Genomic DNA, 288,358 nt, shown 5'->3' with positions numbered 1-288,358 from the left:
TAACATAACTGAAGTGATAGTAATAATAAAATAGCATATCTATTGAGTGCTTACTATGTGCTAGTCATTATTCTAAGAGCTTTACATTATTATTTTGCTTACATTTTATGTTACCACAGTACAATGCTGCCTCTGGCTTGTGGCACTGCTAGAAGTGACAGAGCTTTCTATGCAGCTATGCTCTTTACCACTGCAAGGCTCCCCACTAGCCAGAGTAAGATAAACTTCTACATGGTTTCATGGTGGGACAATACCTTATTCTTGCAGCACTGTGTGCTTATCTTCTTCAGCCTCAACTCATGATTCTCTCCCTCACTCTGTCCCAGCAACAGACTTCTAGTTTCTTGAATTTACCATGCTCTTTCTACCATTTAGGTCCTTCACAGTTTGCCTGGAATGCTCTTTCTCTAGGCACCTCATGTCTCACAAGTTAGCTTAAAATGACCTCCCATAGCATTCTGAGTTTATCATTCGTAGCTCCCTCGGCTCTCTTCTGCTGATGTTATTCAAATATACCCCCTGGTTTCTTACCTCCATGTCTTTGTGCATAAGGTACTCCCCACTTTAGAGTGCTTACCTCCCACTGCATGTATTTTTAATTTGTATTTATTTTTAGTAATCCTTATGCCCAACATGGGGCTCGAACTCATGATCCCGAGATCAAGAGTCCCTCCCACTGCATTTGTAGAAGGTCCTCCTCATGCCTGCTGAAATTCTGTCAACCCCTCAGTGTTCATATCAAATATTTCCTCTTGACTCTGACCAATAAAATTTTGTTTAAACTTTTTATGTTTTTAAAATTTCTGGGTAAAGTGCTTATAACACTCTGCCTCATTCTATAGCTTTTGGGCATCTTATATTCTTCTCTGAGTAAAAGAATGTGTATTTTAATGATGACCAATTCTAAATTATTTTTATAGTAAATTTACTCATCTCTCTTCGTTACTCTCTAGAGGAATTGTTTGAATATGCACTTTCAATTTGACACTGTCAGAATTACAAATGCCATGTTTTCACCCATATTGTATCCCATAAACATTAAGTCTTTTGTTTTCCTTCCTTTCATTCAAATGTTTTTTTGAGATTTTACATGTCAAGTACTGCTTTAAGCATGTGGATACAGCAGTGAACAAAACAGGCAAGGTTCCTGCACTCATGGCGTGTCAGAGATGTGGATACGCACCAGGAAGAAAACACAAGGAGAGTGATAAGAGTCCTTCAGGTTAGGGAGGGTAGTAGGGTTATTTGACCTAAACTGGGCAGGAAAGGCATCACTAAGAACATAACATCTTAACAAAATCCTCAAAGAAATGAGGAGATGAACCATGAAGGTATTTGGGGGAAGAATACCCCAGCAAGGGCAAAGGCCCTAAGGTGAGGGTGATAGATATATTCAAGGACCAGTGAGGAGACCAGAGCAGCTGGAATGGAGTAAACAAAGGGGAAACTGGTAGCAGCATGGTCAGAGACACAGCGTGGGAGAAGCCAAGGGTAAGTTTTGAGCAGAAGAGTCATTTGATCTGACATAGTTTTTGAAGGAGCAAGTAGTGACAGGGTAAATACAAGGAGACTTGTTAGGAGGCTTTTCCCTCAACCCCAACTGCATGTTAGAGCTGATGGTGTCTTAAAACAGTTTAGTAGAGATACAGGTGGTAAAAAATGGTCAGACTGGACATATTCTGAGTAGAGCCAATAGAATTTGTTGATGGAATGGATATGGGTTATAAAGAAATAAGAGGAGTAAAAAAATGACTTGAAGCATTTTGGCATGTTATTAGGAAAATGGAGGTGCCATTCAGAGAGGTAGAGAAAGCTGTAGGAGATGGTACAGTGGATGGGAAATCCGTTTGTTAGGATAGGAGATGTCTATAGTTCTGGGGAGTTATTAGGGAAAGTAGAAATAGAAATGGCTGTTAAAAAAAAAGTAGAAAAATGGGGCGCTTGGGTGGCTTAGTCGGTTAAGCGTCCGACTTTCGCTTAGGTCATGATCTCGCAGTTCGTGGGTTCGAGCCCCGCGTCGGGCTCTGTGCTGACTGCCAGCTCAGAGCCTGGAGCCTGTTTCAGCCTGTGACTCCCTCTCTCTCTGATCCTCCCCTGCTCACGCTGTCTCTCTCTCTCTCTCTCTCCTAAAAATAAATAAAACATTAAAAAAAATTTAAAAACAAAAAGAAATTTAGGAGAAATAAGTGAAGAAAAGGTATTTAAAGTTGTAAGATATGATGAGATTATTTAGAGAATGGATGCAGACAGCATGAGAAAAGATCATGGGCCTAACCTAATGGAGTCCATTTTTTAGATGCTAGGAAAGATGAAAAACCAGTAAACTTGAAGGGGTGCAGCCAGAAATATCAGAGGAAAACAAAAGCAAGTACATACATTTCTTGTTGGGTTTTAATAGTATCAGATGAGTAGGGCTAACTTAATCAGCTGCCTCTAAAATTTCCAAGAGTATTGGGTAGTCCAAAATAATTAAATTGTTCCTTAAAAGGGAACTGTTGAGTATATTTTCTGCAATAAGATGGTTCATGATCTAGGTTGCTAAATAAAAGTAGACTATTCCACTTAAACATACCTTGAAAGAACATATTTGGTTACCAGAAAGGTTTAATCTTTCCAGTTGTTCATTGGGATCAAGACATCGACCTTTAATTTAAAAAACAAGATGAAAGAAAAATCAAATTTCTTATTTTACCTCTGGCTCATAGCCTATAATATTTTTTAGTTATATATGATCATCATTCCTTGCATGTAAGTAAGACTAACAGTAGCACTGTAGAATTAGTAACAACTGATTAATGGGTAATATTTTCACATCCTGTAATCACAGATTTAGAAATGCTTTGCAAAATATCATACAAAAGAATCTAAAAAAAAGAAATCTAAGAATGTGCTTTTTGTACTGATAAAAAATTATTGTAGCATTATCTCATATTCAAATGAAACAGTACATACCAATGTTGCTTATTAGATTCCCAGCAAGGTTGAGGTCATTTAAATTCTTCAAAGTTTGCAAGCCCTAAAAATTTAGAAGAAGTCAGTAAAATATATACTTGTAAATGACCTGATCAACCTGGTTAGTTCTCCAAGTGTTCTGAGCACTGGGTGCTGTGTATTTCACAAACACGGAAGCTAAGTTGGTGTCTCAGTGAACCCATTTTTGTTTCCCTGTAATGTGGAGAGAATTATTGGAGGAGGGAAGGGGAGGGGAGAGGAGAGGAAAGGAGGAAGATGAGTAGGAAGAAAAACACATCACACAGAGTGTGTTTATAATCCTTGGCAAGTTACGTATAAATTCTCTAAGTCTCTTATTTTTTTTTAACCTTCAAAGAAGAAGTAATACCTTACCTCCCAGGCTTGGTGGGAGGAACAAAGAAAATGATGAAGTTTCTACACATTATAAAATGCTATGTACATGTTAGTCTTTTTTAACAATAATTAAACTAGTCACAAATATTTTGGCCTTTAACCATAATATTATTTTGGACATTGTGGTTAAAACTCCACAGGAGCAATTAACTTTACATATAAATTATTGAAATTATCTTACCTCAATATTTTTAATTGTATTGTGGTTCAGCCAAAGAACCTCCAATCTCAATAATTTCTCTAAATTTTCTATCTTGGAAATTTTATTAAAATATAAATACAATTTTTCTAAATTTCTACATTCTTGAAGACCTCCAATTTTCTGTAAAAAAAAAAAAAAAGGAGACTGAATAGTGTTAACTTATGTTTTGGAATTAATCGTTTTAATAGAGTAGATTCTAAGCACATTTTCTTTTAAAAAATCACATTTTGGGGCACCTGGGTGGCTCAGTCGGTTAAGTGTCCGACTTCAGCTCAGGTCATGATCTCTCGGTTCGTGGGTTCAAGCCCCGCATTGGGCTCTGTGCTGACAGCTAGCTCAGAGCCTGGAGCCTGCTCCAGATTCTAGGTCTCCCTCTCTCTTTCTGACCCTCCCCTGCTCACGCTCTCTCTCTCTCTCTCTCTCTCTCTCTTTCTCTCTCTCATAAATAAATAAAACATTTTAAAAAATCACATTTTATTGAAAAATATGTATCCAACAAAATCAACTAAACTTTTTAAAAGAAAGAAACAGGGGTGCTTTGGTGGCTCAGTTGATTTTGGTCGAGGTCATGATCCCAGGGTCCAAATCGATGAGGCTTCATGCTGAGGATAGAGCCTGCTTAAGTTCCTCTCTCCCTTAGCCTCTCTATCATGCTCGAGTGCGTACTCTCTCTCTCTTAAATAAAAAATATAAATAAATAAAAGAAAGAACATGTAATCCTTCCACCTAAATACAACTATTTTCAATTCTTATATTTAAAATTTTAATAAACTCGATACCTATTTTTACACTATAATCATACTACCCATATAATTTTTGTGGGTTTTTTAAACTTAAGACCATCTGAAATGTTTTCATAATCATTCACATAATAATAGTTAATTACAAAATATTTTATGAATTTTTTTAAATTTTTAAATATTTATTTATTTTGAGAGAGAGAAAGAGACAGTACGAGCAGGGAGGGTCAGAGAGAGAGGGAGACACAGAATCCGAAGCAGGCTCCAGGCTCTCAGGTGTCAGCACAGAGCATGATGTGGGACTTGAACTCACAAGCTGTGAGATCATGACCTGAGCCAAAGTTGGACCTTCAGTTGACAGAGCCACCCAGGTGCCTATCATGAAGCTTATAATTTTCTTAAAAATACCTATATGTGTGGAATATTTTATTCACATTTTTAAATATTATAGATAGTACTACAACAAATAACTTCATGCATACAGTTGTTTTCTGCTGTTGAATTACTCCTCTGGGATAAGACCTTAGAACAAGGGATTTCTGATTCAAAAGATATGCACCTTTCCTTGACTCACAGTACATTTCACAGTATTGCTTTTCAATACAGATGTTACAATTTTCATACAACCAATAGTGACTAAGTGAATGAATTTACTACTTAGCAATACTGGGTATTATTTGATCTGATCTGATCACTAAAAAAGTAGAATATGTCTATTATGTTTTGATTCTTTATTTCTACTTTCTCCTTCGTAGAAATCTATTTCTGCATTTTACCCATTTATCTGTTTAGTTTGTTTTGTTTTACTGGCTAAAGGGTTTTATTGTAATCTATCATGTATGTCCCTCCTCATTCATCTGTTTTGATTCATGACTCATGCATGTATTTCAAGGAATTTTTTTCCAAGCCAAAGAATTCAACATAAAATACTTCACATAAGGTTGTGTTTACACTTACCTCTATGCAGCATTCGGCAATCCAGAGTTCTTTAAGCTGTAAACAAGTTTCTAGCCCTGATATTTCTTTTATATCTTGAGCAACAATTGTGAGACTCATTAGATTAGGAAATAATGATAATCCAACTATACGGGGATACCCTGAGAAAAACATCTCCAGTTCTGAAGTATCTGATCCTTCTTGTCCAACCATCTCATAAGACAAACCATTGCATAAACACTGTGTCAAAAAAGAAATTGGGTTATTACCTATTTTAAAAAGTTAAAAAGTTATTTTTGCCATTAGAACTTATAAATTGCCAATTGCACCAATGCACTCACAAGAAGGAAAGTCAAACCATGTATGTGGTTTTTCTCTGCTTCCAAAGGTCATTGGGTAGAAGAAATCTCTAGGCAAGCGCCAGAAACGAGTACAAAAATGTTCATTATACATTCTTGCAACTGGAGTTGAAAAGAAATTTGGCTTTGACTCACCAGTTCCTTAATTATTTCTTCTTGGTTTAGGTTTTCACATTCAATCATCTTCCATTAAAAATAAAGGTCATAATAATATATCTGTTAAGGAAAGTGAAAAGTTGAAATAAATACATTCTAAAATCATGTCATTCCAAGTTGAAAGGGATCTTAAAGGTACTGGGGTGGAACCACCCGGATGGCCTGAAATTTACACACAGTGTAATTAACGAAGTATCTGTCTGGGCCCCAAAACAGTCCATTCCATCTCTAAAGTTTTCTGTTAGAAAGTTCTTTTTAATTTTGAATTGAATTCTGTCTCTCCATAACTCCACTCCACTGTTATTCTATCTTCTGGGTTCAAATAAAACAAGTATTTTTCTTCCATACTTGAAGAACACTGTCATCTCTCATCTACAACTTTACCTCACTCCCCAGCTCGTGTCTTTCAGTTCTCTCACTAGAGATATTCCTGTTTCTCTCCTTCAAACAGGCTCCAGTTCATTCTTCCTATTACATTGTTGTGTCTCAAACTGAACATAGTTCTCTAAGTGTACTAGCAAAGAAAAGAAACTTCAGGGTTTAGTGACATACCTGGCATGGGAATAAATATTTATTAAAATGAATTAGCTGGTGCTTTCATTTTAGGTGATATGAACTGCTTTAACATCTAATAGCTACAATAAAATTTAACTCATTTTAAAATAATTTTTAATATATTTATTATCCAGACATATTGTTTTTAAAATATAGGAGTCTAGGTTTTAATATGATGACATGACAAAGCAAAAATGTAGATATGATGTATATCATGAACACACTTTTTACACTAATTGCCCCGTAATTATGCATGTGTGTATATGTATGTATATGTATATGCATGTGTGTGTATGATTATGTAAGAATAAAATATGTAAAGATACATACTAAGTGGTTAACATGAGTTGTTAACATGCAGGTGAAAGCTACATGCAAGGTAACTAATACTGACAACCTAGTATGTCTATCTTTGCATATAACATGCATGAGAGGTTGGACGGGGATCTAGGCAAAACTGGAAAAGAAAAAAAACTTTTCAAAAGCATGTTCAGTACTGTATAGTATGACTATATAAACCATTTATTTATTCTTTCTACTGTTAGTAGACTTTCGGACTGTCTCCAGTTTGGAGTTAAATAGTGCTTTCCTGAACATTTTTATGACACAAGACATTAGTGCACATTTAGTCTGAGTTTATACCTAGAGGCGGGATGAGAAAGAAACTCTTGTATACAACACGGATGATTCCCACAAGCACAGTATTGAGCAAAGAAAGACATACACACACAGTGAGGTTCATACTGTGTAGCTCTGTTCATATACAATTTTAAAGCAAACCAATCTGGTTTAAGAAGCAGTCCCAGATAGTAGTTACCTTTCAGGGGTGGGTGACTAGGAGGAGGCAAAGAAGGGCTCTGGAGTGCTGACGAAGATGTATTTTGCAATCTGTGTGCTGATTAAAGGACTACATTCACTTTGAGAAAATAAAAGTAGATATCTAAGATTTTGTGTGATTTCTATATATATGTTATACTTAGAATGAAATTTTACTTACATATATGTTTAAAAAGTATGTGCCCACTTTCATTCAGTCATAATTATATACATGTACAGAGCACATAAATTAAAATTTTAAGAAAAAAGAGTTGGTAACTTGAGTCCATGTATTTATCTACCCTTCCTCCCTAAATCCCACTAAAATGACTAGGGAAATGTGCTCTACCAACTGAGCTAGCCAGGCATGGTAGGGAAGTGTGAAAATGAGAAAGGCATGTGTAACAGTGCTAGGAAAAGGCCATTGATTGTCAGAGATATTCAGAAATATTTTGTATTTTGTTGCTGTCGTTTTAACTTCCAATATTGTTAACATACAGTGATATATTAGTTTCACGTGTACAACGTAGTACTTCAACATTCTATACATTACACAGTGTTCATCATGATAAGTGTACTCTCAATCCTCTTCACTTGTTTCACCCATATTCCCCCACCACCACCTCCCATCTGGTAACCATCCATTTGTCCTCTCTAGTTAAGAATCTGTTTTGGGGGGACACTTGGGTGGTTCAGTTGGTTAAGCGTCCAACTCTTGGTTTTGGCTCCGGTCATGATCTCATGGTTTGTGAATTCAAGTCCCACATCAGGCTCTGTCCTGACAGTGAAGAGCCTGCTTGGGATTCTTTCCCTCCCTCTCTCTTTGCCCCTCTCCTGCATGCTCGCACTCTCTATCTCTCTAAAAATAAAGAAATCAACTTAAAAAAATGGAGTCTGTCTTTTGGTTTCTCTCTCTTTTCCTTTGTTCCTTTGTTTCTTATATTCCACACAAGTGAGATCATATGGTATTTGTCTTTCTCTGACTAGCTTATTTCTCTTAGCATTTTATACTCTCTATATTCATCCATGCTGTTGCAAATGGCAAGATTCTGTTCTTCTTTGTGGCTGAATAATATTCCACTGTGTGCATATGTGTGTGTGTCTATCACCTCTTCTTTATCCATTCATCTATCAGTGAACATTTGGGCTGCTTCCACAGCTTAGCTATTGTAAATAATGTTGCAATAAACACAAGAGTGCATATATCCCTTCAAATTAGTGTTTTCCTATTATTTGGGTAAGTATCCAATAGTGCAGCTACTGTATCAGAGTGTAGTTCTATGTTTAATTTTTTGAAGAACCTCCATACTGTTTTCCACAGTGGCTGCATTGGTTTGCATTCCCACCAGCACTGCATGAGGATTCCTTTTTCTCCACATCCTCGCCAACATTTATTATTTCTTGAGTTTCTGGTTTTAGCCATTCTGATAGGTGTGAAGTGATATCTCATTGTGGTTTTTTTTTATAATTTTTTTAATATTTTATTTATTTCCAGGAGAGAGAGAGAGAGAGACAGCGTGAGCAGGGGAGGGTCAGTGAGAGAGGGAGTCACAGACTCTGAAATAGGCTCCAGGCTCTGAGCTGGCAGTCAGCACAGAGCCCGACATGGGGCTCGAACCCACGAACCGCGAGATCATGACCTAAGCGAAAGTCGGACACTTAACCGACTAAGCCACCCAGGCGCCCCTGTGGTTTTGATTTGCATTTCCCTGCTGATAAGGGATATTGAGCATCTTTTCATGTGCCTTTTGGCCATCTTGAATATCTTCTTTGGAGAAACGTCTGTTCATGTCTTCTGATCATTTTTAAAATTGGGTTGTGTGTGTGTGTGTGTGTGTGTGTGTGTGTGTTAATATTTTGGATACTAACCCCTTATCAGATATGTCACTAGCAAGTGTATTCTCCCATTCAGAAGGTTCTCTTTTAGTTTTGTTGATTGTTTCCTTTGCTGTGCAGAAGCTTCTTATTTTGATGTAGTCCCAATAATTTATTTTTGCTTTTGTTTCCCTTGTTTCAGAAGACATATTTAAAAGATGTTCCTATGACCAGTATAAGAGAAATTACTGCTGGTACTCTCTTCTAGGACTTTTATGGTTTCAGGTCTCACATCTAGGTCTTTAATCCATTTTGAGTTTATTTTTGTGTATGGTGTAAGAAAGTGGTCCAATTTCATTCTTTCGCATGTAGCTATCCTGTTTCCCCAACACTATTTGTTGAAGAGACTTTTTCCCATTGCATATTGTTGCCTCTTTTGTTGAAGATTAATTGACCATATAATTTTGGGGCTTTTCCTGGAGATTTTATTCTGTTCCATTGACCTATGTGTCTATTTTTGTACCAGTACCATACTGTTTTGATTACTACAGCTTTGTAATATAACTTGACACCTGAATTGTGATACTTCCAGTTTTGTTTTTCTTTTTCAAGACTGCTTTGGCTATTTGGGGTCTTTTGTGGTTTCATATAAATTTTAGAATTTTTTTGTTCTGGTTCTGTGGAAAATGCTGTTGGTATTTTGATAAGGATTGCATTCAGTGTATAGATTGTTTTGGATAGTATAGGCAACTTAACAATATTTGTTCTTTCAATCCATAACCATGGAATATCTTTCCATTTCTTTGTGTCAAATTCAATTTCTTTCATCAGTGTTTCATAGTTTTCAGGGTACAGGTCTTTCACCTCTTTGGTTAAGTTTATTCCTGAGTATTTTATTAGCGAAAGGTCTTTTGAATGACAATGAAGTAGATGGCATAAGACTGAGAGAAAAGCCCATCAGTATAAACCAGCCCAAAATTCAGTGTACCAAAGAAAGAAGTTTTATAAAACTATACTTAAAAATTCCCCAAACTCGGAGCGGCAGTGATTGGGAGGATGGTGGCTGTAAGCCATCCAAAGGAACCAAATCAAAGGACTTTGAGATCTATATTAGAGTCTGTATTTGCACTCAGGCTTTGTAAACTGGAGACACAGTCTGACCATGTTGAGTTTGGAAGGGGAGGGGCCCCAGCTAGCACCACAAAGAAAAATAAGAGCCAGAAAATTATTCTAAGACCCTGGAATCTCTACTAATTCATCACTTACTCATTAATATATGTGTTGAGGAACTAATGTCTACTGGTCAGAAAATGATAGGGGTTGGAAGAAAGAAAAGACTTCTCTAATAAGGTAGCATATGGACAAAAGGTGAAGGAAATGAGGGAGTGTGAACTCTGAGGAAATCTGGAGAAAACGCATCCAGGCAGAGGAAAGAACACGTGTAGAAAAAATACCATGAAAGGATACTTCACATGTTTGCAGAACAGCAAGGAAAATGATACGGCTGGAGTACAGCCAGGGAAATAGAGACTACTGGATGTGATATCAGAAAGGTTTTGCAGGGACAGATCATGTGCTGTCTTATGATTTGTAGGCTTTTGTGAAGATTTTAGATTTTAGTATCATGAGTAAGATGGAAAGCTCTATGAAGATTTGGGGGTGGGGAGGTAACATGAGCTGTCTTAAGTTTTGAAAAGGATCACCCTATCCACTCTGTTGAAAATAGACTGTAGGTGTCTATGGTAGAAGCAAGGAGACCAGTTAAGAAACACTTGTAATAATATGAGTGAGAGAGGATGGTGGTTGGGGTAGGGCGGCGGTAGTGGGGATAGTGAGAAGTAGTTAGATGATGGATCTCTATTGAAGGTGATACTGATCTTTCCTTCTCTGCTTGCCATCAGCAACTGTCTCCTTAACCCATTCTTGGGCACCCCCAATATATTACAGCACAGGCAGCAGGAGCAGCCAGGCAAGAGAGAACTTAACAAGGAACAACTTTGAAAGGATTAGACAGTCTACCAGAGGCCCAGCCATAGATGTGGGCCACAGTCTTCCCTCCCTAGGCTTATTCAGATGCCATATTAAGTAAAGGAGGGCCTTTACCACCCCTTCTCATCAGAAAAGAAACCCCTACATTCTGGTTTAATGTCTGAACACTAAAGGAAAGCCCGCCTTCCCACCATCACACAAGGAAAAAGCCTGTTCTCAGTACATCCAAAGTCACCAAATGGCAATTCCAGTTATATAGTCTATGTCCAAGATATCTATTCCAAAAGAAATGTTCCCTTTGCTATTTACTAAATTATCACATATATTTGAGCCTAATTTTGGATTCTCCAGTCTGTGTTCTCCCTTAGCACTGTCTATTCCTATAGTATTATCCTGTTTTAATTACTGTGATTTATATTAATTTTCACCGTATTATTTTTTAAAATTTCTTGGCTATTATTTCATATGTATTTTTCCAAATAAAATTTTTGTTTATTTTGTATTTAGTGTTTAAAAATCCACTTGGGTTTTTGAGATTCCAGTGTAAAGCTTAATTCAGAGAGAACTTCCATCTTTACAGTATTAGTCTTCTATTTATTCATGGAGACTACTTTTTAGTAGTAGTAGTATTTAGTAGTAGATAGAGAAAGTATGCATACTTTGGATATCAGCCTTACCTTCTGCTTCATCTTATTTTCCTTCATCAATGCCCTCATTTAGAAAAAAAAAATCTGTTCTAATCCTATAGTTAATTAGCAAAACAAAATTTAATTACAAAGCTTCCAATTCTATAATTTGAATAACTGCATCCAAATTATGAGGAGCCTGAACCTCTCTGGTACTTATAAGCCTCCTATGCTTCCTCCAGTCATAAGTAGACCCCAGGCTTCCAGCTGAAGCTTCTGATTTCAAGAGGTGTGTCCTGTCGGCCAGCTTGTACCCACTCTCCTCCACTCTAGGGAAGTTCTTTTCAGGGCCTATCTAAGAGATCACAGGTCTTCTCTAGTTCCTTCAGGGAACCGGGAGCCACCAGTAGCTTCTATAGCTTTCACCATTCAGATCTTGGATTGATCCAATCACCTCTCCTCTCCACCGTAAAGTGCTGCTGCAAGATTTCATATAATGAGCATGGAGCTGAAGTCACTACAAATGCATGGCCTCTACTTCAGCTGGATCTTCAACAGCAGATATTTTATATTTTCCTCTTCGACTTGTTCTCCTAGTGAGAATAGGGCTAGAGATACAGATGGGGGATTCATGACATAAAGACTATTCTAAACTTCTGCCACTCTTCTCAGGTTCTCCCTCCCTCCCCTCCTCTGTGGATAATCTTGTCTCCATCTTCACAGAGAACGGTGATGACATCAGATTTACATTCCTTATATTTCCTTTCCTCTTAACACAGTATTTCTTTCCCTTCCTGACTCCTCTATTAGTAAAAGTATTCTTTCTCTTGTCCAAAATGTGTGTACTGATCCCATTCTCTTCTTTTTCAGAACACTATTCTGTCAAATTTTCCTCCTCCTTGTTTATTCCCATCTTTTATTCTCTAGGATTTCTTTTCTCTCCATACATGAATGTTAGATCATTCCTGTCTTTAAAAAAATAAGTCCTCCTATTCTGTATTCTGTGAATAGCTGGGTTTAAATACTTTGGCTGAAAAAGTTCTAAGAGTAGTCATTAGCAACGCTTCACTGCCACCATTCAGTTCTTAGCTCACTACAGTCTGACTGATGATACTCAGGCCACAACCATTTCTTTTGCCAAGGTCAACAATAATCTTCTAATTCCCAAAGACACTTGTCATGTTTCAGCTCTTAACTTGACCTTGACATAGCATTTGACAATGTTGATGACTCCTTTCTTTAAGATTTCTTCTTTGGTTTGACATTTTCTCCTTGGCTTCTCTCTACTAGTTGTTTTTTTTTTTTTTTTTTTTTTTTAATTTTGAGAGAGAGTGTGTGTGTAAGTAGGGAAAGGGCAGGGAGAGACAGGGAGAGAGAGAGAAGCCCAAGCAGAGCTTCAACTCATGAACCACGAGATCATGACCTGAGTGGAAGTTGAATGCTTAACCAACTGAGCCACCCACTTGCTCCTCTACTTGTTATTTCAAATCTACTTTTCTGATCAATTGCTTCCTTCTTAGTGAAAACTACTAGTTTTTATCTTACTTTTTCCTGTGCAACTTCCTTCCTGTGCAAATCCAACTTCCAATATGGAAAGCTACATCTGAGTGTGTCACAAGCATCTTAAATTCAGTGCGTTCAAAACTGAAGTCATTATTTTCCAGCCAGCCTTCTTATCCTAGTGTATGCCTTCTCTTGGTAAATTGCACCATCTTTCTAATCATCTGTATTAGAGCCCTGGGATTTATCCTTAACCACTCTTTTACTCTTTCTTCCATGTTCACTCGCTCATTAAATCCTTCTGTATGTACCTCTTAAATGTCTATCATTTTCCCCTTTTTTCCATTGTATTTGCCTCTGTGTTGGTTCAGGCTTTCATCACTTCACCTTAATTGGATGCTTTCCTTACAGTCCTACATCCATCCCTTCGATCCACCTACTACACTACTGTGACAGCCGGCCTCCTGAAAGGTAAATACGTTTAGGCTACTCTCCTTGGAAGGTATTCATGGTATCACGCTCTGACTCCTGTTTACCTGTCAAGGTCATCAACCACTAACCCCCAACACTCCAGGGTCTAGCCACAACTATAGTTCTCTGAATGGGCGGGGGCATTCCTGCATTTTGGCATATGCAGTCTTCCCTTCCTAAAATGTGTTTTTTCCCTTGACCTTATGGCATGCTCCATACATGCTGAAAATGTTAAATCAGGGGTCTTCTATACGCAGACTTTAATTCTCTCTGCTAGTATTATAGCCATTCTCTTCCCTGTTGAGGCCTGCACATGTTCTATATATAGCACCGGTCCTACTCTGTTGTGATGCCTGCAGGTCTTTCCTCCCTACATGTTCACCGAAGGCAGGGCCAATGAACCTGCCACTGTGCCTGGCACTTGCATGGGGTTCCATAAAAGTTTGTTAAATGGGTTGAATTGTCATGCTACAGGGTCCTGTATGGCATAACCCGGAATGTAATATAATAATGTGTAAAGACTTGCTGTACGTGACCAGATATAATAATGATTAGAGTATAAAGCACCATATTTCTGTCTGGGTGTCATTCGGAAAAATCAAATTTCTTTTCTACAAACTAGAAGCCCTGTATGGTCAAACTGTCTCCTCCCTTGGGTATAAAGAGATCAGAATCCACCTGTCAGCACTGATGGGCCAAACAAACAGCTTTCTGGCTCTAGGTGAGCAGTATCAAATTTGGGCAAGAAGCACTTGATTCTTTCAGTTCTGTACCTTAACATTGCAGGAAAGGCTGCACAGGTCACTGTGCGCCATCTTCCCTTTCCTCCTCTTCTTCACTTTGCTCTGGTCACCCTGATGGCCTTCAGTAAAGACAAGTCACTGTCTCATTATTACCATCTCATTGCCCCATTATAGGGTCCTTTAACCACAATGTTGCTTCTCTCCCATCTTCCTCTCAGGGGCGTTAAGAGTGGGAGGAAAGAGAACAAAGACACCCGAAGGCCACAAGGTGAGACACACTCACCTTATTCCAGAACGAGGATGGATCCCAGGGCAATCCGAGACAGAGCAGAGTCCACTCCGGTTTCCTAGTCCCTATCTTTCAACAGCAGGCACGACACTCCATCTAATCCAGGGCCCGGTGGTGGTAGCTTCGGCAGCACTTGTACTAATCCAGGGCCTGGTGTGTATACAAGACCTGCTGCGGTTGCCTAGGAAACCTGCCCTCCGCCTCCGGCAACCTTGGAAGTGGGGAGGGGTACAACCGGGGTGGGGAAAGCAGCTGCGGAATCCTTTTCTGGATCACGTGGCGGCAACCTCCAGCCAATCAGCAGAGGTAGGGGTCCACCCGGAAGACCCCGCTGGTGCTGCTGGGAAATGGTGGGGAGCTAATTGCCCGCGGGTGTCTTTGTGCCCGCGCGCGTCTTCCCGCCTGCCGTCGCGGGGTCGGAGGACCGGCCCAGAGGCAGCGACTTGTGGGCATGATGGCAGGGACCTAGTCGTGTGGCTTCCTCCAGTCTCGGCTCTCTCCCATTGAAAGCCTTTAACCTTCGGGGCCTGGAAGCCCGGAGCCTTGCTGAACTGGAACCTTGAAAGTCATGGCGCTGTGATGTCATAAGGAGACCAGACAGCCAGGACAGGCTCCGATTCTCCCCCCTCCCCCCCACCCTCCGCGCGCCCCCGGCCCTGGCGTGGCCTCGGATACCCAGGAAGGTAGCTGAGCTTCGCCTCAGGGGCTGAGCGCGGAACGAGCAGAATCGAAGGACGGCGCAGGCAAACGAACCCCCTGGTGCCTCTGGGGAAGAGATGGACCCTCCAAGGGTCTTCTTACCATTCTCGGACCGGCCCTTGAGGGTCCTTTCAAAAGCATTCCAAAGCGTTCAGGAGGCAAAACATCTTTACAAAACAAAATAGAATTTAGAGAGGGACAGGGAGGAACTTTTTTTAAAAAGCGTGGGCAGAAGGGCTGAGAAATGAACTCAGGAAAAGGAAGATCAAAGGAACTGTAGCTCTCATTTCATTTTTCTAGGGCTCCCTGTCCCAGTATGGGAGCTACTAGCCACAGCCACGCGTGGCTCTTTAACACCTGAACTGTGACTAGTCCGAATTAAGTTGTACTATAAAATACACACTGTATTTTTGAAGGCTTAGTATTATTTTTGATATATCGGATTAAATAAAAATGCGTTATTAAAATTTTACTTTTTAAAAGAGGCGATTAGAAATTTTTAAATTACACATACGACTTCTATTATGTTTCTGTTGGACAGCGCTGCTGAATTTTAGTGGTTGGTTCCGTTGGTTTGTGTAGAATATCTATGACGTTCAGTTCATGCACAATAATGCCTGTAGTGCTCTTTTCCGTCACCAGATGGCCGCCTCATTCAATAGACTAGTTTTAAACTTACTCAAAAAAAACAGAAGTGCAGATTTAAAAAATGTCTCCTTCCATTTATAACTATCAACAATTCAACATACTTGTGATTCAGTTATTTTTTCTATATTGTTAACTGTAAACACAAACATAGAACAAATAATTTCCCTTCTACATTTCTTATTTCACAGGATTGTTTCCATTTGTCATTAATTGCTGAATTAAAAATAAAGTAATTAAAATATTTGTGGCTTAAAGATTTGAAACAAATACCAGGGCAATCTGATTCAGATCTGTATGTTTAGATTTATTTGAAAACCTAGTTGAGAAATATTAGCTGCCTGAGCAAGTCATCTTAGGGTGTAAAGACTACATAAAGATAGTTTAGGAATCTAAACTTTTAGATTAGAAATTGGGATCGGAAATCAATGAGGTGAATTTTATACATCAAGCTTCTCATTTTGGGAAATGCAGCTCTTTTGGTTGAAGTACAGAGATTATCAAAATACATTGTTAGAAATCTGTTGTTAATCTTCTGACCAGTGAAAGATGAGAGAGCTAACACACAGTTTTCTTTATATTATATAAACAGGTAATTTTAAGACTCAAGGATTTGGCCAGTCAGAAATTGAGTCAGAGTTCCTGTGTAGCTATAGGCTAGTAATCATTAGTGATTTGTCCTGAGTAATTCTTAAAGGAAGAATTGCCTGTTGTTAACATATTCTAGACAATATTTGGAGCAAAAGGTGAGTACAGTTAAAAGCCATAGGAAGAATATGAAACCAGTGATGATCTTGTTAATCTCCTTTTCTCAACTTTAAAGTTTACAATGTGGTTTATGTGCCTGTATAAGAAACAGTAGAAAATGAAACTGCTAAAACTCCACCATGTTAAATAAACATTCTAGTGAATTAAGACTTCATTCATCTCTCTATTTATATTCCTAGATAAAGACCGATACATATACATTTAAATGTTTACTTATGGGTAAAAGTATCTTGAATCTGAAAAAATGTTATGAAGATATATTACCACTGATAGCAACCTTACTGTGTCACTGCCTGATTTAAAGAAGAATCTTTTCATCAAAATACAGGTGACTTCTCAAACCTAAATAAGAAAATCTTGAGTTGCACACTAATTGTTAATTAAAACTTTTGAATTGGTTGTTAAATTTATTTCCCCAAAAGCCCTATTCTTATTGCTGGAGAACCATCTAATTACAATTTGACTTCTTACTGTCTTTAATTCCAGAGAACCAAAACCTAAAGATTTCAAATCCTAGTTTAATATAATTTTTATATTCTTGTTGACATTTGATCCTTCTGCAAAATTATACTTTTCTGTTAATGATGTTATTAGGTTGTCTGTGAAAATTCCCTGTCCCATGTTTGAATTTGATATATCATAAAAAAGTGAATGCAGCATAATTTAGGTCTTACTTTGGCAGTGGAGTGCTAATTATGTAGTCCTTATAAAGTCACCATCAGAGGGCCTCATCATTAATATCTGGTAGTGAATAAATAGTATTCAATTAAAAGAAGTTTTCTAAAGTGAAATTTTTAATTAGATGAACAGAATGGCATTTTGAAAGGGTCTAACTAAAAAAGTTAAATAATCTTTGTCCATGATTTGCTAGCATATAATTAATGGACGAAGTTTTCTTAAATGACAGCCAGAATGGAATTGTAATGGAGTTACTCTGTCACGGACAACATAACCTCTTCATTTTACTATCCCAGTTATGTTTAGCTGTAAGGCAGCAAATTGAATGACAGTGAATTTAACCAGGGATGGGAGTCTTACTTAATTCACTAGAGAGCTGGGCAGTTCTTTGTGTGTGAGAATTCTTTCCTCTTTACCTCCTTTCTTTTGCATTTTTATTTATACCCTGGGCTCAGAAAGTTGATTACATCCCTCAGGTTATAGCACATTATCATCATTTGTCCATATGAGGTCCTTGCTTTATTTTATCTCCAATTTCTTCTCCAAACCCACCCCCATCTCAACCACATCACCCACAATCTAATGTTTCTTATAAACCTTGAGTTGTGTATTTCTCGTTGAAAAACAGGCAGTATTGTTTTGTGGGTCTGTATTTTTTATTTATATATAGGGCACTGTGCTATAAATTTTTGTATTCTTTTCCATTCAGCACTACTTTATGATTTTTGTTTCTGTATGTTCATGTAGATCATTGTTTATATATTCTGTACAATATTCCATAATACACATCTACCAAGTTTTATCTTTTTCTTGTTCCCCTATCTTGGGCACCTAGGTTGACTCCAGTAAACAATATGGTATTGAACAACCTCATAATTACTTTCTTACAGACAGTTTCTCTAAGACATATGTCAAGAATAGAATTACCAGGCAAAAGGCTAACACAGTTTACTAAATACCATCTGATAACTTTCCGGAACGACTGTCTCAGATTTTCCTCCCTCCAACAGTGCTTGACAATTCTTATTCACCTTGTTGGGAAATAGAATTAAAACCCAGGTCTCCTGACAACCCAAAAAACTTCTCCACAAAAGTGGAAGGAAAAGAAAATGTTTTATTACTGAACAAAATTAAACATTAAACCAGAATATGATGGACATCACAGGCAATCCCTTAAAGAGATTGCAGACAGAAAAACTCTTTATACTCTTTATATAGCAAACAGATACAACCTATCCCATACATGTTCCCAAGTAATAACTAGTCCTCAAATAAGAGGATTTGATGCACCATTTGTCATACCTTTATGTCATCCTTATTAGGATGAACTGAATGTTCATCCTAAATTCACCTGGTAATTGGGGTGACCCTGTGTTAGCTAATTGACTTTATCCAAAGGAAAAATAAACTCGTGTCTTTATGACAGAATATAGTTTGGGAGCAAGACAAAGTTAGTTCCTACCCTCCCACAGAAACTGGGACACACGGGTGCTATTGACACTTTTTTTATTGAAATATAGTTGACATACAATATTGTATTGGTTTCAGGTGTACAAGAGTAGTTTGACAATTGTATACAAGAGTAGTTACCAGCTGACTCCAAAGTTATTATGATATTATTCACTATATTCCCTATGCTGCACTTTTCATCCCTATGACTATTTTATTACTGGAAATTTATACCTCTTAATCCTCTTTACCGATTGCATTCAACCCCCCACTTCCCTCCCCTCCAGAAACCATGATTTTGTTCTTTGTATTTATGAATCTGTTTCCGTTTTGTTTATTCATTTGTTTTGTTTTGTTTTTAGATCCCACATTTAAGTGAAATTGTGTGGTGTTTATCTTTCTGTCTGACTTATTTCACCTAGCACAATACTCTCTAGGTTCATCCATATTGTTGCAAATGACAAGATTTCATTCTTTTGTACGGCTGAATAATATGTATATACTTGGAAGCAACTCAAGTGTCTATTGATAGATGAATGGGTAAAGATGTCTTCACAATCTATATATCACAGCATGTTGTTAAGTATTACCTTATATACCCCAAACCAGTGCTACTTTGATTCTGTAGGGATTTATCCACATTTTTTTCCATCTGTAATGTTTTACAATAAAATAATAGAGAAGTTAACAGAACAGCTGTGAGACACACCACCCCCCACTCCTGATCATTGTCTTACATTTCCTGATTTGGTGAAGCTAACCTACTACAGGATTAAAAGCACTAGGGATTTGCTCCTGTTTTCATCTGTCTATACCCCAGACTAGTGGAATTCACTAAGTGAATCTTCTCCATTGAACCAAACTTTCCTTCAGGTAGATCGTTGCAAGATCTAGTGGGCAGACAGAATGTTCGTGAGTCCTTTTTTTCTACAGATATGCAGTCATTTTCCCAATGGAATTTCCGGTATTAAAGTTGATGTTTTGAGCTCCATGCATATGTCTCATGTCTATTTCTCACTTGGTTTGAAGCTTGAGAGGGGAAGATAGGGCTTTTGCCTTCTAAAGCCTGACTCTATAGTCTGGTTTAAATGTGTTTTTGTATAATCCAAATGTTTGAACTTTAAAATGCATATTGACCCTGAAAAAGAATATTCTATAAGTCAGAATAAAGAACTCTTTTCTTTCATTTTAGAAGTGAAAGTGTGCTATACTGTTACCATAGATCTATCTCCTAGCTACATGCACATGAGATGATAGTATCTGTAGAATCTAAAGCCAGCCTACACAGAAACACTTGATTTGCTTTATAAACCATGGCTAATGTGCACTTCTGTGCACTTGACAAGAGGTCTTGGGAAAGAGATTTAGCACTGTTATTAAACACAGGGAACTCTAACACAGTTACTAGTTGTGGCCAGCACCATTCTGGTAGCTCTGCCAGAATGATTATTGTATGAGCCAACCCGCAAATCCAACACCTGAGTAGAGGCAGGCTTTTAATTGTGCAAAAACAAGATAAGCTCCACCAAGCAGAACATTAGACTGTAATTAGTAACTTTAAATGACCCTCTTCAATCATATCCAGGACATCAAAAATAAGAAAGGCATTTATGTCCTTGAAAGCATTAGTAACGTATAATAAAAGCTAACACATGTATAATGTGAATGTCTCATATGTATTTTCACTTGTATATATGTCTCATATGTATTTTCACTTGTATTCATAAATAAACAGAAGAATTTTACCTAAGATACCAGGCTTTGTGTCAGAGTTACCGAGTTTTAAAATTATTGTGCTTAGGAGACTTTAAGCATTTAATTCACCGTTTGTTTTAATACATAATCACATTTAAAATTGTCCCAGGTATTTTTTCTTTGAAAGATATATTAGCAGTCTTTCATTCTTATTTTAAAAATCTCTGAGGCACCTGGGTGGCTCCGTTGGTTAAGCAACTGACTCTTGGTTTTAGCTCAGGTCATGGTCTCACCATTTATGAGTTAGAGCCCCGCACTGGGCTCTGTGCTGACAGCACGGACCCTGCTTGGGATTCTCTCTCCCCTCTATCTTTGCCCTACCCCTACTTGCACACACACACACTCTTTCTCAAATAAACCTTAAGAATTAAAGAAGAAATCTCTATTGGTAGGACATGTACCCCATGCATGATCTAAATCTGAAATGCTATAGACCCTGTTATCTTTGTCTTTTTTGATCTTCATTAAAAATACCTACTTATTCCAATATTTTTTAAAACATTTTTTAATCTTTTATTTATTTCTGAGAGAGAGAGAGAGACAGAGACAGAGAGAGAGACAGCGTGAGCAAGGGAGCGTCAGAGAGAGAGAAAGAGACACAGAATCTGAAGCAGGCTACAGGCTCTGAGCTACCTGTCAGCACACAGCCCGATTTGGGGCTCAAACCCACGAACCATGAGATCATGACCTGAGCCGAAGTTGGACGCATAACTGACTGAGCCACCCAGGTGCCCCTGCTTATTCCAATATTAAAAAGCTCATATTCTAGGGATGCCTGGGTGGGTCAGTTGGTTCAGTGTCTGACTCTTAGTTTCTACTTAGGTCATGATCTCACAATTCAGTTCATGAGATCAAGCCCCAAGTGGGGCTCTGTGCTGTCAGGAGTCTGCATGGGATTCTCTCTCCCTCACTCCCTACCCTTCCCTCACACACGAACTCTCTCATTCTCTTTCTCAAAATAAACATTGAAAAAAGTCCATATTTTAGATCAGTTCTGTTTAATAGAAATAAAATGAGGACTATATGTAATTTTAAATGTCCTATTAGGCATATTAAAAAGTAAAAGAGAAACAGGTGAAATTAATTTTTTACAGTATTTTTTAAAGCACATTAACATCAGAAAAAGCCTTTTTCTTTAAAAATTTTGAGGTATACATAGAGGCACATGTACTCCAATGTTCATAGCAGCACTTTCAACAATAGCCAAATCACAGAAAGAGCCTAAATGTCCATCAACTGATGAATGGACCAAGAAGATCTCATGTGGTTTCACTGAGATACCACCTCATGCCAGTCAGAGTGGCTAAAATGAACAAATCAGGAGACTCTAGATGCTGGCGAGGAGGTTGAGACACGGGCACCCTCCTACACTGTTGATGAGAATGAAAACTGGTGCAGCTGCTCTGGAAAACAGTGTGGAGGTTCCTCAAAAAATTAAAAATAGAACACCCCTATGACCCAGCAATAGCACTCCTAGGAATTTACCCAAGGGATACAGGAGTGCTGATGCATAGGAGCACATGTACCCCAATGTTCATAGCGGCACTCTCAACAACAGCCAAATCATGGAAAGAGCCTAAATGTCCAACAACTGACAAATAGGTCAAGAAGACGTGGTTTATCTATACAATGGAATACTACATGGCAATGAGAAAGAATGAAATCTGACCATTTGTAGCAATGTGGATGGAACTTGAGGATATTATGCTAAGTGAAATAAGTCAGGCACAGAAAGACAGATACCATGTGTTTTCACTCATATGTAGAACAGGTGAAACTTAACAGAGGACCATAGGGGAGGGCAATGGGGAAAAAAATAGTTAAGGAGAGGGAAGGAGGCAAACCACAAGAGACTCTTGAATACTAAGAACAAACTGAAGGTTGATGGGGAGGGGAGAAGGGAAAATGGGTGATGGGCATGGAGGAGGACACTTGTTGGGATGAGCACTGGGTGTTGTATGGAAACCAATTGGACAATAAACTATATTTTGAAAAAGGAATCTTTTAAATAAATAAACAAAAAAACAAATAGAGGTATAATAGGGAAGTGAATGGGGTATGTGCAAGATGGGTGATGGGCAGTAAGGAGGACACTTGTGATGAGTGCTAGGTATTGTATGCAAGTGATGAATCACTGAAATCTACTCCTGAAACCAATATTGTACTGTACGCTAACTAGAATTTAAATAAAAATTTGAGAAGAAAAAAATACAATAATAATAAATAAACTTTCTGGGGCACCTGGGAGGCTCAGTTGTTTGAACAATCAACACTTGATTTTGGCCCAGGTCTGGATTTCACAGTCTGTGAGTTCAAGCCCCATGTTGGGCTCTGCACTGACAGTTGGGAGCTTGTTTGGGATTCTCTCTCCTCCTCTCTTTCTGCTCCTCCCCAGCTCATGTACTCTCTCTTTCTCAAAATAAATAAATACACATTAAGTAAAAAATAAACTATTTCTTTCATTACAAAAAAATTTAAATATGAATGGCATACAACATTATATTAGTCTCAGGTATACAAATTTGATATTTGTATATGTTGCAAAATTATCACCATACTAAATCTGGTTAATATCCATCATCATATAAGTTACAGAATTGTTTTTTTCTTCTGAGAACTTTTAAGATTCACTGTCTTAGCCATTTTCAAGTATGCATTACAGTGTTACTATAGTCATGATACTGTATATTGCATCCTCATGACTTTTTTATTTTATAACTGGAAGTTTGTACCTTTGACTCTCTTTACCTATTTTGCCCAAACTCCAACCCCCACCTCTGGCAACCTCCAGTCTGTCTTCTTTTTTTTTAATGTTTTATTTATTTCTGAGACACAGAGAGAGAGAGAGACCGTGAGCAGGGAAGGGTCAGAGAAAGAGGGAGATACAGAATCTGAAGCAGTCTCCAGGCTCTGAGCTACCTGTCAGCACAGAGCCTCACGCAGGGCTCAAACCCATGAACCCAGGGATCATGACCTGAGCCGAAGTCTGACGCTTAACCGACTAAGCCACCCAGGCGCCCTGTCTAGTCTGTCTTCTGTATTTATGACCTTGCTTGTTTGTTTGCTTGCTTGTTTTGTTTTTGTATTCTGTATATAAATGAGATCATACAGCATCTGTCTTCCTCTCTCTGACTTATTCCACTTAGCATGATGCCTTCAGACTCCATCCATGTTGTCGCAAATGGCAATATTTCTTTCTTTTGTATGCCTGAATATATATTTTGGTCATTCTTTATCCAATATATTCTTTATCCATTCATCTGTCAATAGGCATTTAGATTGTTTACATATTTTGGCTACTGTAAATAATGCTTCAAGTTAGTATTTTCATTTTCTTTGAATTAATATCCAGAAGTGGAATTGGGGGATCACATGGTAGTTCTATTTTTAATTTTTCTGATGAACCTCTATATTGTTTTCTGCAGTGGCTGCACCAATTTACATTTCTACCAACAGCGCATGAGGATTCATTTTTCTCCACATCCTCACCAACTCTTGTTATTTGTCATCTTTTTGATAATAGTCTTTCTGATAGGTGTGAGGTGATATATCTTGTGGTTTGTATTTGCATTTTTGTGATGATTAGTGATGTTGAGCAACTTTTCATGTGATTGTTAGCCATATGTATGTCTCTTTTGGGAAAACATCTATTCAAATCCTCTGCCAGTTTTTTTTTTAATTGGATTGTTTGGAGATTTTTTTCTATTCAGTTGAATGAGTACTTTATATATTTTGTATATTAACCCCTCATCAGGTATATGTTTTACGAATATTTTCTTCCATTCAATAAGTTAACTTATTTTGTTGACGGCTTCCTTTCCTGTGTAGGTGAAATCAAATTTAATGATATTTTTTACACAACATATAAAAATATTTTCATTTCAACGTGTAATATAAAAAGTCATTAATAAGCTATGTTATTCTTTATTTTCATATGAAAAATTTCAAAATTCAGAGTATATTTTATCCTTACAGCATGTCTGAATTCAGACCAGCCACATTTTAAGTGCCTGTGAATTGTGGCTACCTTTTCAATTGTATAGTTCTAAATGATTGTTTTTAATGTTTTCATTTAGAATTTGGATGCATAGCAAACTTAGGCCTGGCTGATAGAAAGCACAAAATAATCATAGCTTTATGATTTTTTATAAAGAAAGAAATTTATTTCTCTCTTATATAAAGTTTGGAGATAGTGGTCTGGGGTTAGCAAGGTCTCAGGGCCCAGCATTTTTACCTTGTTTCTCTGGTGTGTATGGCTTAAGAGGGTTACCTCATGGTCTAAGAAGCTTGTCTCTTCTCCAGTCATCACATCTGCTTGCCAGCTAGCAGATAGGAGGAAAGGGAAGGAGTTTTTTGTTTGTTTGTTTTTGTTTTTGTGGGGTTTTTTTGAGAAGTTTTATATAATAATTGTATACCATCAGCCAAAACTTAGTGATAAGCCCACAGGTAGCTGCAAGAGAGACAGGAAAACTTAATATTAATTTAAGGTAGCCCCATGTCTAGCTTAAAATTGAACATTATGTTACTACAGAAGAAAACGAAATGGGTAAGGAGGTGAAACTAGTAATCTTTATTTCAAGAGGATCTTTGAAAACTCAATGGGTTTCTGAAGAGGTTGTATTTTTTAATATTTATTTTGTTTTTGAGAGAGAAAGAGAATGTGAGCAAAGGAGAGGCAGAGAGAAAGGGAGACAAAGAATCCAAAGCAGGCTCCAGGCTCTGAGAGGTCAGCACAGAGCCAACACAAACCCACAAACTGTGAGATCATGACGAGAGCCAAACTCAGACACTTAACCAACTGAGCCACACTGGTGCCCAGATACAGTAAAATTCTTAAAATGAATTACAAAATGAATTTGTTTTTAATTTTGTAAGCGAATACATTAGTAGACAGTTTGAGTTTGTTTGAGAAGGGGAAGAACAGAGGAACCAATGAAGGGGAGTAAAATGTCATACAATCAAATAAATGGGAGATATTCACTATGTTGGTTGGAACCTCATTGTTATTTTCTTTACTAGACTGGGCCACTCTCAGGGAGCAAGGTCCCTCTCTCAGTCTCTGTCTTCAAGTCTTAAAAGTGCACTTGCCAGGGGTGCCTGGGTGGCTCAGTTGGTTAAGCATCTGACTTTGCCTCAGGTCATGATCTCATGGTTCGTGGGTTCGAGCCCTGCATTGGGCTCTGTGCTGACAGCTCAGAGCCTGGAGACTGCTTCAGATTCTGTGTCTCCCTCTCTCTCTGACCCTCCCCTGCTCACACTCTCTCTCAGAAATAAATTTTTTAAAAAATTGTTAAAAAAGTGCACTTGCCATATTGTGGTTACTTGACAAGTGTGTGTTGTGAAGTAATGGAGCACTCTTCCTCATTATGGAGACCCCAGGAAATAACTCCTGAAATATTGCCAATATCATTTTACTACCCAAAGTTGGTTGAATTTAAAAGATGCTTGAGTAAAAATGGTGACTTCAAAGAAATTACATCAAATTCTTTTCAGTTTAATCATGATTGAGATTCTCATTTCAGCAGCCTCTCCACTGGGTTCAAAGATTGGGAATAAACTGGAAAAGATTTAAGCCCCTTCTAAAGTTGTAGATCAGAGAATGGACACAAGAGAATAATGGAGATGCTTGCAGGTAAGATCTTTGTTTCACAGTTCTAGACATTTCTTCTTTCCTCAGATGCACTTTATACTTTTAATTCTTCACTTATGAGTTTTACTTCTTCTTGTTCAGTTGATGTGATTACTTAATTCATCTGCAGTCATTGTTTTGAATGCCTCGATTCTTTAGATTGCCGTTAAGAATTTTCCAACTGAATATTCCATTTGAAGAAAAAAATTCATTTCCTCAAGGTCTTTCAAAATAGTCTTAGATTTTGTCACTAATCTTCTTCCTTTTGGTTTTATTTCTAAGTTCAATTTAAATGAGTTGCTAAGTATTAGGAGTGCTATTTGAGCCGTAAATACAGGGACCCAAATGAGACTCATGCTAGACATTGATGAACAACTGTAATGAGTGACTGACAGATACTTCAAATTATAAGCTTATTGTGTTTCCTTTTTTAAAATAATGATAACACACTGTCCTAATTTGTGGAATATCTCAATCTTCCCCAGTTTTCTAGACTATCAGAGCATATTTACTAGGGAGGATTTTAAATTGAGTATTTCATTACAAAAATCTCTTGATTAGAACAACTATTCTCAAGCTTTTTGGTCTCCTTTATACTCTTAAAAATTATTGAGGACGCCAAAAAACTTTTGTTTGTGCCAATTATACTAGCTGACACTTACCGTATTAGAAATTAAAACTCAGAAATTCAAAACATGTTTATTTTTAAAAGAAAAAATAATTAGACATTAACATAGATAACATGTTTATACAGATAATTGCACTTTCTGAAAGAAAAACTTCAGTGAGAAACAGCATTGTTTTACATGTTTTAAAAGTCCTTTAGTATCTGACTTAAGAGCATATGTCTTGATTTTTACAACTGCTTTTGCAGCAAGCTGTTGCAAAACCTCAGCTCACGTAGCTTCATACACTCATGAGAGAATGGGAGTATTACAACCTAATATTGTTTTGAAATCGGTTTTGACCTTACAATCCTTTGAAAGTCATAGGCCACACATTGTGAACCACTGGTGTTGAACATTTGGTATATGAAGAAAAAAGGCTTAATATTCGTAATTGAGAGTAAAGAAGTTTAGAATTCTAGGCCTAGAAGCTACTCCATTAGTAATTGGGAGACAAGTTTTAAATACATTTCAAAATAATTTCCTCACTCTTTAGCTTGTAGAGGTTGAGATAAGTTTTAAAATTCGAACAAATTCCACACATGTGTTTGACATTATTGAATCGCTGACATTATTGACATAATATGAGGATATATATACATATGGAGCAGAACTTTAAAAAAAATCTTCAGAAAGGGTGCTTGGATGGCTCAGTTGGTTAGGCCTCCAACTCATGATTTCAGCTCAGGTCTTGATCTTGGGGTCATGAGTTCAAGCCCTGTGTTGGGCTCCAAGCTGGGTGTGAAGACTACCTAAAACACAGGTCTTCAGAAGTTGTCATTTGTGATCTTACCATTTTAACTAGCTAGCACTGTCAGATTGCCTGACAGAGTCAGCATGGTGCAGTAGAAATAGCTCAAATTCTGAATTATGACTTCAGAATTGACTGGCTTTGTGAATGTGGATGAGTTGCTCCACTTCTCTAAGCCTCAGTATCCCCATTTGTGAAATGGGAATACAAGTACCTGCATTGCAGAACTGAAGCGATGAGCACAGATGAGCACGGGATGCAGTTAAAGAGCTAATAGCTATGGGTTTAAAGATTATGCCTCTACCTCACAATGTAGCACAGATTTTGATGGACAGCCTTGCTGAATTCCACCTGGAAACAGGTGGTGGCAGTGGTGAACTGCATGAGTAGGAAGGCTTTAGCAAACCTCAGCTACAGATAGGCTGCTAGGACACTACTGAAAGAACATCAGGCCCACCGAGCAAGATGTAGCTGGGGCATCAGAGGAGCGCACAGATCAGTTACCAGGAGGTGCAGAGAGGTAGAAGCCAGAAGCCGGAAACCAGGGTGAACCCAAGAATGAAAGCCAAAGAGCAAGCCACCAGGTCACTAGAGGGGAGAATCAGATCAAGGTCAGGAATTAGGAACAATTGTAGAAACTAATTTGACAATAAACTATTTGTAAAAAAAAAAAAAAAAAAAAAAAAGGAATTAGGAACAATTAAGGACCCAGAGAGGGTGCAAAGAATATTGAGCGAGAAATTTCAGGGCCTGGTGAGTTTAGTGAGGGATGAAATCCTTTGAGGTGGTAGTCTGGGCCGGCCACACAGGTCCAGCCTGATCCAAAAGACAACCTGCCTCAACCTGGCCATGGAGAGGGAGTAGGGGCTTTTACCGTGCTTCTACCCAGGTACCAGATGGATCTAGCCTAAGTGAAGTGACTATTGCCCCTACTTAGCCCCTCTTTCTTCTTCATCTTGTAACATAAGTGCTCTTTTCTGTGGGGAAATCACTCCATATAGAAAAAGTAAGGTGACCAGTTTTCCTGGTTTGCCTGGAACCAAGAGGATTCTCCAGGACATAGATTTTTTTTTTTTTAGCTTTAAAGCTGGAAGAATTCGAGGCAAACTGGGATGTGCTGGTCACTGTGTCCCACAGTACAACCATCTCCCTACTCTAAAGCAGTGCACATATCACAAGTGAGACTGATGGAAGTCCTCATGAGGGACATTCTTCTCAAAGCTATCAGTAAAGGCAATTCTATTGTTCCTAGTTGGACTAAGTTAGTGGGTTGGATGTCATGATCTGCTAAAGGTCACTTCAGCCACTACAAGGAGAATTTCTGTTTGAGAGATAAAGATAAATCTTCATTCCTGATGATCATCTTGATCTAGCTGAGCCTAAAGCAAAACTACTTAGGGACTTTTCAGTGACATGAACTTACAAATTCTTTCCTCTGTATAAGTTTGGATTTGGCTTCTAGCCTGGCTTAATATAGTGGGTACCTTGAATAGAAGGCAGCTTATAAATCATGGCATATACTTAGCCACTAGAAACCTTTCTCATTTTGTGAGAAATTAGAGCTGACTGGGTTAAAAGCTGTAATACAGGACTCCTAAAATATAAATTGCTGTGCTTTGACCAATGTCATATGACAACCTGTCTTACATTGACTTGATATGTCTGGTAACATGGCCTCTATTAGAATAGCCTGTTTCCTTTTTTCTTTTCTCTTTCTTTGCCTTTCTTTCTTTCTTTCTTTCTTTCTTTCTTTCTTTCTTTCTTTCTCTCTCTCTCTCTTTAGAATAGCTTGCTTTTTGAATTCTTCTGGGTATTGTCAGGGATATCTTCCTGCCATAACTGTCTTCAGTATCTCCTTGCCCCCTTTGTCTTAGCTCTTCTAGCACTATACGTTACTTTAAATATCCAACCACATTTCTTACAGCTCCTTGCCAGCTCTCAGCTCCACCAGTCTTTCTGAGTTCCTAGCTACAATACTTCTCCTTGACCTACTTGACTACACCTTGGCCATGGTTTGCTCCAGTCCCTGCTTAACCTGGCCTGCCCTGCCTTGGCACCAGGAGGGACTGAGAACCAATGAATGGAACTTTGACTTAATCTTTAGACACCTGAATCTTGATCTTGGTTGCAACAGCCTGTTTTTGTCATTATTAGAAACATGGTCTATTTCCAAATAATTCTTTTGGGCTTCATGCTGCTTTAGTGGCCAAGAACTTCCTCTCCTGTATTATAGAACTTTGACTGGGTGGTTGGGTGGGACAGGGGATGGAGTGGTAAAGTTGCAGAATAGATTTTTGAAAATGATGAGTCAGGGCTGAGTTAAGAAGGATGCAACTACAGTTTTCAGATTTTAGTGTATATAAGAATAACTTGAGGGCCTTATTTAAATTGCATATTTCTGAGCCTGTTTCCAGTGAATCTGACTCAGTAGGTCTGCGGTAGGGCCTAGGATTAAGCATGTTAAGTAAAAATATCAAGTGATTCTGATGTAGTTCATTTCTAGAGCATACTTTGGGAAGTATTTTCTATGATGTGTTCAGAACATGTGCTTGGGGGAGGAAAGACCCTGATAGTCCAGGTGTACTAGAATAGATACAGGGTGGATCATCTTTGTGATCTTTAAATCCTTTTGGGTCTTTTATGATGCTTGGCGTGTTTTCCTTAAGCAGTTTGGTAAGCTTGGAAGTCAAGATGGAGAAATTAAATATATATATATAGACATATATATATCAAATATGTGCATTAGGCATATATATATGCCTAATTAAATATATATGCATATATATATATGCACGTATATCACTGATGTCTCAAGGGGAGATGATTCTAGAGAACTGACATTTAAAGTCTCATATTCTGATTAATTCAGCTCAGCAAAGAGCCAATATTGCTAGCAGCAATTCAAGGTCATAGGAGAGAGTGGGCCAGGTTCCTGGAGTTATGAGACAATCATCCAGAATATAATTGCACCTCAATCCAGCATATATCAAAAGATGATGTTCTCTAGTTAGGGCACTTTCACCGACTGGTTGGAAGGAAGTCTCAGAGTCCCTACATCTGCATTCTGGGAGGGATGAACATAGCTCATTAGAACCAGGGCTCCCAGCATCAAGATGGCAGCTTCTATTGTACTACAAGTGCACTGGAAGTATTGATACTTCCAGCATATCTCAGGAAGGCATTGCTTGGCTGCTGGTTCCTGGACAAAGTCCACGAAAACCATAGACCTCTCTAGGGGAGCAGAGTGCAAGGTCCAAGGTGGATCACAAATTCTGAGACCTATAGGGAAAAGAGGGATATATATTACACAAAGGGTTAGAGTTTTTAGTAAAAATGAACAGTTATCATGAGTATCTGGTTTCTCAAGTTGGCTGCCAATGGTTTCAATTTTACTGGGGCAACAAAGGCTGTAGCACTATTTGGTTTCTGGGGGTGTCATTCACATAGAATGCCATGGGCATGGAGCTCCATGGACTATTTTTAATATAGATGTGGTCTCTAGTTATCAGGCAAAGTTTATGGTTCTTGAAACTACTTAGGTTGGGAGAACTTTTGGAGGATGTAGATTGATAGATGCAGGTGCTAGTATTGTTCCATGATGAGATTCATCCTTTGATAAGGGCCTCATTACTCTCATGACTCCAGAGCTGATTGTTGGCTCTACTCTCTTTCTTCACTGGGGGCTTGTAAATGGCATAGAGCCTGACCTGCCTAAGTGCAAAGAGGAAGAGAAAGGTTGGAGTCAGGTTAGAAGAAGTACCTCAGTTTACAGTGATCCTTAAGGAGGTCACCAAGTTTGAGAATAGTGGAGATCCCTGAGCTGGTATTTAAGGGGACATTGAATCAGCTTCCATCAGTAGGCACAGTAATTTGCACAGAATCACAACTATTTCCACTTAGGCGGCCTAAATGGACTGACTATTGAGAACTTCCTGAAACTAATTTGGAATGGTTTTATTCCAGTCCAAACTGAGTAAACTAAATGAAAGTAGTGATCTAGGCCAAGACTAAGCTATAGCTCTGGTATTACCATTGAAACTTCCAGACCCAGTCACCAACTTTAGGCATCCTTCCAAATCCACCACAATTAAACTGTGGATTACCCAAAATAGCCAAACAGGAAACTATGCTTATTAGCTCTAGAGGCTGTTATCTCTAACCCTTCTGATTTGGTGGTTTATGAGGAAGTCAAAATTTTAAGGCAACTGTGCTTAAGTCTATAGGTCAAAGATTTTAGCTAAAACTAAAGCCATGCCAAGAGGCTGGACAGAGTCTTATGTTTCTTTCAAATGTATTTGGAAGGCTAAGGAGAAAGATTATAAGAGACACAAGAGAATTAAGTGATGGATTTCAGTTTTCAAAATATTTAGGAATGCTATGAACTTCTGCATGGCCTTGAGCTGGGGGTGGTATTCTTCTATGCATATTTGGGGTTAATGGGCAGAGTAGGCACCACTATTGACAGAATCCCTGAGGTTAAATTTAGAGCTTTCAGGTACCAGAGTTGCATAAAAGCCTCTATCCCTTGGGTGACAGATGTAGAGAATAGAAAGCCAAGAAGTGGGAACCAATGACTTAGATTTAACTGGGAAGTGGGTGGAGATTTGCAAAGTAAAAGAAAGCTGAAATGAAACTAGGAAAGGAAAAGTCACCAGAATTGAAGCCATATCTGAGGGAGAAACCAGGACAAGCAGGGATTGAAAGCTGAAATCTAAACCAGTCCATCACCAGAAGGAAAATCTTGGTTAAAGCCAGGACCCAGTGTATCACAAGATCTTGAGGTGCCTAGAAGAGATATCTCAGGGTTGGGATGGAGGATCAATGTCCCTTGAAGGAGGTGACTCTGCTTAGTCCAAAGGATCCCCAGTGTGTCTTCTACTGGTACTCCACATTTCTTCATTCATTTATAAAAGCCATCATATATTAAGTACCTATATGTGTTAGTCACTGCTATAAAATGTCCATATAAATCAATGAGAGAAAAGACATCCAAGAACTCAATGCTACCCTGTTCAACACAACATGTAGGAAGAAGTTCATTTTTTCAGGACCAAAATAACTCTTAGTCAACACATATCCATCTTCACAATGCTCTTTCACAATGGCTCCTCTGGCAGCGGGCCCAGCTGGTCAGCCAGCACTGCTGTTTCCTAGCATTTCCTAACCAAACAAGGGCATTGCCTGTGGCTCTGCATTCATTGATTTTTATGTAGTTTCTTCAACTTGAAATTATTTCACCTTTTTGTTCATGTTAGAGCAGCTGCTTAAGTCTTGAGAGCATTCATGCTTTGTATATGTATGCTCAGGTACAGTGTTGAATGCATCCTTATTTCTAACATAATTTTCAAGGTCCAACTTCCTACAACTGTGTAAAAACATATTCCACTAGTGGTAGTTGGAATGCTGCCATTTTCATTTGAGCTTTAGGCAAACCAATATTTATGATTGAATCAGAATCATCTTGAAGAGACACTAAAAACATTCCCTTTAGAGTAACTTGAAACCATTTATTGAGTGCTGACTATATGTCAGGCACTGTGCTGACTGTATCATAGTAGTAACAGTACTTATAAAGAGCTCACTATATGTTAGATACTATGTTAAGTGCCTTATGTTATCATGTCACTCAATCTTTACAACAGTCCTGTGAAGAACATACTATTATTCCCATTTTTGAGTTGAGAAAACTGAGATGCAGAGAGTAGCTCACTTAAGGTCTCAGAGCTAGACTGTGGCAGAGGGGTATCCAAACTCAAGCAGCCTGATTGTAGAGCTCATGCTCTTAACCCTAAATATATAACCCACTTCATGTCATGTTCACAATAATCCTATAAGGTCTACATTATGACTACTCTTTTACAGGTTATAACATCAATATTACAGATATTAGAAACTGAGGCTTAGGGCACCTGGATGGCTCAGTAGCTTAAGCGTCTCAGTAGATTAAGTGGCTCAGGTCATGATCTCACCCTTGTGGGCTCAAACCCTGCATCAGGCCTATGCTGACAGCTCAGAGCCTGGAGCCTGCTTCAGATTCTGTGTTTCCCTCTCTGCTCCTCCCCTGCTTGCACTCTGTCTCTCTCAAAAATAAACATAAAAATTTTTTTTAATAAAAAAGAAAAACAGGCTTTAGGGAATTATTTCCCTTCATTGAGTAGATAGTTTTGGACCCAGGAAGTCTGATACCACTATGCCCTTCTGCTCTTTCTTGCTGTACTATTCTGCCAGTATGTAACACAATTGGAATTCAAATCCTGCCTGATTTCAAAATCCCTAACCAATCCAATCCCAGTCAATCTCACACAGTTCTCTTTGTTTGTTTGTCTGCTTTGCTTAATGATTTATACTAGGATTTAGAAGCAGTGGCATAACTATTGCACCATTTAACTCCACTGGAATTATTGAGGAACTTTTAGAAACAGAATGCCTTAAAATACTTTTTTTAATGAAATCTTATGTTGATTATTCATTTGTCTTACAGAGAGAGATATTTAAATGCCTTTGGTAAAAAGCAGTCAGAAAGCTCTTTGATAATATTGGAATTCTCCATTTGAAGAATTAGAGCCTAGCAGATCTGAGTAATAATGTGCTGTAAAATTATAATAGAAGTCAATTGGAAAAAGCAAGAAAAATTACAAATATTAGGCTTACATGCAACCTTTCCTATCCTTCAGAAACTCTGCTATTGCCACTTTCATGCCTTAAAGATGACTCTGCCTTCTACTTCACTGAAAAGTACAAGCCATCTGACATGAAGCCTCCCTCATCTCCAGCTCAAACTTTTTCTCAGTATTCATCTCCCTTGTGTTTTCTTTTCTCTTTCTGAAAAAGAATTCAATTTCTTATATTCTAAATTTAATCCTTGCTTTCAAGGGCCTGTACCAGGTTGGGGTCTTATGGGGAGACTAGATTAGATAGGGGTTTTTCCTACACCAGATGAGAGCTGGCTAAATTCTAGGGGTGTGCATGAGGTGCAGACCAAGAAGAAAGCCAACATCAGTAATGGAGATAAGTATCAAGCACCCACAGCAAGGAGAGCCTTCAAAGCTACAAGCAAGCAGTCAGGATCCAAGAGAGGTAGGAACAGACCATAAAGTGGAATTATGGTGGGTCCAGATAAAATGGTTTAAAACATAGGCAAGAACAATGGGAGCTTCTTTAGGGTGATAAGTATAGCAGGCAAGGAGAACCAGGTGTTGATTCTGTCCTTATCCACTGGCCTCTTCAATATCTTCTCCTTTTCTTGAATCTACAATTTTTCTTTCTACATTTTATCTTTCTTCTTAGCCTATACACTTTTTCTCTCCCCTTTCAAAAGGCCACACCTTCCCTTAATCCCTTTTTTCTTTAAGCAAGTGTCATCTTTCCCCTCCTTCCTTTCCAGGGGCCAAATTCAATGGTGAAATTCAGTTGCCAATTGAGTTATCATCACTATCGGGCATTAAATATTGTTGAATATTCCAAATATTGTTTAAACTCTCCCCCTACCTCCCTGGATGTTGTTTCTTCTTCTTAGGACTCTTAAATATGTATTTCTTTTTTTAAATGTTTATTTCTTTATTTTGAGAGAGAGAGAGAGAGATAAAGAGCAAATGACCAGGGAGGGGGGTGCAGAGAGAGGGGAAAAAGAGAGAATCCTAAGCAGACTTTATGCTGTCAGTGCAGAGCTCAATACAGGGCTTGAACTCACAAACTGTGAGATGAGAACCTGAGCAGAACCAAGAGTTGGATGCTTAACGGACTGAGCTACCCAGATACCCCTAAATATGTATTTCTTAAGGATATGTTCTTATCCTGCTTCTTAGCTCTCTGCTGTCTCCCCTGGTATACCTATCTAACTGTATAACTTGGATTATCCTCTCTATCCAGGTGACACCTCAATCTGAGGCACCAGCTTTGACCTTGAACTTTCACATTTCAGTATCTAGATAAACACCTTCACCTGTGTCTCATCTGCACATTAAATTCTGTATGGCCAACCATTAAATTCCATGACCAGCTACTCTTCCTCTGTTTTTTAAAATTCCTTTTAATGATATTTATGGACTCTCCACCTCCCAAATTCTAGGCCTTTGGGTCAGTCTTTACTCTTTCCATGTTTAATCAGCTATCAATTCTGTTGATTGAAATATTTTTAATATATGTCCCCTAATTATTATTATTTCCTCTTTCTCAGTGCCCTTCATCAAAACAACTTTAATAACCTAATAGTTGACCTTTCTACCATTAATTTTTTTCCCTTCCAAACTATTTGAGTTGCTACTTTCTTTTCCTGAATAACAGTCATACCTCTCATTACCTATTAAAAAAAATCTAAGCATCTTAGTATAGCATTCTAGTTTCTTCACAATCTGAGTCCAACCAATTTTTCTATTTTTATTTCTGATTTTTCCAAACCTTTGCCCTAGAAAAACAGGCTTATTCTTTTCTGTAAGTGCCCTATAATTTCTCTCTCCCATGCCCTTAATGTTTCTTAGACCAGAAGATCTTTAGTCATCAGCTCCTCCTCCACAAATCCTACAACATTCAAAGCCTAGCTCAAATACTTATCCCATGTAACTTTGCTTGACCTCTCCACATAATCTTTATATCTTCTGATTTACCATATCACTTTATCTGTAACTTTTTCTTAGTGCTTATTACCCTCTGCTTTAGATTTTGATTATTCACATGCTCATTTTATTATCTCCATGATTTGATTATACACATATTGAAAAACTGATTCATCTTTGTATTCCCAAAGTTCCTGGTATAAACATTTGAACACATTTAATTGGACTCACCAGATATTCCATGTACTTCTTTATATTTTCCAATATCCTTTGCCATTAGACTTGGGGCAGATAACTAGTTCTGGCAAATACTCTGTAAGGAGTTATGTGTAACACTTGGAGTTTGACATATTTGGGAACAGATGAGAATTCTTCACTCTTTCTTCTCCTTCTGTGACAGTCTACAAGGCCATGTGTTCCAGCTACAACTTGGTGGAGTTTCTATGTTTGAGTCTCTGATCGTGTAGATCAGGGCTCCCTCTGAACTGTACTAGTTGTGTGTCTAAGCCTCTGAAATTTCAAAATTAATACTTTACTGCAGCATATACTGTCTTAGCCTGAAAAATAAAAGTATTCAATACATTTATGAATGAACACATGAATAAAGTGTCTATTGAATAAATTGTGTCCATGGAATTGTTCAAGAAGCATGATCCACAGCCTGTAGGAAGCTCCAGTTTCATGGGTGTCTGTGCAAAAAGGGCAATATCATCAGATTGTAAGTGGTCAACCATTTGATGATATTCTTCCTACAAATATCTTATAAACCTTTTGCTTTAAAAAATTCATTTGGTAGTTCATCGTGTATGTAGTTTCATGGTTTGTTTTCTTTTGGGGAGTTTAGCAAAATTTGAAGTTAGGTATTAGAGATGCTTGCTCATTGAAAAGTAAAATTAGATTTCTTGATGCAGTCAAATGCATAATCCTTGTCTTCCTCTGGCTTACCTACCACCTGTAGCACTCCTTCATGAATTGATTCTTGATGCTTAAAATGACCTTACGTGAAAAATGTATAAGCAAAACTTACTCGTATCCAAAGGATGCTGGCTGTTTACCTTTGAGACATTTGATACAACTTTTTTCCTTAGAGTATTCAGAAAAGATGAAAAAAGTTTAAAGAAAAAAATAAATGTTTTCACAACCTAAGAGATAACTTCGGTTACAATATTACAATCTACAAGGCTTGGTGAGCATGGTTATAGTCTGTTGAAATGAATTCAGCCCTGAAGAAGTTAATTATGTTCCTCTGATTCTCAAGGGTATGCCTCTGCAATTCTGTGGGCTGTCTTCCCAGGGCAGGGCAGAATGCTTTGGCTCTTGACTTCTCTCCTTATCAAAATCTAAGCTAAGCTTAGTAAAGCTGTCTGGTAATTCACTATGAGATGTCAGTACTATGAATGTCGAGTTTCCATTTCTGGGGATACTGCCATTTACAACAGTACTGATCTGACAAATTTATAAAGTCAAAATGTTGAATTTCCAATACCAATTACAGGCTAGAGTAGGAGAAACTTTTGGCAGAAAGATCTTTCTAAAGTCTCCACAGTTCAGCTGTGCAAGAAGTCATAGTTCTGTTAAAGAATAACATTATTTCAAAGCATCACCAATTAGTTAACCTACAATGCGATATTTGTTTCAGGAATAGAATTTAGTGCTTCTGAGCCACAGACTTTTGTGTGGTCCCATCTGCTCTATGACACCAGAAGTTAAGTTTGTGTTATAGTATATATGGCCTGGCTCTGAGCACTTTTACATTAGTATTCCCCCCAACTCTTCTTGGAACTCTCATGTAAACTTAAGCTTTTGCCAAGTAATGTTTCAGTACCCCACTTACAGTGGAGTTCCTGCCAGTCTCTAACTTTGATGGAAAATCAGCTTTATGGATAAAGAGCTTCAAACAAAGAGAGAAAGAGAAAAATTCCTCTTCAGACTGACTGACCCCTAGGAAGTCCAGTGATCTGGGATTTCTGAACGTATTTGTCAGGCTCAAAGATGAGGCCATGCCAGTTCATAAAGACTACAGACTCTTGGGAAGATGGTATGACACTTTTCTCCAAGACAGATTGGGGTCATATGAATAAGACCAGTGCCCTTTAAATGGGAACTAACCCCATAATTATGGTCCAACCATGAATCTGGAGTTTCAGTAATTAAAGTTAGAAGAAAACTCGTTTTGCTTAAGGTTCCTACTGAGCTGTCCAGGGTTCTGACTTCCACACGGGCCACCAGTACCTTTCTCATCTTGGTCTTCACGCTGATGATTTTGCTTCAGATTCAGAATACTTTGGATGTAATCTGTAATTACTAATCTTGAATACCCCTGTGGACTATATTGAGCTCTATATTGGTATAAGAGCTCTGCATAGCTCTTGTCAATGGCATACTATGTGCAAACTGAAAAACTGATTATACTATGTGAGGACTTTAAATTTGGTCATAGAGTCATAGAGTCAGAAGACTTAGACTTTAGTAACAGCTGCTTTAGCCATGTGACTTTGATGAAATCTCTGAAGGTTTTTCAGAATCTTGGTTTGCACATCATCCCTGAACAATAAAATGTGATGACTATCTGCAACATAAATGACAAAAATACAATGCAAAGAGCATTTAAAAATATTTAAGGAAAAAACCTGATTGGAAAAGTAAACACTGGACACAAAAGGCAATTCACAGAATAAAAAAAGACAAATTACCCACATGATATATAAAAATTAACTCAAGATGGACCAATGACCTAAACATAAGATGTAGAACTATGAAAATCTTAGAAGAAAATTTAGCTGTAAATCTTTTGACCTGGGATTAGATATGACACCAAAACCATAAGCAACAAAAGGGAAAATAGATGAATTGGACTCCGTAAAAAGTAAACACATTTGTGCTGCAAAGGATACCATGAAGAAAGTAAAAAGACAATTGCAAATCATATATCTGATAAAATATTTGTATCCAAATTATACATAAACTTTACAATGAAGTAATAAAAGACAAATAACCCAATTCCAAAAATAAGTATAGGAATGAACAGACATTTCTCCAGAGTCTGAAGATAAACTGATGGCCAATAAGCACATGAAAAGATGCTGAACATCATTAGCTATCAGAGAAAAGCAAATCAAAACTGCAATGTGATATTACTTCACACTCATTAGGATGGGTGTAGTGAAAAAAAAAAGTGCTGAGAAGGAGGTGGATGATTTGAAACCCTTATACATTGCCAACAGGATTTTAAAATGGTCTAGTTAATTTGGAAAACAAAATTTAAAAAAAATTGACAATTCCTCAAACAATGAAGCATAGAGACCCTATATGACCCAGAAATTCTAATCCTAGGCACCTATGCAAGATGAAAGAAAACATGCTCACACACACACAAACTTGTACAGAAACATCTATAGCAGCTTTACTTATAATAGCCCCAGAGTAGAAACAACCTAAATGTCTATCAAATGTTCAACCAAATGAGTGGTTAAACAAATTATAGTATATCCATAGAGTGGAGGAGAATCCAAATAAGAGAAAGGAATAAAGTGCTGATCTGTCCTATAACATAAGTAAACCTTAAAAACATTATGCTAGGTGTACCTGGGTGTCTCAGTTGGTTGAGTATCCGACTTTGGCTCAGGTCATGATCTCACAGTTTGTGGGTTCAAGCCCTGTGTCAGGATCTATGCTGACAGCTCGGAGCCTGGAGCCTGCTAAGGATTCTGTGTCTCCCTCTCCCCCTCCCCCTCCCCAACTTGTGCGCTCTCTCTCTCTCTCAAAAATAAATAAACATTAAAAAAACCCCTTATGCTAAGGAAAAGAAGTCAGTCACAAAAGGGCCCATATTGTATGATTTAATTCATATGGAGTATCCAGAATAGGCAAAGTTACGGAGTCAGAAAGTAGATTAGTGATTGCCCAGGACTGGATTTAGATTGTGGGGATGGAAAATGACTGATAATGTGCATGAAGTTTCTTTCTGTAGAGATGAAAATGTTTTCTAGTTGATTGTAATAATGGCTGCAGAACTATGTGAATATACTTGAAATCATTGAATTAGACACTTTATATTGTATGCAAATTATATCTCAATAAGGCTATTATTAAAACAAAGAAATACAAATTACCAAGAAGCACATTTGAAATTTTCTAATTCATTGGTCATCACATAAGTAAAAAACTTACTGTGAGATACCATATCTCTCATCAGATTTTGGAAATTAAAAGTGTGCATGTGTGTATACTCAATGAGATCTGTTTACAAACTGCAAAGAACTATTCATTTTACCTCCATCGTGTGTATTTTGGTTTGCTCTCAAGCTCAGAGTATCTTAAACAGTGTTTGGTGAGTCCACAGATCTCCTAATTCATGGTTTCATCCAAAGAAAAAAAAAATCTTTGCAGTTTTGTTCAAATCCACAAATTCTATAAGGAAACCAAAGCTGGGTTTAGTGAAAAGTAATCAATTATCTTCTTTCCATCCCTGCTGGAGGACATTAGAAGCATCTATGGGTTATCCCTGCGAATGCCAGAGTAAGTAATAGTAGCTACTTCCTATGGACAGAAGGAGCCTAGTGTGTTCTGAATGTGTTGTGAGACATTTGTGAGTGTTGTAGTGGTTTCCTGGAGAAAACACAGCTGTTTTGTGCACCAGCCTATGGTCTCTATAAATTAGTTTCAGTCTAAATATTCTTTGACTGTAGTAGGAAATGGAGAACTCTTTTCCATATAAAATTCAAGAGCTTCCACCCATTGGGGTAGAGTAAAAATATGTTGCAAAATGACCTAGATGCTATAGACAAAATAAGCTTTGAACCAACCCCACACAATGATTTCAGAAAAATCTGAGTCTGCAGAATGAGTCTCATCTTGAGTCAAATGCTTTATCTTACTAAGTCAATGGGAGTGATTCCACAGTTGCATTCTTTTCTAAAAAGTTTCAAGAGTAGAGCCTTGGCTTGGGTGCTAATAAACATATATGATCCAGAGAAGGCAAAATCTAGGTATGTGTTGCCACATCTCCTTCACTTGCCTGCATGTAGCTATTGCTTATCTTTCTAAGCACTTTTTCCTACTGAATCTGAACATGGCCTAAGACTCTTTAACACAATGCCCCAAGCATTCATTACTAATCAGTAAATGATTATTTGCCATTCCTCATATAGGCTATTCCAAGTTGAGATGTATTTATGTATGTATTACCCAACCACTTGAAAGAACTTTGAAAGGGGCACCTAGGTGGCTCAGTTGGTTGAGCATCTCTCGCTCTTGATTCTGGCTCAGGTCATGATCCCAGGATTGTGGGATCAAGCCCTACATCAGGCTCTATGCTGGGTGTGGAGCCTTCTTAAGATTCACTCTCTCTCTCTCTCTCTGCCCCTCTCCCTCATCTCTATCTAAAATAATAATAATAATAATAAAAGAACCATTGAAGTATATTTATTTGTATGTAAGATTTGCTTTTCAGAATTATAGAACTTGCAGGTAGAAACATACCAATAGTCACTCAATATAGGGGAACAGTTCTCATCTAATTTGATTTAAATGCCTTTAAATTTGTTTGAAACGAATTCTTCGATTCTTTGGCTTTGACTCTTTGATCTTTGCAAATATAAATACCCAGGCAGAACTTTTGTTATTGTAAGTCATTTTCTGGAAATAATTTGGCATGTGCTAATATAGCTTAATAATATACCTACTTATGTCAACCCATTTGATGTGCCCCCCCACCCCAAACCCTGTGCAGAAGATACTATTAAAATATCCAGGTTACAGTTAAGGAAACTGAGGCACAGAACTCTTACATAACTTTAATATTGAAGCTGGAAAGGGTTTCATCTTGGTTAAAGTTTGTTACTTGTAGTGCTCTTTTTGCACACCTTGTGCTCTCTGTCTCCATGCTATAAGGGTTGGTCTAAGTTAAGAAGTTAGTGTTAAATAAATGTTCCTCAGTAGATTCCTTCTTTTGAAATAATGAACAAAACTTCTTTTCCAAAAAACAATAGTAGAAGATAAAACCTGACAGTTCTTTTGTCTCAACTCTTCTTGCTTAGAATTCTTTAAAAGAGCCAAGCTTATTTTTTTTTTTTTTGTCTCAAAAGCATGTTAGAGCAATTCATAACTTAGAGCAACTATGCAAGCCCTGCAATTCCATAGTTGGCCATATTATGCCCATAAATCTTCAAATTAGTCAAGCTCTGTCAGTCTGTAGGGGGGCAAATATAAATTAATGTTGATAAACATTGGTGATTTCATTCCAAAGCACAAACTTGAGGGGCTCCTGGGTGGCTCAGTCTTGGTTTTGCTCAGGTCATGATCTCATGGTTTGTGAGTCTGAGCCCCACATCGGGCTCTGTGCTGACAGTGCAGAGCCTGCTTGGGATTCTCTCTCTCCCTCTCTCTCTGCCCATCTCCTGCTCATTCTCTCTCTGTCTCTCAAAAATAAATAAATAAATAAACTTTTAAAAAGCTCACAAAGCACAAATCTGAAGATTTCTTCACCTAAATAGATGATGATTTGTGTATATCCAGAGGTGGAACCTAAAACATACAGTTGTGAAAATTGCTAAAACCAAAACAGCGAATGCACCTCTTTTCAGGAGGGCAAAATAGAATCATTTATCAAAATGAAATTTCCATTAAATTGGGCATGAAAATGGAAATTTTCAATCACAATGGAAAATTTCCACTTCCTCTAACAAGTAAAATCTAAATATACTTCACTGGCTATATCCTCCTCACATTCTCAATTAGAGTACTGATCAGCATCTGATGAAATATGGAAAATAATTAGAATCATATTTGCAAATTCTTTATCTATTTAGGCACAAGGAAGCTAAGAGGCTTGCATTACTATTCCAGTTTTTTAATGATGACTTTCATGAGTATTTCTCAGGGAAACAACATACTCTGTGTAATTCTGTATGTAACTCCCCTAACAGAACAATTCTCAAATACCCAGTAGCCATCGATAACCACTTAATGTTATAGCGTTAGAGTTTTCTATGTTCTTGGCATGTTGTCAATAATGAAACTGAGAAATTCCCATCTGGTATCTCTGATGGCTTCAAGGAGTTCTAAACCATAGATTTGAAAAAAAACTCACAAGTGCCCCCCTGATTACACAACAGGATTAAGCTCCATGGAAAGACAATAGTGGAATAGCTTTTCATCTTAAAGAGTTGGTAAACAGGCTTGTTTTTCCCATGGAAAGATTTCAGAAACCATGATGATTCATGATAATCAAGTAATTTTTGGTGGTGGCTGTTGGAGAGGGTAATTTTTATAGCTTTATTGAGGTAAAATAGATATCCATTAAATTGCACATATTTATAGCAAACAATTTGATGAGTTCTGACCTATGTATACAACTGTGAAGCTATCACCATATCAAGCTAATGAACATGTCCATCATAATTCTTGAAGGTACTAGTAATGTAAAACTTTGGTGATCATCGTATCCCCAGGGACATCTGGCACTTACTGAGTGAATACATTTTCTCTAATTTATTGTCACTGAACATCTTTAGAACAATAATATACCAGAAGAACAAAGAGTTGGACAGAATTTAGGCTTTTAAGTTTCAGCATTTTTGAGGAGCATCTGAATAGCCTTTCAATATAAAAATCAACAGGTACAAGACCCTTGATGCGCTTATGGTGGCCTAGCAGACCCACAAAGCCTCAAGAAGTTCTAGCCCTACCTTTTAAAGAGAAAATGCAGTGGATAAGCCTCTTCTTTTACCCTGTGTGTTGGCTTGAACCTTATTTTTTTTCCCAGCTTCATCATTTTATAGACCATTTATGAACCAACGGCGCACACATTTGGTTTGAAAAAGATGGGTCAAAATATGGGAATGATACATTATAAGCCAACTCCTCTGAGTTTTGGTTTATCTCATGTGTCGTTCCACCTTGTCAGAGTAGCCGTAAAGGAAGAAAAAAATAAGCTAGGTTTCTGAGAGGTCCACGTTCTCAAATAAAATAGACTGCGCAGACAGCTTATCACCTGTATGGCTTTGGCTCAGCGTTTCTGAAAGGAAGCGTAGCTGCTTTTTGTGCTGCCTAGTGACATCCTATTTGCTTTCGGTGCTGCCACGGCTGAGGTCTGGTACGCTTTTTCCTGGGACTCTCCTCATAGTTCTTTCCTGTACTCCACTATGTTCAGCCCCGCTCTGCAAACAACAGTTTTTAAGAACGCAGCATGTAACTTCGGGGTTGCAACGGTCTCCCTCCGCTAACACCCATCTTCACCCCTCCCCGCGCAGACCCACATGCCCTCCAGAGCTGAGACCGGTCACCCTCAGAACCGCGGCCTTTCTTTGCCCCGTGTCCCCAGACGCCAGTCCGGGCTTAACTTTAGGAGTTGGGAGGGCAGCTTGCCTAATCCGTCACGCGTCTGCTGGGGACTGCTTCTACCTGCCCATCTTCTCCTTGGATTCAAGGAAGACCCAAGTGGGTCTGGCACATCCCCTGATCTGGGCCTGCCACAGGCAGGCCGGGGGCTGATGTGGGCCGACGGAGACCAGGCCATTTTCACCTGCGTAATAACAGGCTCGGGAGTAGCGAGGCGGCGGCGGCGGCGGCGGCGGCGCCTGGAGTAGGAGGAGGAGCGCCAGCAGCGGCCGCGGCGCGGCCGGGAGGAAGAGGAGGGGGAGGAGGAGGAGCTCCAGCCGGGAGAGCGGCAGCCAGCGGCTCGGCCGGAGTTGCAGCGGCGGCGGCGGCGGCGCTGACACCGCAGCCTCCCGGAGCCCCGAGTGCAGGCGGGGGCAGCAGCAGGGAGCGCCCGGCCGCCCGAGGCACCGCACCCCGGCCCCGCCACATCGCCGTCGCCGCGTCGGGGGCACCGCCAGCTATGGCCGCTCCGCCGGATCCCCAAGACGAGCTGCTGCCGCCGGCAGGCTCCGGGTCCCAGTGGTTCGGGGACCGGGGGGAGGGGGAGAACGAAGCCGTGACGCCGAAAGGGGCCAAGCCGCCACCGCAGGCTGGGGAGCCCGGCCGGGGGTTGGGCGCTGGGGCCGGGGACGCGGCGCCGCGGGAACCGGACTCGGGCCCCGCCCGGCCGCCGCCCGTTGCCATGGAAACTGCATCCACAGGTAAGGCGGGCGACGGGCGCCGCTGCCCCGCAAATGGCGTCGGGGACCCGGGGACCCTAGCCGGTCCCGTGCTCCGCAGCTCGGCTCTGCACCTCGCTCGCGCTCTCTACCTGGAGCACCCACCTCAGCCCCTCTTCGTCGCCACGGGCGACTGTAAATATTGGCGGACTGTAGAAAACGAATTTTTTTTCCCCGCAAATGCTCCGAAGAAGTCAAAATACTATCACTTCTTTTTATGTCGTTATCATGGTTATCTGGGCTTTAAAAATTGTACTCAGAGGCAGACCGCAGCGTCCTGGCTGCTGGCGCGCCCGTGTACAAGTTTCTTCCTTCCGCCAAGGGGTTGGGGGCCGTAGCCCCCCCCCCCCGGCCAGTTGCGATGATTTTCTGGGGCGTATTTGCGCTCCGCGTGCGCGCGGGCTCCCGGGGACGCCGACAACAAAGCAACGGGCAGGCCGGCTGCCGCCACACCGGGCTGGGTCCCGGACGGGGATGTGGCTTTAAGCCTTCCCCTTACCCCTTCCCTCCACACTTCGCCACACCCTACTCCCTCCCAGTCCCCCCTCCCGTTCGCCACCTCCCTCTCCGTGACACGGAAAACAAACCCCGAGGTGTGTGTGTTTCATTCTGGAGGGGCAGCGTTGCTCGAGGGTTGGGAGCTGTGACTGCCCCCGCCCAGAACCTTTCCTTCCCAACTGCCCAGATGCTCCCATCTTGCAGCGAGCGTTATTGAAACTTGGAACCCCTACGAGCCGCCGGCCTGGCTGCGGTAGGAGAGGGCTTGAGGGGTGGTGCTGAGTGAACGAGGTGCAGTTTACCGGCAATATGGACCCCTCCGGGCATTTGGAAAGTGCCTTGGGCTCGGCCCCCCTCAGCCTGACTCCCCCTTTCCAGAGCCGGAGCGCGCGGGTGCCCAGCCCGGACCAGGGCCTTGGAGCATCCTTGCCAAAGGATGCGGGAGGCCAGTTTGGGCAAGGGCTGTCGGCCTTGATAGCCCTGTGTTTCCAGGCAGGGAGTTCGAGAGAGGCCGTGTTGTGATGTTTTCTGAAAAAGCTTTGCTGTAGTGGAATGGTAATTGTGTAGATTTGGACACGTAGCCCTCGAGCATCTGGGGTGATGGGTGCTTCCGGATGTAGGAAAGAGGGTGGGATTGGCCTGCGTGCTTTTGGCAGCTGATTTAGGGGAATCCCTTTCTTAATCCTCCGTCTCTCTTAAGGGTCATGTGGAGTGTCTTAGGTAGTCTTAACTCTGGTCTAGTACAAAAATTTGAGCTGAGGAAAGAAGGTTTAGGGAATGCGTTAACTAAAACATCAACATTCTGATGGAAAGAGAAAAAATGGGGACCATAATCAGAAAAAAAGAAAAGAAAACTCTATTTGTCCTGTGTTAATTATTATATGAGACTGTGGGGGTGGGAAAGATTTAAAGCTAAGAAAGACTGCCTCGCCTCTCAACTTCTTCATCTAAATGAAAACAAAACTCTTTACAATCGCAAAGAAAGATGGAAAAAGATAATAGACAAAGGAAGATACCTTTTTTGTTGGTTTACCATTATCATTCTTTGTAACTCATAGTTCAGAACCTTTATCCACTGTCATCAAAGTAAATTATTTCTTTATAAATGTTGCCCACCTCCCATTAGTGTCACCAAGGTTAGGGGAACCTGGGAAAGGAAGCTAAGTGGCCTGTGTTCAGTAACATACTATACAGTAAAATTAGTTGTTGTATATATGCTTAGGATAACTCCTGTCCTAAGTGGGCATTTGTAATTTTTAACATTACTATAGAAACTTAGAGAAATATTTCTCTTTGTTGAATGTGTTGGGGGTTTCCTATCCTAGACCATAAATACACTAATAAAATGGAACATGATGATACTAAGTTTAGATGGGAGGAGAATGAAGGGAGGGGAAAGGAGCTCATACTTCGCGTATTTACATGGAACATTTTTACTTTGTTATTACTGCTTGAAGGAATGTCTCATATAGTTGTTGATTAATGTTTTAAATCTTTATGTTTCATATGTCTTACACTGGAGAGACTACTATAAGAGACCTAGATGCTAGAAATTATGTCTAAATAAACAACTAGGTCTTGAAAAATCCACACAAAATCTGGGCCAGCTTCCTTGTCTGTTATTGTGACAGTTTTAAGCTATAAGCAAAGTCAGTAAGTACATCTGTAACTGTATCAGAGACAGAATCTAGAGGAAGCCTATTAAACACACTGATTTACTTTTTTAAAAGAATGGTGCTCTTTGGTACTCAAACTAAGAAGTAACTTAGACTTTGAGTATGATGCATTGTAAACAGATTTTGTTTCTTTTTCAGATCGAATTATAGAGTGTAAGACAGATACTGATATTTTAAAAGCTTTTTTTTTTTTTCCTGAAAAACACCACTAATCATGCCATCTGGACAGAAATTCTGTTATTTATTTTTATACATTGATGGTAATTAAAGCTCCTAAAGAAACATTTCCAAAAACATTTCTTAGCAATGTCCTGCAAATAATATATATTTAAATATTACTAAAACTGCTCTGTAGTTTCTGGTATTCTCATTGCTTCCGTCCCTTTTGTGGATTGGACGTATTCTTAATAAAAAGTAACACTTTCTTTTTTTTTTCTTAATGATAATCTTTAATATGTTTCTCATCCTTTTTTAAAATAGTTTATTGTCAAGTTGGTTTCCATATAACACCCAGTGCTCATCCCCACAAGTGCCCTCCTCCATGCCCATCTCCCCCTCCCCCCATCCCCTCCCCCATCAGTCCTCAGTTTGTTCTTGGCATTCAAGAGTCTCTCATGGTTTGCTCCCCCCCCCAATGTTTTTCCCCTTCTTCTCCCCCCTTAGGATTAGTTCCTCCTAATCCTCCTATACGTAACACTTTCTTTTAAAGCTATAATTTTTTATGTCTAAAATTGATAATGGGCATGCAAAATGATGTCTATTGCCAAGGGAACATTTAATACACCATGTGTAGGCTACAACATGTTAGAGTTGTTAAATCATGAATCAGTGCCATCGTCTAATAACTTTATACCAAGGGTGGTAAAGGAACTGTTTTGTTTTTTCACGATCAGTTATTTTATTCCTGGAAACCATTCAAAAGGAGCATACAATAACACAAGAATAGAAGAATGGCCCTTTGTTTAAAGGAAGAATTTAAAATAGAACATTTGAGCAAAATGCAGTGGTGAGAAGTTAACTCATGGTTGCTTTGGAAATTAACATCATTGACCGCTTCATGCATGCAAGGCAGAATGAAAAACAGAATGGAGAATGGTCCAGATAAGTAAATATGATTTCCTTCTGTAATATTGACTTACAGATAATTTGACTTAAATTTCTAGATGATTGAAGAGGGAGAGAAGAGGGAGAGAGATTTTTGCTTTATTTGGATCATAGTGCGCCTTAATTTACATTTTTCAAATGCTGAATGTGATACTCTATGGGAAAAACTATAGATTGTCTATCATGATTTAAATAACTTCAGAGTATTTATATATCCTGTGTTTATTCTGTTTAACATAGTAAATTATACCATATACATTACTGATCATCTTCTAAATTCACATGGAGGCTGGAATGACTGTCTTAACCTGTGGGTGTGTTTGATAGATGTGTGTACATTTTTCATTTGGAGTCATTCCCAGTAATCCCCTTCAGAAGGTGTAAATTTCAGTTTTCTGTTTTCTTTCATCTTTTGAGAAAGCTACAGTTCTGTTGAAATGGGAAGGAATACTACACTTGCTTTTACAGTATTTTACAAAACATATAAGAAGAATAAAAGAATTTCTTTTTTAATTTTTGTTAGCACTGTGGTTCAAGTAAAAGAGTTTATAATATAACTTATTTCTCTGGACATAGTTTCTGGTTATAATTAATAACATTTCTGCCAGAAAGTATGGTATATGTCCTTTCATACAGGGAATTCAAATCAGGTTAAATTAAAACTTAGAAACACTTACATCCCCTAAAAATACATTGATTATAAATTTTATCAAGGTGGGGGTGCCTGGGTGGCTCAGTCGGTTAATCATTGGACTTTGGCTCAGGTCAGGATCTCACGGTTCCTGGGTTCAGCCCTGTGGCAGGCTCTATGCTGACAGCTCAGAGCCTGAAGCGTGTTTTGGATTCTGTGTCTTCTTCTCTGTGCCCTCCCCTACTTGCATTCTGTCTCTCTCTGACTCTCAAAAATAAATAAACATTAAAAAAAGAATATTATGATACATTTTATCAAGGCTTCCAGCATAACTTCCTCTTCGTGAGCTCACTGTTCCTGGAAACCCATCCTGGTCATTGCCCCTCAAATCTTCCTTAGGCCTTTTTGCCTCCCATTTTTTTTCTAGTGTGTATCTACTTCTGATTCTGATTCTACTTCTGATTCTAGTGTTTATCAACTTCTGATTCTGATTCTACTTCTGATTCTGATTCTACTTCTGATTCTAGTGTTTATCTACTTCTGATTCTGATTCTACTTCTGATTCTAGTGTTCATCTACTTCTGATTCTGCAGACAAGTTGTGGATTATCTTGCTCATTATACTGTATCATGACTAGGATACAGGTCACAAAAAGTTTTATTATCTGCAAAGTGAGAAACCGTTGTGGTTCAATTCAATTCAGTAAACATTCATTGAATGTCTACATTTTTAAGTCTCGTTTCCTAGAATATGTGCATCTTTCTGTTTCACATTAATATTTAGTTTAATGAAACAGCTCCTTTGGTGTCATTTTTCATTTTCTTTATTCCCAATCATTGCTGGAACTTGTCTAGAAGGACATTATAATCTAGCCACATGGGCACAAGGGCATGAGTTAGTTTTCTGACGTCAACACAGGATAAATAAACATGAACATGACTTGCTCAGACCACACAGCTGGGGAAAACAAAACCTATGTATCTATGTATTAATCTATGGGATTGAGATCAAGAGAAGGGAACGTTTTATTTATTTTCTTACTGTGGGGGACTTTAAAGCATATTGAGGCACCGGGTGGCCCCATTGGTTGAGCCTTGATTTCGGCTCAGGTTATGATCCCACAGTTCATGAGTTTGAGCCCCGTTTTGGGCTCTGTGCTGGCAGCATGGAGCCTACTTGGGATTCTCTATCTCCCTCTTTTCCTGCCCCTCACTCACTCTTGCTCTCACTCTCTCGCTTTCAAAAATAAATATGTAAACAAACACTAAAAAATAAAGTGATACAAATAATTCAGTAGGGATGGATAGATGGATAAAGTAGGAGAGAGAGAGAACATTTCTTGCAACTGAGTATGTGAGGGGAAATGGATCTAAAGCACAGTGGACGGTTGATGTTAGATGGACTTAAGGACAGTTTGTGGGTATAACCGGAGGAAAGACAGAGGAGGGGGCCTCTGAACTGGAGTGGAAGACGAGGTGCTTGGAGGAGTGGGGTCCAGAAGAATGGCAAGGGCAGGAGTGAAATAATCATCTATGATTACTGAAATCACAAAGAACTATGGCACAGATTGGAGAGGGGCGGTGAACTCGGTGCTGATATCTTTAGGAAAGGTCATAGTGGCCTCGGCTTCAGTGCTAGGGGTTTTCAGAGGACAGGGAAGAGCAGTGTCCTGTAAAATTGTAAATGTTAAGTCCTGAGTGTAGGTTCTGCAACCTCTATTTAATATGTATAGAACGTAGGAGATGCAACTTAAAATAGTTCATTATGGGGGATGGGAACTTTGAGGGTTGTAATTAACTAAGTATGAGCTAGTGGTATGGTGAAATTACTAAAATCTCTTATGTAATTTTAGATAGTGTTAATAGAAAGTCTCGGGTACACATTATATGAGGTAATAATTCCTCTTGATTCTGTTCTAGGCAGATTTGGAGTCCTGTACTAAACAATGGATACCATGTTTTGAGAGACATTAATGAACTATAGAATAGTGAGAGAAGGGTGACCAGACTGGTGAGTCTTCTAGAAAAAATGCCATTTGAGAAACAGTTGAAGAAATTACTAATTTTTAGCCATAAGAAAGGAGGAACTAAAGGAGATCTGAATGTTAAATTCAAATATTAGAAACACTCTTACAAAGCAGAGATGTGACCCAGGTGGTTTCACAGGGCAGAATTGGAATGGTGGGAAAATTAGAGAAGCAGATTCCTACTTAGTGAAGGAGGAAGTTCTAATAATTAGAATTACCGTCTCTTGGAAAAGAGATGGATCGCCCATCAGTTACTGATATACAAGCAAAAGTGAGGTTGTTGTTTATTGGAGGAAACTTTGAAAGGAAGGTATTAGCTATACCAAGAACTTTATACCTTCCTGAAAGAAAACAATGTGCCTAACTTTACATTGTGGTTGTTAAAATGAACATATTTCTCAAAAGCAAACAGTACATTAATGAAACCAGAAACAGCCCATCTCAAAAACCATAGTTAACTCCAAATTGACTCCCAAAAATGTACTTTCCACGAAACTGTGCAATTCTTCTTGCAATTCTGTTGTTCTCCATTGTCAAGAAAAACTCCAGGGATGCCTGGATGGCTCAGTCGGTTAAGCGCTGGACTTCAGCTCAGGTCATGACCTCACGGTTCATGGGTTTAAGCCCCATGTCGGGTTCTGTGCTGACAGCTCAGAGCCTGGAGCCTGCTTCAGATTCTGTGTCTCCCTCTCTCTCTGCTCCCCACCTCCACATGGGCTCTCTCTCTCTCTCTCAAAAATAAATAAATGTTAAAAAATTAAGGAAAAGGAAAAACTCCATATAACATATTTACTTAAGAACTACACACACACACGCACAAAAGAACTACACAATTTTATCCATTTGGGGTTATTAACCTAAATGTGAAACATGATATTTGTAACCATGTCTTATTTATTCTTTTTCCTGGCTTATCTTTTTCATTTTTTGTTACCACATCTAATTCCATGAATATTTAGCATCTTCTAAAATATTTTGGGAATTCATTAAATAATTCTGTGGTGCTAAAAGCATCATATGAATCTCTCCTTAGTCCTGTGCCTCATTACTACATATTTTTGTGAGATTATTCATTGTAAAACCATATTGGCTAGGTTTCTTAATGAATTATATTTTTAGTTGGAACAGTTCTGCATGCTGACTTCCATGTCCAGTCCCCAAATGGATTTTCTTTTCTTCTTTTTTTTTTTAATGTTTTATTTATTTCTAGGAGAGAGAGAGAGACAGCGTGAGCAGGGGAGGGTCAGAGAGAGAGGGAGTCAAAGACTGAAACAGGCTCCAGGCTCTGAGCTGGCAGTCAGCACAGAGCCCGACGCGGGGCTCGAACCCACGAACCGCGAGATCATGACCCGAGCGAAAGTCGGACGCTTAACCGACTACGCCACCCGGGCGCCCCTCCAAATGGATTTTCTAATTAATCTACGGCACTAAATTATTATAAAGCCAGTAATAGACCAAATTCTTGCTTCTTGAATGTGGGGAATTTGTTTTATGTCATTATCTTTCAAAATCCTTAGAAGTTTGTTTTAGGCATAGCAAATCTTTATGCATTTTCAAGAAACAATTCTTGGATACCCCAAAATTGGGTGTGTTCAAGTTATTGTTGATCTAGTTGATGAGCCTAAGAATAAAAACCAACGTCACGTCTATCTTTGGCATAAATTTTGCAAATGATCCTGAAAAATCAGGACTTCTTAAAATGTGATCTGGAGATTATCTGCCTCAAGATCACAGGCGGTGATCTATAGGCCTCAAACCAGGGAAACAAGCCTGCCAGCAGCATATTAAAACTTCAAGAAGCACAGATTTATCCGGTCCCCTCCTTATGTTCAGCATTTTACTAGTAGCTGTGAGCTCCCCATTCCTGTGGAGGAATGCCTCCACAGAACAAAGGTGAACAAGTCAGAGTACAACCTGGTGCTTGGATGGATGGTGCGAGCTCTAAGTGTTATGCAAACTTCATGATTCTATGGGTCCCAGCGTACCTGGTCTTTGGAAAGAGGTGGGGTGTGACTTCCACCTAAATTGTAGATAGAATAGAAATAAGCAGAAGTGAACTGAAAGGCAGTTGAGGTGAGGGGAGAAATATGGGTGATGACCTGGGGATGACCAATGACTTGGCTGGTTTAACCTGACCAGCTGGGTGAGGGGAGACAGATTCTGGGGCGCTTGAAAACTACTCATGGGACTCTGGACTCCTTGTATATGGATTCTGGGACCTTTGAAGTTGTGGGTAGGGCATGTCATATTATAAAGCTGTGTTAAAGAGGATTAGTTGGACAGTGGCATAGAGGATGAACTTAGTGAGAAAGGCTGGTCCACTGTCATTGTCAGGGCCTTGAATAAAGCGCCATGGAAAGGAAGAGGAAGAAAGATGAGTGACTCTCCAGGAACATTCCATAGGACTTTGCGACTGACAGGATACAGGAGATGAGGAAAGGAACAAGTCGACTGTAAAGTTCCATGTCCTATGGCTGGGAGGATGTTGATATTACAGAGATGTAGGAGGAGAACTGGTTAGAGAGGTGAGGGTAATGGATTCGTTTTTAACGACGTGGGGTTTGATATGATGATAAGTGCCTTGAGTGGAAGTCTCCACTTGGTGCTGAAGATAAAAGAATGGATTTTAGAGATGGAAACAGGATTGTTGATACAAAAATAGAGAGTTAGAAGAGAAGCCATAGAATACATTCAGTTTGTGAAGGAGAGTATGTTGTATGGGAAGAACAAAGGGCCAAGAACAGAGCAAGAGCTCTCTGCCTCTTACTAGCTGAGTGGCATTAGGTAAATTTTTGAACCTCCCTGATCCTCAGATTCCATAGTAGTGTATATGGTACTAGGTGTTGTAGAGAGTCAGGCGATCAGATGGTAATTACTCTTATCATTAGAGTATCACGAAAGCCAAGATGGCACAGTATAGAATGAGCTCTGACTGGGGTGCCTGGGTGGCTTAGTCGGTTAAGCGTCTGACTTCAGCTCAGGTCATGATCTCATGGTTTGTGGGTTCAAGCCCTGTGTCGGGCTCTGTGCTGACAGCCAGCTCAGAGCCTGGAGCCTGTTTCGGATTCTGTATCTCCCTCTCTCTCTGACCTTCCCCTGCTCATGCTGTCTCTCTTCCTCTCTCAGAAAAAAATAAAACATTAAAAAAATAGTAAAAAAAGAATGAGCTCTGACTGAGAAAGCAGATTCATCTTGTCTTGGCTCTGGCACCTAATGTCATGTCCATGTGGGCAACTCTGCTTTGCGTCTCAGTTTCCTCATGTATGAAATGGGCATGCTACTGCTTCCTGGCTATCTTAACAGAGCTGTCGTGAAGGTAAAATGAAGTAACACAGGGAGGCAAATGCAAATTGCAAAGAACTAATTATCTCTAAGGTGCTATTAATAGGAAGCCTGGTCAGCACTGTCAGATGCAGAAGAGAGGTCTAGGAGAACAAAGACAGAGAAAAAGTCATGTTACCTTAGCTTTTTAATAGAAAATGCTTGCTGTGCTTACCTGGACCTCAGCCAAGTATCAGCAGGGAATGGCAGGAGAGCAAGGCAGAATGGGGGTGGGGAGAAGTCAGTTCTGGTGAAGCACATTGGAAGACATTCTGGCTAGGGAGTGCAGTTGGAGTGGTGACCTGCTCCATTCCTCATGTCCTATTAAGTGATCTGTGACTGACCAGGGCTAAGATGTGCCCATGGGGGTCAGCTGGAGTGAGTGCAGGCAGCAGACAGAAGGGCAATAAATGTAGGAGGCTGTCTTAGGTATGTGTGGGAGTTGGTCTGGAAGAGGCCGCTTCCCTCACGGAAGAGGGTATTAGAGTGAAAGCCAGCTCCTGCCACTACCTCTCCTCCCCCACCTTTTGCCCCCAAGGGCAAGACTAAATCAACTGGTTCTAGGGGCTTGTGGGTATCTGCAGTCTAGTCTCATAGCTCTGTAGGTTAAAGTCTTTTATAATGCTTCTGGAAAGATGGAGCAAATACGGTTTTCTCTGTCCCTCCTGCTAACTAGAACTAAAAATCCGGAACATTGTGTATATATAATAAACAAAAAGACTCTGAAAGGTGGAGAGAAGAAGGCAGACTTACTGGGGACCCTGGAACCTGAGGAATGATGCAGCAGTGAGTTCTCTGGGTTTTCTTTTTTCGTCACGTAGCTCAGACTGGGTATGGGAGAGGCCAGCAAATGGGCAGCGCTGATGGGCGCAGACAAAAAAGCACCTCCGGCCAGATGACCGGGAAAGGGACAGCGTAACAAGACAGAAAATGTTTTGATATTACCTTCTCTGCATCAGTCAAACACCACAAAATAAACCGCTGCCCCCACCCCATCTCACCAGTAAGCGCTGAGTGGGGAGCCTAGACTTTTACCCGTGAGAGGCTGTGAGAGGTACCCCAGCAGCCCTGCTCAACAATCCCAGTGCCCTAGGAGACTTGTGGGAGTCCTGGGCTTCCGCCTCCACCCGGCACAGCAAGGCTCTGGACCTAATAGGCCTGCCAGCCAGTGTGGTGACAGAGGAAGCCTAGAGGGGGGGCAGGGGTTTTAATGCTGCTCCCCGGCAAGGAGTTGGAGTGGAGAGCCTAAGCTCTCACCTTCCCCTGGCAGTGACACGGCAGCACTCCTCTTCCCTCTTAGTGCAGCATTTAAATAAGATCTATAGTCTCATAACAAAAACACCTCAAGTGTCCAGATTTTAATTGAAAATCACTTGTCATACCAGAACCCAGGAAGATCTGAATTTACATGACAAGGATGGTCAACACCAAGATGACACAGATGTCTGAATTATCTGATGAGGATTTAATTTTTTTTTTTTTAAATTTCTAGGAGAAAGAGAGAGAGAGAGACAGCGTGAGCAGGGGAGGGTCAGAGAGAGAGGGAGCCACAGACTCCGAAACAGGCTCCAGGCTCTGAGCTGGCAGTCAGCACAGAGCCCGACCCGGGGCTCAAACCCATGAACCGCGAGATCATGACCTAAGCGAAAGTCGGACGTTTAACCGACTAAGCAACCCAGGTGCCCCGAGGATTTTAATTTTTTTAATGTTTATTTATTACTGAGAGATGGAGAGAGAGAGAGTGCGAGTGGGGGATGGGGACAGAGAGAGAGGGAGACACAGAATCCAAAGCGGGCTCTGGGCTCTGAGCTGTCAGCATAGAACCTGACGCGGGGCTCGAACTCATAAGCTGTGAGATCATGACCTGAGCCAAAGTCAGACGCTTAACTGACTGAGCCACCCAGACACCCTATCTGATGAGAATTTTAAAGCAGCCCTCACAAAAATGCTTCCATAAGTGATGATGGACACACCTGAAGCAAGTAGTAAAATGGAAAGTCCCAGTAAGAAAATAATAGGTTTTCAGTGAAAAAATAGAATATATAATGAAGAACTAAAGGGAGATTTTAGAACTGACAAACACAGTAACTGAAAGAACTGAAGAAAAAAACCCACAGAAATTCAATGGATGAGCTAACAGTAGAATGGAGAGGATAGAGGAAAATGGGCGAACTTGCAGATGAACAACAGAAATGACCAATAACAAGAGAGAGAATCGACTGACAATAATAAGTAAATAATAAATAATAATAAATACTAAAATGCTTCCAACTCTACAGCATGGGCATGCTTACTGGGACTTGCTCCCTTTCCCAGATGTTCCCCGAGTGTTCATGTGAACAGACCACAGTGCAAACAGACTGAGCGTGTACCTTGCATTTGCTAAGTGAGTACAGTCTAAGCTGTGTTGTTCTAGATGTGGGTTTTAGGAAGAATAACTGAATAGTACTGTTTTAAGTCCTTGAGCTATTTTTTTTACATTTACGGTACTCACCGATTTGTGACCCTCCGGTACTTAGGTTACTAAATATATGCACATATTAGCTAAAGTATTTATTTAACTAGCACTTACAATGTGTTTCTGAGCTCTTTACATTTATTTGTTGTAACAACCCAGTGAAGCAGGTGTAGTTTTTTAATCCCAGTTTACAGATGAGTAAATTGAGATAGGGAGAGGTTAAGTGACTTGCCCAAGGTCATGCAGTAAGTGCAGCACCAAGATTTGGCTCAGGAGCCTGTGCTCTTAATTACCCCACCCTTGCCTATTTTAGGGTTTTCTTGTGCAGCATCTATTGTATAATCTGGGTAGTAAAAGTTGGGTGCTCTTAAGGCATTACCCCCTGTGAAAACCTATCTGAACCAGAGTGAGAGAGAGGTTAGGCAAGGGGGACAGTAGCTAAAATGTGGAATGCTGTCACTCGAGAGTTCATAGGAAACTCAGCTCAAAGAAACAGTTTCATTTAAAAATGGAAATTTGACAGGGACAACTGTAAAATGTTGCAATAGGATCCTCAAACTAACTACAGAAACAATAACAAAAAACCAGAGTGAGAGGGACATGGCAAAACTGTGACACATTTAAAGAAAAAAATACAGGGGATTTTAGTTAACTATAAGTTAACTCCAAGTCAGTGGGGTGAACCAGCAGCTATAAAGGTGATGGTTGGTCTTTGTTTAGTAAAAGTATGTGGCTCTGGGTGGGGGGTGGAGGGGGCTGGAGGGTGATGACCACCTGTGTAGCTGGGTGGGGTCCTGAGTGCACTGAGCATGCCAGGTTGGAGGTGGTGGAGGTAAAAGCAGAAACCTTGACTCTGGCTGAAAGAACTGAGGATTTGCAGCCTGCACAAGAGAAGATAGAATGGGTTATGACAGCTATGTACAAATACTTGAACAGCTGTCAAGTGGCATAGGGACTAAATACATTCTATGTGACTCTGGAGGATGGAACTGTGGTCAATCAGAAGTTAAGCTGTGAAATATGAAAATAGTCGGGACTGCCTCATATGGTGATGAGTTTCTTGTCACTGGTTGTATGTAAGCATAGTTGAATGGTCATTTATGTAACTGAGGGATATAATAGAGAGGATACATTGGATTAGTAATTTTTTATCTATTCAAGTTCATAGAACCCTATTGGAGTGTCTAATGAGAGCTTTGGAATCTCTGCCCAGGAAATTGCACTTATGAACACCATTTTACACCCAAATTCTGGGATTTTTCAGAGCCGTTTTATTGGTGGATGAGTTAAATAACTTTTTAACTCTTAGAAATTAATAATACCAGGTAACCTCATATAGGTCACTGTTTATATGAGGGCACAAATCTTACAATTCAGTAAAATCTCACTGAATTGTAAGCAAACAAATAAAAATAATATCTGATGTGGACAAGTAATGTGTTCTTAATTTTATGTACAAAGTGCATATAATGTTTAAAAAATTCTGTGCTACCTTTATTTGTGTGAATCCATCATTAAAGTTAAAAACGGGGTAATTCCTGCACAGAGGCAGCTTCAGAATACATCTTACCAGCCTGTGGTGCTTAAGCAGTAGAATATAGAATATTCTAAGAACTTGAATATAGAATATAGGAAGTTTGAAGTGGCCCCTACTATGAGTTTTGTTGAACAAACCTTTTACTGTAGATAATACAAGGGTAAATTGCAACCCAGCATGTTTGCATTACCGGAATTGAACTTGTATTAGTTTATTTATTTACTCAAATCCATGGTGTTAGAGAAGTCTTTCTGTTTTATTTTTTACCAGAAATGTGAAAAAGAACAAACATCTAGTACCTTTTCCTAGAAACTGCGTAATCTTTTAAAGGCCAAGCAGTTTATAAGATATTTGCATATCAGAAGTCTCAGAAGTATCAGCTTTACTTTTATAAGTAATGTGGAACAATCAAAAAGTTTTTAAAGAGAGGTAATATACTTTCTAGAGAAATGAGCCCCAGAAATACCGTCTTGAAGGTAAATGTGTATTAGGCATACGTTTGCAGTGGGCTGTTAGGCCTTTTGCAGTTTTTTTTTTTTTTTTTCCCTTTCTAAGTATCGTACTCTGCTTTGTGCCCAGTACTTATTTAACCATTATTATAACATCCAGGAACATTGGTTCCTAAATGAAATCTCTATCAATTTGTTAACAAAAAACTTCTGCCATTCTGTCAGACAGGGACATCAAGGTCAACCTTTAACTTTATCACTTAACATGCAGTGATTAAGTTTCCCCTGTGATAGTTTGTGTGAAAATGTCTTTTGGGTATTGAATTGATATTGATATGCTCCATTGTATAATGAATCTTGTGAAGCATAATTTTCAGTTCATAAAGGGGAAAATTGGTACATAGTTTGAACATAAGAGTCCAGAACTTCTTTTCTTCTATGAAGGTCCCTGTTCTGCAGGGAAAAAGGATACCAGCAGATGACTGTGTATGAGTTAAATGGAATATAACTTAGTTGATTGTTTTAATGTTTATGTATTTATTTTGAGAGAGAGCGTGGGGAGGGGCAGAGAGAGAGAGAGGGAGAGAGTGAGTCCCAAGCAGGCTCTGCACTGCAGCACAGAGCCCGACTTGGAGCTCGATCTCACCAACCATAAGATCATGGACCTGAGCCAAAATCAAGAGTAAGACACTTAACTGACTGAGCCACCCAGGTGCCCCAATTTAGTTGATTTTCTTTGTCATGGAAGTATTTAATTCCACAGTCTTGCTTTAAAATTTTAAAAATAGTAAATGTTTGCAAAAGAAAAAACTTAGCATCTCACCCTCTTTGCACAATCCTTAGTGCCAACCTTGTATAGTGGTTTGAGGGTTAAATGAAATATTTGTAATGCTTGAAACTTAGTAAGGACCTTATAAATTTTTGCCATTCTTATTATGGTTTTTAATTCCCTATTAATTTTTTCATTTGCATAGTAATCATTAATCTTCCTTAAGTGCTTTAGAATGGATGGAACATTGATGTCATTTATCTGGTGATCCTCATTTACAAATGTGGAAGATGAGAAAGGCCAAAGCCATATCTTGACTGTGGTGATGGTGATGGAGGGAGAAAGCTGGATGTTTGGAATGGACACAAATAGACTAAAGGGATGGGAAGGTGGGGGAATATATTGTATGGATTTGTAAAAAAAAAAAAAAAGAAAAAAGTGGAGGGGGGGAAGAGAGATAGGTAATAAAGCTTTCCTAAACTCTATAATTGGGGTCTTGGCCTTACTTTCCTCTGCGGTTATAATTTGCATCTTTTTAACTGTTTAGAGTAAACCATGGCAGAGGTTTTCTAAGTGGGGTGGCCTCAGCAGGCCCCTGGGGCTCAGGGGGAGAAGCTTGGGGTGTTCTGTGCAGGGCCGCCCAGAGCATTCTCACCTTCAGGCTGAATGAAATCAAATAGTGGGCTGAGTCGGGCCTGTGGGCCGAAATGCTCCTTCTTCCATCTGGGGATTTTCCAAAGGATTCTCATTAGCTTTATCTAAATGGAGAAAAAATTAGCTCAGAGTTTTCTCTCAGAAATGAAGGATTATTTGTAAACTTTTCTCCTCTGCACAGCTAGCCCTGAGATTCATAAATGCAGTGATTTGGCAAGCAATATCAGAGAGCTACCTGGGTTTTCTTTACCATGCTCAAGTATAAAGATGTACTCTATACGTTGACTGAGAAATGGGAGTAGTTAAGGAAAAGAGAGGAAAGAGAACAAAGTAAAGAAAGTTAACATTTATTTAGCACATAGTGTGACACAGGCAGCATGTGATACACATTTTATGTATCTTCTTAGGTTAGTTTTAGTATCCAGTGGCCTATTGATTGGATAGCAGACAAAGGCAGTGTCATTTGGTTCATCTGAATAGTGGTGACCACTAATTTTCACAATTCCCTTTATTTACTTCCAACCAAGGCCAGAAATTAGACACAAACAGGAGTCTTCCAGTGAAATCCTGCTAGGCTTATTAGGAAGGGGTATCAGATGTTGAGGTTCAAGTTCTAGCTGGTAACAGTTGTGTATTATCAGGGATGTTTATTTAAACTACATTCTTGGGGCGCCTGGGTGGCTCAGTTGGTTAAGCATCTGACTTCAGCTCAGGTCATTATCTTGCGGTCTGTGGGTTCGAGCCCCGCATTGGGCTCTGTGCTGACAGCTCAGAGCCTGGAGCCTACTTTGGATTCTGTGTCTCCCTCTCTCTCTGCCCCTCCCCTGCTCATGCTCTGTCTTTCTCTCTCTCTCTCAAAAATAAACATTAAAAAGATTTTAAAAAATAAACCACATTCTTGGGGTGTCTGGGGTTGCTTAGTTGGTTAAGCAGTTGACTTTGGCTCAGGTAATGATCTTACGGTTTGTGAGTTTGAGAACTGTATCTGGCTCTGTGCTAACAGCTCAGAGCCTGGAGCCTGCCTTGGATTCTGTGTCTCCCTCTCTCTCTGCTCCTGACCTGCTCACACTGTCTCTCTCTCTCTCTCTCTCTCAAAAATAAACAAACATTAAACCACATTCTTTTAGAGGGCCTACTGAAATAGCCAACTAAGGATTTGGGATTGTCCCTTTCAGCAGTGATGATTTACGTACAGGTACTTGTTCGTATTTCATCAAGTATATGAATGTTGTTTTTGCTTTGGATGAAAGTCTCTCAAGGTAAGTGTCAAGTCTCCAATAGTCTATAGTCTCTAGCAGAAGGTCAAATATATCTGTATCAGAATTTCATCATTTGATGATTTATTTTATTCTTTGATTACATAAAAAGATCTTAATATCATATTGGAATCATAGCATGTTTTCTTTTTTTTATGTTTTTTTTTTTTATTTATTTCTAGGAGAGAGAGAGAGAGAGAGAGAGAGAGAGAGAGAGAGACAGCGTGAGCAGGGGAAGGTCAGAGAGAGAGGGAGTCACAGACTGAAACAGTCTCCAGGCTCTGAGCTGCCAGTCAGCATAGAGCCCGACACGGGGCTCGAACCCATGAACCATGAGATCATGACCTAAATGAAAGTTGGACGCTTAACCGACTAAGCCACCCAGGCGCCCCAATCATAGCATGTTTTCATAGGCTTTCAGAGTTCACAGAATCAATAACTTTTCAAAGAATTTAGAAGTAGGATTTGGACCTTTAAATTTTTTTTTAAGTTTATTTATTTATTTTGAGAGAGAGAGAGAGGAACAGAGAGAGAGGGAGAGAGTCCCAAGCAGACTCCATGGTGTCAGCTGGATGTGGGGCTTGAACTCATGAACTGGGAGATCATGACCTGAGCCAAAATTGTGTCAGGTGCTTAACCACCGGAGCCACCTAGACACTCCAGTATTTGGGTCTTTTATGTATAACTCATGTGACCACTATTAAATAAATTACAATATAAATTCTTGCTCCTATTTGTGAGTTATAAGACTAATCAGCAAAAAAAAAAATTCATATGTCATAACACGTTGAATTTCTTTAAAACTCTAGAGTGCTAACTTAAAAAATAAAAAGAATTGTCAGTTATGATTAAAAATGATGATCAATGAATTCTTTTAACATTTTTTTGAATTAACACCCTTGATAAGGTGTTCAATTATCCTGAGAATTTACATAATAAAATGCAGTAGTTTGCACTGAGATTCATTTGACACAGTTGTCATTAACAGCTCCTCCTTGGTACCTGGCAGGCTTACCTGACAGCTCTGCCCTCAAAAAGGAGGTGTGGCTTTGAGATACCCACTGTTACAGGTTAGAGCCTCATTTTCTATTAATAGGAATAATAATGGTGAATTAATTTTTCATTAGTTTGTAGGTAGCAGGGCATTACAGTCTTTTTTTTTTTTTCAATTCAATTCTTGACCCTTGGTATCTTGGTATTTACTTGAGATGAAAGAGACTCCCCTGAAAGGCAGCTTGAAAACAGGTTTGGGTCTGGTAAAAAATTATTCCAGGGACCCCAGCAAAGATGGCCTGGCTAGAAGTCTTCACGTGGATTTGTAAATCAGTTCGGGCCCTGGGCCCACTTCCTGACTGCTAGGTGGGGCGGCCTGTGCCAGCTGCCTCCATCTCTACGCAGCCTGTCTGCTGCTTTCTCTTCACGTGGCAGGAGCAGTCTGTGGGTCCAGGAGTTAGACTTGCTCAAAAGCAAATGTAGCATGAAGTAGGGCACTCTCCGTCCCTTGAAGGTTCCAGCAGAGACTGCATGATCTCTTTTCAGGGATGTTTAAAAGAAGGCTTATTTCCAAGAGGGAAGTTGAACTAGATTACTTGCAATATTCTTTATGTGCCTTTTGTCTCAGGATTCCATGATTTTACAACAAAAACTGAGGTTTGTTATGTATTAAGTCCTGTGAATGATTTAATTGACACATACATTTTTAATATTGGGGCTTTATATCATTAGCTAAAACTTGCATGAGCCTATATAAGCAAGCCAAAACACCAACAATCTAAGTTATAACAAGTAATATTAATACTGAGAAGCATTTTCCACTCATTTTAATGGCATGGTCAGATAAAATGTCTTTGATTAATAAAACAGAAACATTGATTAATTGCTATGTTCTTTAAAATGCTATCAGTAGACAAAAATATTTTATAAGGTAGTGCTCATGAGGGACGATGATGAAAAAGATGAGCACTGACTATTCATTATTATACACTTACATGCTAGGTATTATGCCAAGTGTTGTTGATAGAATATTTTTATTTTCTTAATGTATATTTATTTTGAGAGAGAGACAGAGCGTGAGTGGAGGAGGGGCAGAGAGAGAGGCAGACACAGAATTCGAAGCAGGCTCCAGGCTCTGAGCTGTCAGCACAGAGCCCGATGTGGAGCTCAAACTCACAATCCGTGAGATCATGACCTGAGCTGTAAGTTGTCTCTTTAACCGACTGAACCACCCAGGTGCCCTGATTGAATGTTTTTAAAAATCTTTTTTCTCAAGAAACTTAGAGTCTAATGAAGGGGATATATAAATTTTAGCAACAACTATATTTTATTGTGGAGAAATGTGATAGACATTGTACATAATGCTATGTCAAGTATCTTAGCAGAAGGGAAGGTTGGAAAATGCTTTTTCTTTCACTTCTACTGAAAATGATCCTGGAACTGAGTTTTAGAGAATGAGAAATTAGCAAGAGAAAGCATGGGGAAGACTATTAAAAAGGAACAGCCCTGCTTAAAACCCATATTTCTCCCTTGTTGCTTTTTCAAAAAGGAATCCTTTTTTTTTTTTTCTTTTTGAGCCTCTCAGAGTCTAGGTTTTTAGAATGGTGATGAAGGGGTACAGAGCTCTTTATTTCCCTTTGTCTTTAAGCCTCTAGTTCATAGCTGATTCATAAGCAAATTCAGCCTCCTCGAAGTGGCCGCTTCTATGTGACTGCGTATGTTTTTCAGAATTGGACAGACTATGCATCACAAACAGATGTGCAGATACCTGGCGAAGGACCAAGGGAACTCAAAGCCAGACTAGACCAAGTCAATTTTCTCTAGTAGTAAGCCTTTTAAATCATTAGTTTTTATTACAAAATAAATGGATGCATTAGGGAGGAAATTCACATGCAGTTTTCAAATGTGCAACTTTAAGCTTCCTGCCTCATGCAGCTAGGTTACATTCATAGGCCCTTGGGATACACACTTACTCTTCTTTATGATGCTTACTTAGTTGGAAATAATTGAGAAACACTTGGCAGAAAGACGTCTGGGTAGGTGCTCTGGGTGAATACCGAGGACCTTGAGAACAAGGTGGCAGGAGCTGTGTGTGTGTGTGTGTGTGTGTGTGTGTGTGTGTGTACCAACTCCTAGGTATGGGTGCTGAGATGAGAAGAATGATGTAGAAAAGAATGCTGGGCTTGATGAGTGACTTCTGCCTTATGTGAAAAATGAGAAGGGAGAGAAGCAAAGTTGGGTCAGGATTTGTCCCTGAAATCACTCTATTTCTCCTTCTTCGTAAAAGCACCTGTGAACCTGTAGTTCGGAAGAGGAAGGAGAGATGTCACAGTTCTGGTGCTGATTCTTTCCTTCTGTCATCCTTGGACCACAGTGTCACTGCCCTTCTCTTATATCCCAGCCTGGTTCATGGCCTTTAATGGCCCACCCATTAAAGACTGATAACTTACAGACATCAAAAGCTTCTCAGATTTTTGCAGTTGTTCTGAATTCAGATTTTTATATAGGGAGCCTTGATCAACTCTACATTTATCATTTTAACTACTACTGTTCCTAATCTATGGTAGTTCTGACATATATGATGCTCGAGTTCAGGGGATTTTTTTTCCCTCCTCTAGCATTTGCTGTATGGAATTGTCCATGGCACCTGCCTAAACTAGCTTCTTTCTCTGGATCTAGAAGAATGTCACATGTTGGAAAATTGTGCAGGAGGATCTTCTAGAGAGAGGGTTCAGTGAGTGCAAATGAATACACTTGCAAAGCTAACGTGAGGCAATACTGACAAGTGGTTCTGTGTGCGCTGAGAAGCCTCCTGGGAAATGGGAAGAACGAGGGAAAGGTGGATCGGGGCTGTGCTGTGAAACACTCAAAGCTGTTGGGTACCATACTAAGAGCTTCAATTTTTATTCTCTGTTGATAATAGAGAATCATTTGAGGTTTTTTTCATCAAGATAGGTGCTCTTTCAGATTGGCGTTAAGAAAGCATTCTGGCAAATGTGGAAGGTCAGAGTAGGGAGCAGGGTGAGGGGTGGGAAGTGAGTTAGGGGGCTTCCACAGCAGTCCCTTGAGACGTGGTGAGGCCAGACCTATGGCCAGTGGATGGCAAGAGGGGTAGGAATGGGGAGATTTTATGAAGTACAGTGGGTAGAACTTGGAGATGAAAAAGACTTAAAAATTATTTCTGTTTCTGGCTTGAATACGTGGGTGCATGGTGATGCTGCTAAGTGAGCGGGTACAGAAAGAGAGAATCAATGTAAAACACTTTCAGAGATAATAGCACTCCATTGCAAATGTAATGTATTAATATTAAAATCATATTTCACTGAACTTTTCTTTAAGGGAATGGTCATATACAGTATTGATTATACAGATGTAGAGAAACCATTAGGAATCACAAAGCTAATGCTTTTGTAAACACTATACCAAAAAAATGCAAACTATAAGCCCTTTCAATTTTTAATTGATGCAAGGAATCTGCAATATCAAGTTCATATATAATGTGATTAAGTTTTATAGATTTTACTTTATTAGCAATTTATGATACAGAGAAACCCTAACCAGTTCTGGCTGAGTATAGGTTGATTGCATAACTGCATCCTTATTTATCATTATTTAGCATACATAAATATTAACTGAAATTTTAAGCCTTGGAGAACAAAATAAAAACTTGAGAAGTTCTGATAAGATGTATCAAAAAGATCCTTGATAATATATTAACCCATTTGGTAACTTATTAAAGCAACAGAAGCGTTTGTTATTTAACTTTTCCTCATGATTATCTTTTTTAAATATTATTTTAAATTGTGGTAAGATGTACATAATGTAATATTTGCCATCTTAACCATTTTTAAATGTAGTTTAGTGACGTTAAGTACATTCACATTATTGTGCAGCATCGTTGCCATCCATCTTAAGAACTCACTCTACCCATTAAACATAGCTCCCCATTCTCCCCACCCCCAGTCCCTGGCCACTACCAATCTCCTCCTCAGATAGATCTCAATAGTCTAGGAGGACTCATTATTTCTTCAGCAAGAGAAAATAATATAGTTTTTCTATAGCCTCTGATTGATTCTCTGTGTTGGCTAACATGTGACTGACTCATTGTCAGAATAACTTTTGAAAGCTTTTAAAGCAGTACAGTACATTGGGTTTGGTAGAAAAGTAGCATATTTGTGATCCTTGGAAAAGTCCTTGAGGTGCTGTCCTGTTCAGATCAGGAGCTGACCAGCAGTAGCTGATAGGCAGTAGTCTGAGAGTATAGAATCTGGAGTTGCTTTGTGTTTGAACCGTGGGCTACCATTTTCTAATTGTGTAATGCTGGGCAAGTTGACTGAACTTGGAGAGTCTCAGTTTCTTCATTTGTAAATAAGTAGACCCTTCCTTACTGTGTTATTGTGAGGCTTCAATGAGTTATATTATAGGAAGGCACTTAGAACAGTGGTTGGCTTATGCTGTAAGCATTTAATCAGTGTCAAATACTATTATTTGTCAAGTAAGTTGTTATCCCCAATAATTTGTGCTGTCAGTCTGAGCTGACCGGGGAGCACAATTGAACCATGAAAATTTTAAGACATCACTGTAGTGTATTTGAGATCAGCTAGAACTGGTATATAAAATATAGTCATGGTTAGCAAAGTTTATGGAGTTCTGCTTTGGATCTATATGTTTCTACAGTTTTAATAATGGAAATATGAAGTCTGAAAATTAATAAGTAAGTAAGTTAATAATTAACTTACTTATTAATAAGTAATTAATAAGTAAGTAAGGCCTTACTATGGTGACTCAGAACCCTGGCTATGCTGTACACGATTCAAAAAATTGTGAATCAAAGCATCACATACTAGGAGGATTGCCCAGGTTCCTCTGTGTCCCGACAGAATCTGGGCATGAGGTGGACTGTGGCTCCAGGTAGGGATTTTCTTCCTTTCCATTAGCCAGAATCCTTTTCCGCTTCCCCTAGGACATAGTGGAAGACATTGATTGCTCCACTTGAGAACTCAAGAGGTTCCCCCCTTTCAACCCTGTTCTTTTAAAGTTTCCTTCCTGTTCCACATTCACAGGCTAAAACAGGGTTGTTCTTTCTCTAAGGATAGAGGTTTTGTCACTTATACACAGTATTTACTAATTGCTATGGTAAGATAAGAAGGATTATATCAGCAACTCTATATTGGAAACCTGGTGATAGCAACTCACTTGTGAACACACCTGGTTCATTTTTCTTGCTTGAAAACTTTGTGTTCTCTGAAGTCTGATTCTCACTATTGTATCTTCATGGCCCATCACAATGCTTGGCGTAAAATAGTGTTCAAGGGGTGCCTGGATGGCCCAATCAGTTAAGCATCCAATTCTTGATTTCAGCTCAGGTCATGATCCCAAGGTTCTTGAAATAGAGCCCAGTGTCTGCTGACCGCATGGTGCCTGCTTGGGATTCTCTTTCTCTCCCTCTCTCTCTGCCCTTTCCCTGCTCATGTGCTTGTGCTCACACACACTCTTTCTCAAAATAAAATAAGCACTTTTTTATTCTAATTTTATTCAGAATTCAAAACATATTTTTGAATGAAGGAATACATAAATGAATCAATGAATAGCTAGTTTTCTCTGGTGGAAAAGTGAGGAGATCATAGGGAGACATCTAGAAGCAAAAAAGTCTAAGCCCTAAAATTTCCAGGCACTCCATTTTGCCTTCCCTATTGGAAAGGTGTCCTGTGCTTCTTCACTGCACGTTGCCTAGTTTACTTTTGTATTTTTCCATTTTAAAATACTTTTTTTATTTTTTATTATTTGTTTATTTTTAAAGGAGTTTTTAATGCATATTTATTTCTGAGAGAGAGAGACAGAGAGACACAGCACAAACAGGGAAGGGACAGAGAGAGAGGGAGACACAGAATCCAAAGCAGGCTCCAGGCTCTGAGCTGTCAGCACAGAGCCCAACATAGGGCTTGAACTTACGAACCATAGATCATGACCTGAGCTGAAGTCAGACACTTAACCGACTGAGCCACCCAAGCTCCCCTTAAAACACTTTTTTAACATAAAAATCACAAACTCTTCTTTTTCTTGTATGAAGAATAAATAAGAATACACCCTTTTTTATCCCTCTTCCATCGTTGAAGTTGTGTTTGTAAGACCTGCGTTCTTGTGCCTGTGAGAACACCCACAAGTTTTCCTTGTTCTTTTGCCCAGATAGGACTCACTCCCCCAGTGCTAAACCAGCCTGCGTTCTTGCAGAGGCTGGGAGTAAGGACATCCCAAGAGGATGCTGAGATTCTCAAAGCAGCTTTTTTCATGGAGCAAATTAAGGACAAATACAAATCATTGTGGGATTTTGACCTAAATCTTAACCCATTTATTTTCTTAAAATAAATCCCTTTTTTTTCTAGTGCCTTTAAAATGTTTGTAAAAAAGCACTATGCTATCATTGTTGCTTTCTAAATGGAAGACTTTGAAAACAAATGATAGGGGTGACAAAACTCCAATGGCTTGTAATTTATGAACATATTATGAAGTTTATCTAACCATTTGTAAGACATAGGCTCTACAAGTTTTACATTGTTTCCCAGTGTCTCACTTTTGTCAAATTGCAACTTACAAGTTTATTCATTTTAATTTTTTAATGTTTATTTATTTTTGAGAGAGAGAGAGACAGAGTGCAAGTGACAGAGGGGTAGAGAGAGAGGGAGACACAGAATCCAAAGCAAGCCCCAGGCTCTGAGCTGTCAGCACAGAGCCCAATGCGGGGCTTGAACTTATGAACCATAGATCATGACCTGAGCTGAAGTGGGACGCTTAACTGACTGAGTCACACAGGCACCCCTTCACAATTTCTTTTTTTTTTTTTTTTCACAATTTCATTTCTTAAATCACATGTGCCTTTCTTCTTCAGTTTGTTTTAGCTTATCTTTCTTTACAAGTGTGTACAGTTACACTTGCTTAGCAGATGTTAGTAGCAGGTATTTAAGTTAGAATAATAGTAATATGTATAATCTATTAGACATCATCCACATGTCAGGCTGATTTTGTGATTTAACTTAGTTATACTATTTAATATTTTAAAAATACTGAGATGTAATTTACATATAGAAAAGCAAACAAATCTTATATGTATTGGCAGGTCGATGCACATCATATAACCATCAGCTAAATCAAGAAAGAATAATTCATCCAGGAAGGCTCATTCATATGACTGCTCCCAGTCAGTCCCCCATTGCTAGACACAACATAATAGTTATACCTGTCTTTGAACATATATGAAGGAAATTGTTTTGTATCTGGCTTTTTTCCTTTCTCTTCTTTTAAATTTTACTTTTAAAAATTCCAGTTAACATACAGTGTTATATCAGTTGCAGGTGTAAAATATGGAGATGCAACGGTTCCATGAATCACCTGGTGCTTATCACAAGTGCACTCCTCAATCCCCATCACTTATTTCACCCATCCCCGCACCGACCTCCCCTCTGGTAGCCATCAGTTTGTTCCTTATAGTTAAGCATCTGTTTCTTGGTTTGTCTGTCTCACTCTTTTTCTATCACTCATTTGTTTTGTTTCTTAAATTCCACATATGAGTGAGATCATACGGTATTTGTCTTTCTCTAACCGACTCATTTCGCTTAGCATTAGACTCTTTAGCTCTATCCATGTAGTAACAAATGGCAAGCTTTCATTCTTTTTTTATGGCTGAGTAATATTCCAGTGTGTGTGTGTGTGTGTGTGTGTCTGTGTGTGTGTGTGTGTGTATCTGTGTGTCTGTATAAACACACACCCCTCCACATCCTCTTTATCCATTAATCAATTGATGGACATTTGGGCTGCTTCCATATCTTGGCTATCATAAATAATGCTGCTATAAACATAGGGGTGCATGTATCCTTTTGAATTAGTATTTTTGTATTTTTTTGGGTAAATACCCAGTGGTGCGATTACTGGATTATAGGGTAGCTCTGTTTTTAATTTCTGAGGAACTTCCATAGTGTTTTCCATAGTGGCTGCACCAGTTTGCATTCCCACCAGAAATGTGGGAGGGTTTATTTTTCTCCATATCCTGGCCAACAGTTGTTGTTTTTTTGGTGTTCTTGATTTTAGCCATTCTGACAGGTGTGACATGATATATCACTGTAGTATTGATTCACATTTCCGCGGTGATGGGTGATGTTCAACATCTTTTCATGTGTCTGGCTTTTTTTTTCTTAATAACATGCTTTTGAGATTCATTCACGTTACATATATTGAAAGTTTGTTATTTTTGTATTATCGTGAAATATTCCATAATGTGAATATACCACAATTAACATTTACTTGTTGATGAACATTTGGATTCTACCCTTATTTTTTGGCTATGATGAATAAAGCTGCTATGCACATTATTGAACATTTTGTGGAACTGTACAAACATGTCTCTTAATCATGTACCAGGAAGTATAATGGAAAGGCGTAGGGTAGGCCTTTTTAGTTTTATTAGAAACTCCTCAACAGTTTTCTAAAGTAGTTCTATCTTTTTGTCCTCCTGTCAACAATACATGAAAGTTGAGGCTGTTCCATATCCTCACCGTTCTCCTTATTGTCAGACTCATTAATTTCAGACGTTCTAGTGAACTAATGGAATCTCCTAGTGTTTCTCACCCCTCCCCCCACTGAAATGTATCAAGATGTAATTTACATGCAATAAAATGCACTCATTTTAAGTGTGTGGGTTGATGAGTCTCCAAAATTGTATAAAACCATGTAACCACCACCATCCCAATCCATTTTTAGGTATGTTCTGTAATTGCCAATTAGGTCACATTAATAGTTTTTCATATCTTCTGTATCAATTCTTTGCAACTGGGGTTCTACAGATAACTCGTAATGCCTAATGCATGCATTTATGGATATGTTGTGATGCTATTTATATATAATATTTGGAAAAATTGAAAAAATAGTTATTCAAATCATTTTTTAAGTACTTAAAGTTTTTTGTGCAACTCTAGTTCAGGAAAGCTGTTCTGTATCCTTACTGTTTTTCTGTTTTTTTGTCTACTTATTTTAACTATTTCTTTTTTTTTTAGTTTATTTATTTGAGAGAGGCAGAGACAGCATGAATGGGGGAGGGGCAGGAGAGAGAAAGAGAATCCCAAGCAAGTTCTGTGCTGCCAGCATAGAGCCAGATGTGGGGCTCATATTCACAAATTGTGAGATCATGACCTGAGCCAAAACCAAGAGTCAGATGCGTAACGGACTGAGACACCCAGGCTCCCCTTAACCATTTCTGAAAGAGGGATTTTTAAGTCTCCAGTTATGATAGTGGATTTTTTCTATTTATCCCTTTAGTTTTTCAGGCTTTGCTTGATATAATTGAAACTCTGTTATTAGTTGCATACACATTTATGAGTGTTCTATCTTTCTAATAAATTGTCTCTCAGAGAATTATAAAACTGTGCTACTGCTCCTTATTTTAAAGTGTACCTCATCTTCCTTTCTTATGTTTATTGCTTGCATGTATCTTTGTCTACTCCCCAGCTTTTAGTCTCTCTAAACCTTTATAAAGCATGTCTTGTATAGACTGCATACCTTTGAGTCTTGTTGTTTTAGTCAGTCTAACAATCTCTTCTTTTTTCCTTCCATTTTATTTTTATTTTTTAAATTAATCAATTATTATTTTGTTGTTGTTAGAGAGAGAGAGAGAGCATGCAAATTAGGGAGGGGTAGAGAGAAAGGGAGAGAGAATCTTTAGCAGGTTCTATGCCCAGTAGAAAGCCTGATGAGGGGCTTGATCTCAATACCATAATATTGTTATGGTCTGTTATTTTTAATGGTTGCTATACAGCCAATATCCTTAATTTATCAATTTCTACTTGGAATTGAAATTTAACATCTTTAACCACTTAATCTTTACATCTGCTTTATGAAGTGTGTATTATTATCCAGACTTAGTAGACAGAGAGAAAGAAAGACAGAGTATGAGTGGGCAGGGGGGAGGGGAAGAGAGAAAGGGAGACACAGAATCTGAAGCAGGCTCCAGGCTCTGAGCTGTCAGCACAGAGCCTGACGTGGGACTTGAACATGTGAACCACAAGATCATGACCGGAGTCGAAGTCAGATGTTTAACTGACTGAGCCACCTAGGCGCCCCAAAAAATTCTTTAATTACATGGAAATATTATTGATAAATTTCCCCAAGTGAATGTTTTAAAGTTTGGGGATGGAAGAATATTTTAGTTTTGGATTTATTAGGAGAATGAAAGGTTGAAGTGATATAAAAGTGAAAGTTGCCCACATTTAGTGATCATATACTGTGTATTAAGTGCTTTTCAAATATTATCGTATTTTTTTCTCTTTATTTCTTGGCATATGTTGACCAACTTCTCCCCAAACCCACTACCTCCTAGCCCCTGGTAACCACTCTTCTACTCTTTGTTTCTGTGAGGTCAACTTTTTTAGATTCCACATGGAAGTGAGATCATGAAATATTTATCTTTCAGTATCTGGCTTATTTCACTTAGCATCGTGTCCTCCAGGTTCATTCATATTGTCATGAATGGCAGGATTTTCTTCCTTTTTTAAGGCTGAGTAATATTCCATTACATGCATATATATGTGTGTGTGTGTGTGTGTGTGTGTGTGTGTGTGTATGCATATATACATATAAACCACATTTTCTGTATTCATTTGTCTCTTGATGGGCACATAGCTCATTTACATGTCTTGGTTTCTGTGACTAATCCTGCAATGAGCATGGAAATGCAGATATGTCTTTGAGATATTTTCTTTGGCTATATACCCAGAACTGGGACTACTGGATCCAAATATTAGCACATTTAATTCTTACAATAATCATACATGGTGGATATGTTTTCATCTCTCATTTGCAGATGAGGAAGTTAAGGCACAGAAAGGATATGATATGCCAAAGATCACACACTTGGAAAAAGAGAACTAGTCAGGTGAACTTGAAAGTCTTTGAAAGTCTTTGTTCTTAACCACTATACAACCTGAAGGTAGAGAAGAGAGGGTGGTTTTTGTTTACTGCTCTTCTGGACTCTATTTTATGTAAGCCCCACAACTTTCTAAAGTCGATAAATGCAGTTTTGATTTTAATGATGGAAAGATGGAGGCAGTGTCTAGACAGTACATCCAGTATTGCCATCAATAAAGGTTTGCTGCGTCCAAGACTCCTCCCAGTCACCAGGATGGGACTGTTCTGGAGTGGAATAGAATCAGAAGAGGCAGAACCAGATCAAATGAAGTACAGAGCACGTAGTGGGTTCCAAAAGCTGAAAGTGGAGGAGTTTGAAAATGATCCTGGATATCTATTTTGAAAAGTTTGGGATAACAACAACAACAACAACAAGCAAAAGATGAAAAGAAAGTTTCATTCTAGAATACCAAGAAATCAGGTAATTTTAGAAGCCAGGAAAGGCTAGGTTTATAATGCAGAAAAGAACCGATTAAAATCTTTTTCTCCTGCAAGTTTAACACCAAAAACAGATTTTCAGGTATTCTCTATATGAATGAGAATTCTACAAAGGAAGTTCACTGTCTAAAATTAATTATATGTATTAGAGAAAAAGCTGAGTTTTCCCTGTTAGTGAAACTGAATTTGTTGAATTTTTAGCCTTAATTTATGGAAAAAATTTCCTACTGCAGAATTGAACTTAGTAAAGGTTTTGAATCACTTTTGATATATTTTCATTGGTTTTTTATAAGTATATGGATTCATAATTCATAAAACCACAGCACATTTTGCTAATGGCCTGAACTTTTTCTTTTTAAACCATAAAACCGAAGTAAAATAAGTGCGTTAGAGAGTGCCAAAGGACAACAGCTAAACAGTTAACCTTGGTTCCTCACTAGAATAGATTTATTGGAAGAAGATTACCAACTCTTTCTATTTCTCCAGTTTGTTTGACAGGTTACATTAAGTAGGCATCACTTTGAAATAGCAATAATTATAGTAATAATGAAAGGAAATCATAATATATTTTATGAGCTAATACTAAAGACAAGCTAACGTGTGTTTTGAGCTTCTAAGAGGAAGAACAGGGTTCCTGTAATCAGAAAGTGTTTTTGTAGCAATAGGTATATTGAACTTTGATTTCTAGTATAAATTGAGTTACATCTGCATGTGCTTGCTAGGGACTTGAACAAAATAGTAGAAAGCAAAAAAAAAATCTAAATATTTTCCATTCAAATGAATTTGCTTGATAATCCAAATTTATTGATCATTTTCAGTCTTTCTCTTTGATTCATAATGAGGAATCTCAATGAGAAATCTGAAAGATTTTGTTAAGTAGTCTGGAGAAAGCTTCTCTCTTTTTGTCTAGTGTTGTTTCTTTTTTAAGCTTTAGTGATATATATGTCACTAGAGTCCTTGAAAAGAGCTAAATAAATGAGACTGGACCATTCTAGAGCAAAATGGCAATATTTGAAAGAAGCAGAGACAGATTTGGAGATTTTCTAGGTGAGAAGCACATCTATGTATCAATGATCTTAATGTCCTGAATCATATATATCTTTAATGGCCAAAATATAGCATCTGATTTTTTTTTTAAATTTTTTTAATGTTTTATTTATTTCTAGGAGAGAGAGAGAGAGAGACAGCGTGAGCAGGGGAGGGTCAGAGAGAGAGGGAGTCACAGACTGAAACAGGCTCCAGGCTCTGAGCTGGCAGTCAGCACAGAGCCCGATGCGGGGCTTGAACCCACAAACTGCGAGATCATGACCTAAGCGAAAGTCGGACGCTTAACCGACTAAGCCACCCAGGCGCCCCCTAGCATCTGATTTTTTTGAACCCTCTCAAGTTTCACATGGAATTAAATCTTATGGTTGCAGTGCCCACAGTTATGTGCCCTGGAGAACTTCAGTAGATGAAATAAATTATAATTTGTTGTAAACACACAAACGTACATATGTGCCAAAAGCATTTGTGATCATCTTCTACATACTGTATATTGAATTTTTTTTAATTTACTGGATATTTTCATCATCTTCTGATATCACTAGCTATTTTTTATCAACATAAAGTCTGCCGAGTATCCCATTCTGTTGATGTCCTATAAACATCAAGTCTTCTATCACTGAACCTTTGGGTTTTTTCCATTTTTTCATTACTGAAATACTCGTTGATTTTGAACATCTTTGTATTGGAATCTTTGGTCATTTTTTTCATTATTTCCTTTGGATGAATTCTTGGAAGTGGAAGTGGAAGATCTGGGTCAAAAGATATGAATGTTCTTATGACTTTTGATACAAACTGTCAAATTTCCTTTCAGAAAGATTGACCTAATATGTATTTCCACTATTTGAGATTGCCTGTTTATCCAAAAAAACTAGATATTATCCCTAAAATAATTTTTTTCAATTTTATAAGCAAAAATATATTTATTTAATTTTTAAATTACTAATGAAGTGAGTGTTTTTTGTTATATTTGTTGCCATTTGCATTTACTTATGAATTCTTAGTTCAGATCTATTGTAGTGTTCCTCTTGATAAAAAATCTTTATGTAATAAATATGGTAGCTTTTCCTGTTACGTATGTTTTATTACTATTTTTCAGCTTTTTATTTGATATGTTTACTGGTATTTTTAACATATGTTCTTCTATGTGTGTGATCAAATCTCTTGCTAATTTCCTTTCTGTATCTTTCTTTACATTTATGCTTAAAAAAGATTCCTTCACCTTGAGATTAAAAAATACTCGATTTTTTCCTATTCCTTTGAATGTCTTATTTTTTTATATTTCAACATTTAATCAGTTTTGAATTGGATATAGAAACCCATCTTTATTTCCAACTTAACCAATCACTTTATATCATTTACTGATTATTTATTATCATCCTCTGATTTGAATTACTGTCTTTACAATCCACTAAATATGTATTTTTACTTAAATCATTTCTGAGCTTTCTGTTCTGTTATACTGATCTGCTTATTAGCATACTAGTTCTACTCTGTTTTAATTATTGTGGCTTAGTAATATATTTTATTGTCAGATAGTATGGTTTCCCCCTTACTTTTGTTCTTTTTAAACATGTCCTTGGCCAGGGGCACCTGGCTGGCTCAGTTGTTAGAACGTGTGCTCTTGATCTCGGGGTCATGAGTTCAAGCCTCATGTTGGGGGTAGAGCCTACTTAAAAAAAAAAAAAGTAGCATTAAAAAACAAAACAAAACATGCACTTGGCCATTCTTTTGTCCTTAAACATGAACCTTAGCATTTTTTTCTTGGACTATAAAATTAATAAATAAACAAGAGACAACAAATATTTGGTTGAAATGGATATGCTCTCCATTTATTCAAGTACTCTTTTATGTTTTTTCAGAGGTGTTTGACAGTTTTTCTCATATACCTTCTGTACATTTTTTCCTTCTTTGCTTCCTTTTTTTCCCCATTTAGTACCTTTTGGACTAATTTGCCTGAAGCATTCCTAAGGTTGTGTCATTTCTGCCTCTGTATTGGTGACTTTCCTCCTTGACAAATAGAAGTGTTACCTATCTAAGTCCACCTTTACCTATCTAAGTCCAAATCCTGTTCCCTTTTAAACCCAGCTTCCACCCCCTCCCCTTTCCAATTTTATCTCCTGTTACTCCCCAACATATGCCTCATGGCCAGAACTATCTGGCCTTCTTGCCTTACCTCAATGAAGCATTTTAGTTTTCTTGCCTCCACTCCTTTGTTCACATAATTTTCTTTGTCTGGTTCATCATTCCTTCTGTTTTTCCTAATGGGTACAATTTGTAGCATGTCTGCTGATAAGAACAAGAGACTAAAACATCTGGAAACTAATGCATTAGGAAGAGGAGTTGTGAGAACTGACGAAATTAGGTACATGGCCTGGGAAGGCCCTTAATGCCTCTGAACCTTAATTAATCTCTCCATAGAATGAGGACAAGAATAAGACCCGCCTTGTAGGATTGTTGGTGCGATGACATGGGATGATGCAGATAAAGCACTCGGCAGCATACTTGAGGAATAGTGAATGCAGTGAATGCTAAAAAAATGTTAACTGATTTGGGAGGTGAAATAAAGTGTTCTTCACCCCAAAATGTCCATGTACCAATCCTAGCAACCTGTGAATGTTACAGGGCAAAAAGGACTTTGCAGATGAGATTAATAAAGACCTTGAGATGGGGGAGATTATCCTGGATTATCCAGGTGGGCCCAGTATAATCACAGGGGCCTCATAAGAGAGGGACAGAAAGGTCAGTCAGAGAAGAAGATGTGATTACAGAAGCAGAGGTCAGAGCGATGGGAGGAAAGAATCAAAGTAAAGAAATGATTCTCCCCCAGAACCTCCAGAAGGAATGCAACCCTGACCACAACTTGATTTTAGCCCAGACTTCTCATCTGTGTAAATGTAGGCTGATAAATATGTGCAGTTTGAAGCCCTTAAGCTTGTGGTAATTTGTTACTGCACTAATAGGAAATGAATACAATGTTATAATTAATTTTGCCATCATCATTATTATAATAATTATTAAACCCAGAAAAAAGAAGCCTTAGGATATGATCACAGTCTTAATACAATTAAAGAATTTTCACGTGGAAGAGTGATTCTAGGTGGTCCGGGGGGCAGAACCAAGGTCAATGGTTGGAAGATATAAGGAAAGACATTTTGAGGTAATTAAGAAAATCATGTCCCTAAAGTACAATAAAAGTAAATGACTGCTGTATTGGAGTAGTTGAAGCAGCCATTGGATGACCTCTTATTGAATAAGTTGTTCATGCACTCTGTAGAGATTGAGACAAAATTTCCATGTTTGAACGTAGCTTGCATGCCATTCCTTTTGGTGTGTCTTCATGGTCATGCCACCAAAAGTGATTGCTTATGCACATTCTCTCTCTGCTTTATTCCCATTACTCTTGGATGTCCCACCCCCATGATATTTATCACCTATGACCTTATGTTAAATATGTAGATTCCAGGACCCTTGAGAACCTGGTCACAACTTAGTAACTTACACATGGCTTGACATGGTTTCATGAACTCTCCAAAAATACGTTGAAGGGAAGGTTAAATTCATCACAGTTCAAGTGTGTAAAATATTCAAGTTTTCATCCATCTTCCTTTGGGTTGGTTCATGGAATTAGAGACTGTTTCTGCAATTATTCTAATGTTGAATCAGATTTTTATTTTGATGAAACTATGAGGCCTCGGACATGTGGGTAATACCTATTGAAAGGAATGTCTATTTCTCTGCCTTAAAATCCCTAAGATGATTAGTGTTGTTTTAAGGCCCTAAGTTTGTGGGCTTCCTATTACCAAATGCTTTCCGTTGATCTTTTATACGATTTGCCTACAGGATTTTTGAAATCCATGCAGTCTCCTGGAAACTTGAATTCTATTCCTGATCTGTACCAACCATAAACACAGGCCAGAGGGAACTCTCTGACCTGTATCTTTTTCTTAAGAGGGCTCTGTATATCACAAACACTGAGACACAAAGATTTAAAGACCTAAGACCTCTTTTATCGTGTAAAATTTATTTTTTTTTCCAAGTTCAGACACCAATTGAGCAAATGAAATCAGGCAGGGACTCAGAGGTGAGATTGTGGGCATCCACAAGGATGAAGGAGAATATTACAGCATCTGTCTTGGGCTCCAAGGGGTGCTGAGGCCGCCTGGGCTCCCTAGGTAGCTGCACTGATGCTCTCTGCACTGCTCAGGAAGGCTTGTTTTGGGATGCATCTGGAAACCCTGAGTCTCGGAATTGGGGGTTGCAGGGGAAGCTTGGTTCTGTGGGTCCTCAGGGTTCTGGGAGGCCCAGCTTCTGTCCTCCTTCAGGCTTGCCAGGAGCAGGGAGGGCCCTCTAAGAGCAGCCCCTTAGCCTCTAGCTCTTGGGGCCCAGGAAAGAATGTGAGCTGGGAAGAGGCACAGTGTGATTTATTGCTTTTATATATTAAATTTGTGCTGTGAGCCTCTATTTGCACTCTTGCCTCAGGCCTAGCAAATGTAAGTGTAGGAACTGCTCCTGACTCTACCAGCTTCTAACTTTTTTCCTGGACTGAAACAAACAATTTTTTAAAATAAAAAATGAAGATAATATTTTTGTTTAGAGGTGACCACAGAATGGCTTTTTGTCTAATTTGTTCACTGTAGGGGCGTCTGGTACAGAGTGGGTGCTCAACAGATTTTTGGTGAGTAAATGTATAAAATTATGATTTTCTTCTTTAAGAAACAATTTTATTGAGGTATAATTGACATACAATAAACTGAGTATATTGAGTTTGACATGTATAAGTCTGTGTAACTATCATGGCAATCAAAATAACGAACATTTCCACACTCAAAGAAGTTTTTTGGTGCCCCTTTATAATCCATCCCTCCCACCTTTAACCCCTAGTCTGATTTCTGTTACTATACTAGTTTGCATTTTTTAAGATTTTATGTAAGTGCAATTGTACAATATATACTTCTTTTTGGTTTAGCTTCTTTTATTCAGTGTCATTATTATAAAATTCATACATATTGTGGTGTGTATCAGTATTTCACTCCTTTTTATTGCTAAGTCCATTGCAGGGAAACTTTTTTTCAGAAACTTTTATAATTTCAAGTTTTGTATATAGGTCTAAGATAATTTGTTATCCATTTTATCTATTGAGAATCATATGAGTTGTTTCCAGTTTCTGGCTGCTACAGATGAAGCTGCCGTGAACATTATGTACAAGTCTTCATATGGACATGTTTTCATTTCTCTTGGGTAAATACCTGGAAGAGAATGATTGGATCATAAGGTAGATATAGTTTTAAGTTTGTAAGAAACCACCAAACTTCTTTTCAACGTGCTTGTACCATATTATATTCCCACCACCATGTGAGAGTTTCAGTACCTTTATACCCTCAGTGACATATGGTATTGTCAGTCTTTTTAATTGTGGCCATTCTAATAGGTGTGTAGTGATTTTTCACTGCACTGTTAACTTGAATTTCCCTGATGACTCATGATGTTGAACATCTTTTCTGTTCATATTTGCCATCCACATATCTTCTTTGGTGAGGTATCTGTTCAAATCTTTTGCCCATGTTATTATTACATTTTTTTTCTTACTGACTTTTGAGTGTACTTTATATATTCTGCACACAAATCCTTTATCAGATATGATTTACAAATGTTTTCTCTCATTCCATGGCTTGCCTTTTCATTCTCCTAACAGAAGAGGGGAAGACTTATTTTTTTTAAGACTTACTTTTTTTAAGTCTAATTAATTGATTTGCTCTGTTATGGATTGCTATCTTTTATGGATTTTAGTCTTGTGTGCCTAACACAAGGTGATAAAGGTTTTCTCCTTTTTTTTTTCTGGAACTTCTATAATTTCAAGTTTTGCATGTAGGTCTAAGATCCATTTTGAGTTATATTTGTATACAGTCTAAAATATGACAAGAGCTAACTTCCTTCCTTCCTTCCTTCCTTCCTTCCTTCCTTCCTTCCTTCCTTCCTTCAGTGGATATCTGTTTTTTTCTGGCACCATTTGTGGAAAAACTCTCCTTTCTCCCCTGAATTGCCTTTATTGAAAACAAGTTGTCCATAAACTCTCTTGCACTGTTGGTGGGAATGCACCGTTGGTGCAGCCACTGTGGAAAACAGTATGGAGGTTCCTTGGAAAGTTAAAATAGAACTACTGTATGATCCGGCAATTGCACTACTGGCTATTTACCCAAAGAATTTAAATACACAAATTGAAAGGGATACATCCACATGTATGTTTATAGCAGCATTATATATAACAGCCAAATTATGGAAATGGCTCAAGTGTCCATTAATTGATGAATGGGTAAAGAAGATGTGGTGTATGTGTATATATATATACATACATATATATATATATATATACACACAAAATATATATATATATACACACACAAAATATATAAGCAAAATAAGCCAGAGAAAGATAAATACCATATGATTTCACTCATATGTGGAATTTAAGAAACAAGAAGAGCAAAGGGAAAAAGGGAGAGAGACAAACCAAGAAACAGACTCATAACTATAGAGAACAAACTGATGGTTACCGGAGGGGAGGGGATAGCGGGATCGGTGAAATAGGGGTGTGGATTAAGGAGTGCACTTGTTGTGATGAGCACTGAGTGTTGTATGGAATTGCTGAATTGCTATATTGTACACCTAAAGCTAATATAACACTTTAACTAACTGGAATTAAAATAACAACTTAAAAAAAAGAAGTTGCCCATGTAAGTGTGGGGTCTGTTTGAATCTTTATTCTGTTCTGTTGATCTGTCTTTAAGCCAATGCTATACGCTCTTGATTGTTATAGTTTTATAATAAATCTTGAAATTAGGCAGTGTTTGTCCTCCAACTTGGGTCTACTTGAAGAAATGATTTTTGAATCAAAGAGAAATTCTGAAGTATTGTTTAGAAGAATCTTGCAATGTTTCAGAACTAACATTTGTTTTAAGGAGCAAAGACATTCATATGATCTTTGTTATTGTTTGTGCTCTGAAAAAAATGGAAGTTTCCATATTATTTACTAGTGCATGCACAGTCTCTAACACTAATGTATAAATCATGTCACTAGCTTTTTAACTCTTATTTAATGTTTAACTGCAGTTTAAAATTTTACATTACTCTTTTGAATATTTGCCAACCGCCATGAGACAGTCAATATTTACTCTATTCTTTTTCATTCTTTTTGTACCCCTTAAATGTATATCACCCATGTGAATCCATGTGGATATAAATGTCTCATTTTCAGATAAATCTTTGAGTTACGAGCTCTTTTTCTAGGTTTGTAAGCTCTGCATCTTGGAAAATATTTGTTCAAGCTTTAGTTTGGCAGTTACCCAGATGCGTCTTGTCATTTATTTTTCTCCTGAGGCCTTTGTCATACTCTCTTCTCGGTGTACCTCATTTATAAAGATGCTTCCTGATGTGTAATCTTTTTAGAGTGCAGTCTTGACTTGCTTTGCATAGTTTTTTTCCTTGACTACCTGTTCTTTAAGGGGAATGAGGGGGAAAGTAACAAAGTGGATTGATTGACTATTAAAGATGAATGAGAAGAGAAAAAGATAAATACATTGTCTATAATTTATTATAGGTAATTACAAAAATTACTGTAAAGTGGAGAATAAATATAATTATAAAAGATATCTTTATAAAATATATCAATCTTTTTATCTTTAAAAATCTAAATATAATTAATTATATTTATAGGTAAATATGACCCTGTTCTGATCCTTACAGCCCTGATTTCAGGTTATGGTCTTTCCTGTCTCTGCTCTTTAGGTGCTTGGCATAAACTGTGACTCTTGGAAACCCGGTGTTGAATCTAATTCAGGTTTGCCAGAGTTCAGGGAGATCTTCTATATGATGCCAGGGAAATGCTGTCTCAAAAGGCCTCAACAAGAGGGACCATCTTCTGTTCTCGAGAGGGTGAGGGGCGAACGGTGCAGGGTGTCGGCTGCAGTAAGGCTGACACTCTTTCTTTCGAGTATGGTGTGGCTCTTCTTTTGAGTATGGTGGAAGGCAGTTGGTTTTTTCTAATGTCAAGAAGCTAGCACAGTCATAATTTAACATTTTTTTCTTTTGCTCTACAACATGTTAACTTTAACTTTTATCTTTAAACCCATACATACTCACTGGGAAACTGATCTAAAACTCTCTTTGTATCTTCTTGTGAACTTGTCCAGGACACAGAGCTGAGACTTCTTAAGTGTTGCTTCTGTGTCTTCCAACTTGATTAATAATAGTAATAACAATAATAATGGTAGGTAATAATTATTTAGCTCTTGCTACATGCCAGGCACTATTCTAAGGGACTTACATATGTTAACTCATTCATTCATGACAACCACCCTGTGGATGAGGTCTATTTCTATCCTTATTTTACAGGAAATTCAGGCACAGAGAGGTTAAGCACTTGCTGAGGTCACACAGGAACAGAGCTATTTTAATAACAGCTGTTATTAAAACACACACGGTTCCTGTGTGACCATGGTCTGCTTCTTAATTAGGAGGGGGCTCAATCTTCTGGTTTTAAAGGAAGAGAAGACTGGAAGAGGGTAAATGATGTGCTCAGAGGCACCTGCTGTCTAGGAGCCAGAGCAGGGATTTGTCCTCAGGTACCTATCACCTGCTTCTGGGTGATTTTCCACAGTGCTTATTCCCTGCTACCTTCTGTTGGCTGACTACAGTCCCCTTTCCCCTGGGCTCCCCTTTCCTCATTTCTCCGTGAGCACTTTCTGTTATCCCTGCCTGGCCTGGAGAACTCCCTAAGCTTCCTGACTTAATGAGCAGTGCTGGTGTTGCAGGCTCCGTGGGTGAGAGGGTTGAGTCGTCCCTTGTGGCTTGCTATTTGATCATTTCTTACAGCATGCACTTGAAGAGTCAGCACAAAGCATCTCTAATGCTGCCACTGAAGACGTTTGGCTACTTTAGTATTCAGATTCATATCCGATGGAGCTGGGATTGCTTTCCAGCAGGCATTACCCACATCGATCCAGATTCTCTATAATGCCTTCAAGAAGGAGTCCTAACAACTGTGTGCTGCTGGTGGGCAGATGGCTGACCATGCAGAGAGGGCTTCACACTTGCCCATTCTGTGAATACCTGTCTGGGTGACTGTAACAGTTAAAATCCTTTCAGAGTTTATGCTGCTGTCACGAGAAAATCATATGTAAGAGTAAACACATGCCAAAAATACTTACTATTTTTCATAGAAAACTCTTCAAAAACCAATGCCCGATTATACAGTTTGTGTTCTTGGGTACAGTAGTCATTCGTGCTATTTGCCAAGTATTTTTGGTTTTTCTCTGGTCACATCCCTGTTCCCTGGAAGTGAGGAATGGCCATGTGATTTGCTTTGCCCGATGGAACATGACTGGAGGTGTCATGTGCCTTTTCAAGGTGAAAGTTTTAAGAGCAGTGTGTTTCGCTACATTCGCTTCGCCCTGCTTCCTGTAGTCGCAGAGGTGGGGCCTCCCTCAGCCTGTTCGGTGCGTCAGGACTGTGGAGCACCGTGCCCCAGCCAGCCTGCCTGTACCCCCTCACTTGCCTGGCAAGAAGTGAAACGTTCTGTACCCCCTCGCTTGCCTGGCAAGAAATGAAGTGTTCTGTACCCCCTCGCTTGTCTGTTTATTTGCCCTTTTCATATTGCAGTAATTACAGATTTGTAAGAAGTTGCAAAAATAGTACAGAGAGGTCCCTTGTACCCTTCACCCAGTTTTCTCCAATGGTTCTATCTTACATAACCATAAAATGCTGCGTTAAAGTCGCCGAGATTTGGAAGTTACCTCGGCATTATCTATTCTATTTTGACTAATAGTTTTCCTTTTAAAAAGTATGTACCATGTACCTTAATTGCAGAGACATGAAACGCTTTCAGACTCACATCATATTTTGATTTCCCTCACATATATATGTAATTCTCTTTCTGCCAGATTACAGACTCCCCAAGAGAGCACATCTGATTTACCTTTGAATCCCTCCCAACACAGTAGTGTGTGTTGTGTACTCTAAAATGCTTATTAGTGAATGAATGATCGATTGCTGTGTAGTTGCTAGCCTCTTAGGTAGAAAGGATGGGAAATAAGAAGCTCATCTGGGGACCTAAAAGGTGCTAAATACCCTGAAGTTCATCATCATCCAGCTGCTTCAGTATTGAACTATGAGATCAAGCAGAGATGTGGTGAAAGCCTAGGAGGTTGCATAATACAGTATTTGGCAGAAGTGGGGCTGGCAGAGAAGGCATTTTACCTTACAGCTTTACTTCATTAGGCATAGAATTCTGTCTTGCACCATTTTTAGGCCACCTTTGTTCCCCATTGCCTACAACGTTTTAGTGCTTTAGAAACTTTATCTGTGTATGTCTTTAAATTTTTATAATGTTTATTTTTGAGGGGGGAGAGAGAGAGAGAGAGCACCAGTGAGAGAGGGAGACACGGAATCTGACCTGTCAGCATAGAGCCTGATGTAGGGCTCAAATCACGAACCGTGAGATAATGACCTGAGCCGAAGTCAGAGACTTAACCAACCCAGCCACCTAGGTATGCTGAATGTATGTCTTTTTAGAGTCAAGATTTTCATTTGGAAATCATGGTACCTCCCTCTCTCCTACTATTGGATTTTTTTTTGCCATCTACCTTTGGGCTATGGGGACCAAAAATCACACTTGTAGTTAGCAGTGCATTTTCCCCTGTGGCACAGCAGGGAGGAGCTAACCCGGTGTTATATGACAGAGGACCCTTCTGTAGGTGCATCTATAGCAAGCCATTGTCTGAGACAAAAGCTGGGACGTATTTGGACCACTGGTGCCTGGTTTTAAGGCAGTTTGCAGTTCCTGTGCTGCTGGTATGCAAATAGATGCTCTGCAGCCTTCCCTCCAGGCCACAAAACACCCGCTCACCCTCACCAATCTCTTCTTTCAGGCCTCTGTCATCTTCCCCCTGTGTTCTTATCCAGTGTCTTCCACAATCCTCTTAAGGTGGGCTTTGTCCAGCCCAGAAATGAGCACAGCTCTCCAGGGAGAGTCAGGCTAGTCGGAACATAATCCCTGGCTTCTGTTTAGGTATTACAGCCAGCCTCTCTCTCCCTTTCTCCATCTTGCCCTCCCTCTTCCCCTGCACCCCCTCCATTGTAATGATTCTACTTAACCCAATACTTCACTACCGAGAAAATGATTCCAGCATGGTGTAGACCCGATCACATTTGTTTAATTCTTTAGCCCTCCTTTTAGAATAAAAACGAAGGACAAATGTTTGAAGTTCTTCAGGAAATAATTGCGTAGATACACACACACACACACGCACACACACACAATGTCCACGTCAAGAGAGATGATTCTGAATTATCGTTAAAGATGTAAGATTGCATTTGCCAAGCTACATTCCAACATGAGGTGACCATAAGTAAACAAGACTCCTGAACTCCTTCCCTGGGAGGTAAATGGGGTGATAACTTACTGTGGTCCTACATGGCAAAGCATGCAAGTACCCTGTCCATTTGCTTGTGTGGGAGAACTTAAAGCAGATACCCCAGATGAGTAGAAACAAGTCAACATCTAGGCTGCAGCTTCTGGGAGTATGACTTAAAGAAATATTTGAGATAAAAAATACTTGTCTCAAGTGAAAATATATCCAGAGGAAATCATAAGGAAGTTTGGCTCTAGGGTGGAGGAGAGAAGAACATTGTGTGGCATCAGACAGGGCTGTTATGAGTCACTTGGGGTGGCTGACCCGAACCTTTTGTTGAAAGCAAGGTAGAAACTGGCTTGAGAAGGCTGAGCTTCTCATTTGTGAAGGATAGATAATGACTGAGGCTTTCTCCTGGGATAAGGCTGCCTGACTTATTTTCAGTTCCAGCCAAATAGTCCTTGGAGCTAATGTAAAGAGTTATGGAGTCTATTGTTTTCTCAATAATGTTTCCATGACTAGTTGCTAGGATTGGGTATGCAGTGAATGTGGGCTGGTGAGTGACTGGGTGGGCAAAATAAAATGGTCTGCCCAGGTTGCTATGGCAGCGGACAGGAGGGCAAGCCCAGTGAGAAAATGAACCGAGCTGATGCGGCGGAGAAAAGTGCATTAAGAATCACACATGTGCATGTCCTTTATTGGCTGTGCCCCCAGCCCTTCAGCTGGTTGCATGTTTCTTGCCATCCAGATACCAGCTGGAATGCTACTTCCTCAGAGGGGCCCTCCTTGACCACCCACTCTAAGTACCATGCCCCATATCCCAGCACTCCCTGCCTGTCAAGTCTGTTTATTTTCTTCTTTGTACTCATCATTGGCTGATGTTGTGTTTTTGGTTATTTGTGTACTGTTACTGGCAGGTAACAACCATGAAATCAGGTGCCTGCCCCCTCCCCGCCAACTCCCCGTGGTATCCTCAGAACCTTGCATGGATCCCAGCACAGAGTAGGAGCTCAGTAAACATTTGCTAGATGAAAAACTGTGTACTGCTTGTGGGAAAACCCTGTATTATTCATCTTTAGTTTTAAATCTCTGGCTCCAAAGTATTTATCGAGCAAATGTAGTCTACTGTAAAGCAGGGAGATTATTCCTGTGAACTTTGTCTTCCTTGTCATTTGTTCCCAGGAGCTATTAGCCAAAACAAAGTGTAGAAGGAACTCAGGGGCTTCCAAGTGAGCTGCTCAGAATTGTGGTTATATGGCCAGTCTAGGATTGGAAACGTGGCAGTCTGAATATGCAGATGAAACAGACGCAGCTTGCTAGAGTACAGAACAATAATCACTAATAGTTATGAAGTGCTTACTATGTAGCAGCTATTGCACTGAGCACTTTATATACACTGTGTCACTTAATCCTCACAACCGTATAAAGAAGTAAGTTCTATTATTGTACCCATTGTACCGATGAGGAGGCTGAGTCACAGAGAGTTTAAGTGATCACCTAGGTTTTAAGCAGTGGAGCCAGTAGTCAAGTGTATGCCATTGGCTCATGCTGAGAACTGATATGGTTACTTAAATGTGTACTTTGTGCTCATAAATGTATGTTTTCTTCACCCCTCCTCTTTCTTTCTCTTTCTCTCTTGTTGGTGCTTTTCTGATCCCTTGATATTGTAGTTTAATGCTTTTCTATCAGCTAGCGTTTTTTTTTTTCTGCTAGGTGGGGAAATATAAGTATACTATGATATGTTTAATTGTTCAAAATGTGCAGGTGCAAATAGAAGAGCCAGTGCTGAAGAATGAACTGTGTGAACTAGGACACTGAGATCGGCTACCACAAACTGGAGGGAGCTTAATTCCACCAGGCCTGGAAGGGATGGCACATGATGAGGTTACAGGCTTCTGGTCTGAATTCCGTGGCTAAGTAGCTTTGTGACATTGTGTGTGCCATTTAGCCTATACAGCTTCTGTTTTGTTTTCTCTAAAACTGAGGGTAAGATGGGGCATCAGGACAGGTTAACTTAAACTTCTTTGTAAGTCTGAGAGCACATGATAACTTTTGTCCATGGCCTTTTATGTTTGTGTGGACTCAGTAGTTTGATGAACGCTGTGGGGCTGGCCATCTATAGCAGTGGTGCTGCTGGGAGCCAGAGGGCCCAGATGTAGGTGTGAACAGCTTCCCCTCAGGCTGATAAAACTGAAAAATCAGAAAACACATTCTAATGACTTAATTATTATTTGACAGCAACTTACTCTGAGGTAAGGCATTTTCCTGGACACCCTACAGGCTTTTTAGGGGAAAGCTAGAAGGAGAACAAGAACAGTATGTGCCTAAAACATTTTAGAGCTGGCAGGCAAGGGTCAGAGGTCAGATAGCCCAGAGGTCAAGTTCAGGAGAGTCACCTCACTTTCTCAATAGGGGTAGCAATTTTTCCCTCAGGGAACATTTGGCAATGTCTGCAGGTAATTTAAAAAAAATTTTTTAATGTGTTTATTTTATTTTTGAGAGAGAGAGACAGTGTGAGCAGATGAGGGTCAGAGAGAGGAGACAGAATCTGAAGACAGGCTCCAGGCTCTGAGCTAGCTGTCAGCACAGAGCCCAATATGGGGCTCAGACCCACAAGCTGTGAGATTATGACCTGAGCCTAAGTCGACGCTTAGCCCAAGTCGATTGAGCCACCCAGGCGCCCCATCTGCGGGTAATTTTGATGGACATGATTCAGGAGTGCCATTGGCATCTAGTGGGTAGAGGCCAGGGATGTTGTTAAATATCCTACAGTATGTACGACAGCATCCACAACAAAATTATCTGGCCCCAAATGTCAACAGTGCCAAGGTTAAGAAACCCTAAACTAAGGAGGGAGGTCACACGAAAGTCATATCCAGAAAAATCTGAGATCAGATATCAGGACCTAGGTAATAAGTAAACCGAATAACGGCAGGGCAGGCAGTGCAAAGTTGGAGGTTTGGGCTACAGAATGTTAGAAACCTAGCTAAGGATTAGGATTTAGGCCAGATATCTGGAAATAGGCACAGGCCACCAGCAGCATAAAACTTCTAATGTGCCATCTGCTTTCTGAAACAGGAGGCTCTTTATGTTTTTAAGGACCCTCCTGATGTGAGCCTCTAGCTTTGGGTCACATCTGGCATCAAGAAATAGGTAGGCAGCAGCGCCTGGGTGGCTCAAATAGTTAAGCATCCGACTTTGACTCAGATCATGATAGCGTAGGTTCGTGAGTTCAAGCCCCTCGTCAGGCTTTGTGCTGACAGCTCAGAGCCTGGAACCTACTTCAGATTCTGTGTCTCCCTCTCTCTCGGCCCCTCCCCTGCTCAAGCTCCATCTCTGTCTCTCTCTCTCTCTCTAACAGTAAAAATTAAAAAAAAAAAAAAAAGGAAATAGGTGGGCCTACTTGTAGCATCTGATTCTCACTACAGCTATTTTAGATACGCATGGCCATTATTATTATTATTATTTCCATTTTACTGCTGGGCCTTCTGAGGTTGTGAGGGGCTAAGTGATTGCCACTTATTACACGGTAAGTAAGTAACAGAGTCTTCAGCCCCCAAGTCTTACACTTGATTGACTGAGAAGGGTGGAGGTCAAAGTCAGGTCATGAACAGGCGAGGCCTGGGTTTAGGATAAGGATAGTTCTCCAGAGCCTCCTTCACCAAAGCTGAGAAGTTGGGAAGGAAGTGGTCAGTGAAGGACTGTGTGGTTTATGCTCAGATTTTAGCACATAGGAATTTGGGAGAATTTTGTCATCTTTCATTGAACAGATGTCATTAATGAAATCAAGAATTTCACATATTCTGACAAAGTTAATTTTAATGATGCTTAAAGTTGAGGATCTAGACTTCTCAGTAGGTGGATAAAAAAATTATAAAGTACAATGAAAGCATAGTGATTGTTTCAGCTAGTTGTTGGCCAAAACTTTTTGTTGCTACAGTTCCTCGAACTATATTTTGAAAAAATTAGCTACCTCTTAAAGGAAGGACTTCAGTATGGAAGCTGTCACCAATTTTCCTTCAGAACAGCATGGGAGGAAGTATTTCCTAAACAACAGATTTAGAGTCACCACAAATACAAACATTTGCATTGTAAATACTATACAGCATCTTAGTTTTCTAGAGATCACATTTTGGGCAACTTTAGGAAATGATTATGAACCAAAGAGTCAACTGTCTACCCCACCCTCACCCACCCCGCATACATTTAAACCATCAAAATAAGTGTCAGAGCATCCAAAATAAAGCTGCCATATTAGCAGAGGTCCACGGGCTCTCCTTCAAAATATATTTATTTTATGAAGCCTTTGCACAATAAAAACAAGCAACATTAAAATAATAAAGACAGTGGTAGAATGGGAGAAAATATTCTCAATTGTTTTGCCAGGTTAATGTTTATTGCACAGGATATAATGAGTATGCCCAAGTGTAGAAGAACATCGTTAAATTGATGATGGATAAATAGACATGACAGTGATCTGTTGAGTGTTGGCTATATCCTAGATACTGGGTTTAGCATTTTAAGAACATAATTTCATTTGATTCTAAACGGCACTGCAGGAACAGGTACTATTATTATCCCTGTTAGACATATAAAGAAGGTTAAGCTTCGAGAAGGTAATTTGTTCAAATGACATACAAGAAAGAAACTGGTTAATCAGCTTTCTGAAAACTGTTGGACCTCACAGCAAAGAAGCAAGAATTAGGCGCTGGTTTGTAGCCATGCAGCTAGCAAAAATAGAGAGGACACTGAATCGGGCTGCGGACAAAGCTGTGGGTGGACAGACGCGCTCCACCATTGTGCACGGCAGCATCCTGGGCAGCATCCTGGGCTGGCCGGGTCTCCCAGGAGGATGGAAGCACATAGGCGATTCCCCAGTACTCCCGCTCCACAGCATTTTTCTCAAAGAAAAAAGGTGAAAGGAAGAATAAATATGTAGAGGGGTGTCTGGGTGGCTCAGTTGGTTAAGCGTCCGACTTTGGCTCAGGTCATGATCTCACTGCTCGTGGATTAGAGCTCCGCGTCGGGCTCTGTGCTGACTGCCAGCTCAGAGCCTGGAGCCTATTTCGGAGTCTGTGTCTCCCTCTCTCTCTGCCCCTCCCCTGCTCATGCTCTCTCTCTCTCTCAGAAATAAATAAAAAACATTAAAAATTTTTTTAAAAAAAGAATAAATATGTAGATAGATAGACGTTTTAGTATGTCAGCAATCGCCTATTAATAAGGAAGTGGTGAAGAGCGTTGTGGCGGGTTGACCAAGAGCGCCGCATGCCAGTCTCTACAAACAGGAAGCACAAGAGGTTCTTCTTCAGGAGACCCTCTTTTCCAGGATTTTGGAAAGTGGGGTTGTTTTTACAGACAGGAGGCGGAGATTATAAGGCAGCTTGATGGTTTTTTAAGAAACTGATGCAGATAGACTTTTTTTTTTCCTGGTCTTTGTTTAAAAATGCAATTTCCTGCCTATGAAGTGTCATCTTGGTTATGTATATAGCTCATAGCATTCTTTTTTTTTTCTTCATAGCACTTGCCACCATTTGCAATTACAGTTTTATTTTCTTTACTACTAGTTTATAAATATCTGTTTTCCCCACTGGCCTATAAGATGTCCCTTAAGGAAAAGGACCATCACTCTTGATGGTTTGGCTTGATGCCTGTCACACATAGGCCCTTAGGAACAATTTCCTGCATAAGTGAGTGCACATATATTAAAACTTGAGCTCTGTGTTTGACAATTGCCTTCGAAACAGAAATATTTCTTAAGATGCTCTCTCCTGTTTTCTTGTAAGTTCGCCATATACTGTTCATTGCACCTAGATTTGCCTTTATTTTAACATTTTTAAATGTGTATTTATTTTTGAGAGCCAGAGAGAGATAGAACATGAGTGGGGGAGGAGCAGAGTGAGAGGGAGACACAGAATCCGAAGCAGGCTTCAGACTCTGAGCTGTCAGCACAGAGCTCTACGTAGGGCTCAAACTCACGAACTATGAGATCATGACCTGAGCCGAAGTCAGACGATTAATTGACTGAGCCACCCAAGGGCCCCTTGCCTTTAAAACATACATAAAACAACCCTTAGTAGTGCTGGGTATTTTATAATTTGATCCTTCACAATATTATTACTTTACAGCTCCTCACCCCCAACCCCTACCAGGTCTTAATTTTATCCTAGATGCTGGTCGCAACCGGTTTGTGTCCTCCATCTCAAAATTCATTTCTACATGCAATAAATACCCATTAAGCCCCTTTTCTGTCTCAGGCGCTATGTGAGGACTGGAGATACAGGGCTAAATCTGATTCTGTTCTGGTTTCCTACGAGGTAGTCGGGCATCAAAGAAGGCAGACAGTGTACCACATTACCATGTGGTCAGTTCTGTAGTGGTGGAGAAATGGACAAGGTGCTAGCGGAGATGGGTGAGGGTGTACAGTGGCTTCCCAGTGAACGCCTGTTTTGTTCTTTCCAAAAAATCTGACTCACTTGTTACGTTTATATTTATATTTATATTTATATTTATATTTATATTTATATTTATATATGTGTGTGTATGTGTGTATATTTACATACTTTAGTTTCTAAAGCCATGCGTGTAGTATTAAAGATAATCATAAAAGAAACAGGAGACAAGAATCCTACACTCAAGCATCAGGGACAAATTGTGCTTCTCTGTGTTAGGGGATGTTGAGTAAAATAAGTGGTGTGAGGATTAATCAGGGAAGGCCACATGGAGGCACTTAATGTCTCTAAGAGCAGGTGGCACAAATGACTTCTCAGTGGCAGGGAGAAGCACTGCTAATGGAAGTGGCACCCTGAGTAAAGGCATGAGGAGTTGGTAAACAACACAGGAAATAGCAGATTAACTGGGTTACTGGAAAAGGAAGCAGATACAGAAAGGGCCCAAGTGGGGGTGGTGGGGGTGGTGCTTTAAGTCTGGGAATCAGAATTATGGAAATGAGGTAGAAAGGAGGACTCTAAGAGAGGTTAGGTATTGAACAGGCTGACCCCAGGATTGGGGTTGAGAAGGATGGGCGAAGGGCTGAGGGATGGAGAACTGGAATTGAGAAGGAGAGACCACCAGGAAGTACCTTTCTGTCTCTGTGAGGCCACGGAGAAGTAAGGGTCCATAGATACCTTCCACAGAAGTGCCTTCATGGCTCCCTAGACACTAGTTGATGGATGTGGAGCTTTTGATGAGTTGAGAAAGCAGGAGTTAAGAGGTGAAGACAGTATAGATGACCTACCATCTGAAACTGACGTGAAAAGATGAAAATAAGGAGACCACGGCAACTTCAGGGGTTTGTAGGATTCAGGAGGGGATTCTCAAAGTCAGGAGGGAGATTTCAGTGTGAGAGACAGGATGAACAATGGAGGGACATCTCCACAGAAGCAGCAGGAAGGACTCCTGCGGGCCAGCGGGAGACTTGGACTCTGTCCTCAGGGCCCCAAATTCAAGTTCTTCCATAGCTTTCAATGCGGTTTTGGTGTGGCAGTGGGGCTCCAGAGCTGATGGCCAAGAAAGAATTCTTGGGACATCTTTGGTGCAAAAAGGTGATTTTATTAAAGCAGGACCGGTGGGCAGAAAGAGTTGCATTGGGGTTGTAAGGAGTGATGGGTTATATACTATGGAGTTGGGGAGGGGGGGTAAAGGCAAAATGGAGGCCTCCAAAAGCACTTTCATATGCTAAAGAGTCCTCCTAAGATACCGAGGCCTAGCTATTGTCAAGCTAAGGTTGTTGTTTTTTTGCCTAGTACAGCATTAACATTAAGACAGTAGGGGGTTCTTGGAGAAAGGTTATACTCTGCTTGTCTCAAGTATTTGTCAATGAGCTGCAGGTTATAAGGGAATTTAATTTTACCTACCATTTCCTTCTTGCCCACATCACTATGGAGAGGAGGGTGATGTTGGGGCTTCAGGAAACTGAGTCTATAGGTGTCTGGAGATTAGGCTACTGATATGATTGCCTTTTTCTAATTTTAGTATATGTGCTGCCGAAGCGAGCACAACGATTCCCTTTTTCTTGTAATTTACTAAGATATTTGCAAACTGTTGGGGACTGAAGTCCTGCATGACTGTGATCTCTATCAGTTTACCATTGGCTTTCCCTTCCCTTTGTTCTTGGGCAGCCAGGAGTCCCTGAGTGCCTGGGGGTGGGGGAGCGGTGAGGGGGTTTGTGGGGTGTGAGGTCCTTCATCACTATCACCTTCAGTGTGTAAAATCCAAAATTCTATTTCTGTTTCAAGTTATAGAACAGAGCTTTACACACTACAGTGTGCAGGAGGGCAAAGAACAAACATTACTGGAGGGTATCAGTGCCCATGACAGTGACCTTAAAGAAAAAAGCTCTTTGAGAAGAAACCACTTTTCAGAATAAATATGAGCTGTCTTGCTGTAAGTGGTAGCATCTCAGCAGTAATACATTACATGCCTTGTTGGAAGTAAATGAATAATGCACAAGACTTTTGGTTCTTGAACAACATAAAATAGCCAGGACACACTGAGCAAGAGATGTATAACCTTGACCTTAAATATTACTATTTCTGCTCTTTTACCAGAAGCTGATGCTATTATTACAGAACAAAAGTCTGAAAAATACTATATATGAGCAAGCACACAAATCAGGATAACTTCTCCTTATCAGGATGAAATTACCCCAGAGAGAACTTGGCTGCCATTGTAAAATGTGGACATTTTGTCTTTATTCCTTTGTTTCAGCTGCCAGTCATAGCCTAAAATCATTGAGGTTGCTTTATAGCGGTGAATGAATGAGACCGTTCATAGGTTAATTTTCAGCCACTTCCAATCAGGAAGAATATTTTGAGGTAGGCACCAGTCTTGCTTGTTAAAGCCATAGATGCTCCGATGCACTATTGTTTGCGAAAATTAGTTAATGGAGAGGGAGTAAGACTGAGAGAGGTTTATTTGGCTTTTCCTTCTCATGGTCTTCCTCTACTTTGAGCTGATGACTCTTTGTGTCTTCAAAGACTGCATCTTCAGATGTAGAGCAGGCTCCAGACTGCTGCGAGGGGAGGACCCCCTAGCCCCACTCTAGGACAGGGCTTTCCTTGGCCGCTCCCTGCCCTTGTACAGCCAGCTAGCAAACATGCTTTCTGCTCACTTCTCTGCAGTAACTCTTGTGGAGCCCAATTTCAGCCTCTGGCTCTGTTGTCTGCCTTGCTTTAGATAATAATACTGTAAGAGGCTTAGTTGACCTCCTGGGATTTTTTTCCCCTCTGGTTGCCCAGCCCTGGGTTATCTGTCCAAGACTTCAGCTAATGTGTGTGTTCTGTCTTTTTTTCCTTCACTCTTGCCTCTTCTTCTTGCCTGTAATGTGGACTTGATGTCTAAGAGTCCAGCAGACATCTTGTGTGCTCAAGGGCAAATCCCTATGTTAAATAAGGCTCTGTGGAAAGATAGGAGTCTGGGTCTTTCACAAAACCTAGGACTGCCTATACCTGGGCTTCTTTTTATGAGAAAATAAACCTCTAAAGTAGGATTTCTTTTTGTTAATTTTTAAAAATTTTAAAATTTATTTCTGAAAGAGAGAGAGAGAGAGAGGCAAGTGAGCAGGAGACGGTCAGAGAGAGGAAGACACAGAATCTGAAACAGGCTCCCGGCTCAGAGCTGGCTGTCAGCACAGAGCCCAACGCGGGGCTTGAACCCACGAACCGTGAGATCATGACCTGGGCCGAAGTTGGACGCCTAACCGACTGAGCCACCCAGGCGCCCCTAAAGTAGGATTTCTGATTGAGTGCAGTCTAACTGCTTTATCTCCCGTGGTCTTGCTGTGGTCCCCAAAACTTTTTTGATTATGATGTCTAGCAGTAAAAAAAAAAAAAAATTGAAAATGTATTTCTACATATTGATGTGTATTCTTAACTTATAAACTACCCACATTGCTAGTATATTAGACATAGAGACAGGTAAGTTCAAGGCAAAAAAATATTTAAAAATAATTTCATATTCTGTTTATTAATGATACAAAATCTTTTTTACTCTCAATACTGAGCAAAATAGAGAGCAGTGTGATTATGCTTAATATGCTTTCAATTTGTTTTTTCAAATTTTTTGAAAATCTTAGCCTAGCATTTTGTGATGGAATAATCTGAAAGTCTATCTTCAAGGTTAGCTTAGCTCACTGCCTGCTTTTATTGGCTGTCAAATCTGAGAAAGATGTCTCACAAAGATACATATTTTCAAAAGGCATACGTAGAGCATTGCTTGAACTTATTAAATATAGATACTCATTGTTCAACCCCATCTGTCAATATTGCAAAGTTGTTTTTTTTTAAATTATTAAATTTGGCCAGCAAACCTCACTCTTCCCTGAAGACTTTCCACGCAGGCTAATTGGGAGCAATGCATTTTATACTTTCAACAATTGGTTTTCAAAACCCACAAACAGATTTCCTCATGGGGAAGATTTTTAGATAGATTGGGAAGTGCAGTTTCCAATTTAATGTGTGCAGATATGAGAGTTTATATATATATGACACACATCATTTTCAGCAAGAAAGTATGTGAGCCATACTTGTTCTCATCTGGTTAACTGTCCATCGAATTTCATTACCACTGCTTTACCACTTTACCTTCATTATCACTTCTCATTAACCCACAAACAACAACCCTCCCATCCCGTTTCCACAAATCTTCAGGCCTCTTTCAAACTACAGTGCCAAATATATTTTATGTATTTGGGTATTTCCTAGCCATTTAGCACATGTACAGCTTCTGTGCTTCTGTTTTTATTAAATTTCTATCCTTTAAAAAAAATCTGTCACCGATGAATTTTTGAGTGTGTGGGGCATTTTCTGAATAAGGCCTGTGGTTTTTATTGGAACCTTGCATGCTCTAGCGCTGTGATTTTTAGGAATGTATACGTCATGTTATCACAGAAGTGACAATACACTGATGACCTCCAGTAATAGTTTGTACAATCCTGACTTTAACAGCTTTGCATCATGGTTTGCTTATGAATAATTCAAGTGAGATACCATTACTGCAGCTTCCTTCCTTTTCTCCGTCCTAATGCAAGAAGTATTTACAGTGATTCTGATTTAATTGGTCTGGGAAGGAACCTGACTAGAGGCATTTTTAAAACTGCTCAGTTAATTCTAATGTGTAGTTACGGTTGAGCATCACTGCTTCAGAACTTCATCAAAAGTAACTCTTTGTGTATTTTATCCTTGAAACAGAGTCGAATTACCAGAAGCTGAGACATGTTGAAATCCCAGTACTTTCATCCAACTGTGTAGCCAACCTCCCACATTGTATAATTTGTACTAATACAAGTTTCTTCACATATGCAGCAATATTTTTAATGCACCTTCCAACAATATTTTCTGGGTTGAAGCAGATATATTATTAAGCAACACTGAAAAAAATTGTAATTGTGGACTTCCTGCTTGGAGTGCTCGATTTTTAAATGTCTTGTTAATTGTGATGACTTGACACTCACATTAGCTAATATATCAAGAATCAACAGACACAGTGCAGTTAATCTTTATCCATAGTGGACATAGATCCATATTTCTCTTAACAAGAAAACAAATTCCTGTGTTCAGATCTGATTCAATTGTCATTGATTATAGCTTGTAATGTGGCTGATGAAGAAATCAGACTAGAAATGGCAGCCCATTTAAGAGTCATTTGTTTGTGTTTGCAGTATTACTGCTATTGCTAGACTATGGTTACCTTGCTGGAATCTTTTTAAGCCACTTGTCCATGTCTTGAGGGTTAGCTTAAAACTATGTAGTGTCATCTTCATATATTCTTCACTAGTATTCACAGACTGCATGGTCACAATGTGTGAAAAGGTGCTTTACACTCTTGGGAATCCCCTAGCTATACTGTGTCACCCACAAGTTCAAAAATACAGGTCATCAAGTGAGAGAGTCAATGTCAACCAGTATATTAAATATAAATAAAGTTAAATTAGTTTTCTTTAAAAATTTTTTTTGTTTATTATTTTTTTAATAGTTAAAAAATTATTTTTATTTATTTCTGAGAGAGAGAGAGTGAGAGACAGCATGAGCAGGGAAGGGTCAGAGAGAGAGGGAGACACAGAATCTGAAACAGGCTCCAGACTCCGAGCTAGCTGTCAGCACAGAGCCCGACGTGGGGCTCGAACCCATGAACTGTGAGATCGTGACCTGAGCTGAAATCAGATGCTTAACCGACTGAGCCTCCCAGGCGCCCCTATGTTTATTATTCTTGAGAGAGAGAGAGAGAGAGCGCACACGACTAGGGGAGGGACAGAGAGAGAAAGGGAGACACAGAATCTGAAGCAGGCTCCAGGCTCTGAGCTAGTTGTCAGCACAGAGCCCAACGTGGGGCTCAAACCCATGAACTGTGAGATCATCAGCTGAGCTGAAGTCAGACGCTTAAGTGACTGAGCCACCCAGGCACCCCTAATATTTTTTCAAATTATTTTTTATGTACATGTATTTCTATAGGTGCTATAGTAGATTGGCTTGTGTGCCTTTCCTTGGAGACCACAGGGCTACAACTTTAGGCTTCTATGAAAAGATATGAGGGCTTCTATCTACTGTTCCAGCCATAGTCTTGGTCAGTCCTGAGTTCACACTTGATGCTCCATTATCAGTGAATGGCTTAGTCCCCTACATAGGCCATGCTATTTGCTGTCATGGCTTTGCGTATGCTTGCTCTCTTTTTCACTTGGCTGATTCCAGCAAATACTGGAAGATTCTATTTCACATATGATCACCTCCCAGAAACCTTTCTTGACTGTCTCTCCTCCTTGATTTTGCTTTGTACACATAACACCTGAAGGATGGTTCTATCACGCCATGTATGCATTTTTTAAAGAAATTTTTGTTGTTGTTACTTCCCCAAGAGACCAGAAGCTCCTGGATGTGAGGAATCGAATGTCAAGAATATAAATGGTTGGAGACTTTACCATGCTTGCAAACCACAGATTCATGGATACTGATACAGATTCTGGGTCAGAAACAGAGAACTCCATTACAGCGTAGCAGGCAGCATGAACTTCCTGTTGTCACAAGTTTGCCTGACCCCAAATCCCACGGGGGTGATGCAGAGCAGCTCGGGTAGATGCTGCACACGCAGGGGGCTTGTGCCACAGCCAGGGTGCTCTGAGCTTGGGAAAACCTCCAGTCTTCTAAGGGCCCGCTAACAAACCTGTGCCACCTTTCATCCAGCGGAGGCACCATATTCCAGTGGGGAAACAAACCTGCCCTCTGCGTAGGAAGGAGATGCTCTTCCCATCTTCCAAGACCATTTGCTATACAAACGTTTTCAAAAGGATTGTCAACAAAGCTGTCAACACCTCATCCTGAGGCAAGCAGAAATGCGAGAGATCCATGGAGAATTATCCCCCAACATTAATCTCTGTTCTTTCTGGCAGCTAGCACAGGATCGGGAACACAATGGGAACTCAGTAAATATTTGTTGAAGGAGAGCCCCTGGAAATTGAAAAAAGGGGAGTTTCCTTTCACAAACTATTGAACAAAGATCAAATCAAATCAAACAAAATAAAATATATGGAAATCATCCTGAAACACTCTCTCTACCTTACTAGGTGCATTGAGTGCTCTGTTGTGTCCTCCACACTTGGGAAGTTCTCAGCCTTCATTCAGCTGCTTTGTGGTAATGGGCCCAAGGAGGGAGACCTTCACAGGGAATAAACCTCTGATTAAACTTCTAGGCAGCCTGGAGAACACTGTTATTTCCCATCCAGTGGATATGTTAAAGCTAAATACTGAATGCTGATGCCTACTCTGAGGAAGGATAATTGACAGATGCATTAAATTAAGCTTTTGTTTAATCTTATATCACACTAAATCATTAATTTATATAATTAGGGCCTTTTTCCTTGGCTCAGTGATATTAGCCTAAGAACGTGTTTGCTGAATCTGACTCCTGGTGTAAAATGTTGGGAAATTTGAACATGCTTATAGAGATGAAAACAAACATTTATTTATTGTAAGTAAAAACCAAGTACTAATGTACATTAGGCTGTATTGAAGTAATAGGGCTCAGGGAGTTCAATCAAAAACAACTTTACTCGTAAGCCTTGTCCCCTTTCCCGTCTCATTTGTGAGGAGAGGTTTTCTTTGCTTTTTGGTAAATGCAAAAGTAGTTCCATAATTTGTCTGATCACTGTTGGAAAACAAAACATCCTCAGTTACTTTGAATAGCAAAAAAACAAAAAAACAAAAAACTGTCACATTGTGCATGCCCTTGGAAGTGTGACAAAAATGTCATGTCCTTGTAAAATTTCATGCCCATTCAATGAAAGTTAAAGCATTCCACCGCTGCAGCCTTAAGGTATGCTCCATACAGGAGGTGGCTTTGGAAATGAGGGAGCCAGTCAGCTTTCCTGTGAGTTCTATCATGTCTTAGTGCAGCCTGTGACTTTCCAGGGGTAAGACGGCAGTGGGGAGAGAAAGCATCAGAAGGGTTTCGCTTGAAAGGCACTGATGTAAAGGACTATTGACTTCCTCTAAGTGTGACAGGTTTTAAAGCCTTTATGGGGTACTAGGAATTCTTTGTAGATTGTCCTGCTCCGTAAAGATCTCTCATGTGTGTCTCCAGTGGACTTTCACAACCAGAAGACTAACTTTGGCCTCATTTTGCTAAAGTCCCCTAGCAAGTCCAGGCTGATCCCTGGGATGGATCTAAGACCGTGCAGGTTAGCTCTCCTTTGGCTGTTAATAGGTAGAAGGCATTTACTGCCCAAACTCAGCTCTCCAATCTGCAACCCTATTCATCCTCACTGGCCACCAGACCATAGTGCTTCCAGGCAGGCACTAGAATATCCACCAAACTTGGGTAGGTTCTCCTGGAAGGCGCTCTCATTTGACTTGAAGGCACACTGACACCTTCCTTCACTGGAATATTCATTTCAGTTGGTAACCCAGCCAGTCCAATTTTAACACTTTAATCACATTGAATGAGTTAGGGGCAAAGAATTACAAATTTGATTTTCCCATTTCCTTTGGAATACAGGAGGACTAGCCACCTAGTCTTTTGTTCTCAGTCTTTTGGGGCCTCAGCCAAATCTGAGATAAAGAATCCTATTTAAAAAGTTTAGTGTTGAAAGGTAAAATATAAAAATGTATTGCAGGGGTCGCCTAGGTGGCTCAGTCAGTTAAGTGTCCAACTCTTTTTTTTTTTTTAATATTTTTATTTATTTCTAGGAGAGAGAGAGAGAGATAGCGTGAGCAGGGGAGGGTCAGAGAGAGAGGGAGATACAGACTCTGAAACAGGCTCCAGGCTCTGAGCTGGCAGTCAGCACAGAGCCCNAGAGAGGGAGATACAGACTCTGAAACAGGCTCCAGGCTCTGAGCTGGCAGTCAGCACAGAGCCCGACGCGGGGCTCGAACCCACGAACCGTGAGATGATGACCTAAGCAAAAGTCGGACGCTTAACCAACTAAGCCATCCAGGCACCCTGAAGTGTCCAACTCTTGATATCTGCTCAGGTTGTGATCTCATGGTTGTGTGATCGAGTCCTACATCAAACCACACATCAGGTGTGGTTCTCTCTCCCTCTCGGGAAGAATAATCTAGGAAACCTAACTGATGAAGAATGTCTTTTGTAGAAGAAACTTTTTTGTTAATTGAGGTGTAATTTACATGCAACATTATATTAGTTTCAGGTGTACAACATAATGATTTGTTATTTGTATATATTATGAAGTGATCACCACAGTAAGCTAATGGTCATCATTACACATAGTTACAGAATTTTTTTTTCTTAAAATGATAAGAACTTTGAAGATCTACTCTCTTAGAAAATTTCAGAGATTCAATACAGTATTATTAACTACAGTCACCATGCTGTACATTACATCCCCATGACTTATTTTATAATTGGAATTTTGTGCTCTTTGACTCTTTTCGTCCATTTGTCCTATCCCCTCTCCCCCAACCTCTGGCAACCACTAATCTGTTCTTTGTATCTATGAGCTTGGTTTTTTGTTTTTTAGATTCCACATATAAGTATTCCACATATAGTATTGATCTTTCTCTGTCTGACTTATTTCACTTAGCATAATGCCCTCAAGGTCTATCCATATTGTTGCAAATGGTGACAATTTTGGTTTTTTTTTTTTTCAACTGAATAATAGTCATTGTACATGTATACCACATTTTCTTTATTTACCCTTCAGCGGCCTTTAGATTGTTTCCATATCTTGGCTGGGTTTTTGTTTTTTTGGGTTTTTTTTTGTTTTTGAGATGAGAGGGAGGGACAGAGAGAGAGGAAGAGAGAATCTTAAGCAAGTTCTATACCCAGCATGGAGCACAACATGGGGTTTGATATCATGACTGCCAGATCATGACCTGAGCCAAAATCAAGAGTCAGGCGCTTAACCAACTGAACACCCAGGCACCCCTAGCTTTCCTTAAATACCCAGAAATGGAATTGCTATATCATATGATAGTTCTAGTTTTTAATTGTTTGAAGAACCTCCATATTGATTTCAATAATGGCTACACCAATTTACATTCCCTCTAACAGTGTACAAATGTTCTCCTTTCTCCACATTGCCAATATTTGTTACCTCTTGTCTTACTGTCTTTTTTGATGATAGTCATTCTGACAGGTGTGTGGTGATACCTCATTGTGATTTTGATTTGCATTTCTCTGATGATTAGTGATGGAAAAGCTTTTTTGACAATAATTTTAGGTCACATTTCTTTGTTTTGTTATAATCCAGGTTTATGAAACTATGTAGGCCTTCTAGGAAAGGCTCACTTGTGGATGTAATTAATTTGAGCATTAGTGGTTTTGGTTCTAAGTTGTTATATGGTCCTAATGTTATATCCTTTGATATAAGTAAGGCCTTATTGAGAGACAGAGGGGAAGCCATGTCAGCGGTTCAATCCCAATCAGGATGGCCAGACATAGCTAGGTTCTTTGGCATTCCAGGCCAGTGACTTCTCTCTCTTCCCCTACCTTGCTTAAGTCTATACACCTGTGTCTGAAACTATCTTGGACTATGGCAGTGAAGTAATGAACAAAGAAAAGTCCCTGCTATTATAGAATTTACATTCTAGGTGGAGGTGGGGAGGGGAGTATACACTAAACAAACAATGTCAGAGTGTATAAGTATCAAAAAGAAAAGTGACCAGAATAAGGAGACAGAGACTAGGGCTTAGGGTATAGGCGAGATGGTTAGAAAAGACCTCCTTATGAGGACCTATGAAGAGATGACACTGTCCATGAAGATATATCATACTACTTACAGATAGATTGTGATGAATTAAAGTCTTCTATAGAGAAAATTCCACTATTGGTGTACTTCCCCTATTGTTCCATGGGAATCTCAGTAATTCATGGATAAGACATGAAAAAAAGTATCCCCTAATCAAATAGGTTTGGAGTCAGTGTTTAGCAAACTTCTGAGACCTGTTAACATACTATTCCATCTTATGCAGCATTTTCTAAGTGTATGTGAGTATGGAAACATCTCACAACTCACTTACGTCCCAAGAAATGCAGTTGGGACAATGGTTCCTGGATATAGCACATCATGAACAATTAAGTTTTTGAAGCAACTGGTAAAGTTACTAATATTGAATGAAATCTGCAAAAAAAAAAAAAAAAAAGGTGGGGCCTATTTTTTTCTCATTGTCTCCATTTGTTGACTAGTAAAAATAAAATCATGGAAAATTTAAGGATTCATTAATTTAAAAAAAATTTTTTTTTAATGTTTTTATTTATTTCTAGGAGAGAGAGAGAGAGAGACAGCGTGAGCAGGGGAGGGTCAGAGAGAGAGGGAGTCACAGACTCTGAAACAGGCTCCAGGCTCTGAGCTGGCAGTCAGCACAGAGCCCGACGCGGGGCTCGAACCCACGAACCGCGAGATCATGACCTAAGCGAAAATTGGACGCTTAACCGACTAAGCCACCCAGGTGCCCCAAGGATTCATTAATTTAAACTCAGATAAACAGAACTGTGATCTTTTCAGAGGAAAGGGTTAGAACGTTGCTAGGCAAAGTGTGGTCCATGGACTAGCATTGCCTGGGAGCTCTTTTGAAATAAAGAATTTCAGGCTAAGCCAACGAACTTCTGAATCCCAATCTGTACCAGGCTAGAAAAATTTGTGGCACTAGACTTCAGTAGAGTGGAATATGACTGCCTGTATGTCATTTTACTCCTGGGGATATGATTCAAATCTATCTGAATCTGAGCTGTAGGAGCACCAGAGTTTGCCTTTGCTTCAATGACTGGTAGGAAAAAAAAACCCTTAATCCAAATTTTGGTTGTTAATGTACATTCTTGGCACTTAATGTTTATATGTAATTTCAGATGAAGTAAGCATTTGGAATTCAGTCATCCACTTCAAACTTACATATTTAACATCTGACATTTTACTTAGCTCCCATTTTCAATATTTAAGCAACTATACCAGAAAGAAGGCCTCTGGATTGTCCATGAACTTCACCCCTGGGGAAGCTTCAGAGATGTTGCCCTCCCAATATCTAACAGTAATCTCAACCAAAACCTCACTTGCTAAAATGGCAACTAATTTTAATTGTATTAACAAATCTCTTTGCCTTTTACCAGAATGATGTCACAATCTTGCTTAAGCCAGAGGCAGGCCAGGTACCATCTTTTTGCCTGTCTCCATGTAACAATAAAATGGAAATAGCCCTTTATAAAAGATTGCTTTTACAAAGAGGAGAGATGGAGTTGGGAATTTACAGGTGACATTTAATTCTCTCAGCTTTTACCACTTAAAAAAAAACCTATACAAAAATCCATCACCCCTTTGATGAAACTGATAAAGACAACAAGCTGTCATTTACTCTGGGAGAAGCACACAGACCAGGCAGAAAATAGCTGTCCGTCTAGATGAAATCACAAGGAAAGGATGCCTCCCTTCTCATTTGACTAAAAACAGCTGGGGCGAGGACACCTGTAATCAGAGTCCCCGGAGCTGTGATTCTGGGCTCGCCTGACTGCCTGGTGAGGGGAGAGCAGAGTGGATTCTGTGCAAGACACTGAGCTGTGTGTGACTCGTCTCTTCTCCTAAGGAGTGGAACATTGAGTAAATGTCTGTACAAGGTAATAATTCAACCCGGATGTGAACCGTTTCCAGACCTGTTAGTAAGTTTTCATCCTCCAGGAAGGGAATGAGTATCTTAGGGAATGGATGGCCTATTTCCCTCAAAGGCCAGGTCTCCACAGTCAAAGCAAAGAATCAGGGCAACTATCCAGATAATTCAGGCCACCCAAATCTACGCTGGCCTGAATTATTCAAGTTAAAAATCAACCTTCTTTGCAAGGTCTGGTCTCACATATAATTCAGAGGTTGAAATCCTCTGGCATTTTCTTAATTTGGGAAATCGGCATCATTTTCTGCCTTAGCCAAGAGAGGTAAAGAGTGTTACTGTAACCCACTTATATCTGTCCTGTGACTCTTTTTGCCTGGGTACATTACAGTTTGCTTTCCATTCTAAACAGCACTTGCCTTTCCTGTGCTGCACTAACTGTGACCTGAGGGAGAAACAGTAGTAAGTAGCAAAGGAGGCAGTAATTAGGTGGGTGGTTTAAGACTCTTGACTTGGAAATTTAGAAATCAGAGGCCCCAGTAGTCTATGCTCTATTATCTGTATGTGATAAAGACTCTGTTTTCACACCGTGGGTTTTATTATTTATTTATTTTAACAATTATTTATTTACACATTATCTAGAATAGTTTTGGGTTTACAGAAAAATTGTGAATATAGCCCAGAGTTCCCATATGCCCCACATCCAGTTTCCTCTGTCATTAACATCTTACCTTAGGAGGATACAGTTGTTAAAATTAACGAATTCATATTGATACACTATAATAAACTAAGGTCCATAATTCATATTTGTTTTTTTGGATCCCCTCTGAGAGGCAAGAAGGTCTGAATCAAGAAGATGTGATGATCGAAGTGAGGGTTATAATCAGAGAGAGAGATCAGGACCTGCCACACTGCTGGCTGTGAACATGGAGACGGGACACTAGCTGAGGAGTAGAGGCAGCCACTTCGAGAGGGTGAAAGAGTTAGGGAAACGGATTCTCTCCTAGAGCCTCCAGAAAGAACTCATGCCTACCAACACCTTGATTTTAGGACCTCTGACCTCCTTAACCGTAGGGTAATAAATTTGTGTTGTTTAAGCTACTAGATTTGTGGCAGTTTGTTACAGCAGCAGTAGGAAACTACCATAAACTTTGGAAAGCTAAAATCCTGTTTCTTATGCCTTCATAGCATAGGAAAAGGAATTATCCAGTGGATGTGACCATTTTAAAGAACATTCAGGCAAATGAGCATTTAGTTGGTAATCCTAAAATGGGTCCTTTATACTGTCACTTAGACTGCTAATAGATTTTATCTATGATTTTAGCAGTTATAAATTCATGATAAATTATTTATTTTAACAGAGAAGAGTCATCATTTTTAGTGGCCTCTTATTCTGGGAAAGTGGGTATTATACCCTTTATTCCAGAGATTTACTGTGATATCCTGTTATAACATGGATAATAATAGACAACAACCTGTCCTTCTAATGGGGAGCATATTATCTGGGTTTTTTTTTTTTCTGGCTTAATAGATATGTATTGTCTTTCCACTATAGAATTTGTGGCCATGATGAATTAAAGCTGTGCCATTATTATTTGTAGCAGTAACAACAACAACAGTAATAAATTTCCACTTACTGTGAACCATAAACTATGCGAGCCACCTAATATTATCTCATATAATTCTTATGGTTTTAGAAGTAAGTATTCTTTTCACTACTTTATAGTAACTGAAGCCCAGAAAGTTGATGTAACTTGCCCAAGGTCATACAACTAGTCAGTGTAAGAGCTAGGTTTGCTCTAAGAGACCTATGTCTCTAAATCTTATGATCCTCGTTGCTGTAATAAAATACTACTGCTCACTAGTGCTAAGATAGATGATGCTAGGCAAAAGTAACAAAAAGGTAGAGTTTTATCTTTAATATGACTTGAGCACCTCAACTTCCATATAAGGGAGGAGTAGACCTAGTACATTAAGCCAAAGGAATGACTCTAATAAATGGGCTGATAGGTGGTAGCCTTCAGACCTTTTGTTATGTCTTTAATGTTGTGCCACATAGGTAGCTGTTGCTAATCCCTGGGTTATGCTTACTAAATAGTAGGTTCTGTTTACCACTTGCACAAGGGATGTTTTCTCAAGTTTTAATTTAAATTCCAGTTAACACAGCAATAATAGTTTTAGGTGTACAATATAGTGATTCAACACTTCCTTACAACACCCAGTACTCATCATGACAAGTGCACTCCTTAATCCCCATCCCGTATTTTACTCACTCAACCCCACTTGCACCATCATCTCTGTAGTTAGGAGTCTGTTCCTTGGTTTTCTCTTTTTTTCTCCTTTGATCATTTGTTTCATTTCTTAAATTCCGCGGAGCGCTTGGGTAGCTCAGTTGGTTAAGCGTCCGACTTCGGCTCAGGTCATGATCTCACAGTTTGTGTGTTCGACTGGGTCAGGCTCTGTGCTGGCAGCTCAGAGGCTGGAGCCTACTTCAGATTCTGTGTCTCCCTCTCTCTCTGCCCCTCCCCCACTCATGCTCTGTTTCTTCTGTCTCAATAATAAATAAACATAAAAAATTATATTATAAAAAATTCCACATATGAGTAAAATCATATGGTATTTGTCTTTCTCTGATGGACTTATTTCACTTAGCATAATACTCTCCAGCTCCATCCATGATGTTGCAAATAGCAATTTTCATACTTTTTGATGGCTAAGTAATACCCATTGCGTGTGCATGTGTGTGTGTGTGTGTGAGTGTGTGTGTGTGTGTGTGTGTGTGTGTGTGTGTGCGCGCGCATACACCACATCTTCTTTATCATGTATCAGTCAGTGGACACTTGGATTGTTTCCATAATTTGGCTCTTGTATATTATGCTGCTATAAACATCAGGGTACATGTATCCTTTTGAATTACTATTTTTGTTTTCTTTGGGTAAATATGTAGTAGTGCAATTGCTGGATGACAGGGTAGTTCTATTTTTAACTTATTGAGGAAACTCCATACTGTTTTACAGAGTGACTGTACCACTTCCAAGAGTGTAACAGGGTTCCCATTTCTCTGCCTTCTCACTAACATCTGTTGTGTTAATTGTAGCCATTCTGACAGGTGTGAGATGGTATCTCATTGTAGTTTTGATTTGTATTTCCCTGATGATGGGTGATGTTGAGCATCTTTTCATGTGTCTATTAGTCATCTGGATGTCTTCTTTGGAAAAGTGTCTATTCATGTCTTCTGCCCATTTCTTAACTGGATTATTTGTTTTTTGGGTGTTGAGTTTGATTAATTCTTTATAGATTTTGGATACTTATTCTTTATCAGATATATCATTTGCAAATATCTCCTCCCATTCCAGAAGTTGCCTTTTTGGTTCTGTGGATTGTTTCCTTTGCTTTTTGATGAAATCCCAATAGTTTATTTTTGCTTTTGTTTTCCTCGCCTCAGGAGACATATCTGGAAAGAAGTTGCTATGACTGATGTCAAAGAGGCTAAGACTAAGACTGTGTTCTCCGGTAGGATTTTGATGGTTTCCTGTCTCACATTTAGGTCTTCCATCCATTTTGAATTTATTTTTGTGTATGACATAAGAAAATGGTCCAGGGGCACCTGGGTGGCTTCTCTGTCCCCTTCTCTCTCTGCCTGTCCTCCTTCATGTGCGCTCTCTCTCTCTCTCTTTCTCAAAAATAAACATTAAAAAAAGAAAGTGGTCCAATTTCATTCTTTTACATGTTGCTGCCCAATTTTCCCAACACATTTGATGAGGAGACTATCTTTTTCCTATCGGATATTCTTTCCTGTTTTGTCAAAGGTCAATTGATCATATAATTGTGGATTCATTTCTGGGTTTTCTATTTGGTTTTAGTGATTTATCTATTTTTCTGCCAGTACCATAATGTTTTGATCACTAGAGTTTTGTAATATAACTTGAAGTCTGGAATTGTGATGCCTCCAGCTTTGCTTTTCTTTTTCAAGATTGCTTTGGCTATTCATAGTCTTTCATGTTTCCACACAAATTTTAAGATTGTTTTTTTTCTAGCTTTGTTAAAAATACTAGTGGTATTTTGATAGGGATTACATTAAATGTATAGATTGCTTTGAGTAGTGCAGACATTTTAACAATACTTGTTCTTCCAATCCATGAACATGAAATGTCTTTTCATTTCATTATGTCATCTCTAATTTTTTTCATCAGTGTTTTATAGTTTTCAGAGTACAGGTCTTTCACCTCTTTAGTTAGGTTTATTCCTAGGTATCTTATTGTTTTTGATGTAATTGTAAATGAGATTGATTCCTTACTTTCTCTTTCTGATGCTTCATTATTGGTGTATGTAAATACAACAGATTTCTATATATTGATTTTGTATCCTGCAAGTTTACTGAATTCATGTATCAGTTCTAGAATGTTTTTGATAAAGTCTTTTGGATTTTCTATATAGAGTATGGTGTCATCTGCAACTAGTGAAATTTTTACTTTTTACTTGCCGATTAGGATGAATTTTACTTCTTTTTGTTGCCTAATTGCTGTGACTAGGACTTCTTTTACTATGTTAAATAACAGTGTTGAGAGTGGACATCCTTGTCTTGTTCATGACCTTTGAGAAAAAGCTTTCAGGTTTTCCCCACTGAGGATGATATTATCTCCTCATATAATGAGGAGTGTGTTTTTCATAGATGGCCTTTATTATGTTGAGGTATGTTCCCTCTAAACCTACTTTGTGAAGGGTTTTTATCATGAATGGATGTTGTAATTTGCTTTTTCTGCATCTATTGAAATCATCATATAATTCTTATGCTTTGTTTTATTAATGTAGTTTATCATGTTGATTGATTTGCAAATGTTGAACCTCCTTTATGTCCCAGAAATACATCCCACTTGAATATGGTGAATGATTTTTTTAATGTATTGTTGGATCTGGTTTGCCAGTAGTTAATTGAGAATTTTTGTGTGTATATTCATCAGGGATATTGGCCTGTAGTTCTCGTTTTTAGTAGAATGTTTACCTGGTTTTGGTATCAGGGTAATGCTGGCCTCATAGAATGAGTTTGGAAGTTTTCCTTCCTTTTCTATTTTTTGGAATAATTTGAGAATAGATATTAATTCCTCTTTAAATGTTTGGTAAAATTTGCCTGTGAAGCTGTCTGGCCCTGGACTTTTGTTTCGTTGGGAGGTTTTTTTTTTTTTTTAATTCCTGATTAATTTCTTTGTTGGTTGTTGGGTATTTAAGTTTTCTATTTCTTTATGTTTCAGTTTTGGTAATTTACGTTTCTAGGAATTTATCCATTTCTTCTATGTTGTCCAATGTGTTGGCATATAGTTTTCCTTAATATTCTCTTATAATTGTATTTTTGTGTTGGTGTTGGTTGTTATTTTTCTTCTCTCATTTGTGATTTTATTTATTTTGGTCCTTTCTGTTTTCTTTCTGATTAGTCTGGCTGGAGGTTTATCAGTTTTATTACTTTTTTCAAAAAACATTCTTCTGATTTCATTGATCTGTTCTATTGGTTTTTGTTTTTTAGTCTGTATGTCATTTATTTCTGCTCTAATCTTTATTATTTCCTTCCTTCTGCTGTCTTTAGGCCTCATTTGTTCTTCTGTTTCTATCTCCTTTAGGTATAGGATTAGGTTGCTTGTTTGAAAATTTTCTTGCTTCTTGAGGTAAGCCCGTATTGCTATATACTTCCCTCTTAGGACTGCTTTTGCATCATCTCAAAGATTTTTGGACCATTGTGTTTTTATTTTCATTTGTACCCACGTATTTTTAAATTTTTTTCTTTGATTTCCTGGTTGACTCACTCATTGTTTAGTAGCATGGTTTTTTAAACTCCATGTTTTTGTGATCTTTCCTATTTTTTTCTTGTGGTTGATTTCTGGTTTTATAGCTTTATGGCCAGAAAAGGTATAAGGTGTGATTTCAATCTTTTTGTATTTGTTGAGGCCTGATTTGTGACCTAATATGATCTATTCTGGAGAATGTCCCATGTGCAATTGAAAAGAATGTGTATTCTGCTGTTTTGGGTTGGGATGTTCTCAATATATCTGCTAAGTCCATCTGGTCCAGTGTGTAATTCAAAGCCATTGTTTCCTCGTTGATTTTCTGTTTAGATGATCTGTCCATTGATGTAAATGGAGTGTTAAAGTCCTCTACTATTATTGTGTTATTATCAATTAGTTCCTTCAGGTTTGTTATTCAATATTTTGTATATTTGGTTGTCTTCGTGTTGGGTTCATAAATATTTACAATTGTTAGATATTCTTGTTGGATTGTCCCTTTTATTAAGATATAGTGCCCATCTTTGTCTCCTTTTACAGTCTGTTTTAAAGTCTAGTTTGTTCACTGGTACAGCCCCTCTGGAAAACAGTGTGGAGGTTCCTAAGGAAACTAACAATAGAACTCACCTATGACCCAGCAATAGCACTGCTAGGAATTTACCCAAGGGATACAGGAGTGCTGATGCATAGGGGCACATGTACCCCAATGTTCATAGCAGCACTCTCCACAATAGCTAAAACATGGAAAGAGCCTAAGTGTCCATCAACAGATGAATGGATCCAGAAGATGTGGTTTATCTATACCATGGAATACTACATGGCAGTGAGAAACAATGAAATCTGGCCATGTGTAGCAACATGGATGGACCTTGAGGGTGTTATGCTGAGCGAAATAAGTCAGGCAGAGAAGGACAAATATCATATGTTTGCACGTATAGGAGGATTAGGAGGAACTTGACGGAGGAACAAGGGGGAGAAGAAGGGGGGAAATGGTGGGGGAAAGGGAGAGAGGCAAACCATGAGAGACTCTTGAATGCTGACAAAAACTAAGGACTGATGGATGTGCGGGGGAGGAGGGATGGGCATGGAGGAGGACACTTGTGGGGATGAGCACTGAGTGTTATGTGGAAACTAATTTGACAATAAACTATTTGTAAAAAAAAAAATAAATAAATGAAAAATAAAGCCTGGATCTTCTTTGGAAAAAATAAAATAAAATAAAATAAAGTCTAGTTTGTTCAATGAAAGTGTTGCTACATTGATTTTCTTTTGATATCTGTTTGCATGATCAGTGTTTCTCCATTTCCTCACCTTCTTATTTATTTATTTATTTTGAAAAAGAGAACAAGCACGGGAAGGGCAGAAAAAGAGAGGGACAGAGAGAAAATCCTAAGCAGGCTCCATGCTCTCAGTGCAGAGCCAGATGCAGGGCTCAAACCTGTGAACAGTGAGATCATAACCTGAGCTGGGATCAAGATTCGGACACTGAGCCACCCAGGCTCCCCCCCCCCCCATCCTCTCACTTTCCATCTGCAGGTGTCTTTAGGTCTATAATGAATCTCTTGTGGGCAGCATATAGTTTTGTCTTTTGTAAAATCCATTTTGGCACCCAATTTTTTTTGTTGTTTGAGAGAGAGAGAATGAGCATGAGTGGGAGAGAGGGGCAGAGGAAGAGAGAGAATCTTAAGTAGACTCCACACTCAGTGTAGAGCTTAACACAGAGCTTGATCCCACAACCCTGGGATCATGACATGAACCAAAATCAAGAGTCGGAAATTCAACCAACTCAGCCACCTAGGCATCCCCTCCGTATGCCTTTTGATTGGAGTGTTTACTCTATTTACATTCAAAGTAATTATTGATAGATATGTATTTATTGGCATTGTTTCTGGAGATTTTCTCTGATTCTTTCTTGTCTTTTGTCACTTTTGGTCTCACCCTTGCATTCAGAGCCCCCTTTAATATTTCTTGCAGGGCTGAGTGAGCAGTCATGAACTCCTTTAAGGACTTCTTTTGTCTTGCTGCTTTTAAGATGTTTCCTTTATAACTATATTTTGAAAATGTAACTACAGTATGTCTTGGTGTTGGCCTGCTTTTGTTGATTTTGGTGGGAGTTCTCTGTGTGTTCTGGTTCTGGATGTCTGTTTCCTGCCCCACATTAGGGAAGTTTTCTGCTATTATTTCCTGAAATAAATTTTCTGCCCCTTTTTCTCTCTCTTCTTCTTCAGGGACTCCTATAATATAGGAATATTATTTTGTTTGTTGGATGATTTTCCTAAGTCTTTTCTCATGTTGCATAATTCTTTTTTCTCTCTTTCGTTCAGGTTCATTATTTTCCAATATTTTGTTTTCTGGTACACTAATTCATTCCTCTGCTTCTTCCCGCCTCCTGTTCATCCCATCAGGCATGTTTCCAATCTCATTTATTACACTCTTCATCTCTAATTGATTCTTTGTTAACTCTTATCTCTGTGGTAAGGATCTCACTGCAGTCTTCCATTCTTTTCTCAGGTCCAGTGAGATTGTTGCTTAAATTCTCCATTCGGTATGTTACTTATATCTGTTTCATTTAGATCTCTGGCTATGGCCTTATCTTGTTCTTTCATTTTGGAATAAATTCCTCCATCTTGGCATTTTGTCTGAGTGTCTGCTTCTTCTCTGTGTTAGAAAACCCAGTTATGTCTCCTGCTCCTGAAAGTAAAGGCTTTACGAAGAAGAGGTCATATAGTGTCCAGGGTCTCACACTTCAGGGAGACACCAGTGTGTGTTGCGTGTACTCTGCTGTTGTGTTTTGGCTGCTCTTTCTTCAGGCTCAGTCACCTGCAGAGGCTCTCCTTGCACAATGGACTTTTGAGTAGCTAAAAAGAACGCTCTCTCTACAGCTTCACAAGAAAGAAAACTGCTGGATATTTCACTGTGTTTCCAAATCAAAATCTACCGTTTCCTGCTTTGACTCATTCCAACTTTGATTTTTTTTTTAAGTAGGCTCCACACTCAGCATGGAGCCCAACACAGGGCTGAAAACATGACCCTGAGATCAAGATCTAAGCTGAGATCAAGAGTCAGACACTTAACTGTCTGAGCCACCCAGTCTCCCTAGTTGCAGTTTTGATTTTTAAATGGAACATTAGGTCGCATTACAAATACAATTACAAAAGCCTGTTTGAAGTAGGGAACCCAACATGCTTGTTGGACAAAGGGATTTTCCCTACAGTATATCACTGTCTCATATTCTCTGTGCTTGTAGAAATTGCTCAGAAAATGGTGCAGAATGGTGATGATGAAGATTTATTTAGTGCTCAGCAGTAGTTTGTTACAAAGAATAAGAAGTTCATACTGCTTCATGCATAATAAATAATGATCCTTCCGAAAGAACCCTCCTTGAAAGCTGAAAGCTTATGTTATTCCAAACACTGATGGGGGGAAATGTTGAGAGAATTCAAGTAACTCCCTTAGAATTTGAAGAAGTTATTCATGAATTACAGTAATTTGCATTCAGTTCATTTACAAACTTAACACACCATATGTTTTCTTCATTAACTAAACAAATATTTATTGAACTTTTATGTTGTACAAGGCACTATTCTAGGCACAGAAGATATAAAGATGGACAAGATAAAATCACTGCTCCTCCAGGATCCCACAGTCTAGTGAATGAAAGAGGTGAGCAAATTAACAGCTAGAAAGAATGCAATGTATGTAATCAGAGAGAATGATTTGTTTGGATAGAATTAGAAAAGAGTACCTAATACTATTTACAGGGGTTAGGGAAAACTTTCTTCCCAAAGAGGATGAAACCTGAGCTGAATGTTAAAGAATGAGTAGCAAACAAGGAGACCCGGCTGAGGTAGGATTTTATGTAAAGGCATGGAGGTGTGAGACAGGACAACATGTTCCTGCAGCCATAAATACCGATGTTAGGATAGGATATAGAGTGGTACAGGGAAGTGCTAAGTAAACAAGAGCCAGTACATTAGTAGAGTACTGTATGTCTTGCCAAAAAATAGGGCTTTTTTCCTGCAAGCAAAGGGGACATTGAAGGTTTTACACAACAACAAAATATACTATTAGCAACACTTTATTGATAACATGACATTGACTCTATTACCAGACTGAATATATCATGGAGGTGGGGACCTTGTCTCATTCTTTATCTGCCCCTGTACTCACACAGTACTTGGGACATAGTTGGTGATTAATACATGATTTTTGGATTGATGTAGATTATTTTAATGATTGTATTTATTATAAAGCCTAATTCTGGTCTTTTCCTCATCCCAAGTTCCTGTTATACCCCAAGTTCCTATTAGATTCTTGAGATTAAAAAAAAGTCATCTTCTGTGACATTAATCAGCAACAATTACATGTATATACATCTAAATCTGTCAGTCTACATGTACCTGTGTGTTGCATAGGTACCAAAACCAGTGTCAAATTTTGGCTTTTGGCTTTTGGTAAATACCTTAAAGAGATGTTTGTTTGAAAACTCTGTACATAGTGGGGCACCTGGCTCAGTTGGCTGAGTATCTGACTTCAGCTCAGGTCATGGTCTAATAGTTCATGGGTTTGAGCCCCACATCAGGTTTTGTGCTGACAGCTTGGAATCTGCTTTGGATTCTCTGTCTCCCTCTCTCTCTGTCCCTCTCCTGCTTGCATGCTCTCTCTCTCTCTCAAAAATAAATAAACATTAAAAAAATTAAGTGAGTAGAGGCTCCTGGATGTCTTAGTTGGTTGAGCTAAAATTGATTAGCTCTTGATTCTGGCTCTGGTCATGATCCCAGAGGGTGGGATCAAGCCCCTGGATTGGGCTCGACACTGAGTGAGGGGCCTGCTTAGGATTCTCTCTGTCTCCCTTTGCTCCTCTCCCCTACTCATGCACTCTATCTCTATGTGAAATAGAATAGAATAGAATAGAATAGAATACAAAAGAAATATCTCTGGAAGTGAATGTAGTGTGGGGAGTCTGCTTAGGATTCTCTCTGTCTCCCTCTGCCCCTTTCCCCTACTCATGCACTCTATCTATATATAAAATAAAATAAAATAAAGTAAAATAAATAAAATAAAATATAAAAATCTCTGTAAATGAATGTACCTTCCTAGGCACTGGGAAGTTATTTATAATAACTATGAACACTAACAGATAATATAAACAGATATACTTTGTGTATTAGAACAAGTTAAGAATTCTGGCTAAAGTTGCCAGTATCCGCAATATTTAACATTAATGTAGTTATTTTGAAATGGTTAAAAAACAAACTATTCTCTTCCTAACTGATCTTAGAGAGTGGGTGCTGACACTTATTATACTACCATTCTTTAAAAATCTTTAATGTCATCAAGTGAAAACAGTTTGGGTTAATTCCAGTTTTTCCTATCAAAGATTAAAAATTAGTCACAGATTATTGAAATTAGCCAAAGTTTGAACTTTAATTGGTATGCACACAAACATACACACAATATGGAATTATTTTCATGTAGAACTCAGCAGATGGAATTGAAATTCTGCTAAATTGGAGTGGATATTAAATAGGTATAAAAGAACAAACAGAAATGAATTGGTAAATCATAGGAAATAGATTATTGCATCTATATGGGACAATCTGGGTAAATGTCAGGGTGCAGAATTAGTAGTATTCATCCAGTATTCATTTTTTCCCTCCCATAGCGGAAGACTTTTTATCTGGACCTGTGGTTGCCCAGGTAATGATCACATATCTTAGCCTCCCTTGTAGCTAAATGTGGCCATAAACTCATCCTCTGGTCAATAGACTATGGCTACAAGAGGTATGTGCTATTTCTGAATTCTACCCTTAAAAGAAAAGAATATGCATGCCCTTTCTTCCTCTTCTTCCCCTCCTCATCTTTGAGCCAGGAGCACAGACTTTGTGATGAGCCACCTTCAACAACAGAGATTACAGCATATCCAAGGTGTGACTACAGTATGATAATAAGAACTTGGGCCCCAATCCCATAAAACAGCCATATTGGCCTAGGCTCAGTTGTTATTTTGGATAATAAATATTTTGGACAACCAAAACTTTATTCAACTATGGTTAGGAAACAGGAGAAAGCTGTTGTGCTACAAATAACAGAAACTCAATCCAGAATGGTTAAAACAATAAGGAAATCTGTTGGCTTCTGAATGAAAATTCTGGAGGTAGACAGGCTTTACGGGTGATTTAATCCAGTGGTTTACAATATCTTCAGAGCTCTGAGGCTTTTTGTCCATAATTCTTTCCATTTGTCTTCTTCTGTAAGTCAAAAAGATCTGCTGGCAGCTCCTAGGGTTACATGCATATTTGTTAACACTCTGAGGGAGAGTGGTAGGCACTGAACAAAGAAATTGAGTTTCATTTTGAATGCAACAAATTTAGTTCTCATGTCTACACCTGAATTCATTACTATGGCTAAGATAATGCCATATACTTATTGGCTTATCTCTGTGGTAACGGGGATGTACCATCCTGAATAGCTTAAGCCAGTGAACATTCCTGGGCCTGGAGGAAGGGCCAGTCTCACTCAGGCTTCATGGCTGCTACTCAGTGCAGAGGAGTACAGTGGATGCTGTGGTGTGCAGGCAATGTGTAGAGGTAATGTTGGGTGGGGCTGCTACAGAAAGTGTTTGAAAGTTGTAATCAGGATTTTGTGTATAAGTTGGGCATATGGGCTATGGCTAGAGCAGGACTCCGTGAGAGTGACTTTTTTTAAAAAATAGTTTATTGTCAAGTTGGTTTCCATATAAGTGTTGATAGTAGCACAACAGCAAGTGGAAATTAGTATAATGACCCCTAAGAGAGTCCAAGGGAATATATGTGTGGATAGCTTTTTGATCTTATTACTCTGTGTGTGTGTCTTTGTGTGTATGTAATACTGAGAAGATAATGGAATTCTTGTGAATTTCCTGTTAAAAGGCTCTGGACCCAGGGAAAGAATTATATATGGTGAAAAACCCACCCACACATTTACACATGGTAATCAGTCTCTTACTAAAATTCTAAGATTATAAGTCAGCTATTTGTTGTTGTTGCTCTTGTTTTGATTTTGCCTAAATTATCCAGATGATTGACACAATCACCTGCTTTGCCTTGGCTGAACAGACTAGAATGGAGCCTGGTGCTTCTTATGTTGCACTTATACTTTAGCGCCATTTTCCATCCTATGGGTGGCTGAAGGTAAAGGTGAGACTATAGCTTACCTATCCTGAATCCTCTGGCGGTGCCCAGCAGAGACCTCTGCTTCTGTCATGTGGCAGGATGAATAAAACTTGAAAATCAAGTTTCTATAGAAAAAAAATCTTAGTTTTATCTAGAATGAAGTAAAATACTACATAGTAGTTTAAAAATGTGCAGTCTAGGGGCACCTGGGTGGCTCGGTCGGTTAAGCATCTGATTTTGGTTCAGATCATGATCTCACAGTTCATGAGTTCAAGCCCTGTGTTGAGCTCTGTGCTGACAGCTCAGAGCCTGGAGCCTGCTTCAGAGTGTGGGTCTCTCTCTCTCTCTGCACCCCCCCACTCGTACTCCGTCTCCCTCTCTCTCTCAAAAATAAATAAACATTAAAAAAATTTTAATGTGCACTTTGTTAATTATTAAAGGCAGCTCTGTTAAAGCTAAGTCTTTGCTTCTCAGAAGAATTATTATAATGTATGTTCTTCAGATTTTGCCAGTTTCAATAATTTCTCCCTAGGGTTGTCATGGCTTGATCTTGAGACCAGATTGGATCAATGCTCTTTAAAACAGTATTTTTAGGATTTAAAAAAAGATCAGGCTAAGATTATCATCTGACTTCCGGTAGGTTTTCATTGCCTTATTACCTTGCTGTTGGCTCGTGAAATAATATAGATCATTTCAATTCATCATGACAGAATATAAAAGAAGCTTTTGTGTTCATTCTGGGGGTCACAAAAGAAAATCCCCATTTAACAATTCTCTTAACTGACATAAAAATATTTACTAGAACTCCCATGAAATTTGGAAAGTATTATTGGCCATTTCTTTCTTCTAACTGGTACTTTTTTTGAAGGATTCTACTTTTCTGTTCTGTTTAGATATTCATTAAGTACAGTTGGGTTGAAAATATGTTGACTATACTTTGGCATTTCTGGTGAAATTGAAACAATAATGAATACAAACAAAGCATGAAATGGAGGATTTTCACCTCCTTTTCAGAACTGAGCCATAAAGAGTACTGTTGATCCTGGTTTAAATTCCCCATTGATACTAAAACACAGTTGTTATCATTTTTTATAAATACCTAAAGCTTATCCAGTTGAATATGTCCACTTCTCTATTGGGCTTTCACATTTACTTACAGATGCATACACGTGCATGAATGTATTTCAGTAGATGTTACCTCAGAACCTTTTTTTCTCAGGCTGAATTGACATGTTTTATGTTTTCACTGTTGAAGAGTAAAATTTACTGAGTTGCTTATGGGAGAAGATATATAACCTTAACTCTACTTCTAGGATGAGGTGGTAGAGTGAAGCCAAATTACAGAATCCCCTCTCCCAAAAAGTACATGTGTGGCATGCACAGAGACCAAATAAATTTAAAAACCAGCAAAAAGTATGCTGGCAGCCATCAAATAAAGGCAGAGGTACGGCTTCCTGCAATGTTAACAACCGGGGAAGGAAAGAAGCCCAAGACTACAGAACCTTGGTGGCTCCTAATTTTATTCCTTTACATCCTGTTCCCCTGATGCAATTGAGGGAATGGGATGTAAGTGGAAAATGTCCTGAGAAGTCTCTCCATTATCCTTAATTTGGATAGAAGCTGTCTGTGGAATGTGTGGGCAGGCCTGGGGAGGAATTTGAAAAGCCCTTTCTGTGTCCTCGGTGCCTCACCAAAGGAAGAAAAGCATTACGACTAACCTTTATGAAACTAATCAGGTGGAAAGAAAGCTGAGAGGGAATTGGGAGTGACTATAATTACCCTGAGCAAATGATCTCCAGCACTAATTGGCGATTTAGATGAATGAAGGATGAAGGGTAACTTAAGGCAGAGAGGTAGGAGCCTAGAGAAAGAAGTACTCTTGTTAGACCATAGTAGGATGTTTCTTTTCTTTTGTCGCTGATGGCTGCGAAGAGAGTGGGATCCACTGCTAGTAGAGGACAGGGATGCAGAGAAAGTAGACACTGAGTCGGTCTAAATGAATTTTCCTTGGCTCAGCCTTTTTGGGAAATTGGGGAATAACATCCCTCAGCCTAGGGAGAATTAGAAGGTATGTGCCCAGATGCAAGATCTTTACTTCTTAGGCGCAGAGATAAGAGCGCAGTGGCTGGGTCTGCTAACCATAGCTGCCTGTAGTCCCAGCTGAAGTCACCTCCTATAGAACTGGAAATCCCCCACTCTCAGACTGAAAATAAAGGAGAAGATGAAGGTGTCAGAGCATATGGAAGAGCACAATTATGTGGTCGTGACAGAGCTGTTCAGGTTAAACATGAGCAAGGTGAATGGAAACTAGGCAAGGGTAAAGGAGCAAAGACAAAAAACAGAATAGAATGTCAGTGAGAGAAAAGAATTTGTTCTGGAAAAATACTAGCTATAAAAAAGAAACATTATCTGAATGTTGCATTTTGCTCTAAAGAACTTAAAGGAGCATGAATTCCATGAAAAGGGCACTTGAGACAAGATGATAAAGCTATGGAATGAGATAAAAAAAAAAGGGGGGGGATGTCACAGTCAAGAAAATCAATGGAGGGCCCAAACAACATTGTTACCCCAGTGAGAAATAAATTAGACATAGGAGGAAGAGGATAGACATGGACAAAACCTGAAATAATGGCATAGAAGAAAGGTTTGAAAGAATCAGTGGGTGTAAAAGGGAAATACAGAGATTTAAACATTAGAAGAGAATAGTTCTGGAGCTCAAAGATGATCACAGCACAAGGAAAATTGGTATGTCTGAGGTAGAAAATAGAACAAATGGGATAGAAAAAATATTAAAAGAAACGATCCCCTCAACTCTGAAATTGCAGATTCTCTAGATCAAAAAGGCATACTCTGTTCCAGGAAAATTTTGATGCAGAAATCTCAATACCAAGATACATATTTTCTGGTTAAACTTGGAAGCTAGAGAATTATTAATTCTTCAGGCATCTTCTTCACAAAACAAATCTTCTTCATAAAAACAAATCACCTACAAGTAGGAAAAATTATGCTCACCTTAGAATTCTCTAAAAACAGTACTCACAGATGGAAGGCAAGGGAGAAAAGTATACAAAATTCAAGTCACTCAAGAATTTCATATAATTATTAGTTTAAAATTTAAATATAAACTAGCAAAAATGAGACTACAAACCCATATTCCTTGCTAAACAAAACAAGGATGGCTATCACTCAGAAATAATTACTATTAATGTTTTGCACATTCTTGACACATTTTCCTAAGTGTATGAATGTGTGTATGTATGTATCAGAAATAATGAATGAGTACATTGTTACTATTTAAAAGTTACATGATTACAGAGAGGTTAAAATGTCCCAAGACACGTATCTATTTTTTTTAATGCTTATTTATTTTTGAGAGAAAGAAAGAGAGAGAGAGAGAGAGAGAGTAGGGAGGGGTAAAGAGGGAGGGAGACACTGAATCTGAAGCAGGCTCTAGATATGGGGCTTGAATTCACAGACCATGAGACCGCGACTTGAGCCAGAGTTGGAAGCTAAACCGACTGAGTCACCCAGGCTCCCTGCAAGACACATATCTAGACTCTAAATTTCATATGTTTATCATTCCAGTCTTCATGCTATACTTTTATGTGATATGTACCTATAAAAACCATACAATATTTTTATGTGTTTTCTTTCATGTATGTAAATGGTATTGTGCTGGGGCACCTGGGTGGCTCAGTCAGTTAAGCGTCTGACTTTTATTTCAGCTCAGGTCATGATCTCGCGGTTCGTAAGTTCAAACCCCACATTGGGCCCCATGCTGACAGTATGGAGCCTGCTTGGGATTCTCTCTCTCTCTCTGCCCCTCTCACTCTCTCTGTCTCTCTCTCTCTCAAAAAAAAATTAAAAACAAATAAACAAATGGTATTTGTTTATTCCACTGATTCTTTTATTTGCTGTATACATCATTTTGCAACTTGTTTTTTTTTTTAATTTTTACATCTGTCCTCATTGATACCAACTTAACGTGCCTTATTCTTTTTAACTTACGTATTTTGTTTTATTGTGTGTTGATATTTAGATTGTTTCTAATTTTGTTAGTTTTACAAATAAGGCTGCACTGGGGGTGCCTGGGTTGCTCAGTCAATTGAGGGTCTGACTTCGGCTTAGGTCATGATCTCATGGTTTATGAGTTCAAGCCCCATGTTGGGCTCTGTGCTGACAGTTCAGAGCCTGGAGCCTACTTTGGATTCTGTGTCTCCTCTCTCAGCCCTCCTCCAACTCACACTCGGCCTCTCTCTTTCTCTCTCAAAATATAAATAAACATTTAAAAACTTAAAAAAAACACACAACAAATAAGGCTGCAATGGACACCATAAGTGTTTGTGCACAAATGTGAATGTTTGCCTAAGGTAAACATTAGAATTTCTAAGTTGGAGGATTATTGCATTTTTAAGTTCATCCCAGCCAAATTGTTGTTGACATCTAAGAACAGCAGAATATTTTCAAACATGCAAGAACTTCCGACGTATTATTCCTAGAGAAGCATTTATTTCAGCTCAACTTTCAAATTTATTTGCATAAAAGTTTGCAAAGTATTATCTTATAATTTATTTTGTTTTTCTCTCTCAGAGTTTCTTAAAGGGTAAAGAGTAGATGCCAGATGGGCACTTGATAAAATTCAGTTCTGAAAAAAAAAGAACAAGTACGTTTTAGCAAAACAGGAGTGGATGAAAGTTTTCTTAAACATTAGTTTAAAAAAAGTCAATCATACAACATTAAATGTTCTCCCATTAAAATCACAAACAAATGCCATCTATCTTTATTATTTGCCATTTTTAGATTTGGCAAATGAACTTAGACCAAAGAAAAAACTAGTGCTAGAAAGGAGGCAAAATACAGTGTATCAATAAAAGCTGAGAGAATTGAACTGAAAATACTGCTCAAAATGTTAACAGAATATGACAAGGTGGCTCATTACATAATTGGTAAGGAGGTAAATATTAGGAAATGTAGAGGAAGAAGAGATCCTATTATAATAACAGCCAAATGATAAAAATATGAGGGGAAAATGTAACAGTTTTACTCAATATGTGAAAGGCCAATGTGAAATTAACATTAAAAATCCACTGGGAGGAGAGGGAGCCTGGGTGGCTCAGTTGGCTAAGCATCCGACTATTGATTTTGGCTCAGGTCATGATATCATGGTTTTTGAGTGTGAGCCCTGCATCAGGCTCTACACTGACAGTACAGAGCCTGCTTGAGATTCTCTCTTTCTCTCTCTGTCCCTCGCCTGCAAGTGCTTTCTTTCTCTCTCATAAATAAACAGTATTTTAAAAATCTACTGGAGCACCTAGGTGGCTCAGCTAGTTAAGCATCTGACTTCCACTCAGGTTCCAGGTGGAGCCTGCTTGGGATTCTCTCTATCTCTGCTTCTCCCTCACTCATACCCATTTGCGCGCTCTCTCTCTCTCAAAATAAATAAATAAACTTTAAAAAGGCGTTACAAATCCACCAAAGGACATATGAGAATGCTTATGTAAATTTGTACCTTATTCTTGAGTAGGAAAATTCTAAAAGATGTTGTTTTCCCTTAAATTAATCTCTAAGTAAATATCAACTAGACGTCAAAGTATCCTTTTTGGAATTTGAAAGAATGAATGTCGAGACCATGTGGAAAAATAAACCTGTAAGAACGGCCAGAAGATTACAGGGAGAGGAGAACAGTAATAACCAGTCAAGATTTGAAAATAAATCATGAAGTTCTAGTAACCAAAGCTGCAAAAAGAAATTGATCAGCACAAGAGAATAAAGATTCTAAAATTCATATAAACATTTGGTTTTAAAAACTGAAGCATTCCAAATTACTACAAGGAAAGACGATAAAAGGCCAATCTACTTAGCTGACAAAGAATAAGACCTTTCAAAATAGATGCTGGACAAGGAGTATGCACAGGAACTTCATAGAAAAATAAATACAAATAGCAAACAAACATGAGAAACAAACAGGATAATTATATCACTTATAATCGCAGAAAAGCCAAATAAAATGACACGTTACTTTTTGTGTATCTGACGGCAGTGTTTTCGGCATTTGCTAACACACTCTGTTGGCCAGGCCAGGTGGAAGCAGGAACTCTCACACTGTGGATAGGAGTGCAAATTAATGCATCATCTTTAAAGGAAAATATTTGGCAGTATTTCTCAACAGAAAAGAAGAGATACACGTACCCTTTAATTTACCAGCTCCATTACTGGAAATTTAGCCTCTGGATAAATTATGCAAAAATATGTAAATTTATATGTACCAGGATGTTTACTGAAGAATTGTTATTAAATGTAAATGTCTTCTGATAGAGGAGGTCAGATTAAAAAGAACGAAACTATGTTCATACAACAAAATACCTCTGAATCATTACTGAGAACAAGCAGATGTATAATTGCACATGTGGAATGAGCTCTGAGATGTATTATTTAATGACAAAAGGAAACAGGTGGGAAAGATCACATGTCAATGGTCCCTTTGTGTAAATAGAGAGGAGGATGTTTTGACACAGATGTAGGGCTTGAAAAAGCATAGAGGTCGATTTAGGCTAATATAGGCATAGACAATTTCCCAAGGGACACATAAAAATACGTGACACTAGGTATCAGAGGATGAGGAAACATGTGTCTTTCAAACTTATGCCTTTTGTCCTGTTTGCATTTTTGATCATGTGCACATATAAAGGTTATACATATCACCCAGTCTCCGTGGGAACCCAGCCACAGCAGGTCTGCTGCCAGCCTCTTCTTTTTCTCCCTTTTAGGGGAGTACACTTCTACCATGTTCAAGGTTTTCTTTAGTGCTGACTTCACCCTGGCAGCTAAAAGGTGCATAGAGGAAGATCATCAGGCCTGCACGTGTGTTACTAATACTAGTTGTCGCCAATGTTTACTGAGTGCTGATTGTGTTGCGTGCTTCCCAGGCCTGGTCAAGTTCCTGCTCACAGGGACTCATGAGACTGGTACTATTTTCATGTCCATTTGACCAAAGAATCTTACCATTTAGTATAACATGGATGGACCTTGAAGACATTATGTTAAGTCAGTCACAGAAGGACAAACACTACCTGATTCCTCTTCTATGAGGCATCTAAAATTGTTAAAGGTATATAAGTACACAATAGAATTATGGTTACCAGGGTGTGAGGGGGGGATATGGGAGTGGTTCAATGGGTATAAAGTTAAGGTTATACAAGATGAGCAAGTTCGAGATATCTGCTGTTTAACACAGTGCCTGTAATTAACAATAAGGTATTGTGGTCTTAAATATTTTTGTTAAAAGGGTAGATCTCACATTAAGTGCTCTTGCCACAAAAGACAAAACAAAATAAATAGAAAAGGGACACGAGGCAACTTCTGGAGGCGATGGATATGTTTATTACCTGGATTGCATTGATGTTCACACAAGTGTATACATATTTCCAAACTCATCAAATTGTACACATTAATTATGCACGGCTTTTTTTCTATTCCAATTATAGGTCAATAAAGCTGGGAAGGGAGTGGGAGAGAGGTAGCCTGAGGATTATCCAGATGTAAGTACTTTCCCAGGCGCCTACCTGTCTAATAAGAGGCAGATCAAAATTTCAAACCTTGGTGTACCCGTACCCCATCTAGGGCTTTTAACTTTATCACAGTGCCACCATGACACTCTTTGGCCCCCAGGGGAGTCAGACGGGCCAGGCAAACCATACTTATGACTTCTTTCTCTTGATGGGGATATGTGTTTCAGGTCCCAAATACTGACTCAAATGGACTTGGGGAAATCTAAGTCCTTTCTAAGCTGAGAACCATCTCAACTGAATGTTCTTTCCCCTTCAATAATACATACACAGCCAGAGTTCCTTAAGTACTTTTCTGTCCCTTGATTGCTTTCCCCAAATAATTTCAGATTCCTCAATTTTATAGTTGTCAGGACTATTTTCGGTGCTTCAAAGGTGTATTTTTGGAATTACTCATTTCACTTCAGTTCATTTACTGAGTTCTGACAGGATGACTCTTAACAGCTAAACATTGTTTCAGGCAAGCTGCAATTTTTTTCCCTTAAGGGCTATGTTGCTCCAAAAACGAAGGTGAAAAATTGGCCCAGCATGGTAGAGTTTTAGCCTACAAATTCATGAGACTTTTTGAACAGAAGTTAAAGGGGAGTTTTCCTTAGGTTATAAAAATTTACCTTTTCATGTTCTTCCTTTTTAATCCCCATCCTCCCTTTTAATCCCATACTCTTACCCTTTCTCATAACTCTTAACTGCTGTTCCCTAAAATCCAGAAGCTGACCTTAACAAGGCTGGTTGTTATCGTCCCTACCACTACTAGTAGTAGTTTTGTAATAGTAGTAGTAGTAGTAGTAGTAGTAGTAGTAATAGTAGTAATGAAAATTATTACTGGGTGCCCTTGATGAGCTATGCACTGTTGCAGGTACTTTATATTTAGTATCATTTATTTCTCTGCATAGAAGAAAGACAGAAGCTCAGGCCTACACTTCTGCTACTAATAATCCTAATTTTAACTGCCATTTATGGAGCCCTGTGGGGTGATTCTATTCACTCCATTTTATGGTTAAATATAGGCTCTAAAAAGTTGTACCCAAAATCACAGAGTAGTAAATATTGTCACTAGAATTCAAACACAAGCCTATCTGACTGCAAATTCTTTGTTTTTTCTATGGACTTCTGTTTGAAATAGGGCTTCAAGTGGGCCATCTTAGACACATAGGGAAATTTAGTAATATCTAGCAAGATGCTTGTTCCTTTTTCTATTCTAGGCTGCCTTCAATAGGCCATTAAATTCTGTGGGTTATTGATGGTATCTTCTACCTTCTAAGTCGTATCTCTAGGCAGAGAATTTTCTTTTTTTTTTTTTTTTTAATGTTTTTTATTTCTTTCTGAGAGAGAGAGCACGAGAGTACGAGCGAGTGAGCAGGGGAGGGTCAGAGAGAGAGGGAGACACAGAATCTGAAATAGGCTCCAGGCTCTGAGCTAGCTGTCAGCACAGAGCCCAACATGGGGCTCAAACCCATGAACCATGAGATCATGACCTGAGCCAAAGTCAGACACTTAACCGACTGAGCCACCCAGGCGCCCCAAAGCAGGGAATTTTCTGTATGTTCCTGTTTGCTGATTGGAGGGGAAATTTTCTCAGCCTTTGTGGCCAATAAGAGGAAGCACAGGGAAGACTTTTGGAAGAAAGAGGAAAGGTCTGCCTCTTTGGGTGACCCAGTGTTATCCATGCCTTCTGGGATTTCAGCCCTTAAGACCCCTTTCAAATCTACCCTTTCCTAAGAGCCACCATTGAGAGCCCTAAGGCTGGAGTCCCAAACAGTGCCATCCTGCTGTTCATGGATGAGTGGAAGTGTGGAAGTGTCATATATTGGAAAAAGCAGGGACAAGCTAGACAAGACTAGTTCAAATTCCACTAAAACCACATTAAGAACTGTATGACTTTAAGCAAATGACTTTACCTTTTTCATACTTGGTTTCCTTGTATGTATAATGGAGATAATAATAGTTATAACACAAAGTTTGTGATGGGGACTAATAAAGTATGCAAAGTTTCTTCAAATAAAGATATTTGCCATTTGATACGGCAGCCAGATTAATTCTGGGACAAATGTTAATTTGCTTAAATAAGTTTCCAAACAGATGGGAGAGAAACATGTACTTAGGTAGAGACAAAGCACCAGATGACAAAATTTATCTTGGCACTCATATCTTATGTGTTTTACTTTTGTTATAATTTTTCATATGGGTCTTAGCAATGTACTTATATCATTAGGCACTAAGATTAACTCACGTAATGCAAAATGAGACTAAGAAGAAGAAAAATGAAATCAGTATTGCAGGAAGAATTAAGATGAGACGGCTTGAGCATTGATGAGTTTTATTAATTCGATTAACATAAGGATTGGAAGACACATTGTTTTGTAAGTGGAAAAGTATTGAGGCAATTTCTGCTGCATTAGTCTTCATAAAAAGCCATTTCGAACATGAATCAATATCTTGAGTATTGTAAGACACAGACACCTCTCTGTTTGAAACAGTCAGTGCAGGATTTATCCAGCAAGGTAAACCCTGGATTAAGTTTTGTGTTGTAAGATCTGTGAAAACAGGTCAAGCTGGAAACAAAAAGTGACCATTGGAAAGGTATTTAAATCTATCAGAAGATTCAGGAAGGCTTTCTGTTATTAAAATGAATCAATTAAAAGACAGAACTATGCCTCTTAAAAGTTTACCAGTTCCCACTCTCATTTTCAATCTTATTTTCCCTGCAGTATATTCCCCAATAGTTATAGAAGCAAAAGTATCATTACTTCCTCCTCAGCCACTAGAGATCACTTAGCTATCCCAGGAATATGAATTTGCACATGGTGTACAGTTTCTTTGTACCAAAATAATTCAGGTTGAGAAAAATGAAATAACATGTTTCACAAAAGTGAATTGTCATTATGAAAAAGAAACTTCTGAATTGCCTTTCTTTCCAAAAGGCTCTCCCAGACCATACTCCCAAGTATACTCCAGTAGTATTTTCTGCACAATACACAAAACCCAAGAGTTGTATCAGCAAAGATATACAGATTTGACCACAAATAAACTAAAACTTCTGTACAGCCAAAGATACCATTATTAAAGTTGAAAATAGTGTGATGCAGATTTTTTGAAATATATAAAGACAAGATCAATAATCATAAAATATAGAGTTTCAACAAAGTTACATAAAAAAAAATGACCTGATAGAAAAGACACAAAAGATATGAAGAGTCAGTGCGTGGGAAAAGAAATACTAAATAGCAAATCAGCATTTGTAAAGATTCATACCCTTTCTGGAAACCAGGAAAAGCAAATTTAAACCATGAAACACAAGTTGTTTTTGCCCATCAGATTAGAAAATTATAATAGAAGACTTTATTACCTACCTTTTTCATTTATTTGTCTGTATTACACTGTTTTTTTTTTTGAGTAGATTGAAATATTACTAAGTATTTTTCCAACCACATTGGTACAAAACTAATGATCAACAAGAAAGCAAAGCTGAAATATATATAATGTAAATATTAAATATTTAATATGTAAAAATTAAACAGCATACAGCACAAGCAATGGGCCAAATAAGAAACCAAATGGTAAATGTTTCTCAAAACAAAAGAAAAACACAATATTCCAATACCTATGAGATGAAGCAAAAGTAGATGCTAGAGTGAAATTTATGCTGTAAATGCTTATACTAAGAAAAAAGTTTAAGTAAACAACATTATACCAGAAGGAACTAGAAGAAACTTAGCTGACATTAGTAGAGGAAGGAAATAGCAAAGAAAAATCATAAATAAATAAAATAGAGACCAGAATAAACAATAACATAACATTGAAAATAATGGCCAGTTTTTTAAAAAAATTGGCAATGGTTTAACTACATTAACTAAGAAAAAAAGAGAGAAGACTCAAAGCCAAAATGAGAAATGGAAGAGAAAACAATACAACAGATAACCACATAAATACATAGTTTGATAACAGATTACTTCAAACAATTAAATATTAACAAATCAGATAACTTAAAAAACCCAGATAATTCCTAAAAATGCACGTTACCATGATTTAAACATGAATCTTGAATCCAAGAAGTAGGAAATCATCTAAGACCAAAAACAAGAATAAAAGTTGAATTAGGGATCAAAAATCTCCCAGCACAGAAAAGCCCAAGACCACATGGTTTCATTGGTGAATTCTACTAAACATTAAAAAAAAAATTTAATGACAAACTTTATCAAAATGTTGCAAATAATGGAATAGAAGGAACACATTCAAAATCATTCCATGAAGCCAGTATTACTCTGGTACTAAAGCAGAATAAGAGCAATACAAGAACAAAAACGTCTAATTTGTATGATGTAAGTATCGCTACTCTTTCTGTTGACATTCATTTGCATGATCATTGTTTCTCCATCCCATCACTTTCAATCTGCAGGTGTCTTTAGGTCTAAAATGAGTCTCTTGTAGGCAGCATATAGTTTGGTTTTATTTATTTTTTATCTGTTCTGACACCCTTTGTCTTTTGATTGGAGCATTTAGTCCATTTACATTCAAAGTAATTATTGATAGATATGTATTTATTGCCATTTCATTACTTGTTTTGTCATTGTTTCTGGAGATTTTCTCTGATCCTTACTTGTCTTTGACACTTTGGGTCTCTTCTTTGCACTCAAAGAGTCCCCTTTAATATTTCTTGCAAGGCTGGTTCAGCAGTCATGAACTGCTTTAGTTTTTGTTTGCCTGGGAAACACTTATGTCTCCTTCTATTCTGAATGATAGCCTTTCTGGATAGAGTCTTCTTGGCTGCACACTTTTCCCATTCAGCATTTAGAATATGCCATGCCATTCACTTCTGGCCTGCCAAGTTTCTGTTGAGAAGTCTCCAGCTAGCCTTATGGTTCTTCCTTTGTAAGTTAAGGACTTCTTTTGCCTTGCTGCTTTAAGATGTTTCCTTTATCACTATATTTTGCAAATGTAACTACAATATGTCTTGGTGTTGGCCTGCTTTTGTTGATTTTGATGGGAGTTCTCTATGCCTCCTGGATCTGGAGGTCTGTTTCCTTCCCCACATTAGGGAAGTTTTCTGCTCTTATTTCCTGAAATAAATCTTCTGCCCCCTTTTCTCTCTCTTCTTCTTCAAGGATCCTATAATATGAATATTGTTTTGTTTGATGAAGTCATGATTTTCCCAAGTCTATTCTCGTGTTGCATAATTCTTTTTTCTCTCTTTCATTCAGCTTCATTATTATACATTATTTTGTCTTCTAGGCCCATAATGTTTTCCTCTGCTCCTTCCAACCTGCTGTTTATTGTATCAGGCCTATTTCCAGCCTCCATTTATTTCATTCTTCATCACTGACTGACTGTTTCTTAACTCTTTTATCTCTGTGGTAAGGTCTCACTGATGTCTTCTATTCTTTTCTCAAGCCCAGTAAATATCCTTACTGTTGTTGCTTTAAATTCTCCATTAGGGATGTTACTTATGTCTGTTTCATTTAGAGCTCTGGCTGTGGCTGTATCTATCTGGTTTTTTCATTTGGAATGAATTTCTCCATCTTGGCATTTTGTCTAGGTTTCTGCCTTCTCTGTGTTCGAAAAGCCAGTTATGTCTCCTGCCCCTGAAAGTAATGGCTTTAAGAAGAGGTCATGCAGTGTCCAGGGCCTCACACTTCAGGGAGTCTCTGGTGTGTGTTGCGCATGCTCTGGTTTTGTGTTTTGGCTGCTCTATCCTTTAGGACCAGTCGTCTGCACACTGTTTTAATCACTCAAGATATACAGTGCATGTTGCTAGCTAGTGAGGGAAATGACCCTTTATTGTTTTTTTTTCCTTTGTGTTTTCCCAAAGGAAGGAACAATACCCTCAATGTTTGGTGATGACCTTCAGTGAGACCCCCGTGTTATTCATGTGTCACTGGCCCCACTCCCTTCCCCCTCTTTGCTGTGGGGAAGGAGAAGGTTTGGTTTCACTGTTTCCATTACATGTGTGATTTGGAGTCTGGAGGCTGTTCTTCACTGCTCTCAATAAGGAATCCTAACACCTAGAGCATTTTGTGAGTTTAGTCTCTGCTGAAAATCAGGACTGTGGAGGAGGAATCCTGTCTCATATCACACAGCTTTGACTACCCCACCTACTGTTCTGTCACCCTCCACTCCTAAAATTCCAGAGAAAGTATTCCCTGGTGCACCAGGCCTCCTGGGAATGTAATCCAGGCTCCACTCCAGTTGCTTCTCCTGTGGGTTATGGCCCCACCAGGGTAATTTTCTTGCCTGGTTCCTTCTCTGCACCGCAACTCATGTAGAATTTCCATGAGTATATTTTTTCTCCATTTTATTTCACATACAGTAGAAATTTGGAGATATTTGTGACTGACCCAAAACACAAATACATAGGCATGTAGGGAGGTAATACAGCAAAGGGTTCAAGAAATAGTCCAGACTAGTAATTTAGCCACTGTGTGTCCTTGGAATTCTTTCTTAACCTTTGTGTCGTTCTTCATCTATACAGTCAGATCAACAGAGCTTTCCTTGTGCAGTTGCTGTAGGGCATAATGAGGTGATATATACAAAGTGCGCCCAGTGCTTAGCACAGGTCAGTGGGTCATGGTAAGCAGGGCCATTGCAGCTGTCACCAAACCGTCACTGAATATAGCCACTGGGTAAACTTGGCTTCCACCATCCCCACCACGCCTCTGTGGGTGCTGATCAAACCATCATTCTGCTCAAGAAGAAAGCAAAACTCATACTGAGACAAGAAAGAAGAAAAATTGCACCAACACGCAATTTCTGCAATTCAGCAACATTACATAGCAGACTTGGAAAAGGTGCTGGTGAAGTGCATGACTTTTCTGGTGTTAATAGGGCAGCTATAAATTAGGCCCTCGTCCGGGAAAAAAAAAAAAACATTATAAAAAGTAATGATCACATATTATTCTACCTCATCCATTTGGCTACATTTTGTCTCTTTATTGGCTGTTAATAATTAATTTAAGTGAGAGAATTAGGATAAAAAGCTGACTTGACTTCTTTCCATTTCTGCAACTGTGTGCAGTGAAGTTTTATTGGTCCTTTAAGATGGTTCTAGTTCTGTCAGCCCAGGGGAAAATTGCACTAGCTAGGTTGATAGAGAGTTATTTAGTCTTTTCAACTTGCGTTCTTATTCCCAGCAACTTTCATTGTAAAAGAAGCCCAAAACCAGAGGACTAAAATGAGAGTATATTTTCTCCTTCCTATGCATAGATTTTGAGGGATAGATTGCTGGGTAGGCAACTATTTTCAAGTAACAGTGCCTGCATGACCCACCTTTCTGTGCTGAGTCTATGTACTCTTTCCTTATATCCTTAAGAAATGTCTGTCTTTCAGCCCAGAGATTTTTTTCTTTAAAAAAATTTTAATGTGTATTTATTTTGAAAGAGAGAGTGTGTGTGTGAGCATGTGTGTGGGGGGGAGGGACAGAGAGAGAATCCTAAGCAGGCTCCATGCTCAGTGCAGAGCCTGACACAGGGCTCAATCTCACAACCGTGAGATCATGATCTGAGCCAAAATCAAGAGTTGGATACTTAACCAACTGAGTCACATAGGTGCCCCCATCCCAGAGATGTTTTAAAAACTATATGTTATTTTGATTTTTAAACTAATTCTTATCTAACCTAACTCGCTTCAGTATTTTTGTGTTTTTGTAAAATTTTTTAGTGTTTTTTTTTTTTAAATTTCTGAGAGAGAGACACAGCATAAGCAGGGGAGGGTCAGAAAGAGAGGGAGACACAGAATCTGAAGCAGGCTCCAGACTCTGAGCTAGCTGTCAGCACAGAGCCCGACACGGGGCTCCAACCCACAAGCCATGAGATCATGACCTAAGCGAAAGTCAGACGCTCAACCGACTGAGCCACCTAGGAGCCCCAGTATTTTTGTGGTTTTAATCAAGTCATGTGTCCAGGGAACTCAGTGCACAAGAAAAGTAAGGTTTAAATGATAAGCACTTTGGAGATTCTTACAATTTGTAAATACTTCAATGGCAATTAATAATAATAGGAATAGGAAGGAACAGATACATGAAATCTATCCAGGGTTATTTGAAAGAAATACAAATAATGGCCAGAATAGAATATTTTATAGCCTTACAAATAACAAGTGATGTGAACTGTATCAGAAGATGGGGCCAGATTTAAATAACATTGAGTAGAAAAAGCAGAGACTCGAAATTATAGCCTAATTACAAAGTGAAACATTAGCATATATAGAAACAACAATTGGAATAGAATAGGACAGGTACATAAACAGTTGATAACAAAAGTTTAGAGATTTTTGTTTCTTTAAAGATGGTAAAGTCTACAGTGAAGTCATTAAAAAAAAGAAAGAAAATCATCCACGAGGTCTGTTCTGATCTTTGTTCCCGTCTGCTCTGAACAAGCAGAAAGAAGATGGCTGAGTGATAGAGAGCCCAGGCTCTCCTGGATTCAGATCCCAACCCCATCCTGTCCATGTGACCTTGGCCCAAGCACTTTTATTTCCTTATTTGCATAGTGGGTATAAGACACCAGTTCCACAGAATTGTTTGGGGGACTAAATGAGGTGATAGAAGTAAAAGGTGCTTTGCATGGTCTACTCATTATTATCATGTAATTAGAACTTATTAGTATATGCAGATGCCTGGGAGTAGAAGCTTTCACATTTTTTTCTGAGATAAATGCCTCCACCTCTAATATGATATCTTTTGCTGTTACAAGTTGCAAGTGAAGTGAATAAATATTTGTGGCACTAATGGTTTTGCAGCACCTTCTTGTATTTACCTTGCTTTTTTCTATGATATAATTAGATTCACTGGTACTAAAATAAGCTTATGTCATGGTAATTCACAGTCTTTTCAGTCCTTTATTTGTAAGAAGCAATGAGAAGAGACAAATAGAAATAGAGTTGCCCTTAAATAGTGTGTGTGTGTGTGTGTGTGAGAGAGAGAGAGAGAGAGAGAGAATGAGAGAGAAAGGCAACGGCAGAAGAGACAAAGAGAAAAGAAAAACTGACAAATTGTATGAGATCTGAGGTCTGTGCTAGACCTTGGCTCTCTACTTTTAATAGCTTCTTCATTCAGTTAAAACGAGGCTGTTCCATATTCTGTCTCCAGTTTGATAACCATCAGCTTTGATTACCTCCTGGATGATTGGCACTATTAAGTAACGCTTGTTACAGTTTTTCTTCCTCCAAGCTTCCTCTTCCTTTCATGGCAGTTGGATATAAATCCAAGATGATGTTAAGTTTTGTTAACATTGGTCATACATTTTCTTTAATTTCTTTGAATTTTTTTGCTTTTATGGTGATATTTACATTCTAAGGAAGTCAGGTTTCAGTACAAGCATTGAATCTCCTCTCCAGACCTTCAAATAGGATTCAGTACCCCCCTCTCCACCCTCAATGGCACCTGCCAAGACTTCTTTCACAGCACGAATCATAGTGTTTACTAAGTGTCAACTAGCCCAGCTTTCCAGCAGCTCCTTGAGGACAAATAACATGTTTTTCCATCTTATTCCTAGTATGTAAGCCATGCCTGGCACAAGAGTGGGAAGTGAAGGACTGGGGTCAGAATTTGTAGGAAATATCAAGTAGTGGGTTATCTATGGATTTTTTTTCTCTAGTCCTAGTAGAACTTAAGTGTAGGAAGAGATGATTCTGGGTTTAAATTCCTGCCTTACTACTGACTAGTGATGTAATAATCCTTGCTAAATCATTTAACATCTTGGTGTTACTGTTCTCCTCTGAGATTGCAGAATGGAGGCAGGGGAAAGCAGAAAAGCAATGAAGTTATGAACAATAATGAAAGAACTTAGTGATATATGGCCATTTTAAATGTGTATGTACAGAGCTGGACTAGGTTCTTCAAAAGAGGTCAGGCAGATTCTCAAAATCACTAAGTAACCTGATAAGAATGTGCCAAATTCAAGAACTGAAAATGCCCAGGAAAACAACAATCACATAATGTATTAGAAGGAGAGTATGATTTTCCTTGTATGGTAGGAATTGTTTTCCGTTTATTGTTTAGAATAAAAATATTGGGAATAACTGCCTCTGTTACTGGCTCCAGCTCTTCAGTCCACACCAGTAATGCAGGTTTGGTTCCTTGGGATTCTGGCTTCCCTGCCTGCAGCCTTCCCCATGACCTTACTCATGTCCGTGGCTTTACCTACCGACACTGAGCTGAGGTTTCCCACCTTTGTTTCTCTAGCCCACTGAACAGCTCCACTCACATGTTTCTCACGCTGTTTAAACTCAGTGGACCTTCAAATGGTATTTGCTTTCTGTCTTCCCAAACCACTTTCAGTCCTTCATATGTGGGAAACTTAAATTACCATTCACCTAATTAGTCATGCCCCAAACTCGAAGATCAACCCCAGACTCATCCCCCTCCCTCCCCACTTTTATACCCAGTGGGTATCAGATCCTGTTGATTTCTCTTTCTTTAGCATCTTCTATATCTGTTCCCCTCCATCTCTACTGCTACTGCCGTAGTTCTGATCATTATTACCGCTACCCTGGGCCACTGCTGGATCTCTATTCTGATCTTCCAGTTTCCAGACTCACCTTCCCCTATTCTGTGTACCACTCTCCACTTCGGAGTGACTCGTCTGAAATCTGGTCAGATATTCCTTGCTTACAACTTTTCAGCGATTCCCCATAGCTATAGCATAACACCCAAGGTCTTTATATGTCGTATGAAGCCCTCCCCGACCTGACCATGCCCACTCATCCTAGCCTCTTAATCTGTGTTCCTGCACCTCCAGTAGTTGCTCTATCTCAGGGGGCCCTACTGTCATGATCTTCAATGCCTTAGCTTCCAGGGCTGCCTCCATCCTAAAGCCCTTATTACTTACTTGTCTGTTTGGTAAGCACTTGCTTATATTTCAGGATTCACTCCTCTTCTGGTAGACCAGTCCTCCCTTTCTTATGTATGCCTGACACATGCTAGACAAACATCCTAACCTGAATAATATTTTATTTGACTTACTTGTTTGCAAACCTCTCTCACTCAAAAAGACTAGGAGCTCCTTAAAGAATTGTGGCTTACTTGTTATTTTATTTCACTGTCTGGCACAGAGCAAAGCAAGTTTTGAGCACTGAATAAATATTGGATGAATGCATGAATAAGTATGGTCTCAGACTCTATCACTTACAGTGACTCGGACAAATCATTTCGCCCAGCAAACAGTGCTTCTTTATCTTAAAAAATTGAATTAAAATACCTATGGCACAGCAGTCTCTAGGAATTTATTAAAGCCAGTGATTTCATTAATTCAAAGCATGGCTTAAAATACCATGATGAACAAAAACACACATGGTCCCTGCTGTCATGGAGCATACAATCTAGTTAGAAAATAATCACGGAAATAAATGTGCTCTCACAACTGTGACTAATACTTGAAAACAGAACCACATGGGGCCTGGTGAATCTCTTATAGAGGTACTGACCTAGTCAGAGAAGTCTGGGAATCCTTCCTGGAGGAAGCAGTAAGTAAGCAAAGATACGAAGAATGAGGAGTTAAGTAAAGAGGGAGGGAAGTATTTTCCAGATAGGACATATCAGAGCACAGCACATCCAAGGAACTGAAAGAAAATCTATGTCCCTGGGATACAGAGGGCAAGGGGTGAACATGGAGCAAGAAACAGAGGCAGGTGGAGGCTGCATTGTGAAGCCCTTGACTTGGCACAAGGAAGACACGGAGCTGTCCTTGTCTTGATTCTTTCTCATCTTTGATTTCTAAAGACTTAGAAAAAAAATGGAGGAATCAAGATCTTTCTGTTTTGCTGAAACTGTAGTGTCAGTCTCATTAGATACCCACTCCTTCCCCAGGAAAGGTAGGACATCCTACCTACCTGAGAGTGATCCTAAAAAGGGGCAAAAGGACTGGGATTCAGAGTCCACCATCAAAACGTCCTTAGCTGAGACAAAGAAGCCATCGTTGACTTCCATTTTACTCCACAAAGAGATTATTTAGAAGAAATGCCACCGTGTTAATGACCAAAGTGAAGAAAGAGCCAGCAGTAGGTACCAGTCATAACAGAAGGTCATTTAGACAACAAAGTCCCTGGATTGGCATACGTTTAAAAGGAGATGTTGCTAAGGTGGGATATGTAGCTTCAACAAGTGTAAGTGTTCTCCTTCCAGCTGACCAGTAACTATTACTGGGGGAAGAGGAAGTGCTGAGAGGTAAGAAGTCTGTGGGCCATGGTGAAAGACAAACAGGGAAAGCAAGCAGATGCCCCAGAACTTTAGGGTATGCCTCTAAACCATGAGAAGATGGATGGCCCATCATGCCCGCAACAATGATGGGTAGTGTTTGCTCTCCTGCAATAACATGGTGTCAGACAAAGAAGAGTGCAGGGTGGAGAGCCTGAATGCTCTTCTGCGATGTGGGCAGAATTCCCGTACTGAGGTTCCCCGTTCTGAGGGACCACATTTACTCCCGCTGGCACATTCAGTCTTCTTAGGTGAGGGGCATGTCACCCCGTGATGAACACTCGCACATAGTTGCCTGTCAGTGATGGCAGATGGATTATTTTTAGTTTGGGAGCTATAACTCAATAAATAAGTTAGGATATCTGCAGGAATTTCAGTGTCGATTAACACCTTCCCCTCTGAGTTCTGAGACAATCCAGTCAGAGTAAGCCTGCATGATTGCTTTATTTCTGGTAAACCTGGGTTGGAGGGCACGGCTTGGACCTGCAGTGGTAAAATGGGCTTCTTACTCCTCCTGAAATGAATTTCCCATCCGGTCCCCAGCACAGCTTTGTACTGATGACAGAAAGGAGGGGTGTCCAGTTGCAAAGGAGAGTCAGAGGGGATGAGAGGCAAGCCTGGGGAGGCAGATTGAAGCTCCTCAGCTCCACCCAGCAGAGGAAGGCCCGGCCTCTTCTTTCCAGCAGGGACAAATGAGGCAGAGAACAGAGCTAAATAGTTTTTCTCCCTAAAACACTTCCAAGGCAAAAGAAGTTCCTGTTTTATGGATCTTGTCAGAAATCAGGAGAAAGAAGAACAATGGCTCAGCAAGTGTTAGCACAAAGTACTTATTCCCCAAGACGTAGACTTTTGACTGCAGAATAAACAGGACAGTGATAGAAGGGGCCTAAACTCAATTATAATATGGCATTTTACTCAATCACATTTTATTTAAAAATTTTTGGACATTATTTATATTGATTGATCTCTGGTGCCCTCAATTTAAAACTTTATATTCCTAGTTGTAAGAGTAATACTTTCAGACTTCAAATGGCTTCTCTTCATTTAAGTTATTAGAAACCACTTGCCATTCCATGAATGAATGAATGAATGGTCACTTTAATAAACCAGGCTACCAGTCCACAATTTTTATTGCCTCTTTGCAGAGTGTATTAAAATATATATTGAATCAGGTGCCTGGGTGGCTCAGTCAGCTAAGCGTCCGACTTCAGCTCAGGTCATGATCTTGTATTTCGTGAGTTCAAGTCCCGCATCGGACTCTGTGCTAACAGCTCAGAGCCTGGAGCTGATTCAGATTTTGTGTCTTCCTTTCTCTGTCCCTCATCCACTTCCACTCTGTCTCTCTCTCTCTCTCTCTCTCTCTCTCTCAAAACAAAAATAAAACATTAAAAAGTTTTTTTTAACATACATTGAATCAGAGGATTTTGGTATTTGTCATATAAAATATAGAGTATAAAGTGTCTTATTTTTGGTCTGGAAATGCATCATCTGGTATTTCAGTTCAGTTTCTGTTACTGTGTGTTTTTAAGCTCACTATGCCTCAATTTTCTCAACTTTAGGAATAATGAACAGTACCTACCTCATGAATCTGTTATAAGGATTGAGTTGATACCTGTAGAGAATTTAGAACATGTGTGATGCACAGTTAACAATTCACAGTTGCTAGATGTTATCATCATTATCAAGATGCATCATGTTCAAAATACTGTGATAGGCTTTGTCTGAATTACAGTAATGCTAGCTGCTATTTTTAAAAACATCAAAGACGTATAATTGCTCAAACACAATAGAGGTTTATTTCTTACATGAAGTCTAAAATATATGTTCCTAAGCAGTGTGCAGATTTTCCTCAAATGGTGATTCAAGAACCCAGGTTTCTTCCATATTTTTGTTCTATCATCTTTAATATAAGGTTTTCAATGTAACATGGAGAGAGACATTCAGCCAGTCAACAGAAGAGAGGAGCTGAGGTACTCCCTTCTTACCCACCTCAGGCTGGAGGTGACACACATTACTTCTGCTTACATCCTATTGGCAAGAACTAGTCACATCGTCCCACCTAGGCAAACATCTTTGCCATATCCTTGAAGGAAGTTTCTGCTTATTATTATTATTTTTATGGAAGTATAGTTGACACAGAATGTTACATTAATTTCAGGTGTACAACATAGTGATTTGGTAACTCTATAGTTTATGCTTTGCTCACCACAAGTGTAGCTACCATCTGTCACCATACAATACCACTGACTATATTCCCCATGCTGTATCTGTCATCCCTGTGATTTATTTATTCCATAACTGGACACCTATATCTCCCACTCCCCTTCACTCATTTGTATTTTTTATTTATCACATTGTTTTGTGCTTTAGATTCCACATATAAGTGAAATTATATGGTATTTGTGTTTCTCTGTTTGACTTATTTCATGTAGCATAATGCCCTGTAGGTGCCTCCATATTGTCACAAATAGCAAGAGCTCATCCTTTTTTATGGCTGAGTAATATTCCATTGTATGTTTATATACATCATCTACTTAACCATTCATCTATTGGTGGACACTAAGTTTTCTTCCATATCTTGGCTATTGTAAATAAAGCTGTGTTTTTGTAGATAAATACTGCAATATTTTGAATAAATATGGGGGTACATATATCTTTCCAAATTTGTGTTTTCATTTTTGGAGGGTAAATACCCAGTAGTGGAATTACTGAGTTATATGGTATTTCTATTTTTACTTTTTTGAGGAACCTCCATACCATTTTCCACAATGGCTACACCATTTTACATTCTCACTAACAGTGCACCAAGGTGCCTTCTTCTCTGTATCCTCACCAATATTTGTTATTTATTATGTTTTTTATTTTAGGTATTTCTGATAGGTATAATATGATGTCTCATTTTTCTTTTGATTTACATTTCTCTGATAGTGATGTTGAATATCTTTTCGTGTGTCTGTTGGCCATCTGAATGTCCACTTTGGAAAAAATGTCTATTTAGGTCCTCTGCCCATTTTTTAATTGGATTATTTGTTTTTTTGGTGTTGAGTTGTGTAAGTTCTTTATGTATTTTGGATATTAATCCCTTGTTGGATATATCATTTGCAAATATCCTCTCCCATTTGGCAGGTCACCTTTTCATTTTGTTGATACTTTCTTTTGCTGTGCAAAAGCTTTTTATTTTTGTGTAGTCCCAATGGTTTATTTTTGCTTTTGTTTCCCTTGCCTGAGGAGACATAGCTAGAAAAATGTTGCTAAGGCCAATGTCAAAGAGATTACAGCCTCTGTTTGCTTATTATTGGAACAGTTTCCCCCTGAAATGCTAATTCAGTAAAGCAATATAAAAGTGGTTGTCTGGCCATCTTTACCTCTCCAATTAATGAGAAAAAGATGGTACTTTAATTATCTGGAAGATTTTTTTTTTTTAGAGGAGTGACTTCCAATCATGCCGTCTCCCTGTGGGGATATTTGTGGATGTTTTATGAGATGCCTATTGGCTGATTTTACCATACCACTCCTCAGAGCTCAGCTCTTGGTGGTGGTGAAATACCGTGCCCAGATTTATCCACCTATGTGGTTTGTTCAGAAGGGAGTATTAAGAACACATGTAAATATTAGATTCTGAATGAAAATTACTTGAATTTCATTGACTTCACATGTTTTTTTTGGAGGCTTCCTGAGGGAAAAAAAAGTAAAGAATTGGACTATCATGAACTGAATTTATCAGCATAGAGAGAGACTGCCAAATAGTTTATTTCTCCATCATATTTTTGGCCTGAATTATTTGCCCAATTACTTCAGCTCTTAATCTTGCCCGTGTTGACACAGCTAAAACAGTTGGTGACCCAGCTAAGATTGCAGAGGTGGAAAGAAACCAGCCCCTCGGAGCCAAATTACAGTGATCTGTAGAGTGTTGTATAGGTTATACATCACTTTTGTACACTTTTTATTCAGAGTGGATTCCACATTCTACCAGGTGGGATGAAGAATGCTTTGGGAGGATTTCAGCAATTTTCAAAGTCAACTTAGTAAGAAGTTCCCTGTTTTTGTTATAGAACAGTAAAGAATTATGCTATCACTAACTCAGCAGTTGTATTAAGTTTTAATTCTGCTGCTTAAAGGGATTTAAATTTTTCCTTTCACTTAAGTGGTACTCACAGTTGACTATAAATATTCTTTGACTGTCGTGTGGGTTCTAGCCCAAGATTTGTGAACCTGACGTTCTAGTTAGCAAACCTGTATGCAGGTTTATCCCCATCTTTTCAATGAAGGAAAAGTAATAGTAACTCTTTGTTCTTAACACAAAAGAAAGAAAGGTGTAGGTGGACAAAACCTTCAGATGATCTAAAATCTTTTATTTCATCATTATATTCCATCCATCATCCTGGTGTGATATCCCTTTCTGAATGTGCCAAGAATGAAGTACCAGAGGATAGGCTGAATACTCATTTCTTTTCCTGCCCCTTGTCATTTTCTTTCATCTTCTCTTGGTGTGGTAATTAATGAGGATGTCAAGAAGCAGGGTGGAAAGGAGAAGAAAGGCAGTGAGTGAAAAGCCGAGATACATCATCCCCTGCATACCTGAGAAATGGCAAAGCTCCCACCTGCTTGTAACTTCACGTGCTTGTCCCTGCTGAATCTCAGACATAGAGGGATGGGTCAGTAGCTCAGTTGGGGACACAACAGTCTCTCCAGGAGACTCTTCACATGATGGAACAACTATTTTTGATACCCGAATATGGAAAATTTAGCTTTCATGGGATATTTAAAAGTTTAATCCAAAATGAGAGTGTTTATTCTCTCTAGATGAATATTGTTATTGATTCATTGTTATGTTATTGATTTAAAGTAAGTTCTCTTTTCCGTGTCGGTTCTTCATCAGAAATTAGCTTTTGGCAGCAGAGTATACAAAATAGACACAGAATACTTCGTCATTTTTCCCTGGAACCACAACAGTAAATTATATGATGTAATACTATCTTTAATTTTTTCTTAATTAGGTTTAATATGGTTTTGTTTTTACTGCAACAAGAAATAAAGGATAAGACTGTTTCTTCCTAGGCATAGGAATACTTTATAGCTAATGAGATAGAATAAGCTTTAAAATATGTCTCACAGATTTGCACTTTACTGTCTTGGGGCTTTTACCTGAGAAGCCACTTAAAATACTTAAGGAATGGACAATGTAGTTAAGTCTTAATTTATGAACTACTTTACGGTAAGGAATGATATCCCTTAATTAACAAATTTACTATTATGCTAATTTATAGCAAACCATCTGAAATTCATTGCTCTGAAATTTTACTGTAACAGTATTCATTAGAGATGGAATACAGTGTAAATTGGACACAACTTGAACCTCATCCAAAGGAACACGATGACTGGCGTACCAAAGAGCTCTACTACCAAGAGCTGGCCGTTTACCTGGAGTTCAGTCAGAGGGATCCCATGGACTTAGCCACGGGTTTTATAAATATTACATCTTTAATTGTTTTCTAAGTCCTAAATACCCTCATATCTAAAATGGGAAAAAGAATCCTTTGTTAACCAATGAGGGTATTATTAGTAGGTTGCCTAATGTTTGAGAACCTGAGATATTAAATAATGAAGGACAAGAGCTATGTCTCAGTCACATTCATCTTAAGGGATGAGTGTTTTTCACAGCTTAGGAGCTTCCTTGAGCAGAAAGGCAGGAACCTAAAAGATGCATTGTCATAGTTGCCTGGTTTAGCATCATGTTAGCAAAGGAATCAGCCAGAAGCAAAGATTTCCTCTCATTGTGCCTTCTTCTTCTTCTTCTTTTTTTCTTAAATTGTGGGGAAGGAGAGGAAGAAATTAGGCTGTCATGGAACTTCATTTGGAAAGGCATAAGCTGTTATTTCGACCTTCTTTTGCTTCTTTGGTAGCACTCAAATTTCCTAGTAGAATGCAGAACTCATTGAAGGTAGTTAAATGTAAGTGGATAAGTTGAACAATGGAATTGATGTATAGTGAGCACATTTGTAAATGAAAGTAACTAAGGAGTAAAAAACAAAATCCCCAAGGGTAGCATAACTCATTCAAATTTAAAAGTATTTTAGGATCAGTCTAAATATGTGGAAACAACAGGTTGATTAATACAGTTTAGTTTTTGTTTGTTTTTTGTTTTTTAATATAGTTTAGTTTTTTTAAGCCAATTACATGATATAAAAACAGACTTGTTTTTATGTTCTGTAGGTGAACCATCAGTTGATTGACAAAAAATGTTATTTGCCTAGCAATTATGCGCGTCCTCAGCCTCCAGATATAAAAAGTAGTTTCAACACTGTCGTCTTCAAGTGTTCTATTTGTTCAGCTTTTATGAAATTCTTTAGTGTATGTATTCTCAGAAGTGATTATAAAAGGCAATAGCAATAAATAATGAATGGTATACTCGAGTCTGAAGTGAAATGCTTTTTTGACAATTTAAAGGCAGACATTCCTTCTCACTGTGTTTCTTGTGGTCCCATAACTTTAAAAAGCACAATGCAAAATGACAGGAATCCATACATGAGTAATTCTTCTGAGAATGTCTTGTCATATCCACAAGAAGCATAATTGGAGCTGCATATAAGCCTTTTATTTACTGATAAGGATTATTGAACATGAAGCACTTCAGTGAAGATTTCACCATATGGGAGAAGCCACCCCATTCCACTGTTTATTTGAAATTTATGGTGAGAATATTCACAGTGAAAGAATAATCTTTATGGCCTCCAGCAGCCATTTGACACTTTATTATGAAGTATTTTCATGGCTGAAGATACAGCGTTCTTTTGCTAATGGTCCTCAAACACTGCCATGCCTATGCAGTATGTGGGCGTTTAATAAATACTATTTGATGATAAGACTTAAATTAGGCATGACATTTTATGAATGCTTATGATTCACACACCTCCATGGCGCTCACAGATGCACTTGGGTTTTAATTTTGTGCCAACTTGGCACCTTAAAAAGCAATGCCTGCACTTCTTGTACATAGTTCAGACTGATGGGCTTACCAGCAGTTCTTGGTTATTTTTAGCCTGTTTGGTGAGAAACCCACTGCAGACCCCTGCAGAGGCCTATGGTCTTTTAGATTCCATGGCTACCGTGGCTCCCCCTGCCTTCTCTGCCACTTTGCAAATATGGAATCAAGATGTCAGTTGGGGAATGAGAGTATAAAAGGGTCATCGCAAATCCATCATAGCTTTTAGAGAAATAATTTAAAATACAGATCCTGTTGGCGATGGGTGACTTTGATACAAGAAGAGCATGTCATTATGTAATTCTTTAAGTAAAACATTCAGTGATGGCAAGGCTTCTGGGAAATAGACTTGATTTGAAAATCTAAGTCATTATTTTTATTTCTGAATATCTGTAGTTGTTGTAATCACTGTTAATGCCTATGAATCTCTAGTTTATGAAAATAAAGATACATATACACATACATACATACATACATAGAGCTTTAACCATAACATTAAGGTTTTCAATGATAAATTCTGGGAAAGAAGCATAGACACGAGTAGAGATCTGAGAATATTGAATTGGCCTCAATGCAAACTAGATACATTTGCAAACCCCAAGAATCTCAGTAAAAGGAAACTATGCATTAATCATCGAAATCCCAAGTTCTGTATTGTTTTGGCTTTTGCTTCGTTTATCTGTTGTGTTCCACATAGCTAGTGTCTACTATCCCAGACAATCTTTTTCTTAAAACTTGGACTTTCTTATGGCCTTACTCCCTCTGTTTGGGGAGGGTGAGACTCCTATCTCCTCCTGTTGCCATCTTATCCATCTGCCCAAAAACCAGCTCCTCTCAATTCCCCTCCATGTCCCACTGGTCAGAAAGGCTGGTTTTCTCCTCTGCATTCCCACAGCACATTGTCCTGTATCTTCTGCTCATTACCTTTCATCCCAGCTGTCGCCAATGTACTGTAAACTCCAGGAGGGCAGCAGACTACCCCTTCCCTTGGTATTGTGAGATGTACTTGTTGATGCAGTGGATTTTCTCCCCCTTAACCAGCCAAGAGGTGCACAGGCCTTTGATGTTTAAAGGGTTTCAGAGACTAAAGGCAAAGAGAAAGAACTCTTTTTACCTTACTTCTGCTTAGTTTATTCTTAATGCAGAACAAGACCTGCATGGCTGATCTTACAACACTGCATTTCAGCGTTCTCAGCTTCTCACCCCCCTGGGACCCGTTCTGTAAGGAACGGGGCCTCGGACAGTTTTCATCAGTTATTCTGGAATTCTTGAGGCAAAACAACTCATTGCTGGGGAAAATGTTCACCAAAAATGTAATTAATTTATTTCTAATGAGGTTTAGTAGTAAGTCTTTTCATATTCATGTTCATATTATACAGGCTAAGAGAAGTGTTTGCTGTGTATTGATATTGAATTTATCCAGGTGCCAAATCAAAGAGCATCTTTCTTAAAGTATGTGCGTTACTGGTGTTTTGAAAAACCCCATAATGGAGATTGCAGTGCGTAATGTTATGCCTCCATGGGAAAGAGTTTCCAGCTATCACTGTTTTCACATGACTTTTGCTAGCTACCCTAGAGAGAATTTCCATCCTTTTTAGTAATTGTCTTCATCAGCTCAGGCTGCTATAACAAAATACCCTAAAACAGGTGGCTTATAAACAACAAAAATGTATTTCTCACAGTAGTGGAGGTTGGGAGGCTGAGGTTGGGTGCCAGCGTCGGCCAGTTCTGGTGAGGGCCCTATTCTGGACTACAGACTTCTCACTGTGCCCTCATGTGGTGGAGAGTAGACAGCAGCGAGCACTCTCAGCACTAATGGCATTAATCCCATTCTTGAGTGCTCTGCCCTCAGGACCTGATCTAAGTCTAATTACCACCCCAAAGTTCCGCCTCCTAATACCATCACATTGGAGTGTAGGGTTTCAGTATGTGAATTTTGGGAGTTACATTCAGTCCGTAACAATAATGAACACACAAAAAGTCAAGCAGTATACCATCATAGTTAAAAGCAATTGCTTTACAGGGCACCTGGGTGGCTCAGTTGGTTGAGCGTCCAGCTTTGGCTCAGATCATGATCTCACAGTTCATGAGTTGAAGCCCTGCATCGGGCTTGCTGCTGTCAACACAGAGCCTGCTTCGAATCCTCTGTCCCTCTGTCTCCCTGCCCCTCCCCCACTCACACTGTCTCTTAAAAACAAACAAAAAAAGCAATTGCTTTAGAATCCAACTATCCAGGTTCAGATTCTTCAGCTGCTCACAGGATGACAAGTTTGTCCAAGACACTCCTACTTTTAACACTGAAAGGCCTGCGTCCTGGAAAAACCCTTGGTTGTGGGCAAACCAAGATGATGCTAACCTTAAAATTATGTGATGCTGTGTTTAAGCCACTCACGTTCCCTAATTCTCAGTTTCTTCATCTATAAAATGGGCACAATAATAGCACATGCCTCACAGGCTTGTCACAGAGTTTATATGAGATAATGCATTAACAGCTATCAGCCCAGTGCTTAGCACATAGGGTTAAATAAATTGGTTATTGTCATTCTTTTTATTAGAAAATATAATTTTGTTTAAGTGAGACACATGGAATTACGTGACAGGAGGGAAGCAGGATTAGTTAACATGTTAGTGACAAGGCTCAAGGCCCACACTAGAGTCATTTCGTGGCTGGGGTTCCCCTCCCCCCATCCTTGAGTTATTGATAGTAGAAACTGGGGTGGAGGAGATGTTTAGTCCTCTAAGTACAGTCCAGGGCCCTGTGGCATGTGGCCAAAACCAGACCAGATCAAGAGCCATGATACATCCACCCTTCTGAGGCACAGCAACCCCTCAGTTCCCGCTAGTTATCCAGCCCAACCGAGGGCAAGACAGATGATCTAAATTCTGATTGTAATCACTGCACCATTACCAGGACTTTGGAAAAGGTTGTCTTAAAAGATGTAGCTGCTTGAGGTTTTATCTTTTTGCTGCCAAAGAAGAAGGAATTTCTTAAACATTTGGTGAATCCTCCTCTGTAATCATTCAATAAAATTTATTGAACTCTTATTAAGTGCTAAGTTCTGTGCTAAGGGTACAGAGACAGTAAGACCAGGCCTGCCCTCAAGAATCTCCCTGTGTCATATGACTATAAGACAAGGTAGACACCATTCATACGGTCCATCACCAGCCGGTTAACTGATGTATGTGGCTTTTCACATAAAGGCGATAACAATGGCACGCATCCAGAGAGATCAGGTACTCCAGGAAGGGGCCTATCCCAGGACGTGCTTTAGGGGTCTAGTAAATGCACCCTGGTTTGTGGGCAAGAGTAAGAAAAACAGTGCAGTCAAAACACAGGCAAGGACAGAGAACTGAAAGCACCATAGGGAAATGTGAAAGCTACACATTGCTTCGTCTCCTCTTTGGGTCTGCCCTCCTCAGAGTGGCCTGTACATCTTCTCTAAAGTAATCCGCCCTCCCCACTGATAGCCTTTTATTTTTTCTCTTGTTTGTTTCCTTCAGAGCACTTAATGTAACTGTAAGTTATTTTATTTATCTGCTTTACTGCAGCACAACTTACACTGCTATAGCAAAGAGATACGAAAATAAGAGTGGTTCAAACAAGCTAGAGTTTTATTTCTCTTATTTAACAGCCCAGAAGCAGGTGAGGGGCTGTGCCAGGAGGGCATCCAGAATTTGATTCCTTCTGTTTTGAACCAGCATCTTCTTTAAAGATGTGATCCAGAAGCAACACACATGGCTTTTGTTCACATCCAGTCATGTGGCCACATCTAAGGGGAGGTTGGGATCCCTCTAGATATGGCCACATGCTTCTGGACAGTTAAATAAAAGAAATGAAATTCTAGCTTGTTGGAGCCACTCCAGCTAGTATTTAGCTGGCTGACCATATGGTGAATTCCTGGGTGTTGGGGGTTGTCTATTTCTAAAGAAGAGAAAGATGGGATAAACACAGGGGACAATTAGCAGTCTCTGTCATGCCTGCATAGTTGTGTTTTTCTTTGTTTTTGGCTTCTGTCTTCTGTGGGGGACTATACATCCATCTCTTTCACTGCTATTTCCCGCAGAAATCAGGATAAGTGCCTAGCACATTAGCAGCATTCAGTATATATTGAAGGAATGAAGTTTAAAAACACTGAGAAATAGGGGTGCCTGGTGGCTCCGCTGGTTAAATGTCATACTCTTGATTTCTGCTCAGGTCATGATCTCACAGGGGAGAGACTGAGCCCCATATCAGGCTCTGCATTGGGTATGGAGACTGCTTAAGATTTTCTCTGTCTCTCCCTCTGCTCTGCTCTTTCCCCACTCACTTGTGCACTCTCTCTCTCAAAAAGAAAAAAACAACACTGAAAAATTAACATTGATTTAAAAAATTTTTTTGAATGTTTTATTTATTTCTGAGAGAGAGAGAGAGACAGTGTGAGCAGGGGAGGGTCAGAGAGAGAGGGAGACACGGAATCCAAAGTAGGCTCCAGGCTCTGAGCTGTCAGCACAGAGGCCGACGTGGGGCTTGAACCCACAAACTGTGAGACATGACCTGATCCGAAGTCGGATGCTTAACCAACAGAGCCACCCAGGCACCCCATACATTGATTTTGGAATACAAGTTTGTTATATCATTGTTAGGTTTGGCTTTAGAATATTTATTGATTGGCATGACGGGAACCTTAAGTATTAGCATGGTGACTGGCAGGTACACAGCAAGTATTCAACAAATGGTAAAGTTCTTTCCATTTCTTTTAGTCAATAAGAAAAGATTCATGCATAGGATATAAAGATATGTTAAGAAATAATATTGCAACTATTAATTTTGCCATTCACAGAAGAAATCTGAAACATTAAATAATTGAATTAGAGAATTCCCTTAAAGGGTATCATTTTCAAAAATCAGGTCTCTGGAATCATGTGATGAACAAATAGCACAGCTAACAGACACCTGTGTAGCTGTTTTAATCCTTGGTTTTTTTTTTTTCAGAATGTAAGAGCATCTGTCTTACGCACTTCCAAGTAAATAAAAAATACAGCTGACCCTTAAACAACAGTTTTGAACTGCAAGGGTCTACTTCTATGAGAATTTTGTAGATAAATATGGTACAGTACTGTAAATGTATTTTTCTCTTATGATTTTCTTAAAATAGCTTACTATTTTTTTCCTCCAGTTTACTTAGTTTAAGAATACAGTATATAATCCATACAGCACACAAAAATGTGTTAACTGTTTACGTTACTAGTAAAGCTTCCAGTCAATAGTGGAATTGACTATTCCACTATTAGTAGTTGAGTTTTAGGGGAGTCAAAAATTATATGTGGATTTTCCCTGTGCAAGATGTCGGTGCCCCTAGCCCCCTCTTATAGTTTCAAGAGTCGACTATAATATGTTTGAATAATATGCATGAGTTTGGAGCAAAAATAACAAAACAAAGATAGAACAGAAGGTATACATAGACTCTCGCCTGTTTTCTACACACTTTAGAAAGAGGAAACTTGATTCTCGGTTTTCTTTCCAACTGCTCTTTTCAAGAAACATTTATTTTGAAAAACTCCTTTGTGTTGAGAGGCAGATTAAAATTCCAGCTAACTATTAACCAATTTTTAAAAAACACACACTTACATGGAATTGACTTCTGTTTGTGGCCCAATCTGTTAATTCGGTCCTTAACTAGAGCAAAGTACAGTTCATAGGAGTCATGATTAGAGGGCTCTGAACACCAGATGCAGGAGATAATGTCCTGCAGCTTATTTTTAAGAGTTTTGAAAAACTATGAAAATTTAATGCTTATATTGAATTATTGACATAGTAATTGGCTGCTGGTTCCTCTTCCAGGACACATTTGGTTGTGGCTTCTGCTCCCATTTTATGAAACCTTTACAGAACAAAGAAACGCAATACACTCTGCAAGCTCTTATTTATTTATGGTTTTACCCAGACTATTTTAACTGTTCACATACTAGCTTGTTGAGGGTTTAGTCAACTTTTTTTTTACCTCAAACATGTCAGATTCCTTTCAGACCATTCAAAAAACATGACTGTGAGACGGTGTCCAACCTTTAGATGGAATATATGGAAATTTAGAGAACTTTGTGAATGTATCTGACTGAACAGCTTCAATACTTTCATCCTCAGAAATTCTTTACCTATTTTTTGGCCTATATGAATCTTCCACATCCTTCAAGGTTGAGCTTCAATCCTTTCAATTCTGTGAAACTTTCCTAATCAGGCCCTTCTGTACCAAAAAGTCTTTCTTTTGAACCCACCTTCTCCAGTCTCTTTGACAGCAATTCTGTCTGAAGTCTGGAACTCCAGGCTCTACTTAAATGCAAGTCCTGGTGGATGTTTACTATTTTTTCACCGCATCTGCTGAAACCAGCCCTTTTCTTAGCCTCTGCATTGTTGAATCCTGCTCCTTCTTTGTTTTCTTCTGATTCCTCCAGTTTGACGTACAGGTTTGGCACAAAGAAGAATGTTTTACTAGGCCGTTTTCAAATAGCTATGTAGTAAAGTTCAAAATAGTTACATTCTTGAACTTAAGTGGTCTCACAAAAAGCTATATACTCAAGGGATGTTCATTGCAGCATATTTTTTAAAAAAAATGTTTATTTATTTTGAGAGAGAGAAAGACAAAGCACGAGTGGGGAGGGATATAGAGAGAGGAATACACAGAATCTGAAGCAGGCTCCAGACTCTGAGCTGTCAGCACCGACCCTGACACGGGGCTCAAACCCATGAACTTTGAGATCATAACCTGAGCCAAAGTCGGCCGCTTAACTGATTGAGCCACCCAGGCGTTGCTGCAGCATAATTTTTAATAGCAAAAGAATGGTGGCATCATAAATGTTCAACAGAAGGGGAATGCCTGAATGAATTTGAGAGCATTCATTCTATGGAATACTGACTACTAAAATATAAAGCAGATTTCTCTCAGAGAGAAACTGGGAAGTAGGGATATGGAATGCAACATTTAAATTTGTGTATGTTTATATTTTTAAAAGCTTTTTTAGTGATCGTGTATTATTACTTTTATAATTTAAAAAATCGCACATTTATTTGACATGATTCCCCCAAAATCTATATGCTGCCATTGTGGAAGCAATTTTTGGACTAGAACAATCACTGGATCCCAACTTTTTTTTTTTTAATGTTTTATTTATTTCTAGGAGAGAGAGAGAGAGACAGTGTGAGCCGGGGAGGGTCAGAGAGAGAGGGAGTCACAGACTGAAACAGGCTCCAGGCTCTGAGCTGGCAGTCAACACAGAGCCTGACGTGGGGCTCGAACCCACAAACTGCAAGATCATGACCTAAGTGAAAGTCGGACGCTTAACCGACTAAGCCACCCAGGCGCCCCGACTGGATCCCACCTTTTAACGTCCTCATGCTGGTTCAGCTACCCCTTCTGGCCTGAATTCCCTCTGCTTCCCAAGGAACCCCTCCTGTTGGAGTCAGGATTCTTTCCTACTCATTATTTTGCCCTTGACTTTGCTGTTATTTCTGCCCCTGAAATAACTTCTAACTGCTTCCCTCTGCCTCTCTAAAATCATACCTACTTTCAAAGCCCCAGAGCAAGTCTTACTGTCCTTTCAGTAGCAGCCTTTCTCCAAACTCCTAAAAAACAAAGTATTTTTTATCAATCATCATGTAGGTAGTATACATGAGAAAAATGCAGTATTTTATTTACCCCCTGAGACTATGCAGGTGATTGAAATTTTGGGTGAATGTCAGAACTTATGAGTGTTTTTAATTATTGCTTATTGTTTATTGTCTTTTTTTCTTCCTGGAGGATAAAAGGAAAGAAAGTGGGAAGAAAAGAAATGTTGATATAGTTTCCAGCCTTAGCACTGAGCGCCACTTGGATCAATACTCCCAAACTGGCACATCAATGGCTGAGTTATTGTCTTGCTTTAACACACAGTTTACCTCAGCCCATAGATCAGATAGCCAGAGGAGCAAAATGAATGCTGTTGTTGATAAAGGACATTAATCTTTCTTGTCACTTCCCTTGGTTAGTATGGCTACCTCTGGGGTCTATTTTCTGTACACCTAGTACAATAAATTTTATACATATATTTTGATCTTGACTCTCGGTGTGTTTGTGTGCTTGTGTGTGTGTGTGTGTATGTTTAAAAGTCAAAAGATTTGCCTGTGAGTCTCCCAAGTGATGTGCCCCAAATTTCAGTTTGAATCTAATTTGCCCCAAGATGTCATTCACCTATTTCTGTTTTACAAGATTCATTCCAATAGTAGATTATGTTTGAAATTAACAATACTCAAAACACAAAATTATATTTCAAATATTCCATGACTAGCAAAACATAGGAGTTAGATTTTGAAAACTCAAGGAAGAAGAAATGCTGTATAAAGGCAAAATGGTAACTAATGATAATATTGAAAATAAAATATGTCAAAATAATTAATATTTCAAAATAAAAGCCTTCTCTTCTACTCAGGTACCTCAAAAAGGCAGTCAGGCTAAGAGTTTTTAAAATCCACTTTGCTACACTCTCAGTTAAATCATAAGTCCTAGAACACACACTTTCTTGCCACAGCCAGTTAACAATTTATGTAAGAAATGAACAATGATCAGGGGCGCCTGGGTGGCTTAGTCGGTTAAGCGTCCGACTTTCGCTTAGGTCATCATCTCGCGGTTCGTGGGTTCGTGCCCTGCGTCGGGCTCTGTGCTAACTGCCAGCTCAGAGCCTGGAGCCTGTTTCAGAGTCTGTGACTCCCTCTCTCTCTGACCCTCCCCTGCTCACGCTGTCTCTCTCTCTCTCCTAGAAATAAATAAAACATTAAAAAAAAAAAAAAAGAAATGAACAATGATCAGCCATTGAAGTCAACTTTGTGCAGATTGTGCAAGACAGTTTCTTCCCACTTTACTGCATTCTTAGCTATGACATGGCTCCAAATCAGATCCATCTAGCTTTGCTTAAGAAGCCAGCCACAAACCGTTTAGCCTACTTTAATCCTTGTAGCAAGTCTGAGAATAGTGCTAATAGCATCCGCTTTCCAGTCCAATTGCTCTAAACCCAACTTCTGGTCCTGTCATTTCTGGTTGTGTTTCTCAGAGAAAGTTCCTTAACCTCTCGAAGCTTCGGTATCTTCTTCAATAGCATGAGTGTGATTTTAAAAATGTCTCATAAACTATTGAAGCTGGAAATGAGATAATCCATTGAATGATCTTGTTTGGAGCCTAGGAAGCGTGTAACTTACATGTCAGTTGTTGTTGTGATCTTCCTCTTTTCCTGAGAGTTTAATGACATTAATGATCAGGAACTTGATGGAGATGGAACTCCAAGTCCTCTTGACGCCTGTGATTTTTCTGTCACAAAATGCCATATCCTGAAGCACACCACACAATACGCCACGTCCTGTCTTGTCATCATGTCATGCTACACACACCGCACCGCACAACACACCATACCATGGCGTGCCTTAGCATACTTCCTACCACATCATGATACGTCACATGCCATGTCCTCTTTCTAACAGAATTATCCCTCGGTTATCATCCTCATTTCTCCTTCCTTATGTACCTCTCAAAGCTGTACGTGACATTGTTTTAGATCCCAGTGACCTATGTGACCTATGTTCCATTCCCAAAACTGGCATAAAACCCAAGACCTTCAGCAGAGGATGCAAGACTGTAGCACAGGTCTGTGTCCACCAGAAGAAGGATATCTTTTTTTCCATCAAGACACAGTATAGACTGGTGGTAGGCAGGCCTACAGGGATGGCCCTATGCTTTGTGGCCATACATTTCCCTTTATGAAACATATTCTGATGTGAAGTCCCTAACTCCAGCATTAGCTTGATTTTGTGGATTATTCCAAATGGAGGTAAATTCCATTCCTGGCATCTTCTTCAGTGTGTTCTAAATGATAGATGCAGATGAGAAAGAATGAAATCCCGCCATTGGCAGCAATGTGGATGGAACTGGAGGGTATTATGCTAAGTGAAATAAGTCAGTCAGAGAAAGACAAATACCCTATGTTTTCACTTATATATAGAGCTTTAGAAACTTAACAGAAGACCATGGGAGAAGGGAAGGGGAAAAATAGTTACAGAGAGGAAGGGAGGTAAACCATAAGAGACTCTTAATGAGGGGGGGTTGATGGGGAGGTAGGGGAGAGGGGGAAATGGGTGATGGGCATTGAGGAGGACACTTGCTGGGATGAGCACTGGGTCTTGTATGTAAGCGATGAATCACGGGAATCTACCCCCAAAACCAAGAGCACTGTATACTGTATACGATAAATTATATTTTAAAAAATGATAGATGCAGGTCATAGGCAATTATCATGAAAATTATTTACATCTGACGTTGATGTCTTTCAAGCTTATGAAATACAGCCAGTGCTGTGGGTTAAGTGTATTTTGAAATTAATGCAGCTGTTTCAAAAAAAAGAAAACAACAACTTCTATACCTACAGGTTTTGGTTAAGTGCAAATGCAACATGAGCTAATAGTGCAAGGCTGCAGGTATACAAGCTTGTGAATCAAGAAACAGACTCTTAACTGTAGAGAACAAACTAATGGTTACCAGAGGGGAGGTGGGTGGGGGAAGAGGGGAATTAGGGGATGGGGATTAGGGACTGTACTGGTTGTGATGAGCACTGGGTGATGTATGGAGTTGCTGAATCACTATATAGTACTCCTGAAACTAATATAACACTGTATGGTAACTATACTGAAGTGTAAATTAAATTAAATTTAAAAGTTTGTGAGTAAAAACAGAAAGTTTAAGTCATGGGCGTCAAAACTGGTAGGGGAAATTATCATCAGTTTATAGTCAGGTCCAGTTCAGATTTTAGAGGGAAAAGGACATATTGCAGTGTATTCTTCAATAGAAACCACCAGTATGATGAACCTGGAAACATATTTATTCACTCTGTAAGTATTTGCCAAACAAAATCTATTTGCTAGCAAGTGTACACAGCATGAGGGAAGCAACGTGGTACAAGGCGCAGTCTGTGTCTCCTAGGAACTCAGTGTGCAGAGAACAGAACAGGTGAAGGAGAGAATGAAGAAGGTTTAGCCTGAGTCATGAGAACCTCAGAGCAGACATATTTGTCTACACATCTTTGAGCGTCTATGATGCAGAAGAAGGAAGCTGGATTGGGGGTTCCCGTCAGAGCTTGTACAACCCCGTTACTATCATCCTACATTATTTTTTGTTTTCTTTGATTTAAAATGAAATTAAAACTTTAAATAGTATACATTCATTTTGTTGAAAAAGGAAAACAGTTTTTAAAAAGAAGGACAAGATGAAAAGTCTTCCTTCTACTTCTGTTACTCTCTATCCTGTCCCAACCCCATGGTTAATAAATAATTTCTCATGTATTCTTCCAGTTTCTTTATGCAAAATATGTTTGTAATGCAAATATGTTTCCTTATTTTCCCCTTTTCTTAGAAGAGATTTATCATTCCATATATCCGTATTTATTTCTAGAACATATTTTCTGCATCTTAATTTTCACTTGACAATATTTATCTGGAAATCGTTCTGTATCAGTGCATGCATGTTGTCTTCATTACTTCATACAACCACTCAGCATTCTATATGTTGAAGTACGTAATTTTTTGACCCAGCCCTGATTATGAATATTTGACTTGATTCCAATTTTTGTTACTTTAAACTGTGCTGTGATGAGTAGCTTTGTTCATATTCATTTTATACATGTGCAAATATGTCTGTAGAATAGCTTCTGTAAGTAAGAGTGCTGGTTCAAAGAGTAAATGAATTTATTATGTGTATAGACACTGCCAAATTGCCCTCCTTAGGGATATATCACAGTCCAATCTCCACTCAGTATGAGAATGCCTGTTTCTCCAAGCCTTACCAGAGTGTATTGCCAAACTTTTTTAGTTTTTCCCAATCTGAAAATGGAGAAATGTCATTTTAGGTTTGTTTTAATTTGCATTTTTATTTTCCAGAGTCACTTATATTGATTTTCCCATGCAAAGTGTTTATTCTTGACCTTTGTCTATTATTAAGTAAATGGATTGGTGGCTTTTTCTTCTTGATTTCTAGGGACTCATTATATATTAGGGAGATTAGCTCTTTATATGCCGTATTGTTTACTAACTATTTGAGATGTCTGTTTCCACAAACCTGGGACTAAAGGCTGAAAGCAGTAGGTGGAAGATGGAAGACATGAGGCAGGAAGCCAGACACTCAGGAACTGACCACAGTCATTCAAGTGGAAGGTGTATAGAGTCTCCTTGAGGAGGTAGCCATGCGGTGGGAAGTAACACAGAAAGATCATGTAAGAGGAATTATGGAGATTAGCTAGATGATTCTACGTGGGGGGAGGGAGCAAATGAACCATTAAATGTACAAAGTTATACATATATCTTTTTTTTTCTTTTTTAAATGTTTATTTTTGAGAGAGAGAGAGAGAGAGAGAGAGCATGAGCATGGGAGGGTTAGAGAGAGAGGGACAGAGGACCAAAGCACACTCCGCACTGACAGCAGAGAGCCCAGTGTGGGGCTCAAACTCATGAACCATTACATCATGACTTGAGCTGAAGTCAGTCACTCACACTGACTGAGCCACGCAGTTGCCCTTACCTTTTTTTCCCCTATTACCTATGTATACATAGCATTGAAGTAATGTGACCCAAAACAATTATTTTCCTCCTTGAAAATCAAAGAGCAATATTTTACCCACAAATGATAAATAGAATGGGATATTTCTTTTTTATGTTCCAAAGAGAATTCTTTACATGGCAGAGGTAACATAGATCATTCTCTGCATTGACAGCACTAAGAGGAGAAGGCATCTGAATTAGGTGGGTGGATTAGATAGTGATAATGGTTGTATAACTGTGAATATATAAAACCTGCTAATTGTACACTTTAAGAGGGAATTTTATGGTTTGTGAATTATCATTAAAGCTGTTAAAGGCAAAGGGAGGTCTATGTAGAGTTTTATGGACCTTTTCTGAAGATCTAAGTAAATTAGAAATATTTACCTCCTCTCTTCCTCCAAAAATGCCCCCCTAGGAAGGCCACAGAACCGTATGTTTACCTTGGACAGCAGGCAAAAATGTATCTCACACCCCAAGCTCTTCAGAATTTCTCATCCCATTTCATTTCCACGCTGTGCAGCTGTGTGCTTTCCAAAGCACTGCTGAGAATGTCTGAGAAACTTAGACAGTGGTTTGTCTGCCAGGCCAGGATTTTTCTCTTACAGAATATTCTGCTAATGTGGAAACTCACAGGCAGTGTAAGCCCTGGTTCTTCATACAGGAAGACGGACAAAAAAGAAAAAAAAAACCCAAAAACAAAACAAAACAAAAACGCTGCCAAAACCAAAACTTGCTGAATCATTTTTTATTAAATGTTAATGTTGTAATCTCAACAGATAAATCTATTATCCTGATAGAGAAGCTTTCAATAAGTCAGCAGTTTGGGGAGAGAAAGAGTAGTTACTCATATTCTTAAAGCCCCCAACTTGCCATCAGCTTTGGCTTGAGTCTTTTGCTAGAGAATGCAGGCTCATTTTTCTTCTTTTTCACTCTATTAACTAATCACCTAGATAAAATTTTAAAGAATGAGTGTACCTGGATTTTTCAGCACCCATTTTTCATGTTAAATCACAGACCATTTAACTTCAGAGGGAGAATATTTTCTAGGCTCCTACAAGCCTCCGTGATATATTCATCCTTCATAAATGGCTCTGTTGTCAAATGTGTCACAGCCTCCGTTCTGTAGGCCTGCTGATATCTCCGCACTCTGAAAAGATGAGTGGGAGTTTCAGGGAAAAAACCTTACAGCCTAAACTTGGTGCAGGCTACTGCCATCCATCACACCGGCAGCCTAAGGACAGACAATTGTGGGCAAAGGGAATGCAGATTTACTTGGGGTCAGTGCTTCTGGCCTTTAAGTCTAGATTTTTAATATGGATCTCTCTCTCCACCCCTAGTGTCATTCCAATTTTTTAATTATACCCCCTTTTATAACCATATTTCTCAATTTAATGGGATTAATGTCCCTAAAATCTGTAAGTTTTGGCTCTATTCAAACAATAATTTGTGTTTTCTGTTTTGTTTTGTCTTGTTTGTTTTGTTTTTTTAATTTAGGAGAAGGGTAAATTTCTCTAATAGAGGACATCTACCTCTATGCTCAGAAAACTTTTTTTGGTATAATCAGTCTTTCTTTCTGGCACTCTCTGTTTCCATTCAAAGCAGTAAGGGGGGCTTTATTGAATAATAAAGCATCATCTTAAACCATAAACTCCTTCTCTTCACCCTGAGGAGTCAGAATGAGCTCTATTCACAAGGGAAACGCTCATCCTTGGACACTGAATTCTATTCCTTTACTGTCTATTGTCTTGTTAAGTTTCAACTTTCACATTCAAGTCAGTCATCACTATATCCATGAAGGGATCTATGTCAGTTGTATCACTAGAAAGTACTTAAGGAACAACTACCTGCTGATGATGCTGACCAGACAGCCATGGCCTTGCACTCTGGGGACTTCAGCATCTAAGGCAGACCCCAGAATGCAAAATGAGGGTGGTTTGGCTATATTTAACTCTTAGCCCATAGGACCTTGATCACACTCATTACAGATAAAGTACCAAACTAATAGACAGATGGAAGTGTGTTGCAAATGACTAGTATCCTCTTTGGAAAATAGAGGTAATAATCAAATCTATAGCTCTCATCTGTTGAGTGTGTACTCTGTGCTAGGCACAGAGCTAAGTGTGTTATGTCCTTTAATCCTTGTAACAGCCTGATATAAGAGGAGTTATTACTGCCCCCATTTTCAAAGTGAATAAACTGACGCACAGAGAGGCTTTCACAGAGTCTCCCACCTGATAGTAGCAGAGCCACAATATAAAACTAAGCTGTAGGCCACCAGTCCATTAAGCTCAATTCTGCGAGGATGAGTCAAAGTTTAGGAGCTAAAGGATTTTAGGATTAAGACTTTCCTTGGGAAATGGAAAAACCATCTCCCGCAAGTCATCTTTACCACCTCATTGCTTAGTGTTGCCAGAGAATTAAAAACATAAAACAAAAACAAAATGCCCTCCCTTTATGAAGTTAGTGAAGTTGTCTAACTCATGATTAGTATTTCTTTTCTTTTTATTTTTTTTAATGTTTTTTATTTATTTCTGAGAGAGAGAGAATGAGAGAGAGAGAGAGAGAGAGAGAGAGAGAGAGAGAGCATGAGCAGGGGAGGGTCAGAGAGAGAGAGGGAGACACAGAATCTGAAACAGGCTCCAGGCTCTGAGCTAGCTGTCAGCACAGAGCCCGATGCAGGGCTCGAACCCATGAACCATAAGATCATGACCTGAGCCGAAGTCAGATGCTTAACCAACTGAGCCACCCAAGCGCCCCCTGTGATTAGTATTTCTGACCTAGGACATGGATGGATGCAAGAGTCTTGATTTTATCCCCACATGTGCTTCAATGACAATAGTTTTAGCTTCTTTTCATCCTTTTTCCTCTTAGCTTTTGGCTAGAAATAGTAGCCTATGAATCATTTGGTTTTTTTATTGTAAAAAAGTTACTTGTAAATTGAAATTTTTAATTTCAATCCCATTTAAATGCATCCAGGTAGCTGAATTTGCTGTGCCCTGCTGTGTAGCCACCTCCCAAGACAGCATCTGTGGGTTCGCACATTGACTCTCAGAAGGACATCTGCCTCCATGCAAATCAGACTTCTAGATGGCCAAGGAAACAGCTGGAGAGAATGAGGAAGTCAGACGTTCCAAGGAATCTTTGGTTATATAAAGAAAGTAGTAATTTCTAGCCCAGACAAGGAAGCACTTTTATTTGGTGGATTTGTATTTAGCAGTGTTCCTACCAGGGGCAACTGGCTTTTTGCTCTCTGCCTCAGTTCTCACATCTGCCAGCTCTACAGAAAGCGCCAACAAGGATTCGTTGGCTTTCCTGAGCCTTGAGGCTCAGCCTCAGTTCTAATAGTCCCACAGGACTCTGCCCTCATATAATTTGCTGTCTGAAAGGACTTTGGGTTTTCAAGAGTTCTGTCTGATAGGCACTGTATGATGTATATGCATTTCAGTAAGTTAGAGAAACTTTCAGGGCATTTAGCTCAGTGTAAGAAAATGGGACATCACTTGTTGTTTCTACAGGGGTCCTGATGTGGTCCCACCTAAAACGTGTGGCTTATACAAATGACTATTCTTCTTCCTCTTGTTAGTGGTGTTTATAGAGTGTGGCAAAGGGGGCCTTCCGATTTGATGTCAGGCCCTTTAAGCAAGACAGAGTTAGTAGGATAAGAATTTCAGGGGTGGGAGTTATTCCTTTTTTTTTTTATTAAAAAAATTTTTTTTGTTTATTTATTTTTGAGACAGAGAGAGACCGAGCGTGAGCAATGGAGGGACAGAGAGAGAGGGAGACACAGAATCTGGAACAGGCTCCAGGCTCTGATCTGTCAACACAGAGCCCAACTTGGGGCTCAAACTCACAAACCGTGAGATCATGACCTGAGCCGAAGTCAGACGCTTAACTGACTGAGCCACCCAGGCGCCCCCAGGGGTGGGAGTTATTCCTAACTTGATTCTATTTATAGACTGGCAGATGATGTAATGCACTCTAGATTCTACTCCCTTAATTACCAACGTACATCTGGGAAGCCCCTGTTCTTTGTGCATAACCTCAGGGAAGATTATATTGATTCTCTTTTACAGGTAAGGAAGAAGTAGAGGAGCGGTGCTTGGGTGGCTCAGTCTGTTGGGCTGCTGACTTCGGCTCAGGTTATGATCTCGCAGTTTGTGAGTTTGAGCCCTGTTGGGCCCTGTGCTGACAACTCGGAGCCTGGAGCTTCAGGTTCTGTGTCTCTCTCTCTCTCTTACCCTCCTCTGCTCATACCCTCTCTCTCTCTTTCTCTCTCTCAAAAATAAATAAGCAGTAAAAATAAATAAATAAAAAAGAAGTACAGGAGGTTGTGTCTGACGACAGGAGCAGCCGATCAGTATAAATAATCATATAAAGTTGGAAGGCACTTTTGCAGTTGTCACAACAACTTCCTCCACGTGCTTGCTCCTGCCTCGACAGATGCTGGGTTTCTCTCTAGCTGAGTGGCCACAGGGATCAAAACACTCTGGTTCCTGAGATGCCGCACCATCCCCTTGTTGAATAACTGGAATTCTAGACTGTTCTTTCACATGATAGATGAAAACCATCGTCTCTGTAACTTGCATCAGTTAGTTCTAATTTGTTCTAAGTAGCTGTGTCAAATATGTCTATTCATTGATCAATTGGTCCATTTATTCATTTTGTATCAGGCACTTACTACGTGCAGTATAGGGTGCAAGACATGAGCCTCAAATTCCAGGAGGTGACAAGTTAGTAGGACATAACATGGACACATGCCACATGAGCAGAATAAATTAGCTGCAACAGGAAAGAGGAGGGAGGAGATAGGAAGGGGTCAGGTCCTGATAGTATGGTCAGCAAATTCATCCTGGAGGAGGAAGCATTTAAAGCCACTTATCATTGGTACTAATGGCTTGAGGCTAAAAGGCAGAGATTTGGATGTGAAGACCGGAAGGATGAAGTGTTGGAGAAGTGATAGGTACTTTATATTCGCCAGAGCTCAGAGTTTGAATTGGTGCATGGGGGGTAGGTCTACAAAAGCTGGTGGAGTGTGAGATTGGGAAGGGCTTTCTGCGCCTGGAGTGGAGGGTAAGTGAGAGGAGCAGTGGAGACAGAGTTGTGAGTGAGGCCGTGTGGCCTTCACCTCATCTCAACTGCCAGCCTGCAGAGTTAAAGATTCTCCAGTGAGACAGGGCAGAGCCCTGGGGCCAGTGGCTGAGCAGTTGACAGTTTCGTGTAATATGATACCTGATGGCAGGAGACTGGGGCAACATGCCAGTTGTACGTGTTACGGGCCAGGAGCCCTGAGGTGGCCCCTGCAGTGGCAGTGTCAAGTGGGAGTTGAATGACAGTGACTGTGCCACAGCCCTGGAGACCACATACTGCATATTCTCCAGGGAGCATCCTCGTCCCCATGGCCCACACCTCCACACTGATTATATTCATGGGCAAGACCCTCCTAATTTCTGGTGAACAATTACTTACTAACACTTGGAAGTGCTTCCAGAGAATTGTGGTAGAGAATCCCCAGATCCGGATGTCTGTAGTGAAACACCTCAGGATTGATTTCCCTGCCTCTGCTGAGGTCTGCATGTAGGCTGAGCCCATATAATGAAAGAAGCTTTTAAAATACTTCAGGATAGAGGTATGTGTGCATATATGGATTTAACTTGAACGGTTTCTCCTTCGATCATGTATGCTTTGGTAATAAAGTCCATCATTACCATTATTCCTTCTGTTATTGAGCTTTTTTTTTTTCTCATCTAACCTTACAAAAAGGGGTTGCCATGGGTAAAGGAAGTACAATTAGAAGCTTCGTTGAAATATACAAATTTGAACTGACCTGTTGTTCACAAAATTTAGCCACTTGCTCAATAGAGGTTCATTTGCAACTTTGGGGAATCTTCGAACCTGTCTTCTCACACAATCCTGTTATTTGTGTTTTATTCTAAACTTCAGATTACCGGGGCGCCTGGGTGGCTCAGTCGGTTAAGCGTCCGACTTCAGCTCAGGTCATGATCTCATGGTTCGTGGGTTCGAGCCCCGCGTCAGGCTCTGTGCTGACTGCCAGCTCAGAGCCTGGAGCCTGTTTCAGATTCTGTGTCTTCCCCTCTCTCTGACCCTCCCCTGCTCACGCTGTCTCTCTCTCAGAAATAAATAAAACATTAAAAAAAATTTTTTTAAATAAACTTCAGATTACCTTCTTTTATTTTGCAAGTATTTATTGAGTACTTACTGTGTGCCAGGCTGTCTTCTAGGTGTTGGACTGCCTTAGTGAATCAAGTATTCAAAGATTCCTGCTCTCATAGAGCATACTTCAACAATCAATAGATAGGTAATGAATAAATAGATTAATTGAGTGCTATTTTAGAAGGAAACAAGTGTTAGGGGAAAAAGAAAAGGTAGATGGGTAGGAAGGCACAAGATCGCCAGGGAGTAGGGACTAGAGGGCCGGTTGCAATTTGAGACAGAGTGGCCAGGGCCATCTTCCTTAAGAAGGTGACACTGAGCAGACTTGGTGGTGAAGGGGTCAGGTAAGCAGGTGTCTGGGGGAAGAGAGCACCAAGGAAGGAAAACGGCAGGCGCAGAGGCAGGAGGTGTAGAGGCGTGTGTTTTTCCTTTCCCCATAGACTAGCAGTGGCTTAAGCAACCAAGGAGGAAGCTAGGAAAAGACAAAAGTCAAGTTTATTTGTAATAAAACTGGCTCAAAAGTACTTTAAAGAAAACTTTACAAACTGATTTAAGGTGGTAAAAAGGGTATTAGGGGATGTTTCTTGACTTTGAGACTTAATGGATTTGAATCCTGGCTGGGCCACCTTCTCCTTGTGAGATCTTAGGTGAGTTATTTGGCCCCTCTGTTCCTCTGTTTCCTCGTCTATAAAATGTAGCTAATGATAGTACCTATCTTCTAGGAGTACTTTGATGATTAAATAAGTCAATGTTAATTAAAAGCTTAGAACTCTCTCTGATGCATAGCAAGTGGTCAGGTATTAGCTATTGGTATAATTCTATCACTGCTACTTCTTTTTTTGTTTTTATGAGTTGGTGCCCTGGCATATTCTTCAAGTGTGTCCTAGGGGCTTAGTATGTATTTGTGTGTGTGTATTTGTGTGATGTGTTGGGAGTGTGGGGCTTAGTTTATAAAAGAGCTGTGAGAATTAGCTAAAATCTCACTGCTTAACACATGATAATGCCTCAATAAATGTTAGGTTCCGCCCCCCACCCCCACCCCCCCGCCCCGGCAGCATTTTCCAGCAAAGAAAAATTACAGAGAATTCCCCTCTGCTGCTCGCTATTAGTGAAGTTTTGGGCTGGTTTATGAGCATGAAGGCCAGGTAAAAACATTGCAGTGAGTCAAACTTTAGAAATTTGCTTTGTTCTTAGCACTTCCAGTGGAACCAAGAAATTCCCATGGGTCATTTTGAATGTCACTGGGAGGTAGAAAATGGGCAGTAGGTGGGTGAATAAGGAAGGAAATAAAATGAGGGAAAAACTGAAGAAATCGGGAAGCGCTTATTAAGACGATACCACTTTGAGATGAGGCCATTGGAAACCTGGGAGTCCCTGTCTCTGAAGACCTTTAAAAAGAGAAGGGACAGCATGAATCCAAGTGGAGCAGGTGTCCCTGACTGAACGGGCCAGGCCAGCGGCCTTTCCCAGCTCTCTGAGTCCCTGAGAGAACACCCCCTCTCCCCACTTGGCTATCCCATTGTTGGATTTACAAACTCAAATCAGTGTACATTTCCAGCTCTATTTAGAGTCATTAACACATGAGATACAAAAAAGGCCAAGAAGGACCAAGTCACTGTATATTGAGATAGCAGATGTTGAAAATCAGCTTTCTAGTCATCCGGGATCTGTCCCCAGCATCTCTGGGTGTGGCAGCTTCTGTGAAGCCGTGTGCTCTGCTGCGGGGAAAACAGCAGCGCTGTGGGCTGTGAGGGAGACAAGGAAAATGCACCTGAGGGGACTCCAGGGGCTTCAGGAGAAAGGATGCCGTGTCTCCACAGGACGGGGTGGGTGATGGGTTAGGCAGGAGAGAGAACTGAAGCCGGACACCCACTCCCTGTCTGCTGCTTGTTTTGCTTCCTAGGTGCGGCAGATGTCTCCAGTGCCACGGATCGTACCTTTTCAACAGCATCCAAGGATGGGGAAGGATCGTGTTACACGTCTCTGATTTCCAACATCTGTTACCCACCTCGGGAGGATTCTACATATTTCACTGGAATTCTTCAGAAGGAAAACGGCCATGTCACCACTTCAGAGAGCCCTGAGGAGTTGAGTACCCCGGGGCCCTCCTTACCGGATGTGCCTGGGACAGAGCCTCGTAGCTTATTTAGTTCTGATTCTGGAATAGAGATGACTCCTGCAGAGTCCACTGAAGTGAACAAGATCTTAGCAGACCCCCTAGACCAGATGAAAGCAGAAGCCTATAAATACATTGACATAACCAGGCCAGAGGAAGTAAAGTTTCAGGAGCAGTGTCACCCCAGCTTGGAAGAGAAAGGCTTGGACTTTAAGAATAAGGACACTGAAATCTCAACAAAAGCTGAAGAAGCCCGTGAACCGGAGAAACCAGCTCCTGTGGAGGGAAAAATCCTCAAGGACCATTTATTTGAAGAATCAACATTTGCATCTTATATAGATGATCTCTCTGAAGAACAGCACAGTGCTCCTCTGATCACTGCCCCCATCAAAATCACGCTGACTGAGATCGAACATTCTGTTGAAACTGCGACCCAAGAGAAGTCCCCCGAGAAGCAAGATATCTGTCTCAAACCAAGTCCTGATACAGTCCCCACAGTCACCGTCTCAGAGCCTGAAGATGACAGCCCAGGATCTGTCACTCCCCCATCTTCTGGAACAGGTAAGGGAGCTAGGGTTCCTTGCCTTGGGAAACCCCAGGATTTGGAAACCTGAATTTTAAAGGGATGTAAATCTGAATTCAAAATATTTTACTATAGGGTCCCTTTAAGTCTCAGTTTAACTAATTTAATTAACATGCAACTTTTTCAGTCTTTTTAAAAAAATATTTATTTATTTTGAGGGAAGTGGGAGAGGCAGAGAGAGAATCCCAAGCAGACTCCACCTTGTCAGCCCAGAGCCCAACATGGGGTCCAATATCACAGACTATAAGATCGTGACTCAAGCTCAAATCAAGAGTTGGACGCTTAACCGACTGAGCCACCCAGGCGCCCTAGCATTCAACTTGTTCAGTCTTCTGTCCATGGTACAAAGGTTGAGATCTGGGATTTTCCTTAAAGTCCTATCAGATTTCCCTTATAAACTGTTTCTTTCCTCATTTGAGGAGAGAGGTGAAGATGACGCACTGAAACATGAAAATCCTCATGTGGCTTCACTATTCAGAGCAGAGAGGGAGGCGCTGCCTGCTTCTAGGTTAGCCTTGCAGCTGGACTTCCCAGTCACCTGGAGGCATCACAGAGAGAGCACCTTAGCTGTTCTCCCCAGACCAGCTCAGCCACCTGGGACAGGGCATTTCACATTCCTCGTCCCAGCTCCAGGTCTGTACAACGAAGGAGGCCTGGGGTGGACTTTAGGGTCTTTAGGGGGATGTGAACAGTGAGAGGAAACCTAAAAAAAAGGATACTCTTCCCCTCCCTTCAATCTCAGCAGGGTCATTTTGGTCTTTCTACTTTGTTGAAGTGCTGCATATAGTTTTATTTCTTAAACTTAGAGGATTTATTTGATTAGGGTAAAAAAGTTCCAAATTCACTAAACTTATGATCTTTTTCAACTTGAACATTCTCCTACTGTGACCTAAGGCTGGGTGTTAACCCATACTCAGTATATCCTCTCAAACACAAAGGGGTCTCCTACCCCCCGGGTGAAAGGCTAGTGTGGTAGCAGGCACGTCCCCACACCACCCTGGGAAGCTCATCCCAGGTAGCAAAAGTGGAGCCTCTGGATCTCCATCTCTCTGGAATGTTCATGAGCTATCAGGATGGAGAGGACCATAAGATGTCTTTGGATATTCCCCTGCCTCTGGTGGCTGGCATTCTTGCCCAATCAAAAGCAATTTACAAACCTTTCTGATCAAAAAAAAAAAAAAAAGATTTGCAGTATGTCAGGCGAAAGAGCTTTTACTGAAGTGTTAAAACAGATTCAAGGCCTATTAGGAGTAATTGCTCTAAATCCTGATAATGCAGTAAGTCCAAGTGTTAGAGGGGACTTCACAGAAGTCCCTCCTGCCCTGTTTCCCTAAAGATTTAGCATCATTTCTTCTCCTTCCCCAACCTGAGCTCAGACTTAATTCAACTATAGGGTTGAAGGGTTTTAAAGGTCCACTGCATCACCTCCCTGATTTTCAAATTCATTCATTCACTCAACAAACATACTTTCTTTTGGCGGGGCACTCTGCTAGGCACCGGTGAGGCTAGAACTGAAAAAACAAAAACCCAGTTTATGCCATCTGCCTAGTGTGATTTGTGTTCTGAGAGAGGGAAACATAGCATGCTGTGGAACACTGGAGTCCAGCAGCTCCCCAGGTGAACGGAGCAGGAGGAAATAAACAGGTGAAGGGGAGGGGTGGCCTTCCAGTCTGAGAAGACTCAAGGACATGGAGGTGTGAGGCCACAGTGAATTTCCATGCAGTATAAATTGAGATTTGGGTAGTGACGACAAATAAGGAAACTGAGGCTCCAAGTGAATTAGATGTGACTTGTTCCAGATTACAGCATGAGGTAGGGACATATCCGAGTCTCAAAGCCTCCTTGTGGTCTTTGTGACAATGCATCGTCAAACCCTTCTGTTATCCAATGACTTAAAGATACTGATGCTTGGAAGATGTAGGCTATATTATCTGCTGTGTTTTCTCAAGCTCCAGGCTTGCCTGGTGATCAGTTTAGAAGAGCTTCAGCCCGTCTTCATGAAGAGTGAAATGCCCCAGCAATACAGGTCCATTTACATGGCACCTGCCTCATGTAAAAACTACAGTTTACGGAGCTGATGAGAAAGATCTGATATGATGTAGGGTTTATGAATTTTTTAAGGAATTTCCTTCTGTTTTTCTTTGAGTGGCCATAGGCCAGTGGGATTTTAGAGAAACTTCAAGATAAGACAAAGACAGGTCTGGCCGACGTGATCTTGGGGTTTTATGACCTTGGGTTGTCCACTTGAGAGCATGGAATTAGGGCAATGGTTTTCTCTTCAGTTGTTCCAAATAAATATTCTAAGCAAAGCTTATTGAAGAAAGAGAAAGTCCCCAGACCCAGTACACAGTCCTGTCCCACGTTCAGCTCCTCTCTCCACACACACCTCACATCATAACACCGGAGTCCAACAGATAAGAATAAACCTAACAGGAAAGATAGGAGGAAGTAGCTTGTCCCTGAGGCCTTTCTCCTTGTTCTTTTTATCCTAAAAGGTTACCATAACTCCCTCCCCATCTTATGAGCCCCTGGCACTCCAGGCATGTGACACTCTCATAATAATGATTCTAATTATTATTAATAATAATTCTAATTATCTGTACAATTCTAATACTTCTAATTATGCAAATTCTGAATCAGGAGAAATTCTCATTTAGAACAATTTTAACCACACGCCCTGAAGCTTAAGTGAGGAGTCTAATATATTTCCTTCACTTCCAATAAATTATTCCATTTTGTAAGTTTCTCCAAAGTACTGAGCTATTTTCATCATGTTAAATAATATATTCTGAGGCACAGAAGCAAAAATTCTTACAGCTTACATATTGGAAATGCCTTCTCAGCAAAGACCAGTCATGAATACAAGTGAAGCATTCTAGGAACATGTACTAATTGCCCTGCAACACACCAGACCGTTGGCCTACTGGCACCACATTGTTTTTGACACGGTACCTAAGAGTAGGTTATGGAGGTCATGGATGTTCTTCAAGGTGTTAGCCTCAGAAAGGACAGAAATTGAGAGGTCAGTGTTAAACCACCCCAGCTTCCTTTAGCAAAAAATAAGCAATAAAAAGTAAACCAATTTCACAGCATCTGAAATTCCACAGAGTCTGATTATAATAAGTAGTGAGAGAGTGTTGGGCATGAAGGGGTTAAAGGTGGCCTCTCTGAGGAGGTGACATGTGATCGGAGATCTGAATGAGGAGAAGGAGCTTACAGTTCAAAGGAAGGGGTTAAATGGGGACAGAGGATAGCAAGTGCACAGGCCCCCAGGCTGTATTGTTTAGGAGCCGAAAGATGATGCAAAGAACTGTTAACCTTAAAAATAGCTATTTTGCCAGAAAACATTGGTTTATTCAGGAAGGGCAGAGCATTACAATTCAGGACATGCTATCTATGGTAAAACCATAGGCAAGTGCAACAAAGGCCGAGAACATTATTTTATGGATAAGACCAAGGGAGCTGGGAGGGGTTGTTCTGAATGAAAGTCCACTGGAGAAAAGCAAGAGTTCAGAGACGGTTTCTCACTGACTGAGTTGCAGGGGTAAACAGCTTCTTCTAGAAGAGTCAATGTACATCTTTTTCTCTTGGGGCCTGTTGATGGTTCTTCTGTTGGAGTCTGCAATTGACAGTTCTTCCTATAATGGACACTGAGTGGAATAGCACCCCCTGCTAGCCTGTCAAGTTGTTAGCAAGGTTTCCCTTTATTAACTTTTACAGGGACAAAGGAAAAGTATGGCACAGATCAGAGTTGGAGAGGGGGGCAGGGCCCAGATCGTTCAGGGATTCACATGCTAGGATGAAGAATTTGGATTTTGTTCCAAATGCATTGGGAAACTGCTGGAGGGTTTTAATCTGGGAAGTGATATCACTCATTCAGTCATCCATTCACTTAATGAGTATGTGTTGACCATTTATTGCGGCCAGGCATTGTCCCATCACCACTGAGGATACAATGCTGAAACCTAACAAGCTTTCTGCCTGCATGGAACCTATATTCTAGTTGGAAAGACTTACATACAAGTAAATAAATGTGTGATATAATATTAGGTATTTATAATGGTAATGAAGAACAATAAAGCAAGATACAGTATAAGAAGGTGATAGAGTAGTTGTGAGGAAAGTCTTCTTGCTAATGGTTCTGAGCAGAGACCTGAAATGAGGTAGGGAAGGAGCAAGCCATGAAGACACCTGAGGAAGAGGTGCCAGGGCTGGAGCTGGGAATGTTTTGTGTGTTCAAGGAGCAACTGCAAGGTCAATGTGGCCAGACTGGGGAGAAGGAAGGGAAGAGTGGCAGAATCAGATGTGTGTTTTCAAATGATCCCTCTGGATGATGAGTGAAGAATGAGCCAGGGACACAGGGGAGATCTGAATGGCAGCATCATTCACCATTGGACGGTGGCATCTGTGACTTGATAAACTGGCCCATATTCACCTTTCCTTTTATCATTCTAAATTATATTGTCATAATTAGCAGCAGCAGCAAACACATCTCCCTGGGCAGGGCAATTCTAACCTTCTCAGTTTTTATAATCTGTTCAGTTATTGTTGTTGATTCTTTCTAGATTTGCTGGGTCAATTGTGACACATAATTACCAATATCTTAGCTAGATGCCCATAAATTTTTAAAGTTAGGGTACAAACACTTCTATTTCATTTTAGTTTTTTTCCCTGATTCCTCTTAGCACTCTGTCAAACTTTCGGTTCCTATTAAGAACAAAGGATAACATCTATAATTTCTACTGAGATGCTTTTAACTCATAATAAGGATGGATCTTTTTCAGGGTCATACCTTCACCTGCCCAAGATGAAACGCATTAGGCCCTTTCACCTCACACCCCGCCACTGTCTGATACCATCCTATTCTTGACTAAATAAAGCAGCAACCTTGAGCCTTTTCTGACCTCCGTACCTCAGTGATTTGCAGCTGAGATAGGGTTGCCAAATAAAACACTCATATTGCATAAGATATCCTTACACGTAACAAATTCAAAGTTTAGTAGAGATTCAAATATGACTGGATGTCCTGTATTTTTATTTGCTCAATCTGCCAACCCTAACTGGAGGTGACTTTAGAATTACCCTTGGAGTGGGGCACCTGGTGACTCAGTGTCTGACTTTTGATTTTGGCTCAGGTCATGATCTCACGGTTCATGAGTTCGAGCCGTACGTCTGGCTTTGTGCTGACAGTGTGGAGTCTGCGTGATTCTCTCCCCACCCCCATGAGTCCCCTCACTTATGTTCCCTCTTTCTCAAAAATTAAAAAAAAAAAAAGAATTACCCTTGGAGATACAAAATGCAGATGGTTAGGCCCCTCCAGATTTATTTCTACTAAGTTAGAATTTCTGAGGGCAATTCTGAGCCATACATGTGATTAAGAACCACTGTCCAAAAGATGTGAGCTAGTCCTCACATCAGCTCTGCTTTATTGAGGACCTCCTGTCTGCCAGATATTGCACTAGGGGCTAGAGATATGACCAGGAATAAAAAGATGCCAGTTGCCCTTTGCCCTCCTGGTGCTTTCAGTCTGGGGTCAGAGAAAGCAGGGGAGGGTAAAGAGACAGACATTAATGAAATCATCATGTAAACAAATACAAAGCCACCCAGGGCTTCTAGCTATGGAAGATGAGTAGACACTAGCCAGTATCCTGAGCCACGCAGCACCGGGCGGGCTTGCACACAGGGCAGGCTGCCTTGCAGGGCCACTTGTAGCCTCCTGAGCCCCAGGCCCTGCCTGCCTGTATCATGGTTTCCTAGGAATGGTGTACATGCAGTGGTGACTTTGGTCCGACCCTTTGGGCTTCCTTGTGATACCTAGAAATCATCACAGCTCCTACCTCCGGGCCTTGGCACTATCTGTTCCCTTTGTTTGGCATGCTTTTTCCTCTAATTATCTTCCTGATAATTATCAGGAAGTGATAAATATCTTCCACTCTCTTACCTCCTTGAGTGTTGAATATAGGTTACCTTCTCAATGACGTCTATCTTGACTATCCTATTTAAAATTGCAGATTCATCCCCACCCCATCCCAGCACTCCTGATCCCTTCACCCTATTCTACTTTTTTTCACAGCACTCAACATCTTCTTATATACTATATACTTTACTAATTTATTATATATAATTGATGAACTGCGTTTTCTCACTAAAATAAAAGCAGAAATTTTGTTACCGATTTCATTCATTAATGTATCCTAAATGCCTATGAATTTTTTTTAATGTTTATTTTAGAGAGAGAGAGAAAGCACTCGAGAATACAGAGGAAGGGCAGAGAGAGAGGGAGACAGAATTCTAAGCAGGCTCCAGGCTCCAAGCTATGAGCACAGAGCCCCATATGGGGCTCAAATTCACAAACTATGAGATCATGACCTGAGCCAAAATCAGACATTTAACAGGCTGAGTGCCCCACCCCCCGCCCCCCACCTCCAATGCCGTATAAGAAAGCCCAACATATAATAGATGTAAGAATGCTGTCAGGTTAAAGGATAAAACCAATTCTGCTCTATAAAGAATTAGACAAATCTAAAATGTTTTGTCCATTGAGGTTCTCCCACAGTCCTAAAGCAACAGATTACCTAGCCATAGTGTGCTCTCCTCACCACCCTCCCAAATCAGTGGCCTCAAAGCTTTGGAGAAATGCCTAGTATTTCTTGCTTATAAAAGGGCCACTGTCTGGGATAGTCTGAAATAAAGACCTGCTGTATGGCAAGGGAAAAACCAAGCTCCTGAAAACTGTTGTCATGGTGATCCCAGGTAGTCTCCTCTAAGGGAGAGAAATATCAGCAAGATTGCTGGTGAAGTTTCTAGGCCATCTGGATAAACATCAGGCAGAAGGCAGGCATTCACCCAGGGGACTGGGGGTGATTCTTAGGTTTTGTTCTTCTCAAGTGGAGGGTAGGAGAGGAAAAAGAATGATAGTGGGCTCCGCCATCCATTAGAAGCCCAGGGGGCATTGTGCTGCAATCCTCACAGCCTGCATGGTAGAACTGGCAAAAACTTTCTCTTATATTGTCCAATTGGTTACACTTTTCACCAAAAATGAGTAAAAGTATTGATTCTTAGGGGATATGTAAAGCTCAGAAGTCATTGTATGTACGGATCCAGAATGGAGAGAAAGCTTTCTTTGTCTCACTGAAGGCTGGAGCATGTAAAGCAGTGGACAAGGCGTAATGGATGATGTTCAGATTTGTTGATATTGGTGGGCCACATTAGAGAGTTATTCGCAGCACGTTACCTGAAGAAATCCGTGAACTTGGAAAACTCCCCTGAGACAGTGTATCAGAAATTAAAACCATGCTTTCCAGAATGTTTGCCACGTTGAAAGAGAAAAGCCAACCCAGGCGCTGTTGCTAAGAAATTGCTTTGTCATTGTTTTAAAGTAGCTAGATTAAGATACATAGGTATGTAAAGCACTGATTAATTGGGCCATAACAGTAATTAGCCTTCTCCTTCAGGTGGCCTGCCTTTTCAGCATAGCCCTGGAAACAGACGATTTTTGTGCTAATGAGATAAATGTGTTTCTCCGGCAACAAGAAAACATCTCCCCTAATGAAATTTTGTTTTATTTCTTCTCTCTGTGTCCATCTGTCTGTCTGTGTGTGTGCCTCTCTGGCTCTTTCTCGCTTTGTGGGACGACAGAACCATCTGCCGCAGAATCCCAGGGGAAATGCAGCATCTCCGAGGATGAGCTTATCACTGCCATTAAAGAAGCAAAGGGTTTATCCTATGAAACGGCGGAGAGCCCACGGCCGGTGGGCCAGGTGGCCAGCAGGCCCGAGGCCAAGGCCAGGTCCGGGCTGCCAGCCATCCCCAGCCCCCTAGACCACGAGGCCAGCAGCGCCGAATCGGGGGACTCGGAGATCGAGCTGGTGTCCGAGGACCCGCTGGCCGCCGAGGACGCGCTGCCCCCGGGCTACGTGAGCTTCGGGCACGTGGGCGGCCCGCCGCCGTCGCCCGCCTCGCCGTCCATCCAGTACAGCATCCTGAGGGAGGAGCGCGAGGCCGAGCTGGACAGCGAGCTCATCATCGAGTCGTGCGACGCGTCCTCCGCCTCGGAGGAGAGCCCCAAGCGGGAGCAGGACTCGCCCCCGATGAAGCCCGGCGTTCTGGACGCCATCCGGGAGGAGCCCGGCGCCCGGGCCGAGGAGGGCGCGCCCGGCCCCTTCCCCAAGCTCACCCCGGCCGCCCGGCAGACCGGCCCCGAGCTGTCCTCTGGGGACGGGGCCCCAGCGCCCGACGGGCCCGCCGCGCAGCAGCGCCAACCTGCGGAAGCGGCGAGCTCCGGCCCAAGCCCGGCGGCCGCCACGCGCCCCGAGCCTCGGGGTCCCGGCGTCGCGCCCCCTCTGCTGTTCCTCAGTAAGCAACAAGGTAAAGTGACCGCTTTCCTCCTTGAAGCGACTTGTCTGCGCAGTAGTGTTCTTCCCATGGGTGCTCTCAGGTACTCAGCACGCGAAACGTACTCAACCTGGCCTGGCTGGTCGACCAGTTGACCAGAGAACAACCAGGGGACGAGGGGGAAGATGTGCCGGGGACTGTGGGCTTCCCAGCTGGGACTTGGGTGAGAGGCACGTGCTCCAGGGGCAGCGCTGCACTGGCTCAACTCCTGAGTCCCAGGTGATGAGCACTTTTGTGTACGAGCCTAGATCTCCTGAATGGAGGGAATGCGTCCTTGCTTTCATCCCGGGGTTGAATTTCCTTCCTTGTTTGGGAAGGGGTGGATTTTTTGTAATTGTCAAAGCTCATTTCCAATCTCCCACCCCTCAGTGATGGAGAGTGGCTCTGTCAACCCACCATCAGCACATTCATTCGCCCCCTAAAATTGTTTCTTAAATAGTCCCTGGCGGATCTCAGCTCTAACCCAGGGAACAAGGCATTTGGACCTTGATTCAGGTTTCTATGTCCCAACTAGTCAGGAAAGACAGAGACCAACGTTATTTCCAGAATTTCTCTTGTTCTTCAAACAAGACCTAATTTGATTCTTAAATTCACTTATAATTCAGAATGATTGTAATTTGGCCATTATAATTTTCCTGTGAGAAATCCTGAGTTGAAGTCTTCAAATGGGTAAATGGAAGTCGTTGTTTTATCTTACAGACGTTGTACGTGAAGAACGTGTAGCACTCTTCACGTACGCTTCTTCCCAAATCATCTACTACACCTGACTGCAGTTGTATTATAGAATTCAGGAAAGGAATCAAGGGGTCAGTGAATAAATTAGGCCCTGTGCAGTCTAGTTCACGGGCTACGTTGAGGGAAGGGAGGGAACCTCTCTCCAGCTCCTGGGTGGAGAACACCCAGGCAGAACTTTAAAACAAACCCTAAAAGCACAGCACTATTCAAAGTCCCTCCCATCCATCTCTTTTGCTTGTTGCTTCTTTAGGAGTATTTTGCCTTCTGGGGTAAATGATTTCATGAGTACATCCTCCTTCCTGTATATATGCTAACTTTAGTGATCTTGGTAGCAATTAAAGTGCTTCATATAAAAATAAAGGGCAAAATCTTTCCTATTATAGATTGAAAGATTGCTTCTAAATTCTTTAAAATTGGAGCAGGGGAACACATTGGAACAGGGGAATCTAGAGGGATGTAATAAAAAGATAAGCCTGCTGCATGTTTGCTGGTGGCTTAGACACATGGCATCATATAGTGGTATCATATATGTAATTGACTTTAGATTTCCCAAATAACTCTTAAGTGAGAGTTTAAAGTGTATTTAGTGTGTGCATTGGTGAGGGTATTTGATGGCAGATTTAACAGTGGCTGTGTTTGTTGGGTGAATATTGAAACCAATTTGGATTCTTTTCCTACCACTCTGACCGTGATGGGGATGGACCCTGCAACTTGCAGGGAGCCCTGAGAAATAGTGTAAGCACAAACCGTGTTCCATCCCTTTCCGTCCTAAAGTGGTGGAGCTTGAATCTGGCTAGGCCTGAGTTCCTATCACTGCATTTTACAGGACTCATGTTTCCATTTTATCCCCTAACTAGCGTTCCTGAAATAGTCACCATGTGTGCAGTGCTGTTCATGTATATATATTCTCAGAAGCAAATTAATCGGGTGGCTAATAAGGAGAAAATAGAATTGTGCAGGCCCATTTCTCTCCCTAGTAAATGTGAGAGATGAGTAGGACAGGTGGAACCGACTGAGTGGCCAGACATCTCATGAAGAGCTAAGGCGGTGGATAACCGCAGCTGTGAATGCAAAGGCTTCTGAGCCAATTCTGGTATCATTTGAATCTCTGTGCAAGTTGCCCCATATCACTTGGACCCTCTGCTGCCAGGTTTAGATGTTAGAGAGAAAAGAGTGGCAGTCTTTTCAAATGATTCGGGCATGCCAGGGTGAATAACCTCTGCTCTCTGCCCCGAGGGGTCCTTTGAAATCCAGTCTCCCTCTGAAACTTACTGCTCAGCTGCATTATCTATAGAGAGTCTAAAAGGCCGTTCTGGGGGCAGCCAAGCACCAGAGGTCTTGGGCGGATGACTCAGTGCTGCCAGCATGTTATTTGAGCTCTGAGGTTCCTCCTCATCTCACCTGCCCCATCTCAGCAGGTGCTGCCCAGCATCCCACAGCTGTTCTTAATCACTGTCAGTGGACAGTAGGATTGTGCGCATGTCAAGCAGGACTCTGTCAGCATTAAAGTCAGGTCAGCTTCTGTGGTTTCCTTCTCTTGCCCACTGAAGCCTCGGGCAGTATAAATGCATTCAAGTTCAAGTATTCACAGCATGCTCATCTCCCTGGCTTTGGAGCCATGCTGCGGATGCTGAGCTAAGTTGCAGAAAGGTCCAGAAATACTTAGAATAAGGTTTGGCAGATACCTGATGGCATCATAATAGGTACTGTCGAGGAGTTTCAGGGTTTACTGGTGCACGTACCCTGAAAAGGTCTGTTTTTGGAGCTTTTCACCCTTCAGAGGCCTCTAGTGCTATTGCACTGGAGACAAAATGCAGTTCGTCGTATTCTAGTTCCCTTCCCCTCTGCACCCCTGAACTTCTGCTGCCCTATAATTCTGCTCTCCCACACCTTCCAGGAAGGTCTGTGAGGAACATCAGAATCTGAGAGCATAGATAAGTTTTCACTGCCGCAAGTTAACCCTGACTGTTAGGAGCATCTGAGTGAAAAGCCAATACAGAGATTCTTAATAAAACACGAATACCCAATGTGACCCGTCAGGATGAGTGTGTGGTATTTACCAAGCCTGTAGGTTTTTTTTTGTTTTTGTTTTTTTATCAGTGTTCCTCATGGTTCATCTTCTGGGAACACATTTTTGGTAATTAGTGGTCTCTAGATACTTACTTTCACTCCCTACATTCTGATTTCTTTACCTTGCCGCTCAAGAGTATGGTCCTTGGACCAGTCATGTGGGGCTTCTGTGAGAGCATGTTAGCAGTGTCACTCCGTCCCAGACCTACAGAATCAGAATCTGCATTTTGACAAGATCCTCTAGTAATTCCTAGGCATGGCAGAGCTTGAGAAGCAGTGCTTTATAGACTATGGCAGCCAGCTTTCACGTTTCTACCTGTAACCATCCTGATGAAGGTCACCAGTGACACCTTCTTGCCCCGAAAATGGCCTCTTTTGAGCTCATCTTTTTTTTTTTTTGTCCTCTCTGGTAATCTAATATCATATGGCTGGCGAGTCTTGAAAACACCAGAGAGAAAGTAGTGTATATTCATAATAAGACATTTAAGCTGCACAAAATGGTGCAAAATAAAAGTTACAGTCCCCTACTCCACCATCCTGATCTAATTCTCAGAGATAATCATAGGTTTTAGTTTGATTTTGCCATTCCTGTTCCTTTCAGAAATTTTCTTGAAGTTTTCGGGCACATACAATGTGTTACTGCCCGAGCGCTATCACACTGTACAGACTGCCTCGTAACTTACTTCCTGTAACAGTAAAATCCGGGACAATACCCACTCTAATGAACATTGTTCTCTCCTTCTCAGAACTTTTTTCTCCCTTATCTCCCTGATTTGTCCCCTTCCTGTTCCATTTCTTACTCTCTGACCTCTTTTCCGATCTTTTTTGCCACCTTCCTTCCAGCTCCTCTGTCTTGCCTCTGAATTCTGTCCCTGTCTTTCCTCGTCCCTCATTTCCTTGCTGTCTTCTATACAGGGTTTCAGCCACTGCCTTAGGTGCCCCACCTTGCAGATCTCTGGCTTTGGGGAATTCTGCTATGTTCTATGCCCATTTCCCCACTGTTGGCTGGACATCCCATAGACCCTTCAAATGCAATATGTTGATGTTACTTGTCAAAATCTGCTCCTTTCATTCCTCTATGCCCTTCCTGAGCTAATGACAGGATATCATTTGGGCTTCACTCTGGCTTGGACATTCAAATCAGGTCTAGATCTAAATAAAGACTTCCTAGCCTGAGACAAAGTTAAAAGTACAATCTGAATGTAAAGTCTTCTGGTAGTGTTTGGTTATAAAATTATCATCCAGGTGATCCAGAATGTTCTTAACATTTGAAGGATTATCAAAATAAAAACCACGAAATTCTCTTTGTGGCACTCTTTTCTTTTTTTTTTTAAGTAAGTCTGTGGGTTTTTTTTTTTCTTTTAACATTTATTCATGTTTTGAGAGACAGAAAGAGACAGAACGTGCGTAGGGGAGGGACAGAGAGAGAGGGAGACACAGAATCTGAAGCAGGCTCCAAGCTTTGAACTGACAGCACAGAGCCCAACGTGGGTCTCGAACTTACGGACCGTGAGATCATGACCTGAGCTGAAGTTGGACACTCAACCAACTGAGCCACCCAGGTGCCCCTCTTTGTGGCACTCTTAAGAATGCATCCAGTGACACCAGTTTGAGAAATATCGGGTTAATGCAATGGTCCTCAAAGTATTGCCTGGGCACCAGGTTTCTCAGAATCTCGTGGAGTACCGATTAAAAATGCAGGTTCCCACTCTGCCCGTACCCCAGAACTGCAGAGTCAGAATATGCCAGGGCATAAACCTGTATTTTCAGTGAGTGCGTTGAAGAGCATTATGGTTGCAAGCAGATGAGCTGGGCAGCCCAGACCGCTAGTAAAAAAACACCTTGGTGAATGTGCCCTAGGTATATGTTGCTTTTTAATGAGAGAGACTGAGGGGGCTGTCGGCTGTTTCCATCCCTTCCCGTGCTCTGGGAAGCAGGCCCCTGCACCTTCTCTCTGCGGACACTGGCTGCAGCAGCGTGATCTTGCAGGGCTTAGCCCCTTCTGGCACGGAAAAGCTTCTCTCTTCCTTGGGGGTGATTTGCAGGAAGGCTACCTGATGGAGGTCTTCTAAATAGACCTAACATTCATGATGTTTATTATTGCTTCTCATTATTAGGCCAGATATTGCCTCTGTCCTAAGATATTTGAAGGCAACCTAAATAAGTGTGACCTATTTACTTTTCTTCCCGTAATTAAAAAAAAAAGTGCCATCCTCTTAGTCCCATGTTTTATTTGCTTTCATGAGACTGAATTCATAAGTCAAGCTTTCAGGATTCTTGGAAAGTCTACCTTTCACAGTAAAGATTTCAGAATCATTCTGAAGATTTACGGCTCCTTCCATTGCAGCTGCTCCCCACCCCCCCCCCCCCCCCCCCCCCCCCCCCCCCCCCCCCCCCCCCCCCAGTCAAACCAGCTTTCAACAAGATGGACTGGTAACTTTTGGATAAAGTGTGACTTCCCTGAGAATGAATGTGATGTAATACTTAGATGGAGATGCCGAGCCTTACATCTTAGACTATTCAAAACGATTAAGCTACTTTTGTGAGACTTTGCCCAGTGATAGAAGGTGCTGTCCTGGCGCAGGCATCCCAAATGAGGCTGCCAGTAAGCCGCTCACCTCACCGGCTTCACCTTTGAAGTAGTCACAAGGTTAGCATTGGCCCAGATTGCATATTGACCTATGTTTTTAAAATGGTGACTTCAAAACCCTGGGGAGATTTTCTTCTCAGGCTGGGATAGAATTGTTCCACCTCTTGGAGGCCCCAGAGCTTATTATTTCTATGGACAGATATTCTTGATATTTATATAATAAAGATCTGATATGGTTATTACACCTCTATAATATTTCAGTGCCATTTTTGGGGGATGCAGTAAACCCCAACTCCCTAGTAAATTTTGCCTGGGCACAGAGTGGAGCATAGATTAGCTCCTAAGATGGATTCAGGTCAACCTTTAATTTGCCTGTAGAGACAGAGTTCACAGATGGCAAACATTATGGTGCCTCTAAGAAATAATGACCTTGTTAGATGGTGGTTCAGATTCATTATCCAGCTCTTTTACCCCTCATGTAAATCATCCTTTGTTGCTGATGTAATCATACAACTTGGAGGATATCATTTACACACTTATAATTCTCAGCACCAAGACTGGCTCTAGGGGATTCCCCACCCCTTTTAAATGCTAACCTCACCTTCTACTAAAGTCTGGGTGGGATATTCACAGATATAGTCTTTGCACTTCTGGATTCTATCTTTGCAACCCCACAAAACACTCTAATACAGAATAAAGTAAATTTTACCGAATATATGCCAGCCTTGCAAAAGCAAAACCTTACCAATTCATTTATCCTTCTTTTGAGTCAACCAATAAAGTATACTACGTGCCTGATACTATCCATATAATGGTAACTGAGGCAGACATGAATCCATCCTTTGTGGGGCTTACACAGGTGGGAAAGAGGGGTTTCAATGAAAAAGGAAGTCAGTAGAGTGATGTGTGAGAGAGAGTTTCCTAGTGGTAGTGACACTTAGATAGGAAGGTCAGAGAAGGAGGAAAGTGCGTAGTCAACTATCGCCATGAGATGATTCAAGAGAGGCACCTGGGTGACTCAGTTGGTTAAGTGTGTAACACTTGATTTTGGCTCAGATCATGATCTCATGGTTATGAGACCCAGCCCCACATCAGGCTCTGAGCTGACAGTGCAGAGCCTTCTTGGGATTCTCTCTCTTTGTGTCTCTCTGCCCCTCCCCTTCTCGTGTGTACTTGCTCACTCTCTCACAATAAACATTTTTTTAAAAAAAGGGAGAGAAATAATTAAAGAAAATTTCCAAGCAACAGAAAATACCAAGCCCAGTGGCAAGAAATTTCTGGGGTCATTCTAGAAACTGAAAACAGGTCTGTGTATATAGTGTGTGGTAGGCAAAGGGAACAGTGGTAAGAAAGGAGATTGGAAGGTTGGCAGTACCCTTTCATACCCAAACCAAGGTGCAGAGTTTGGTCTTTATATCAAACATTGCAGGAAGCCACCAAAAGATTTTGAAACTTGGATGTAACATGACCTGCTTTCCGTCTTTTTTTGCGGTCACATTGGCTGCTATGCGGGAAAGGATTGGAGGCGGACAAGTATGGGAGCAGGAAGGCTGATTAGGAGGTATTGTAGTAGTGGGGGCATGAAATGATGGTGACTGGGAGAGAGTGTTAGCAATGCAGATGGAGAGGAATGGGTGGATTTGGGGTGGATTTTGGAAACTGACTTTATGGGACTTACTGATGCACTGATTTTATTCCCAACATCTCTCAGTTCTGTTTTCAGTCACTGTAATGGTTACAAATAGATGCAAAAATATTTACAAAGGGAAACATACCCTAAACTTTGATGCTATCTCATTGGTCATTGAATCTATGTTTTTGTATCTGCGGTTAGAAATCATCCATTTGGCTGCTGATGACACTGAAATATTCTCACAGTCTGAGCTGTATATCTAGTATATTTCCGCGGCCAAGCAGCTGAGGGTCTGAGGGTCATCAGTGTGTGTTTAGATGACTGTGATGTTTGGGTGGCTGAGACTGGAGATGGAATGAGGGTCAAATATGGTACCTGTGGAGATTAAATAAGGCATGTCGTAAAGGATGCAGGAATTGTGGAATAAGTAGAATTAGATAAGGGGCACCTGGGTGGCTGGGTTGGTTGAACATCTGACTCTTGATTTCAGCTCAGGTCATGACCCCAGGGTCATGGGATCAAGCCCTGCATCAGGCTTGGCACTGAGTGTGGAGCCTGCTTAGGATTCTCTCTCTCTCTCTCTCTCTCTCCCTCTCTCTCTCTCTCAAATAAAAAAATTTTAAGTAGAATTCGATACAAGTTTGGGTAGACCCTGGAACTCAGAAAAGCTTCAGAAATCCTGAAGTACAGTCCCAAAAATGAACAAAAATTATACTAACAGGCAAAGAAAAGATAGCAGCCTGCCAGAGAGCAGAGGTTAAAGTCAGAGAAAAGACAGGTTTAAGGCAAACAGTCAAATAGGGTCTGAAGGAGGGACAAGCACACCATTGGGTCTAGTTACCTTAGCCCAAGGCTACAGCTGACCATGGGCTTTATCTGTGATTACTCAGTGCTTCTGAGTCAGTACTCTCTATAATAGTCCTTCTGAGTTTTAAATGACCTAGGCCTGAGGCACTAGTCCTCTTCTGCCAGGTGAACTATTGATTCAGGAATTTTTTCTCTCCTTGTGGAAATTTGGGACACTTGGTAGCAGAGAGGGTTAGGTCCTCAGTGGAACGCTATGCTTCTTGTAGACAGCATTTTTCAAAGTGTTGGTGGACCATTGATGTCAGAAGTTGTTTGTTAAAATACAGATTTCTAGGCTCACCCCACAATCTTCTAGGGAGGAGCTGAGGAATCTGCTTCTTTAAGTAGCTTCCAGTGAATCCTAGGCACACCAAAATTTGAGAATTCTGAGGGAATTTTCAGGCAGAACTTTCAGAACACTCAGCTTAATCTTTGGCAACTTTTTTCCTGAAGTGCCCCCAACTTCTTCAGGGCCTGAGCCGGAATCCTGAAAGTTGGCTTTTCTGTTTGGGCTTAGATCTTAATTAAAATGGTTCATGTATGGAGTTTAGAATGAAATTTGTGCGGTTCACTCTGAGACTTCCACCTCCTCATGGGAGAAGGGGAGGTCATGTGAGTCTCACGAGCTCACTCTGGAGAATGCTTCCAACATCTCTGCACCTCACAAAGCCTCCGGAACAAAGACCCCAGAAGGACATGGTGGAAACACAGACAGCTAACCATTCACATTCCCTGGAGTTTAGGGCCTCCCGAGTCAGAAGAGTCCTCCAGGTGGCCTCTGTTTACTGCTTGGAAAATTCATGGAAGAGAAAAAAGGCCTGAGGGTGGAGTTGAGCTGTACACTACCAGGCACAAGTGAGGACTTACAAGCTACAAGCTTGATCTCATACAAGGTAAAAGATTTCACTGCCGCTAATAATTCACTTCAAAGCTGCATATTCTGCTAAATACGGCATCCTGGCTTAAGTCTTCCCTTGTGGCAGTTATTTTCTTACAACTCTTGGCTGAGCACTCAAAACATGGGGGATTTTTTTTTTACACACAAATCAGTTGCAAAAGCAGATTATGTGTTCCCAAACTAATTCTTTTACTTCCAAACTCACTTATTTTTTTTTTTTACCAGCCCCTAACATCTCAAGGAGATTTGATTCTATACCTAAAAATCCAGAAGAAGTCAAGTAAAGCAATAGAGTGGTTTTCTTATTGATTATCTCAGCTGAGTGTTAATGTCTGTTGCCATCCAGTGGTTGTGATGAAAATATCCAACCTTTACTTTTTAACCTCATCTCAAACTGCCAGGATTTGAAATTTACAGGTCTCTTGGGATATGATGTAAGAAAATATGTCTTTGAATGATTTTACAGTGTCCACTAAATGGCTAAATAGCTGGACCATTTATGTGGTGTTTGATCAGTTAAATCATTAACCATATTTTTTTTTGGAACAAGCACAAGGACAGAGTTTCAAAAGATATTCCTAAATGGGTGACGTACTTTTTATCAGAATTAATTTTAAGCTGGGGCGCCTGGGTGGCTTAGTCGGTTAAGCGTCCGACTTTCGCTTAGGTCATGATCTCGCGGTTGGTGGGTTCAAGCCCCGCGTCGGGCTCTGTGCTGACTGCCAGCTCTGAGCCTGGAGCCTGTTTCAGTCTGTGTCTCCCTCTCTCTCTGACCCTCCCCTGCTCATGCTGTCTTTCTCTCTCTCTCCTAGAAATAAATAAAAATCTTAAAAAAAAAAAAAAGAATTAATTTTAAGCTATACTATTTGGCCTGTACCAAAACAAAATATAACACCACATAGAATTTATGAACCACAGTTTCCTACTCATTAGAGTTTTTGGATCAATGCTCTCATTTTATTTATTTTTTTATTTTTTAATGTTTTATTTATTTTTTTGAGAGAGACAGACAGTGTGAGCAGGGGAGAGTCAGAGAGAGAGGGAGTCACAGACTGAAACAGGCTCCAGGCTCTGAGCTGGCAGTCAGCACAGAGCCCGACGCGGGGCTCGAACTCACGAACCGCAAGATCATGACCTAAGTGAAAGTCGGACGCCCAACCAGCTGAGCCACCCAGGTGCCCCTCCTTTTAAATCGAAGTAAAAAACTGAGGTGTAGTCAGTTGTTCCAAATGATATTTCAGGGGTAGGACAACCAGGATTTGAAATAAGATCTGTCTGACTCTCATTTAGTGCCCTTTTCCAACTAAATTGATTTCAAAGTAGTTGAGTTGTTTTTAAGAAAATCTAAAAGTTTGTCTATGCCAAGTTACTTTAGAATTTGAAGATGGAAGGGGCGCCTGGGTGGCTTAGTCGGTTAAGCGTCCGACTTTCACTTAGGTCATGATCTCGCGGTTCATGGGTTCGAGCCCCGCATCGGGCTCTGTGCTGACTGCCAGCTCAGAGCCTGGAGCCTGTTTCAGTCTGTGACTCCCTCTCTCTCTGACCCTCCTCTGCTCACGCTCTCTCTCTCTCTCTCCTAGAAATAAATAAAAAATATTAAAAAAAAAAAAAGTCTTCCTTCTAAAAAAAAAAAAAAAGAATTTGAAGATGGAAGATTTACTATCATAAATGTATATGGACATAAATAGGACTTTTATAATAGTACAGAATATGTGTAGCTGGGTCAAGTGTTAACATTATCAGTCAGCTGGAAATTTAGTCCAGCATCCTGGAAATGACTTAATTTTTCCTTAATTTTAGGCAAGCCAACTGACGATGAATCTGTTTTACATAAAGTCACAGTTTTCTCCAATGTTGGAAATAAATAAAATGATAAGTAATTTGATTCTAGATGATTTTGACGTGGGTAAAACGGCCTCATTGTCAGTTCGTCCCTTGTATTGTCTTACTCTTCCCTTTGTTGTAGTCCACATTTTTAGGAGCTCTTTTATTCCTCTGAACAGAATGTTGAAATTCGGGGTAGATTTTTTTTATATTCTGCAAAGATGTGCTCTAATTCCAAAGCCAAAAATCTTGGCTTTGACTTTGATTTCTAAAGCCTCTCATGGTTCACATTCTCATTCCTGTGGATACCACAAGAATGAGATCTTTCCCTCAGATCCCCTTAGTGTGGCTAAGCATACAACAGGGCTCCTGGACTGAGAAGCCCCTGAGCCAAAGCTGGAGACTGCGAGCAAAATCCTCGTGAAGAGACACTTTTCAGATTTCAGCATTACTGTTCATGGGTCACATCTGGACTACTATGCCTCTAGGATGAGATACAGACCATTCACTTGAATTGTAAGTTTTAGAGCTCCAACTGTATATGTTTGCCCTTATAATTTATATGATCACTGTTTTGTGATAGGTAAAGACAGATAGTTTCCCACCATGTTGATACTTCCTCTTCCGTAGTACAGTCGTTGCTGGGAAGTGGCTTCTCAGCTCAGCATTGCATTTCCCAGCCTTCTTTGCATCTAGGTGAAGCTATGAGCCTCATTCTTATCGATAGAATGTGAGTGGAAGTGAGATGGGTCACATCTGGGACAATGTTGAAGACACAGTTTTACCTTGTCCTCCTTCAAGGCTCTATAGCTAGGGAATGAAAAGGGGAAAAGAACTGAGGCCCCAGAATGGCCGCCTGGAGGGAAGCTGCTTGCTAACGCACACCATGTTGATCGATTCTGTTAGCTCAAAATAACTTACTCCCATGGTAAGCCACTGAAATTTTGGGGTTGTTACTATAGCTAGCCTCATCCTGACTGATATGATAACATGGAACATGAGGCTGAGAAAAGCCTACAGTTAAAAACGTATGTTGGAACACATGTCCCATAGCTGTACAATTTTGTGTCTTGCTTCTCATTCTCTATACCTACTTTGTACTCTCCTTGGCTGGTGGTAGTCAGTCCTGCCAGAATTACTGGTAGCGTAATGCTGGATCTGTTTGAAAAAGACAATCCTGTCTTCAAGACGTTGTGTTAAAACTTAGTGAAATATTGTCATAAAAATGGAAGAGATCTTTAATAACCACAGGGTGAGTAGCCAGTGACCTCTGGAATTGTGCAAAGCAAGAAGTAGCCCTTGTAGTAAAAGGCAAAAGATTTCTTCGATCTGAAGAGAAACCAGAGTATGAGAAGTAGCCCTTGTAGTGACCATCAGGTTCGCCAGAGCAAAAGCATATGAAGTGTTTGTGAGAAAAACTGCTGGGAGATAGAAAGGTCCCTCTGGCTGGGGCTAGCCCCAGGCAAGAAGTAGGACATAGACACAGATTCTTGGGGTCCCCTGCCTCTCACCATTCTTGCATCCTTCGCCTCCACACTGTCCTTCAGCTGCTTGAAGGCTCCCAGTGCTTCTGAGCTCACCTTACCTCCCTCTTAAAACACACATTCCCTGTATTCCATATCCTCAGAGTCCTTTGTGCTTCCCATTTCTTAGGGTGTACTATACAGGGTTTGTTTGATAAACCAATCAAACTTTTTCATGTGTTAGTGACCAAGTGTATGATTTCTCCTATGCAACAGATCTCCAGAAGGCTCTGAAGGAATGAGCCACCTTAGGGTAAGTCTAATCCACTGTTTTAGGGAGTAGTAGCCTCAGTCCAAGACTCCATTCTCAGCAGTATGTGTTCTGAAATACAAACATATTAGAATCTGAAATAAACAAGAATGCCCTTTCTAAATTTGCAATGGACATGTACCAGGAGAACTCTATCCTTGCGTGGAGATCAGTTCATTGTTGCCTGGTATAGAATTAGAGCAAGAAGAGTGGATGGCTTCATCAGAAATTTGCTGTCTAACTCTGGCAACCTGTGAACTGTTCTCTAAGGACTGGGACCCTCAACTAGGATCAGAGCAGGATCCCTGAGCCAGGCCTGAGGTCCTTTCCTCTCCAGTGGCCCCTTGTCTGCATTCCCCTTCTCTGGATTCTATATGATTTTGATTGTATATCTCTCTCTTCACTGGAACAAGGACTCAGGGCCAGCTGGGTTTGTATCCTATTCCATCATTTACTACTATCTGTGTAATTTTGGGCAATTTAACCTGTTTGCACTTCGATTTTTTCATCTGTTCAAAGTAGAGAATAGTACATGCATCACAGGATTTTTCTGAGGGTTAATTGAGATCATTTAGCTTAAGTAATTACTCTCTTGTTTTATTACTATTTAAATGTTTGTGTTAATAATAATTATACAATGAGATAGGACTTGGGAAGAATCTAGCCCCATTACTCATTTAACGCAGGAGTTCTTTCTACAATATCTTTTTAAAAAAATTTTTTTAATGTTTATTTTTGAGAGAGACAGAGAGAGACAGAAGAGACAGAATGTGAGCATTGGAGGAGCAGAAAAAAAGGGAGACACAGAGTTGAAACAGGCTCTAGGCTCTAAGCTGTCAGCACAGAGCCCAATGCAGGGCTCAAACTCACGAACCATGAGATCATGACCTAAGCTGAAGTTGGAAGCTTAACCGACTGAGCCACCCAGGCACCCCTACAACATCTTCTTTCATAAACTTTTAATTAATAAATTTTTAGGTTTTCTTCATATGTCACAGTTTGACTGGCTGCTTTCCAGTGATGTATAGGAAGTTGATTTGATCTCACTAATAGGCTCCTTCCCAAGCATACTGCGGGACAGGTTGCTTCTGGGAAGGCTTTTTAAAGCCAGCTGGCCCAATTTATCTTCTTCTGTTGAGGGTTGATTTTTTTTACCCAAAATATATATGCTTGGATCCCACCCTAAATATTCCAGAGTATAATCTTTGGGTGTAACGTCCGTATATCAGAATTTTGTGGAATCCCCCAGAGTGATCTAAAATGTCCGTGTAAGTTTTGAAGCCACTGAGTTAACCCCAACTATGTTAACCGAATCTTCAGTCCACTTATTTTCTCTCCCTAGGCTCTGGCATTTATAGTTTTTTGACTCAGTCAGGCCATATTGGAGTAACAACCCCCTAAATCTCAATGGCTTAGTGCAACAAATATTTATTTCTAGCTCCTACAAAATCTCATGTTGGTTGATGGGGGTTCTCCTTTGTCAAGCTATAAAGGGATATATCAGTGAATGTTTTCCCAGGTTGCCATGCCAGAAGAGAGAGCTGGAGGAGCACGCTAGTTCTTCAAAGCCTCCTCCTGGAAGTGACATGTGTCACTTTTGCTAATGGTCCATTGGCCAGAATTAGTAACATGATTCTCCACTGATGCATGGGACACACTAGAAATTCAATGAGCATTAAGTCTTTATCACAGACCTTTTACACAATTATCTCTTTTGTTAGAACTTTATCACACTTATCATTACCTACTATATTGTACGTACATTTGATCATTTGTTAGTTGCTGCTTGCTACCATGTAGATTTTAAGTTCACACACTTTGATTTGCTGCTCTGTCTCCAGTGACTGCAATGGTGCCTGGTAAGTAGTAGGGACACAACAAACATTTGATGAATAAGTGAATAGTGACACGAGACACATAGGTGAAGACACTGAAGTATATCGTGGGATTTTGTTGTATGTCAGTGTGTTTTATAGCTGTGCTCTTTCCCAAGAGCTCATTTAAATGTTATTGAGTCCAGTGAAAGGTTAAAGAATAATAGGCCAATTAAGAAGAGAATATTGTGTATGGATCCCCTACTGTTACTCATGAAGAGCATTCACCTCTTGGCTGTGCACTCCTGGAGAGGGCAAATGGAGTCAGCAGAGAAAGATGCTTTTCTGAGGTTCAGCTGACATAGCCAATAATAGATTTGAGTTGACAAAGCAGAAGGTGATGACATCACTGTAGGCCTGGGTTCAACCTTTCTTTGCTGAGCCTATGGAATTTGTACAGATCCAGCCTACTGAAACTTTATAACCCCTATAAAATGGGAAACCTTTCTGCAGTGAATGCTTCTTGTAATTTTGAATGCAGCAGAACCCAATTTAAAAACAAGACTTGTTATTAAGGTTGGTGTGGAAACGGGCAGTATTATGTGGTGCCTAAGGCATGAGCTCTGGAATAAGGCAGATATGGGTTTGAACCCCATTTCACCAGTTGCTGACCTAAAATTTCCCAAGCCTCATCTCGTAAAATGTGGCCAATAATTCCTACTCTTAGACTTGGAATGAGATTTAAATTGAATTCATTAAATGATGTTTTGAGGGGCTTCGGTTAGTAGAAGACCTGGCACATTGTAAATTGCCAGCAATTATTATCACATTCCATGGCTGGATCATGTTTCCTGTGCTAGATAAGACTGTACACCCCGGCTAGAGTCAGTAATGGGAGTTGCCAAGGATACGAGAAAATGTGAGGCAGTGGGGATGGGCTCCCCTCAGTGAATCAGTGCCCTCGCCTTAGAGGCTGGCCTCAGTATGGCAAGTCTCTATAGCACCGTGGTGGCAGCCCAGCCACGCACCTGAACTCCATCAGCAGCCCATCTTCCTTCTGCGCACCCAGCATTACTGTTCCCCGGCATGGGGAGGATCCGAGTGCGCTGCTTTATCACCATCCAGCGCTCACCTGTCACAGCCCTATCTCAGGGACATTATTCCCTTCATCAACATTCAGCTCAAGCCCCCAACACCAGTCCTCTCAGGCTAGCAGGATGGATTCTTTCCAACACAAAAGAATGACCAGGGTGTTAGCAGCTTTAGCAGAACCATTAAGGCTACTTTCCTTTAAAAGGAACTGAATTCATGGCAAGCTTAGAGTTGCAGATTCTTCCTCCCCAATTCCCAAAGCACAACTCTACAAAGAAGATTCATCCTTATGATTTATTTTTATGGAAAGCTACTTTCTGAACAATCAGATTCTTTAGGACTATTTGAAATACTGTTTGGGGAGAAGGTTTAGCCCTATTGTCACAATGATAAACATGGAATAACCTCTTTAAAATGGATAGGCATATCCTTGAGGGTGTGTTTCTTACATAAAATGCTTCAAATGATTGCCATTTCTCTCAAAAATCTCTTCCATTTTTGTTATATGCTTTCAGTAATCCTAAGTAGGAAGGAAGCTGTGCCTTCAATTCAAGGCAGTCTCTTGTCTGCATGGTCCCATATAGTCAGGTGGACTGGCACTGGGCAGATAGGATTTACACAGAATTTCTATCTCCATCTCTGGAGTTTTCTTGTAATATCTTGCTTATTTAGTGCATTTTGCCTCATCTTTCTTTTCCACCATTTTCATACTGTAAGGCCACAAGTCGAAACGTCTAAACCAAACTGACTCCATGACAGGCTTTAAGTTTTCCCTCTGAACTAGAAGGCCTGAGTTTCAGCTTTCCCGAAACTATCAGGCAGTTACACATTGCCCAAGGCAGGAGAAACCACCCTTGCAACACCCAATCAGGAAAGTCCAGCGACCACCCTCCACATTACTAAGGGAGAGGCCTGGAGATAGAAACTATAGATAGGACCCTGTTACCTAATGTTAAAGTTAACCTGTTAGTCGCCGAACAAGATCCTAGGCTCGCTCTGTGATTGGTTGAATTTAAAGGTACTCTAAACGTTGTAACTGGATCCCGCCAAAAGTAACGAATACTCTAGACAATGTGTATGGTCAAACCCGCTGACAATGATGTTGAATAATTATGATTGGATCACTGTTCCCATGTCACAACTTCTGTAACTCCCCCATCTCAAACCCCATAAAAACCCTACTCTGCCCTTGTTCGAGGCTCTCAGCACGGACCCATACGCTGGTGAAGTCTGTGAGGCCGAGCTTAAGCCCGTAATAAAGCCCTTTGCCTTTGCATGCGTGACTCGGTCTCCCTGGTGGTCTCTGGTCGGTGAGGATACTGCGATCTGGGTATAACAATACTTTAAAAAATAATTATGTATTAACTCCAAAAATCCATACAGGGTATTTCATAGGCATTGACAAAGACTTGTCATCCATAACCTAGTGTGCATTTTAATTACCCTTTAGAGAAGATGGGGTTATGGGCAGGTCTTCAAACACTTAAGTCTTATCTCTGATTTGGAAATGAATACTCATGGTTCTTTTTAAAAAGATATTTAAAATAGATGAATATAGAAAGTTGCATACAGATTAGAGAAAATACTATTATGAACTCCCACGTAAAGACAAACAAAATTTAACAGTCATTACCATTTTTGCACATTTGTTTCATTTACTTTTGAGGGGGGCATTTTAAAATTAAGTTACAGCCATCAAGATATTTTACCTCCATGTACTTTAGTGTTCATCTCTCAAAACAGGAACACTTACTTCTGTAACCATGGGACCATTATTACATCTAATAAACCAAATACCTTCCATCATCGAATGCCCAGTTCATCTTCAAATTCTCTCAAGATTCCTCCAGTTTTACTTTTAAGTTGGTCACTTGTTTTTAAAGATTTTATTTTTTAAGTCATCTCTACCCCCAGTATGAGGCTCGAACCCATGACCCCAAGATCAAGAGCTCTCTGCTGACTGAGCCAGCCAGGCCACTCCTTCAGTTGGTCACTTTTAATTAGCCAATGAGCAAATATCTCTCAGCTTTTTTTTCCCCCACATATTTTTCTACATTGGCTGTAATAACATGGAACAATGGACTTTGGTTGTATGTTATATGATGATCAGATATATTTCCTTTTTCCCCAATATTTTATTATAAATTTTTTCAAACATATGGAATAGTTGAAAGAGTTGTTCAGTGTACCCCTGTTTACATGGTTCTGTTTTTAATTCTTTCTCTGACTTGCTGAGGTGACTGGGACTGGGTAGTCTCCATACCTCAGGTTCAGTGAGACAGTGAATCTTCTATGGCTTCTTTTTAGGTGGAAGCCTTAAATATTTGCAAAGCAGATAGATAGTGTGCTTATTACTTTGCACGGTTTATAAATCTTGAGAGCAGCTTCTTCTCCAACTGGCAGCCTGTAAATATTATTTAGCCTGACGTTCAGTTGACAGTATTTTTCTGGGGTATCCCCGTCACACTGCACTGTGACAGTGGCATCACCATTGTGGGTTAAGTGAGCAAATGACAAGCCACCCTAATACTGAAGCAATTGGAACAGGCACTGTGTTTACACCTTATGCAATGTCAGTTGTATTTCAACATTATCCAAAAATATCATGCAAAGGTACTTGGAAAAGAGAAAAACAAATCTGGTTTCTAAAGCGTCTGTCTGAGGGTTGCTACTGTTGCTATGGAGATCAGAGAAGCAGATTTTCATGGCTTTACCACACTGAGCTTGTTTTTGAACAGCTTCATGAGACTGTGGGCTTTTTTTCTCTCTCCTATTCTGGGTGGTTTTGTTAGACGTAACCTTGCCTGAATAATATTAACATATCGCTTGTGTGAAAGCACATTAAATGCTAATGCTTGGAGTTGTTTTTAGCAGAATGATTTAACAGTACAGGATTCGTTTTTCATTTGAATGTTTTAAAATAGACTGACTCTCCTAATCAGCATTAACATAGAGCTCAGCTTGGAGCATAAGGAAATGTTAGTTTAATATTTTAGTGCCATCTGCTGTAAGTTTCATGGCATTCTACCCCATCTGGTTTATTTGCAGCAATCCCCACCACCACGTCCTGCCACCACTTTCTTTTTTAGTCTTAGTAGAATGCAGCAAATCCCCTTCCAAATGTTTTATACTGATTGGCCCTGTTTCTTCCCACTGGTCACTGGATGAGGCTTTTGTCAGAGAAATCTATTCCCTTGGCTCTCGGTGTCCATTTCCTGACAACTTCTCCTTCAGCCTAGGGGCTGTGCGCATGCGCGCGTGTGATAATTATCAAGCAGTTAACACGTTCCCAGACCTCTCTGCTTTATCTCAAACTAAAGCCTGACTCTTCATGAGTGAATATTTGTAAATTCAGCAACATCACTAAATACATAATTATGGAGAACCTATCATGTGCCAGGCTCTTTCCTAGGCAGGGTGGGTGGTGAGGGGAGAGTGGAGAACAAAGCAGACGCCCTGTTCCCATGGAGTTCCGTTACAGGGGAGACAAACAGTATCCAAGTGAACACATACATTACAGTATCATTGGTACTGTGGTGGTGGTACTGTAGTGGTACTGTAGCAGTGGTAGGACTGTCATGAATTAAAAGATAAAGGAGGCAAAGCTACTTTCAATAGAATGGTTCAAAATAGATGATGGGATTAAAATATTGCAACGGACATCTCTCATGTATCAAGTTGCTAGCAAGGACAGCAGATGTGTCCTCTAACCCAGTGCCTTGAGGCTCTTATTAAGGACAGATACTTATCGTTAATTAGTTAGTTTTGAACATTAACCAGCAACATTGCACAGATGAAAAACAAATCTCTTCTTTGAAAGCTGTGGAGTCTGCTATTGTGATGGAACTAGGTGGGCCTTGAACTCGACTCATGTTGACAGTTCTTTAATTCAGCGTAGGGTTATAGCTTCTATGTGTTGTCTAGTTCTTTGCTGGGGGATTCCATGGGGGAGCACCAGAGGATTTTAAGCCAGAGCCTGCTCTTCACCAGTTGCTTTTCACTGAATGCTTCAGCAACTCTCAATCTATCCAGGGGATAGAATAAATGCATATGGAACATGTAAGTGAAAATACCAGGCACAGTTACAATTTCTCTAAAAATGCTAACAGTCTTAAGTTAGCATAAGTCCATGTTGGACTTCAGGGAAGAGAGAAGTGTTAAATGTCCCATGCATTTCTCTTTACCTACTCTTTTTAAATGTCAATTTGAGCTACACATTGAGCCCCATGGAAATTACTGATATTTCTGTAATTAGAAACAAAGGAGATTCTGAGGTAATTAGAACCATGAGCAATCCATTGGATTCCTCTCTATTTGCGTATGTTTGTGAGCGTGTGTGTGCACGCACGTTCACAGATATTGATGGACTCACATGGGCTTGTTCATTCATTCATTCATTCACTCATTCATTCAAGAATTAAGTCTCAGGCACCTTACTGCATGTCAGTGACTGGGCTGTGGCTGAGGAACCTAAGGTGAATAATGCCCACAGGTATTTGTAGGGATAAGAATATAGACAAATTGGTGCAACAAAGTGTTACAGGAGTAATGAAGCTATACTTGTCCTAGCCCTGTCTCTGTTATTGATTTATGCTGCATTGGCTGAGGCAGTACATGAGTATTCTGACCTTTTGGTGCCTCTTTTCTCATATCTTAAAAAATCTGGGGCAGAGAGAAGTGGCAGCAGAATGATTCCTAACCCTTTCTTACCTTAAGGAGGAAGGTTGAGTTGTTCCAAAGAGGTGAGAATATTTGTTTTGGTTTGCTGAAAAATAAGCCATATGAATAAAATCAGTTTTTTTAAAAAAAATTTATTTATTTATTTTGAGAGATTGTGGGGGAGGGACGGAGAGAGAGGGAAAGAGAATACCAAGCAGGCTCTGTGCTCTCAGCTCGATCTCACAAACTGTGAGATCATGACCTGAGCCAAAATCAAGAGCTGAATGCTTAGCTGACTGAACCACCCAGGTGCCCTTAGAATCATTTTTTAATTTTTTTAATGTTTTATTTATTTCTGAGAGAGAGAGAGCATGAGCAGGGAAGGGTCAGAGAAAGAGGGAGACTTTCTGAAGCAGGCTCCAGGCTCTTAGCTAGCTGTCAGCACAGAGCCCGACACGGGGCTCGAACCCATGAACCATGAGATCATAACCTGAGCCGAAGTCGGACACTTAACTGACTGAGCCACCCAGGCTCCCCTAGAATCATTTTTTATGAGCTGGAGTACCATTGTCAGATGCTAGAGTGCTAGCACACCAGTGGGTGAGAAGCAAATGATGAGAATGTATTGTCTCCCTGTTTTCCTGTTTATACAATGTATATGGAGTTACTGGGTAACTTTAGAGACTCATTAGCTCTCTGTACTATTAAACATAAATGCTCACCTCAGTAGAGGCTGATGGCAGCGTAGGTACAAATTGAGGGTAGTGGGTGCTGCTGTACTCCTTCCTGAGTATGCACTCTCCTGCCGTGTGCCCGGGAGCCTGCAGTAGCCTGCATGGAAGCAAGAGAAAAACTGAGTTTGGGAATGGGAGGAGGCTGTTAAGTGTCTTATTTATTTCCTACTCTCTGGAGTGCTTTTAATGTGATTTTTCTGGGCATAAAAGAGAGATTTAAGTCCGCCATATTACCCTTACTGTATATAACATTTCCATCAGTTGAATACCACTTTGCATAGCCAGGGATATATTTGCTGGGCTAACTAAAAGCTGTAAATATGGCTTTTTGCTGAGTGTTTATATTGATGATCCAGCCCTCTGATTACCCACTTCTCCTCCTTTCCCCCAATCCAATATGTTTGATTGGCATCAAAATGATATTTCTATGGTCTCTGGCACAGCCCTTGTGAGAGATGGATTTCCCTCCTGATCACAGCGTTGGGGAAAATCAGGGGAGGCAGCAGCAAGTCAAACTCCAGGACCAACAAGGGCTCTCCCCAGACAGTCCCTTTGCCATTTCTATATCTTCTCTCCTCTCTCTCCGTAGCTGGCAGCTTGATGATTTCCCTCCATGTCCCTTTACTTCTGTACTGTCTGCACAGGACAATGCTGAATTCAAAACAGAAAATGTCAGCCATCACTTCGTTCCATTGCAGGGACACCCTGTCATTGCAAACAAGGACTAGTGTGTAGATTCTAGTGACTCCCTGCCTTTGGGACTCTGAAAGCTGACTCTTTCGGTGCCAGCAGATTTTCAAAGCTCTATTTCTGTTTCTCCTTTTCCTGATGGCAGACCATATTGTGCTCACTGCTCTTTCATTCTATCCTCACAAAGACATAAGGAGTAGTTTGCTGAGAGAGAACATTGTTAAATATTGGATGGGATTTCTGAGCAATGCTAAATAATTTTCTAGTAGATCTTTGAAGTTGACAGAGATTTAACTGTTTTAAGGGCATTCCTAAAGGGAGTAGAATTCAGAGATTCTTATACTGGACCCCTCCTATGGTCTGGATATTTGTAGCCCCCACACCCAAATTCATCTGTTGACACCCTAATTCCCAAAGATGATGGTGTTAAGAGGTGGGACCTTTGGGAGGTACTTAAGAAACCATTGCCTAATCCAGGGTCACAAAGATTCATTCCTATGTTTTTTTTCTAAGAGTTTTATAGTTATAGCTCTTATACTTAGGTCTTTGGTTCCTTTTGAGTTAATGTTTATATTTAGCATGAGACAGGAGTCCAACTTCATTCTTTAGTATGTGGATATCTAGTTGTTCTAGAATCATTTGTCAAAAAGATTATTTACTTCCCATTGAAGCATCTTGTCATCCTGCTCAAAAAACAATTGACTAAATGTTAGGACTTATTTCTAGACTCAGTTCTATTACATTGATCTGTATGTCTAACCTTATGTTAGTACCACGTTATTTTGATTGTGCAGCTCTGTAGTAAGGGAAATCTGGAAGTATACGTCTTCCAAACTTGTTATTCTTTTTCAATATTATTTTGGCTATTCCAGGTATCTTGCACTTCCGTATGAATTTTAGAGTCAACTTGTCAATTTCTAAAAAATAGAAATTGATAGGGATTGCTTAGACCTTGGTAGAGACCCATCGTTAGGGATTGCACTGAATCTGTAATTTGCAGAATATTGCCATCTTAACAATATTAAGTTTTCCAATCCATGATCATGGCATCTCTTTCCATTTATTTAGGTCATACTTAATTCTTTCAACAATGTTTTATAGTTATCATTATATAGTCTTGTACTTCTTTTATTAAATTTATTCCTAATTTATTCTTTGTGATACTATTTTACCACTACCTGTTTTTAAAATACAATTTTATTGGAACACAGCCACACTTATTTGCTTATACGTTATCTTTGGCTTTTGTATTGCTAGGACAGAGTTGAGTGGTTGCAACTGAGACTATATGGCCCACAAAGCATAAAGTATTTACTACCTGGCCCTTCACAGAAATAGTTTGACAATCAACATAATTTATTCTCAGAATATGCTGATTCTCTTCTTTTTCTCCCTCAGAGATTCTGTAGTGTAAGATGGAAGAAGAATCAGAATTATTTATTTGATGGTGAGAAGTATAAGTGATATTGGATAGGATGAGTTTTGGAGTAAGTGAGACCAAGGTTCAAATCCTAGGCCATCACTTTTTCCATTTGATTTCTCTGATATTCTGTTTCTCTTTCTTGAAATTTTAGTATCCTTTTCTTATGAGGGAAGAAAGTGACTTGCTAATGTCATATATAAGAGCCACTGTCAGTAACTGGACCCAGAATTCAGCCCAGAATTCCAGAACTTCTACTTTTTTGTCCATTTTTATTTCCATTGCTTATAAGTTTATGTCTCTGACTAGGAGATATAATTTAAAAGTTGCTCCTTCCCCATTTCCCCACACTTCTCTTTTTTTTTTTTTTTTTTTTTTTTTTTTTTTTTTTTTTTTTTGAGAGAGAGAGAGGGCGCAAGTGAATGAGGGGCAGAGAGAAAGAGAGAGAGAGAATCCCATCAAGGGCAAGGAAACAGGACAGAGAGAGCGAGAAACAAGGCTCATCCAAAATGGGGCTCTTGCTCATTCAATGTGGGGTTCATGCTCACCTGATGTGAGACTCAAACTCATGAACCAGGAGATCATGATCCAAGCTGAAGTAAGATGCTTACCAACTGAGCCACCCAGGTCCTCCCTCCCCCCCACCCCCACACACTAAATTCTTAATAACAGCTTGGTAGCTGTGCCTTTATTAATTATTTATACCATTTGCTTCTTTTCCATAAAAATTTAAGTGCTAAAAAATATGTTGGTTGCTCAGTATTAGGTGATATTGGAATAAGTGTTGTTCTGTTTTGCTGTCCCCTTAAGGAAAAGATGTTACTTCCATTTCTTAGTAATGGTGTCCTGGTTTGGCTCATAAACATATAGGACATATTTACATTAGACATAATGAAATGGAAAACATAGTGGTTTCAGCCACCAAAAGCATGTCTCTGCAGTATCTATTTTATTGGTATAGATGATAACAGACTTCCAGCTGGAATATATTCAAATGGGTTTCCTCTTTCTCCTTTTTTGAATCTACTCCAGAAGAATGTTGACTATACCAAAATGGATTAAAATATTACTTAACAACTCTAGCTGTACACATAAAATTTAGACTTCCAGTCACAACTAAAAGTTTCAGAAGCCTTTAGAAGTGTAACCCTATGGTTATCTGAAGTCTAGTACTTACAGAAAGGCCTTTTTCAGTCACAATATATTTTTAGCTTGATTCTTAATGCTTTACAAAAAAATAGCTGTTGTATTCTTTTAATAGAACAGCAGGCTATTATGACTACTCATTTTTCCAGTGGGACATAATATTAGAAATGATCAAGTGCTGAGGTGCCTGGGTGGCTCAGCCAATTGAGGGTCTGACTTTGGATCAGGTCACAATCTCCCACTTTGTGGGTTCAAGCCCACTGAGCCTAGCTCTGTGCTGAAAGCTCAGAGCCTGGAGCCTGCTTCAGATTCTGTGTCTCTCTCTGTTCCTCCTCTGCTCATGCTCTCTGTCTCTTTCTCAAAATAAATAAATAAATAAATAAATAAATAAATATAAAAAAAGAAATGTTGAGATAATGTTATCTTTTTCTGGAAATAAGAGAACTTCTTAAAAAAAAATACAAACAAACAAAAACCTTACTGATCACAGAGCTTAGAATCAGAGAACTTCTGGGTTGGAAAGAGCCTGTGTAAAAGACCTTATGAACATTCTCAGTGACAAAGAAGTCACTGCCTTTAAACTGACTTTCCATCCTTGTCAATTCTGAAATTTATCTCATATGTTGATGCTATGTATCCATTAAATCTATTGTATCCTGTAGGGCCATAAATTTAAAAGGTAACTGTCATAATAACCTTGCATTTTTGCCTTTCTAGACTCTAAATTTCCTTTGCTATCAACCAACATTGGTTGGTTGGTGTCAAGTCCATGTACCATTTATCCTCTTTTGTATGCCTTCTAGTTCCTCCAAACCCCTTTGCTGAGTGTCATGCCCAGAGAAGAACATCTTTCTGAGTAGTGTGTGAGCCAGTTAGTACATTCCACAGCAAAACCATGGCTTCCCTCACCGTGGACACCCAATTTCTACCAATCCAGCCTATGGGCATATTACCTGTTTGTCAGCTCTATCACATTGTTGACTTGGGTTGAGTTTACATCATCTAATACCCTTAAGATTTTATCTATATGTGCTAGAAATAAGTTATATTTCTTCTGTCTCACATTATTATGGTTGGCACTTTGGAAGGAAGTACTAGACCTTGCATTTTATCTCTGTTAAACTTAATCTTGTTAAGTAAATTCCATTTTCGTAGTCTGCCAAGATTTGAGAGGATTCTGTCACTCAATACATTTGCTATCTCTGCTAACTTTTACATTATTTATGGGCATGATCACTTGCTTTTTATGTATGAGTGATGAAAGGTTTGAGAGCCCAAATCCTGTGATTGGCTATTAGAAACGTCTCTCCAGATTTAGATTTAATCTATAAACATTTATTCAGCATGTACTTGGTAATGAACTATAGCATTCAGAGTTGGGAATTCAATGATGAACAAGATAAGATGTCTCAACCAAATCATTAGTTATATAAAGAGAAAGACATCCAAATAAATAACCATAGTATACAGTTGGAGCACCATAACAAAGATGTGAACAAGAAACAGAGAGAGAGGTCAGTAATTACCCAGGGAGGTAAATGATGTGTGCCGAGACAAAGTGATATTTGAGCTGAGTCTTTTTTTTTTTTTAAGTTTATTTATTTTTGAGAGAGACAAAGACAGTGCAAGTGGGGAAAGGGCAGAGAGAGAGGGAAGGAGAATCCCAAGCAGACTTCAGGCTGTCAGCACGGAGCCCAGTGTGGGGCTCAGACCCTGAAACCATGAGATCATGACCTTACCTGAAACCAAGAGTCAGATGCTTAACTGGTTGAGCCACCTAGGTGCCCCCTGAGTCTAGTCTCGAAAGAGGAGGAAGTATTTGTGAGAGAAAAGAAGGAGAGGGGCGCCTGGGTGGCTCAGTCAGTTAAGCGGCCGACTTCGGCTCAGGTCATCATCTCATGGTTTGTGGGTTCAAGCCCCACATTGGGCTCTGTGCTGACAGCTAGCTCAGAGCCTGGAGCCTGTTTCAGATTCTGTGCCTCCGTCTCTCTCTGACCCTCCCCTGCTCACGCTGTGTGTGTGTCTCTCTCAGAAATAAATAAAACATTTAAAAATTTTAAAATGAGAAAAAAGGAGAGTATGATTGTCATTCATTAATCATTATTTATTCATAAGAAAACAAAATGTTATTTTCCTGAGAGTTCTTCTGTTGAAGAGGAAGTAGACCAAAAAGTTGAGACTTTACCACTGTAGACAATGGTCGCCAACTAACCTAAACTCCAGTGTATACAGTGATTACTTCACAATGATACAGGAATTATATTCTATCAAAAATGGGAAATTCCATTTTGAAATTTTGTAGATCATGTGTTTTCCGGGTTTTTTTTTTTTCTCGAGGGTGGTTAGGAAGCTCTTACTAATGAATGTTCCTTAGATTTAGGCTCTATGAGCCAAGAATAGGAAATCCTGAAAAATTGTTTCTTGATCACTTTTCTTTATTGACCCAAATCTCTCCTTTGTGACAGACTCATCCACCTTGGAGGAAAAACTCTTATCTAGATTAGATCCTCCAACAGCTAGGTTTTAGTATCTTCCAACTTTTTCAAAGTATTTGGGACCCCTGAGACTCACAGTGGACTCCATACCTCCATTGAAATTCAGGAATTTGTAGCTGACAATAAATGGATTTGTCACTAGGCCTGCCAGCCCGACAGCCAGGACCCGCTCGCACAACTATAGTGAATAACATTTTTCATTTAGTATCACTACAAGGACAATCAATTTAGCAAGAGATTTTTCTCCTTTAAAAACCGTAACAGAATTAAAGCTGTCTCTCTTCTTTCACAAAAAGACTTGAGAATATAAAAAGTACTTGTCCTTTTATTAAGTTAAGCTGCTGACCTTTTAAGTGATGTCTTGGCCCTGGGAATGATGAGTGACTCAGGCAGAAAGCCGTCTGAAGACCAAGGTAATTCTGCTGCAGGCCAAGTCATTCATTTAGTCCAAAGTGTCCAAGCCATTTAGCAATGATCCTGCATCTTTTAAAAGCAAAGTCATTCTACCTGCTGCCTCAGCGTAAAGACACATGACCTCGTCCACTGCCAGGCAGGTAAATGCAGGTATTAAATTGCTGTTGACAGAAGGTAAGTGGAGAAGTTAAAAACTTAGCTGAATTGTTGGAAACTTAGATGAATAGTTGCTCCAACTTCAACAGAGTTACCTGCTAAATCTGTCTAAATCTCCAGGGAAGCCAAGAATGATAATATGAGTGCCCTAAAAAAGTAAACATTTCAATACTACATTAAATTTCTGGTAGCTTGCTAGTCTTTGTAGCTTTTATCATGGTTTTTAAATACAGATTTAACCCTGTATTCATTCATTAATGATTGAGTTCTCACTCAAGTGTATGCCCGAGGTGGGCATGGATTATGTTTTGTCATTGCTGAAATGCTGACTACCTAGCACAGTCTTCTTTGATGTGAAGCAACTCAGAATATAGTGGAAGAAAAGTGACAATTACTCAGCCCCTGCCTCTGTCTCTCAAGCTCGCAGCCTGGCTTCCTTATTGGTTTTGCACGTATCGGCCTAGAGCTGAATGTTTCTAGAGAATAGTTCCACTGGTGAAGGTTCTTAAGGCAAAGTGAGTACCAGAGAAGAATCTTCCTTGGCAATCTCTTTCCGTCTGGTCAAAAGCAAAAGCAGAAGCAGCACTAATAGACACGTGTCTAGGATGAGAAATAGTGAATGTAACTTGCATGTGTTTTCTCTCAGCCTCTTCATTGCCTGTAATTTAAACCATTGATAGGGAATTCCATCATGTATATATTTTTTCTTTCACTCATCCAATAAACATTATTAATTGCCTATTATTTGCAAGCCCCATACTAGACACCACATGAAAATAAAGAATAAAAAATAAATAAAAATATGAAATTTATATAAGCATTTCCCTGTGATTGTTCCCTACAAGACTGGGGGAATAATGTATTGGTGGATATCAGATTAGAAGGTTGACCAGGGTGACTAGGAGGATTTGCTTGAAGGAGGTATACATGACGACATATATCTACAGGTACTTGTACGTTCAGGTTTACCACTAGTCTGTCACCTTTGGCTCTTCTGCATAAGGGCTGCTTGAGATAACCATCCCCCTCATTGTTCTGATGCACAGGCAGTATACATAGTGTAAGATTTGGGGCCAAATAAACATGTCATTTGAATATTTTTCTATAGACCCCATCAGTATGGTGCTAGAATTTTTTTTAAGATGGATGGATGGGTGGATAGATAGATAATATCAGGATATATCAAAATAGTGCTGAAATAATCAAAGGTGTTTTTAAGGATCAATAATTAAAATCAGATAATAATTCTCAGAGGAAAAAATAAAGAATTATCTTTTATTTGTATGGATAAAACAGATGAGAAATGCTTTTGTCACCAAGTAAGTCAGTGAGTTCTTCATCTTTTATTTTTTTATAACAAATAAGCCACAGATCTCAGTGACTTACAACAAGAAATAGTTTTCCCTCCACACATTGTGTCAGGGTTTGACTCTAATAAACTCTGTTGGGATCGGCTCAGTTTTTTTTTTTTTTTTTTTTAATTTTGGAAGCCAGGCTAAAGGAGCAGCTCTATCTAGGACATGTTGTTCTTTCTTCTGATGCAAGGATGGAGCAAGCGGTCCCCCACCAAGCCACATGGGCCACATTAAGTCTCTGCTCAGAGATGGCAAATGTACCTCATGTCCCATTAGCCAAAGCATGCCGCAGAGCCAAGCCCGAAGTCAATGGATGGGTAAACAAGCTGAAAGAAAGGAGGGAGAAAATAATGTGAACAAGTAATTAATTACACAGTGTAGCACATCAGCATTAGAACTATAATCATACTGTTGGACTTTCTGGCATCCAGCTACATTGCTATAAAAAGTGATGTTCGGTATTGAAAATGATCTAACTGAAAACAAAAGCCTTTTAGTTTGGTGTACACTGAGAAGATTTGTGAGGCTTTACTTAGGTAGTACTATACTTGGAACCTTGAAAACATGACACTACTGTAGTCAGATCATTTTGATTCACAGCAAAGCTTCTGGGATTTTTAGGTTCCTCCACAGTTACTGGGATTGATTGTTTTGTAACAAGGCAGAACACTTTTGATGGGTTTCTAGGGGAAAACCAAGAAACCATCCCAAGTTGTAGTAGGCAGTTTAGGAAGACACCCAAGCTGGATAACATCAGCATTGCCCAAAACGAGTACAAATGGAAATGACCCAAAACCCGTTTGTGTTTTGAGCATTATTTAGAAAATGTCCACATCACAGTGACTATTGTTGACCTTAGGCTTAAATACTTTCTTGAAATGTAAAATTCACAAATTTAGTAAGTTTAAGTCAGCATGATCAAAGTATCTTTCTGACCATGATGGATATTATCTATGAAATGCAGACATACCCCATTTTCAAAGTACTTTGATATTGCAGAGAAATCAGCTGTGAATCATTGCAACAAATGCATCAATAATATAGTCATTCCAAATGAAGGGTAGTTCACACTCTGAGAAAATACATTGCCAATCAGAGTACACCATATTATTTAAGACATTTTTAATATGCTGCTGTTATGTCCGGGTGAGGACTTGGAGGAGATCAATCTGGTCAGGTCTTGGGCATGAGACACTTTCTAATTAACAATGATAAATGTTGATTAAGCCTGAGGGTCCACAAAAAGACAGAAAAACATGGATTTAATTATATCTATGAGTGTGAATAAGTAAAATCTTTTGATCTATAAACCTCACTTTCTGCTTAGGCACATAGATAAAATGGTTGGCTGTTGTTTTTTATTCATGGCTAGCGGAGGGAAGGTATTTCTCAAATGCAAAGATACAAGTTAATCATGCTCTTTACTATAATGAAATGGATTATCATCAGTCAATGAAGGCCTCACTATCATTTTATGTTATTTGACTTGAGCCCTTCTTTCTGCTTATTCCCATCCCTCTCTCCTTCCCATCACCCACTCTACCAGGATTGATATACATCTTTGGATTTGTATGTATAAACTGAACGTTTGATGTATTTTTTATTTTAAAAAGTGGGATTGTGTTACAATTCTGATTTTGTTTCTTACATTTTTACTTCAAATATGTTCTAAGTATAAACTGAACGTTTGATGTATTTTTTATTTTAAAAAGTGGGATTGTGTTACAATTCTGATTTTGTTTCTTACATTTTTACTTCAAATATGTTCTAAGTACACCTAGTTCATTGCTTCCAACTAGTACATAATATTTCATTGAATGCATACATCAGATTTCACTTATCCATTCCCTTCCCTGATTCCCAATGATGGACTCCTAGGTGGCTTTCCATCCATATGCATCACTGTCATAAAAATCCTACATGTGTCATCTTGTTAATCTGTGGCAGAAAGCTCTGGTCTATTCATCATATGATGGGATTGCTACCTCATTAGGTATTGGTGTACATTATTTAACTAAATATTACCAGATATACCCCCCCCCAGATTTCTTAGTTTACATTCCTACCAGCCAGTGTGTTGAGCATCTCTTTAAATACTTGTTAGCTATTCAGACTTCTTATATGTAAATTGACTAATTATAGTTGACCTTCCATCTTTTTTTGTTGTTGTTTATTCTCCTGTTAGTTTAGAACTTCTAGTTTGTCACCCATTTGTTGTCTCTGTTGTGCTATTGAACAGAAATCCTTGTTTTAATGTACATAAATTTTCACCTTGTGTTTTGTGCTTTTTACTCATGGTTAAAAACAACAAACATTTGGGGAACTTGAGTGGCTCCGTCAGTTTAGCGCCCGACTCATGGTTTTGGCTCGGGTCATGATCTCGTGGTTCTTGGGTTTGAGCCCTGCATGGGGCTCTGCTTTGGTAGTGCAGAGCCTGCTTGGGATTCTGTCTCTCTCTCTCTCTCTGCCCCTCACTTACTCTCTCCCTCTCTCTCTCAAAATAAAAATAAATAAATAAAAATAATAACAGATTTGAGGTAAAAAGTTATTTTCTTACATTATCCTCTACTGTCTAGACTTGCCTTTACAATAGAGTTGATTTTCTCAACAGAATCTATTGAATAATTTATCTTTTTCCTACAGAACTGTGGTACCACTTTTATCATATATCAAGTCTCTCAATCTCTGTGGTTCTGTTTCTGAGCTCTGGTTTCTCTTCCATTGGTTTCACTTTCTCTTTTTGTGTCAGAACCACATTTGTTTTTGTTACTATTGTACTTTAGTTTTTTGTCCCAATATTTGCTAGGGTGAATCTACTCTCTTTTTTTTCAAAATTGACTTTTTTGCCTGGTTTTTTATTCTTCCATGTAAGTTTTAGAAGACATGTTTTGCATTCTCACAAAATCATATTGAAATTTTTGTTAGAATAACTTTTCATTTGTATATTTAACTAAGAGAAAATTAGCATTTTTATAACATTAACTTTTTCATTCATGCAAGCAGTATATATCTCCACTTACTGGAGTCATTTATTTGTATGATCATTCAGTAGAGTTTAGACTTTTTCCTCATAAAGTTCTTTTACCTTTTCAGGTTAATTCCAATAGTTTCCATTGCTACTGTAAAGGCAGCATATTTTGGTTATTGCTAATATAGAGGAATACTGTGTGTGTGTGTGTGTGTGTGTGTGTGTGTGTGTGTGTACACATATATACATATATATTCTCTAGCGGACAAGTTTGCCATACTTGTGTGTTAGTTCTGTACCATGTCTGCTGAACTCTGGGATTTCTGTAGAGTTGATCATACTTGTCTTATGCCCGATCATAAAGGAATGCATTTAAACTTCCTCTACTAAGTATGATGTTGATAATTTGATTCAGGCATATAGCCTTTATGAAGGAAATTTCTTGATATTCCTCATTCTCTAATATTTTTAGTCATAAAATAGAAATTTAACTTTAAACACTTTACTATAATCATGTGATTTTTCTCTTTTGGTCAATCAATGTAATAAATTAAATTGATAGATTTTCTAAAGCTAGACAGTCTTACATTCCTAAAATAAGCTCTGGTTTGATTAACTGCTATTTTATATAGCATTTTAATATCTGTTGGTTAGCTAATGTTTACTTAGAACTTTGATATTCATATTAATAATTACTAACACAGAACATTTACTCCATACCAGACACTGACCCAGGACTTTACATATATTAACTCATTTAATCCTCCCATCCATCTATGATATATACTAATCCTTGTCATTCTCATTTTACTGATGAGGAGGCGGAGGCACAAAAAAAGGAACATTCCCAAGATCACACAGCTGGTCAATGGTGGAATCACACTTGAACTCAGAGAATCTGGCTGTGGAATCTGTGTTTCTACCGATTGTGCTTTACTGCCTCTTATAAATGAATGGAGCCTGCAATAATTTTTTCTTATACTGCCCTCATCCCATTTTGGAATCAAGATTATACTTGCAACATAAAATTATGTGGATAGTTTTCCCTCTCTGTCTCTTTCTGGAACAATGTGTATAAAATATGCATCATTTAGTCTTTGAAAGTGTGGTAGAATTGAAATGTAGAATCATCTGGAATCTGTGGGTTTCTTTTGTGGAAGAAGTCTTTGATTGCTATTTCAGTTTCTTTGAAGATTATTGTTTAGTGTAAGATTTCTATTCTTCTTTATACTAATTTGTACAAAATTTTCCCAAAACATATCCATTTTATCCCAACTTTCAAATTATTGATGTATAGTTGCCACAATATTATTTGGTAATTCATCTTGGGCATGTTGGATTCTGTTTGCTGCTTCTTTCTCTTTTTTCTTGATCAGCCCTTTCCATCATTAATCTTTTCAGAGAAGCAGCTTTTTCTTTTCCTTTTTTCTGTTTCATGTTTAAGTAGGTTCCACAGCCACTGTAGGTTTGAACTCATGACCCTGAGATTGAGAGTTGCATGCTGCACTTACTGAGCCAGCCAGGCGCCCCAGCAGTTTTGTCTTTTTAATCTCCATTTTGTCGTTTGCTTGTCTCTTTCATTGATTTCATATTGATATTATTTCCTTATTTCTTGTGCCTTTGGATTTACTCTGTTGTTTTTCTAACACTTGAGACAAAAATACAGCTTGTTTGCTTTTACTTTCATATTTTCTGACTGATACATTGAAAACTCTTAGAAATTTTGACATAAATTTTCACTGTCATTCACATCTAAGTTTTTATAATTTTCCCTATGGCTTTTTAAAAAATGTTAATTTATTTTTAAGAGAGACAAAGAATGCCTATGAGTGTAAGTGGGGAAGGAGCAGAGAGAGGGAGAGAGAGAATCCCAAGCAGGCTCTGTGCCGTCTGCGCGACGGGGCTCAATCTCATGAACCATGAGATCATGACCTGAGTCGAAATCAAGAGCCTGATGCTTAACTGACTGAGCCTCCGAGAAGCCCTTCCCCAGTGGCTTTTAATTTTATTACATTTTGGCTAGGTTTAAAAGTCTATAATGTTGATTTGCTAGGATTTACTAAGGGTTTGAACCTTCCCTCACAGGTAGTTGATTTTTGTGAATATTTCTTGTATTCATAAAGAAAGCAAAAAATATATTTTCTGTTGGATGTAAAGTTCTCTATTATTTTGAATTTATTAATTTGATATTTAAATTTTATATATCTTTGCTAATGTTTGTGTGCTTGATCTATGAATTTCTGTGTAGGGTTTGTTAAACTTTCCATTGATGATGATCTCTTTCACCCCATAATTTGATCAGCTATGCCTCATATATTTTGAGACTAATTGAGCTCTACATGATAAGCCTGGGTAGTGGGGAGGTGGCAAAGGGAATGTTGTTCAGAGTAGAAAACCTCTCCTCTTACTATCCGGTTTGACTTTCCTTTCTGTTCTATCTCCCCACGTCACTCAACTATAATGCCACCAGGAGACCTTGTCTTTCTGGAACCTCTTTGTTTCTTCCCTGGGGAGGAGGAGGGAATGCTCTGCCACTCTGAGAAGCTGGTATTGCTGTTTTTCTGCTTCCAGTGACCAGTGGCCAGAGTAATAAGATTCCATTCCAGTCTTAACTCTGTGAGTGCCCACTCCCTCCCAGTCTGGGCCATGTCTGCTGTCCACACTAGAACCCAGCCTCTCCTCTCCCCTGAGAGTCTCCCTGTTTATACGTGAGTCTCTGAGATGTGTCAGCCCCCTCTTCCTTTCCGTGGCATCTGCAGGGTTAGCCTGGGGATGGGGGGCGGGGGGAGAAGCAACTGGTTAAATTCACAATCTTTTTGGGCTACTTTGTTTTGTGTAACCAGTAATTTGCATATTCTAACTATAAACTGATCCATAATGTTGGGAGGTTGGCAGTCAATTCTGAATATCATATTAGGTTTAAGAATACAAGAGAAATGTTCTTTTCAACCTGGATCTTTGAGGTTCTGAGACACCATATGGCATTTTCTCAGCTTTGTAATTGATGTGCCTTAATGTTTTTGCACCGTGCAAATTTTCAGAATTATTTTCAGAAACCTGTAATTAACATTTCTTTTAAAGGATATTTAATAATCCTTGTCATATGAAATATATTTTAATGAGATTCTGACTCTCAGAACAGGAGCGCGCACACATTCGCACATGTTAGGTCTTCCTTGCATGCTTGCAGTGTTGCCAGTCATCTATGCCCATTGGGAGAAATTTCCCCTCCGTCCCTCCCACTTGTCCTGAACGGTGGCTCTGCTTGTTTTTAGACAGATAATCTGCTGCATTTCATTGTCATGCAGGCATTACTTTTATTGAAAACTATGATCAAAAAAGCAAAATAATGACTGCATCTGAGGAATAAGAGCTGAGTGACAAAACACCTAGCAGAAGACAGTGAACACATTGAAGACCTTATGCTGAAAGACGGTATGCAGAATTAACATAAGGTTCCAGAACCTAAATGGACCATTTGCTTTGAGATGCAGCTCCTTTAAACCAATCAAGGTGTGGACAAAGGTGGAAAGGAAGCTGAAAAAGTCATTTTGGTTCTGAACATGTTGAGTCTGGCAGAAATCATCTTCAGACGTGTTGCCCTGGAACAGCCCAACTTCCTTTTTTGGCTGAACTCCTGTGCCTGTTGTGGTCCAGACTAGCCTTTGTTTGGATTCTCAGGGACTTTGTTTGCATGCATTTTTTTCTCTATGAGCATTGTCTGAGTGCTTTCTAAGCAAATAAGGCAGAAAGAGAAAAACAACTTTGGACAGTGGTATCCTTGTTGAATTGGACTGTAAAGTTAAACTAAACTGTACAAAACTGTCAAAACCAGGAGCCATATTCAATGAGATGAACATACAGATGTTCATTCATATTCTAGTAAATGCTGCAAAAGATGAATTGTGCAAAAATTGATCTTCAGGGTTGCTTATTATTTCTTACTGGTCTTTTGCTTCACTCTGGCCCCGTACAGGCTGTCCTCCATGTGACAACCCCAGAAGCTTGATTCAGAGGATGTCAGCTACTAGTTAAAAACCATTCATTGTCTTCCCAGCCCTGACTGAGCTCCTGAATGTTATTTAAAAAGCTCCGCAAGATCTCATTCCTGCCTCACTCACTGACCTTACTTTCTACCACTTTCTTTCTCATGCACTTACCTTCTTCACGTTTCTCTAGCACACCATGCTTGTTCCTGGCTCAGGGCCTTTGCGCTAGCCATTCTCTTTGCCCAGCATTCCCTCCTTTTCTCATTTTTCTATGGCTATTTCTAGCTTGTTATTCTGTTCTCAACCTACATGATACCTCCTCAGAGAAGCATTCCATGACCACTAAATTGAAAGTACCTACCAGTTAGTTGCTTGTACATGATCCTGTTTTAGTTCTCTCTCTGAAGTAGCTAATTAAACTTGGGGACCTAGCAGGGTTCTAGTTATATAATACATGCAGGACCTGCCCTTCATGTTTAAGAGGTATTAGACGTTTTGTGCAGACACTCTGATTTTCAAATATTGGCAGAATCCTGCAATACTAAAAAAAAAAGGGTTTAGAATCCTTAAATATTAGTGCTGGGAAGAAATTTAGAGAGTCCTTGTTAGCATGCTTCACGTAAAAAATGAAGGAAACGCCACAGGATTGTATCCCAAAAACCAAGAGTACACTTACACACTGTATGTTAGCCAATTTGACAATACATTATATTTTTTAAAAAAATAAAAATAAAAATGAAGGAAACTGACACAAAGATGTTCAGCGACTTAACCAATAATTATAATTGATTTATAGCAAAGCCAGGAACAGGTGTTAATAAAACAATGATTACACATTCAGAGCAAAGTATGTCAATGGAGTTAAACTTCTACAGGTCCCTAGAAAATATCTAGAATGGCTTGAGGATCTTTTGGTTCGAGATAACAAAACAAGCAGTTGTAGCCACCTCTCCTCCCTCCCATTTTCCCATTGAAATGACAGAAAATACTTTTTTTTTTTTAATTTTTTATTTCTAGGAGAGAGAGAGAGAGAGACAGCGTGAGCAGGGGAGGGTCAGAGAGAGAGGGAGTCACAGACTGAAATAGGCTCCAGGCTCCGAGCTGGCAGTCAGCACAGAGCCCGACGCGGGGCTCGAACCCACGAACCGCGAGATCATGACCTAAGCGAAAGTCAGATGCTTGACCGACTAAGCCACCCAGGTGCCCCCAGAAAATACTTTTTAAACAGTAAATTTATGTATACGCAATGGAAAATACGAACTAATGAAATGAGTGGACAGGAAGTTTTGAAGATTTTTCTGAAAAACAGAAAGCAGATGGGATTGGACGGGCAGAGGAATTGCAGAGGAAACCCTAGTCCAGACCTCAGCTCCTGGTGTAATTCATCCCCAGAGAACCAGAGGGGCCTCTGTACCATGGCCAAGTAGGCTAGAGGACCTCTTGCGTGAGTTTGTATAGATGAAACAGGGTTCACTACCCTCCTTAACTAGGGCTGGTTATGGGACTTGAGCCCTTTGGCTAAAGCTAGAGAAGCCTTTCCAAAGAAAGCCACCTTTCCTACTGGGGAGGGAGGGCACCTCACAAACAAGTGGGGTGAATGAAAGGAGACTATAGGTTAAAGGCATGGAAATCAGTCAGGTATTATATTTCTGAACAGTACCACGCATGTGAAGACAGAGGAGCAATGATTTAAGGTCTGTGTGGAGAAACGATTTTGAACCTAGACTTCGATACTCACCCCAACTCTTATTCATATAAAAGAGCAAAATCAAGATATTTTTTCTGACTTACAGATTCTGAAAGGTTCTCTCTCCACTCAAGTACCCCATATGAAAACAAAATTTTCAAGGAGATAACCCTCAAAATCAAATGAATTTAAGGAAATGATGGAGTAAAATATGAGAAAGAATAGTAGCCGAATATGACCTATAAGAGCAAAGACAGTTGAAAAGAAATTAGTAGAAAATGTGTTGGATCTGAATGCTTAAGGCTTTTTTTTCTGTTGAGCAGCAGCAGCTTTAATGGCAATGATTAATTACCCCTCTTTGAGTTTAAACTCACTATTTATTTCTGTGGTAATTAATATTTAAATAGTTATACCGTTATAACTATAAATACTATAAGTTTTAGAATCACCTTCATGGAAGAGGCAGAGAAGTCCTAATTAAAACTCTTTAAAGGAATGTAAATTTTATAAACGTTGGCACAGAAAATAAAGTGAAAAATCAGTAACAGGAAAGGAAATGAGTGGTAGTGAAAGTGTACTAAGCCTTTTTAAAATTTGTATGTAATAGATGTTGCCTAAAATTAATCAATCAAGATCTGAATTCCTTCCAGTTCTTGCAAAATAGATTCATTTAAATAAATCATAGTAACTAGGATACATAAAAAACAGAAACTAAGAAGGATGGGGTGGAGTGAGGAAGACTTTACGTTTTTAAAAAAGCCTAATTTAATTAAAATTCACAGAATCTTTTGCAGTTATATTATGACACCATTGCAAAGTAAATATGCAGTCTCTCTGTTTTGCTTGATTCATTACAAAACTTTAAGTGCAGAAGCTTTCTGAGCCTGTGAAAGTCAATCACTAAAATCACTTCTAAGAAACTGACTCAAAGCACTATACTTGATAAGAGGATTGACACAAAGACCATCAAAACACTAGGGTACTATTCACAGTGAAAGGAGTTGGCTTTGACAAGAATAGAAAACCAAGGAAGACCAAATTAGATGGGTCATCAGTTTTCTTTCATGCCAGACAAAAGCCAAAAACACTTTTCTGACTAATAAGGTCAACTACCTGAAACCAAAGAGGAAATAAAGAGTAATTCTAAAGCAGGAGAAAGGAGCCCTTCAGGGGACCTGCTATTGAGCTAGAGTATCTAATCTTTCAGGAAATAGAATGAATAAACAGATTTGTAACTTGGCTCACCTGGTTTGAGGAACAAAGAAAGTTTTCAGAAATTGTGGTGAAGCCCATCGTTTGTGACATTCAATCCTACAATGAATGGATCTTAGGAAACTACCATAAAGTGTTCTGGAAGCGGCCAGAGACAGGCTCTCACCAAGATTCTTTTAATTTTCTAAAAGAAAATTTTAAAAAAAGAAAGAAAAAGAAACCCTAGTCTTAAATGTTTAATAAGTTGATAAAGATTTATATTAAATGCATATCATTTCAAATATGCAAAATACGTTTTCCATCTCTACTGTATTGCAAATGTACCGATTGTTTACTTCCCCAATCCTAGGATGATTTGGAAATATTTAGATAAATAAACTATGATATGAATTCATGAAAATTCATACCACTTCTGTACATTTTTTAAATTGAAAAAAAGTTTATTTACTTTTGAGAGAGCAAGAGAGTAGGAGCAGGGGAGGGGCAGAGAGAGAGAGAGAGAGAGAGAGACAGTGTGAGCAGGGGAGGGTCAGAGAAAGAGGGAGACACAGAATCTGAAGCAGGCTCTAGGCTCTGAGCTGTCAGCACAGAGCTTGATGCGGGCCTTGTACTCAAAAACTGTAAGATCATGAACTGAGCTGAAGTTGGATACCTAGCTGACTGAGCCACCCAGGCACCCCTGTACATTTTTAAACTGATTAATTAATATATTTGTTCAGCGAAAAAAGGCAAAAGGTAGATGCCAATTAGTGATTTCCGGTAGAAACAGAACTTGAGATTGAGTTTGGAATAAGCATCTCTGTAAGACCAAACGAATGCATTAGAAAGAGTGAGTGGCATTAACAGATTCATATATCAGCCACAGAATAAATATCATCAAATATTTGTGTCATTAGACTTTTAAAATGTTAATCAGGAACCAAGATGTCACAACCTACTGAATGAGAGAAGACTTTTGCAAATGACATATCTGGTAAAGGATTATTAGTATCCAAAATGTATAAAGAACTGATACAACTCAACACCAAAAAACCCCAAGCAATCTAATTTAAAAATAGGCAAAACACTTGAACAGACATTTCTTCAAAGACATAAAGGATGGCCAAAAGACACATGAAAAGGTGCTCAACATCACTCATCATCAGTGAAATACAGGTCAAAACTATAATGAGATATCACCTCACACCTGTCAGAATGGCTAAACTCGACAGCACAAGAAACAATAGGTGTTGGCAAGGAAGTGCAGAAAAGGGAACCCTAATGCACTGTTGGTGGGAATGCAAGCTGGTGCAGCCACTCTGGAAAATTGTATGGAGGTTCCTCAAAAAGTTAAAAATAGAACTACCCTAAATGTAGTAATCACATTATTGGGTATTTACCCAAAAATGCAAAAACACTAACTCAAAGTGATACGTGCTTTGCATGTATCAAAGTGATAAACCCCTATGTTTATTGCAGCATTATTTACAATCGCCAAGATATGGAGGCAGCCCAAGCGTCCATTGGTAGATGAATGGATAAAGAAGTGGTGTATATATAAAATGAAATATTATTCAGCCATAAAAAAGAATGAAATTTTGCCATTTCCAACATCTAGGATAGAGCAAGAGAATATAAAGCTAAGTGAAATAAGTCAGTCAGATAAAGACAAATATCATATGATTTCATTCACATGTGGAATTTCAGATAAAACAAGTGAATGAAGGGAAAGAGAGAGATTGAGAGAGAGAGAGAGAGAGAGAAACTAAGAAATAGGCTCTTAACTATGGAGAACAAACTTATGGTTACCAGAAGGGAAGTGAGGGGGGGATGGGTGAAGTAGGTGATGGGGATTAAGAAGTGCACTTATCATGTTGAGACTGAGTAATGTATAGAGTTATTGAATCACTGTATTGTACAACTTAGACTAATGTTAACTATACTGGAATTAATGTTAACTATACTGGAATTAAATTTTTATACTTCATATAAATAAATAAATGTAACTCAGTGGAAACCACTACCCCCAGCCCAAAGAAAGAACCAAAATGTCATTCTTCTAGCCATAAGTCAGATATCTACTTCTTTCTCTTGCCTGTAGCCTTAACTGCTTGAATAATCCTACAAGTAAGATTTCTATCAGGCAAATCAGTGCAGTGTGTATTAGAAATCGCAGTTTCTGGAAGTGGACTACAGTAGAACTAAATATAATTCTCACTCTCGCTCAATTTAAATCATAGGATTATGAGGGAACTCAGATATTATCCACTTATATCCTAAAGGATCTCTAAGGACTCCTGAACCATGTGCTTTCTAAATGCTGTTCACTTTGCCCCATGGAAATGTAGAGTTGTTGTGAAGTATCAAACACTACTCTTTGGAAATAATGAGTTACTTTTACAGTTGTAAAATGTCATCATTCTGATGCTGTAGTCAAAACACTGCAGTTTCCGTTGGTTCAATACACATTTATTAAGAACCTCTTTTTGCTGGGGCACCTGGGTGGCTGGATCGTAAGAGCATGTGACTCTTGATCTTGGGGTCGTAAGTTTGAGTCCCACGTTGAGTGCAGAGATCACTAAAAAAATAAATAAATAAACTTTGTTAAAAAAAAAAAAAAAAGAACCTACTTTGGCCATGTTCTGGGTATACAAGGATGATTATGAAGTTAACATAGAAAAGGTATAAATAGGAAGGGAATTAAAGGTAATGTGAGTGCCCCTGTGGGAATAGAGATGTCTGTACATCCAGTAGCCAGCACAGTGCATGGCATAATATTGGATGCTTAGTAAATTTTGATTGAATGAATAAAATACCATGAGAATAATATACAGGAAGTAGTAATGCCATAGGGGAAGGGAAACGAGAATTTGAACCTTGAGCTAAATCTTGGAGAATTTACAGCTTGCAGAGGAAGAGATGGGGGGATTCCGGTTGAAGAGGAGAGTATCTATCCTCAAAGAAGGAAATAGCACGTGGCTTCAGGGAACCAGAATGGTCCGTTTGCTTGAGATGTTAGATGACAGTGGTGAGGCCATAGTGGATGAAGTAGGGCAGATGGGAAGTAACCAGATAAGATAGGGCATGCTAAGGAGATCTCCATTTTAGAAAGATTTCTCCATGTGAAGGATAGATTGACAACCAAGAGGATGGTTAGAAGATCATAACAAAAATCCAGTGAGGAGTGATGAGAGTCTGTTCTCTAAAGCAGTAGCAGATAGGGGTGAACTTGAGAAAGATTTGGGGAGTAGAAATGAAAGTGTGAGAGTGGATATGAAGGGGACTGTGGGAAAAAAAAAACAAAGAATCTGAGGTGATCTTTGTGTTCTGATTGACTGTGTGCCCTGGAGTGTTAGTTACCAGAACACAGTCAAAGGAGAAGGTAGTACAGGCAGGATGAGTTCACAGACGCCTGTGAGACATTCAGGGAAAGCTGTTTAGTGACCTGAGTCTAGAACTCAGAAGCAAAATCCAGACTAGAGATACAGCCTTGGTGGTACCTATGTCTGGTGGTAACCATGAATGTAACTGAGATAGTCCAGGGGGAGGATATAGAATGAATAGCCCAGGTTCATTATTTCCCAGTGTGTACTGCCACGTGTGTTCATCATTTAGGGATGGAATTGATATGATGTTCATTGTCTATAATCATCATGGGAGCTAGAAAAAAATCATTGGAAGAAAGGAGGATGGAGAAAATTTTGATATTATCAAATTACCATTTTTCAGGTATAGAGTTTGTTTCTACTGAAGGATAGTAACGTGGGGAAGGGAAATAAATTGAGAATGAAGTAGTTTAAAAGTAAAGTAATTTTTTTTTGTTAGAGGAAATATCTGTTCATATGTCCAAATTAAGAATTGTTCCTATAATAATGCTTATTAAGTATTTGAGGGATGGGTGCATGTGGAATTCTAAATTGTATACAGTAAATATGCAGATAAAAATTATTTTTATTTTATGTTATGGGGACTTACAGTGAAAGCAAAGAGGCAGGGAAAAGAAGAATGAGAAAGATAGTGATAGACACATCATTACTATTAGTTCAGAAATAGAGGACAAAAATAAATCTCATCCACAATGGAACCACAGAGGTTAACCACCACGAATTTCAACATTTTCCAGGGTTTTTTTTTTTTACATATTTTACATCATATGTATCATGCTGTATATATAATTTTGTGGGTTTTTTACTTATATGATAATTGTTCTCTTAAATTAAGAACTTTCCTTAAATATGATTTTTCATGACATTGTAAGATACCAATCACCTTCTACTTATTTGCTTACACATTCATTACTGTTCAACATTTAGGGTTTTGTTTTTTCTATCTTATTTACTTCTTCATTTTTAAATATATGTAGTGTGTGTGTGTGTGTGCGTGTGTGAGAAGGAGAGAGAGAGAGAGAGAGGGAGAATCCCAAGCAGGCTCTGAGCTATCAGTGCCCAGCCTGACACAGGGCTCCAACTCATAAACTGTGAGACCTCAGTCAAAAATCAAGAGTCAGATACTTAACTGACTGAGCCACCCAGGTGCCACAATGTTTTTTCTATTTTATTTATATTATTTTTTTAGGGTGAATGAAATTTCAGCAATTCTTTAGTTCTTTTTCTTTCTTTCTTTCTTTCTTTCTTTCTTTCTTTCTTTCTTTCTAGGTACAGTGCATTTTTTTTTCAGGAATAAAATTTAATGATCTGTTTTTTCTATTTTAAATACCACTCCAATGAGCATCTTTTTTATAAAGCTTTGTGTCTATTTAAAATTTTTTAAATGTTTTATTTAATTCTGAGAGAGAGAGAGGCAGTGTGAGCAGGGGAGGGTCAGAGAGAGAGGGAGACAAAGAATCCAAAGCAGGCTCCAGTCTCCGAGCTAGCTGTCAGCACAGAGCCCGACGTGGGGCTCGACCCACAAACCGTGAGATCGTGACCTGAGCCGAAGTCGGACGCTTAACTGACTGAGCCACCCAGGTGCCCCGCTTTGTGTCTATTTAAAATAATTTCTTTGCATGGGTTTCTCAAAAATGGAAAATATGGAATTACCATATTAAAAGGTGCTATGGTCTGAATGTTCGTGCCTGTCCCCTCCCCAAGTTCATATATTGAAATCCTATTGCTGGATGTGATGATTTTACGAAGGGGTGGAGTCCTTATGAATGGGATTAATGTCCTCATAAATTAAGCCGTAGAGATCTTCATCCCTTTCACCTTGTGAGAACACAGCAAGAAGGCATAGGCTATGAACCAGGAAGAGCATGTGACCATGCTGGTGCCTTGATCTTGGGTTTCCAAACTCCAGAACTGTGAGAAGTAAGTTTCTGTTATTTATAAGCTACCGAGGCTGTGATATTTTTATAATAGGAGCCAAAAAAGAGTAAGCTAAAAGATACGAACATTTTCACGTTCCTATTGCCAAGTTGCTTTTTGAAAAGATAGTATCAGTTTACACTTCAGTCAGCTTTATATGGCAGTGCCATGAAGCTTATTATAAAGCCTGTGTTTGGGGTCATTGGGAAATTGGGAATTGGGAATTCCTTGTACTTTATTGATTTAATGAATACACTGAGCAGTTCAGATTAATGTAAAGGTGGTCTTATTTTAAACAGTCACTGCTGTCTCTTTTGTTTGCTGACCTTTATGCAAAACAGTCTTAAAAATGTAGGTCAGGGTCACGTGGCTGGCTCAGGTCTTGATCTCAAGTTTCATGGGTTTGAGCCCCACATCGGGCTCTGCTGACAGCTCAGAGCCTAGAGCCTGCTTCATATTCTGTGTCTCCCTCTCTCTCTCTCTCTGCCCCTCCCCCACTTGTGCTCTCTTCCTCTCTCAAAAATAAACAAACATTTTTTGAAGTGTGGTTCAAAGCACAATATGTTCTGTACATTTTGTATGGTCAAGAAACTTGGAAATGCTTCTCTAAATGAAAGAAAGAAGAAATGTTTCTTTAACTGGTATCCAGGCGGAAGAAGGGGCTTTGCTATTTTATTTGTAGTAAAATTAAACAGTATTTAGCAACAATTTTGGAGGGGCTTTGTGGCTTCTTAAAAACAAACAGACAGTGTCCCATTTATTTATTCAGGAGCAAAGCTTTTAGGAGGCAGTAGCTAAGGGCTATATTACTGATTGTTCCAGGAGCGCTACTCAGCTACCATGGTGATAGGTACCATGGTAATAGACACACTTTGTCAGATGTATTGTAAATGCTTTTCAGTGTGAGGGCAGCAATTTCCGCAAACGTTTTATTATTGCTGTATTGTGTAGGTTGTACAACATACCGAAACTTATTTAGATTCTGTTGATAGGTTTGACCTAGATTAAAAAGAAAGGTTCTTTAAAAATTAAAAATTAAAAAAACAAACTTAACCTATGAGACCTAAATTGAAATGAGAGCAGTTTGCCAGGCTCACAGCCATCTTTTAAGAGAATAAGCAGGTCTGTGTGGAAGCTCCAGAAAATTATAGAGTATTCCAAAGAACTATGAACTTTGAAGTGTGGCCGTAGGTGATAGGCAGAATGTGAATAATTGAAATCCATATGTAATCCCCAGACTTTAGTTAAACAGATTGGCTTCTCCTCATTGTTCATTTTTAGTGACAATGTGAAGTTATTAGCAGTGGTTACTGGTGTTAATAGCGATTTTGTGCCCTGCTTTCTTCACTGGTCAGCCCTCTTTAACATCCCTAAAAGGTCCATATGACTGCTACTATAAGTATGCCCGTTACACAATGGGGGAAATGAAGGTATAAAGAAGAAATAAAGACCTCACGGTCTCAGCTCAGAAGATGGGTGGAGTTTGAATCGATAAACGTGAAAGCCCTGAGCACCAGCCTTTTTTTACAAACTTACAATGGCAGAGACGAAACCTAAGTCAAAGGATATATGGGGTTTTCATCGCGGTTCTGATTAATAGATACTGCAGTTTAGCAGAGAGCACTGTGCTGTTGTTTATTTGGAAGCAGCTACGTGACTCTCAGCACTGAGCAGGGCAATGCAGACTACTTCCCCAATTTATACCCAAGCTACTGTAACAGTTACACTAACACGTGATACTGGATGAATCAGAATTACGCTCGTCTTTTTTAGTAGGTTTCTACCCATGCCCGTTTCTTCCTAAATACCATTATCCCTCACAGTCCAATCTCTCACATTCTAAATCCCAGGAACAAACAAGACCCAGATGCTGTCCCTTGATTTTGAATTCACTATTGAACTCAAGAGCCAAGCAGATTAGAGACTAAGACTTTGCAACTATGGTCGTGCTTCTTTTCTGTCTAGTCTATGTCTATGTCTATATTCATTTTGAGAGAAGGAGAGAGCAAGCAGGGGAGGGGCAGACAGAGAGATCGGGCAAGAGAGAGAGAATCCCAAGCAGGCTCCACATAGAGCCTGACTCGGAGCTCAATCTCACCAACCGTGAGATCGTGGCCTGAGCCGAAATCAAGTGTCTGATGCTTAACCGACTGAGCCACTGAGGTGCCCCGACTATGGTCTTGACTCTTAAACTGATCTGCATGTAGGAATTACCTGGGGAACCTGTTAAAAACAGATTCCCAGCTCTCCATTCTGACTCATTAGGCCTGCGATGGGGCCCACGAAGCTGCATTTTAACGCAATCTTCTGATGGTTTTGAAGCAAGTGGTCTGTGAGTCTCACTTTCAAACAGCTTGTCAGTCTGTTACAGCCTCATCCATGCCTGTGGTCATGGGGACAATGGGGAGTTTGGGGAGGTGGCACCAGGGAGGAGGGAGGCCTGTCCCTCTCTGCCGAGGAGCCCAGCAAGGACCCTTCTGCCCTGAGGTCCCAGCACATGCTGTGATCCAGACTGGACCCATCTGTGCATGAAGAACAACAAACCTTCAGTATTTACAGAGAAAGAGGTACAAGGTAAAACAAAAACAGGAATGCAGTGATCCGCAATCTGAGTCAGTGAGAGTCATCTGTAGTTATTTAAGTGGTTAAGTCCACTTTTTTCTCCCAGAGAGTGGAAACCAGAGCACACATTAAACAAAGACGAGGCCGCAGCCTTTTAGAGAAGTGAAAAGTTTTGTGACTCATTGGTGGCTTCTTTCTTGCTGATAAGAAGGCCTGGCCAGAGTGGCTAAAATAATTGAGCTGGGCCACTGTAGTGTTAACATGCAATCCTTAGGGAAAACTTTGGAGGAAGGCCCTTTTCTCATTCCCCACATGCCCCACCACCACGGCCTAAGCGTTGTCAGCCTTCCAAATCCTTGCCGGGCCCGAAGCAGGACTTGTCCCCTCGGCTTGTTTTCCAGGGCTTATGTGACGCCCTTGTTCCCTTCTTGGCAATCCAAGTGAAGCTCTTTATCTCTGGCCATGGCCGTGGTAGTCATTTTGTAAATAACTTTGACTAATTTATCTTTCTAAAATGCTCAGAATAGCATTTAGATGCCAAGAGACTTGGAGTGGGAAAAGAATGTTATTTTTGTAAGAAATACTATTTTAGAGGATGGCTCTAACATTAAAAGACAGAAATGGGCCAAATGGTTTGTTAGGAAATTTCCTTGCAAAACTGAAATCCATGTTACTGCCTTATATGAGTGGGGTGGTTTCTCTTGAATGAGGTCATTATTTCTGACTTGTGGCCACCTCTCAAAGCTAAAAGAGTGCATGAGTCTGGCCAAATACTTTGAATTGACTCAAGAGAAAGCTAACATAGGCGTCATTGATTTCCATCCACCTGTGGAAGCCAGGTCCTTATCTTCCTTTGGCAGAGTAATTATGACCACTTCTATCATCTCCCTCCCCAGGGCAGATTTTTATGTTCTATAGTTTTGTTTTGGTGATTAAAAGTCTCCAGTATTAATATCATTCTTTTGTTTCATTTCCTATTACATCATATTCTATCCATTTAATGCAGTATCTGACCCCTTGAGCTACCTATCAAATTGTAAATCTCTCTTCATGCCTCCTAATAAAGGAGGACTTTTCTTGTGTCTTTATGTATTGCTTTTGTCTTAAGATAATAACCACTGATACCCCATTGACCAGAGCATCGAGGTACCATCATCCTTGCAAAAGGATGTCCTGAATAATCTATATTGAAAATCAAATGGAGAGGGACACCTCAGTTGCTCAGTCATTGAGCATCCAACTTCGGCTCAGGTCATGATCTCATGGTTCGTGAGTTCTAGTCCCACACTGGGCTTGTTGCTGTCTGTGCAGGACCTGCTTCAGATCCTCTGTCCCCTTCTCAAACCCCTTCCCTGCTTGTGCTCTCTGTCTCTATCTTAAAAATAAATTTTAAAAAATATTAAAAAATCAAATGGAGAGAGCCTTTCTCTGCCTGTTAGAAGCCCAAAAATCTGAGAAAAAATAAACTGATGTTTTTTAAACTCAGAATGCATGAATACATCAAATCAACCTGACTATCAACACCTGTGGGAGTGCTCTTTATAGAAGACCCCAAAGACTGGGATTCTGGAGGAAGAGCTTCAGAAGGCACATCAGGAGGAAGAAGGAATAAGCCCTAATGACAGCCCTGAGGTGACAGCCAATGCCCTGCATTTGGGGAGACATGAACAGAGAGCAGTAGAGTGGGGGCATAGGTAGATTTGTGGTGAGGCCTGCTTCCTAAGTAGGGTGTGGTGAATATAATGCATCCATCCTCATCATCTCATTTCATAAGGCCTTTCCAAAAAAGAACTCTTTCAGCTGCTCATCTGGCCTCTGAGAGAATAAGCATATCTGGACCTCATCACTTTCAGTGCTGTGGGTTTTTTTTTAATGTTTATTATTTTTGAGAGAAAGAGGCAGAGCATGTGTGGAGGAGTGGCAGAGAGAGAGGGAGACACAGAATCCAAAGCAGGTTCCAGGCTCTGAGCTGTCAGCACAAATCCCAACATGGGGCTCAAACTCACAGACCACGAGATCATAACCTGAGCTGAAGCTGGATGCTCAACCGACTGAGCCACCCAGGTGCCCTGTGCTGTGCCTGTTTATGAGGCTTCATGGGTTTAAGAACTAGTGGGACTTTTTTTTTTCATTTCTTAATAATCACCCCAAAATCCTGTTAAAATGCAAATTCTAGGGCTTCATCCCCAGTGATTCTGGTTTGGTTAATTGAGGATGGATACAGAATTTTCATTTTAATGAATATAACAAGTGATTTTTAAAGCTGATAGTTAACAGAGCTACCGTGCCCTGCTGTTTGCTTCCTTTTTCCTCCATCGTTCATACTGGCCTGCCTCCTTTTTTGGCATTCTTCCACCACAAACCACGTTTGTGTATGTGCCCTTTGCCCTCAGAAGTCCGTTCCAGTCACTAGTCAGCTAGGTACCCAGTTAAGCTTTAGCTTATCTCTTGGGGCTTCTCGCAGAATTCCATTAATTTTTTTTGCATCAAACTCTGACTTCTCTCTCAGGCCATCTAGAACTACCGGTATTAACTGAACCTGTTCCCGGGTTGCCTCCACTGCAGTTACAAATGATGATGATGATATTCTCAAGGTCATGTATATGCTCCAGAAAATATACTGCATTCGCTGTATACGTAGAACTTTCTGAGTACCTGGTATACAGGTGTCCCCTGCTATCTGAAAGTAGAGTGTTCTAATGAAATCTTTCATGAGCTAAAATGGCACAAAGTGAAGAAGCAATTAACATTTTGTAAAAGTGAAAAGTCTCTTTGGATTTCTTTCAGCTAGCAAAATCAGGTATTAATGTAGGTCTTTCATCAAAGTAAAGTGGCATAAAGCAAATCTTAGATAGAGGGAGAAACCTGTGTACAGAAGGCATTGACTCATTAATCTGCACAATTTGTGTGCAAAAACTAGCTAACATTACTTTTTCCACTCGCCAATTGAAGATAATTGGTCATAGATGTACATTCCAGTGTTAACTTTTTCCTATTAATCTTGATTTTAAAAATTCATTTAATGGATATATTTTTTCAATGTTTATTTATTTATTTTGGCGAGATCAGGTGTGTTCAGGGCGATATGGCCTTAGACTATTTATTTATTTTGAAAGAGAGAAATCAATAGCAAATGGGGGAAGGGCAGAGAGAGGAGACCTAGAATCCCAAGCAGGCTCTGCATTGACAGTGCAGAGCCCAACATAGGCTTGACCTCATGAACTGTGAGATCATGAGCAGAACTGAAACCAAGAGTCAGATGTTTAACTGACTGAGCCACCCAAGCGCTCTCATTTAATGGATATATATTTTTAAACTAACTGCCATATGTCAGGCACTGTAATAGGTGATAAAGACACAGTGATGAGCCTGCCCTTATGAAAGCTTATAGTCTATTTGGGGAACAGACAAGAAGACAAGGGAAATTATGAGCACATACATGGAGGCATCTAACCCAGTATTAGAGGGGGCAGGGCTGGTAGGGTGGTGTCTTAAAAGACTGAAAGTTAAGTAGGACCAAAAATCTGAATGGGGGCTGAATATGTTGACCCTAGGTTATGTCCTTGATGATTGGTTTCATTTAAAACAAAATTCCAGGATTTATTTTCTTATAATTTATATATTAATTATAAAATTGCAGTAGAGAACAGTTAATAAAAAATAACCCAGTTAGCTGAGGACCCTGGGTGTTGGAATTGGACCCTCTGAGTTTAAATCCACGCACTACCACTTATACATGGTGTGACTTTGGATAAGTTACTTAACCTCTCCAAATCTTAGGCTTCTCATCTATAAAGCAGAATTAATCATCCCTAAATCACAGGGTTGTTGTGAGAATTAACATGAGATGACACATGAAAAGCATCTAACGCAGTATCTGGAACACAGTAAATGCTCAATAAATTTTAATGTTCTTCTCTCCCCAACTGCCGTCATCTTCAAGTAATTAAATTTTGTACTTTAATTAGTTTCTTGACCCCCAAATCAGCACTCTGGCTTCCTGCTGAGCACTCTGACTTTTGCCTCCAAATTCCCCCTGCCTCAAGGACTTTGCATGTGTACTTGCATATTCTCTTTCCTCTCTTCCCCACCTCTTGCCCATATGCACACATTCTTTGTTTGATTTAGTTTACTTATCCTTCAAGACTCTGCTTAGATACCGCTTCCTCCTGGAAACCCTTCCTGGCCCTCTTCACCACATCCATGTTAGTCATTCCTCTCAAGAGCCCTGTGATTCACTGTCCTGCCCCCGTGTGACTGTGTGTGCTCATCTGTGTAGCCTCCCCGGCTCCCTGGCCTCATGTGTGATTTGCTTGCCTTTTTATGTCCAGCACCGAGAAGGATGCCCAGCCTGTGATAGGTTTCTAATAAGTGGTTTTGGATGAATGAATGAACAAATATATCAATTTCCCCCTAATTTTAGGTGAAGAAAGTATTTAGTTCATATACTACAAATTTATTTGGCTTCCCGTTATACCATTATAGTTTTTTACAAATGTCTTTTCACTCTTTGCCATTTGCAATTTTTAAAGTATTAATTTACCTCTTTCACTGCTTCCGACTTTTGGCCCAAGTATGTTCTGTTGTTTGCTTCGTTCAATTTAGAATTATTCATGCTCAGTTGCTTCCTTTTCACAGTATGAACCTGTGAACTTCTTTCAGTTTTTAAAGAACTTCTTTCAGTAAAAAAGATAAAGATCTTTCAGTATGTTGAATACTATACACACACACACACACACACACACACACACACACACAACTTTTTTATGTTTGGGTTAGTTTTGGAATGCCATTTGTTAAGTAGCTCCTTTGGTAGTAACCCTCCTAGCTTTAAGTAAAGCCATTGTTCAAAGCATTTTTAATAATTGGTAATTTTTAGGTATCATTAAAATTGCTCTTTATTTCTCCAACTCTGAAGTCCTTACTCGGGACTAGACACCAGATATTTGAAAGAAATGGTGATATCACCTGCATTACAATTACCTCTTTACATTTCTACCTCCCAGTTATTGATCAACACTTGTACTTTATCCATCCTTGTTTCTCCAGCACCCAGCACATGCCTGAAACACTGGGCACTCAACAACAGCTTGTTAAATAAAAATGTGGAAGAGTGCCTGCCCCAAGTGTGTTTCCTCACTGCCAGGGAAGCTGGTATTTTGGTAACACACAGAGACACTGTCACCTTGCTCTCTGGCCAGGTTAGTCAATATAGCCAACAAGGCTGTGATGAGGTATAACCTTGTTTTCAAAATATTTAGTCTTTCCTACTTATCTCCTGTGGACTTCTAAGACATGTAGGAAATAGGCCTTTTAAAAATAGAATTAAATGTGAGAGGTTTGTGCAAGGGGAGTGTGGTTTAAAAAAAGGGTATCAGGATAGATTTTTGTGGTATTGAAACTGTTCAGTATATTTACTGTGATGATGGATATACATACCTAAATAGGTGATAGAATTGTAGAGAACCTAACACACACACACACACACACACACACACACACACTCACGCCCCAGTACTAGTAAAACAAGAAATCTGAAGACGGTTGGGGAATTGAATCAATCAATGTCCAAACCCTGACTGTGCTACTGTATTTACTGTTTTATTGTTTTGCAAAATATTACCATTAGAGGAACTATACAAAGTGTATAGGATCTCTTTGTATTATTTATTGAAACTTCGACTGAATCTTCAAGTGTCTTAATAAAAATGTCAATTAAAAAACAAAGTTGGGGGCATCTGGGTGGCTCATTTAAGTGTCTGACTTTGGCTCAGGTCATAATCTTACAGTTCATGAGTTTGAGTCCACATTAGGCACTCTGCTGTCAGCGTGGAGCCCTCTTTGGATCCTCTGTTCCCAGCTCTCTTTGCCCTTTCCCCGCTTGTGTGCTTTCTCTGTCTCTTGTTCTCTCTCTCTGAAAAATAAATAAACATTAAAAAAACTGAAAGTTGGGGTGCCTGTCTGGCTCAGTCAATAGAGCATGTAATTCTTGATCTTGGGTTGTGAGTTCAAGTTCTACATAGGACGTAGAGCTTACCTGAAAATTAATAAATAAATAAATAAATAAATAAATAAGAAAAAATTTTAAATGAAAGTTAAAAAGAAATAGGAGATCAAATCCATAAAGAAAGATGAGTGAAGTAAATGTGCTATGATAAATGTTAGTATAGTTCCTCTGATTTTATATTACATTTGGCTTTGAACTTACTGAACTTTTTTTTTGAACAAAAAAAAAAAAAGAGTCAGGGCAAAAAAAGAATGCTTTATATTTATTCATTCAACACAGATTATTAAGTAACTGCCATTATCTAATAAAACATAATTTATTTTATAAAAGTAATACCTCCCTTGATATTAATTTAAAAAATAATTTGCCACATGGTTTACCCTTTGTGTGGATTATATGAAGCTCAAAACACCGTGGTAGAAAAATAGTAATTCTCCTTGGAATTTAACAGTGTTTTAAAGGAACATCCTTCAAGGTTCCGAGGTAACTTACTAGTGCTTTACTTACTACCATGGAATAGCTTTTTCTGTGGAGGGACACTGTCTAATTTTACCCTTCTCTGTCCTAGCACCAGCTGCTAGGTACCATACATGTGGCCTATTTACCCTTGTGTGGTAAGCATTATCTTCTTTTTCCTGCTGATAAACCTGAGTACAGGGAAGTCAAACCATATCTGAGGGAGCAAGACTAGTAAATGGCTGAGCCAGAACTCTTTCATCTGCCTTTGCTGCAACTTACCCAGACTAGATTCACGTCCCAAAGTCCAGAGAGAAAGCAAGGCTGACTTTGGAGCCTCCTAGCATTTGTGTGTCCAACTGATCACTTCCTAATCATTGTGGCATCAAGCTGTATGGTGTCCATTTCGAGAAAGGCAAGAACCAGAGGTCAAAAGTGTAATATCTGAGCTTTCTTGTTTTCGTTTTGTGGACTGTTGCCAATGAATAGACAAAACACTGAACACACAATATCCTCTCCTTTCATTGAATTCTTAGCCCAAGTTCAGCTCCATAGAGGCTATCCTCCACCTTGGGATTGGCCTTTTCAGGTTTAGAAGCTTTAGAACCTTTGTTTGCCCAGCCCCTGGCTTCTCTGGTACAGACAGTGGGTGGTTGTTAGGAAATGTCAGTTGGCAGTAGAGTACCCTGGATCACAGCCGGAGTTCTGAAGTAGGAGAAATCTAGGTCTGAACCTGATTCTGCCTCTAAGGGTCTTTGGGGGGTGGGGCCAAGTTATCTAACCTGAGTCTCAGATTCCCCTCCCCTTTGCACCTCCCACCCCCATAAAATGGAAGTATTAGCAGCCCTTCCTTATAAGATTGTTGTATTAAATGAGAGCATCCATGTAAAACATTTAGCCCAGAGTCTGTCACTTGGTATATATATTAATGAATGTGTGCTCTTATTGGTATTACTCTTATTCTGGGAGTGGAATGTTTTTCTATGCTTTTTATGTATGAGTTACTTATAATCTTCATTCTGTTATCTGACAGTTGCAAAAGGAGGAATAAGAAGGACTTTTTTCCCCACAAACTACTGATGGTTTGTCTTTAACGGAAGTTAAAAATAGGAAGTGAGAATCTTCCACAGTATATAGATACTGTATAAAAAAGGATGTTCAAAGAGGAGCAACTTTGACAGTGGGCATTTTCTCCTTTTCACAAAGTTGACTCTTTGAAGTACATCTTTGCAGGACAAACATCTCTTTAAAAACTTAAATAACAGGAGCACCTGGGTGGCTCATTTGGTTAAGTGTCTGACTTCGGCTCAGGTCATGATCTCATGACTTGTGAGTTTGAATCCCATGTTGGGCTCTGTGCGGACAGCTCAGAGCTTGGAGCCTGCTTCAGATTCTGTCTCCGTCTCTCTCTGCCCCTCTCCTGCTCACACACTGTCTCTGTCAAGTAGAAATTTACATTAAAAAATAAAAATTAAAAAAAAAATACAAACTTAAATAGCAGCCTTCTCTCCACCCCATGCAAAATCAACCCCGGGCTAAATCAGTATGTACTGCTGCAGACGGGGTAGGAGGAGGGGTGTGCGTTCACTGTGCGGGCCCTGCTGCTGGTTCTGTCTGGCGGCCTATGTAGAAAAGTCCAGGTAAAGAATATTGTGCAAACACGACTTGCCCAACTGGCCTGTAATTTAATGACAATTACTTAGGAAGACTTGGTTAATAACCATATTGATATTTAGGAATATTCCAAGGAAATGACTTGATTATAGTCAACACCTTCTAACATGGCTCAAAATACAATGCAAAACTATGGGCACCTAGGTGGCTCAGACGCTTAAGTGTCCAACTGTGGCTTGGGTCATGATCTCATGGTTCATGAGTTCTAGCCCCACATTGGGCTCTGTGCTGACAGTGTGGAGCCTGCTTGGGATTCTCTCTCTTTCCCTCTCTGTCTGTCCCTCTCCCACTCGTGCTCTCTCTCTCTGTTTCTCTCTCTCTCTCAAAGATAAATAAACTTAAAAAATAGATTGCAAAAATACCCTAGACGTTGTTTATGATAATTGGATGTCATTTGGTTTCTTTGAGCATAATGACTTAGTATACACACACTGATTCAGCCTATACCAGCACATATTTTCATCCTTAAGCACACAAATGGGCTGAAAGACCACTGTCCTCCCACGGAGCTGCTAAAACATGTGGTTGAAGGAGATTGATCAAAACATGCCCGATCTCTTTTAACTTCAAGATTAACATCGGATGTCAGTTTTGCTGAATTACTTTTAAGTCAGTGTCTCTAACCTTTGAGACTCTTAAAAACCATCATCACTTAGATTAAAGGAAAAATAAGAATATAATTGGAGCACAGCTCTATATTTTATACAACAGAAGTAAGTCTATGCTAAGAACACTGAAGCTGAATCAAGAAGTGTCTCCAAGTATATTTCTGAGATCAGTAGACCTTTGAGAAGTAGATCTATGTAGATCTTCAGTTAACCATCTTCAGGAGCATTCCTGCAAGGCCCACAGCAACAACAGAGTCACGATTATAAGCATTTTTTAAAATTCACCTCACATGAGGTTTTTTTTTTTTGCCTGGGACCTGCTATGGCCACTCTTCTAAAAGAAATAATGCCTCTTTGGTCCCTAAAACTTCTAGTCTCACTGTAACACAGATACCACCCAACACACTGAAAAAAAGGTCACATGATTGTTAGGTTAGTTAACAGTGAAGAGATGTTCATATTTTAGGAAGCATATTGATTCAGTCTTGGTGTTTTTATTCCTCTGAGCTCCTATGGCTGTGTGCTACAGAACTTTGTGGTGAGTTTTTTCTAGTCCCTCTTCCCCACAATAATTGACTGTTCTGATACTTTGTCTATTTTTTTTCCTAACACAGAGCCCTCTGAAATTCCAAACCTTAAACAGCAAGACTCCGGTTTTATGGATCCAGGTTGCCTCTTGCTGAGAAAAACTTTCAGTGCTACTCCAGCAGCTTCCTAGGCTAGTATTTTTAAAACTTCCCTTCTAGATATGTTAGGGGTGGTTTGCAAAACTGTAAGTGTTTGCAAAACCTTACTGCTGTGCTGTAAATGTTTAATGAGATCATTTTTTAAATCTGGTTTCTGGTCCTTGTTCATTAATGCATGTTCAGCAGAGGAAACTGTTTTTGCGTGTGGTGACTTTCTACTAATAAGGTGCTCTTGCAAAATCATCAGAATCTCCTTCTGTCACATATGGTTAATTGAAAGTGTTTATTTTACATTGATGTACAAGGCAAATTCTTGCAGTAGCAACCCATTTATTTAGTTATTCTGTTCTCTGTAGCTTTCTGTCAAACTGGTCCATGACGACCTTCTAAAATGGTTGAAAATGCTAACTCATTCGTGGTGAGAGGAATGTGCAGAAAATGGAGAGACAGAGGTTTGGTTCCTCCTCCCGGAACAAGGAGTCTATATAATAAAGTCTACCATGTAAAGGAAAAAAATACAACACTGTTGACCTGGCTATAGAACCTCAGTCAGTGATTTGTCAGTAGGAATGCTTCTGGCTGCAAGTGACAGAAAAATTCAAATTAGTATCAGTGTGAACCATAAGGACATTGAGTGTGCGCTTAATAAGAAGCTTAGAAGTAGGAGATACCAGAAGCACTGGTGGCTCAACACACCCACAATATTAGGACACTATACTCTTGACAGTTATCATGGCCTTCTCCTCATGATCACAAGATGGCTGCAGCAGCTCCAAACATGATATCCTCAAAGAAAGCTGGGGGATGGCAGGGTGAGAAAAGAGTTCTCCCTACTTTTTAATCAGGAAAACAATCCTGATTAAATCCCAGAAGCCCTCCAGCAGACTTTCCTTTATATCTCATTGGCTAAATCCTGGCCTTATTGCCATTGCTACGTGCAAGGCATTCCGGAAAATTATTTTGTGTGTGTGTCTATTGATAACATTTATATATATACAGTTAGCCACTGACCAACAGGTAGCAACAAAAGAAAAAGAAAATCTGGAGCCACTCATAGTTAGTGGGCAGGGATGTACGAAAAGCAAATCTGAAGAACCGAATCCCTAGTAAAGAAAAAAAAATCTGCAAATACAGTCATGTCCCAGGTCTGGTGGAAATGTGTAGCCTGGAAAAACCAATTCAAGTTATGTCCAACAATAGAAATTCTAAGAGATGTGATGGGAAGAGAGGACCAGGAAAGGGACAGCAATAACCTCAGGTTGTCAAGGAACTCCAGACAGCGATTTTGGCCGGAGCAGAGTTGTGTTGTCAATAGAGGCTGAGACAGAACAAGGCTGGCGTGGAGGGTGAGCTGAGTAGCAATCCAAGCTGCCATGCAAAGTTGCCAGGTTGTGCCCTTTGTAAGAATGCCTGGCCAACATGGCAAATGAGGCTTGATTCCAGCTCACCCTCTGTTCACCAAGCCTCATGCCGAGATGCAGCATCGTAGCCATCTGGAGGAGGAATCTTTTTTCTAAACTGTATATAATCTCCTTTTTTTAAAATTCCAGTATAGTTAACATACAGTATTATATTAACTTCAAGTGTAAAATACAGTGATTAAGCAGTCATATACATTACTCAGTACTCATCATGACAAGTATACTCTTTTATTTATTTATTTATTTATTTATTTATTTAAACTCAAGTTAGTTAACATACAGTGTAGTATTGGTTTCAAGAGTAGAACCCAGTGATTCATGACTTACATATAACAACCAGTGCGCATCACAAGTGCCCTCCTTAATGCCCATCACCCATTTAGACCACCCACCACCAACCTCCCCTCCAGCAACCCTGAGTTTGTTCTCTGTATTTAAGAGTCTCTTATGGTTTGCCTCCCTCTCTGTTTCTATCTTATTTTTCCTTCCCTTCCCCTATGTTCATCTGTTGTGTTTCTTAAATTCCATAAAATCATATGATTCCATAAATCATACGATATTTGTCTTTCTCTGACTATTTTGGTTAGCATGTACACTCTAGTTCCATCCATGTTGTTGCAAATGGCAAGCTTTCATTCTTTTCCGTTGCCAAATAATATTCCATTGTGTATATATGTGCCCCTTCGAATCAGCATTTTGCTATCCTTTGGATAGACATCGAGTAGTGCAGTTGCTGGGTCATAGGGTAGTAGTATTTTTAATTTTTTGAGGAATCTTTATACTGTTTTTCAGAGCAGCTGCACCAATTTGCATTCCCACCAACAGTGCAAAAGAGATCCCCTTTCCCCACATCCTTGCCAACATGTTTGTTCCTGAGTTGTTCGTTTTAGCCATTCTGACAGGTGTGAGGTGGTATCTTCTTGTGGTTTTGATCTGTTATTTCCCTAATGATGAGTGATGTTGAGCAACTTTTCATGTGTCTGTTTGGAAAAGTATCTATTCATGTCTTCTTCCCATTTCTTCACTGGATTATTTGGTTTTTGGATGTTGAGTTTGACAAATTCTTTATAGATTTTGGATACTAACCCTTTATCCAATATGTCATTTGCAAATATTTTCTACCATTCTGTTGGTTGCCTTTTAGTTTTGCTGATTGTTTCCTTCACTGCGGAGAAGCTGTTTATCTTGATGAAGTCCCAATAGTTCATTTTTAAGTGTACTCTTAATTCCCATCATCAATTTCACCATCCTGCCACTCACCTGCCCTCTAGTCACCATCAATTTGTTTTCTGTAGTTAAGAGTCTGGTTTTTTTTGGTTTGTCTCTTATATTCTTTACTCATTTGTTCTGTTTCTGAAATTCCATATATGAATGAAATCATGTGGTATTAGTCTTTCTCTAACTTATTTTTCTTAACATTATACTCTCTAGATCCATCCTTTTTTTTTTTTTTTTTTTGCAAATGGCAAGATTTCATTCTTTTTTATGGCTGAGAAATATTCCATTGTATGTATACACCACATCTGCTTCATCCATTCACCTATTGGTAGACACCTGGGCTACTCCCATATCTTGGCCTTATAAATAATGCTACAATAAACATAGGAGTGCATATATCTTTTGAATTAGTTTTTTTGCATCCTTTGGGTAAATACTCAGTAGTGGAATTACTAGATCATATGGTAATTCTATTTATAGAGGAACATCCATACCGTTTTCAACAGTGGCTGCACTAGTTTGCATTTCCACCAACAGGGCTTGAGGGTTCCTTTTTCTCCACATCCTTGCCGACATTTGTTGTTTCTTGTGTTTTTAAGTTTTATTTTAAAGTAATCTCTATACTCAATGTAGGGCTCAAACTCATGACCCCAAGATCAAGAGTCACATGCTCTTCTGACTAAGCCAGCTAAGCATCCCTGTTTCTTGTGTTTTTTATTTTAACTATACTGACAGGTATGAGGTATATCTGTTTTTTCACTTTCTTGACATATCCTTTGATACACAAAAGTGGGGTTTTTGTAAGTCAAAAAAGCTGTATCAAAATTGAATTTATCTATGTTTTCTTTTATTCCTTGGGCATTTGGTGTCATATTTAAGAAACCTCTGCCTAATACAAGGTTGTGATGATTTATGCCTGTTTTCTTCTAAGAGATACCTAGTTGTATCTCTTACATTAAGTCTTTGATCTATCATGAATTAATTTTTGTATATGATATAAGTTAGGGGTCCAACTTTGTTCTTTTGTATAGCATGTTGTCTTAGCACCATTGTTGAAAATATTGTTCTTATCCACATTGAGTGGTCTTGGTACACTTGTTGATAATCAATTGACTATACTTCTGGATTTTCAGTTTTATTTCATTGACGTACATGTCTAGCCTTATGCCAGTACCACACTGTCTTAATTAGTGTAGTAGATTTTGAAATCAGGAAGTGTGATTTCTGAAATCACACTGTTGTATTCAAAACTGTCTTGTATACTATGGCTTCCTTGCATTTCCATATGAATTTTAGGATCAGTTTGTTAGTTTCTGAAAGAAAAAAAGTTAGCTTGGATTTTGACAGTTTGTATTAAATCTATAGATTAATTTGGGGAATATTGCCATCTTAACAATATTAAGCCTTTTGATCTATGAACAAAAATGTCTCTTCATTTAATTAAGTCTTCTTTAATTTCATTCAACAATGTTTTACAGTTTTCAAGTATAAGCTTTACACTTCCTCTGCTAAAACTATTCCTAAGTATTTTTTTATGCTATTATAAATGTAAATGTTTTCTTAACTTCATCTGTGATTGCTCACTGCTAGTGGGTAGAAATACAGTTGGTTTTTTTAAAAAATGTCTATTTATTTTTTAGAGAGAGAAAGAGAGTCCAAGCAGGGGAGGGACACAGAGAGAGGAAGGGAGACAGAGAACCCAAAGCAGGTTCCATGCTGCCAGCACAGAGCCCATTGCAGGGCTTGAATTCATGAACTGAAAGATCATGACCTGAAGTCAGAGGCTTAACCAACTGAGCCACCAGGGCGCCGCTGCAGTTGGTTTTTGGATGTTGGTCTTACATCCTGCAAACTGCTGGACTTGTTTATTGCTTCTAAATATTTTTTTTTTGATTCCTTAATTTTCTATATACAAGATCATTTGTCTGCAAATGGAGATAGTTTTACCTCATTTCCAATATGGACAAGTTTTATTTCTTTTCCTTGTTACACTGCCTCGGCTAGAATCTCCAGTGCAATACTGAATAGAACTTGTCAGAGCAACATCTTTGTCTTGCGCCAGATCTTAAGGGGAAAGCTTTCAATCTTTTGCCATTAGGTTTCTGTTAGCTGTTATTTTTTTCTAGATTCCTTTTTAGCAGGTTAAGGAAGTTTCCTTCCTTTCCTAATTTGTTGAGTGTTATTTTTATCATGAAAGGGTGATCAATATCTCCAATGCTTTTTCTTCATTGAGATGATCATGTGAGTCTTGTCCTTTAGTCTGTTAATATGATGTATTACATTGGTTGGTATATTACACTGACTTAAATTTCACTGAGTTGTGATGTATACCTTTATAGATATATTGCTGGTTTCAGTTTGGCAGTTTTTTGTTGAGGAAGTTTTCATCTATATTCATAAGAAATCATGATCTGTAATTCTCTTTTCTCACAATGCCCTTGTTGGGTATTGGTATCAGGGTGATAGTGACCTCATAGAGTGTGATGGAAAGTTTTCTCACTTCCTCTTCTTTTTGGAAGAGTTGTGAAGGATTGGTGTTAAGTATTCTTTAAAAGTTTGGTTGATCTTCACCAGTGAAACCATCTGGACCTGGGCTTTTCTTCATGGGAAGCTTTAATATTACTAATTCATTGTCTTTTCATCTCAATCTACTCTTATTTTCGATCTCTTCTTGAGTCAGTTTTGGTAGTTTATGTCTTTCTAAAGATCTGTTCATTTTCATCTAGGTTACCTAATTTGTTTGTCTGTAGTTGTTCATAGTATTTCCCTAGAATCCTTTTAATTCTGTAAGGTTGGTAGCAGTGTCCCCTCTTTCATTGATAGTTTTAGTAATTTTTGTCTTCTCCAGCTAAACGTTTGTCAACTTTGTTGATCCTTTTGAAGAACCAACTTTTGGCTTCATTGATTTTCTATATTTTTTCTATTGCATTAATTTCCACTCTAATTTCTATTACTTCTTACATCTGCTGGTTTTGGGTTTAAGTTGTGCTTCTTTTCTAGTCTCTTAAGGCAGGAGTTTAGGATATTGATTTCTTTTTTCTATCATAGGTGTTTACAGCTATACATGTCTCTCTAAGTATTACTTTGGCTGTACCCTCTGATTGTGTGTTTCATCTCCATTCATTTGAAATATTTTTAAATTTCCCTTGTGATTTCTTCCTTGACCCATTGCTTATTTAGAAGTGTATTGATTTAATTTCACATACCTGTGAATTTATAAATTTCCTTATCGATTTTTAATTTTATTCCAAGCGGTTGAAGAACACATCTTATATGATTTCCATTCTTTTAAAATGTGTTGGGTCTTGTTTTATGGTCTATCATATAATTGAAGTGATGTGATCAACCTCTCACCATAGCTGCTAAACAGATGAAGGGGTGAACCCTTTCTGTGGGAAAATAGCATCAACTGCCTGTCCTTATGGGTTTTTTTTTGTTTTGTTTTGTTTTTTTATGCTTTTTTATTTATTTCTAGGAGAGAGAGAGACAGCGTGAGCAGGGGAGGGTCAGAGAGAGAGGGAGTCACAGACTGAAACAGGCTCCAGGCTCTGAGCTGGCAGCCAGCAAAGAGCCCGACGCGGGGCTCGAACCCACGAACCGCGAGATCATGACCTGAGCGAAAGTCGGACGCCTAACCGACTAAGCCACCCGGGCGCCCCAGTCCTTATGGTTTTTGAACACACATTGTCTATCATGTTATAAAAATTACTAGACATGTAAAAGAGGCAAGAATATGTGACTGATAAACAACAAAAAAGACAAAAGGGATGGATCTAGAGGGTATAATGCTGCATGAAATAAGTTAGAGAAAGACAAATACCACATGATGTCATGTATATGTGAAATTTAAGAAACCTACAAAACAAATGAGCAAAGAAAAAAGAGATAAATCAAAAAACACTCAATCATAGAGAACAAACTGATGGTTACCAGAGGGAAGGTGGGTAAGAGGATGGCGGATATAGGTAAAGGGGATTAAGAGTACACTTATCATGATGATCAGTGAATAATGTATAGAATTGTTGCATCACCACATTGTACATCTGAAAATAATATAACAATGTATGTTAACTATGCTGGAATTTAAAAAGACAGAGACAACAGAAGCTGACCCATAGAAGATCTGGATATTGACATTAGATAGTCTTTTAAATAGCTATTATAAATATGTGAAAGAAAATGGATTAAAAAATGGAGAATTTCAACAGAGAAAGGGTATTTATAAAAATAAATTTAAGTGAACTCTCAAGAACTGGAAAATAAATTTTCTGAAATTAAAACTTAATTAGCTACATTTAATAGCTCTTTGGACACAGAAGAAGATAAAATTAGTGAACTCAGAGATAGCTCATTAGAAAAATCCAAAATGGTGAAAAAAACTGAATAAAAATATGAAAAGAACAGAGTATAAGAAGAATAAGTATAAGGCCTAACCTATGAATAATTGTATTTGTAGGGAGGGGAGAGAAAATGAGGCAGAGGGAATACTTGAAGAAATATGGCTGACATTTTCTTTTTCAAAATTGGTTAAGGCATTGATCAATATACAGATTTGAGAAGTTAAACACCAAAGGAAATATAACTTTATCATAATCAAACTGCATAAAATCAAAGCTAATGATATAAATCTTAAAAACAGCCATAAAAATAAGAGACATTACTTTCAAAGAAACAAGGAGATCAACTGCTGACTTTTCAACCACAACTAGGATGGTCAGGGGTCAATGGGATAAAATCTTTAAGTTGCTGAAAAGAAAAAACCTGCCAAATTAGAGCTCTTTGACCAGTGACTATCATTCAAAAATGAAAGTGAAATAAAGGTATTTTAAGATAAACACAAGCTGAGAGCATTGGTCACCATGACCACAACTAAAAAATAGTAAAGAAAATTTTTTGGGCTGAAAGGAAATGATCCCAGATGGAAATATGGTAATGCAGGATGAGATGAAGAACACTGAAAAAGATATATATGTCAGAAGATGTAAAAAAAACTATTGACTTTTTTAAAACAACAAAAATTATTACATTGTTTGGTGTTTATAACATGACAACCCTAGCTTAAAAGTGTCATGGAGTAAATGGAATTTACAGTTGTAAGATTCTTTTATTGCATAGGAAATTGTAAAAGTGCTATATAAGATAGACTCCAGTAAGATAAGGATGAACATTATCATTGTAAGCTAATCACCAAAGTATTTAAAAACGTATAACTAAAAAATTATTTTAGAAAATAAATGGATTAATAAAAAAATAGGCAAAATAAAAAATATTTTGAAAGAAAGCAAGAAAGAAGGAATAAAGGAGCAAAGATGTGATAAATAAGAAACAAATAGCAGGATGATGGACTTAAATCCAACAATATCAATAATTACACTTAATGTAAATTGACCTAACACTCAATTAAAAAAAAAAAAAACACAAAGATTACTATCGTGAATTAAAAACAAGACTCAAGGAGTGCCTGGGTGGCTCAGTCTGTTAAGTGTCTGACTTTACCTCAGATCATGATCTCCCAGTTCATGAGTTCATGAGTCCACATTGGGCTCTGTGCGGACAACTCAGAGCCTGGAGCCTACTTCAGATTCTGTGTTTTTCCCCTCTCTCTGCCCCTCTCCTGTTCACATTCTGTTTCTCTTTCTCAAAAATAAACATTTAAAAAGAACCAAGAATATATTGAACATAAAAAGATACATATAGTTTGAAAATAAAGGATGGAAAAGGCTTATCATACAAGCACCAAGCCAAGGAAAGCTGTTGTATATACATCCATGTATTTATATAAAGTGTTACATACATACACACACACACACACACACACATACAGAATTGAATGGAAAATCGATCAGTCAACATGAAAGTTAAATGCTGTGATATACTTATTTCAATATCTGGCAGACATACAGTCAAAAAATTAGTAGGAAGATAGATTATTTGAGTAATGCTGTTAACCACTGTGACCAAATTGACATCTATAGAACACCCTTAACATTTCAGAGTATACATTCATGTCCACTTGACACATATATCAAAATAGATCATATTCTAGGCTCTAATGCAAGTCTCAACAAATTTCATTGGATTAAAATTGTGCAGAGTTTGTTTTCTGACTACAGAGGAATTAAGCTGAAAATAAACAATAGGATAGTTACAGCAATCCTTAAAAGCTTATAATTCTATATAATCAATGGACCAACGAAAAAAATCACAAATGACTGTTAGAAAATATTTTGAACTGGACAAATAACATGAACATAATGTCTCAAAACTTGTAGGATGCTGCTAAAACAGTACTTAGAGGGAATTTTATACTTTTAAGTGAATATGAATATATTAGCAAAGAAGAAAGGCTGAAAATAATCTGAGTGTCTATTTTGTGGAAGTAATAAAAGAAAAACAAAAGTAAAAGAAGGAAATAACAATTATAAAAATAGGAATACAATAAAATAGAGAGCATATACAAAGATACACAAAAGAAAAAATAAATAAAAATTTATTCTTTGAAATTAGTTCACTATATTGATCGGCCTCCAATGAGATCAAGAAATGAAGAGAGAAAAATAAAACTTAGCAATATCATAAATGAAAAAGTGGACATGACTGTAGCTACTCAGATTATTACAATCATAACATTATGATGTTATGAATAATTTATACCAATAAATTTGACACTATATTTAAAATGGATGAATTGATTTGAGGAAAATAAAATTTACTAAAATTGACACAAGCAGAAGTTAAAACTCAGAATAATCCGATATCCATGGAGGAAATCTATAATTTAAAAACATCTCACCAAAAAAACTCCAGGTCTAGACGAGTTCACTGGTGAATTCTTCCAACATTCCAAAAAGAAATGATACCACCCTACATAAACACTTTTCAGAAAACATAAGAGGGAGTAACACTCTTCAGCTTGTTTTGTGAGGCAGCATAACCCTTGTAAGTAAGAAGGATACTACAATAAAAGAAAGTAGAGGATAGACTTCATGAATACAGATAAGAAAAGTCTACACAAATCATTAGCAAATTGAGTAGCAGTATGTAAAAAGAATGTCACTTCAGAGCCATATAGGGTGTATCCTAGGAATGCAAGGTTGGTTTAACAGTCAAAATGCAATCCGTGTAATTTATGTATTAACTGAATTAAGGATAAAAATACCTGATTATTTCAATAGCTCCAGTAGAAGCATTTGATAAGATTCAATACCTGTTCATGACAAAAACTCAAAAAAACTAGGGATAGAAGGAACTTGCCTTAATCTGATAAAAGACAGCTAAAATATTCACAGCCAACAGCATATTTAATGTAAAATTTCAAGCACCCTTTTCCCCTAAATTCAAGAGAAAAACAAAGAATATATAACCTTTACCACTTCTACATAACATTATATGTGGAAATCCTAGACAGTGCAGTAAGTCCAAGTAGAGAAATTAAGGTATAAAGATTCGAAAGGAAGAAATAATACCACATTTGTTCAAAGAGGATATAATTATGTACATAGAAAATTCAAGAGAATCCACAATTAGAATTAATACACGAGTTTAGCAAAATCACTATCCAAAAATTGATTAACCTGGTGTCATTTTTTACATTATGTTTTAGGATTTTCTTTTGTAAACATCCTTAACTAGATTTTTTTCATCTAATCTGAGAGTATCCATATTTTTAGCTGGCATTATTTGGATCTATTTAGATGTTTTCTACTACTTTATTCTATGCTTTCTATTTACCAGTTCTTTGTTTCTCATGGTTTCCTTTCCTGACTTCAATTTGATTTAATGTGTTGATTACCTTGTGTATACATTTTACTCACTCAGAAGTTATGTTTTAGTTATTTCTAGTGGTGACTCTTAAATATTTGGGTCATCAAATTTGACTTTTCGTAGTCTAAAACTAAGATCTCAAAGAAAATTAAAGTTGTCTACTGTCCTGAACAGTACTAGAAAGTTAGAATGCTTTCACTTTTATCACTCCTTCCTACCTTATGTTCTATTTTTGTCTCCTACTTTAATTTCACTTTTCTTTTATAACCCCCTAGTTTTTACACTTAGCATTCTTTCATGCACTTCACTTCTTCCTTCTAAGTTCGGTTTTCTTCTTCCAGAGGTATGAACATTGGTAGCTTTTCCTGCAAGGTTTGCAGTCAGGAGATTCAATTCTTACATAGTTGAAAAATGCCTGTATTGGGCTTGCTGGGTACAGAATTCTAGATGACAGTTATTTTCCCTCACTCCTTTGAGGACATTATTCCATTGTCTTCTGGCTTCAGTTAATGAACAGACGGCAGCTGGCCCAACAATTTCTCTGAGACAATGTATCTTTTACTTACCCTGCTTTTAGGATTTTCTCTTGTCTTTGATGCCCTGCAATTTCTCTATAATGTGGGTCAGAGTATCGATTTTTTCTTGTCTTGCTCAGGGCTATAATGTGTGGCTTTTATCAATTCTGGGAAATCCTAAGCCAAATTTGGATACATTATTCAACTGCTCAAGGTGTTATTCCTTCCCTTGAAACTCTGCAGTGTTTCCTTCATTTTCTGACAGTATTATTCCTTGAGTCTGTCTCACTGTCCCTTGCATCTGTCCGTGATTAAGTTTCCATATCTGTATGCTCAAACTGGTGATCCCCTTTTTCATAACTCACCTTAATTATCATCTCTTCTCTGAAGCTTTTCCTGAAACCTCTTCTTCCCCCAATCACTGAGTATTTACTCGTTCCTGCTCTTACATCTATCACTTGATTGCATTTATCTATGTGTAAATCTCCCCCCACTAAACTCAAGTTTCTAGTGGGCAGCTCCCTTTGTATTTACAGAAACAGGCACTGAGTATGGGCTGTATAAATGTTTGCAGATTGTATGAATGAATGAACCAAGAAAATAAAGGTAAACACTATCTACCTCGTAGGGGTTCTTTAACACCTAAATATATATCATATGAGAAAGCACCTGGCAAATAACAAGTGCTAATCTGTTGTTTGAATTGAATGCAATTCATGCATTATTTTGGTACCGTGGGTTATGTACCAAATTGGTTGTTACTTTAAATTTCCTTATTCCATATGGCATAAAGCAGAGTTCTTAGTGTTCTTTGATCATAATGAAGTACTTTTTTGGTTTTGTGCCTTTTCTTCCAATTGCTATACTTTTCAGAGCATTAAACACACACACACACACACACACACACACACACACACACAATACAAGGAGTTCTATGAGCTTAATATAGTTTATCAGCTATTACATTCTGTCCTGAAAACTCAGTGCATTTGTAAATGCTCTTTTCCCATATAGCTTAATGGCTTTCTCCTTTTCTCTCATTTAGTGTCTGCTCTAATTTTACCTTATGAGGTAGGCATTTGCTAACCCTCCTCATACAATAGAAAACTTCTATCCCACTCCCATTTCCTATCCCCTTTACCTGCTTTATTTCCCTCCATACACTTGCCACAAGTGAAATACGTATTTACCTCTTTTATTATTATCTGCCCATCCCACACATACTAGCCTACAAACTTCTTAAAAGTAGCAACTTTGCTTCATGCCTGGAACAGTGTCTGGAATACAATAGGTGCTCAGTAAATATTTATTGAATAAATGTATCAGTGTAGGTATCACTGATTCTCATCAGTAAAATCCTAGGGCTCCAAAAAACAGACACCATACAGCCATTCTGGGCATTGTAGTCTTCAATCTTTCTCAATCTGGGATGAGATTTCAAAACTTGACTATTTTGTTTTTCCTTAGAACCGAATGCCTACAGCATGATTTCATCCTGAAAACTAAAGAAATCACTTCCTCTCCTGGCAGGCACCTAAACCGAGTTCTGAGCTGGCTGTGTACAAAGCCCGTCTGTTCTCTCCTGGTTTGAAGACAGTGGCAGTTCCTGCCTGCTTTTAGCAAGCTTGATTTTGCTTTCTGTTTTCTTTCACCACTCAAGGAAAATTTACATATCCTTTCTACCCATTTTATCATTTTGATCTTGGCAAGAGCTTTCCATTAATACTGTGTGGGTACTTGTGCAAAGAAAGTACCCACTTACACTGTCTACAAGAACTAAATTATTATTTTATAGAAGCAAAGATCTAAAGCTATAATTCATCTGTATATTATGAGAGGAAGGTCCAAAGGTGATAAATAACTTGCTGAAGGCCACAACTAACTTTTGCAGCGTAAGTGGGTCTAATGCCCACATCCTCCAATTCTCAGGCAAGTTGCCCATACTTTTCTGCCTGACTTTTCTTTAATAAGTTCATTTCTGTTTCACCCACTACCTCTGCCCCTCATTCTTATTTCACTGGTGTGTATCCCTGTGGCATCAGACGCCTTACTTCAGCCTTCAGCTATCAAACTGCTATCTTGACTTTTTGGGTGTCATCAAGCTTCCGGCTTCAGATTCAACATGACTAAAAACAATGAGATCTTTCAGCTAAGCTGACATTCCGAGGTCAACTTTGTAGCCAATGGAAACGCGTGGCCCAAGAAGTCTGACACCGCTCCCCTCCACTTGAGGGAGAGCTTGCCTCTCTGTCCGCCTTCCCTCGCCAGGGGTGTTGCTACCCTCAGCTTGCTGAGCGGTACTGTCAGATTAGCAATGAACAGTGGCTCTGGTAACTTGGTGGACACTTAATACTTGCCACTAAAGGTAACTGGGGAGGCGGCGCACCTTCTGGATTTAGGTCTGATGACTGGGCCTATCATTGGACTGGCAGTGCCTCCTGGTGGCCAAGGCTCCACAGGGAGGGGGCATGGAAATAGATCTATTAAAAAGTCACCACTGTCACTAGAGCAGGTCAATTTGAAAAGTGCTTTGTAATAACTTTTTCCTTCCCGTCAGCCCCATGGTAGCTCTGACACCTCTCCTCTTGGAGGAGACTTTGGCCGCCCGGAAGTACCAAATCATCCTCCTGATCTCACTCTTACTAAGCTTCATGAGTAATTTCAGTTACGTTACAGAGATATGGGGAGAGGCTCGGTTTCTCTGGAAGCTCGCCTTCTACAAGGAATATGCATCATCTCAAAGATCCCATTTTAAGGTGTATAGTCTTCATAAAATGAGGGATAAATCATATCTACAAGCATAACCTTGAGACTACTGTCACTATGTCCTCGCTTGTACAGGATGTGCAAATGTAGATTTGGGTCCGGCAAGGAACCTCTCTGGGAACTGTGGAAGAATCGCGAAGGCTCCATTTGTCCTCAAGGGGGAGAGAGAGAGAAATCCTGTGTCACGGATAATGCCATGCCCCAACAAATAAAATGGGAACTCTTCCTTCTGTATGCCCCCGTAGTTCTCAAGGTGTCCTCTGCCCCCACGTTATGTTTTGTCTCCTCAAGGGTTCCCTCCACCAGGACTGTCTTTCCCCAGATGATATCCAAATTTGAGTCCTTTCTCTTTGCGATCTTTTTTTCATCAAAATGTACCACCTATCCCCTATCCGTTCTCTCAAAGCCTTGGTGTTTAATCTGATGAAGTATTTCATGGTAAGGTTTAAATAGCAGGCCGCCTCCCACTGGCACCTGCATTGTAACAGGGGACTTGAATCTCTTGATTCACTGGGTTTAGAAACCAACTTTGCATCTCCCAAATGTTACACAGTGCCCACCTCCCCCTCCCCCCGACACTCAATCCCAAGAGGCAGAATACTCTCTTCTTCCCTGACTTCTGTCTGGGTGCCCCCACAACTGACCTTTCTTAGAGGATCAGTGCAGTGACCAATAACTCCATGTAGGAGAGTCCCAAGGGCTTTGAACCAGAGCCTACATGTAGGCACCACATTCTGATTGGTACTTATTCATTCAAGCCACACACTGAGCTGGAGAAGAGGGGCAACAGGAGAAATACACAAGACCTACTGAGCAGCAGGATTTCTTTACAGTGATTGTGGCTTGCCAACAAAGGTTTTGGATAGCTGTGGAATATTCCAGAAAGAGGAAAAGATCTGGCGATTGCTTGGAAGATGCCAGGCAAATTACAATAAGTCGTGGCCAGAATGTAATGAAATGGGGAAGAAAGAGGTGAATGAGCAATGGGGACAATTAGGGGAAATTATGCTGAAAAGCCTGACATCTATACTGCTATCAACCGCGTCTTACCCAACAGGTTTCTTGGGTGTCTAAGAAATTTCTAGAATATGCGCCCGCGTCACGAACTCCCCGGAACAGCCCGAGTGCCGCACTCTGATCCCCACCCTTGGCCCTTCTGTGCCTCCCGGGTCAGAACCGCTTCAGGCGTCTGCAGGGCAGGCTCCCTGGACGCACGGCCCCGAGCCGGCGCTCTCGCATCGAGCGGCGCCCGCGTCTCTGTGCGCGCAGGCAGCCCCGGGGCCGCGCCGCGCTGATTCGCTGCAGCGGAGACTGCGGCGCCCGCGACGCGCCCGCCCCTCGCCGCGCGCCGGCTGGTGCAGCCTCAGTCTGTCTGCAGCCGCGCGGCCACCGCGAGCCCTGCCGCCGCAGCCGGGGCGCAGACCCTGAGTACCAGCCCCGCGCCCCCGAGGAGAGCAACGGCGAGGCTCCAAAGCCCGCACGATGCAGGCCACTGCCGATTCCACCAAGATGGACTGTGTGTGGAGCAACTGGAAAAGTCAGGGTATTCTCTTTATTTCGGTAGTGCATGCCTCCGGTGCACGGGAACCCCGGGACCCGGACTCGGCCATTGTGCATCATTTCACCTGTGGGACCTATGCATGCTTTATGCCCAAGAGCTTTCTGTTGGGGGGAGTAAACTTGTCATGTCAAAAATCACAATGGATGGTGTTTGCATTCTTTTTCTTTTCTTCTTTTTAACCCCCACCCCCACCCCTTTGTTTTCTTGTTGCAATGCTAGAAATTTAAATAATGCATCAGTTGCCTCCTCCGGGAGCTCTTTTGGGATGCGTTGATCATTCAGTACTTGTTTAATCTCTTCTCCTCCCCGGAGTTAAAATGCTTTCTTATTGTTCCATGCATTTCATTTCTGCCGAAAGGTTGAAATCTCCTGATAGAACCACTGAGAGGGTGGTGCATCTTTTTAAGAGGGACACACCCATTTCAGGGTGGTTATTTGTGGCCACACAAAGGAGACTGGAAATGCAGTCGGGTTCTCGAAATCCTGAAAATACGATGGCGTAACCACCTATTAGGATGGTTCCCTTTGAAATATTTCAGGGGTTTTGTCTGTCATTGGGGTAACCTGCAAGTACGATTTATTAATAATGGGTATCTGTGGAACAAGCAGACGGGAAATAAAAGCGGTGTCCAGTACCCTCTGGCATAACAGATTTATTTTGAAACAGTCCATATTAGCACTGGGTGTGGCCACCCTCCAGCCTCGCTTGGATTGCTTTTCAGCCATTTTTATGCAGCCTCCTACTTCACACATCCATCTCCTTTGTTACATTAAGATTCTCTCCTTCACCTAGCTCAGTTTGAGATTATGAGGAGAAAGAGAGAATTTGGAAGAATGAATTATGTGTTGTCAACTCGGGTGTTTGTAAAATGAAGTGTCTCTTAATATTTAACAAATAAGGTTCTAAAGAAGGCGCTTTTGACTTAACCTGAAGGGTTGCAGCGTCCCTCAGGGGACCAAAAATACTCTGGAGCAGAAGCTGGTTTGGGAGGGGGGGGTTGGTTGGTTTTTTTTTTAACCTGGAATCTTCCCCTTGTCATTTTATATCACAGAAGGAATAGGATGACTTTTCATCTTTAGAGCCCCTATAGGATTTTTTTCAGTAAAATTTTTAAGCAGAGAAGAAGTAAACATGAATCTCAGAATTAAGAACACATTTGCTCTATTCCTTATTTGTTGGCTTGGGTGGCAGTGACATAAAATAGAACAGTTGAGTTCAAATTGCGTAGGTCTATTGGAAATAACAACTGTCAAAAGTAAATAAATGGGCCTAATAAATGTAAAAGCTAGGAAATAAATCTCTGGCAATTCAGGGGCATAATTTTAGAGAATGATGACAGTGACATGAAATAGCATGTTTTATACAAAGGCAGTAGTGAAAATTCTTGGTGACGTCTCATTCTTGTGTGTTAGACTCATCCAGTTTATTTCATATACACACTTAAACAACTATAGATTGATATAATATCAAGTTTAGTTGAACACGAAGACATAAAAAAGTTGGTTTTTTGACTATTATTATGGGTTTCGTCTATTCTTACCAAAACATGGCAGGTTTTCGGTTTTCTTTGTATACCATATAAGACACTCTTTCATTACAATCCTGTGGGTTTTGCCTCATTTGACCTTCTCACTGCAGGAGTTAAAAAAAAGTACATGGCTGTTTACAATCAGAAAATAACGCAAATGTCATAATTGGCCTATTGAAAACAATCATTGTCATTTTCAGTATAAAGCCACTTGTGAAAATGAATGCAAGATCGTTGAAGGTCTTCTACACTCTGTGACCTTTAGTAGTTTTCAGTACCATTGATTTCCTTTTGTCAGAACAAAGCCATTATCTTGAAAATTGACTAATAACTAGGCGGGTGGGTTTATGAAACCCATAAAAGAGGAATAGTAAGAAGTGAAGTATTCCTTTTTCTTTCCACTAGGAGAACTTTTCATTTAAACTAAATCTACAGTAAGATTTTTGTGTAGCATTTTCAACGTATCTTCTTAGCTCCCTCTTTAAGAAAAACAGTCCTTAACCATGGGTACCCGTTAGTATCATCTGGGGATCTTTTAAAAACACAAAGGATGCCCGTCCCTAGGGGTTCTGATTCAATTGGGTCAAGTATCAGAATGTTTAAAAAGATCCTCAGGTGAGTTTAATACATAATCAGGGTTGAAGCCACTGGTGTGTGGTGATTCTTAGCGAGCCCAGTCCATAGACCTGCAGAGCAGGGTTGAGTATACAAATGATGAAATGGGTGTGATCTAGCAGCATCTGAATACCGTTGCAGGAGACAGCGCACATTGCTGAGAAGGTCCTCCACAAGTACTATAGGTGAAAGTTTTGCTTATAAGAAGGAATAAAGGAAGTGAGCCTCAGGTTTTTTACATATTATTAAACATTCCATGGAGAAATTGCAGCCCATTGAACATTTCATGAAGACTCTATTGAAACTAATACAGTTGTCATAAGAACTATAGTACGCATGCAAAAGGAACCTTATATTTACTTTATTAATATACATGATTTCAGCTAGAGACAAGAACATTTAAGGGGAGACTAAAAAGTCCACATTATACTAGTACAAAAATTTTGTAATACATTATAGAATGTATACATGATCATATACATTACAGTACACTAGTACATTAATGTATACGTTACGAAGATTTTTCTTCCAATTAAAAAAATGATACTACTACCAATATTGGTTCATAAACCAAAGCCCACCCAACTCCGTGAAAATAAAAGAATAAAACAATAACCTAATAAAACACCTCTGTTGATAGTAATCTTACAGGTCACAATAATACTCATACTTGGGGAGGGCACCTTTACTGAATGCTTTACTTGGATCATTGCATTTAATCCTCACAAATCCTATGATGTGTAAATTTTATTATTATGTCATTTTCTAGGTGATGGGCTAAGATTGCCAGCAGAGGCTAGATCCACGCTTAGGCTCTCTGAGCTCAGAGCCCCTCACTTCTCACTGCTTTGCCATCTGCCTCAATTGGGTAGATGGCTTTTTTCTCAATGGTTTTTCTAAGAATATGAATTATGTAGGTGATGGTGATTTTGTCGGCCTAATAACCCCTCACATTTACATAGTTTTCATTTGCCGCATGTCTTCTCATTTGAACTTTCAGTTTACTTTTGGACGTCATGAGGCTCAAAGAGGATAAGCGACTTGTCCAAGGTTTTTTGATAAGTGGTGAATTGAGTGGTGAAAAGGCGACTGCTTTGAATCAGAACTCTTCCCGTGACAGCACTCCATCTCTTTTACTCATGCTGAGCTCTAGAGTAAACTTTCATGTACTTCTGCCGAGACATTTTCACATGGTTTCCCCCTTTACAGACAGCCAAATTTCAGTGATCTTGACCAGTTTATGCCATTGTTGTCATCCTCGCCACCATCAACTTGTCATCGCGGATTTCTCCGTAACTATTTGCTATGTCCCAGTAGCTATCCTAAATGCTTATTACATGTCTTACTCCCATTTTACAGAGGAGGAAACAGGGTTTTGAGGCAGAGAGGGCCAGGAATTTGCCCTCGGACTTACTTGGGTCCCAAACACAAGACAGTCTGATTCTGAAACCTATGCTCTTAATGACTTTACCATACTACCTAAATCCAAATTGTATTAGGGCAGGGGAACAAATCATTCATCCATATTATTCCATTCGTGCCCTAAAGATAGTTTTTTCCAGATATCATTGTACTTAACAAATTCATCTGGCAGGATGCTTGGTAATACAGTGGGGTTGATACTTGTCACCTGTTTGGGGCTCCCGGTCAACTCCCACGTGACTCTGTATTGCAGCCTTCTGTAGTTGTAGCTTTCCTGGCATGTAAACTATTACTGAAGGGGAAACACTCTGCAGAGAATATAGCCTAAAAGTACTTCTGGCTTTTTATAAAATAAAATATTTTATGCTGGTCTGCAGTGCTCTGTGGAAACGCTATTCATGGTGATCCATTCTGAAAGATGCTAGTTCAGAACAGCCAAGCATTCCAGACTACACAGAAAAAAATATCTGTTTTAGCTACAGTAATTGAAAGAAACGCTTGTATTTTGAAAATATCATTTGGTAAAGATAATATATACATAAAGGCAGATCATTACCACCTTTTATCACTTTATAGTTGAACTCAGTCTCATTAGAATACGGTACAGATATTACAACATAAGCATTACACTTGCAAATTCCCTCTTTGCAGATTGTAATGAGGTCCAGAGGGGAAACTGACTTGGCTGGGGGATCTGGAGATTTTTTTAATGAAAGAAAACTCTCATTATACAGATAATATACCAAATATGGGTAGTTACTACTCTACTGAAAAATAAAACTCTACTTTGTCACAATGTATGATTATTTCCAAGAGAATGTTTATAAGGGAATATTCCAAAGTTTGGAGAGAGAATAATGGCTTTATTTTTCTCTAAAAGTGATACATGCACAGTATGAAAATTTCCATTTGTACAAAGAGAGGTTCAAATGAAAGCCATAAATCACCCAAAGTCCTACCACCTGCAGTTAATCAGTGTTAATATTTGCTGAATATTGCCCAGTATCTCCATACCATGTAACATGAAGTTAGAGGACTGGGTTGGTGACAAAAACAGCTTTTGAGAAACAAGATTATATGTGTCTCAAAAAATACTTGAAGTAATTTAAAGGAAGAAACTGATGTGAAACTCAGAGAATTGCTGAACTTAAGATACATGTTTCTTTACTGTATGAGCTGTTCCTTCCTGAAATTAAGGAAAAAATCTATGAGGTATATCACTAGATTAGGATAATTTTTTACTTTCATGTTTGGGATTTAGATTGAACCGATGGAATCTCTCTAGTGTCTAACTTTTTTTTTTAATTTTTTTTAATGTTTTATTTATTTCTAGGAGAGAGAGAGAGAGAGAGAGAGAGACAGCGTGAGCAGTGGAGGGTCAGAGAGAGAGGGAGTCACAGACGCTGAAACGGGCTCCAGGCTCTGAGCTGGCAGTCAGCACAGAGCCCGACGCGGGGCTCGAACCCACGAACCGCAAGATCATGACCTAAGCGAAAGTCGGACGCTTAACCGACTAAGCCACCCAGGCGCCCCTGTCTAACTTTGTTTTTAAAGGAAGATCCATCATGAGTGAGAAAAATTTGACAAAAATGGTGATCTAAATCTACATCTCCAAATCTATTACTTTTCTCAGATTTCCCTGAATTAATATTTATTTCATTAAAAAAAAAAAAACAGGGGTGCCTGGATGACTCAGTCAGTTGATCACCTAACTCTTGATTTTGGCTCAGGTCATGATCCCAAGGTCATGGGATTGAGCCCCGCATCCGGCTCTTCACTGAATGTGAAGCCTGCTTAAGAGTCCCTCTGCCCCTCTCTGCCACTTGCGTGGGCTCTCTCTCTCTCCAAAATAAAATAAAATAATTAAAAAACAAAAATATTCCTGATACTCTATGGCTAAAGCATTAGGATTATGATTACAGATTCCATCCTTGATTAGCAGACCCTCTTAATTATTTTTAAAACGTTTCTTTCTCCCACTCTCTCCCTCTCCCTCTCTCTCCCTCTCCCTCTCCTTCTCTCCCTCTCTCCCTTTCCCTGCTTCCTTCTCTCCCACTTTCTCCTTATATTTGAAATGATATTCTTTACTCAGTTCACTTTCATATTTAGACTCATTAATACATTTGGGAACAGAATCTATGAAGAAATTGATATATTTTAAATTACCTTATAGTAGAGTTAAATCCTAAAGTTCACTGAATCCAGCAAACAAAAGCTAACATGAGTGGATAACTCCCAGAATATCACCTTTCTTTTTGGAAATAATTAAATGTACATCACTGCAAAATTTTCCATCCTTCTGAACTTGATCTCCTAAGATGTATACACATTTGGTCATGTATGATTATTTAATATTGTCACCTTTCCACTTCTTATGGAAGTGCATACAACCATTCAAAGAAACAGGATTGCCTTATAATTAAGTTTACAGTTCCAAGAATTTGACATTAATAATCCTTAAAAAGCCATCTTCTGCCTAGATGACATTTAATAACAATAGTTTGCATTAAAACCTTGGTAAATGTATTCCAAATTTATAGCATATATTTCAAATAAAATAAGAAATTTGTTAGACGTTATAGAGCTTAGAAGTATAGAGTTCTGTTTCTTCCAAATATGTGTAAGCTTTATTTTTAAGTTAAATCTGAGTGAAGTCTTATAATTCAAGCACTCCTTACAAGCTCTTTGCCCAAACTGGTGTTAATTTTGAACAGATGAAAAGTACAAACATAACAAGCTTTCATTTTTAGAACTTATTACAGTTCTATCCATTTTGCAATGTGCATGTCTTGCTTTCTAGATCGAATATAGTGGTAACAGGTATTAAGAAGGATATGATGTTTTATCGACTGGAACAGAGGTACAATGAGAGAGCATTCCTTTGCCTTACTTTTTTAGTTCAAGAAACATTTTGCCATTGTGGTTTTGGTCAAAATTTTTAAATATGTTCGGTTTTAATGAAGAAGCAATAGCTGTCTACCTCCATGGTTCTTTTCTACTCCAATACAATGATGGATTCTAAGGTGTGGCCCAGACAACATTTTGTGGCTAATTATGACTTATTGCCACCAACCAACTGAACAGTTTTGTATTTTGATCAAGTCCAAAAGCTTAAAGAAGGAAAAAGGACATGAGGACATTCATTACTTAATCTCTTGCCAAGCTTTCTGTGTGCTTCCCTCAGCTACCGTGTGTCCAAAGCCTATCTTTCTGTCCATATGGCCATCTCTTCCTTTGATGCCAGTTGCCCTGTGGAGACCCCTCCAAATGAGCCCATTTGCTAAAAGATTTAGCAAGAGGAGTTGGCCACACTGTCTTCAATACTGGGCCCTGCTGTTTCATTTCCTGGCCAGTTCCACCCCATCCAGGTGACAGCCGGCCTAAGCATCACTGCGTTCATTTCCAAGCACAGGGAGAATGTAGTCCTAGTGGTGGTTAGAACTAGCATGTGTATTAAATGCTCTGCTCTTTTACTGTCTATACAGAATACCAGGTATAAAGTACCTACTTGTTCAAAACATCTGCAGAATTATTTGAACATCTAGAAATAATAGGCTTGGCATTTTTCTGTTTACAGTCATTGGCTGCAATTAAGCAGTGAGAAGAAAGAGGCTGGAAAATGGGATCACTGCAGGTGTCTTATCAGCAAAGGTCTTTTCCAGCAGTTTCCCTCTGGATTACCATTTAGAGTTTACATATATATAGGAGCCTATTTCATAGCAAAGGAAACTCATGGAGTAGTTGACTAGGACATGTCATCTTTAAGGTCTCTGTGCATGTTTAACGTTTTTTATGACATCAAATCCCATTATGTTTCTCTGCTTTGATGACAAAATGAGGGAAAGTTAAAGTGGGAAAAGTTACTACTGTTTCTTCTTGTTAGCTCTTTATGGTGTGATATTTCGTTGGCCTGAAAAATACGAAGAAAATTGGAGAAACTGGCTATAACTGCTTTGTGGACACTGGGTTGTAAAGAAGTGAGGTTTTTGGAGCCTCTAATCCTTTACAGAAGGTAGTCAAGTATTGTAGTCAATTATTGGAAGCTTACTGAAAAGTAAAGTCAACAGCATATCATTTTTCAACAGTCCTTTCAATGAAATGCTGATGTTATCTACAAACAGGATTTTCTCACTTGGTCTTTTATAAAGTAGCACTTAACTTATCACATAGCAAGCGGTGCAGTGCTGCCTGAAATCTTTACTGGACCAAGATGGACTATAAATAACCACATTTAAGAATATGGTGCAATAATGCAGGTAATGGTGCACAATTTATTGCCATTTCATGTTATCCATTTATACCACACTTTGCCTTATAAATAAAATATGAATAACTGTACCACTGTCTTTCAGTCGTACATTTTTAATAAACTTTCTGAATACTGCATCCCTACTGGATCATGTAATTGACTACATTTAAGATGGTTTCCTAAACCAAAAAAATCTGGGCAGCAGCAAAGGGCTTTCTTTCTAGAAATTTGATGCAGCATTTTATTTCACTTAGCTAGTAATTCAAGCCTTGTATCACTTCTCTTTTTCTTTTCTGTTCTTGATTGGATTATGGAAATTAGGATAGCACTGATTTCTGCATTTGAAATTAGGATTCTTCAAATCTTCCAGATCACCCCTGACTAAATTAGTTCCAGGTGAGTTCCAAGCTGCAGCGGGTTCCCCCACCTGTGGTTTGGGGACTAAGAGGAGATCACTAAGGCCAGTCCATTTATCAACCGATAGGATGTGCTGATCTCTTATTTCAAAACCGATGCATTGCTCCTTGGTTTTCAGCAAAGTAAGTTTGGTTTTTGCAATTGACAAAGCAATACAGTAATTTACAAAGACCAAGGGGTGGGGTGGAGTTAATTTGTTGCAGTTATAGAGTTGCTTACATTTTTTTTACTTTGGTTCTATGGAAACTTTATTCAAATACCCATTTTTTTGGATCAGCTGCTGTAACCTTCCTACACAAGTTTACATCGCTCTAAGCAGAATTAAAATGTGAAAAATCATCATTTACACAGCAGATTGGAACACAGAAATTCTCTTCTCTGATCACACTTCACCGCTTCCTACCCTTACCACTGAATCATCACGGGCCATTTGCTGTCACTCTGACCACACATAGCCATCGCCATTCCCCCAGCACATCAGTTTCTTGGCTGCCTGTCATTCCCAGCCTGAGTCCAGGTTGCTCATTTCAATTCTGTCCTCTTGATCTTCATCTCTGCTAACCATGCTGCTTGTGCAGGTTCTATCCTCTAAGCCTATCGACTGGATCCACTAGAGATCCTTGGCTTTAGCCAAACCCTCTTTACTTTCTAGTAGTCCTTTTATTGATTCTTTTTTGAATTTAGACTGTATTTTTCTAGATCAGCACTGTCTTATAGAAATATAATGTGAGTCAGTACGTAGAAATTTTAAATTTTCTAGTAGCTTCTTCACTAAAAAGTAAAAAGAGGGGCACCTGGGTGGCTTAGTTGGTTAAGCGTTTGACTCTTGATTTCAACTCAGGTCATGAGCTCACGGTTCATGAGTTTGAGATCCATGTAAGGCTCTGTGCTGACAGTGTGGAGCCTGCTTGGTATTCTCTCTCTCTCTCTCTCTCTCTCTCTCTCTCTCTCTCTTTCTCTCTCTCTCTCTGAATCCCCCCTCTCTATCCCTCTCCCTCTCCCTCTCTCTCTCTTAAAATAAGTAAACAAAATTAATAATAGTAAAAAAGAAAAACAGGTAAAATTAATTTTGATAATATATTTAATACAACATATCTAGAGAACTAGCCCTTCAACAACATAATCAATATAAAAAGTATTATATGTATAATCTACATCCTTGTTTTGGACTAAGTCTGAAATCCGATAGGTAGTAAACAGCACATCTCATTTGGGATTAGTCACATTTAAGGTGGTCAGTAGCCACATGTGGCTTATCACTACTGTATTAAACAAGGCAGGTTTGGACTTTTCCTAAACTCTTCAAGCCCCACCCTTATCCTCCTCAGTCTCCGGAAGACCTCATAATGCATTTTCTTTCTTTTTTTTTTAATATTTTATTTATTTTTGAGAGAGAGATAGAGACAGCATGAGCAGGGGAGGGTCAGAGAGAGAGGGAGACACAGAATCTGAAGCAGGCTCCAGGCTCTGAGCTAGCTGTCAGCACAGAGCCCGATGCGGGGCTTGAACCCACAAACCGTGAGATCATGGCCTGAGCTGAAGTCGGACGCTTAATCAACTGAGCCACGCAGGTGCCCCCTCATAACGCATTTTCCAGGATTTGAGTAAAGCTACCTCAAGCCACTTTAAGCCACTCTATGTTGTTCCTTTCCCACCTCCACACACATCTGTAGCCACACCCATGCACTTCCAAAATGTCTCTCCCTCTCTACCGATTCTTTTCATTCTTTTCCCTTCTTTGAAAAGAAAGAGCTATGACTAATCCCATCCTTTTGCCCCTTCTCTGAGATTTTGCTCAACCAAATCTCCCTTCTTTCCAGAATCCTCACTCCTCCCTTTCCATTAATATCCCCAGGCTATCCCCCAAAGGTTTGCTTTTGCTGCTACTTGCCCAAACTACCATTGTATTTGTCATCATCTTCATTGCTTTGAACTTCCCACCATTTACTCAACCCTTTACAATATGGCTTCCATCCTCACTACTGGCCAATATTCTCTGCCAAGTTATGAGTGACCTTCCAGCCTCCAAATCCAGGGTCCTTTCTCAGTTATCATTTCCTTTGTCACGTCATCAGCATCCTCCACTGTAGTCTACCCCTTTGTCCTGGAAAGTTTCCTTCTTGACTGCAGTAACCTCCACTGTTGGGGTACCCATTCTGACACTCAGACGGGACTCCTTTAATGTGCTCCATTTACTCCTTTAAATCTTAAACTATGGTTTCCTTCTCCATTGCCTTTCTTAGTCTCTCCTGTCATGGGGTTTCATCCACTTTTGTGGCCTCAATCATCCTTTCTACTCATATTCAGCCCTCCTTACTAAATTTCAGTCTTGCGTTTCGAGTTTCCTACTGTACATATTCATCTCAATATCATTGGAATATGATATTACTGGCCATTTAACTCAGGGCTACTGTGACAAAGCCTAAAGAAAGCACAAATCATTTGGTTTCAAAGCTTTAAAAACTTGAGGAAGTACTGTAACTGTCAGCTTCATCTCACCTGTGATCCCTAGCCCGTCTCTGCCCTAGACTGTATCAAAATGCCCTGCTTTGATGTCATCATGTTAGAACCTGGAGGTTTAAAAGCAAGTGTCCGCTTTATCCCAAACCAGCTCACCCTCCAATTTCCTGTTTTTGTCAGTGATACTAATCGCTCAGTCACCCAGCCTTGAAATGTTGCCTTCACTCTTAATTAGCTCTTCCTCCTTTCTCCCACGGCTAATTAGTCACCATTCTTGTTGACTAATCCTTCATAATATTTCCCTTCATCCACTCCATCTCCTTAACAAATTGTTCGCTACATTCACAAACCATCCCACATGCTCTTTCATCAATTCCAGCACCGTCCCTTCCTTAAACTCAACTTTTGCCACCTCCAGCAGCACAAAATGTATTAACACTGATTCGGCAGTTTGTAAGTGAACGTTAGTCCTCCCAGCTAGATCTTAAGTTCCTTAAAAGCAGAAACGGAATTGTATGAACTTTTCGTTCTTGGTTTCACTAGATGAATAGATGACCAATAACTGTTTACTGTTGATAATGACATGTTGTCACCTAAAAGTTTGTTCCACTTTCAATATCTAGCTCTGGAAGCAGATTTAAATAAATCAGGTTGCCCAAATTAATTTTGCATACTTTGGGGGAATGTTTAGCCTATAACCACATAATGCAAGAGAGGCAACTGTTTTGTTCTGGAAGAAGTATCAAACTTAGGGTTTGATCTTGCTTCTCTCTTTATTCAGTACACAAGTCTCTTAACTTTTAGCTTCTTCATCTGTTATACATAGGCCTGTCCAGCGGAGTTGACTGTGAAGTGTAAATGAGATACTATGAGAGGATGCTTTGAACATTTCAGAATCTACACATATAGCTTATGATGTCAAAAGAGTATTTAGAATAAATATCCCATTGATGTTGTAAGATGAATCTTTTTTTTTTTTTTAATTTTTTTTAATGTTTTACTTATTTCTAGGAGAGAGAGAGAGAGAGAGCGTGAGCAGGGGAGGGTCAGAGAGAGAGGGAATCACAGACTCCGAAATAGGCTCCAGGCTCTGAGCTGGCAGTCAGCACAGAGCCCGATGCGGGGCTCGAACCCACGAACCACGAGATCATGACCTAAGCGAAAGTCGGACGCTTAACCGACTAAGCCACCCAGGCGCCCCGTAAGATGAATCTTTTTACTAACCTCCTAATTAGAAACCTCCAGAAATCTTTTTTTAATTTTTTAGTTTTATTTATTTATTTATTTTGGGGAGGGGGGGCAGTGGGAGAGAGGCAGAGAGAAAGAAGGAGATACAGAATCTGAAGTAGGCTCCAGGCTCTGAGCTGTCAGCACAGAGCCCAATGTAGGACTCGAACCCATGAACCATGAGATCATGATCTGAGCCGAAGTCAGATGCTCAACTGTCTGAGCCACCCAGGCCCAGAAACCTCCAGCAATCTTAACACGTTGATCGAAAGACCTGCTGTATATGACTACACCAAATTAATTTAGTTGACAGTTCACACTCTCTGCCCATAGTTTCTTCACATAAAGCCCTTACCTGGTGCCTGCCATTCTTGGCTTTTTAAGCAGGTATCCTGATGGGGCGCCTGGGTGGCTCAGTCGGTTAAGCATCTGACAGCTAACCTGGAGCCTGTCTTCAGATTCTGTGTCTCTGTCTCTCTCTGACCCTCCCCTGCTCATGCTGGTCTCTATCTCTCTCTCAAAAAAAAAAAAAAAAAAAAAAAAACCATAAAAAAAAAATAAGCAGATATCCTGAGATTCAGAAGGCTTTTCTAGAAGGATACACTGTTTTTAACAAGTGTTAAACGACTTATCAAGTGGAGGTTCACTTGATAATAGCAGTTTATATTTTCTTTGTCTGAAAGCTTCTTTCAGGGTCTCCTGTGACCCTTACATATCATCTCAGAGGTAGGTAAGCCCACCTTATCTAGTATTAAAGAGCACAAATCATCCTGCCTTATTGTGTATTTGTTTCTAAAAGTGTCTGCCATGTGAATCTAGGGGTGTCATAAAACAGAAGATTACAACTTCTGTGTGGGTGGATTTTCTTTTCTTTTCTTTTTTAACAATTCATTGATTTTGAAATCCCTGGGACCTAGCACAAAGCCTGGCACTTAAAACAAAGTTCTTGCTCCATAAACACTGAATAAACGAATAAAATGTAAAAGAGGCAACACTACAGATAATGGTGATGTTTTAGTCTTTTTATTCTCCTTTCACCCCCCTCCCCAACAGAATAAATGCTCGGAGGCTCCAGTTCCCTAGGGGCCTTTAGCCCTGCTGGTCGGGACTTCCCTCAGTGTGGTGCTCCAGATCCATCCAGCCACAGGGGGGCGCTGGGCTTCTGGGAATATCCCTTCTCCCACTTCTATCACTTACCCTCAGGCCCAGGGATTTCTTGTCCTGTCTTCTAAAAGAGCCATCCCTCTTCTCTGCCTGAAAAGGATTATTACTTTGGTATTCTGGTCTCAACAAACTCTTCTAAAACAGAACATAATTGGTAAGCTCATTTAAATTTTATTGTTAATGACAAACTGCTCTTCAGTGCATTATCCCCTTCCGGGACCTTTCCAATAACAATAATTTTTAAAAAAAAAAGATAAAAAAGGATAAATCGAAAGATAAAAAGGACTAACCTAAGGGAGTGAATTTCTAATAGTAGAATGTCAGTCAATGTGACTGGTGATTGGGCCTGGGAGAAGAGAGGGGCTTTAGAGCAGCCGTGCTTTTCCTCTGCCCATGGACACCTACTTGTAGAAACAGCCCCACGCAAGAGAAGAAAAACCTTTTGTTTAGCACCAAAACATGCTTGTGATTCTCTCCTCAACTTCCTACATCACAGAAGTGTTGTAAGAGAAAAAGAAAAAATTTTTGCCCAACAAAATGGCAGACGACTCTAACTTGTGTGTTAATGTCTTTGGTGGACCAGGTCGCGGTAGATGAGGAATCAGTGGAGATGGATGACAGATCAGCTCAAAAGTAAATTTTCTCGGGGCACCTGGGTGGCTGAGTCAGTTAAGCGTCCAACTCTTGATTTTGGCTCAGGTCCTGATCTCACAGCTTGTGAGATCGAGGCCCACATTGGGCTCTGCAGTGTGGAGCCTGCTTGGGATTTTCTCTCTCTGTTTCTGCTCCCCCGCCCCCACTCTCTCTCTATCTGTGTCAAAATAAATAAACTGTTTTAAAAAAGTGAATTCTCTCTCCAGCTTCACACTGCTGAGATATCCTCAGCCTGTTATAAAAGAGGCCCCACCCCACCCCCTAAGTCCCTGATTTCCTCTCCAGCCAGCCTGAGGTAAAACTGTTGTGGAGGGTTAATACTTTGCTCTGCAACACTCCTTATATCCCCTCTACAATGTCAGAGAGTTGTCACAGGCTATGTGACCTTTTCAATACTGTTCCTTCAGCTAGTTGCATACCTGTATATGATGGGAGCAGCTCCCTGCTCTCTTCAACCTGGTCACTTCCATTTTCCTCTGAGAAAATGACTGGTATCTAATCCCTTACTAAACCCGCTGCCTTTGTGTATACCACTCAGGAAGCTGGGAGTATAAGCAACTGCCATTTTCATTCAGGTGTGAGATGGGAACTTTGTGTCTTATTTTCTCTTTCTGAAAATTTATTCATGTAGCATTCTATAAGAACCATTTGTTGCAACAACGTGGATGAATCTTGAGGCCATTATGCTAAGTGAAATAAGTCCAACGGGGAAAGATAAATACGGTACAATCTCATTTATATGTGGAATCTAAAATAGCCAAACTTGTAGAAACAGTAGAATGGGCGTTACTGGGGTTAGGAGGTGGGGGAACTGGGGAGATATTGTTGACCCGTGGGTACAAACTTACAGCTAGAAGGTGAGTAAATTCTGGAGATCTAACGCACAGCATAGTGATTATGGCCAACAATTCTGTATTATAAACGTCAAAGTTGCTAAGAGACTGGATCCTAAGTGTTCTCACCACAAAAGAAATGATAATTATGTGCCATAACAGATGTGTTAGTTTAATGGTCTGCTGGCCATCATATTCCAGTATTTAAATGTATCCAATCAACGTGTTGTACACCTTAAACTTATGCCATGTTATATGTCAATTATATCTATATACTTACTTAAAAAATTTTTTAATGTTTATTTTTGAGAGAGAGAGAGCAGGAGCAGAGGAGGGGCAGAGAGAAAGGGAGACACACTGAAGCAGACTCCAGGCTCTGAGCTCTCAGCATAGAAACTGACACGGGGCTCGAACTCACAAACTGCAAGATCGTGACCTGAGCTGAAGTCAGACACTCAACCGAGCCACCAAGATGCCCCAATTATATCTCAATTAAAAAAAAACTTTTGTGACTTGCCTAATTGGAGAATAAATCTGCATACATTCTCCAGCAAGGCTTCGATGTTTTTTCATAATCTGGTGACCAAAATATGGAAAATATTTACATTTTGTACCACATTTGAAGCACCATGGCTTTTTTTCTTTTGAACTTAATTTTTTGTTTCTAAGTGAAAGAGGGAAATAACTTAATGAGAGGTGTGATCTAGATTTTTACAGCTGTATTCCAGATTTTTAAATCACATAATGGGAGCAAATAAATTATATTGTACAAAATGGTCTAATCCAGATGTCAGCTTTGGGGATTCTCGAGACAGCTACTAACTCTTCAGTTTTGCTGGCTCTGGCAGCACGCCGGGTCTTTATTCAGAAACCTTTGCCATTGGCTGGGGTCTCTGGACGTGCCGCCATGCTTCTGAGGGTACTACTTTTCCGGAACCTCTCTTTTCATTGTTCCTGCCCTTTCTGAGCCGTGGGGACATGCGCACGACTGCTATGCACATCTCCAGGGCACCATTAAGACATAAGCTTGTCAGCAGGGCATCAAGATGCACACAGTCCGTGCCTTCCAGAGAAGCAGAGCAGGTGCTTCAGAGTGCTCTGAATTGGTTTCCAAGTCACAGATGGTATGCCCCAATGAGCTAGATGCTTGCAGAGGTATGGGCGCTGGAGACTCACCAGCCTTTTCTTATCTGCAAAGTTATGAACTGTCCTCAGGGACAGAAGGAGTCTTCCAAACCAAAACACTTTGACAGTCAGTGCCCTGGCCAAAGCCCTGTGTGTGCTCACTTGGGTTTAGGAATCCTATGTGCAGGTGAGGACCCACAGCAACCTTGGCTCAGTGGAATGAGTCCCACAGCAGCCCGCCCCCCCACCCCCACCCCAGCAGCACTGCCAGGGCTCAGTGTGCGCGTGTGGGTTTTGTCTCCTCCCCACAGCCATTGACCTGCTCTACTGGCGGGACATCAAGCAGACTGGGATCGTATTCGGGAGCTTCCTGCTGCTGCTCTTCTCCCTGACCCAGTTCAGCGTCGTGAGCGTCGTGGCCTACCTGGCTCTTGCCGCACTCTCGGCCACCATCAGTTTCCGCATCTACAAGTCTGTTTTACAAGCTGTGCAGAAAACCGATGAGGGCCACCCTTTCAAGTGAGTACTCCTGCCCGACCAGTCCTTCCCCAGCCTCTCACGGGGCTCCTTCCCTCTGACTGTTTCAGCCCCTGGGCATTTGGGTGATGTGTCTCTGGGACTTGACAGATGTCTCAGAGTCTCTTTAATGTCCTGACTTAAAAAAAAATTTTTTTTAATGTGTATTTATTTTTGAGAGGGAGAGAGAGAGAGCATGAGCCAGGAAAGAGAGAGAGGGAGAGGGAGACACAGAATCCGAAGCAGGCTCCAGGCTTTGAGCTGTCAGGACAGTGCCCTATGCAGGGCTCGAACTCACGAACTGTGAGATCACGACCCAAGCCGAAGTCAGACACTCAACCAACTGAGCCACCCAGGTGCCCCTGCCTTGATAGCTAATATCTTTGATGAATTTCTAAAACAAACTCAGTTATCCCCATTTAACACTTATTGCTGTATTGAGTTTTTATATTTAATTATTTATTACTAATAAATTAATGCATATTTAATATAACTATATTACATAAGCTTATTATTTCATGATTTATATTTGATTATTACTGATAGTAATTATAATCCATTATATGTGTACACTGTTTTATAATTTAAGGAGTGGTCAACAATTAATCCTCCCAACCCTGTGAAGAAGGCAGAGCAGTGTAATTAATCTCTATGTACAGGTGGGAAAACTGAGGTAGTAAGAAGTAAAGGGACTTCATAGCATAGAGTCAGGGCTGAGGTGTTTGGCCATAAGATTTCTATGGTCTCTGGAAGCTTAATACCAAAGGGCCCGCTTTCTGAGGAGTACAAGTTCACGAATAGTCTTATAATGTGCCCTCCTCTGCATTTTCATACTAGGGAAATCTGACTAGAATGACCATTAAAGAGGAGGAATTATTTTTAAGGCCATTACTAAGGATGCATGAAACAGGGCAGAAGGAGATATCACTGACAGCTGCCTGCCACCCAACTCCACCCCAGTCTGTCTCGTGACTCTGGCTTGTGAGCCCAGGGAATTTCAGCACTGACTGTCAGAGTCACCCCCGCCCCTCCCCTCCTGCTAGCTGGCCCTGGAGTGCAAGCTATACTACAGGTGTCCTCAGCTCCTGTAATGGAGGGGACACTTCTGAGTCCTGGATGAGTCTTGTAGATGCTGCTGCAGATGGCTTCTGGGCCACACCCGCTAATTCACCAGGATGCCTCTAAATCCTCCCTGGTTCACCCTCACCGGTAAGCTGAATGAAGACCTTAGGGCACCAAGCCGTTAAAGGTAGAAAAGATGCCTGTGGTTGGGGAACAGAAGGGAAAAGACTGAGTATCAGATCTCCCTTCCCAGCCTCTGCTTCCTGGCTTTGGTGTCAGTTACAGTCTAAGCACTCTTGCCCTTGGGATGTATTTGGCTTTCTTCTAATGCAGAGTTAATGGGTCTTCTGGGCTATCACTTGCCTATACAAGTTCCCATCCCAAAGGGGGAAAAGCATAGAAGTGAAGTGTCTTCATACCAGGGTTATACCATGCCTACCAGAGTTCACAGCTTCAGAGACCTGCTCTACTCCAGCCTCTGTCCTCAGCCATCCAAGAAAGGCTACTTTCTTTCACATTCTTGCCCCTCACGACTGTCATGTTCAGTTAGCTCAACTACGTTAACTTCCTTAACTGATTGAGCCACCCAGGCACCTCCGTCAACTACGTTAACTTCCTTTAGGAGACAAATTTAAAGTAAAAAATCTTCCCTTTGGTCGAATTGTTTTTATCAGTAAAAGGAATATCTGACTAAGAGCACACTTTGGGATCAAAACTTACTATCTAGACAAATCAGTATTTTTCTGGGTTTTTTTCCTTCTAAAGAGTAGGAAAACCATAAGATTTCAATGTAAGCTCTCTAAATTCAACCCAGACGCTACTTTACTTTTTTCCTTCTCAATTTGCAGACTAGATAAGCACTGTAGAACTGTAGAAATATCCTCTAGGTAGATGACATAGTGCTGTCCTAGAACAGAGGAAGGGAAGGAGTGAGGAAGGATGCGTGGGCCCTCTGTGGGGAGCATGACCAAACAGGAGGGTGGGCTACATGAGGAGCCTGGTTTATCTACCCATAATTACATTTCATCATTTGAATAAATGAAAATTGCAGTCACTAAAAATATTGCTCTTAGTAAAAACTGTGAGCTTTTGAATATGGGCCAAGTCTCTTGAATTTTCAGAGCTCTCTAGATAAAACCTGAGGGTGTTTTCCAAAATGTAAACATGAAATATTAAAGTTGTGATGATGAACAATAATTGGCTGCTTAGGATTTTCAGATACCTCAATTATTTAAAAAATATATATAATCCATCTCCACGCAACCAAGAAGAGATGAGGACTTTCATGACCACCTGGTGGACCAGGGATATGTGGAGAATGCAGCCAATGAGCTGATTCTGGACTGACTTCTCCCTGGTCCCAGCCAGTTGCCCCGAATCATCTGCTCACACTGTGATCCTGTCTTGGGGACACAGAAAGAGTCATGGCACACCACTAATGACTGTACTTCCCAGGTTCTCCAGTATTCTGGAAGTGGGGGTGTGTAGTGCCCTGCAGCCCACTGGCTGGCGCAAACCCCCAGAGGTGACCTGACTGTCATCAGAGTGGGAGGAGGACAACCCAGCTGTTTCATGATTACCTCTGATGGCGTTCTCTGTGGGGATGGTTTGTTGACAGGACCTACTTGGAGCTCGAGATCACCCTTTCTCAGGAGCAGATCCAGAAGTACACAGACTGCCTGCAGTTCTATGTAAACAACACGCTTAAAGAACTGAGAAGGCTCTTCCTTGTCCAGGACCTGGTGGATTCCTTAAAAGTACGGTTGCTGAAGCCATTTGCTTGACAATCTTGAGTTTTGTTTTCCCTAAAGGTATAATGTAAACCATCACATAATGGAGAATAAGAAGCAAGTGCTAATTACATTCTAGAGTGAGAAAACCTCCGGCTGTGTGGTCCCATGGAGCTCATCCAGTCCAATCCCCTCATTTTACAGACACCAAAACTGTGGTTCAGAGAGGCTAAGACACTTGCCTGAGGTTGCCCAGTGAGTCACTGGCAGAGCTGAGATCAAACTGAGGGTCACACAGCTTCTAATTCTATACTTTTTACAACATACCAGGTTGTTTCTTCATACCATTTTCAGTCCCTTAGCCAATTTCCTAAAACTAGTTTGTTAAGAAATCTAGTTTTAGAAATGTGAAACATACATATGCTTTTTTCATGGAAGGAAACTCTGGACTCTCCTAATGTTGAGACATCCAAGTGTTCTTACCAGTTTGGGCTGTGAGACTGAGCCTCGAAAGCGTAGAGGACGTTGGGCACCTTGGGTGTCATTCCTGGCACTCCTCGTTGAACTTACTAGGTTTCTTTGAACGAGCTTGCTTTCCCCGCCCTGTGGTGTATGTAGAAGACTGAAGTCAATCGGTCATGATTCCGCAGAGCCTGAGCGAGGTTGTTGTGAGTTCCCTGTGCTTCCGGAGTGCTTTGTGCACACACTGAGCAGGGGACTTGACACAGGGGCTGCCCACCAACTGTTTGAGAAAGGGCAGAAGGAAAAGTGAGTGACGTGGCTTGGAAGATGCTCTCCCGGAATAATACTACTTTCCAAGTAATGACTGAAGAGGGATACCAGGGAGATGATAATTACTTACCCAAGGGCTTCTAAGATGATATTTCTATTTGTATTTGTAATGTAACAATATGGGCTAGAACAGAGGTCAGCAAACCTTATCCGTAAAGGGCCATATAGTAAATACGTTAGGCTTTGCAGGCCACATAATCTCTGTCACAGCTACTCAGCTTTGCCATCATAGCAGGAAAGCAGCCAAACACAATGCATAAATGAATGGCTGTGGCTGTGTGCCAATAAAGCTTTATTTATGAACACTGCAAGTTGCATTTCATATCATCTCCGCATATTAAAAAATGTTCTTGCTTTGGTTTTATTCAACCATTTAAAAATATAAAATTCATTCTTAACTCACAGGCCCATAAAAAAACAGGCCAAGGGCCATAGTGTGCCGACCCCTTCCTTATTATTGTGTCCTTCCAATCTTATAACAAAGATGTCCAAAAGGTTCTAAGAGAAGTAAAGACTAGGTTCGCTTTCAGTAATTCTGTGTTGAGCTTTAAATGCTTACATTTCCTGTTGAAACCATGGTGTATTTTCCCCTCCATTTTTAATCTAAAAGAAAAAAAATCAATGAAATAAGACTCTCCTCTGTTACAAGTGGGTTTAGAAGCTCTGATAAAGATCTCATCCTTCAGTTTGCAGTCCTGATGTGGCTCCTGACTTATGTTGGCGCGCTTTTCAACGGGCTGACCCTGCTGCTCATGGGTAAGGACAGATGAGCACGTTACGTCTTCCTTCACACTCTCTATGAGCATAAAGCTTCCTAGGCTGTTAGCTGTGAACTTGCTGGGGTAGAGTCCTAGAAACAAACACCGCGTAGTACAGGGAATTTCCCTGACCATTATAGTTCAATTAAAGAGTGTATACATTAATATGAATAATAATATATGTATAATCTACTATACATGAATAATGAATCACTTAGTTTGAAGTATATTTTTTTCTCTTGAAGCACAACTGGTTTTATTTGGTTTCTAATATAGATCTGTTTGCAATAGGCAGTTAGGGACAGAAATTCATTTTCATTGTGGGAAGGCACAGTCCATCACTCATTTCTGGAATGAGTCCAGGAATAATGGCCTAATGTCTATAAAGGGCTCAGCATCCCTTTGTTTTCTTTATGGACTGTCCTGCCATCTTTTTTAATTTTTTTAATGCTTATTTATTTTTGAGTGAGAGAGAGAGACAGACAGACAGAGTGGGAGTGGGGGAAGGACAGAGAGAGAAGGAGACACAGAATCTGAAGCAGGCTCTAGGCTCTGAGCTGTCAGCACAGAGCCCAACGTGGGGCTAGAACTCACAAACCGTGAGATCATGAGCTGAGCCAAAGTTGGTCCCTTAACCAACTGAGCCACCCAGACACCCCAGTCCTGCCATCTTTTAGCTAGAATGCTAGCTACCATAAAATAATGCTACAAGATCACACAGTTTATATAAAAATGCATCTAAAAGCTTATTCTCACTGATAACTTTCAGAATATTAATACTGTATTTGTTTTTCATCCCAGCTGTGGTTTCAATGTTTACTCTACCTGTAGTGTATGTTAAGCACCAGGTAAGTCCTATGTGATGTCAGCTATTGCCTTAAATTTTGACCTTGTGACCTTTGGACGTGCTCATGATTTCTTCCTCTTTGTAGGCACAGATTGACCAATATCTGGGACTTGTGAGGACTCACATAAATGCCGTTGTGGCAAAGTAAGTTACATAATCCAATTCCTAAAAAGGAGAGACTGTCTTAGGCAGGCATTTGTGTGGGTTAGATTGGGGTAATAAAAGGACAATAAAATAGTAAGTTCATTTATGATCATTCACTTATTGGAGTCAGACATTTACACCTTTCCCAGTCATATTATTTCAGAAAATTAAGTATACATTTTAAATCTCTCAATCAAATAAAACTTTCAGTGGTTTACTTCCGGTATGATGATGAATGAGTTTTAGTGAATGAATGATATTATGCTTTATCTGGAGACTGGCTCATGTCCAAGAACAAGATGGGTTGGAGGAAAGAAGGAAGCCTGATTCAGAAAACTAAAATTAATTTATAACAGTTTAATTGAAGTAAAAACAATCCAGTTAACAAATATTTTCAGTCTTTTAAACAATAAAGAGCACTGATTTTTAAACCACTGAAATTATTTTTAAAACTGGAAACATTTTGTAAATCTGTAATACTAGTTATATTTTCTATCACACCAGTTGGATTCAGTAAGTGTGTGTGTTTGTTTTTATCTAATTAACATCATTACTTTTAATTTTTTGTTTTCTTTTTAATGTTTATTTTTGAGAGAGGGAGAGAGCTTGAGCAGGCAAGGGGTGGAGAGAGGGAAACAGAGGATCCGAAGTAGGCTCTGTGCTGATAGCAGTGAGCCCAATGTGGGGCTCAAACTCACAAACCGCAAGTTCATGACCGGAGCCAAAGTCGGGCACTCAACCAACTGAGCCACCCAGGAGCCCCTTAAATAGACTCTACTTTATGGTTCCTTTGTGTGTTAGGAAGTAAAGGTTCCAGTTATAAGTATCCACAGCTAATATGGACATTAAACTTAGTTTTCCATAATTAAGTAAATTAGTGTTTGTAAAGTTATCTCCATCTAAACCACCTAAAATGATAGTTTTTATGTCATCATTTTATTACTGATTTTGTTTTAATCGAAAACTGCCCTTGGCTTCAAAAGGAAATACATGTCACAAAAGGGCTAGACTTGGTTGAGTGAGATTGAACTCCCTCTCCTAACCTTAGGATCATGAGCCATACTTCAGTGGTGGTCAGAATTAGCAGGAAGTATGTTAGACAGCCACAGGTGTATAAACAACACCAACAAATAAGAGAAAACAACTGCTTTAAAGTTTCTCTGCTAGTCTATTTGCACATCATCAGTTATGATTCTCTCCTAAAGAGGAAGAGTGTTGTCTTGTTTTCATTTGTTTTGTTTTACTGTGTACTGTTCATAATTCTTCCTCTTAAATTCATGGTGAATTTGGATCTAGATCAGATCTGCAGCACATTTCAAAATCCCTGAAATTATCTCCTTGGACCCAAATGCAACTAATGCCTCATGAAAATCAACAAACTGATAAAGTATTCATTATTTTGTATGAAGGAATGGCACCATGGGTAGTGTGAAAGTCGGTGGTGCCCAAACCTGGGAAACTATTAAAGACACCAGTTCCCAGATTCTTAAAACAGACCTATAGAATTCGAATTTCTAGGATTGGGGAGCTGGAATCTATATTTTAATGAACTCCCCAGGTGACTTTTTGGCAGTTAGAGCTGTGTTTTGGGGAACGATAGCAACACTGAAATAGGAAGGAGAACACCAGAATAGGAGCTTAGAAACTAGAAGATAGAAATTCTCGTCTAAGTTGTCCAATACTTAATTTGGGGATCTTAAACAAATCACATCTACTGACTTTTTATTTCGTTGATAGGTTGGTTGGTTCCAAAAAGAGACATGCCTGTAATGCCCCAGGTTCCGCATGGAATAGGCACAGAGGGTAAAAAGATGAATGAGCCAATCCCCACCCTTATAAAGCACTCAGCCTCTCAGTGCGGACAAAACCGTAAAGAGAGAAATAAGTATAAGACAACATAAGAACTACAGTGGAGTTGAATAAAATGTTAAGGTCAGAGAGATAAGGAAATAACTGTTAGTACCTGGAGGGATAATGGAAATGACATTAAATCCTCACTAAAATGAAGGCCTTTGTCTTAGTTCACTAAGAACTAAATTCTGAGTTTTTCACTAACAGGCCACTGTAACAAAGTACCATAGACTGGGTGGCTTTTAAACAATGGAAGTTTATTTCTCACCATTCTAGAGGCTGGAGGCCCAAGATCAGAGTGCCAGCACGGTCAGGCTCTAATTAGGGCCTTCTTCCAGGTTACAGACTTCTTGCTGTGTCCTCACATGATAGAAATGGAAGGGAGCACTCTGGGGTTTGTTTTATAGGTCACTAATCCTACTCATGACCTCATCACGTCTGAAAGGCCTCACCCCCTGATACCAACACAAAGAAGGTTAATTTCAACATAGGAATTTGAGTGAGGGGGCAGGGGCGGGGGCAGGGTGGAGGACACAAATATTCTGTCTGTGGCAGCCTTGAAGGATGGGTAAACATTCATATGATGGATGATGAGGGGAAAGCCATTGCAGGAAGAAGAAATAACATAAGCCTGAAAATGTAGGTCATGTAGAAAATAGTGAGTCCACCAGTGTGTCTAAAGCTTAAATGAGTGGAAAGATCAACTGGAAAGAGTCTAGAAAGAGAGGCTCAGGTCAAGTATTGAATGCTCTAAGGAGTTGTGACTCTGTCCCAACAGGAAATGGATAGCCCTTGATGTTTTTATGCACAGTATGTGCACACAGATGTGGACACTATGACAGTCTGGTGAGAAGAGAATCAAACAGGAGAGTAGAGACGTGATCAGGTCAGCTAGGAGACTATGGTAATTCACTAAAGGTGATAAGGGTCTAGGCCTGTTAAAGTGGAAAGGAGAAATGGCAAAGAACCTCCAATGTATGAACATACATGTGCAATGTAATTGTTAATTAAAATTGGAAATCAAGACTATGAAGAGGAGTAGAAAGAAAACATTACCCATAAGGACTAATGTGGTTTCTATAACCGAGCTTCATTCAGATTCGGCTCTGAGCTTCTCGGTAGCAAGCAAAAAGAGAAACTAGGTAAGTTACTTCAATCTTATTATCAGCAAGGAAGTAACAGCAGTTCTTCAACAGAACTGTTTTGCCTGACAATAAATCTTGAAGGAAATTTCTTGGTGCGGTCTTACCTCTAAGTCTCCTTCGCCTCTGAAATACTGATCCCATGTTAGAATAATTCCCAGCAGAAGAACTCACATCATTTCAGTAAAACAGTTAAGAACATGATCTTTGGAATCAGACTACTTTGAGGCCATTTCTGGCATTTTTAACTATACGAGCTCATCATAAATGTTATTTGACCCTCTGAGCCTTTTTCCTTATCTGCACATTACTAATGTTAAATACTTAACTCATATGGTTGTTGGGGATTAAATGAGATAATATCTGTAAAGTAATTTTACTTGGATTGGACAGAAGACACAATGAGTATTAGACATCACTATCAGCCTATTAACTGCCTAGAGATTGGTTGAAGAGGAGTGTGGGGGACCGTCATAGACCCAGTCCAGTAGACCTCAGGGCCACTCCCTTCTCTATGCGAAGTAGATGGACAGAGCCTGTCCCAGTCATTTCTGGGTCTCAGATGCACAGAAATCAGTCTCTGTTGTTGCATAGGAATATGTTCATACTTCAGCATCTTTTGGAATATTAGGCTATTTGATCAGCTAGCTAATTAAGGCAACAACACATAATGAAGTCACAAAATAGTTCTGTTAATGACACTTTTGACTTACTGTTTTTTAATATTGTCTTTTTAGGATTCAGGCTAAAATCCCAGGCGCTAAAAGGCATGCTGAGTAAATCGATATCCCACCAGGGACTGGACACAAACCAGAATGTCTGGAGTGGTAACACCTCTGTTCTTACATGTTACTGCAATCTGATTGTTTCTCCTCCCCCCACCCCCCCCCCAGTACCATAATCTTAGAGACAAACTTTAAAACAGCTGTTTTTAGGCTGTTCCTGTACTCTTAGGATATTTGAGTCACTTGTGTCAAGCACTAAAGTATAGAGAAAAGTGTATTAGACGTGGTTTTAATTTTGTGTTGCTAAAAAAAAAGTGCATGATGGTGAGAGCCCAGCTTATTTTGTCTTCTTCGGTGTTCTCCTCCTCCTCTCTGCGATGCTTCTGTAGCTTCTGATGTTCCCCGTGGCTAGGCCCTTCCTGCCGAGCGCACTGATGCAATAGTGGAAATCGCTTCTATGTCCTTGGGTTGCTGGTTGGATTAATCTTTAATAACAATATATAGAATTGTAGACTGATGTTTTAGTGTTTTTCCAACACACAACATAAAATAAAAACAGTCGACCGTACTTATGGTAATCAGTTTTGTATAACTTAAAATAATTAAATACATGAATAACCCCTCCCTCAACCCCCCCCCCCCCCAAAAAAAACATGCAGTACTTTTGTTATGTGGGACTGACAGGCTGATTTACATGTAGGTAAAAAAAAAAAAAAAAAAAAAAGTACCAGCATGTTAACTTTATTACGATTTGTATTACTTTCTCTGTAGTTCCTAATGGACTTAATTATGGACTCTGGATATTTGCACTTATGTACTTGATACTGAATGCATAAATAAATGTTACTAAATGTAAAACCTTCTCCCTCTCTTCTTGTGATCTTACGAGCAAATGTAAAAGTTCTAAGCTAGAATCTTCTGAGGACAGGCCGAGAAGCCTGAGGCCAAGAGCTCACTTTATTACTGTCTTCAGGACCGCATGGTCCAACTTCAACTCAGTATATGGCTCCTTTGGGTTCTTTATAGAAGTCACTACAAAGTAGTAAAACTGGAAAACACTCTTCATGTACTCTGTGGGACTGATGTAGTTATTTTAAGTAGTTTTTTTTTTTACATAAGTCCTTCTATAAATAATCTTCTTATAATAATATGCAACAATACATTTGCTAGGAAGTCACTCTTTTGGTAACTATTTCTTGAGCACCTACTGGGTACCAAGCACTGAGAAGAGGGCTATGAATTAGAGAGACGACAGTTTCTGCCATCGCCAAGACAGATCTTCTAACGATTGCTCTCTGCTTTTCATAAAAATCCACTTGCACACTTTTATTTCACTGTTAGGATCCAGAGTCAAAATGATGAGCAAGAAGTAGATGAAATAGTAGCAGTGGGAGAAATAAAAGTAGTGGGAGAAAAAAGGAACAGTAACTTACAAAAAGCCGCCTTTGACCAGTTTTATGCTTGGCCTCCATAAGCACTTACGGAGGTACCCTTCTGTACAAAGTGGTGTGACGACCATAATGGCAACTGGACACTGTGTCAACAGCCACTATGGGGGTGATGGGAGGCGGCCATGGGAAAAGTGCTAACTAAATAAAAGGCAGCATGAAATTAGAGCTGGATTCTAAGACTGGAGCAACAGAGAGGAGGTGAGCTTTGCGGCTGGATCCTGGTATGGCTTTTTCCAGATGGGGGAAGGTGGTTCAACCCAGTACAAAGAAAGAACATCACCGAAGATGCTAAGTCATGGAAGTACATGGCATATGCCGAGGATGGTAAGTGACAAGCTCAACTGGGTTGTAAGGTGGTTGGGGTGAGGATGAAAGGCTGTGTTGAGACCACTAGGAAGAAACTTGAATGCTAAGGAGTTTGAGCTTTTATTTTTAGATCTCAGAGAATCACATGAACACACTGAGGGTGCAGGAGACTGGAGAGTAGAAGACTATGGGAGCCAATTGTAACATAACTAACAGCAAACAAATGACTCGGGCTCTACTAAGGCAGCTACATTGAGAATTTAAGGGAGAAATTCACCTGTCTTGATCCTTTCTATAAGCCCAACATGCCAAGCATCCACTGTGCCCGGAGGAGCCGCTAGGAAATGATGTGGAGGGAAATGGGATCAGAGTCGGTGATTGACTAGATGTGGGGGTTCAATACCAAGGCTACCCCTGACCCTCCTCAAATTTTGCAGCTCACTTGCCTCGCCCTAGCCCAGCTCTGTCTAAGACTAGCTGTTCAGGAGAACACAATACCATTTTTCAGGATAGAAATCCCAGAAGACCTGGTATGGCGGAGGACGATAATAAGTGGGTTTGGTGCCTGCCATTCTTTATGATTACTAGATACAGAAGAGGATCTTTTTTTTCCATGTATGCTTTCCAATCTCTAACCCTTTGAGATGAAGTTTCCTATAAATGGCTTCACTGTGTAGAATTAACCTCCCCTCTTCATATACATTTGCAGCATCTTCCTTCCTCCTGTTAGCCCAGAATTCCTTTCTTCTTTTTTTAATTTTTTTTAATGTTTTATTTATTTCTAGGAGAGAGAGAGAGAGACAGCGTGAGCAGGGGAGGGTCAGAGAGAGAGGGAGTCACAGACTGAAACAGGCTCCAGGCTCTGAGCTGGCAGTCAGCACAGAGCCCGACGCGGGGCCCGAACCCACGAACCTCGAGATCATGACCTAAGCGAAAGTCGGACGCTTAACTAACTAAGCCACCCAGGCGGCCCCCAGAATTCCTTTCATAAGCAGCCGCGCATCACGAGGATCTAAGGAGGAATTCCATTTGCTGGCAGGGGTGGAGAACGTTTCCTGAGGAAACCCCTGTCTTTACAAAGTGGTAAGTATGAACATACGTTTTTACCAAATGTAGCGTGGGGCACATAATGTCAGTCAACATGATATTCGAGACGATGGATATAACGTGAGGACCCGATGAACAGGTAGAAAGAAGACCAAGAACAGGATCTCCCAGGGACCCAGAGTGAGTGAGGTCATCGTGAAAGCTGTGCACAGCACAAAATTTTTACAACCTGTGAATGAGCCAAACAAGCACAGGGTAGAGAGACACAGTAGCTGTGGGACGATTTATGGATCATGTCAGGAGTAAGGGGAGTAGAACAGATCATACATCCTCTGCTTTTTCCCCACCTATGTTAGTTTTCTGGGGTTGCTCTAACAAAATGCCAAAAACTGGGTGACTTAAAGCAATAGAAATTTACTCCCTCATAGTTCTGGGGGCTAGAAGTCTGAAGCCAAAGTGTTGGCAGGGCCATGTTCTCTCTGATCGCTCTAGAGGGGATTCCTTCCTTATCTCTGCCAGCTTCTGGTGGTTGCCAGCAATGCATGGTGCTCCTTGGCTTCTAGATACATCAGTCCAGGCACATGGCCATCTCCTCCCTGTGTGTCTTCACACCATCTCCCCTCAGTATCCAGATTTCCTCTTTTCATAAGGATAGCAGTCATGGTGGATTAGGGTGCACCTTCATGACCTCACTTTAATATGATTATAAAAGACCCTATTTTCCAAATAAGGTCATATTCTGAGGTACTGGGGTTCGGGACTTCAAGATCTCTTTTCGGCAGGACACAATTCACCCTTCCCACCACCCCGGGCCTCACAATGGCCCTTATGCCTTTGTGAAGACTTCCTCCTGTGTAGAGCCCAGATCAATTTCTCCACTTGTTCCCCACTAGGGAATTACTGCTGAAAAGAAGTGGACTGGCTTCTTTCTTACTCAAAGGTACTTGAGTGTGGCCGACTGCTGGGCCTCACTTCACTACTCCAGGGTTCCGGTAATCACCACACTGTTCTTGAAGAGAGCTCCCAGCACCCAAATGTTGGCACTCTCATTAGAGTATAGAGAAGAGGTAGGGGATGTAAAAGAGCCACCACCGGTGTTTTGGTGTTAGCCAATGGAGTAGTGGTTCAGTGCTCTGCTGATCCAGGCAAAGGGCCATTTGCCTTCAGATTCCAACCTGCTTCTCTACTGCTTTATCCTGGGCACCATCTTCAAGCTCCTAAAAATGATTTTTTTTTTCCTTTTTGATACATTCCATATTACGGAATTACCTCACTTTTTCTTTGATGAATAAATTGAAATGAATTCTTTTGTGTCCTAGGCCACAGTTACCTGCCAAAGGAATTCTACTAGAATGAGCTCCTTCTGGCTGTTAAAGAGGGATTTTCAAGTAGAAATGAAAGGACACGAAACAGCACCACAAGAGACTCAAGTATGAAACTCATTGCTAAAGTAGACTTTAAGTCAAAAACTGTATTTGGAGACAAGGTCATTATGTAATGATGAAAGGGCCAATTTAACAGGAACATATAACAATTGTAACAATATATGCATCCAGCATCAGAACATCTAAACACGTAAGACAAATGTTGACAGATCTGAAAGTATAAATTGACAACAAACAATAATAGTACGAGACTTCAACACCCCACAGTCAATAATGGACAGAACATCCAGACAGAAAGATTGAAAGAACCAAGGGACTTAAACAGCAAATACTAGAGGCCAAATAGACCCAACAGACATATACAGAACCTTTCACCCAACAGCAGGAGAATACACAATCTTGTCAAGTGCATATGGAACATTCTCCATGATAGATCACATATTAGCTGACAAAACAAGTGCTAACAAACTTAAGATAAAAATTATATCGTGTATCAATTCTGACCACAATGGGAGGAAACTAGAAATCCTTAAAAGCAAGAAAATGGGAAAATTCACAAATATGTGGGAATTAAATAATACACTCCTGAACAATCACTGGGTCAAAGAGGAAATCAAAAGGGAATTTAAGGGGCGCCTGGGTGGCTCAGTCAGTTAAGCATCTGACTTCAGCTTGGGCCATGATCTCACAGTTTATAGGTTCAAGCCCCGCATCATGGGAATCTATCACAGTATAATCTCTTTTGTTTTTATGTTTTATTTAGTTATGAGAGAGAGAGGGAGACAGACAGACAGCATGAGCAGGGGAGGGTGAGAGAGAGAGAGGGAGATACAGAATCCTAAACAGCCTCCAGGCTCTGAGCTAGCTGTCAGCACAGAACCTGACACAGGGCTCGAACCCACAAACTGTGAGATCACGACCTGAGCCAAAGTTGGACGCTCAACCGACTGAGCCACCCAGGCGCCCCCACACTATTAATCTCTTGATGACAAATTGATCCCGTCTTCCTTTTTGCTTAATGGAATGTAGCCCATGGCTTTTTGTTTCCCCTAAGTGGGAGAAAACAACTTTGAAATCATGGTTAAGTAAGAGTTACCATTTTTAAATAATAATTGAGTAATAATTTAGTATAATAAAATTAACTTAGAACCAAACTTTAACTGTGTACAATTCAATCTGGTGATTCAAGATGTCCTTCAGTGTCTTGTAAAAGTAATGATCATTAATGTCATCATGGATGTCGGTTCTTGCCCTACTGGCCTAGATATAAAAGTGGTATGAGACCCTGAGGAAGTTGCCTTTTTCCTCTAGTATTTTTTTCCTAATAAATCCTGACCTGCAGAAGATTGTGAATTATATATTTTTAAAAATTCTAAATACGGACTCTTTCCTATTATCCATTTAAATAATAAGCATCTTTTTTGTGTGATTACAGTGCTAGGTGCTCCAAGAGATTTAAAGAGGAGTAAAACATAAGTTCTTGCTTTTAAAGAGTTCTTAGTATAGAGATAATAGCAACAACTAAATTTACGGAGTGGCTTATTTTATTCCAGGCATTGTTTTAAACACTTTATATTAATTCTCATGAGTACCTTACATTGAAGGCCCTGTTTTACAGATGAGAAAATTAAGGCAGAAGCGTTACAAAGCTATTTAGTAATAAGATATTATGCAAAAAACTATAAGACCACTCAGTCTAGGATAATTGCCGTCCATGAGAAGTTTGAACAAAGTGCTTTGGAGGCTCTGAGATTATTGAGATCAAGGAAGAATTTATGTTGGGATCAAGGAAGAATTTATGAATGAGACAGCTTTGAGATGGGCTGGCATCTCCGTAGGCAGAGAAGCCACCTTCAACGCAGACTTTAATTTTGAACAGGTCAACTTTGACATGCTGCAGCACAGCCAGATGAGGGTGTTGAGTCTACAAGACTAGTAGTTGCGGGAGAGGTTGGGCGAGAGATACAGGCTGAGAGTTATTGGTGTAGATTCAGTTCTGTAGAGGAAGGAGTGTAGAGAGCATGGAGAGAAGACCAAGGATGGAGCCCAGGCAGAACACCCCCTTGTAGCAAACAGGAGGAAGAAGATGAGAAGCAAAGAGGGAATAGTCAGAACCAATTAGGAAGTGAGTTTCTAGAGGTCTGGGGAAAGTGCGTAATGATATTGAGTCCTTCAGGAAAAAAGATGGGTAGGAATGGGGCTTGAGGAAAGGTCATTAGAAGATGACGAGGCAGGGGTGCCGGGGTGGCTCAGTGGGTTGAGCATCCGACTTCGGCTCGGGTCATGATCTTGCAGTTCATGGGTCTGAGCCCCATGTCAGGCTCTGTGCCTTCAGCTAGCTCAGAGCCTGGAGCCTGTCTTTGGATTCTGTCTCTCCCTCTCTCTCTCTGTCCCTCCCCTGCTCACACTGTCTCTCTCTCTCTCTCTCTCTCTCAAAAAATAAATAAAACATAAAAAAATTTAAAAACAGAAGGTGAGGAGGCAATTCAGAATTCAGAGTGAAGGGATGCACGACCGCCCAGATGTAGACCACACTTTCAAGGAGTTTGGCAATGACGGGAAGCAGAGAGGGAGGGTGGCAGAGGGTTTAGTAAGATGCCTGGGCAAGAGTTCTGATGAACACATGAGCTGAGGGGGAGCTGATTGAGAAAGGTCCTTGAGGGGGTGGGAAGGAATGGGATTGAAAGCTGAAATGACTTACTTATATTTTTATTTTCCAAATGAATCTGGAAAATCTCAGCTGCAGCCTTATATGGAAAGAACAGTCAGCCAGTGTTATCTGACATTTTCTAAATTTGCTAAAGACAAAAAAGAGAGAGAAGACAGATTTTTTTCAAATGGAGAGCTTACCTACTCCAGTGATCTTTACTGAATCATCTTCAGATGAATCACCATCTCTAAAACACTTTTTAAAAATAATTAAATTGGGGTGCCTGGGTGGCTCAGTCAGTTAAGCAACCAACTTTGGCTCAGGTCCTGATTTCACGGTCTGTGAATTCAAGCCCTGGGTCGGGCTCTGTGCTGACAGCTCAGAGCCTGGAGCCTGCTTTGGATTCTATGTCTCCCTCTCTCTCTGTCCCTCCTCTGCTCATGCCTCTGTCTCTCTCTCTCTCTCAAAAGTAAATAAACGTAAAAAAATTTTTGTAACTTTTTTTCTAAAACTTAAATAGATTAAAATAAGGAAAATAAGAATACTGCTACTTAACGATCTTGAGTGTTGAAAATATCTACAAAAAAATGCTAACTGAGCACTAACAGTCATCACTGCTACCTTTCTAAGAGTTTTTAAATGTTTTTTTTAATGTTTACTTATTTTTAGGACAGAGAGAGATAGTAGGAAAGGGGCAGAGAGCGAAGGAGAGAGAATCTGAAGCAGGCTCCACACTGTCAGCACAGACCCCAACATGGGTCTCAAACCCCCAAACTGTGAGATTGACCTGAGCCAAAATCAAGAGTCGGTTACTTAACTGACTGAGCCACCCAGGCACCCCAATCCTTGGTACCTTTCTAAATGAGGATGCCACCTGAATCATCAGTGACTTAAGATAATAATAAAGACGTTCTTGCTAAATATGACATTGTTGTTTCAGGCCCAATTTAATTTCTAATTATTCTTCAGATGCTCACTTGAAAATATCACAAAGCCTGTAATTAATAATGACATTCTGTCTACCAAAAAATGTTACCTTAGGCAGAAATAAACCGAACTACCAAGCAGCTGCCAGCAGGGAACAGCTTAATCTGTTCTCCATCAACATTCTCCCAGCAGCATGACTGGTAGCATAAAATCCAAACTCCTGCGCTTAGAATTCAAGGCGCTTTGAGTGAAATCACAACCCAGATTTCTGGCGGGGCTCCTGCTTCCCCTCTCCGTGCACCCCATGATCATCGGCCATACTCCATGACTCTGCTGACATCCTGAGCCCAGTGCCAGCCCCCTGACCTGGTTGGGTAGTCACAAGGCAGCTCTGGGAGAGCTGAATGTGTCTCAGATCTTGAGTCGGAAGGATTATTCTGTCATTGTCCCAAGGTTATCCCCAAGATGATTGAGTCTCATCTCGGTGGGATTTTCTGAAAAATAAGACAATCATAATAACCGCCCAGGAGAATTATAAAGACTACATAACTCATGGCACCAGTTATAAACTGCACATTTTGTAAAAGCACAAAATGCTCTGGAGGTGTGATGCCACACAGCACCATACAGGGATTACACCTGGTCATGAACTGTACTTCGAAGGCTACCCTTTACCCCTAACTTCAGGGCCATTTTCTTGAGAACAGGCGCCAGATCTTATCCATGTGTTTAGTCAAAGCACTGGTTAGAGTGTTGGTATGCGACCATGCCCAGCTGATCTGGATTCATCAGGGAAAGTAAACCAGGAATAACAAAAGGAAAGGTGGATCTTGTGAGATGGACAGCTGACATCTCCAGATTGCTACCTCTACTCTCTCCCCTTCCTCTTCATCTTTCGCTTTACTTTTTTCGTGTTCTCTCTCTCCGAACCCTGATTTTCCTTCACTAAGAGAGTAATGAGAGAAGCCTGACTCCTGCTCCTCATGGCTTAGGTCTCCATTCCTAGGAGAAGCCCTCCCTGATGCCACCTATAGGACTCTGTTGTATGTGCTCAGCGCTCGCACAATGTCCAGCACACAGCAAGCACACAACCAACATGTGAACCAGTGAGTCAGATGCTGACAAATGTGTGCCCGTGGCTTTCTCTGGTGCCCGGCAGGCTCCTTCCGTTTGTGCCAATGTTTGGCCTCAAAACCCTCCCTAACTGAGCACTCCAGGCAGTCACTGCCATCCAGTAGAACGACATGGAAACAGAACCAAGTTCCCACCTCTGGGACAGCAACTTTTGATTTAATTACAATTGAATTAATTTTCACTAATGGTTGAATGACCAAGAGGTTTAAGGAAGGTGAGGGATACAGAGAGGACATTAGCATTTGTATTTCAGAAGAAATGTTTTTTATTTTCTGTTTAGTAGAAGGAAAAGATAGGAAGTAGCATGGGGTCTGTGGTAAGGACAGCATTATTCTGCTTAAGCTTCATAATCCTGGTGTGTAAAATCCCATTTTTCAAATGCAGAGTGGAGATTAAGAGGTTAAACTACCTAAGCCAATTTAAAACCACTAGCAAATGATGCCATCACTATTTGATCCAAATCTGTCTAGCCCTAAGAAATTGCCAATGATGGGGGCACCTGGGTAGCCCAGTCGGTTGGGCAGCCGACTTCGGCTCAGGTCATGATCTCACGGTTTGTGGGTTCGGGCCCCGCTTTGGGCTCTATGCTGGCAGCTAGCTCAGAGCCTGGAGCCTGCTTCAGATTCTGTGTCTCCCTCTCTCTCTGACCCTCCCCTGCTCACGCTGTCTCTTTCCCTCTTGTAAATAAATAAAAAACATTTTTAAAAACTTAAAGAAAAAAAGAAATTGCCGATGATGGATGAAAACAAGTAGTCGAGAGACAAAGTTGGAAATGAGAACTTTTTTTAATTAAAAAAACTTTTTTAATGTTTATCATTGAGACAGAGAGAAACAGAGCATGAGGGGGGGAGGGGGGGAGGGGGGCAGAGAGAGAGAGGGAGACACAGAATCTGAAGCAGGCTCCAGGCTCTGGGCTGTCAGCACAGAGCCCGACGTGGTGCTCAAACCCACAAACCGTGAGATCATGACCTGAGCTGAAGTCGGCCACTCAACCGATCAAGCCACCCAGGTGTCCCTGGAGAACTCTTCTTTTAAAAAAATATTTATTTATTTTGAGACAGAGAGAGTGAGAGAATGCAAATGCAAGTGGCAGAGGGGCAGAGAGAGGGAGCAAGAGGATCCCAAGCATCCCTGATGTTAGTGCATAACCCAAGGTGAGGCTTGACCCCACGAACCACAGGATTATGACCTGAGCCAAAATCAAGAGGCAGACATTCAACCGACTGAGCCACCCAGGTGCCCCTGAAAAGAAGAACTCTTAATCACCTGTTGTTCCAAACACCAACATGGTCTACCCTCCCTGGAAATGCCTTGCTCCCCTGGTTTGACATAATCCATCAGGGGGCACCAATCCATCTGTTTGCTTCTCTAACAATCTGGCATTAACTAGTGGACTTGCTCTTCCTGCCATTTTGCCACAAATAATTGTGTGATGGAGTCACTGAAGCTGAGAATTATAACCTAACTTCGAGACAAGCACTTTAGAAGCTGCAAGAAGCCCAAGGGGTAGGGAATCTTTGTTTAATGTACAACCATCTTTAAATGTATCTTTAAAATGTATAACTTCTTTAAATGTTCTTTCAATATGTTTCTTGGGATTTTTCTTTTCTTTTATGAAGTGCCTGTTCATGTTGCTTGCCCAGATTTCTGTTTGGGAGTTAATAAATTTCCTTTCAAAAAGGATGATTTGGGTTTTGTAAAGGTCATCCCACATGGAAGGAACTATGAGTCAAAGTACAAGCTGGAAATACCTCAGAAAGCATGTTCAGGAAAAAGAATGATTAGGAACAAGAAGGGAAATAGACATAAAATGTCATAAAATCTAAAACAAATCTAGTAATGGGGGACACTGAATGTCCCCTAGAGATTGTCCTCATTCATAGACAGTGGGAGCAATGTGGTCCAAATGAGGTAGTAGAAAGAATATTCTGGTAACAGCATAAAGGTTGGCTTGGGATGGTCCAGTCTAGGTAGCTCAAGAAGAGAGAAATTTAGGGTGCCTAGGTGGCTCAGCCATTAAGCATCTGACTTCGGCTCAGGTCATGACTCACAGTTTATGAGTTTGAGTCCCACATCAGGTGAGCTCATGCTCTGCTTTGGGTGAGCATGAGCCCTGCTCGGGTAAAACATAACCCCCTGGGTGAGCCCCACTTCTCTCTTTCTCTCTCTCTCTCTCTCTCTGCCCCTCGCTCACTTCCACCCTCTGTCTCAAAAAAAAAAAAAAAAAATGAAGAAGGAGAAAAGAAAAAAAAGAAGAGAGGAATAAGGGGTATAGAAACCCAAGGGACCGTAAGGAAGAACCCGGAACAGAGAGCTGCCACAGCCCCGCACCGTGCCCCCATGCCCACCCTGACTGCTGAGCAGTTGCAGACTGTTGGGAGGCAGCGGCTCCCACTCCTGGAGACGGGAACAGAATGGCTTCTCAGCCCGCTAATGTCCCACTAGTGTCCCCTGTCGGTGTAACACAGGAAATCATCCGGCAGGAGTATTTGAGAAATGTAGTTTCCAGGCTTCCAGCCCCTGCCACACAGAGGAGCATAAAGAAAAGAGGGAGAGATCTGAATGCCAACAGACCGAATCTAGCAAAAGAGGGGACCTGGCAGAGAGATCACGGCCAGGATATGGCTCTCTCTGGAAGGAGGCCTGGATTCCAGAACTAGTTTTGTTACATTGGTGTGCCATGTCTTCAAGGCAGTATAGCACAGTGATTCAGCCTATGATTCATAGGCTCAGTGGCCTCCTTTGAAAGTGGGAAATAATACCTAGCTCAGAAGATATTTTAAACGTTAAATGGGTTACGGTAAAGGTGCCTAGAACGTAGTAAGCATTTAACAAATGAGAGGTGTTGTCATTGTTACTGAGTTTGATTCTGCCAACCGTAAAGTCATTAAGAGGAGGGTTAAAGCATCATTGCTGATTTCTCACCAACCAGAGGAAAGGGGAGCTAACAGTGACCCTCAATCTGAGCCTGGCCCTGGGCTGAATTTTGAAGATGCGGAGAAAATGGAATAATATCCTTGCCTCCAAGAGCTCACAGTTTGGGGCACCTGGGTGGCTCAGTCAGTTAAGCGTCCGACTTTGGCTCAGGTCATGATCTCACAGTTCGTGGGTTCAAGCCCCGCGTTGGGCTCTGTGCTGACAGCTAGCTCAGAGCCTGGAGCTTGTTTCAGATTCTGTGTCTCCCTCTCTCTGACCCTTCCCTGATCATGCTCTCTCTCTCTCTCAGAAATAAATTTTAAAAAAATTAAAAAAAAAAAAAAGAGCTCACAGTTTGACAAGCAGAGGAAAATCACTGATTGAAGATAAAGATATGCTCAGTGATAAACCAGAAGATACAGGGAAGGTTCTAGAAGAGGATTTTGCAGCATAGTGGAGAGATTTCACGGACTTCACTTTAAATGCAAAATTATGTTCTGTCACCCTGGGCAGATCCCTTAGTCATCCCTGCCTGTTTCCTTGACTGTAAAAGTGGAGATAGTACATGAACCTGCCTCACAAAGCCGTTGGGAAAATTAAGCGAGCTCCTGTCCAGAAAGCTCTCCTGCAGTACTTGACACAGAGGTGTGTTCAGAAGTGATCATTAGTATGATTCCAGTGGCCCAAGAGAAATCCGGGACCCGATCTAAAGAAATGCAAACGTAAGGAGGAAAGGACGGCTGAAGAGCGGCCCAACCCTCCAGGATCGCTTAATTATTGCGGTTGAAGTTTCTTTTAACTTCAGGTCTTTCACCTGGGAGGCATCCTTCCCAGGGGGCGCCCGGGGCCTCGGCGTCTCTGTTGCCCGTGGCAACCGGCAGTCCCGGCGGCGTCAGGCCTGGTGGGCACAGCGCAGGGGCGGCAATATGGCCCTGAGCTCCTGGTCCCCAGAGCTGGGGTTCAGCGGGAAGGCGCTGCCGCAGGCGGCAGCCGTCTCCACCGGCCCCTCCCTGGAGTTATGCACTTTCCCCTCCTCCCTGGGTTCCTCGGTCGCGACCGCTGCGCTGGAGCAGCTCTTTGTTGTGGGTGAGAAGCCTGCGGGCGCCGGAAGGGGGGCAGGGGGCCGCTGGGGTGGCTTCTAGTTGGCCCGGGGTGGGATGAGGGGGAACCTCCCTCAGTGGGGACCTGCCCGCGGGAACCCCAGGTGTCCCTGGCAGAGGTAGAGCCGCCTCAAGTTCCTTGGAGAGGGAGAGGAGGCTTGGTGGGACCCCAGGGCTCAGCTCTCCTGCCCTAGTGCCACTAAAGTGACTTGGCTCAGCTCACACTAGCGACTGCTAACAAATCCCCGGCAAATCTTTAACTCTCAGACCACTGCCATTTGCCTGCGACTGGGGTGCCCACCTGCATTTAGCTTATGCATTTAATTCCAAGGGTGCCTGGGTGGCTTGGTGGGTTAAGTGTGGACTCTTGATCTCAAGTTCCTTAGTTCAAGCCCCATGTTGGGCTCCATGCTGGGCTGAAGCCTACTTAAAAGACAGACAGAAAAAAGATTATGTATTTAATTTCAGCTTCTCCCTTCTTGCCTTTTCTTTGCAAGTTAACTTCCTCCAACATTCTGCCGTGGTAAAGTGGAGAATTTAACAGGCAAACAAGAAAGGGAGTGTTTAAGAAGCTCCTGTTGTATTAGACAAGGAAAATTAGACATGGATGTTTAGTGGATGCAAACATAATACCTTGGATAGGCCCAGGTTAAAATACCTCTTCAGTTAGAAAGCTGAACCTGTAATCAAGGCACCTAAGTTTAAGGTAAGATATGGTGCAAGAAAGGGCATTTCTGTTTAGCTCATAAACCATTTAGGCCAAACAACAAAGCGTCTCCACACTTTAACATCGGCTTCTCATGGGTTCAAGGTAATCATACTGACTTTTATCATGTTACTATTACTTTGAGATAGTTTTCTTTTTTCTTCTTAGATGACTAATTTAACTTCACAATTCCTATGAGACAGGCTTGGATGAATATTATCATGAAGAATGTTAACCACCAAAGAGATCTAAATAAGTCACACGTGTCCAACCAAGGTCATTGCCAATGATAGAGCTAGGGTTTTTAATTCTCTTTATACTTGATCTCTAGATCTGCATGTGCATTTAACCCCAGCACTTCTGTGCAAATATTTTTCTGTGAATAATTTCTGGACTCCCAGAAAGGTTTTTATAGGAAAAAACTTCATTAAGCCTCAGGTGTAGGTTATCAAATATGGAATTCTCCAGCCTATTTGCAAGTGGAAACAGCTTGTGCTCATTCATTACATTAGAAGAAAGGGAAGGAGGTAACAGGCAGTGCCTGTCTCTTCCTCAGACTTGTTTGCAAACTCAGTAACTGATTTTCACTTGGTTTGAGAGTTTCGTGCATTAAGAGAATCCATGCTCCCTGGAACTCAGGGCAGAAATTGCTCTCTACTCTTCTGAAGAGTAGAGACCACTAAGGGCAAGGACTCGAGTCACACTACTTGTGTTGAATCTAGCTAGATTCTTATCCGTGATGGGCTCTGTGACCTTGAACATATGCCATAAACTCAAAAGTCAGATTTATCACCTGTGAAATGGGAGTCACGCTAAAATTATAGTAATCAACTTAGCTAATACATGTAAAACATGAATCCCATCAAACTAATCTCACACATGAAGATGAAGGCCTGGAATTCGTTTAGACAAGTGTAGGTGACTTCAGTGGCCGCAGAGCCAAGGTAAGTATAGCTTCCTCTGTTTTCCCTCCTATTTCCTTTTATACTTTTTTTTCCCTTCCTTCTTTCCACTCAGCACGTATCTTCATTACCATTACCGTTGCTAACAGTTCACAGGCCTCTCTTTTCATGTACTTCCTACTTACAGTTGTGAGGGAAAGGAGACACTTTGCATATGTCACTGAATAAAAAGGGCTAGAAGCTCTGTCTATCTCACACCCAGTTTTCAAACATTTATTCTCATCCCAGGATTAAAATATTGGCACAGGGAAAAACAAATGACATAAGGGACTTTTAAACAGTTAATTAAATGAGTGGCTTCTTTTTTTGCAAAATATTATATTTACACGTACACAAATATATATACGTGAAAACATTCTCACACCTAATTATAGGTATGTTATATTTCTTCCTTTCTGTGTATTATTGAGTTTTTTGTCCTGTTTTATACAGATTCCTTCTTTCTATCATGAGAGATGCAAAGATGGAGTTTGCCTTCAAGAAGCATAAAATATATACTTAAGTTAGAATAGTATGAAATAGGAAATACATTCAAAAGAGATTCATATTAAGTATTATAAGAATTCAGAGATAGAAGATATAATTTCTGCCGGGCAGGCATTTGAGCTAGATCTAAAGGGTTAAATAGGATTTGAACAAACAAATAAGACGTCTTTCATTTTCTAATTTTTTTTTTTTAGAACAATCACTGCAAAGTGACTATTTTAAATGCAACGAAGAAGCTAGGACCTTTCTTAAGGACATTGCTATCGCTGTTAAGAAATTGGTATTGTATTATCTCTAAGAGCTATTTTTTTTCAATCTTCCACTTCTTCATCAACCTTTAATTTAGCACCAACTCAGTTCAAGTGCCTTGAATAGATGAATAGGGAAACTATGACCCTTGAGTGAAGACAATGTTTACCTCAATTTACGAAGCATTTGCCCCTGAGTCCATTGGCTGTGGAATATTGCCTGGTTTTCGGTGCAGGACACTGACTTAAGGACCCGTGCTATGTCCGGATGGGGCCGGCCTGCTTAGGAGAGGCAGCACAGGTGCTCACAGAGCTCAGTGAAGGGGTGGGCCGCGTGGGCAAATGCTTGACCCCACATGTACACACCATGCATGGTGCCAATGTACTCAGTTCTTGATAAGCAATTTCTTACATAACTGCTGAAAGATTATTTGACCAGGTCAGTGAAAACGAACCAACTCTTTGTTATATTAACTTGGCCCCATCAAAGAAATATTTAAAGAATGTCCTTTTGAAGTGTCACAAACGTGTCTCTACTGGGGAGGGGCAGAGAGGCAGACACAGAATCCGAAGACAGGCTCCAGGCTCTGGCTGTCAGCACAGAGCCCGATGCGGGGCTCGAACCCACAGACCGCGAGATCATGACCTGAGCCATAGTCAGCTGCCCTACCAACTGAGCCACCCAGGCGCCCCATAAAATATTGAGTAAGAATCGACTCCACATCAAATCTAAAAATGTAGAAATGTGGCGTAAAGTAAATGAGTTTGAGTCTGCAGACTGCTGAGAAAAGTTCACCTCCTTTATAATTACATTTTTCTGTGATTATATATAGCTGTGTGTGTATACTACAGCATTATACTTTAGGATCCCACTTAACTGAACATGCATATGGACACACTGGGTGCCTGTGTGTGTGGTGGTACACTGTGGTCCTGTGGAAACCTTTTTCCTCTGCTTTGTCTTTTTGGTTACGTTTTTTTCCCGGATTTGAAGGGGTCAGAATATATATCGTTGCTTCTTAGAAATATCTAGTATGCCTCCATGCAATATCTGAGCTGTGAAATCTCCATTTTTGAAAGTAACAAATTTTCACTATTCTGAAAGTTTACCCTGGATTCTATTTTAAATAGACAAGTAAAAGGAAGAAAGTAAAAACCACTGTGATCTCAGCATAATCATAAAATAATAAACTAAATTAATGTAATAATCATAATTAACTCTTTGAATGCTTTTCCTACTTTCAGGGAATAGATATGCCTGTATTGAATTTTATTTTTTTTATAGAAAAGCAATCATACTATATATATAACTATGTAATCTTTTTATTACTCTTATAATGAATTTCTCAGGTCATAGAATAGCTATATCCATTACAACCCTTTGTTTAAGAGATGATTTATCTATTTTTTTCCACTAACATTTTTGGATGGTTTTCTTTTTTTAAAATAAGCCCCACCAAAAAAGGACAAAAATCCCCACCAGACTGTTTGTTTAGATTTGTAGGTATATATTAAAAAAAAAAGAAAAAAAAAACATGGTTCTTTTTATACCTAAGCATATTTTAGAGGCATTTTCCATTTTTCAATTAAGGAACTTTTTTCTCAGAGTTACCCTTTTTGTGGGAGTCTTTAAATTGATTGAAACTGCAGGCAAGAAACAGGGAAAGATGATTTCTGAGAAGAAAATCTGCAAAGATTAAAAGATAAATGAACAATGACACCTAAAAAACTGATTATGGGATAGTTATTTTTCTATTCCAGAAAAAATAAGAGCAGAAGGTATTGGATGCAAATCAAAGTTTAATCTCTGAAAACATTTATAATAGGGCATTACTTGGGAAATCAATTTTATTATTTTAATGCTTTAACTTTTTAAATATGTAATTTAAATTTTCAGGAAGAAATGAGAAAAGCCACAATTGATCTCCTGGAAATTGAAAGCATGGAACTCAGCAGACTGTATTTTCTACTGGAAACGCTTCCCAGTAGCATTGGCAGAGAACTGGAAGGTACTTTTTAGGTTATCAACTGTAGAAACTTAGTCTATCTTTTAA

At 39.8% G+C, this 288,358-nt stretch overlaps 3 protein-coding genes across 4 annotated transcripts in view; 2 read left to right on the top strand and 1 right to left on the bottom strand.

Moving 5' to 3' along the window:
- The window catches only part of LRRC9 (leucine rich repeat containing 9), a 118,212-nt gene extending 103,465 nt beyond the window's left edge, over positions 1-14,747 (bottom strand). The window contains exons 1-6 of the mRNA XM_039240754.1: positions 14,558-14,747; positions 5,739-5,819; positions 5,266-5,484; positions 3,548-3,688; positions 2,953-3,016; positions 2,573-2,643 (exon numbers count right to left, since the gene is read on the bottom strand). Of these exons, the coding sequence (XP_039096685.1) occupies positions 2,573-2,643; positions 2,953-3,016; positions 3,548-3,688; positions 5,266-5,484; positions 5,739-5,786 (543 nt within the window). The 5' untranslated portion in view covers positions 5,787-5,819; positions 14,558-14,747. The remainder of the gene's footprint in view (positions 1-2,572; positions 2,644-2,952; positions 3,017-3,547; positions 3,689-5,265; positions 5,485-5,738; positions 5,820-14,557) is intronic.
- A 30,231-nt stretch (positions 14,748-44,978) lies between these two features.
- RTN1 (reticulon 1) lies at positions 44,979-271,702 on the top strand. 2 transcript variants are annotated; one of them, XM_039240756.1, is made up of 9 exons: positions 44,979-45,234; positions 165,815-166,588; positions 174,249-174,977; positions 261,731-261,938; positions 264,616-264,754; positions 266,206-266,275; positions 267,079-267,125; positions 267,210-267,268; positions 270,999-271,702. In XM_039240756.1, exons 1-9 carry the CDS (start codon positions 44,994-44,996, stop codon positions 271,039-271,041), a joined length of 2,310 nt encoding a protein of 769 aa, XP_039096687.1. In that variant the 5' UTR covers positions 44,979-44,993; the 3' UTR covers positions 271,042-271,702. The 2 variants fall into 2 exon arrangements, with proteins under 2 accessions (XP_039096687.1, XP_039096688.1); XM_039240757.1 differs by lacking the exons at positions 44,979-45,234; positions 165,815-166,588; positions 174,249-174,977 and adding an exon at positions 245,524-245,706.
- Positions 271,703-283,717: 12,015 nt separating this feature from the next.
- Positions 283,718-288,358, top strand: part of CCDC175 (coiled-coil domain containing 175) — a gene marked incomplete at its 3' end in the record, with an annotated part of 73,353 nt that continues 68,712 nt past the window's right edge. The window contains exons 1-3 of the mRNA XM_039240771.1: positions 283,718-283,888; positions 286,251-286,336; positions 288,202-288,313. Coding sequence (XP_039096702.1) covers positions 283,729-283,888; positions 286,251-286,336; positions 288,202-288,313 — 358 coding nt within the window. The remainder of the gene's footprint in view (positions 283,889-286,250; positions 286,337-288,201; positions 288,314-288,358) is intronic.

This window comes from Hyaena hyaena, unplaced genomic scaffold (assembly GCF_003009895.1).
Source record: "Hyaena hyaena isolate Hyena2069 unplaced genomic scaffold, ASM300989v1 scaffold_181, whole genome shotgun sequence".
In the NCBI taxonomy this organism is placed as follows: domain Eukaryota; kingdom Metazoa; phylum Chordata; class Mammalia; order Carnivora; family Hyaenidae; genus Hyaena; species Hyaena hyaena.
The sequence above is the reverse complement of the archived record's forward strand: the minus strand, read 5'-3'. Positions and strand labels throughout refer to the sequence as shown.

Excerpts from the sequence above, each read along its gene's own strand:
- RTN1 (XM_039240756.1), top strand. The coding sequence starts at position 44,994 with ATGGCCGCTCCGCCGGATCCCCAAGACGAGCTGCTGCCGCCGGCAGGC. Across the intron at positions 45,235-165,814 it reads CATGGAAACTGCATCCACAG|GTGCGGCAGATGTCTCCAGT; the intron begins GTAAGGCGGGCG and ends TTTGCTTCCTAG. Across the intron at positions 267,126-267,209 it reads TAGTGTATGTTAAGCACCAG|GCACAGATTGACCAATATCT; the intron begins GTAAGTCCTATG and ends TCCTCTTTGTAG.